This window comes from Podarcis muralis, chromosome 13 (genome assembly GCF_964188315.1).
Source record: "Podarcis muralis chromosome 13, rPodMur119.hap1.1, whole genome shotgun sequence".
Classification (NCBI taxonomy): domain Eukaryota; kingdom Metazoa; phylum Chordata; class Lepidosauria; order Squamata; family Lacertidae; genus Podarcis; species Podarcis muralis.
The window spans coordinates 36,632,220-36,899,069 of NC_135667.1; the positions used below are offsets into that span (position 1 = coordinate 36,632,220).

The 266,850-nt window shown below is 45.1% G+C and overlaps 7 protein-coding genes, 2 long non-coding RNA genes and 3 other non-coding genes across 36 annotated transcripts; 6 read left to right on the forward strand and 6 right to left on the reverse strand.

Annotated features, from left to right (window-relative positions):
- Positions 1 to 2,275: 2,275 nt before the first annotated feature.
- CCDC47 (coiled-coil domain containing 47) lies at positions 2,276 to 29,293 on the reverse strand. Its single transcript, XM_028702264.2, has 13 exons — positions 29,146 to 29,293; positions 22,588 to 22,850; positions 20,392 to 20,499; positions 18,812 to 18,986; positions 17,626 to 17,747; positions 16,032 to 16,097; positions 14,901 to 15,002; positions 13,783 to 13,893; positions 10,896 to 10,981; positions 9,371 to 9,429; positions 8,294 to 8,403; positions 6,654 to 6,821; positions 2,276 to 4,532 (listed from the first exon to the last, which is right to left on the reverse strand). The coding sequence occupies exons 2-13, from the start codon at positions 22,843 to 22,845 to the stop codon at positions 4,452 to 4,454; spliced, it is 1,446 nt and encodes a 481-aa protein (XP_028558097.2). The 5' UTR covers positions 22,846 to 22,850; positions 29,146 to 29,293; the 3' UTR covers positions 2,276 to 4,451.
- Positions 29,294 to 31,860: 2,567 nt separating this feature from the next.
- DDX42 (DEAD-box helicase 42) lies at positions 31,861 to 57,708 on the forward strand. 8 transcript variants are annotated; one of them, XM_028703782.2, is made up of 21 exons: positions 31,861 to 32,015; positions 32,193 to 32,240; positions 32,835 to 32,877; positions 33,787 to 33,913; positions 35,397 to 35,630; positions 36,380 to 36,530; positions 37,864 to 37,925; positions 38,424 to 38,460; positions 41,800 to 41,949; positions 42,691 to 42,795; positions 45,005 to 45,124; positions 45,555 to 45,731; positions 47,071 to 47,199; positions 47,815 to 47,914; positions 49,450 to 49,497; positions 50,676 to 50,773; positions 50,942 to 51,218; positions 52,500 to 52,726; positions 53,349 to 53,459; positions 53,622 to 53,720; positions 55,018 to 57,708. In XM_028703782.2, exons 4-21 carry the CDS (start codon positions 33,894 to 33,896, stop codon positions 55,714 to 55,716), a joined length of 2,844 nt encoding a protein of 947 aa, XP_028559615.2. In that variant the 5' UTR covers positions 31,861 to 32,015; positions 32,193 to 32,240; positions 32,835 to 32,877; positions 33,787 to 33,893; the 3' UTR covers positions 55,717 to 57,708. The 8 variants fall into 8 exon arrangements, with proteins under 8 accessions (XP_028559615.2, XP_028559616.2, XP_077773511.1 ...); XM_028703783.2 differs by having other exon boundaries at positions 33,844 to 33,913; XM_077917385.1 differs by lacking the exon at positions 33,787 to 33,913.
- An 804-nt stretch (positions 57,709 to 58,512) lies between these two features.
- On the reverse strand, positions 58,513 to 86,866 carry LOC114582619 (parathyroid hormone/parathyroid hormone-related peptide receptor-like). Of its 2 annotated transcripts, none has more exons than XM_028703791.2 (14): positions 86,520 to 86,866; positions 86,211 to 86,333; positions 80,018 to 80,123; positions 78,087 to 78,197; positions 76,151 to 76,275; positions 74,326 to 74,420; positions 65,970 to 66,159; positions 65,018 to 65,171; positions 63,428 to 63,488; positions 62,144 to 62,210; positions 61,201 to 61,295; positions 60,683 to 60,824; positions 60,549 to 60,590; positions 58,513 to 59,441 (listed from the first exon to the last, which is right to left on the reverse strand). In XM_028703791.2, the coding sequence occupies exons 2-14, from the start codon at positions 86,286 to 86,288 to the stop codon at positions 59,064 to 59,066; spliced, it is 1,644 nt and encodes a 547-aa protein (XP_028559624.2). In that variant the 5' UTR covers positions 86,289 to 86,333; positions 86,520 to 86,866; the 3' UTR covers positions 58,513 to 59,063. The 2 variants fall into 2 exon arrangements, with proteins under 2 accessions (XP_028559624.2, XP_028559621.2); XM_028703788.2 differs by having other exon boundaries at positions 86,211 to 86,351.
- A 1,726-nt stretch (positions 86,867 to 88,592) lies between these two features.
- Positions 88,593 to 88,664, reverse strand: TRNAC-GCA (transfer RNA cysteine (anticodon GCA)). The gene has a single exon. It is a non-coding gene; the product is annotated as a tRNA-Cys (tRNA).
- A 770-nt stretch (positions 88,665 to 89,434) lies between these two features.
- Positions 89,435 to 89,495, reverse strand: LOC114583762 (U7 small nuclear RNA). Its single transcript, XR_003703591.1, has one exon. It is a non-coding gene; the product is annotated as a U7 small nuclear RNA (small nuclear RNA).
- A 5,356-nt stretch (positions 89,496 to 94,851) lies between these two features.
- Positions 94,852 to 102,480, forward strand: LOC114583744 (dickkopf-related protein 3-like). Of its 2 annotated transcripts, none has more exons than XM_028705174.2 (5): positions 94,852 to 95,028; positions 97,103 to 97,290; positions 99,189 to 99,366; positions 100,565 to 100,760; positions 102,172 to 102,480. In XM_028705174.2, exons 1-5 carry the CDS (start codon positions 94,869 to 94,871, stop codon positions 102,224 to 102,226), a joined length of 777 nt encoding a protein of 258 aa, XP_028561007.2. In that variant the 5' UTR covers positions 94,852 to 94,868; the 3' UTR covers positions 102,227 to 102,480. The 2 variants fall into 2 exon arrangements, with proteins under 2 accessions (XP_028561007.2, XP_028561009.2); XM_028705176.2 differs by having other exon boundaries at positions 94,854 to 95,028; positions 97,001 to 97,290.
- Positions 102,481 to 103,264: 784 nt separating this feature from the next.
- On the forward strand, positions 103,265 to 103,336 carry TRNAC-GCA (transfer RNA cysteine (anticodon GCA)). Its single transcript has one exon. It is a non-coding gene; the product is annotated as a tRNA-Cys (tRNA).
- Positions 103,337 to 117,937: 14,601 nt separating this feature from the next.
- On the forward strand, positions 117,938 to 139,038 carry ARL5C (ARF like GTPase 5C). The gene is made up of 6 exons (XM_028702736.2): positions 117,938 to 118,060; positions 126,686 to 126,746; positions 128,816 to 128,963; positions 132,982 to 133,065; positions 135,364 to 135,515; positions 137,180 to 139,038. The coding sequence occupies exons 1-6, from the start codon at positions 118,015 to 118,017 to the stop codon at positions 137,226 to 137,228; spliced, it is 540 nt and encodes a 179-aa protein (XP_028558569.2). The 5' UTR covers positions 117,938 to 118,014; the 3' UTR covers positions 137,229 to 139,038.
- An 8,263-nt stretch (positions 139,039 to 147,301) lies between these two features.
- Positions 147,302 to 221,620, forward strand: PLXDC1 (plexin domain containing 1). 3 transcript variants are annotated; one of them, XM_028702854.2, is made up of 14 exons: positions 147,302 to 147,564; positions 169,749 to 169,912; positions 188,035 to 188,178; positions 190,122 to 190,191; positions 195,246 to 195,368; positions 196,088 to 196,206; positions 197,112 to 197,211; positions 198,244 to 198,339; positions 204,526 to 204,607; positions 208,969 to 209,029; positions 210,353 to 210,491; positions 214,200 to 214,232; positions 215,318 to 215,478; positions 217,306 to 221,620. In XM_028702854.2, the coding sequence occupies exons 1-14, from the start codon at positions 147,465 to 147,467 to the stop codon at positions 217,414 to 217,416; spliced, it is 1,503 nt and encodes a 500-aa protein (XP_028558687.2). In that variant the 5' UTR covers positions 147,302 to 147,464; the 3' UTR covers positions 217,417 to 221,620. The 3 variants fall into 3 exon arrangements, with proteins under 3 accessions (XP_028558687.2, XP_077773512.1, XP_028558690.2); XM_077917386.1 differs by having other exon boundaries at positions 217,309 to 221,620; XM_028702857.2 differs by lacking the exon at positions 147,302 to 147,564 and adding an exon at positions 147,720 to 147,787.
- An 8,501-nt stretch (positions 221,621 to 230,121) lies between these two features.
- On the forward strand, positions 230,122 to 256,496 carry FBXO47 (F-box protein 47). Of its 14 annotated transcripts, none has more exons than XM_028703516.2 (13): positions 230,454 to 230,477; positions 232,140 to 232,204; positions 232,325 to 232,435; positions 235,365 to 235,572; positions 237,743 to 237,913; positions 240,800 to 240,876; positions 240,993 to 241,070; positions 242,377 to 242,485; positions 243,319 to 243,495; positions 246,093 to 246,239; positions 250,512 to 250,654; positions 252,649 to 252,808; positions 255,058 to 256,489. In XM_028703516.2, the coding sequence occupies exons 3-13, from the start codon at positions 232,376 to 232,378 to the stop codon at positions 255,165 to 255,167; spliced, it is 1,440 nt and encodes a 479-aa protein (XP_028559349.1). In that variant the 5' UTR covers positions 230,454 to 230,477; positions 232,140 to 232,204; positions 232,325 to 232,375; the 3' UTR covers positions 255,168 to 256,489. The 14 variants fall into 14 exon arrangements, with proteins under 14 accessions (XP_028559353.1, XP_028559349.1, XP_028559348.1 ...); XM_028703515.2 differs by having other exon boundaries at positions 230,456 to 230,477; positions 232,136 to 232,204; XM_028703506.2 differs by lacking the exon at positions 230,454 to 230,477 and adding an exon at positions 230,494 to 230,575 and having other exon boundaries at positions 232,136 to 232,204.
- Positions 238,233 to 240,721, reverse strand: LOC114582466 (uncharacterized). The gene is made up of 2 exons (XR_013390309.1): positions 240,286 to 240,721; positions 238,233 to 238,685 (listed from the first exon to the last, which is right to left on the reverse strand). It is a non-coding gene; the product is annotated as an uncharacterized LOC114582466 (long non-coding RNA).
- A 3,046-nt stretch (positions 256,497 to 259,542) lies between the features above and the next one.
- LOC114582532 (uncharacterized) lies at positions 259,543 to 262,277 on the reverse strand. Its single transcript, XR_003703476.2, has 2 exons — positions 261,928 to 262,277; positions 259,543 to 261,405 (listed from the first exon to the last, which is right to left on the reverse strand). It is a non-coding gene; the product is annotated as an uncharacterized LOC114582532 (long non-coding RNA).
- Positions 262,278 to 266,850: the final 4,573 nt, after the last annotated feature.

Consider the following 266,850-nt stretch of genomic DNA (forward strand, 5'->3'; position numbering starts at 1 on the left):
TCCTGTCTTTAATGCCTGAATGTATGAAAGCAGGAATATATGGATGAACACTGTTCAAAAAAGAATATGCTGATATGCTTAGACTAAAGGAGTAAAGTGGAAAAGAAAGCATTAATAAGTGATCTTATAAAGAGATTAAAATTTAAAACCTAATGCTGGGAAAGATGGAGGGCACAAGGAGAAGGGGACGACAGAGGACGAGATGGTTGGACAGTGTTCTCGAAGCTACCAGCATGAGTTTGACCAAACTGTGTGAGGCAGTGGAAGACAGGAGTGCCTGGCGTGCTCTGGTCCATGGGGTCACGAAGAGTCGGACACGACTAAATAACTAAACAACAGCAATCAGGAAAAGGGCTGGCCACAATCCTCCTTAGTTTCTTATAAAGGGACCACTGCACAGAAAAGGTGAAACCCACCCCAACCAACCTGCAGTTCATTCTGCACACACCATTCTGCTGCATGTGTAGATCAGGCATAAGAGTTGGGAGAGAGGTATAACCTGGCTTCTTCCTCTTACCCGAAGGCATTTGCCATTTCCTTAGGACCACTGGAAGAGGGGGAGATATCAGAGCTGGTCGCAATAAGCATGGGAAGACTGTTCAATATAGATTAAAAGTGCTGTTGACCAGGATCACCTTGCTTCAGATAAGCAGCTACTACATGGCAGCTCTTCCTGATGGCAGGAAAAAATATTGGAGGGAGGACTGTTAGGGGCTCAGAGGTACATTCCAGAGGAATCTTACCTTAGATTCAGGGGCAGCTGGGGACCATTGGAACTGGTAGGGCAGCAAGCAGGGAGGTCAACAACTAGTGAAGCCAGAATCAATGATAGGCAAAGCTAAATAATTCTGGTTTTGTCCCCATGCTCCTCTCTTGCTGAGATCTTCAAGGGCAACACAGAGACTGGCAGGCAGTGGCTGTCCCTGGTTGTAAGGAAGAGAGCTGCTGGATGAGAGCAGTGAGGTTGGTAGGGCAGTGCCCCATTTGCCTGGCGTGCTCTGGTCCATGGGGTCACAAAGAGTCGGACACGACTAAACGACAACAAAGCTTGATGGAGAGACGAGGGTGGTACTGTGGGTTAAACCACAGAGCCTAGGACTTGCCGATCAGAAGGTCGGCGGTTTGAATCCCCGCAACGGGGTGAGCTCCCGTTGCTCGGTCCCTGCTCCTGCCAACCTAGCAGTTTGAAAGCACGTCAAAGTGCAAGTAGATAAATAGGTACCACTTCAGCGGGAAGGTAAACGGCGTTTCCGTGCGCTGCTCTGGTTCGCCAGAAGCGGCTTAGTCATGCTGGCCACATGACCCGGAAGCTGTATGCCGGCTCCCTCGGCCAATAAAGCAAGATGAGCGCCGCAACCCCAGAGTTGGCAACGACTGGACCTAATGGTCAGGGGTCCCTTTACCTTTACTTTATTACCTTTTGTATGAAGCCATAAATCTTCCTAGTATGGACTGATCAGCAGTAAGGTCAACTTAACCCAAGTCTCCCCAGTTCTACTCCCAACACCCTTAACCACAAAGCCACATCGTTATTTCCCAAATGTTTCTAAATTCCTAGGTTTGGTGGGCCACAATTCGTTTTCACAAAAGCCCCAACCTCCCTTTACTCCATTCGAAATACTTACATGAATGTGTATATGTAAGTTGGATGGTTTTCTTCTTCTCGGTTTTACTTGTATTGTTGGCTGTGTTTTACATTGTTTTTTTTGCAGATTTTAAATTTCTGCATATTCTGCCCCAAACTCCATAGCTGAATGAGGCATTTAGAAAAAAATGAAGGGAAAAAAATATATGTACACATACACCCAGTTACAAGAGGGACAACCTTCTAAGGAAGCTGTACAAGTTCCATTCTCCCAAAGGATGAAGGTAGGTGGAATATGTGTACAATACATGATGCCCTGGATAATCCCCACCTCATCCCATTTTGGCACAGTAAGAAAGTACATATACCTGCCAACTTCACTCCTGCTCTCCCAAATTTGCTGGCCACCTCACCGCAATACAAGTACCCTTCTTCAAAGAGGAAGGGCAATCCAGGAACAAACTCTGGAAGGAAACGGACAAAAAACTCAATAATACAGCCTCTCCACTCAAAAAAGGAGTTGGAACTGTTTTTAAATTTTTGCCTTTTCTTTTTTCTTATGTAGTTCACACACACACACACACACACACACACTGCATCCACTGCCCCACTTTATGTGAGTTCAATAATACGCCCCCTTTATTCCAGAACACAAAGCAAGCCGCTTAAAAATTTCCTTTAAAAGAGGACCTCTGTGAAACAATACTTTATTCAATTTTACTTTCTACATCTAGTGACAAAATAGTTTGAATCCCACATAGGATTGCTATTTCTGCTGTAAAGTACTATAAGTGGTAGTTATAAAAATTACTAAATTCAAATGCCTTTTTTTTTCAGGCTGCAGGGTTTTTTGTTTTTGCATTCAGAAAGAACCTGTGCATTTCCATGCTCTGACAAATGTATTTTTAGCACATGCCTGTTTAGAGGAGCAGCTCAATGTTATTGCATCAAAGATATTTGCAGGTAAAAGCATCGTCAAGAAAATACATTAAGAAACAAGTTCCTTCCCATTAAACCCACCACAGAAAGTGTATCCCTTACGTACAAATGATTAAATGCCAGCTAGTCAAGCATTTATAAAATGCAGCAATTCCGCAAGACTGCAAAGGGTTGAGAAACTCCAGTTTCCCCAGCATACACCAACTCCTCAGTAAATAACCTTTAACAGAAACAAAAGGTACACTCCTCTTAAAAAAAAAAAATATTCTACCTTGCTGGGGAATAATTGCACAGTTATTTTAGTCCCTAGCTCCTTGCCAAACTGTTATATAGCCAGCGGCCTCAGAAACATAAAAAGAAGAAATTACCAGGGAAGGTGAGACACAATTAGAACACACTGAAACCCAGAAAAAGCTGCTAAACAAACACACATAGGCATCTGTCTAGAGAAGGAAAGGAACCCAACATGTGAACTCAGCCAGAACCAGCAAGCACTATCCACATGGGGAAATGGGCACAGCAAAACCATGTGCAGATACGCACTAGCTTGCTGTGTTGGGATGGCTTTCAGTAACGGGCCGATGCATGAGGAACCATGTTTGATTCCACGGAGAACTTTATGCAGCAGCAGGGGGCTCACCAACTGTTATGCCCCCCAATTTCTGTGCAATTTTACAGATAGGGCACACATTGTTTTAAACCAGATACATATATATGTTGAGAAAAATCAAATATCACTGGGCAAATTCTTTTGCACCTGTCGTTTCCAAATTGCCGACTTACACACCAACAATAGCATGCACGAATCTTCAGGCCCAGATCCTACCAAGCTTGAACAGCAATGCTTATCCGCACACAGGCTTTTCAATATGTCGTCCACAGATTGATTTCCAATATGCTTGCCCCAAACTACACTCAGCAGCTCCCCGCCCCCCGGAATAATTCCAGATTAATGATTTGGGGAAACTGCAAGTATTTAAAGAATACACATTTAGCACCTTCCTATTACAAGAGCTGTGAAAGAAGGAAATCTCCCCTTCTCTCATGCGCTACAATTGGCTTTAAAACCTGAATTATTGAAAGCATTTGTGTTTTGTGCTTAATCGCTTGATATCTAACTGTGCTGGATGCGCCAATTACAGGAGTGGTGTTCCACCTCCACCCCATCGTGAAGGTTGGTTGGTTGTTCTTTAATTTTGGCCATTTTAAGTCTTTATTTTGCCCCATTCCCAAAAATAGTATCAAAGTGCATATGCATTGCTGGCACATTCTAGGAAACTTCCCATATATATATATATAGATATATACTTTTAAAGAAACAAGGAGTCAAAGAATTCCAAGGAATATTGCAATTTTCTCCAATACCAAAGCAAGTAGGGTAAAATGAACAATCCAACAACATGGAAGACAATTGCAAAGCTCTCTATATACACATCTGCATGTACATAAAACCAGAGCAGTGGCTGCAACCCTGAAAATATTTATTAGCAGTCCAGTCCCACACACCAAGGGGGACTGAAGTGGGCTTCAGGGTTGTATCCTACCTGCTGGGAGTGCCAATGCAAAGAACACCTCGCTTGCTGCCGACTGAAATGTAACTTTGGTGTTTATGGGATCACTTTTTGAAGCAACCCAGTGCACGCAGGCACACGTAGAAGTTAAATCAGAACTGATGACCCATGCAACGTTTCCAGGAAAAATCCTGCGATTCACCCAGGAAAAGCTCCTTGGCGTTCTAACAAACCTTACCACATGTACACATTCACAGAAACGCTTTGAACATAATCCCATGAGCAACAAAGGCTAGTGTCAGAAGTGGTTCTTAATGGGCAATGATTAAGGTCAGGAATATAATTAGTTCATTGTAGGAAGCAAATTGCAATTCTAGGGTTGGCACCAAGAAAGAGGTTTCTCGCAGCTTTGTTCTTCACATGGCTTTCACTTTGATTTGCTTCATTTTCATTTGCTTCTTCTCAAGTTTCTTCTGCTCACGCCGCAAAGCAGCCTCCTGTTGGAAAGGTGACAAACTGCGTGAGTCCATGTGTGTTTTGCTTGTGAAAACAAAAGCACGAATTCAAAGTCATCAAGGAAATAAAGTTGGGAGTCTAGGCTAACGGTTTTTCCAGATAATCACTTTGTTGTGCCACAAATGCAACCGCATGTGACTCAGTTGTTGTGGGTGATCCAAAGATCTCTCCCACATCTTGCTGTGGGGTGGGAAAAGAAACTGTTGCCTAGTGAATTTCTGCAGGAGAGCAAAATGATATGACTTTCTAAGGAGGTGGAACTTCCCATCGAATACCCAGGCTGGCTGGAAGCCAAAACACTGCAGTAATCAATCACTAAGAAAATATGGACAGGTCATCCACTCTACAGCTGGACATGCAAGAGTCCCAAGTAGCCCAACCTACCACAAAACCCAAACAGAGAACTGACTGTTTTGACATTGGCAGGAACCCAATGCTCTCCTGTCTACAAGAACAGAAATGTACCTGGTAAGATTTTCCTTCCCTCTCTTCACAGGCAAGAGGACATCCAACAGAGGAAATTGCTACCTCCTAAGCCAATCCTGGTAGTTACCAATTTCTACTGCTTGAGGTCTCTGCAGAATAATTCACCCAAAAGGCTGCCTTGGCCAAGGCAAAGATTTCTATCTTTATAATGTCTTGTGACTGTGCAATCGGAGGCCCTACAAAACTCTACTAAGGGGGTTCTCTCTCAAAGGACTACTAAGGCTGCTGCACCCCTAAATAAAATTGACTAAAATTACCATTTGGCATTGCTGGGGCATAAGCCAGAGCAAAGGACTCAAACCATCTAGGTAAGAGTTGCCAAGAAAGGACAAAAAGGAACAATGGTATAAAGTTTATTGAAATAAAACTGAGAGAAGATGGAATAATTAGAATACCCAGCGGTAAAGGGTTAACAAAATGAACCACGGAAGGGGGGAAGGAAGTCGATGATGAATGTATGGTTTGTATTTTGGTAAAATGTCAATGTGCAAATTTTGTAAAAATGAAAATGAGAATTCTTCACTTTCTTTTTTAGGAGCAAACAAGTCTCTGCTAACATACAGGTTTTATGCAAGCCACAAGGCTTTGTTGGATATTGATGTTTCCTCCATGGGGTTGGAAAGTCACAGGGGGAAAAGGCACTAGTACCTGTTGAGCTACTTGGAAGGCCAAACCTTTATTGGGAGATCATACAACCACGTTGTTCTGAAAAATACAAAGCTCCGTCTGGAGAGATCTTAAGGATACAGCACCTAGAGCCTTAAAGCATCTAGCATTAAGGAGCTAGAATGAGAAAGCATAGGTGGAATGCTAAGACCCCGCATAGGAACCTAATGGGCCAACAGAGGAGAAAACAGCAGAACAATTTTGAAAAACATCGAGATCAGAGGGTCAGTGATATCACGTGACCATCTAAACCCCCAAGAGTGCCTGAAAAAGCTGGCATCTTTCATTCTGGGATATTGGGGCAGACACCCAAGCTCAGCTCAATCTGGAGGAAAAGCAGGATGCCTACAAACTTAATGTAAAAGGCAGGATGTACACAGATGGCTATAGTAGGAGCTAGGGAAGCTTTCCAAACAGCTTCATGGGGAGCACAACTTATTACTTTGAGAATGACTCGCTTAAAAAGCTTATCTCTACAGATCGCTTTCCCTGGATTAATCTCCATTGTATATCCACCATATCTGCTATTTCTGCATGCAAACAGAAGCAGAAAGTGATGGATTCTTCCCATTACCACGTATAAACTAGACAAGCAGAAGTGGGGGGGGGGGGCCGATGACACATGGGTCACCACTGAATTTTATAGTAAGTGAGCATTCCAAACTTATAATGCTCATTTTAAACACACCGGAGATCTCAGAAAGGGTGTGCTCTTCACCTCACGAGCTCCAGCAAGCCCAGCATCTTTGGCAAGAGCTTGATTTTCCACTATGCTCAAGTACAGCGTTTCCCAAACTTGGATCGCCAGCTGTTTTTTTGGACTACAATTCCCATCATCCCTGACTGCTGGTCTTGCTAGCTAGGGATTTGTAGTCCAACAGCAGCTGGAGACCCAAGTTTGGGAAACCCTGCCCTAGTACAATGGGGCTTGCATCTAAAGCTCATTTTACCTCCAAGCGGCGCTGCTTCTCTGGATCTTCCTCGTTCATGATTCTCTCTTTCTCGGCCCGTTTCTTCTCCTCCCGGCGGGACTGAGCAGCCTCTTGCCTTTGCACATGAGTCAGTTTCAGAAAGTTCTCTTCTACACGTGCCCTATTCTTATCCGCTTTTTGTTTGCCCTTTGCCCCGAAGCAAGGGAGAGACACAAACAAGTCACAGTATGAGCAAACCTTTAGTGCATCAGGCAGTGTTGCAATGAGCTCAGCACGGGAGATAAAAATCTCTCGATACTCATATCTGACAAAGCTTAGTCCTGAACTGGTCAAAACTGGCTGGATTACAATATTACACCACACTACTCTGACACGTTTACGTGAGCTGCCCTTGATGACTCTCTGAGAGTGTCAGCAGGTACAGTGCACAGTTGCTCTCCCCTTTCTAAAAAGAGTACCGTACAACAATTATCCAGCCCTGGAACTGGTTTTCTGTGTTCTTCCAAGCGCATGTCAATGTGCTGGTTTAACATTTACAGCTTGGCGTTACCTGAACCCTGAATATCTAAAGCTAGCCCGCAGGCCAAATCAGATCCAACGGGGCCTAACTTGGATGTGAGGTTATTTTCCACAACCAACACTCACCTGCCCCACACCTGCTATTATGTATAAGGTAAAGGTAAACCATTAGGTCCAGTCGTGACCGACTCTGGGGTTGCGCCACTCATCTCGCTTTATTGGCAGAGGGAGCCGGCGTACAGCTTCTGGGTCATGTGGCCAGCATGACTAAGCCACTTCTGGCGAACCAGAGCAGCACATGGAAACGCCGTTTACCTTCCCGCTGGGTAATAGGTAATACCTATTTATCTACTTGCACTTTGACGTGCTTTCGAACTGCTAGGTTGGCAGGAGCAGGGACCGAGCAACGGGAGCTCACCCCGTCGCGGGGATTCGAACCACCGACCTTCTGATCGACAAGTCCTAGGCTCTGTGATTTAACCCACAGTGCCACCCACGTCCCTTGCTATTATGTATATTTGGCTGCAAATAAATAAATAAATCAGTAAAATAAATCAGTAATAAATAGATCAGTTTTAGCTGATCAGCACAAACTATCAGCTGATTGGTGCTGATAATAAGCCCTGCTGAAATTGGTAACACTATCAAGCTCCCAACTGGGAACTCTGTAGTACAGCTGATCCCTGACCAAAGCAGTGCCTGCTATAAGCACCAAACAGCTGATTGGCACTTACAACAAGCCATGTAGAGAAACACCATCTTTACCTGCCTGGTTTGACCAGCAGCTGTTGCTGCAAATCCCACTTCCTTTGCCTGCAAGGCTTGAAATATAACTGTGTGGGCCAAGGAAAATGCTTGCCATATTCGTGGCGGTTGCACCCACTGGTCAAAGTGGGCCACAATGTTTCGGGGAGGTCAGGATCCAGTCCACTGACTGAATCCATTCCCCACTCCCCAATCTAAATGACCGCTATATCACTTCTCAGCTATATCATGTCCCATACAACTAACGCTAGTCAGCCGAGAACACTCTCTCAGGTATGTATCTGTGAGAAAGAGCGACAGTTATGGAATTACCAAGGATTTTGTAAACTGTACTTTTAACAAGAGCCATACACATCAATTAGCACATGACTTACCTCTCTGTTCAGACGGAATTTTTTTGCTTTGTCAATGGAATAAATAACCATGTTCATCAGAGGCAGCAGAGCTTCCATATCTTTCGGGGAGGTGTTGCCTGATCCAGGCACTAGAAAAAGCAAAAGTAAACTTTCCTAAGCTTAAAGGCATTGAAGAAAAGGGAAAGCATTCAGAAACAACAGTTGGAACAGAAGTGTTTCTGCATTACTCCACTTTCAGGATAGAAGTTTTAATGGGCGCTTCCTTAATTAGCTGATTAAATTAGTTTATTACGGAACAGTTTATCAAATTTGTATACAAGGGAAAAGGTACTTCTAAAGCAAAAAGCATATGGTTTTTAAATCAGGGGTGGCTAATCTGTGACCCTCTAAGCTGTCATGTCTTTCCTGACCTTTGGCTGATGGGAGTGTAATCCAACATTGCAGAGATTACAACCCCTGTTTTAAACACTGTCTCCTAAACAGAATTACTGCATCATTCCAAATTCAGGTAGGTAGCCGTGTTAGTCTGACACAGGCAAACTAAAAAATTTAAACAATTGCCCCTTGTGCTCCATTGTGCAAGAAAATCTGAAGTAGTATCTGAAGAAGTGTGCATGCACCACGGAAGCTTATACCCAGAACAAACTTAGTTGGTCTCTAAGGTGCTACTGGACAATTTTTTAAATTTTTCAGTTTGACTGCATCATTCCCACTCACCCAAACTTTTAGAATTGTTGCTTGTCATAACCATTGCACACAGCTGATTTTCCTGCACAATTCATTGACAGAGGACAACTATAGATTTTCCAGTATTTAGAAATGCTCCTGCCAAAAGATTTTCTAGGACGCCCATTATCTTTCCTACTTCACCTGCATTGGTATGCAAGAACAAGGCTGTGACTGTGATTCTGGGACACTACCTATTGTGACCTCCCTCTCATAACAACCGGGGGGGGGGGGGGGACTGCTACTGAAAATAAATAAACTCTTACCCACGAGACAATACAAGTTATATTCTTACTGTGAAATGTGCTCCCAATTGTAACGTTTTACATCCTCAAGAAAAGTAGTTTGAAAACAGGCATGGCTGCTTACCATTAAAAGTAAACAATAGTGTCTTTTTAGTTTCAGGCAGTTTCAAAGGCTGACCTTCCCTAGCAGAGAAAAAACAACAAAAAAGCATTTGTGGAAGGATATTACAGAATGAAACAAACAAAGGAAACACGGCAGTAACTAAAATCACCATAAGCGAACACATGACGGGCTCCTGTTTTGGGTGTGTTTACATGCATTCTTCATTATGGGCCAAGTCTGGAAGATTTTAAGCTATCACAGCAATTTCCTGCAAAGAGATTTTTTGAGTGCTCTAGGAGTCACTTTGTGGTGGAAAAAAAGCGACAAATAAATTAAACAACCACCACTTCCTTGCAGGGCATTTGTGAATACATTTCCCACAATAAACCCCGCTGGAAACACTGGTGAGAAAAAAAATCTGATTAGACAATAGTCTCCCTTGCCTCTGGGACGCGGGTGGCGCTGTGGGTTAAACCACAAAGCCTAGGACTTGCCGATCAGAAGGTCGGTGGTTCGAATCCCTGCGACGGGGTGAGCTCCCGTTGCTCGGTCCCAGCTCCTGCCCACCTAGCAGTTCAAAAGCACATCAAAGTGCAAGTAGATAAATAGGTACCGCTCCGGCGGGAAGGTAAACGGTGTTTCCGTGCGCTTCTCTGGTTCTCCAGAAGCGGCTTAGTCATGCTGGCCACATGACCCGGAAGCTGTTCGCCAGCTCCCTCCGCCAATAAAGCGCGATGAGCGCCGCAACCCCAGAGTCGGTCACGACTGGACCTAATGGTCAGGGGTCCCTTTACCTTTACCTCCCTTGCCTCCACTGCAAAGTGTTAAGACACTCAAGAAAAAGCATCCTACGAGGAGAAGCCCAATTGCATCCAGGTGTCCTTTATCAGCAGTGGAGAATTTGTCTTGGGAATCTGCTCCTTCCACAGAGGAGGCCAACCCGTGACAGACCCTTACCTCTGACTTGCTGCAAAACAAACCACTTAGCAGACTGCTGTGGGAAGCATGATGGTCTAATGCGCAGTAACTGGGACACAACCTATAATTCCTTCTGCGTATCCTTCTTCAAGCAGCTGTGGATCAGCCAACAGCTGGATCAGGCACCCCCAAACTCGGCCCTCCAGATCTTTTGGGACTACAACTCCCATCATCCATAGCTAACAGGACCAGTGGTCAGGGATGATGAGAGTTGTAGTCCCAAAAACATCTGGAGAGCCGAGTTTGGGAATGCTCTAGAGAAACAGTGCTTTCTTACTGACTGCGCTATTTTAAGCACTCCCACTTTGCATACTGTAGAACTGACCTCTGGTGCTGAAGAAAAGCCAAAACCTACTGTAAACTAAATAAATTATGTGACCAGGCCAGTTTGGAATCCCCAACTCATGGCTATCATGACTAGAGGAACAGCACTATATGGGCACCCTTCTCTGCTCTCTGGATAATAAAGGAGATTGCCTATGGTGGTGGTTGTTCTCTCTCCCACCCCCTTTACAAAGTTCAGTGCAACATTAATTTGAAGGCATGCTATCTATTGTGTCATACTTACTCTTGCATAAGTTTTGGACCGGAAAACTGGTCCGAAAAATGGACGGACTCAATCTTGTCAGCATAATGTGTGAGGTAATGGATCATCTAGAAGAAGAAGAAGAAGAAAAAAGAAGATCTGGAATACAGTCGTACCTTGGAAGTTGAACAGCTTAGTTCCTGAACATTTTGGCTCCCCAATGTCGCAGACCTGGAAGTGACTGTTCTGGTTTGCGAACTGTATTTGGAAGCTGAATGTCTGACAGGACTTCCGTGGCTTCTGATTGGCTGCAAGAGCTTCCTGCAGCCAATCTTGCATCCAACCAGAAGCTGTGCTTTGGCTTTCGAACATTTTGGAAGTCAAACGGACTTCTGGAATGGATTCCGTTCGACTTCCAAGGTACGACTGTACAGTAACATAGGAAGCTGCCTTAGGCCATTGGTTCATCTGGCCTTGTATTGTCTGTAGTGACTGTTGGTGGTCCTCCAGGGTTCAGGTAGAGGGCTCTCTCTCTGCCCTACCTCGAGACACCGGGGATTAAACCTGAGCCCTTCCTGCAGAGAAAACAGATGCTTTTACCACTGAGCTATGGCCCTCCCCTGCTTTGTCCTAAAGGAAATGTTCCTAGAGAGCACACTGAGGAGTTCTTCACTGCTTATGAAATAGTATACACTACCTGAATAAACTACATTTTTCCCTGTTGCATCCATAATGATGCAATCAGCACCACAAGATGAGCCTTGCTGGGTCTGATCAATGGTCCAGAATTTTATTACCAGAAATGGCCCGTCAGATGTCTCTGGGCTGACAGTGTATAGAAAGCCAGGAAATCTTTTTAGGGTACTGATAAAAATCTCAAAAGATCCTAGCAAAGTACCTGGGTACAAAATCAATTTGAATAAATCAGAATGGTCTGGTTTTATCCTACTGAAAAGGAATGAAGATGAAATGGTAAACAAATACAACGGGCCCTGAAGATCTCTTCGGATCTGCCTAATCAAAATGGAGACCAGCTGACTGAATTCAAACACATTCAGCTGCTGCAAGAAACAGAAAACATCTAAAAGAAAGTGACAGATGAAAAAAATATCTGGGCTGGGTAGATTTTCAATGATTAAAATGAAAATGTATTGCCCCGAATCCTAATTTTCTTCATGAATATGCCACTAAAGAGAAATAACACATGACTCACAAGATGACAGAAGGTACAGCTAAATTTTCTTTGGTCAGAAAAGAAGCCCAGAGTGCCCAGAGTCAATGTAATACCATATCAGCTAATATTACAAGGAGGGCTTTCTTTCCCCATATAAACTGCTATTACCATGTGGCTATGCTGTTGTATTAGGAAGAATGGCTGCAGAATCCAGGAACAATAATAAAACAATGAGACATATTAGTTGTTGCTGTGGCATTGTAACCCCAGAGAGCTATCAATCAGGAAAAACCCTGAGCCCTGCATGAAAATATCGTCACTATATAAAGGGGGGAAATAGTAAGGGAGAAGACATCTGTTGGCAGCCCTTAAGTTGTGGAATGCCCACCCCACAGAGGTATGTGTGGCATTTTCACTATACAGCTTTTGGCAAATATTGAAAATGTTTTCATTTTGCACCCTGACTGTCATTTGTTCTAACCTTTTTTAAAATACTGGGTTTCAAATTGTTGCAACCTGCCCTGTGACTGCTGGTGAAAGGAGGGAAATAAATTTTAAAATCTTTATCATCATCATCCTGGTCTTGCGTGAACTAATGGTTGTATGTTATAACGAAGAATTGGAAAACAAGGAACAATTAGGGAATACGCAAATATGGGAGAAGTGTGGTCAAACTTGGAAAAAATAGTGGGAGATGGTACCATAATCTAAGATACTTTCCCATGACACCGGGGCAACCCTCAAATTATCAACAACAGCAAGGTACAGTGGTGCCCCGCAAGACGAATGCCTCGCAAGACGAAAAACCCGCTAGACGAAAGGGTTTTCCGTTTTTCGATGTGCTTCGCAAGACGATTTTCCCTATGGGCTTGCTTCGCAAGACGGAAACGTCTTGCGAGTCTTGCGTTTTTCCCCGCTTCCCCCCCTTTTTCTAAGCCGCTAATAGCCTTTTAGCCACTAAGCCGCTAAGCCTTTAACAGCCGCTAAGCCGCTAATAGCCTTTTAGCCACTAAGCCGCTAAGCCTTTAATAGCCGCTAAGCCGCTAATAGCCTTTTAGCCACTAAGCCGCTAAGCCTTTAATAGCCGCTAAGCCGCTAAACCGCTAATAGCGCTAATCCGCTAATAGGGTTGCTTCGCAAGACGAAAAAACCGCTAGACGAAGAGACTCGCGGAACGGATTATTTTCGTCTTGCGAGGCACCACTGTATCTTTCTTACTGCAATTGGGAGCCCTGAGTGCTCATTGGCAGGACAGATCGTGAAGCTGAAGCTCCAATACTTTGGCCACCTCATGAGAAGAGAAGACTCCCTGGAAAAGACCCTGATGTTGGGAAAGATCAGGGTCAAGGGAACAAGGAGAAGGGGATGACAGAGGACGAGATGGTTGGACAGTGTTCTTGAAGCTACCAGCGTGAGTTTGACCAAACTGCGGGAGGCAGTGGAAGACAGGAGTGCCTGGCGTGCTCTGGTCCATGGGGTCACGAAGAGTCGGACACGACTAAACAACAACAACAACCCCACAAAGCTGAATGTTCCATTTTTCATAGCTGTCCAAGACAGAAGGATTCATTGGGGGGGGGGGGGGATGAGTAAGGTGATTGCAAGGTGCAGTTTTGTAGATGGTGACCTCAGAAGACAAAGTTCAAGCATTTGAGTGCCCTGTTATAGCTCGCATGAGAGTTCACACCAACTACAGCCTGAAAGATTTTAACTTTTTTTAAAAAAACCCACCAAAAAAACCCCAAACCACCTTACCTTGGTATCCATCATTCCTTCTGTGACCTCACCCATCTCAGACAGGATAGCCAAAGACTCTGGCAGCCCATACTTCACTGAAGTCTTGGGTTTGTCACTGCAGAACTCACTCTGCCAAGAAGAAATTGCCTCGTTATGACAAGCATGGTCTGGACTGCGTCTACCTCCCCTTAAGTAAACAGGTGTTCACACAATTTACTTAAACCTTAGGACTGGTTTAAGTTCCCAAGAGCTAGAACTGAAGCCCTGGTCAATTCATAGACTGCTGCATGCCTCTGAAGACTCAATAGACCCAAAAGAAAAAGCATGCATATGCATACACAACAATTTTGTTTTTTATTACATTTGTGGGATATTTTTTTTAATGACCTCCCTGAAGCCTCAGGGTACGTTAGGGCATTTTAATGGCACGTCTGGGTGAACTATAAAGACAAAAATGCTCCAAATCAACAAACTTTATCTCTTTTTTTATAACTCGCATAGAGGCTGAATCTTGAAATTCTATAGGCACTAAAGGGAGTTTTTGAATTAGTTCTTATGAATGATAGACTAAGGTGAGCACATATGCTCATCACTCAGGTGTATCACCTGCACTTTAATAATACAGTGAGTATAAAAAACTCATTTTCATCGCAAAGGAAATTGGGTGTACCACCAATGCTTTTCCTCTAGCCTCTCTTCGCATGCTGAAATTCCTTCCCTTCCTGCCTTGAAGCAGAAAATAGAACCATGCTGTGGTTTTCGATTTTGGTTTGCTGAGCAACCACAAACCACTGTTTGTTAGTTCAAATGGCACAGAAGAAACTACGGATTGTGACAAACCAGGGAGGGAATTGCAGACAATGAAGGGACGACAAAACATGAGGCAGAGGGTCCTGCCAGACTTCCTTCATGTAGCACTAAACCATTGCTTAGCGGTACATTTGTACCACCCCACTGTGCTGAATTATGTTCAGCAAATGAAACGACTGCACCCAAGTCAGGGCTCTTAGCAGCAGACTACATCAGGTGGTTTAAAGAAGCGTACCATTAAGGCAATTTGGGGCCAAATGCCATTTTTATGCATTTTCAAGTACTTTACATATATTCTGGTTTCCTCCCAATGTCCCGGAACATACCAGGTCCTGCATTTCCTTCTGAAGCCGCACCAAAGCTTTTCTTGTCCCAACAGCAAACACGTAGGTATCCATGTCGTCGTCGTTCATGGTAACTTTTATTTGCTGAGCAACAGACAGAACGATTGTCACACCCAGGCTTGCACACAGAAAAGGACATAAATACAAGAAAGAGGAAAGCAGTGGCCAGGACTCCATGCCATTGCCAAAAGCAAAAATAGATTCAGACTTTACAAAGGGCTATCAGCAAAGATCAGGGTCAGGCTGGAGCCCCAAGGTAATTACAAAGGTCCTCTAAAATATAATTACAAGGGCACATAACATAAATGACTACTTCTCCTTCATAACACAACACCAGGTGAGTAAATAATAGGTCCCCTCTAGCAGCAAGGTGTTACCACCGCTAGAACAACTTACTGCACACTTTTTCACCCCTAAGCAGTGTCAATGGTTTTGTTCGAACCACATTAAACTGAATTGCAGTCTTTTTAACCCACCCAGCAAGTGAAGCATTGCTTCGCTTAATTCTACTGCAAAGGATATTCCCAGTAAAAGAAATCACAGTCCTACGTTCAAGGAAATGGAAGGAATTGGCAGGGCAACCTCTCATTGCATGCCTACACAGCTATTCCCGTTTTGGACAGTAATTCCTGACTTTGGGTTGGGAATGAATGACAGAGAGTATTATTAGCGGCTGGCATTGCTACACGCTTTCAGTTGCAGCATGCAGCAAGAGCAACTCTCGGTAGTTCTAGACAAAGAAGCACAGAATTCTGCAGCCAGAATAAATTACAAAATGTGTGTATAATTATTTCTGCGTAACGTGCTCTGATTCTGATGGACATGGAGCCAGGCAAGTTCTTATGCAGAGCAATACAGCCCCATGCTCCCTATTCCAAAATTCTGCTGAGACTCCCTCGGGCTTCTGAGAATTTCAGCAAACACCACAGGTTAAGAAGTCTGCCTTCGCAGGCTCACGTGCTAGAAACTTGGGGGAGTTGCTTTCATTAACTAACAACATTCTCAGCATGACTGTGGCAGCACTGTATTCACTCATTTCTGTGTGTAACATGCACCTCAAATATAGTTTCATGAACTTAAAAGCTCCCTTAGGCCACAGAACTAAACACTTACCACTTGGTCACAGGATGGCCTCATCATGCGAGCGAGAACGTTCAGCAAGTCTTGTCTCTTGAGAAACTGAAAGACAGCATTTTGACCGTGGTGAAACCCTGCTCCAGACTTGCAGCACAGAATGGCATGTTCTTGCAAGGCCCATTAAAATCAGCTTATGTGAGATGTACCATAGGAATCCCTGCCTTACAAATGTAAATACTGGCGCGTCCTGCTAGTGCAAAGAATACCTACTGCAGCTCCCAATAATCATCTGAGCTTGGTATTTATTGCTTCTTTCATTTTATTACATTTAAACCCTGCTTCTTCCACCACAGAATTCAAAATGGCCTGGCTTGGAGAAGTTAGCAATATCTTCTTCCACCTAGAAACCTAATGTGTGCCATGACCAGACCAAGGCATGGTTATCTTCAGCAAAGCTGCTGCATTGTGCAATTTCAAGACTACCTTCTGGGATCATTTGTGTTCTCCACACATTTATTTTTATTTAAATGCATTTGCAACCCCAGGAGCAGCTAGCCTAGTGGGGTGGAGCATTGCTGCTGCTTAACAGGAGGAGGAAGAGGAGGAGGAAGAGGAGGAAGAGAGTGGTGAGATGTGAGCTATGCAGGCATGCTGCAGAACCAACACTGCCCTCTCACTGATGCGCCTGTGCAGCCCCAACCTAGTCACTGTCTTACCGCTCCCAGCAAGCAGCACTACGCTCCTGCTGAGAAGCTGCTCCAGCAGGTCTAGCCCCGTCGTGTGTCTAGTCCGCCCTTCACTATGTGGTCCTAGGGCAAGTTACATACAGCTTAACCTAACAAGTAAACCATGTAATGCATAAACATTTCAAGATTGTTAATTAAACAGCAGTCAGCAACAGCAACACTGCAATGGGAGGAATATTCTGTCCTCATCCTCCTTTGTGCAAAACGGTGTGCACTGACCCAAAATGTGTACAATGACAAGATCAGATGCACCTCAGAAGGGAGGACGTTGACCAATCTAAACAAAAGCCAGAATGCAAGCATTTGCCTGGGCCCTGTCATAGCGGGAGATCAGGCTGGGGAGGCATGTCTGCTGAGGCAGGAAGGCAGATGAACTGCATCTCTCCTGCAAGCAGCCAAGCAGAATGGAGCCTTGCCTTTCCACATGCTCCTGTTTTCTGCCAGGGTAAAAGGTGGGGCTGAGCTCTTGGTTCCCTGGTTTGCTTCAGAACTTTCTCTCTCTCCTGCTCAGCTGTAGTTCCTATCTGGAAACAAGTGTTCTATTCCTGCTCTCTTCGCAGAGTTATTAAAAATAATAATACTACAGTGAACACCACTGCCATTTCATATGGATTGTTTGTGTGGGTGTGTTAATTCTATGTCTTCCCAAAGGCACTTATTTATATAATGAAATACTACCTGGGTAGTTGATTCCAAAAAGAGGTGCTGCTTGATTCACTGGCATTTACGCTATAGGGTCTTGCAATGTCTGCATCCCGTCCCACCCGCCAACCTTCATCCTCCTGTGCTTTTTAACAGAGTGATGTCATTTGGAGTCTGTTGCCTAAATACTCAACTTGCAGACATGTAATGCACAAAACACTTCAAGATGCTGTCTCTCATACCTTGAGCTGTATAAGCATGCCCTCACAGCACACCCTCCCGGAGCACCACAGGTTATAAATATGTTCGTTCTCTTGGTTCAGCTTGCCCGTGCTTGTGGCTTCTTTATTTGTGCCGTCATCCCCTTAAAAGAAAGCATAAGCTGATCAACGAAAGTTTATTACTGTATACTTAAGACAACGCTGCAGTATGCCATATGGAGGGCTGCTTTTGACAACTCAGAGGCTTTGGTCGGTATGAAATACTGCAGCCTGCCTTCCAATGGGGATGGGATAGCTGCAACATGCTGCACCAATACTCCAGTGGCTGCTCTGCCTCCCTGTTGCCTTTCAGGCTCTGCAACGTGAAGATGGGGATCTGAAAAGCCTTAAATGACCTGCAACAGTATACCCAAGAGATCACCTCCACCCCTACTTTCCACCTTAAAAATGGGATGTGATCAGATCTTACATATACCATCTGTGTATCGCATCAAGTTTGCTCAAGCATGCAAAAAGGTGTGCTTCAAAAAGCCTGAAACCTTGTTCCTTGCTCTACGCTGATATTCCACTTTTTCTCCTCCAGCAGCCTCCTGTGGCATCCCCTTTTGGAACGACCCCCAGCTCTCTGAATTTGTGCGCTCTTACAGACTTATCTTCTGTAAGTACATCTCTGATTTCTTTGTGAACTCTTTGCAATCTCTTAAGTTTTGCAATCTCTAAGCAGACTGTCACTTTTATCTCTTTCAGCAATGCACTCTTCCCAATTTTACCTTGCTCTTTTTCTTGCTCCTTCCAACACTGCAATGGATTTCCTGGGAGTATTGTTCCCTCTTCGCTCAGTGCTGGCCTCTCCCCAAGATTCTGCACTGTCCGCGTTCAGTTTTTACCTCTTCAACCCCTGACCTGATTCCCTTAGCATGTCACCAGACTTCAGCCCTCTAATGCAAGATATGTCTCACTCCTCCGTTTGACATCTCAGCTCACACAACTGAAAACTGAAAAACTCGGGAGGAGGTTTGAAGAACTTGGCTGATTTTGCACACACTTTAAATTCATTCTCTCCTCCCCTTTATATGCCACATTCTTGGGCCAAGCTACGCTTTGATCCACACCAACTTTATGAATCCTCAGCGCCTCTCCTGTAACTCTGGTCAAGTGTTGGGGAAGGAGTAAGGACCTACTAGGCAGGCTTTAGGATGCAACTTACCAACAAGGGCAAAGTTGCTTTCAAGCAGCTCCCGGTGACTATTGAACCAGGCCTGAGCCAGGCGGTTGTTCTTATTCTTCCCTATGATGTAGTTCATGATGTAAGCAAGCAGCCCCGTCACCATTAAGATTTCCATGTAGTAACTCTCCCAGCTATTTTGGAGGTGGGCAGGGACCTGCGGTTGAATTTGGACATTGTTAAAATTACTTCATTTTGGGAGGAAATCAGTTGCTCAACAACAACAACAAAATCTGGTTGCAAGTTATAAGACACCTTGTGTGTGTTTTTTTTATTCTTTTAGGAACTACCAGTTACTACACCAGTTACTAAACTCAAGACATAATATATCGAATCAAAACAATCCTGCGCTGGGCAGTGGCTTGGTGCTTTGCATGCCTCTCCCCATATGAACCAACCTGCACCCTGCGCTCATCATCTGAGACCCCGTCTTTGTGTGCCCTTTCCATAAGAGGCCCAGAGGGCAGCAACTTGAGAATGGGCCTTTTCTACAGTGGCTCCCTGCTTGTGAAATGCTCTCCCCAAGGAAGCTTGCCTGGCACCTTCATTGCATATCTTTAGGCACAAGGCAAAAACACTTCTCTAGGAGCAATCTTAGCTGACCAAACATTTTGTGGCTTTTTAAATTTGTGGGAGGGGAGGGGTTGTTGGTTTGTTTTTGTTTTGTTCTGTATTATGTGTTCTCATTTTGTATGTTTATGTTGTGAACCACCCTGTGATCTTCGGATGAAAGGCGGTATACAAATTTAATTTAATAATAATAATAATAAAACAGTGATACCTTGGTTGTTGAACTTAATCCGTTCCAGGAGTCCGTTTGACTCCCAGAACCATTCGAAAACCAAGGCGCAGCTTCTGATTGGCTTCAGGAGCTTCCTGCACTCAATCGAAAGCCACACCGGACGTTTGGCTTCCAAAAAATGTTCGCAAACCGGAACACTTACTTTCGGGTTTGCGGCATTCGGGAGTCAATTTGTTTGGGAGCTGTTCAACAACCAAGGTACTACTGTAATATTAATTAATTAATAATAAATACTTCAGTGATTACCCCGGCCCATTCAACCCTACAACTTAATGAAATTTAATTACCTTTTCTACAGGCTAAAACCTGGGCACTGCCAGTGTGCTGCTGCAATGTCAGGCAATGTACAAAATATCAGTTACTAGAAAAGAATGACAGGATACCGAGCAACTGCACAGCGTCTTTGAAAGAACAAAAGATCACTCTGGGCAGTTGACTAACTTCACATGGGATGGGGCCTAGCACCAGAAAAATCTGTATGCTTTCTGTGGAAATTGGGGGGGGGGGGGAGTATAGTGGAAAAAAGCAAATGAAAGAAAGCTCAACACATGAACGAATACATCCAACTAAGTCATACTCAAGAGCAAACCCACTGAAATCAACCCACTTAAGCTAGCCGAGTCTGCTGATTTCAACAGGATCTACTTGTTTTATTTGGTTGGAAACAACCCAATGAAGCTTAGTGATGTTGAATTAGGTTAGGGCCACTATGAGCTACTGTTAATTAGGGGCTACGTGTAAAACTAGCACATGGGCTTACATCAACAATTGTTATAGGATCTTTACTCTTGCCGGGAGATGCATCAGGTTTCTCCTCGTAGCCTTCAAACTCTTCGTCGTCGTATGGCTCACTCTCTGTATCACCTTCCTACAATAAGAAAGCAAAAGATGCTGAAAATGTCAAATGTTTCAATGAAGTCGACTTCTACTGTATCTATATTTACTGCTGGAACTGCCACTGGATATAGCTTTAGACTGAAGGAGCCACCCTGAATTGTGACATTAATCTTTATAGTTCAACCTTCCTTTGGAAAACTCAGAGCAGCTCACATAGGGCTCCAAAACAGTATCCATTGGGCCCCTGAGCAAACCGAGATTTTGGATTAAATATAAATGTACCTTCAGCCAATTCAGAGTAGCTCGGTATATGACATTAAACTTGCTTCTAGAAAACCCGGTAATTGTTTGCAATGGTTTCTCTGCTATGTTTGATAGCATCTGGGTGGCTGTGGAGTGCAGCACATCTATGTTTGCCTAGCTGGGAAAAAGAAGGCTGCATCTTTCATACCCGCTTCTGCAACGAAATTGAATGGGATGGCCAGCTACGTTTCTTCCTAGCGCAGGCAGAACGCAAAGAGGTGACAATGTTAATCCACACTCAGAGGCTGTGCAAACAACAAAAGGACAACGTGCCCTACTGTAAACGTCAAAAAGGAGTTAACCCAAGAGCGCTCTCATGGCTTGAAAAGGTAGGTGCCATTGACACCAAGTTTCCAGGTGTCTGAATTTAATAGTATCCTATCTATTAAACCTGAGGTGCTCCTCAGGTTCAGGGGCTGGGTGCTGCCCTCCATCTGGCCTTCAGGACTCTCCCCAGGCCTCAGTCACGACTGGCTCTGTTCCATGCACTCCACAAGTGCAGTTCTGCCTGGCTGAAACATATCCCCGATTGGGGATAAGGCTGCCTGTTTGCCTGGAAAGAGGATGGAGAGATATGTCTGGGTGTATGTAGAAAACTTTGACTTTTGCAGGCCTGGAATGTAGTCTTCTGAAGAAAGGAAGAGAAGTCTCATCAGCTGTGCCATCCACCATGTCTAACTAGCCCATGGAAGGTTGCCTGTGATGGAATGTGGACCTCAAGCTGAATTACCTTCCTCATCCTTGCCCTACTGCCTTTGCAATCCGTAGGCCTGTGGTAACTGGAAGACAGAGCACAGTAACACCCTTGAGACTGATTGCTTAATTGTGGCATGAGCTTTCGTAAGCAACAGCCTATTCCATCAGGTGGATGAAACGGGAGGCGGCAGACACAAACATGTGAGTTGAGGTACAGTGCAAGATCAATCAAGTTAGCAAGGATGCGACTTCAAAAGAATGAGGATGCCAAGAAGACATCTGATTGCAATGATGGGTTACTTCAATACAGCCCACATAATTGTCCGACTTGGCACTCAATTCATGTGCAGAAAGATGGTGCAGATTTGAAGTATTTAGACTGCCAGCCTACATCTATTTACCTACCTGAACTGAGCGGGACTTACTTCCAAGTTTACGTGCACATGATTGCTTTCCAAGGCATGGGAAAGCTTGCTGCAAAGACCACATCCAGCCATGAGGGAATGCTTGCCAAACCTCATGCCACAAGCAATGCTGCATTCTGCTTCTCTACAGCAGGGGTGCTACCATTAATGCCCCAGTGTTATGAGATGCCCCTTCTCAAGAAGTTCCTATGCCTCCCCACACCCGCTACTGTTCTTTTTTATATAAAAAAACCTCAATACTTTTGTTTTTCAAGGAGCCCGTGTTGACTGTTTGTTTAATGATGCTTCTGCTTTCTATAGTGATTATTTTCCTTCAACTTAATTTGTCTTTTGAATTTAGGATTGCCATATGTCCTCTTTTTCCAGGACACGTCCTCTTTTTCACGGGTATACAGTCATCGCAGCGATCCATAGTTAAAAGTAGAAGTCGGCAAACATGTCCTCTTTTTTGCTCATCAAAACATGGTAACCCTAATGTTAAACTTTGCATCTTTGTACCCCACTTTGGAAGCGTTCGTGACAAACAGTATAGAAATGTAATTGTTAATTAAATGCAACATAAAACCTAATTAATATATAAAATCTGGCTTTGCCAGTGGAATAGACTGGCCAACCTCGTAACTCCACCATCAGCAACCCTCCCTCAAACCAAAAATGACAAAGAACAGGCCAGGCCCTTCCCCCGGCTTTATCACCTGCGCATCAGCATCCTCAAAGTCAAGATTTTCGTCTTGACCTTCGAGCTCAACAGTGGCCTCCTCCTCGTCATCTTCGGTCGTGACGACCCGCTGGGGAGATTCAGTCGCAGGATCTTCTATCACATCTTCAAACTCAGCGAAGTCATTATCATCATATTCCACAATGTCATCGCCGTCGTCAAACTCATCGAACTTTGCCCAAACGAGGCCCCACGGGATGAAGAGAGTGGCCACCAGGAAGCACACGCTTCTCATTATTGCTGGGGAAAGCAAAAAGGCAGCAAATACCGAAATCTTCAGACCTGGGAATACAGAAACATCCAGCGCGTGCCCCTTCCTAAAATAGCAACTCAAGAGGCCGGCAACTCCCTGTCGGCTGCAAGCAACATGCTGGGAAATTTATCAATCTGCAGTTATAGCTGCATGTCATTTACGTATCAGGTGCACAAATAAAGATGTGGTGGTCATGTTACAACACTTCTACACTGTGCTCCTCTAGGAAATGTAAGACATGTGCGTGGGCCAGAGAAAGAGTCGTGGGCAGACACATGGTTCTAAGAGCAAAAGGCCACCTCCTGCATGTTATTGGCAAGACCTAAAAGGGGCAAATTTGGACTACTGGTTTGGCTAATTATGAAAAATTGCATTGACAGAGAAGCTCACTTAGAAGCTTGAGGTACTGAAAGAAGCATGTGGACACTTTCACTACAGACTGGTACTAACAGCTGCATATGCACAAATCTGGACTGTTTTAAGAGCAAATGTAGACAGTTCTTCAACTAATTGACATGAATAGTGTTCGCATCCTGAATAAAACGTAAGGAGCGTGCACGGATCACGTTTTGCCGCTTCCGCGCATGTGCGTGACGTCATTTTGAGCGTCTGTGCATGCGGCGAAACCTGGAAGTTACGCGCTCCGTTACTTCTGGGTTGCCAGGGAGCGCAACCCAAAAGCACTCAACCTGAAGCACATTCAACCCGAGGTATGACTGTATAGGTAAGTGGCCAAAGTCACCCTCTGTTTTTGAATAGGTGTACAGTGGTACCTCAAGTTAAGTACTTAATTCGTTCCGGAGGTCCGTTCTTAACCTGAAACTGTTCTTAACCTGAAGCACCACTTTAGCTAATGGGGCCTCCTGCTGCTGCCGTGTCTCCGGAGCACGATTTCTGTTCTCATCCTGAAGCAAAGTTCTTAACCCGAGGTACTATTTCTGGGTTAGCGGAGTCTGTAACCTGAAGCGTATGTAACCTGAAGCGTATGTAACCCGAGGTACCACTGTACTACTAAATCTGTTGTTGATTTGTTATAACAAAAACTGAACAATAAATTACAGGGGGGGAGCCACACCCTAAGTTTCATTTTAGCTACACAGAAGTAACATTGCACAACACTTCTCAATTACTCAGATATAAAAGAGGAAAGAGACTACTAAGAGGGTAGAGGGACAAAACCTCTTCCTGAACACACTAGAATTTGAGCTTGTTCTTTTTTCTGTCACCATAGGGAAACCAGTCAGGTCTGCCAATCATTGGTTTGGACTACTCACCTTTTGTGCACTGATAGTGTAATCCAATGCCTGTCTGCACAGAAGTAAGTCCCCCTGAGTTCAGTGGGGCTTACTCTCAGGTAAATGGGTATAGGATTGCAACCTATCTAATTTAAGAGCTGGATTATCAAAGTATCCATATAGTTCAGCCCCTCTTTTCAGAAAGTGATCAGCAAAATGACTGTGGGAGCCCACAATCAAAGCATGAAGTAAAAAATCATCCCGTTACTTATCCCATACGTCTAGTATTCAGAAGTACAGAGTCTGGAGACTCCATTCTGTTTAGCAGTCACAGCTAAGAAGTGCAACCTCCAACAGAAGGTTGTATATAGGATGACAGTCACCAATCAACCCACACACATACATGTGCATGCAAATAGGGAAAATGTTTACTTAAGGAAATGATGGACTTTGTCAAAAGTTTGAGACTCTAAGCTGAAAATGTCCAACAGACAATTGCCTGATCTGCACATAATGATAAGCTATAATTTATTTAACAAACCTTGAGTTAACAAGTTGTGATCAAACAAAGCATGGCTTGTTTCTCCAAAATTTGGTTCATTTTGCAGCTGCTCTCGTTTGCTGTAGCTTGGCAAGTGTGGGATGGGATGCCAAATAAACCATAGTTAGTTAAGGAAGATTGCTTGGTTCAAGCCATGGATAAAAGAAACCGATGTTTCTAAGTCAACAAAAAACCATGGCTTCAGACTGTGGTTTGCGGGCAATAAACAAATCATATATAAGTCTCTGGACACAGTTAGCAATACTAAGCCATGGTTTAATTATAGTTTAAAAAGCACTATGTGTGAACCAGACCAATGTTGGACTTCACTTTATAGAACTCATGCCTATGTTACAATCAGGGTGGATAAAAATCAACGATTTAAAAATAAATAAATAAATAAAAATAGCATTTTTTTATTTAAATTGGATTTTTAAAACGAAATGCTTTAGAGGAAAAATCTTTCTAAAGATAGTTTTCTATTTAAGTTACATTATAGTCCAAAGGCTATTCATCAGGAAATAAGGATGTGTTTTAAATTTTTCATGTGTGCTAAAACTCAGTCTAAGGTTTTTTTAAAAAAAAATTGTTTAGCCACATCAGTTAACAAACGTGGATACATATGCTATAATGTTATTGTTTCAGTTAAATAAACTGTTAAATTGTTATTAAAGAAATGATTATTTTTCTCCTTCCAATAAAGTACAGCAGAAAAGTTGTCCAAATATACAGTTAACTTATTAAACCTCACAATTTCATAATTATCTGTCAGTGTATTTCTAATAGTATAACCAAATCAGTACGGTAATTTTTGATATAACTATAAAAACTACTCTGAAAATTTATTATTCCAAAAATGAAACCTTCATCTGGTTGTAAATATTAAGATTATACTAGCAAGAATGAGTCTTTCTGTAAAAAAAAAGAAAGATTTAAATCAAGCCTTACTGACTAGTGATTTAAATCAAGTCTTACTGACTAGTGATTTAAATTGTGATTTAAATCGATTTAATTTAAATCAAATCCACCCTGGTTACAATACAGCTCACCTGCTGTACAAGAAGCAACTGTCATCGTCCATAACTCATATAACACTACTCAGTATAGTTAGTAAATTACTGTGTAGCACTGGGAAGTTTCCATTTGCTGCTGGAAGAAGACTGCTGTTTTGGACAGCAATCAATAAAAAACGAATTGCACCCATCTGCAAATCTCACATCACAGTATCATTGGGAGCTGAGGTCCTTGTTAGGGTTATGTTACAGACTGACACTGTCAATGCCTGTTGTCAGTACCTGCCGCTTGCAACACCGCAGCCTTCCGTATTCCACAGTTACAAGGAGTAGCTCCTTAAAAGGAACTCAATCTAGGTTAGGCAATCTAAAATTAGCAACAGCAGCCAGAGCGCTTCCATCCATCAGCTACGTTTTATAAGCAGGCAGGCTTGGGAAATAAAAAAGGATGCATGAAGGAGATATAGGCTGCTGTAGTGCTTTTGGCACACACTCTCTGAATGCCAAATTGACTCGTGTGTGCGGAGCAACAGCTGCCTTCAAACTAAAAATGTAACCGACCCCCAGTCTCTCTACTTGCCTGGCCGTTATCAGGGACTGGGCTGGACACTAAGGAGTGGTGGCTGAATACCGATGAGCGGGCAACCGGGAGAAGGGGAGTTGCGGAGAACGACTAAGAAGGAGGGATCAGTGGTCTGGGGGAGTCTGTAACAGCCAGGAGGCAAGAGTCAGAGGCAGGAGAAGCTACAGGATAGGAGAATGAAGAGCAGTGCCAGGAGACAGAGGTCAGGCTGGCATAGTGTCAAGGACTTCCACACCTTCCTCTCCTCTTCAATCATTTCCCCACGACCAGAAGATGACTGAAGAGGGAGGAGTAGGAACAGGTTACACACAGGAGGCTTTGCTTGCTTGCTTGTAGGGAGGTTAAAGGTAAAGGGACCCCTGACCATTAGGTCCAGTCGTGACCGGCTCTGGGGTTGCGGCGCTCATCTCGCTTTAGTGGCAGAGGGAGCCGGCGTACAGCTTCCGGGTCATGTGGCCAGCATGACTAAGTCGCTTCTGGCGAACCAGAGCAGCGCATGGAAACACTGTTTACCTTTCCGCCGGAGCGGTACCTATTTATCTACTTGCACTTTGACGTGCTTTCGAACTGCTAGGTTGGCAGGAGCAGGGACCAAGCAACGGGAGCTCACCCTGTTGCAGGGATTCGAACCGCTGACCTTCTGATCGGCAAGTCCTAGGCTCTGTGGTTTAACCCACAGCGCCACCCGCGTAGGGAGGTTAGGGAGATAAATAAGCTGGGGCTGAGGGCGGAGTGTTGGGCTTTTATGACAAAATGGGTGTACAGATTTTGTGAAATAAATAAATAATATAATAAAATCACCCTACCCTTAATATGCCTGGTACTTCTGGTCTTCCTACTAATATACCTATCTATTTAGAGCAGGCACAGGTGGAAGGTAAGACTGAGCTCTTCAGATAGATTACCTGACGATCGCAGTAGGAGTTTCTGACCTGCAACTGTTTAACATAGTAACATCAAAAAAGGCTTCCACCAAACTAGGCTGTCAGAAACCCCAAGGCATAGTTTAGCTGTACATTTCCCACCAATTCTGTCTGCTCTCACAACAACCCTGAAAGGTTTGAAAGAGAGGGAGAGACCGGCTCAAGGTCAACGAGCTTTTGGAATATGTGAAAAAATATCATAATCAGAAGAAATTGTGAGCAGCATTCAAAATATGAGCAGCTGAAGAAAAATGATAGTATTTGAAAAAGAAGAATATGTATGTGTTAGGTGAAATGTCTAATAGAATGAATGGGATGGGATTAAGAACAACACGAAAGGAAAGGCGGAAAGTTTAAGAAATGCATAAGAAATTTAAAAGCTGGAATTTATAAAGATTTTAAAGTTTTATTTTTTTAAAAAAAGGAGGTCAACCAGTGAACTTCATGGGCAAGCGGCAATTTGAGTCCAGTGTGCCCCAACCTGGTGCCCTCCAAATGTTTGGGACCCCTGCCATCAACACCATGGTAGAATTAGTGATAATGGGAGGTGTAGTTTAAAACACCCAGAGGGGACACCAGGTTGGGGTTGGAGAAGGCTACTCTAGTTATAACAGCAGCTTGGCTCACTGGCTTGTACATACATACATACATACATCCATCCTAGGAGCAGCAAGTAATGAGATATCTCTGTATCTGGCTCTTCTATCCTAGCTATCATTTCACCTCAAACTCAAGCTGGATTGTAGGAAAAAACAAAATAGGTTTATCCAAGCCTGATTTAGAACTGTACCCTTTCAGAACTATACTCAATTCTGCTGAAAAATTCTCCCCACTCCACCCCAACCACCAGGTTCCATACTCAGATTTACAGAACAGTCTCCCCATTCCCAAGCATGCACCAGGAAATTATCTGTCCCTTTTAAGAGCAGAATAAAAGCCTGCTAAATCAGGCCATCTTGTCCAACATGCTGTTCTCACAGTGGCCAACCAGGAGCACAAAAGTGCTCTTCCCTCCAGTGGTTTTTAATTCCAAATCTGAGTATGCCAGGTAGTTAAAGAGCTGTAGCAGGTAAAACTAAGCCACATTAAGCGATTTTGGACAAGCACTGTAGACTGTCAGGTGAAAAGAAAACGGAGGCTGGAAAAAAGAAATAATAATGCTGTCGAATTCCCGGAAGCCAGCATTCATTTTCTAAGTGTATGAGAGATTATGTACTTTGGATTTTTCCACCATGTTTTACCAAACAGGTCACAAAATTCCCACACACTGAGCGGCAGGAACTCCAAGAGTTCCTATAAGAGAGAGAGCCATTTGAGGTACGTGACATAAAACAGCATTTCCCCTATCTCTATGCAGTACTGTTAAGATATTTTGTCCTCTCCCAATGAACACACACGTGTGTTGCATACACACGCACTCCCTTCCCCCATCAAGATAAACAACCCATACCACAACCTTAGTAGCCAATCTCTGCTTCTATAACCCCCTCTTTTTATTATTTATATAGCTACCCAGCAATAAAAACAAAAGCAACCTTGGGCAGTTTGCAAGCAACACTAAATTGAAGAGCACTGTAAATAATAATTAAGTACAATAAAAGAGAGCGGAGGGGGGGAGGAAACAAAAAAACAAAACACCTTTTTTTGTAACAGCGGCAGCAGAAGCAGCTCACAAAACAGTTATTATTTCAACACCGTTCCCACGACCGGGCTGGGGTCGGCTACACACGTGTCGTACGTACACACGTGTCCTGGACACCGACCTACAAATTCCAAAGGAGAGCGAAAGGCAGAGAGACTTTCGTCCCAGGCCTGGAAAGGGGGCAGCCAACTGTCTACCCCTATGGAGCCGCTTTTGACTCGCTTAGGAACCACCCAGAGACCTGGGAGGGCGAGAGAAGGGCCCAGCGGACTCCCCTTAGCCTTCGCCCCTCTCCCCGTACCCCGAACCCTTCAAACTGACCCACCCGGCGCAACCCCGGGGTACCTGAGGCCGGCGCTGCCGCTACAACGACGTTCCCGAGGCCCAGCTCGCCTGCCTGCCTGCCGGACTTTACGCTCGCGGTTTCCTTCCTCCTCCTCCTCCCGTAAGGTACGCGAGTTGCGTAAGTCTGCGCAGGCGCCTCTCGCCTGAAGGCCAAAGAAAGGTGAGAGGCGGAGGAAGAGGAGGAGGAGGAGGAGTGGCTGGGAGCCGGGCGGACTCGGAGGCCTTTGCCCCGCTTCCCTTCGGGGTTAGGAAAAGGGGCAGTGCCGGGTTTACATAAACAAGCTATACTTTAGGGCTTCACCTTCTTGGGGGCCCCAAAAAAAATTAAAGGGGGGGGGGGGAACTGGATGTACGTTTCCAAAATACATAAGATAAAAATCAAATCAAACCTACATGCAGCAACAGTGTTTTGTGTTGTGTTGGCTCCTATGATTTAAGTCATGGGCCCCGTCTGCTAGCCTGTTCCCTAAAATATCACTGGTTTGCTCATATATAGGGTGCCTACATTCTGCTATTTATAATTATTAGCAGTTTGCATCATAGATTTACACCTATTATTTCATGTTATAGCAAGTTCCTAGGGACTAGATTATGAGTCTTTATAAATTGCGTTTCTAAAGGAACTTTTGTTATTGCCAAATGCCAGGGTGTTTGCATTATTTAGTTATGAATAAAAAATCGTTTTAAGTTAGAGCTTAATAATTATTTCACTATTAATATACTTCTTAATTGTATTTCAGTTCAACAATAACTTTGATAAAAATACATGTTTTGTTACTATTAGGTCCATAAATTACCATACAGTATATATTCAACACAAAAAACAGTGACAGTTTGTTGTTGTTGACAAAGGACAGCTGGACATAGAAAGGGTCCCATTACCTTCAGTAGCTTAGGGCCTCATCAAACCTAAATCTGGCCCTGCATCTGCCCCCCCCCCCCCGAAGTGGCTGCAGAGGCTGATAAAATCTCTTGGACCTTGATGAGGGTTTGTTGTTTTTTACTCTTTGCAATGGCAAAAGGAAGGCACGAGGGTCTTTTTATTATTTTTGTTATTATTTCCTCCAGAAACGTGTGAGAAGCTGGTTGAGACACTTCCAGGAAGGGGTGGGGGGTGGGGGGAGAGAATACTTTGTACATGCTCTGGTGTGGGCTGGGGTTGCCAAATCTCCCAAAAATAAATAAATAAACACACACACACGTCCGGGAAATTCCGCAAGGAGACTTGAGGCATGAACACATTTATTATTATGGCATAAACTTTCAGCTGATGAAATGGACTGTAGTACACAAAAGCTTATGCCATTAATCATTAAGGTGCTGGGAAATAGGAAAAAAAGGGAAAAAAGCTTCATAGCCCTACTATTAATAATATGACAGGTCTACACCTTTAAAAAAAAACACACTACTGTACATCCTTTCAAAAATATCCAGAGGCCTGGAATATATGCATGGTGGTTGCTTTTTTCTAAGCACTCAGAGAGGACTTTCAGTTAGTTTTGATGCCATTCACCCCCCCTCCCCCAGGCTTCCTTTAAAAAAATAAAATAAAATATGTTGCTTCTGAAAATACTGTTTGTAGTTCTTATTCCCATATGTATTGGGATGAGCGGATATGTGTGCCGATGGTGAGAAACATGTCTTACAGCAGCCCTTGAATTCAATCCACTGTTACTAACCCCAAGCTGTAGCTTAGTAGTAAAACACATGCCTAGCATGCGGAAGGTCCTTGACTTTATCTCTGGCATCTCCAGCTGGAACATGTGCATAGCCAGGATTTTTGTGGGGGGGGGGAGGCCTTTTGTTGGTGGCGGCAGAAGCTCAGCTATGTATTTTTATTGATTGGGGGCAGCTGCCCCTCCCTGTCCCCCCCCCCCCCCGGCTATGCCCATGAGCTGCCAGTCTACTGCTGCCAGTCAGTGTATGTATTGCCAGTGGCGTAGCGTGGATTGTCAGCACCCGGGGCAAGGCAAGTAATTTGCGCCCCCTAACCCGTGGATTTGCCCTAACCCCAGATGTTGCGCCCGGTGCGGCCGGCCCCCCCTGCACCCCCCACGCTACGGCACTGTGTATTGCTAAACTAGATGGGCTAGATGGGAGACAGTAACGTGATACTGATTATTTCATTCATATAGATATTTAATATTATACATTTTATTGAATATTATTCCATTATATGAATATTATTCCATTTAATATTATACATTCACATCATTATCCACTTTACCACTTTGGCTCTCTAGAGCCTATCGACTTTCTTCCCTCCTGCCTCATGGCTTTCAAAATTAACCTTTACATCATTGCATTTTATACGTTTTCCAATTCTAATTACACTTATTACAAAATGGCTCAAAATTTAAATGAAAATAGAAATATTATCATTACAAGTCTTCAGACAACCCTGCTGGTGATTCTGATTGCTTACAATAATCTTTCAAATATCGTATAAATTTACTCCACTCCGTTTGGAATATTTGATCATCATTATTTCTATCCCATCTCTCCTACTAATAATTGTGTATGTGTGTTTATTACAGTAATAACTTTATGGGGGGGGGGGAACCAGGCTCGTGTGTCACTCTACACTTTTTCCCTCTAGGATCCGCGCCCTCCACGGGCTTCTTCCAACGGTTTCCCGCCCTTCGCGACGTCACCCGGGCGCGCGCGGAGGAGCGAAAGGCCCCTTCGCAAAGGCGCGGAGAGAGGGCCGTCGCCTGCCGCGCTGTGCGCGATGGCGTCATCGCGTCGCGGCTGCCGTCGTCGCGCCCCGTTTTCTTTCTCCGTAGTAACCGGGTAGAGAGGGAGGAAGGCAGGCGAGGAGGAGGGGAAGGCGGGGAAGAAAACCGAGCGAGGGTCTGACGAGGCGGCGGGTAAGCTGAGAGGAGACAGTGGGGGAGAAGAGGGGCTGGAAAGAGGCCCCCGGGCCGCCCCTCCTCCTGCTGGGTTGCCTGGATATGAAGGAAGAGGAGGAGGGGGCGGGGCTGAGGCCTAGCGGGGCTATGGAGGCCTCGGGGAGCTGATTTCTCTCTCTCTCTTCCCATTCCTAGGCGACGTGCCCTCCTGTCTCCAGCCACACCCGTCGCCCCTTACCGAGGGTAAGTAGGCAGGTGGTATTATCGGAATATCTTCGGACGTACGCTTGGGATTCCGAGCCTGAAGGCCGCCTTTTTGCTGCTGCTCCTCCTCCTCCACACTTGCAGCCTCCAGTCCTCTGTTGACATAGCAAAAGCCCTCGCCCGTTGAAAGGGCGAGGGGGGGACGGCAACAGGATCAGAGCCGCTTTTTGTTACAGTGGTACCTCGGGTTACATACGCTTCAGGTTACAGACTCCGCTAACCCAGAAATAGTACCTTGGGTTAAGAACTTTGCTTCAGGATGAGAATAGAAATCATGCTCCGGCGGCACGGCAGCAGCAGGAGGCCCCATTAGCTAAAGTGGTGCTTCAGGTTAAGAACAGACCTCTGGAATGAATTACCATATTTTTTGCTATTTAAGACTCACTTTTCCCCTCCTAAAATGTAAGGAGAAATGTGTGTGCGTCTTATGGAGCAAATGCAGGCTGCACAGCTATCCCAGAAGCCAGAACAGCAAGAGGGATTGCTGCTTTCACTGTGCAGCGATCCCTCTTGCTATTCTGGCTTCTGAGATTCAGAATATTTTTTTTCTTGTTTTCCTCCTCCAAAAACCAGGTGCGTCTTGTGGTCTGGTGCGTCCTATAGAGCGAAAAATACGGTAAGTACTTAACCTGAGGTACCACTGTATTTGTGTGCCTGACTCGAGGGAGCGAGCGTGTGCATGTGCACGCTTTTCTCAGAAGTCAGCCCACTGAGCACGGTGGAAAGTCCCCTGCCGAGTGGGCATGGCATGCAAGTGGGGCTTGAACCCCAAATAATAGCTGCCGTGCTTTTGTTTTCGCTTCCTTTCCACGACGGCGCTGGCTGTATTTGTAAAACTGAAGGTAATATTTATAGAAGAAGAGGACTGGAAGGGGCCAAGGGAGACACGTAATCCACAGGTGTGTGGATTATGAACCCTACAAACCACCTACAGCTGCCAGCGCTGGTCACCATTATAGTAGATGCGTTGTGGCAATGGCTTCAAACGCTCAAGCCAATGCACAGCTATGAACCAGTATATGATTGCTGGTGGACCTGGATGCAGCAGACTGAGTTCAGGTTAGGCTAAGAAACTTACTGGCTGGCCTCGAAAAAGTCAGTCTGTCCCATGTATGCTACATTGATGTCTGGAGAAAAGGACAGAGTGTTTTGAATTGAAAGACAAATTTGAAAAAGAAGTGTCAAGTGCTTTTAAATGGAAGTGGCTAAGTAAACAATAATAGTGCATATTTACAAAGTACGGTATCCAGCTGCCTCAGTTCTCTATTTTAGTCTCTATCTCCCAGTACGGCTGCTCCCTGTTTTTATACCTGCAAACAGGATGTATCTGTTTTCCTCTTCCAAGGCTGTTCTCTCTCACCCTAACTTTTTCAGGTGGACTGCATGACTGTGGCACTTAGACACAAATAGTTTTCAACGCAGCAGATATCCACGTGATGAAAATCCCCAATGAAAATATGTATATTAGACACGTATGTGCATTCACTGTAGAGTTTGTAAGAGCTGAACCAAATCTCTTCCACAGATTTAAGACAAAATCCTTCCAAGGCTGCACTTTTCATTGCATTCATTTTATACACAGAAGTAAACCTACAGTGTACTCCTAGGACAGCACCTGCGCAGCATTAGACAATGTCCTCAAATTCCAGCAAGTGAGTCATTAAGTGCCTTAGAAAATCAACTGTTTTTGCATTTGGGGTGCTTTTTCATCAGCCAGTGTAACAAATCCATCTTTAAAAACAGAAGTTCCAACTAACTAAGACAGTGAAGCAGATGCTCTCATTTTGACAACCAAAAAAAGTATGGGTCATAAAATATCAAAGTAGTCTGCTGATTTTTTCCATTTGGATGGGTGGGTTGGTGTTTTTCAGCCAATGTAAAAAAAAAAAAAAAAGGCACATGGTTTTTCCCCAAACAAAAATGATCCAGGGTGTTCATCCAAACTCCTGGCAGTCGGTGGTGAGGTTTGATGGAGCGATAAGCCACTTCCACAACCCGGCCATTCTCACCAGTCGGGGGGCAGGGAAGTGTACCTGTTCCTTGTGCCTTCGCCCAGGCTGCCGTAGCAAAGAGACCCAGATTGGACACATTACTGTCACATGATGGCAGCAGGTCAGCCCCTTTCCCTGAAATTCCCCATTTTGGGAATTACTGTGGGCAGGAATGCTACCACCAGAAGGTTCTGCCTGTCTACTCTTTGGGCAGGTGCATTGGGGCACTTCTTAATAGTGGAGCTCCTCCAACAGCAGTGACCTGCAGAACTGAGCCAAGGAACACCTCTGTCCATTCATACCCCTTCCAGTACGTGGGTTTGGATTGCTCTGTTAAGTGTCTTCGTTCAAACGCTACGCAGATGGATTTGCTTTGGGACATTGTACTGCCTTGAGATACACTGGAATTTTTCTTGGGTAGTAAAATGTCCCCCAAAGCATTTATATAACATTATTTATGATTTGGTGTAAGATGAACAGCAGTGAATGTTCTTTTTAGTAAGCTCAGGGCTAACGAAGCAGGGGTTCTTTTTCGCACTTCAATTGCCTACTGTCCTTTAAGGGATAAATAGCTTGCAGACATTTTAAATAAAAATATTTATTTCAGAAGATAGCCTGAATTCATTGTTAAAAACAAACCTCTAATGCATAAAGTTGCCACATTTTATTAGTGTCACCCACACAGATATTAAGTGGGATGCAGTTGATTGTATTACATATATTTAAATGTATTTAGGACTCTTTGCCATCTGAATGCAGATTAGTTATTTCTGTTTACCAAGAAAAGATATAAACAACAGAATTGAACTGAACTGGATATTAAGCCTTTAAAAGGTAGTCTGCTTCTATCAGTAAACAAAATATCTGCATTGGAGTAAACTTGAGTTTTATTCATATACTAGAAATACACATTTTCATCTTTTAATAGTAGCTGCTGCCAGTCAGTGCAATCAACTCCTATGATTGATATTTAGGGGGAGCATTTTTTACCAAAATAAATAAATAAATGGTGCTTTGTTCCTCTTTCTAAGTCAGACTTTCCTATTTAATTCTATGCTAGTTGCCTATGGGGTTTTGTTCATACGAGGACTGTTTTGAAGTGGGCAGAGGCTTTATATCTAGTACGTCATTTCATCTTTTTCAGACGCATTGCTGACACCATGAATTGGAACAAAGGTGGCCCTGGCACCAAGAGGGGCTTTGGTTTCGGTGGCTTCTCCATATCCACTGGGAAGAAGGAAGAGCCAAAACTCCCTCAACAGTCCCACAGTGCTTTCGGAGCCCCTGGTTCAGCTGGGTTTGGAAAGACACCACCACCACAGCTGCCTTCTTTTTACAAGATTGGATCAAAGCGAGCAAACTTTGATGAGGAGAATGCGTAAGTTGCCTTCCTTTTGCACTTGTATCCCCATTAAATGAGTTGCCCAAAATTTTGCGATGATTTGTTTTAATAGGGCAGACGTAGTTGTATTACCTGATAATATGTGAAAAGAAGTGTGACAGTGGATGGCATAAGGCCCAGGGGCCAGCAAACTTTTCAGCAGGGGGCCAGTCCATTGTCCCTCAGACCTTGTGGGGGGCCGGACTATATTTTGAAAAAAAGAACAAATTCCCGTGCCCCACAAATAACCCAGAGATGCATTTTAAATAAAAGGACACATTCTACTCATGTAAAAACACCAGGCAGGCCCCACAAATAACCCAGAGATGCATTTTAAATAAAAGGGCACATTCTACTCATGTAGAAACATGCTGATTCCCGGACTGTCTGCGGGCTGGATTTAGAAGGCTGTTGAGCCAGATCTGGCCCCTGGGCCTTAGTTTGCCTACCCATGGCTTAAGCCATTTTACAGCTGACATCCCAAGCGTAAGACTAGCCAGAGTCCAGATAAAAGTTGCATGACAACAGCTAGATTAGGCTGCCAGACAACTTGGAGTGGATATTTGAGAGATGGAGTTTGTTCTTTAGTTCTGTGCCCCCCCCCCCAAATCTTTTTTTAAAAATTCCTAAAATATTGTCCAGTGTTAGGCTCTGTGTGATAGCAGATGGTTTCCCCTTCTTATAAGCCTGCTTATGTGTTGACTTGATTCTTCCCAGTGTCACCTCCTCTCTCTCTGAATTTTCAGGTACTTTGAGGATGAGGAGGAAGATTCCAATAACGTTGACTTGCCATACATTCCCGCTGAGAACTCCCCCACTCGGCAGCAGTTCCATTCCAAACCACCTGACTCAGACAGCGAAGATGACCCATTGGAGGCATTCATGGCAGAGGTGGAGGTAAGTCACCTTCTCCTAATGCATTGCCAATATTTTGTGGTTTTGAGATGCACCAAAAATGACTGTTGAGGAGAATAACAGTCAGCAGCTCTGGGACAAAAATGTTATCAGTTGTATTTATTTTAATTTAAAATATTTTAAATCTGTCTTCTGATGTAGGGTATCTGAGGTAGTTTATAGCAAACCAGTGAAAATATCCATAATAGCCAGCTGTTGCCCTATAAGCAAGCATGAAAGTAAAGACAAGGACAAACAGAACAGAACAAGGGAAGCTTTTAGGGAAGCTGTTTAGGGAAGCTTTTAATGTTTAATAGGTTATTGTATTTTAGTGTTCTGTTGGAAGCCAGCCAGAGTGGCTGGGGAAACCCAGCCAGATGGGCGGGGTATAAATATATTATTATTATTATTATTATTATTATTATTATTATTATTATTATTATTATTATTATTACAAAAGCAGCAACAGCAATTAGCACCTTAGGGGCCTTAAAAGTCAGAGAAGTGAAACCAAGCAGGTGCCTCTCAGGAGGGAATTCAGCAGTGGTGATGTCGCCACTTCATACATTCATAATTTAGTCTGAGAAGTACAAGTCAAACTCCTGTTCATAACAACTGGGGAGGGATTCAAACTACTACTGCTACCATTTAATTACTTGTTTCATTTACAAATTGCTTCCCGTGAGGTATTTCAAAGCAATTTACAATATAGTGGCATATACGAAAGAGTAACGTGTTTAAAAACAGTTGTATATAAAAACATTTTTTGAAAATAACCGTAAAAATAGAAACAATTTAAAACAACAACACATAAATAAAATCAGTTGAGATCTAGGTCAGATAGCAACTGAGATAAAGATTTTAGAAGTCTTTTGGAAAAGGGAATGTTTTTAGCAAGTACCAGTAGATATGCACAGGGAAAGGGAATTCCAAATGGCAGGTGCCACTACACTAAAGGCCCAGTTCTGACATTAATGCAGAACAGATCTCCTGATAGGATGGTATCTGCAGGATGGCCTCTCCTGCAGCACACTGATCAATAGGGTATGTAGGGGGTGAGGTGATGTTTTAGGTATCCCAGTATATAGGGCTTTGTGCAACAATACCAGCACCTTGAACCTATGGTTTTGTATTGAGATACAGTGACATGCACTGAAAAACCCTTTAAATAATATGATAGGAAGAATAAGGAAAGGAGGGGAGCCAGCTGTCAGAAATCTTCTCTCTCCTGGCAGTTGGTATCCCTCACCTGGTTGCTGTATTCCTCCAGCGTGATAGGAATTTTATAGGGAAATGTGCAGCATTGCAATGTTACATTACTTTTGTGACCCATTAGGATCAAGCTGCTAGAGACATGAAGAGATTGGAAGACAAAGACAAGGAAAGAAAAAATACAAAGTAAGTTATTTTTTTATATCACAGCCCCGTTGAAACAAGTGAGAGACTGAGAAGAAGCATGGGATCATCTTGCATTATTTCTGCTGGGATATTTGAAGATTTTGCCATGCTAAGATCTTTAAGCCTTTCTGAACCTCCCTGAAGGCTGTGATCTGAAGTTATGAGGGTTGATTTCTGAGGGGCTGGTGTATAGATGACTTTTCCATGGAGCAGGGTGTTGAGGTTACATCCCTCGTTGTCTTCAACTATATAGTTTTGTGAAACAGCTTTTCTGTCACACTTCATAGATCTGAAATTCAGTCAGTTTTACTCTTCATAATTTGGCAGGTCCTGGTGGGTTGGAACTGACATAAGATGTTTGTGTTCTTTTGTTTTTTGTTTGGTTGCTCCTGAATGTTGTCAGTGTTGCATTATATTGGCACTAATCAGATTGAATGTATGGAGCTGGGTATGTGGAACATTTGCAGGGAAGTTTTGTTTCTCTGCTTATTTTTCCAGGGGTATACGCGATGATATTGAAGAGGAAGATGATCAAGTGAGTTTTCTACGCAACCTTTCTATCTATTACAAAACAGTAATCAATGAGTGCAGACACACATTTCTGATATCCTTTGAAATAAAGCAGATCTATTTTTGTTTGCTGAGAAGATCGGGGGGGCACAGGGGGGAGTCTGTTCTTTCTAAATACATCAGACCATTAGCCCAGCTGATAAAAGAGTTAGGACCCCAAACTGGTTTGCAGGTCAACTTTAGGTGAATCACATCAGCACACAACCAATGCTTTTTAGGCTTTTGTTTTATTTTTTTAAAGGGGGACATGGAGTGAAAAAAGGGAGAAGGAAGCAGAAAGACAGACATAAAAATGAAATAAAAGTAGGCCCTGTTCAGGTTTAATGATAAAAGTGGTTCCTGGTCTAAAAAGGTTGACAGCTATTGCTGTGGACCATATAAGCAACAGCTGAACATATTTAAGTACTGTATAAGGCAGTGATGGCCAAACTCGGCCCTCCAGCTGTTTTGGGACTACAGTTCCTATCATCCCTGACCACTGTCCTGTTAGCTAGGGATGATGGGAGTTGTAGTCCAGGAACAGCTGGAGGGCCAAGTTTGGCCATCACTGATATAAGGTGTTTTAGAGCTCACCATGCCACTTTGCATACTTTTTTTTAACTTGTCACACACTTGTGCTTCTTTGAGTCTCCTATTGGTGCAGTCAAACAGCTTTATTATGCTTGTATAAAAGCATACCTGTTATCCAAAATCTGGAACTTCCAGCCCAGTAATTCCTGAACTCTGTTCCGGGGTATGAATCTAGTGTGCCATGACAGAATGGCTAATTGATTTCTCCTGAGCAGTCTAAAGTATCTGCCCACTACATGTCTGCATGAGTTACTGCTCTGACCTTGCCTCCTAATCAGCCCCCATAGCAAGTCGTTCTGCCTGTTTCTTCATCAGCCACGATTGAAGCATGTGGCCCAGGGATGATTAACCTGTGGCTCTCCAGGTGTTGCTGAACTACAACTCTCATCATTCCTGACCATTGTCTTCGGTGGTTGGGGCTATTGGGAATTGTAGTTTAGCAATATCTGGAGGGCCACAAGTTAGCTGCACTGATTTTAACACCTCGTGGTGCAGTGGTACATAATTACCAACCCCTGTGGAGTCTGGCTATTGCAACTTTTCATGAGTCAGTGCTCTGGACTTCTCCCTATTGTGGGTTCCCATATGTTGTTGAACTACAACTCCCATCACCCCTAGCTAGCAAGGCCAGAGCTCAGGGATGATGGGAGTTGTAGTCCAACAACATCTGGGGACCCACAGGTTGAGAACCACTGATGAGCCATGGAGTTAGAGAAACTTATTTTATGGCTTAATGTAACATTATTGAAGCTACCATTTTTCACTGTTGCTTTGGTAGGCATTCATCTTAACTCTGAAGAATGTGCATAGTAGGATTGAGACATAGCTGAGAAACAGTGTGTAGCCCACTCGATGGGGGAGAGGGATTGCTTAAATTTACAGTGCAGCAAAAATAAATGAAAATAGAAATCTTGTTCTTTTGTAAATGAAGTCATGTCTTCCTGCCTTTCTTTCCCTTCTTGTCTTCTTTCGTTCCTTTATTTATTTATTTATTTATTTATTTATTTATTTCCACTCCTACCTCACCCCGATTATTGCAGGATATCCTGAATTTTCCCAATGAATACTCCTCTTTAACCCTTCTTGGCTGGGTGTCCAGATAGCCACAATGTTCTAATACTGCACAGGGATGCCAACCAATTGCACCAATAAATATTGTGGTTGATTTGGGTTCAAATCCCTGCTCGACCATGAAGCTCTCAGGATTGGCTGGTCCTTTTCTCAACCCAATGTTATTTATTTAGGCTTTTTCTTAAGCCTCCAATCATCTGTGTCCTCTTGACAAAGTTGTAACGAGGATAAAATGGAGGAGAGAGCCATGTACGCTCCCCTGAGGTCCTTGGAGGAAGGACAGCTTGAAAATGTCGTAGAAATGTATTGATCAGACTTAATATTAGTGTGACTTTTTAGCCAGTTAAATTTGCATTTTGGAGGAAATGCTGAAGGTGCCTTTTTTGAGAGAGTCTCTCTTGAATGTGAATTTGACTTTTTAAAACAAGGAAGAGCGTCTTGTTTTCTGTATCTTCAAATTAGAGAACATAGGGCATTCCCTGTTATAGTAAAATATCAAAATGGTTTCAAAAACCGTATCCTGTCCTGTAAGGGAGCGCATAATTGTTAGGAGAACTCTTTGGGGGAATTCCTGTTCAAGAAAGTAGATATCTGCAGTTCATTCATGTACATCTGCTAGATCAGGGTGGAAAACCTTTTTGTTGTTGTTTTGTTGTTTGCTCTGCAGGACAGATCCTTGTCAGATCTGAGCCTCATGGACCAAATTTGATGGGTGAGCAGGGTTGCTCACTTGTCAATCACTCACATCAGAGTGATTTCAAGCAATTCAACATCTTTCAGTTCCAACGATGGGACTTCAGAAAGAGCCCTGCATGGTGCTTTAAAGCACCTGAGGCATCACATTTTTGCAGGCATCAGTTGCGTAAGCAAGTTCTCCATGGGGAGCTTGCTAGGACAGCCATTCCAGCACATTTTGGCTCTGTTGCCCATCAGCTGATGGGAGGTAGAACCAAAGCCTGTTTTCCCTTGCCAGTGTACAGTCAAGGTTCCCGATTGTGTATTGGCATCCATGTCTTTACCTGCTCTACATCTGTTCAATGCACTGTAAGTGACTAACCAACCTAAAAGAAAACCCTTCCAGTTTTCAGAATTTTTTTTCTCGTTTGGTTGCCTGGAGACTTTTAACTTGCCGCAGACATCAAGCCAAGAAGTCAGCAGAAGTAAATGCAAAGTAAAAAAGACAAAGAGAGAATTTTGAGCGTGTGCAGAGTATTTTTCTATCACTTCTGAGTAACTGCACTTATTCCTATTCACAAATACGGCATTAGAGAAAAAGATTTGGAGGTCAGTGGTTGTAATGTCTAGGCAAATGTGACACATATGCACACACCACCCGTCTTGGAAATTAAGCGTTGAAGGCCAGACATTTTGACATAGCAGAAAACACTTTTGTGGCTTCAACTGAACATTTGGGATGGTCAGCTCAGGTCTTCTGACTGTTTCTTGGAAAAGCGAAATATAGCAGCCAATTTGTTAGTTCTTTATTATGGTTTCACCAAATAATTACTGTGATAAAAAGAGAACTTTTAAAATAGACAAAGTTATTTGTTCTTTATGGGTAAGTGACCGTCTCTAAATGTAGCTAGTAATTAACTGAAAACAACAATAGCATTTCATCCTCTTTGGCACTTGTATGCAGTTACATTTCTCTGTTTTGCTGCAGGAAGCATATTTCCGTTACATGGCAGAAAATCCCACTGCTGGTGTGGTTCCAGAAGAGGAGGAGGACAACCTGGAGTATGACAGCGATGGCAATCCAATAGCACCATCCAAAAAAATCATTGACCCTCTTCCTCCTATTGATCATTCAGAGGTGAGGGAATTTCTTCAATCAGTAGCATAGCGCCAGTGCTAAGTTCATCTAAAAATCGATAGTAATACATTGAATAAAGCAAAGAGAGGAAGAGACCCTCAGTATACGTGCTCCAGTGCTTATATTCTTCCATTGCATAGAAGCCCAGACAATCAAATGTACATGATTTTTATGTCAGTTTTCCCCTACCAAAGTGCTGCTTTGAATGTCTCACAGGAGCTGCACATTTGCCGGATGCTATGCTTACAACTAGGGACGCGGGTGGCGCTGTGGGTTAAACCACAGAGCCTAGGACTTGCCGATCGAAGGTCGCAATTCAAATCCCCGCGATGGGGTGAGCTCCCGTCGCTCGGTCCCTGCTCCTGCCAACCTAGCAGTTCAAAAGCACATCAAAGTGCAAGTAGATCAATAGGTACCGCTCCTGTGGGAAGATAAACGGTGTTTCCGTGCGCTTCTCTGGTTCGCCAGAAGCGGCTTAGTCATGCTGGCCACATGACCTGGAAGCTGTACGCCGGCTCCCTTGGCCAATAAAGTGAGATGAGCGCCGCAACCCCAGAGTTGGTCACGACTGGACCTAATGGTCAGGGGTCCCTTTACCTTTACCTTTATGCTTACAACTGTTAACATAGCAAGAATGTTCATGAACATTCCATGGCAGCCTGCTACTTGGGCAGAGGCAGCAACCAATTTTTAATTGATAAGGTGGTATCCCCGACTAACCACGAACTATTCGTCCTACAGATTGAATACCCACCGTTTGAGAAAAATTTCCACGATGAGCATGAAGAAATCACCAGCCTCACCCCGCAGCAAGTGGTGGAGCTGCGCCACAAGCTGAATCTCCGGGTAAGACGAGTCCTGCTTTGAGGATTGTCTCTTGTTCAGACATGATCATAACAGCTGTGTGGCAAACAATAAACAGACACAGAACCTTTGCAAAGATGTGCCATGGTTCCTCCTGAGTGAGGTTATGACCCAAGTAAGATAAAGAGAGCAGAAAGGATGTAAGAGAGCCAGTATGTTAAGTTTCAAGGGTAGTGGTGCAGAGGAGAGTTAATTTGTAATGGGGATGGCTACAATTCAGCGGCCGCTTTGTAAAAGTGCACCTTGAGGAGGGTTTGCAAGAATAATGCGGCTTGACAGAGGGAAAAGTTTGATCCAGTGTAGAGAGACGTACCATAGAAAACTTGCAGCAGGTACTCTTAATAGGCAATTGTTAAGTGTGTAAGGACGAAAGAAGTACAGTGGTGCCTCGCAAGACGAAATTAATTCGTTCCGCGAGTTTTTTCGTCTTGCGATTTTTTCGTCTTGCGAAGCATGGTGTCGGAAAAGTTTTGGAAAAGCTTCAAAAATCACCAAAGTCTTCAAAAACCTCAAAAAAGGCTACCACACCGCGTGCTATGAGTTGCTCCTCGAAGTCAAGTCGCAACTGTATTAACGGTTTTAAGAAAAAGGAAACAAACTTGCAAGACGTTTCCGTCTTGCGAAGCAAGCCCATAGGGGAAATCGTCTTGCGAAGCAACTCAAAAAACCAAAAACCCTTTCGCCTTGCGAGTTTTCCGTCTTGCGAGGCATTCGTCTTGCGAGGTACCACTGTAATTATAATTTAACAGTTTTCATGTTATTCTATTTTATTAAAACAACTAGAAACAAATATGATTGGAAGATCTCAGATAGGTGAAGTGGGGAGGAGGGGAGGGTTAGGTTGAATCTGGGAAATAAAACAATACAGTGTGGTGCCTCGCAAGACGAAATTAATCCGTTCCGCAAGTCTCTTCGTCTTGCGGTTTTTTCGTCTTGCGAAGCTACTAGCGGCTTAGCGGCTATTAACGGCTTAGTGGCTTTAAGAAAAAGGAAACAAACTCGCAAGAACTCACAAGACGTTTCATCTTGCGAAGCAAGCCCATAGGGAAATTCGTCTTGCGGAACGACTCAAAAAACGGAAAAGAAAACTTGGAGCAGGCATAAAAGGCATGGTGATTAGCAGACATAAACTGTTATCCAGGTTTTGACAGTTGGTCACCTTCAGGCTTCCTTGAGTACTTCAGTACTTGTTAGCTGTTCGGACACTTTCCCCCTCAGCTTATTCTGTTGGGGATTGGTAGTAGGGAGGGCTTCTGGTTGTACTTCAGGCTTTCAGCCCCCTTCTTGGGATTCTCCTCACTCCACTGGCCTCTGTGATTGATCAAGCTTCTAGCTAGATATTGCTGGTCGTTTGTTCCATTTAGCCTCTGATTTGCATAGGAAAATACCTAACGTTGGTCTATTTGTAGAGACCCAGTTGGTGAATTTCTGGATTTTATAAGATGTGCATGCTCTCAATCCTCCCATGAATATGGGCTTCTGATAACATGGGACATTCCCCACTTCTTTTTTTAATGCTTTATTGGTGTTAAAAACAAAACAAATAGGGAATAAAACAATACGAAACAATCAACAAAAGGCAATTCAAAATCAACACTCATTTAAAAAAAAGATTTAAATTCACATGTAACAAATTCAAACATGACTTCAAACCCCCCCCCCCCCAATTGTGATTCCTAATTGTAATTTTTTTTTTAACTACGCACTTAACTTTATCCCTCCTAGGTTGTTCGGTTGTGTTAATTTTGTAAAGTTCTCTTATTTCATGTAGAGGTCAATCCAAAGAATTTAGATTTTTACAATGTTCTTTTAGGTATTCTCTGTAAATATTCCACTCTATTGAATATTTGATCTGTCTCGGAATCTTGTTGTCAATCTTGCTAGCTCTGCATATTCTAAGATTTTATTCTTCCAGTCCAATTTAATTTAAATTAGATTGGGACATTTCCTTCATCATTGTGCTTTTCAGGTGTGTTTACCACAGCTGAATGTTGAATTCAGTTCAACACAAGAAAGGCTAATCATTTGAGGTGGGTGGTATACCCCTATAAGGTGGATTTAAGACAATAAGCATTGTTGGAGATTGGAACTGAGTGAACGTCCTTTTCATATAGACTCTACATCAGAATGTGCATTGAGTAATCTCTCTCAAAAGTGTAAGGCATGGTTTAATGGAAAACTTTTCCCCTAGGTCTCTGGAGCAGCTCCTCCAAGACCAGGAAGCAGTTTTGCTCATTTTGGTTTTGATGAGCAACTTATGCATCAAATTAGGAAATCAGAATACACTCAACCCACACCTATCCAATGCCAGGTGAGTCCTGCATAGCAGTGTTCACAGTAAAAAAATGGAATTTATGAAACGAGCAAAATGCTGTGTTGTTTTCCCTGTCCTGTTTGGAGATTATGCTGGGGTTACAATGGGCTTAGATATTTGCTTCTTATATTGGTTTATTTAGTTAACAACATTGTCACTTAAATGCAAGCTCTTAAAAGTGGAGATGTGATGAAGTGACTAGGGTATAACTGACCATATAATAATTGAGGAGCACGTGGAATATGAAATGATTCGGGTATGCTAAAAAAAACTTTACAGACATTTTTTTACAGCTGCTGGGGTCCACATCCTCATGGCTTTATGAAGGTTACTATTTTCAAAACCATACCCTGAGCTGAGAGTCACCAGCTCTGTTTCAGGAAACTGCTGGATTTAAAATGTGGGTGGGTTTTTTCCCCCTCTTCAGGGTGTTCCAGTGGCCCTGAGTGGGAGAGACATGATCGGTATTGCAAAGACTGGCAGTGGGAAAACTGCAGCCTTCATTTGGCCCATGTTGGTTCACATCATGGATCAGAAGGAGCTGGAGCCAGGAGATGGTCCCATCGCAGTGATTGTATGTCCAACCAGAGAGCTGTGCCAGCAGGTAAAGAAATGTTTGGAGCATCATGGAAAGAAATGGGGGGGGAGTAAATCCTGGAATAGATTATCCATTTGAGGAGATTATGCTGCTGCTGTTGCTGCTATTGTTTTAATTTGGGTTGGGGGGGTAATGGTATGTGGAGATTTACCCAAAAAAGGGGGGGCAGTTAAAATTAAGGGGTTTTTTATGGGAGAATGAGTTGGTAATGAAATTTTTACTTTTCTGGGGGGGAAACCCCCCATCTTGCAAACTTTGGTCACCAAAGAGCAGCTTGGGTAGAAAGCTTCTGAAATTTATTTGGTAACTTTACAAGAAAAGGGAGGTTCAGAACTATGGTACAATTCCAGAAAAATTGCCATGCTTTAGCAGAGAGGCATTCTGGCTTGCCACACTAATGAGGGCACCCTTACTTTGATCTAAGGTGTTGCAATGAGATATTGTGGTGCAGGATTTGATGCATGGCAGGACTTCAAATACCTTGCTCTTTTGTAAGTCCCAGAGACCCATTTTGGAGCCTTTATGTGTCAAAAGAGGGCTTCTTGCATAGGTGGTATAGAGAAGGAGGAACTCTGCATTCACCGCTTCTGCTCACCCCTCAGTGTTGAGATCAAGATTTTAAAGGGGGCTGGTTGTAACTAAACTAGTCAGGCCGCCACCAGCTTCACCTTCCTGTTGCAAGTGGGTATGGGAGTAAGGCTTGTCTGCCTGTGCTTCAGTTGTTTCATCGTTAAGATTTTCATCATTAAAAGTGGAATGTTATTTTATTCTGCCTGGTGGCAAGTGGCTCAATTTCCAGTCACAATAATACTTCCTCTGGTTGCTTTCATATGATATACTCAACATAAAAAACAGGGATGCTAGAAATCTGCCCTGAAATTCTGCCTCTTCTGTCTCGTAATTTTTTTATTAAAACTTTTTGATGCAACAAGATAAAAGGAGTGTGGAGAAGAAAGAGAGAAAAGAAAAGAGAAAGTAAAAAAGAAATGATGTGATGTATAGAGATTATTCTAGCAAATTCGTTTGAGATGGATACAAAAGAAGAGAGAGGGAGTAGATACAGAAAAAGTGAGGTGTGAGGCCAGCAAAGAGGGATCCTGATAAGCTCTAGAGGTGAGCCACAGGTACAAAGATGGCCAGACTGATGTACAAAAGGCAGAAGAAAATTCAGCCACTGGAAAGGAGAGTTAGAATAACAAACAAGAAATCTGCTTTGTATTCTTGTAGCCCCATTGCACAGGAAAGTGTCAGTTTTGCAGCCCCTTTGCTTCTTTGATGTAATGGAGATGTCTTTCTAGTTTTTGAAGTAGTGTTATCAATAATCTGTGAACTGCTGTGCCTCCAGATCCACGCTGAATGCAAGCGCTTTGGGAAGGCCTACAATCTACGCTCCGTAGCAGTGTATGGTGGAGGAAGCATGTGGGAGCAGGCCAAGGCTCTGCAGGAAGGAGCAGAAATTGTTGTCTGCACTCCAGTGAGTATTTCTTCCAGGTACTTGTGTTGCTCTAAGGCATCTTTCCCCAACCTAGTGCCCTCCAGATGTTGCTGGCTGGAGCTGGAGTTGTCGTCCAAAACATTCCTAGATTGTGGAAGGCCGCCCTAAGGTATATGGGATCCTGAGAATGGCTTGCAATATGTTTCCTTTTCGTTCTAAATAAAAAGAAATACCTTGTGATTCGTTCTTTGGTTTGTGGCTTATGTGAACCTACCTCATTTCCCCCCCTTACTGGATTCAGAAAATGTGGATCCAAATTGGAGTAGAAGTCCTAAGGGCAAGAGGAACTGCTTTGGCAGTTAGCAGCTTCTGAGGGATCTGTCTGTTGTTGACACAACCAAACCATTTCCCTCTCACTGGACTCTGGTTGGGAGTCTTCCTTTACAGGTTGCCTTCAGAGCTTTCCTTGGCACTTGGCCAGCTACTATTGACCATCACTAAGGACCCTGTTGTTCAAAAAGGACCACAAACAATATCAGGGAAAGTAGGAGCAGTATAACCACTGTGACCAAGGAATTACTGTGACATAGTTTGAATGATACATTGATACTGGCTTTTCTGACTAGCTTGCTGCTGTTAAATATTTCCAATCAGGGCCGTTTGATTGACCACGTGAAGAAGAAAGCAACCAACCTTCAGAGGGTCACTTACCTTGTGTTTGATGAAGCCGACAGGATGTTTGACATGGGTTTCGGTACGTACCCAGTAATACTGGCTGCAGTGTGGATATGTCACAGCGGTGGCCTACGCTCCCCACAACTTCATATCATCCTCTATATCTTAGGAATCCATTAGTGAAAGAGTGCAAAGGCTGAAGCATTTCTTGGGCTACGCACTCAGCAGCAACTAAATAACAGTGTTACAGAAAAGTACAGGGCATTCTGGATAATAGAAGAGGGTGGTGGTGCAAAATGAAGGCTTTCACATGAAGGAATATGAGAAAGAAAAGTGGTTTGACCCAGTGAAGAATAGTGCAAATTTGGAAAGTAAAAATAAAACGCAAACGTGCTTGTTATGACCGTTTAACATTGGTACCAAGCTGTGTTACGTGTCCTGTCCTGAACTTTGTGGTTAGCTGAGAAGGAATTCTTAGTGGCGCTCTTGTGCTCCAGATGGCCCTGTGAAAGCACACACAAGGATAGGTTTCAGTGACCACTCCCAGCCTTTGGAACTTCCTTTCTTCAGAAGTCTCTCAAAGCACGGGCAGAAATATCTTCCATAATACCCTTTCGTTCAAGCAAGCATTTTGTGGCCAAAGGAATTTCATTTTTTAATTTTTTTTAGTGTCTACCTCTTTCATTTGTTCAATGTTCATTGTACAAAGTAGGGCACAGTTCGTAGTAGAAGTGGCACGGAGCACCCAGTTCTGCAGCCATATTATTCACCCATAGTATATGAAGGGCAGGCTGGGCATTGCTGGAGAAACTGTTTTCTTTCTTTCTCTTGGTTAGGCCAGGAGTGCCTAAGAGATAGTGCCGTGTGTGTTAATGAAACAGAGGCTATGTGAATCACCTGCAAAGCAACTCTCTATTTGAGTGGAATAATCATTGGCCTCTTGAAGATGTGTTCAAATATAAATATACAGTGGTACCTCGGGTTAAGAACTTTGCTTCAGGATGAGAACAGAAATCATGCTCTGGCGGCGCGGCGGCAGCAGGAGGTCCCCTCTGGAACGAATTAAGTACTTAACCCGAGGTACCACTGTATTTGCTTATTTCCCAAACCTCAATTTTAGTTGACTTTGAAAGAAACACAGATTTCTTCCTTAATTTCTTTTTTTCCTGGGGCATAGAATATTTCTAATTACAATAATAAACAAGAACCAGAATGGCTGCAAAAATATGCTTTGCTGAAAAACAAATTCAAGCCCACAGATAAATATTTGCTCGTTGTCAAATTTGTCACTTAGTTGCATGATATATTGATTTGAAAGGCCTTTTTAAAATAAATGTCTTTTTAAAGGGGCATGCTTTTTGGTAAACAAAAAACTCTGAGCCTGATGTTCAAATGTAACAACATCTCATTCAAGACCTACTGGAAGTTGAGCTTGTGGATGATTCTGCATTTTATGAAATAAAAAGGTGTTGCCTTAGAATGCAGAGATTGAGCACTTTTCATCATGAACTATGTGCCATGCTCTCTTCAGCCAGCTGGCTGTTTATAATGCAGCTGCTTTTCAGCATCTGAAAACCGTACATTGACTGGAACTTTGTTCTTCTTTTCATCCAGAATACCAAGTCAGATCGATTGCCAGTCACGTGCGCCCTGAAAGGCAGAGTGAGTGTGGACTTCCTGAATACAAAATATATTGAAATATGTATTGTGTGTGACAGAACTGTTTTATTCTTGTAAATATATGTGGTTAGCCCTTCGGGGCGGCATTAATTTGTGTCCCAAAACTGTTTCCAATTTCCATACTTAAACCAGAAAGAAATTAAGTTATATTAATGGATTTGCAAACATTTTGTTCTTGTTAAGTAAGGACAGCCTGCTGTCTTCCCACCCACCCAATCACAGATTTTTCACTTTTCCCAGATATTTGGAGTGTTCTAAAATCTTGTTCATATATAGGTAGTTTTCGGGCATACAGAACCACCGTCTCCTTGTCATTTACCCTCTCCCATTGCCTCCAATAGGAGACGGGATGCGGGTGGCGCTGTGGGTAAAATCCTCAGCGCCTAGGGCTTGCCGATCGAAAGGTCGGCGGTTCAAATCCCCGCGGCGGGGTGCACTCCCGCTGCTCAATTCCTGCTCCTGCCAACCTAGCAGTTCGAAAGCACCCCCAGGTGCAAGTAGATAAATAGGGACTGCTTACTAGCGGGAAGGTAAACGGCGTTTCCGTGTGCTGCGCTGGCTCGCCAGATGCAGCTTTGTCACGCTGGCCACGTGACCCGGAAGTGTCTCCGGACAGCGCTGGCCCCCGGCCTCTTGAGTGAGATGGGCGCACAACCCTAGAGTCTGTCAAGACTGGCCCGTACGGGCAGGGGTACCTTTACCTTTTATATTGCCTCCATGCTTCTCTGCTGTTTGGATAGCATCTTTCACCTTACTCCTAGCCACAATGTGTCCTTCTGGTACTGCTGTATGCAGTAAGGAAGGATGCATGGCAAATGTGATGCTATCCAGGGGTGCCCAAACTTTTTTCAAAGAGGGCTAGATTTGATGAAGTGAACATGCGTTAGGGCCGACCAAAGTTATTGAGCTTTTTTTAGGGTTCTACCCCAGGACATATACTGCCACAGGGGGCAAATTAAATCAACCAGCGGGCTGGATTAGGCCCCCGAGACAGAATTTCGACATGCCTGCAATAGTCACTCACCTGTGAATCATCACAGGCAATTCCTATGTATCTAGATTCTCGTACAATTCTGGTGGATGAGGTGGCTTCCTTGTGAGCTTGCACTCCTTTGCACCTTTGTGTATATAACATTAGTACTATTTTCCTGGCTTAACAGCTCTACTGTTCAGTGCAACTTTCCGGAAGAAGATCGAGAAGCTGGCCAGAGACATTCTAATTGATCCAATTCGAGTGGTGCAAGGAGATATTGGAGAGGTAATACACCTTTTGGAAAAAACACTGTTTGAAATAGGCTAGAGCAAAGAGAGAAGCCACGGGTGTGCATAGTATAATGCTTCTCTGTTCTTCCCCCATTTCTGCTCTCGTGTTAAATATATCCTGATATTCTCATTTTGCCTCTATTTACTCCTCCTCACACAACAGGCAAATGAAGATATCACTCAGATTGTGGAGATCTTCTCCTCTGGCCCCAACAAGTGGAACTGGCTGACCAGCCGCCTAGTGGAGTTCACCTCTTCGGGGAGTGTCCTCCTCTTTGTTACCAAGAAGGCAAATGCAGATGAGCTGGCCAACAACCTTAAGCAGGAGGGGCACAGCCTGGGTCTGCTGCATGGTGACATGGACCAGAGTGAAAGAAACAAGGTCATCTCGGACTTCAAGAAGGGGACCTTCCCAGTTCTGGTTGCTACTGATGTGGCAGGTAGGGGTGCAAGTTGGAAGTTTTAAAAACCTGGGAGCAATTTCTGGACCACATTATTGACCCCCTTTCCCTCTTCACGTTGTGTTATCTCTTAAGCCAGTTTTCATCCACCTACCCTGATGTTCTTTACATCTGCCGTGGTTCAGAGAGTGTTGTGCTCAGCCTGCTGGGTAGATGTGGACTATGTATTGAAGATATTAAATAAACCTTAGAGAGCCAGTGTGGTGTAGTGGTTAAGAGCGGTAGACTTGTAATCTGGTGAACTGGGTTCGTGTCTCCGCTCCTCCACATGCAGCTGCTGGGTGACCTTGGGCTAGTCACACTTCTTTGAAGTCCCTCAGCTCCACTCAACTCAACTCACAGAGTGTTTGTTGTGGGGGAGGAAGGGAAAGGAGAATGTTAGCTGCTTTGAGACTCCTTTCGGTAGTGAGAATGCGGGATATCAAATCCAAACTACTATTCTTATTCTTATTCTTCTTCGGACTTTTAGCTGATCAATGTTTTGAAAAAGATGGTCCTCCTTCACTATCTCATTAGGTAAAAGGTAAAGGTACCCCTGCCCGTACAGGCCAGTCTTGACAGACTCTAGGGTTGTGCGCTCATCTCACTCTAGAGGCCGGGAGCCAGCGCTGTCCGCAGACACTTCCGGGTCACGTGGCCAGCGTGACAAAGCTGCTCCGGCGAACCGGCACCAGAGCAGCACACGGAAACGCCGTTTACCTTCCCGCTATAAAGCGGTACCTATTTATCTACTTGCACTTAAGGGTGCTTTCAAACTGCTAGGTGGGCAGGAGCTGGGACCGAACGACGGGAGCTCACCCCGCCACGGGGATTCGAACCGCTGACCATGCGATCGGCAAGTCCTAGGTGCTGAGGTTTTACCCACAGCGCCACCCGCTTCACTATCTCATTAATTCGTTCTAAATCCCCACTAAATATTTCCCTCCTATTTTTTTTTTCCTTAGGAGAAGCTAAAATTCGTTTTAGTATAATCAGAGTTCAGTGCAACCGAACCTATTTTCAGTCAGGGAATAATACAGTTGTCTCTTTTGGAATTGCAATACAGTCTTAAGAATACAGGCCAGCATTAACAGAAAGTGTCTAGGATAACTTGATTGCTTTCAACTGCTAACTGAAGCTTTCCTAGAATTGAAGGTGGTGCTGTGGGAAAGAGTTTTGAGCACAGTAAGCTCAACCTTTGCTGACAAGATGTGATATATGCAGAACGCGTATGAGAATTGCTGTGAAACTGTCTTGACCCCTGACATCTCCTGTGCCCAGCTCGTGGTCTGGATATTCCTTCCATTAAGACTGTGATCAATTATGACGTGGCCCGTGATATTGACACCCACACCCACCGAATTGGCCGCACGGGGAGAGCAGGAGAGAAGGGCGTGGCCTACACCCTGCTGACTCACAAGGATAGCAACTTCGCTGGAGATCTTGTTCGGAATTTGGAAGGGGCCAATCAGCACGTCACAAAAGAGCTCTTGGACTTGGCCATGCAGGTGACTTTGTCAAAACCTGAAGAAGCACTGTAATCTTTCCTTAACTTGAAACTTAATGTTTCTGCGTGTAATTATGAGCCACACCAAATAATATAACACAGTATGTGGTATATTTAAAAAGAAAAAGTGATTTTACCTTGAAATAGATTTTGCTGCATTTCCACTGCTTGAGCTAGATTAACATCTAGGGGGAAAACAACACTGGGTATTAGCAATATACAGAGAGCTGTCTTTAAATCTAAGGAATGAGTCATGGCAGATTTTACCTCTTATCTTGTGCAAATTGCTCTCATGCAATTTGGAGGCATGTGCAAAGAAGCTACTTAAAACAGGAAACTATGTTTTTCTACAAATAAGTGATATTTTGTTTCCCCCGGTATGTAGTTCAAGTGGCTTTCTCTGGGTTCCTCCCCCCACCCTCCAAAACACAAAAAAACTAACTCTCCTTTATTTGGCAAATAGCATACAACAAATTGACTGTAATGTGCTTGTGTACTTTTAATTTTTGGTATTGCTTTTGCACTTCCAGCCAGAATTCTGTAGTCTAAATTAGTTGAACCAATCCATAGCCTGGTAGTCACATATTTCATCTCCTGTTAATGTTGCTATCCTTTTTCTCCAGAATGCTTGGTTCCGGAAATCGCGTTTCAAGGGAGGGAAGGGCAAGAAGTTAAACATTGGCGGTGGTGGACTGGGGTACCGTGAGCGGCCTGGCCTAGGATCAGAGAGCGTGGTAAGCATTGAAATTCAGTATACTAATGTAGACTAACAGTGCCGTATATGTCTACGTGGAAGTCAGTTCCATTTATTTCATTGAGAAGTACTCCCCAGTAAGTATGTATAGCACTGCAGCCCAAGTTTCACAGTGCTAACTGCCAACATCTTTGTGTCGCAGGACCGTGGGAGTAACAGTGTCATGGTTAACTATGAGGCATACAAACCGTCCTCAGGAGCAATGGGGGACCGGTTGTCTGCAATGAAGGCAGCATTCCAGGTTGGTATGGCTAACTCTCCTGCTGTGTATTCTCTCCCCTTTCTGTCTGGCACTTGCTGTGCTACTGCTTTCTTGACTTCTAGCCAAGTGTGGCCATTGTGCCTGTGAACTCCTTAAATCAGCTCAGAAGGGAAAGGAGCTGTTGGTTGCCACCAGCTTTGTCTGCTTCAGTATGGTTGTTGCCCAGCCTGTAAACTGAATTTCCCTTGTGTCTATCACAAGTTCTTCAGCAAGCAAGGTTTTCATTGACCTGAGGTGGAGCCATCAACATTCGCCCAGCATTTAGCTCCAGCTTGCTCCTATTGGCACTGCAGGTCAGCCCTCCTCCATACCAATGAATGGGCAGAGTGGAAGGAAGTGCAGTATTTAGTCTAGTGCCAGAGATACTGAAGGCAAAGATAAGTTTGGTAAAATCGGCCTGAATACTCCAGCAACTAAACCAAGCCATACATTGCAGTAGATGTCCTAATATTAGAAAGCATTACTCGTTGAAATTCCATTCTCACATTAAAAATATAGGTGGGTTTTCCCCTTAACAGGAAGAAATCTCTGAGCAGTAAGGTACACCCACTTTCCAAAAGCCCATTCCATCCAGCACACAATTTTCAATCTTTGATAGCGGTTGGCATCACTGAGAAGAGACAGAAAACACAGGCTTAAGAATCCTCGTACAGTGGTACCTTGTGTTACATACGCTTCAGGTTACAGACTCCGCTAACCCATAAATAGTACCTTGGGTTAAGAACTTTGCTTCAGGATGAGAATAGAAATCAGGCTCCGGCGGCGCGACAGCAGCAGGAGGCACCATTAGCTAAAGTGGTGCTTCAGGTTAAGAACCGTTTCAGGTTAAGAACGGACCTCTGGAACGAATTAAGTACTTAACCCGAGGTACCACTGTATTGAGGACGCGGGTGGCGCTGTGGGTTAAACCACAGAGCCTAGGACTTGCCGATCAGAAGGTCGGCGGTTCGAATCCCCACGACGGGGTGAGCTCCCGTTGCTCAGTCCCTGCTCCTGCCAACCTAGCAGTTCGAAAGCACATCAAAGTGCAAGTAGATAAATAGGTCCCGCTCCGGCAGGAAGGTAAACGCGTTTCCGTGCGCTGCTCTGGTTCACCAGAAGCGGCTTAGTCATGCTGGCTACATAACCCGGAAGCTGCACGCCGGCTCCCTCAGCCAATAAAGTGAGATGAGCACCGCAACCCCAAAGTCGGCCATGACTGGACTTAATGGTCAGGGGTCCCTTTACCTTTACCACTGTATTGGTTATGTTTTTTTTTTGTTTTTCTCTCCTGTAGTCCCAGTATAAGAGCCATTTCGTTGCTGCCAGCTTTAGCAACCAGAAGACGGGCAGCTCTTCAGCAGGTGCCAGTGGGTGGACGAGTGCCGGCAGCTTGAACTCCGTGCCAAGCAACTCAGCACAGCAGAACTCGGCAAGACCCGACAGTCCCATGGGCATGGCAGGCATGCCAAAGGGCATGACAGGCTTCACAAGCGCCGGGAACTTAAACAGCGTCCCCGCCTTCCCGAGTCCTGGAGTTCAGGGGTTCAACAGTCCGAATGCCGGCAACAGCAACAGAGAGGGCAGCAGCGGAGGTAGAGAAAGGTACGGCGACAACCGGGGCAGCGGTCGCCACAGCGGCGATGGCCAGCGCCACGGCGACGGGAGCGGTCGCCATGGTGAAGGCCAGCGCCACGGGGAAGGCTATCGCCACGGGGACAACCGCCACGGGGACAGCCATCGCCACGGGGAAAGCCGACATGCCGGGGGTGGGAGCAGCAGCAGTCGCCACGGGGAAAGCCGGAACAATGGGGACAGCAGCCGGAACAGCGGCGAAAGCAGAAGCAGTGAGAATAGGAACACTGAGAGCAGGAAAGATGGCAACAGCAGGGAGAACAACAAGGCAGATGGAGGCAGTAGTAGGGACAACAGCAAGACAGATGGCTTTGTCGTTCCGGAGCCCCCAAAGCGCAAGAAGAGTCGGTGGGACAGCTAAGAGCCCAGCAAAGTGGCAAGGTGCCCCTCTCGCTCACTCTCAAGAGGGCGTTTCTGTGTGGCTACTCAGAAGCATAGCAATGGACAGCAATGATCCCCAAACCAAGCCTCGGCTGGTGCGTCTGCAGACAGCTTCACGTCAGTGGCGCGTCAGTGTTGTGCTTTGATCAAAAGGAAAGTGTTCCCTTTCTTGGAAATCCTCAGCGCTCTGACTTTTAAAAATCCGTCCATCTCGAGGGACTTCAAAAGATTGATTTCACCCACCAAGAACAAAAGATCTTTGAGAGTGTTTCTTTTTTAACTGAATGTTTCCAGAAAGAGGCTTTGAACTGGGTAGGTTTGTTTTATTCAGATCAATGTGAACTTGTACACTAACCCATCTCCCAGTAAGTGGCACGCCTGCTACATCCGCCCTATTCAATAGCCCTCTTTTCATCCCCATTGTCATTATGCTTTTACACCTTCGTTCGCTGCTCACAATGGCCATCTGTGCCCAGACATGATCACCAAGTTCCTGTTTATATGATTTTGCATGTATCCAGCAGTACAATGAGACATGTAAAGTATCACAGGAAAACAGTAGTTCGACTGGGTCACTGTTGGCCATTGCAAGCAACAGATTCATGAGAAACAATGGTCTCTTGGGAAGAAAGGTGGGGGGGCTCACAATTGATCTTGCCCATCTACACACAATCCTGCATGGAAATCATAATGTTCCATTATGACTTGTGTCATTTCTGCAAGTAATCTTTTTTTTACCCTTATCATTTGATGCATCACTGCTGAGTAGCTTAAATCCTCCTTATTTGAGGATTGGTGAGCAGGTTCTCATGCTTGACTCCTGCCTCTCTTTTTTGTCAAGTTGTCCACAGTTCAGGTAGAGAGAGGACAGGCCAAAGGTTAAATCATTTCATCCCTCCTCCTCCCTTGATAGTATCAGCATGCTAATAGCCAGTAGAGAGAGCTTGAGATTCTGTTCCTAAGAGTAGTGGGGAGATGGCTGTAAATATACAGGTGATGCAGCCTGCAAATTTGTCTCATTCTTCTCCATACCTAAGCCCAGGTATGATGAGTTTGGCTGGAGCTAAAGGATTCCTTCTGCCCAGTAGAACAGCATACATGAGTACATACACACACACACACACACACGGAGACAGAATGAATGCTAACCTTCCCCATGCCAGTCTACATTTTTACACAATCCACCATCTTCTGTGTTCTGAATGTGTCCTTGTGGGAACAAAGACCGCTTGGCAAAGACTAGCAGAATCTCAGGTTGCCTAGACTGGAGCTCCTCTGCCTCCAAGGATGATCCTAGTGTCTACTCATTTTTGGTCCCTGAACATGTGTACTGTATGGGCAACAGGAGCCACATTAAGCCTGAAGAGGATACACAAAGATGGGCCATGGAGCCACCAGGATATAGCCTGCCCACCGGCTGGCAAGATGAAAAGTGTCCATTTGGGTGGGATCTTGTGTAGATAGCTTTGTGAATGTTCCAGAAGTTATTTCCCCTTCCCCCCCTCCCTCACCACCCAAGGGTGAAACAGGCTTGGGGAGGGAGATCTTTCTTATATAGCATCAAGTTAATTGTGATTGGGGGCTGAACCAGGAAGATTTCAAACTTTGTGAGTTTGAGACTGGGCTGCTGAAGAAGCATTTTTGTGCAGCAATGTTAGAAGCGGGACTTGTCTGAAACAATGTGCTGCTTTTCCCCGAAATGGTTGTTGCGCGCACACATCTGGAAAGAAGCAAATGTAAAAATATTTGGTTTTTGGGGTTTTTTAACAGTGTGTTCTTGGGCTCTTTAATCAGATTCTTTTTTCTTTTTCTTTTTTGCCAGAGTGGTAGAAAAATCTTGTTTGCTGAAAATAGTTCACTTCTTGCTTCTCATTTTTATGAAGAAGTATCTTGAAACTGTCAGGATTCTGTGACATGCTGTTCCCTTTACTTTCCGCTTTCTCTTCTAGTAAATGTTTTATTACAAGGACAATTGCCTGGGATGTGCCTGTTTATTTTGGCCTATATTCTTTTACTCATAAGTTGGTTTTGTGGGCAAAAAGTACTACTCGTTGTTAGACGGAAACACCAGCTTTAATAATTTTATTTCTCATGTTTGCACTACATCAAAATAGCCTTTAAAAACAACAACAACACCTTTGACTGCTCTAATTGGGGAGGGGGGAGTCAGAAAGGGTTTTGTTTTTTTCTTGCCCACATCAAATTGGGCAGGGGACCCTGAGAGTTTTTTTTGCCACCTTCTGCAACATACTCCTTGCCACATTTGCGCAAGTCAGTTACCCCACAAGGTTAAGCATGCCTCTTGCTGCCAACTGCTTTTCCTTGCAAATTTTCTCTCTCAGCATCATTTTGTCATATTCCAAAGCAACAACTGTGTGTTTCAAAATGCAAGTTGGATGGTAAAGAAGAAGTGATCTCATAGTTGCCTTGGACAGGTATTCTGCAAGGTACTGAACCAAAGTATGCCTATGTATGAGAATTTCTCACGTCTCGTCTAATCCTGCACAGTTGTTCACTGCAAGAGCAGTTGCTTTGGTTCTGAGACAGCAAAGTAGTAACCTGTTACTTCCTCTCCTATTGGGGGAGATGATTTGCAGAAAAATGGCAAGCTTGTTTGAACACCCTTTTTTTAAAAAAAATCCATTCTGTAAAACAGAATCAGGGCTATCACCTAATTACAGGAATTGGTGGTTGAGTAAATAAACTTTGTCAGTCTTGATAGTGATGCCTTTTAGAGCTATTGAGAGAATTTGGACTAAGCAAAAAGTACTACTCGTTAGAAGGAAAACCAGCTTTAATATTTTATTTCTTACGTTAGCACTACATCTAAATAGCCTTAAAAAACAACAACACCTTTGCTCTTAACACTCAGTGCCTACTTACTGAAATTGGGGTTGCAGTCAACTAACAAAAGCCTTATTTTAACACAAATGAAACACAACACAGCAGAAAATGGGAATAGGAATGGTTCCTTTGCTTGCTTATTGCTACTGAGGAGGCTGAAAGTGAGGTGGGGAGATGGATATATTTTGGAGGATTGGAATTTTTGAAAAGGCGTGTCATGTGCTTTGCAGATCAAACTAACCAGAACAATGTAACCCACCTAGCCACTACCTCCCTCAGTACCCTTCGGCATCCAGAACCAAGCTTAAACCAATCTGAAATGGCAAATACGTGGAACCCTCTTTCCATACTGACGTAGGTAGTAGAATGAAGACTTCCTAATCGCTACAGTGGTACCTGGCTCAAGATTGAAACTTAAACAGTTCACTCGCCTAGTTACTCTGATCCTAGTCCTGCAGATAATTACATTTTCTCTGTTCCCTTTCATAGCATGGTCTCCAGCTCTTTTTTCAAGCAAGAGTGCTTCCCCTCCAAGGCTGTAGCACCGATGTTCTCCTCAAGGACCTTCTGCATCATCTCCTGACTTGGAGAATTATCCAAGGTGGAGGAAGCCGGGGTGTACTCTGGGGCAGCGGCAGCGGGGGCAAGGTGGATCAGCCAGTTTTTGGTACCAAGAGGCATGGCAACAGCTGCTGCAGAAGTCACCCCCCAGCTGGCCATACTCAAGCTGATGCTGTTGGTGGCATGGGACACAAGCCCGCCATAGGAGTAGCTCCCACCTGCGCTGGCCGCTCGGGTCTTCTGCTTTATGTCCAGTACCAGGTTTCTCCGGAAACGGTCTTTCTTAATTTCTGCTTGCACCTGGCGGTAGAGGCAGACTGTTAAGGGAATGCAATTTAGAAAAAGACCATCGCCCGCTTGCTCATTCTCAGTACAGTCATACCTTGGGTTACAGACTCTTCCGGTTGCGTTTTTTCAGGTTATGGACCACCGAAACCTGGAAGTACTGGAACAGGTTACTTCCAGGTTTCGGCGGATGCACAGAAGTGCCAAATCGCAAACCACGCATACACAGATGCGCCACTGCGGGTTGCGAACATGCATCCTGCACGGATCACATTCGCAACCTGAGCATCCACTGTACTTCGACAGCTGGTAAAAGCAGAACAATGGCTTATTAATTGCCCATCCCTGCTAGGGTCCAATTTCTTTCCCTCTCTTCTCCAGTATGAAAAAGTTTCAGTGTTGCACCAGCTAAGGGCATATGGGTGGGATGCTACCCCCATTCCCGAACTGTTCTATGAAAGGGGGGTGGGTGCCTAATTCCATTAAGGCCCAGGCTGTGTATCTGACCACTCAGAGAGTGCTCTTGGTCATTGAGTAACTCCAATGCCCCCTGTACATAAAAGATCAGAAGGATACCATATCAAAGGGCATAAAGGTAAAGGGACCCCTGTCCATTAGGTCCAGTTGTGGCCGACTCTGGGGTTGCAGCGCTCATCTCGCTTTATTGGCCGAGGGAGCCGGCGTACAGCTTCCGGGTCATGTGGCCAGCATGACTAAGCTGCTTTTGGCGAACCAGAGCAGCGCACGGAAACGCCGTTTACCTTCCTGCCAGAGCGGTACCTATTTATCTACTTGCTCTTTGTGCTTTCGAACTGCTAGGTGGGCAGGAGCAGGGACCGAGGAACAGGAGCTCACCCCGTCGTAGGGATTCAAACCGCCGACCTTCTGATTGGCAAGTCCTAGGCTCTGTGGTTTAACCCATAGTGCCATCAAAGGGCATAGGTGTTGGGAAATATTTTCCATTTTGGAAATGAAATAATCGCAACCATATTCTCCAGGCAGAAGAAATACCGGGCATGGGGAAGAAGGTTGACCCCTCCCCATGCACTAGGTGCAGAATACACCCAATGAAGAGAGGATCGCGGCTACATATTCGTGCATCTCGGAAGAAATGTTCCTTACCTCACCGTTGCAGAAACAGTAAATGAGAGCCACAAAGAAACCCTGTCAATAGAAAAAAAGAGACAACCATAGATGGAAATAGCTGTGACTGAGTGGATCAAACACAAAAGGCTTCACCCGCCATGAAGACCCACCTGTAAAGAATTGAAGAGCATCTCGTAGTGCATCTGTATTTGCCAGAGGACACTGGACACAGCTGTGTAAGGAATGGCCATGAACACCACGTAATGGACACCAAAGAGGGGCATCAGAACAAGGGTGGATTTTAGTAACTTCCTGGAAGGAAAGGGATTTTGTGCGATCATTCCATTTTTGGATCGTCCAGGAGGAGAACTGAAGGGCCCGTAATGGGGAATAAGGGAGGCAACAATGGGTGGAGACCTTAAAATGGTAGAAGCTTAAAGAAGATGGCACATATGAGGAAACCATCATAATAACACAGATAAATGATCTGATTAACGGCAAGAACCAGCTTTAAGGCAAACGAAGATGAAGAACAAAGCACGACAGAAATCCAGCATGGAAGAAGTTTCAGTATTCTAGGCAATCAGAAATTAACATTAATAAAGGGGGACATATTTCAGTAAGAAAGTAATTATTCATTGTAGTGCTAACACTGGGAGGTCTGTTTCAGCTGCTCCAAGCTACATACCTGTACTGTTGGCGGGGATCTAATTTCCCTGCATTTGTCTCCCACAACTTCGATGCAAGGACTCTCACAATGTTGAGGAAGAGGAAAAAGTTCACCTGCCGGCAATAAAAAGACACTTCATGTCGCGCCAGGCATATTCCATGCCACTGAAATGCCATTCTTCAATTCCCTTTTATTTGCTGTGCTATAGAAAATGCATTTCTGCTGTTGGCCCATATGGGTTGTAGCCGAACTATTTTTACTCGGAGTAGACCTGTTGAAATTAATGGGCCTAAGTGACTCGTGGTCATTAATTCTAATGGGCCTAACTCTGGATAAAAGTTAATTGAACACAGCTCAATAAAATCACGTGGTGATGATCAGCAAACAACCAATACAATCAGTAATAAACCAAACAAAACCAACTCAAACTCAGCCTCAGCTTCTGAACCACTGCCTAAGCTATTGAGGGCACAATTTGCAGAATACCAGTATAATAAGAATGAGGTCATCGTCCCCCACCTTTGAAAAGAGGAGGGACGAAGTGATGTTTCTGGAGGCAGGCATTCCATAACACAAAGGCAGCAACTGCAAATACTCTGCGTCTAATGGATGCTAAACTACCATTCACAAAAGATTTTACAAGACCACGTGGACTGATCTTATAACTCAAGCGCAGGATTTATATGGGAGAAGACATTCTCATTTTTTTATTTTCAACCGATTTTCATCTGTTACAAAGTGATTTGGCAACTGATCCAAAGGACACCTTGACTGCCTCCTTCCCAGCCCACCCTAATTTGCATTTTTAAAGTTCATTTTCCAAATCCTTCCATCATGGAGCCCATGGCAGGAAACGTGGTTCCCAGGTGGTCGCCCATCCAGCTGCTGATCAGTCCCACAGGCCTGCTTAGCTTCAGCAAGCTGGTGGTCTTGTACTCTTTTTGTGCCCTTCTTATCTTACCACAACTGCCGCCAAGATAGGAACTTGGTAGATCCATTTCATGTTTCCAGCGCTGAGGTCCCAGCACCTGTGGAGGAGAGGCTGAAGTTAAGCACCAAAGGGGTGCTCTCGCCCGACACCTTTGAGCCTCAAGTCCTTTTTGCATTATTATTATTCCTTTTTTCATTATCTGTCCTTCACCCTAGGGTCCCGTGGTGGTTCACAGCATTAAAAACATTGCATGGCACATGGCTTATGTTAATGAAGATAATAGGAATTGGTCAACTTTTGAGTTTCTGAGCTTCAGGACATTTTGGCTTCTTTCAGCCTTAAGAAATTCAAATCATTTACACGACATTTTAAACCAGTAAATACTGTGATCGTTATCACCAACGCTGCAAGGTAGGTCCAAGTATGCTTGTCCCAATATGGCAGTTTTGATATTTGAGGCCAAGAGAGTGGCTTACCAAATAGCACCTAATGAACCCGTGACAGAAGTAAGATTCAAACTAGAGAGGTTCAGATTCAGGCATTACCACTGTAAGACCACCGGCCTGAATTACATACACTACTACGAGATTCCTAAGTTGGACATGAGGTTGATGTTACTACAATTTGCTTTGTTGTTGCAAAACTTGGCCATATATGAACTATAGCACAGATTTTGCTAGTAAGGGTAATGGGACCCCTGACCATTAGGTCCAATCAAGACTGACTCTGGGGTTGCGGCGCTCATCTCGCTTTACTGGCCGAGGGAGCCAGCGTTTGTCCGCAAACAGCTTTTGGGTCATGTGGCCAGCATGACTAAGCCGCTTCTGGCGAACCAGAGCAGCACACAGAAACGCCGTTTACCTTCCCGCCAGAGCGGTACCTATTTATCTACTTGCACTTTCACGTGCTTTCGAACTGCTAGGTTGGCAGGAGCAAGGACTGAGCAACGGGAGCTCACCCTGTCGTGGGGATTTGAACCGCCAACCTTCTGATTGGCAAGTCCTAGGCTCTGTGGTTTAACCCACAGCGTCCCTCTAGAGATTTTGCTAGTACCTGTATAAAAAATGGACCAGATATAGGGGTGGGGTTGTTTTTTTTTGGGGGGGGGGTATGAAGATTATATTCTTTAACACAGGGGGAAAAACAGCTCTCCATATCAGGTCCACACATAACATGTGGGATACAAAAAAACAAATTAGGTCTAAAAATCTGTTCCTATAAGGTAGTGGCTAAAGCAATTAATTTACCCTCTTCACTAACTCATCCTGCCCAATCTCCCTAAACAGTGTTTTAAGAGAAGCAGAAAGTACATACTGTGTATCAGCCAGGGATGCTCTGACGCTGGCCCAAACAGACACAACGACAGCAGGTACCCCTCGAAGGAAAAAGAAAAACAAAAGCAAACAGAAAGAGATCTGGGTTTCCAGTGAGCTCTTAAAAGGACAGTAGGAGAAAATGTGAGGCCAATAGTATACACCAGGAGGCGGCTACATAGTACCTTGCTGATGTTGTTGGACCACAACTCCCATCGTCAAGACAGGAGCCAGCCAGCAGTAAATCACACTGGCAAGTTGGAGTTAACTCTTCATGAGCAAAAACAGGAGTTTCAGGCCTACTCCTCTCTGACAGGTCTTGCCCCCATGAAGCAGTAGCTGAGACTGAAGGGTTCCACCTCCCCACAGCTGCCCAAATCCCCTCCTCTCCAGGGTTTCCCCCCTGCAATCTGAGACTGTGCCTGCTGAAGCTAACCTCTCCTCCACCCTCTTCATGCTTCTCCTGGGTCTGAGAGACTGAGGGAGAGAGGAGCTTGTTGCAGCAGGAGGGGAGGACACCCCTGCCTCTTCGCCAGCCAGACCCATCTCCATTTCTTGGCCTCCCTCCTCTCCTGGTTCAGCTTCTGCCTCTGAGTCTGGACTTCTATCTGCCACAGATTCCACCCGCTCACTAAACCCTGTGACCTCTTCAGCTTCCGACACCTCCTCTTACCAGTATTATCCCTGTGACTACCCATCATCCTCCCACCACCACTCCCCTGGCACTGAGCCTTCTTCCCCAGCTAGATCCTCCCACCATTCCTCTGCATCAAACCAGTCTTGTGATGTCATCCCTGACCTTGCTGGCTGGCAAGGCTGATGGGAACTCAAGTTCAGCAACATCAGGAGGGCTCCATGCTTGCTATTCTAGTATTCACTGACCTTGTATGTGCCATAAAAGTTCCCACTTCTGAACAACTATGAATGGTGCAGGGGCCCTATCCATTGGGCCACCGTACCTCACCCTCTGTGCTAAAGGACCCCTGGACGGTTAAGTCCAGTCAAAGGCAAACTGCGGGGTTGTGGCACTCATCTCGCTTTCAGGCCAAGGGAGCCGGCGTTTGTCCACAGACAGCTTTCCGGGTCACGTGGCCAGCATGACTAAACCGCTTCTGGCACAACGGGACACCGTGACGGAAACCAGAGCACACAGAAACGCCGTTTACCTTCCCGCCGCAGCAGTACCTATTTATCTACTTGCACTGGCATGCTTTCGAACTGCTAGGTTTGCAGGAGCAGGGACAGAGCAACAGGAGCTCACTCTGTCACAGGGATTTGAACCGCCGACCTTCTGATCGGCAAGCTCAAGAGGCTCCGTGGTTTAGACCACAGTGCCACCCGCGTCCTCTGTGCCACATGATGGGTGGTGGGGAGGGAAACGCATCGTCAAAGAGAGTTGTGGTTACAGGAGGTGAGAGAGACCTTTCAAATAATAATTTATTATTTATACCCTGCCCATCTGGCTGGGTTTCCCCAGCCACTCTGGGGAAAACGGGCAGCCTCTTATGACCTTCACTTGCCCTGTTTGAGCTTCCCTGTGTAGGTTCATAGTCAGAGCAGGAGCCGAGAGACTGAACTGGACTGTGCTTACCCCACCCGATGAGTGTAAGAGCCCACAAGTAGCTTTTGTTTGAGAGGAAAGCCATGAAGATCAAGCTGTGGAGATAGAGACCTTCCACCAAGATCCAGTAGTGATTTGTAGCCAAGAAATAGAGGAAGATGGTCACAGCTACCTTGCAGCCTGCCTGAAAGAATAGAGAAGCAAACATCCTTTTTGGTGGTGGTGGTGGTTGTTAGGACCAATAAAAAGTGTTTTGGGTTTTTTATGCATTTTATTGAAATAATTTCAATTGTAAAGAAATAAAGCGATACAGAAAAAATTGAAGGAAAAGTGAAGGAAAGGAAAAAAGAAGGTGATTATAAGAAAGAAAGGAAAACCCATATACAAAAATGCAATCTAAGATACTTCCGTACATTCTGATATAAATCAATACAGTGTTATTATCCTAATACTTATGTAGTTAATAGCCTGCAACATTCTGTAAATAGTCATTTCAAATGTTATCGTAGTTATCCAAGCAAAGTCTGCGCCTGTAAGCAGTCCGTTCATAAGTTGCGAGTGTTTGTCATATTATCAATCCATTGATAAAAGGGTACCTATCTTTTTTTTATTCTTCTTAGGACCAAACTTTGGACAACCACCACTGGTCACGCTCAAGTCTTTTGCAAGTTTTTTGGTTAATAGTTATTGTTCCTGCTGCTTAACTAGAGGTTAATAGGAGGAACAGGCAGATTAACAGCATTCAAGTCCCAGAGATCACCATCTCATTTTTTCTTTCTTTCAGAACTGGAATGCTGATTAATTTAAAATGCTGGGTTTTTTAATTATTATTTTTGATTAGGAAACCATCTTGATCTGGCTGTTCTGAAATCAGTATCCTTGTTCCCTAAAATTTCCAGGAAGATTTTAAGCCAAGTCACACATTGCACTTCTCAAGAGACACCGAGAAGAGCGAAGCAAAACCTAAACACTAGGGACTTACTAGCTGGGTCCTGGACCCCAAGGCGAGACTCAGATCTTCAGCATCCCAGTCACTGTCCTGTGTTTTTTGCAGCCCCTCGTGTCGCGAGGTGGAGTACAGCACGAGATCCTTCACGAAGATGCTCACAGCTCGGCAGACGAAGGAGGCAAAGAGATGGAGGTGGATGTAATTTCGAGTGCAGTGAAGCCGCCTTAAACACACATTAATAAGCAGAGGATTTCAATTTATTTATATGTTATGTCTTATCCTGCCCGCTCTCCCAAGGTACCATGCGTATTTTCCACACCATCCTTTTATCCCAGCAACGACTCTGTGAGGTAGGCTAGGCTGAGAAAGAGTGTGTGATTGGCCCCCATCACACACACACACACACACCCCAATCTATGGCTGAGCAGGGTTTTGAACGTGGGTCTCTCCCCATTCTTAGTCTGGAACTCTAAACACCAAACGACACGGCCAGGAGAAAATAGTATGAGATAGCCAAAATAATAAGGAGCAGCTGTGCTCCTCATTATTACATGATTCCACCTTCTATTGTGGTGCTGGAGGAGACTCTTGAGAGTCCCATGGACTGCAAGAAGATCAAACCTATCCATTCTGTTTTTTTTTATATATAAAATTTTTTATTGCGTTTCTTTCCATAGTTTTGTACATTCCAGACACATACAATAGATACAAGAAACAATTTTTTCTTTTTTAACAAAAAAAAAAAAAAAAAAAAACACAAAGAAAAATACATCCCTATTTGGACTTCCCCACCCCTTCCGGATCTGCGTTCTTTAAATTAACCATGTCAGCAATTTGTTACCTTATTTCATACCTCACTGTAACTTTCAATTGTTATGTATCCAAATTCAATGTATTATATCTCAGTTTTAATGCCTTTAAAATAAACATAACATATTCGATTCAATTTGTCTCCTTTTCTCTTTTATCACTTGTTTTACCATTTACTTAATCATAATTGCTAAAGCATAACATTTCCTGATCGTGCACTATCTTAAGATTCATACAGTTTGTAGTATTTTTGCAAATAGTCTTTAAATTTTTTCCAGTCCCCCTCAATTGTTTCTTGATCCAAATCTCGGATTCTGCCGGTCAGTTCAGCTATCTCCATGTAGTCCATCAACTGCGTCTGCCATTCCTCCAGCGTGGGCAAATCTTGTGTCTTCCAACTCTTTGCGATGAGTATTCTTGCTGCTGTGCTAGCGTACATAAACAAAGTTCTGTCCTTCTTTGACATTTTCTGGTCCACCATACCCAGCAGGAAGGCCTCTGGTTTCTTAGGAAAGGTATACCTAAATACCTTTTTCAATTCATTATAAATCATTTCCCAGAAGGCCCTCACTTTTGGGCAGGTCCACCAGAGATGGAAGAAGGTCCCCTCTGCCTCCTTACACTTCCAACATTTGTTGTCAGACAGGTGATGTATCTTAGCTAACTTGACTGGGGTCATGTACCACCGGTATATCATTTTCATAATGTTTTCCTTCAGGGCACTACATGCCGTGAATTTCATTCCGGTGTTCCATAACCTTTCCCAGTCTTCAAACATAATGTTGTGTCCAACATCCTGTGCCCATTTTATCATGGCAGATTTAACTGTCTCATCCTGTGTATTCCATTTAAGCAGCAAGTTATACATTTTCGAAAGTGTCTTAGTTTTTGATTCTAACAATTCCGTCTCTAATTTCGATTTTTCCACCTGGAAACCCACTTTTTTGTCCATTTTAAAAACCTCTTGAATTTGAGCATAGTGTAACCAATCTCGCACCTTATTTTTTAGTTTATCCTGACTCTGCAACTTCCAGTTATCTCCAATTTTTTCAATTAATTCCCAATATTTCGGCCAATAGGCCTCCATATTGGGTCTTTTTCGAGCCTTGGCCTCCACCGGTGATAACCACCTCGGTGTTTTACTCTCTAATAAGTCTTTGTATTTCAACCAGACTGCAAAAATTGCTTTTCTGACAATATGGTTTCTGAACAATTTATGAACTTTAACCTTGTCATACCATAGGTATGCATGCCAACCAAAAGCATTGTCAAAACCTTCCAGATCTAGAACATCAGTGTTTTCCAACAAGAACCAATCTTTCAGCCAGCAGAAGGCTGCAGCTTCATAGTACAACCTCAAGTCCGGCAGGGCAAACCCCCCTCTTTCTTTCAAGTCAGTTAATATTTTAAACTTTATTCGGGGCTTTTTGCCCTGCCAAACAAACCTGGATATATCCTTCTGCCATTTTCCAAAACATTCCATTCTGTCCATGATCTGTAAGGTTTGAAACAAAAACAACATTTTCGGCAATACATTCATTTTTATGGCTGCGATTCTTCCCAACAAGGAAAGTTTCAATCTTGACCAAATTTCTAAGTCCTTTTTAACTTCCAACCAACATTTCTCATAATTGTCTTTAAATAGATTCAAATTTTTGGAAGACAAATAGATCCCTAAGTATTTCACTTTTTTGACCACACTTAATTCTGTTTCTCTCTGAAACCCCTCTGTTTCTGTAAGTGTCAAATTCTTGGTCAGAACCTTAGTTTTTTGTTTGTTCAACTTAAATCCCGCCACCCGACCAAACTCAGATATAAGTTCAAGAACTCTTTTTGTACTGGATTCTGGCTCCTGCAGTGTCAAAACTAGATCATCTGCAAAAGCTTTCAGTTTATATTGTTTCACTCCGACCTCTATCCCTTGTACCGACCGGTCCTCCCTTATCATGTTCAGTAGCACCTCCAGGACTGAAATGAATAAAAGAGGGGATAGAGGGCACCCTTGTCGTGTCCCTTTTTCAATTTTAAATTCCTCCGTCACCACATTGTTCACTATTAGTTTAGCTTTCTGTTCTGAATAAACTGCTTGTATTCCATTTTCAAACCCCCGTCCCACTCCCATCCCTTCCAAATTTTTCTTCATAAACATCCAAGATATGTTGTCAAATGCTTTCTCCGCATCAATAAAAATTAACACCGCCCTTATGTTCCTATTGGTTTGCAGAAGTTCCAAAATGTCAATGATGTTTCTGGTATTCTCATATAAATGTCTACCAGGGAGAAAGCCTGCTTGGTCTTTGTGAATTACTTCATTTAAGACCTTTTTAAGTCTACTTGCCAAAATGTCTGCAAATATTTTGTAATCCACATTCAGGAGTGAGATGGGACGGTAGTTCTTAAGCTGAGTCTTTTCAGATTCTGTCTTAGGTATCAATGTGATGAAAGCTTCTTTCCACGTTTCTGGTGCCCTCTTCCCATCCATAATCTGGTTGCATACCTCCAACAGAGGTTGTGTCAGATAATCCTTCAAAGTCTTGTAATATTTGGAGGTAAGCCCATCCGGGCCTGGAGATTTGCCTAGTTGCATATTCTGAATGGCACCTTCGATTTCCTGTGAAGTTATTGTAGAGTTCAAGATTGATCTTTTATCTTGAGTTATTTTTGATAGTCCATTTGTCTTTAAAAATTGATCTATCTCTGATTCTTTCTGAGGCCCCTGTGCATAAAGTTCTTTAAAATATCTGTGGAAGCACTTCCTAATTTCTTCTGGTTTCTGTACCATTCTTCCTTCAATCTCTAGATTTGTAACTGTGTTTAGCTTTTGTCTTTTTTTCAGCTGCCAAGCTAGCAGCTTTCCACATTTATTTGCTGATTCAAACGATCTTTGCTTCATCTGTTTAATTTTCCATTCAATCTCCTGATTTATCAACTTAGAATATTCTGCTTGATGGAATTTGATTTCTCTCAGCACCTCCTTTGACTTTGGTTTAGTTCTCAATTTTTTCTCTCCTTGATGTATTTTCTCCAGTATTTTATCCTTCTTTCCATTCCAGAGCTTTTTCTTAATTGTGTTCTGTTGTATCAGAAACCCTCTCATAACGGCTTTGCTTGCGTCCCAGATCGTTCTTTTTTCTACTGTAGTATTCAAATTTATCTCAAAATAGTCCTTTAGCGTTTTTTGGGCCTTTTTCACAATCTCTTGATCTCTTAATAGTATGTCATTCATTCTCCATCTGAAGGAACCGGATTGAGTTAGTCTGAATTCTAATTTCAGAGCGTTGTGGTCGGAGCATGTTTTTGGGCAGATTTCCACCTTTCTGGTCTTAGGTGCCAGCCCTCTAGACGTCCAGATTTGGTCGATCCTTGTCCAGGACAGGTGGGCCTCAGAGAAAAAAGTTCCTTCTTTACCTAGGGGGTTCTTTGTCCTCCATATGTCAATCAAATCCAAATTGTCAGTCAATTCGAAAAAAGTTTTAGGCAGTCTACCGTCTGATGTTAAATTTTGGCTTTGAGACTTATCCATATGTGTAGACACCACTCCATTCATATCTCCCATCATTATAATGTTAGTATAGTCCATATAATCCAGCAAAATCTCATGCAGCTTCTTGAAAAATTCTGATTTCCCGTCGTTTGGAGCATATATTCCTAATATCAAGATTTTTTCTCCTTGTGTCTGGATTTCAATCGCCAAGATTCTTCCTTGTTCATCCTTAAATAAGAATTTGGGCATCAGGCTCTCCTTAGCATAAATCACCACTCCTCTTTTCTTAACCTTATCTGATGAAATAAATTCTTGGCCTAGTCTTTTGTTAACCAAAACTTTTCTATGGAGCCTGATCACATGAGTTTCTTGTAGGCAAATAATGTCCAATTGTTCTTTCTTCAATATATGAAATATCTTCCTTCTTTTCTCCGGGGAATTTCCGCCATTTATGTTCCAACTAAATAGCTGCAGAGACATCCTGTATTATTTTGTTCCACCTAGAGTGGTGTATCTTCTTTATCCTCTGGTCCCGAAGGTATAGGCGTTCCCCCGCCACCAGGCGGTATAGGCCCAGATTGAGGTAGGGGCCAATGAGCTGCTGCTTCTTTTTGGAGATCTTCTCCGTGGTCGTGCAGGAACTTTTGTAGGTCCTCTGGTGTTCTTATTTTAACCTTCTTCTGTTTGTAGGAAAATGATAATCCTTGTGGAAACTCCCACCTATAAAGAATTGAGTTGAGTCTCAACAACTTTGCCAATTCTGAGTAGGTGGCTCTCAAGTCCAATAACTGTTTAGGTATATCTCTATAAATTTCCACCCTTTTGTCTTGTATCTCAAGTGAGTTTTTAAAGTGAAGGCCTAGTATCTTGTCTCTCTCTTCCCTTGTTCTCAAAGCTATCAAACAGTCTCTAGATCTGTCCTTTCTTACCAATCTTCCCAGTCGAAAAGCCGATACTATTTTAAAGTCAGTTTCTTCTTTTATAGCCCAGAACTTTGAAAATTCTGTTGTCAAAAATCCGATCAGATCTTCTTGTTCAATTTCTGGGATAGCCCTCAATCTGAGGTTGGTCTCCCGATTTTTCAATTCCACCAAAGAAAGATAGGTTTGCTGGTCCCCAATCTGTTTATGCAGAGGCTTGACTTCTGCTTTAACTTCCTCGACCTCTTTCTTAGCTGACGTTGCTATTTGAATGGCTTCCCCTGCTAGTTTACGATTCTCTTCTGTTGCTCCTTGCAATTTTTCAATTGCTTGTGTATGTTGGGAAACCTGATCCGTCAATTTCTGAATCGAGGATGTAGCTTGGTCAATTTTGATTGATTGATTATCTACTTTTTGATTTAAAGTTGACAGTTGTTCCAAAATTTGCTTCAAAACAGCCTCTGATCCTCCTGCTGCCATATCCTCCTCTTCAGGTTCTTTAGGCTTTTCAACTTCTAACTTTTGCGTTGCAAGCACAGCTGGAACCGATAATCTGCGTCCCTGAGCCAAAGTTGTTTGTACAAGCTGTGCCTGCTTTTTCGCTTTTTCTTTTTCCTTAGCTTCCTTAGCTTTGGCTGCTCTTGTCTTTCCTGTACCACTCATCAGTCAATGTTCAAGGTCAAATATTGTAATCCCATGGGAAAGACAAATCCACTTCAAAAACAATCCAATGAGAGAAAGTAAACAAATAGAGCTGTTCCCAGGCCTTTATATTCCCAAAATCCTCTAGGGGGAGTGCCACCAGAGTTCAGTAAGAAGAAGGCAACTTTTCCGCCATTAAAATCCCTATTGTTCCAATTTTAAAAGCACAATTGTCCCAAAACACTTAAAAAGCAGATTCTGCAGAGCACTTCCAAACTTTAACAAAGTTCCAACAAGGTGCCTGCAACAATATCCAGTCTAGCTAGTTGAGCTCAAAAGTGTCACTTTAGTATCCAAAAGTATCTAGGAGTTTTGTAACAGTTCCACAGTTAAGGCAACTTCCCCCCGGCAGCCCGATGATTTGGAGATCAAAACCTCTGTTGCCCCCAGGCAAGGGGACCGCTCCAAATTAATTTTTAAAGGTTTACTCACTGGTAATTCTGTGTTTCTTCTTTAAAAGTCAGTTTAAAAAATGCACGAACGTCCCTCTTTAACGCTTCCCCACACAGCGCATTCAGCTCCTCCTGTCCTTTGCTTTGATCTTAAAAGCAGTGCCGGAAGACGGACTTCCTTTTTCTCGTCTCCCGGGTTCAGCCAAATTCTTAAAATTTATTCCACCGAATTTCAAGTCTTTACTCACGGGATTGTTGTTTCAGCCTGATATTTCCAGGAAGAAAGGTCGGCGCTCATCCGTGACAGCCTCGCGGCTTCGCCTCCGCAGAAAGAGCGATGAACTCACAGCACCGCTCCCCCTCCTTCACTCCGGAGCCCCTTACAGGGTTCCTTCCGCGAATTCGGGTTCGCTCCAGGTGCCCGCCGAGTCCCACGGCCACGAGCTCACTCTACTCGTGGTTTATCTTCATGGGTTGCCGCTGCGCCGTAGCGAACAACCCTTTTCTGCGGTGCCCCTCTTCACAGCTCGAAGAGGTCCGCCATCACGGTTTCGCGCCGCCTCCATTCTGAAGGAAATCAGCCTTGAGTGCTCACTGGAAGGACAGATCCTGAAGCTGAGGCTCCAATACTTTGGCCACCTCATGAGAAGAGAAGACTCCCTGGAAAAGACCCTGATGTTGGGAAAGATGGAGGGCACAAGGAGAAGGGGACGACAGAGGACGAGATGGTTGGACAGTGTTCTCGAAGCTGCCAGCATGAGTTTGACCAAACTGCGGGAGGCAGTGGAAGACAGGAGTGCCTGGCGTGCTCTGGTCCATGGGGTCACGAAGAGTCGGACACAACTAAACGACTAAACAACAACAACAACAACAGCCTTCTATTGAGAAGGCGCCAGGCAAAAACATTACTCTTCAATCAGGCCTTTGGTGGATTAATATTCTACAGGCTTTTAAATGTACTTGTGGGAAGGGAGGGTTATTGTTTTGCTGTTTTTACTTGTGTTTTTATCTTGTATTTTTATTCTGTGATCACCCTGAGATCTTATGATGAAGGGCGGTATATAAATTAATAAAGATAATGATAATAAGTGCTTTTTAAAAAATAATATTTAGGGGTACTCTCATTTTGACTCAAGAAAACGACCATTTTATAGTTCAAATCGGGAAAAATAAATACAGCAAATGTACAAAAGTACAAAGATTCACAAAATGTTTAGGGGTATGCATACCCCTGCTTCCCCCCAGAAAAACTACTACTACTACTACTACTACTATTATTAATGTGCCTTGGGAGAACAGAACTATCTTGCCACCACCTGTACTTACCTGTGGTTCTGTAAGCAAAGAAGAAGAAGAAGAAGAAGAAGAGGAGGAGGAAGAGTTTGGATTTGATATCCCGCCTTTCACTCCCTTTAAGGAGTCTCGAAGCGGCTAACATTCTCCTTTCCCTTCCTCCCCCACAACAAACACTCTGTGAGGTGAGTGGGGCTGAGAGACTTCAGAGAAGTATGACTAGCCCAAGGTCACCCAGCAGCTGCATGTGGAGGAGCAGAGACGCGAACCCGGTTCACCAGATTACGAGACTACCGCTCTTAACCACTACACCACATTGGCTCTCATCATCATCATTTTATTTGTACGCTGCCTTTCCATAGTTAAAACAATGCTCAAGGCGGCTTACAACATGACAAGATTTACATAATTACCAATGTAACAGAAGTCATAAGCAATAAATAAAGCACATCAGAAAGCACACAACCAAATGGAAAACAATTTCCACATCAATCATAAAATCTAAAACTAAGAATACAGCATTAACATCAATCACAATTTAAAAGGACATAGATAAAAAATAAAAGCAATTTAAGAAACAAAAACGGAGCCCTCTCTGCCCAGCAGCAGTCCTTTATGGAGCCTGTCAGGCCCCACCCCAAGCCAAGTCTACCCCACCACACAGAGGAAACCAACCCAAGATAGTTTTCTCTCTGAGTTTTGCTGGCCATGATTAGTAGAATAAGGCCATGGGTTAGAGTTCAGGGGGTGGGATGGGGCAATGAATCAATAAGAACTGTCCTCCTTACTTGAAGTAGCAAAGGATGGACATGGCGACCACAAGGGAGGCGAGGGAGATGGAGTAGCCAACAGTGTAGATGATGCGCAGCCGGTCAAACACTTCCTGCGTGAGGAAAAGAGAGCACAGAAGGACTGCAGAGCCATTGTCACAACTCGCTACGTCACATCAAGAACCCCCATCTAAAGCACTTTTCCCTTTTCCAAAACAGAATATCCTCCAGCTGCTGCAATTTTCTCCTGCGACTTTCTGAAGAAAACAATCCTGCCACCGAATTACGTTCCCCAGTTGCTGGTACCTTGCTGGATTGCTCTTAAAGCAGTGGCAAATTTGCACAGGGCTGCCGTTGAAGACAGTTCAAAAACTGCAGCTTGCCCCTGGCTTTGTGGCCAGATTGCAAAGAGGGACTGGGCAAGGGGCAACAGCTTCGCTGGCTCCCAGTAAGTTTCAAAGTGCTAGCCTGAACCTTTAATGCATGGGTAGGCAAACTAAGGCCCGGGGGCCGGATGTGGCCCAATCGCCTTCTCAATCCGGCCCGCGGACGGTCCGGGAATCAGCATGTTTTTACCTGAGTAGAATGTGTCCTTTTATTTAAAACGCATCTCTGGGTTATTTGTGGGGCCTGCCTGGTGTTTTTACATGAGCAGAATGTGTGCTTTTATTTAGAATGCATCTCTGGGTTATTTGTGGGGCATAGGAATTCATTCATTTCCCCCCAAAAAATATAGTCCAGCTCCCCACAAGGTCTGAGGGACAGTGGACTGGACCCCTGCTGGAAAAGTTTGCTGACTCCTGCTTTAATGGCTTAGGAACCAAACAACAGTCTAACCTCTCTCTCTGTCTCCAATATTTGTTTCATTACCTTGACTACAATTATGGTGAGCAACACTGATTTGCTTTGTCGATTGATATTTTAAAGTACACACACTACTTCTCTGCTTGCAGTAGATAATTATAACATTTCAGATGTGTGATTATCAGATAAAATAGCAAATGGGGTCTGCAATTGCATCCCACCCCTACCACCTTTGGGGAGGTTATTTTTAAATCTTTGGAAATGATCAGATTATCTTCCCTCGGTCCGTTCCCCCCTCCCCCAAACCAGGCCAAATATCCTAATTTCCTTCTGCAATTTGCTTTCCATATGCTCTTCCGTCGTCAGCCTTTACGGAAAGGATGGAGAACCTGTGGCTGTCCGGATGTTAAAATTACAGGCGCTGCGGGTTAAATCACAGAGCCTAGGACTTGCCGATCAGAAGGTCAGTGGTTCAAATCCCCGCGACGAGGTGAGCTCCCGTTGCTCGGTCCCTGCTCCTGCCAACCTAGCAATTCAAAAGCACCTCAAAGTAGATAAATAGGTACCGCTCCGGCGGGAAGGTAAACAGCGTTTCCGTGTGCTGCTCTAGTTCGCCAGAAGCAGCTTAGTCATGCTGGTCACATGACCTGGAAGCTGTCTGTGGACAAATGCCGGCTCCCTCGGCCAATAAAGCGAGATGAGCACCGCAACCCCAGAGTCGGCCATGACTGGACCTAATGGTCAGGGGTCCCTTTACCTTTACTTTAGAGCTGGAAAGGATCCTATCTAGTTCAGAAATCAGTGTTGTTGGACCTCAACTCCCATCATCGCCAACCAACGTAGCTATTGGTCAGGAATAATGGGAGTTCAACACCTGCAGGGCCACAGGTTCGTCACCCCTGCTTTATGGCAGAATTTTTATGAGAACTTCCAATCTCAATAGATTCCTCCCTTCCCTTCCCTGTCCTTCAGATCCTGCCTGTGGTAGCCAATTCCACAAGCCTCTGTGTCCTCCCAATACCCTGCTTAGGAATTAAACCTTTTCTTGATTCTGCCGTTCCGGGGCAAAGAATATGGCGCATTCTGTGTAATTGGCCCAAGTCTTGTTCATGTTGGGCACCAGTTCCCAGTTCCCGTGAACATCACAGCGCCTGTAGGCGTGACCTGAAATAAAGGACAGGCAGAGCGTCCAATGAGATGGAGCGGAACGTGTGAAGGGGAAGATGCCAGCAAGGCTGAACAGTTGCACATTTTTAAAAAGGCCAGAGGCCCCAGAGGAAATAAACCGCTTAGGGGCTTTTGATTATTTGCATTGCAGGGAATTGAACTAGATGACACTCGGGGTCCCTTCCAAGTCTACAATTCTATGATTATGTGGTTTAGAAATTATTCTAAACAAAAAATAGTGCTTCTGAGCAAGTGTAGAGTGTACTGCTCTATTCCGAACTTAATAACGGAAAGCGTAATGCTGGTGGTCAACAAAAAGAGGTTTAAAGACTCTCTCAAGGCAAATCTAAAAAAATGTAGTACAGTGGTACCTTGGGTTACAGTACCTCAGGTTAAGAACTTTGCTTCAGGATGAGAACAGAAATTGTGCTCCAGCGGCGTGGCAGCAGCAGGAGGCCCCATTAGCTAAAGTGGTTCTTCAGGTTAAGAACGGACCTTTGGAACGAATTAACTACTTAACCCGAGGTACCACTGTATAAACACCGACAACTGGGAAACACTGGCCTGCAAGCGCTCCAATTGGAGAACAGCCTTTACCAAAGGCGTCATGGGCTTTGAAGACGCTCAAACTCAGGACAAAAGGGAGAAACGTGCTAAGAGGAAGGCACGCTTGGCAAATCCACACAGTGATCAACTCCTGCCTGGAAACCAAAGTCCCCACTGTGGAAGGACGTGTGGATCCAGAATTGGCCTCCACAGTCACTTACGGACCCACTTTTAAAACAGTGTTCATGGAAGACAATCTTACTCGGCTACAAGAGATCGCCAAAGAAGAAGAAGAGTGCAAGACCTCCAAGCAAAGACTTTCTTGCAAGGTATCTCCTTTTTTAAAAAAAGAAGGAACCCTGACTTCTCAACAAGCAAGACAAACCTCCGCACACTCGAAAACATCATCTCCTAAAACCAGTTAAATTGTTATTATTTCCTAACGGTTCTTAAGAAGGATCTGGCCTGTTTACCAGCCTCATGCTGCTATGGGCCAAACTTGACCTGATGTGCTGTTGTTTCTAAATAATGCAAATAACATCAGCTGGAGATGGGCTTATTATTATCAAGATTGCAGCAGGCATGGAGGGGGACTATAACCTTTTGCTCCCCTGCTGAGGTCCTGAGGAAAGATGGTATTTGCTGGGAGCAGAATCCTTCACTGGCACCCGATGGGAGGGCGAGAAGATTTTCTCCAAAAGCAAACAACACCTTCTTGAGGAAGGATTTTCCTCAGGGATTTTCCTCAGTATTAAATGCTCCTCCACCCTTCCTGCAATCACAGTCATTAAGAGACACCCTCCCAGCTGAAAAGCTGGTTCTCTTTGTATTAAAACACTCACACACATTATTCTCTGCATGTTATAAAATTATACATCTCCTTGCCTTATCTATCATGTAATCGACCAATAAATTTGTGTATGTTTATTCAAAACCTGCCAAGGAGACCAGTTCATTTTGTTGTATTTTTAGAGATTTTTAAGACAATTTCCTTAAGAAATCAGAGAGAGGAGCTGAGGGAAGTCCTGGGGGGAAGATTGAAGGGGGATGGGGGAAAAGGGGGGGGGGAATAATGTATGTGATTACATGGTTTGACAATTTGTTATGTTGGAATTGTTTAATAAAAAATATTTAAACACACACACACACACACACAACAACAACAACAACCAGCATGTTAAATGGCAAAGAGGCATTCTGCTTTAGCCCTAAACAACCAGAAGACCTGAAGCTTTTTGTGAAGGCCGAGAAAACGTACATACCCTGATGGTTGAAGTCATAGACGTAGTCAGGGCATCGGACGGCCACCTTTTTGCTGGGGAGGCTTTCGGGCCAGCAAATAATCCCGTCCCACTCAGGCAAACAGTTGCCATCTAACGAGGAAATGGCACATTAATCACAACTTTGCATGATAGCGTTGGGGGGGGGCAGAGGAGAGCAACCTTCATCCTTGGGTTAAGTCAGTGGATGGCAAGAATGGCAGGAAAACTCAAGCAAAACATTTCAGTGTAGTATAGTATAGTATCTAAATATATATTTATTTATTTGCAGAAGATGGATAGATATTCAAGAGCATTGGCTATTCTTCTACAGCTCTCCACAACAAATCATTGTGTACAGAGATTTTCTTTTTATTATTATTATCATTTCTATTAAATTTCTGTTTTACGTTTTAGAATATTCACTTAAACAACCTTAAAATATCAATGACTTCCCTTCCTCTCTTTCCACGGTTCATTTTGCACAACATAAATCCCTGCATATTTTAGATAAACTAAACCAATCAGTATTCCATTATAACATCCATCAAAACTTATTTACACTGTTGAATTTTTCTTAACGCTGCCCATGTTTTCAGATGTACACAATTTTCCTCCACATATTCAATAAACATTTTCCAATCTTCTCTAAATGTATGTTCTTCTTGTTCTCTTATCTATATATGTTTAGGTTCGCAAGCTGCGCATATTCCGTCAGTTTAAGTTGCCTCTCATTTTCCATTTTTGGGCTAACAAAACACGGGCTGCAGTGGTGGCATACATAAATAGCCTTTTTGACATCTGGGAATTTCCGTCTGCGTTATCCCCAACAAAAAGGACTCTGGGCTTTTTGTGGTAAAGTACTTGTAAACATCTTTTTCAGTTTATTATAAATTATTTCTCAATACTCTTTTACACTTTTACAGGTCCACTACATATGATAGAGCATATCAGTCTCATTACATCTCGATGTAGTGAACAGGCATTTTCAACTCTGACAAATATTAATAGATAAAGCAATAGTAAGTTAAATAAATAACCACCGCTCATCTTTCATGACACACCAAATCAGCTAACTGTTGCTGCCCTTTCACGGCACCCAAAACCAGTCATCTCACTCTCCCCAACAATAGGGCCGGCCCTGTGATGAGGGTCTGAGTGCCACACTTTTGAAGGGGACACATGTCAATTCAAACAGCGTTTCTGCTGTCAATGGAAGGCTGATCGGAAGGAAGCAAAGACCAGCCACCCAGTGACTCGCTTGAAGATGCGATGGGTAATTTCCTCTTCTGCTGAGAGGTCGTTTGGGCTGACAACAGCTTTTACATTATTTTATTTATTACATTGTGTTTCTTCTCCACCTTTCTTCCAGAGCTTAGGAAGGGCAGCAGCTTAGGAGAAGGGCCTTTGCAGGCAGAAGATTCCATGTATCAATCCTCGGTTCCTCCAGTCTGGGCTGAGAGAGACTCTTTATGAAGCTCTGTGTCTGCTGCCAGCCAGTGTGGACAATAATAAACTAGACAGGCCAATATGTTCCATTATGAAATACAAAGTGGAGCACGTGAGGTTCACAAGATGTCTCCAATCCAGACTCAGATCTGCTTCATTACAGCAAGGTTGCTGACACACGTATCTTGCAACCAAATCCTAAAACCTCATTTTATTTATTTACTGTGGCACACAGTTTGTGGGTCTGGACATAATATCATAGTAAACTAAGGTTATTTGTATGATAAGGAGTAATTTAAAAAACCCAACAGGCATCCCCAGTGATCCAGTCTAACTTTCTTCCTCCTTTAGGAGACAACATTTAACAAGTGCCATGCTTTCCTTTGATGTCCGATGTCAATAATACGACTCAACCATTTTTTAAAATGTTTTTATGCATTTGGGGCCCCAGCACCAAAAGTTAGAAATGCAGAAAAAGCAGGTACCTTGGACTGTTTCCTTCTGGGTATTTATCTGCTGGTGACATTTTTCTTTAGCTTCGTTCAGCAAGTAAATCTGTTCTTCTTTGGTTAGAACATCATCGGTGTCCACCTGCCAAACAAATGAAGAAGGGAGAGATGAGGCTGTGAAGTCCATTGGCTCACCTGGGACCACGTGCCGTTTGGTTCCTCCAGCACCAACAACGTCAGAGACAGGAATGTGGCAGCAAAGCCTCTCCCATTGACTTGGCTTGGGCTAGGGATGACCAAATCCGACAGTATTGGTTTCTCTTAGTTTCCTATTCTTACTCATCTTAAATCCAGCTTGCCCCCTTTCCAATTTATTTATTTATTTTAAATCCATGTTCATTTTTATGCAGATTTATCCAAATATATATATGCATTTTTGTACACAATTTGGATTAATATATGCATTTCTGCAAGGGAATTCCACAAATGTGATATGGTTTTGTATGTTATTCCCATCAATATATGTGTTTTTATATTGGGTGTGCAAAATTTGGAGAAAGGCACATTTCGAAGGATAAAATACAGTATGTAAATATTTTACGTATTCGGATTTGAACCACCAACCTGATCGGCAAGCCAAAGGGGCTCAGTGGTTTAGACCACAGTACCACCCGCGTCCCATTTACACATATATACAACCTGACACGGGTAGCGCTGTGGGTTAAACCACAGAGCCTAGGACTTGCCGATCAGAAGGTCGGCAGTTCGAATCCCCGTGATGGGGTGAGCTCCCGTTGCTCGAAAGCACGCCAAAAAGTGCAAGTAGATAAATAGGTACCGCTCCGGCGGGAAGGTTAATGGCAGTTCCGTGCGTTGCTCTGCTTCGCCAGAAGCGGCTTAGTCATGCTGGCCACATGACCCGGAAGCTGTTTGCCGGCTCCCTCGGCCAGTAAAGCGAGATGAGCGTCTCCTCTTGCTTACGCCAGCCCACTGCGATTCTGACTCTCCTCCCTTCTAGCTCTGTATTGTCTTTTGCCCAGGGCTGGGCTGCCACCCCTCTGCGGTCTGGCAGAGAGTGTTTTCCTTGTTGATGGCTGCCAGGATGGGCCATCGCCCTGTCTTTTTGCTCTCTTAATGGTCCATCTCTTCAAGCAATTACTTCATCAGGAAGCCAGCCTCCTGGCTTATTTAAAAAAAAAAAAAATATATGAGTTGAACACTTTAGCATGCTAAATTCACTGTCTTGCACCCCAGAATTAGAACGAGAGTCCAGGTGTCCCATCAACTTAGAAGAATATAAACAAATAAACTTTTTAAAAAGTAAAAAAAAAACCAGGGAGAAATGTGTTGGAAGAAACAGGTATGCAATGGGAGAGGAAAACGAGATGAAATGTCAAAGCAGAGCTGGACCATTAGCGGCAAACCTTTAATGGATGGTCGTGGGAAACATGGATGTATTAAAAGCTGTGATGAGGTGCTATGAGATTGTTTCATATTTGCCACGGACCGGTTCATTTCCTTTGCAATATTGTCAGGAAATGGAGAAGCCGTGCCACATAAAAAGTGGGCGGCGATAGACAATGAAAGCAGGCCCAAATGTGACTGCCACAATTAAATCACTCATCTGCACAGGCCATTTTGAGAAGGCCGATAAGGACCTTATCAAGAATTAAATTTCCAGAGCTGCTACAAACACAGGGAGAGGCAGCAGCAACAACAACAACGTCCTGCTATAGCCCCAGGTGTTAAAGTGGAGATGGAATCAAGGCAGCACAGCCAAACCTTTAGAATCAGAAAACGATTAAAAAAACCCCATAAATGAATATATGCTGGGCTTTCCGCATCTGAACTGATCAAAATCTGTGTCATAAAATAAGAGGCCGGGCCTTTTCAACATCTTGTAATTGATCAAAATGTCGCACTGGGACAAAAAACACAAGCGTGATGGAAAGGTGGGAATAAAACAGCTGCCTTCTTTAAAGTCACACCTTCCTCTTTGAGCTCTCATTTATATTAAATCTTTTTTCTTTTTTTCTCAAAAAAGTGGCATTTTATTTAAGGTATTTACAAAAAAGCAAGTTAAATATTAACAATTAAAAAAAGAAAAGAGAGTCACAGCAGTGGAAAGTTGCCTACAACTTGTTGACTGACAATTGTCTTTTCATCCTAACAGGTCTTTTAAGAGTTCACTGTGTGTCTGGGGTGTCCTCGCTGTCGTCTTCAAGTCTCGTGTCCATCTTGCAAGACCATATCATCAGATGGCAAAATCATTGTTTTTGTGGACCTATATCAGCACTGGTCCACAAATTTCCCATCATTTCTCAGCTCCGCCAGAATGACTGAGAGCATCCTCCCATCCACAGAATTAAGCAACTTTCTTGAACCTTTCCCCCCACCAATCCAGATGTTTTAACCACAACACTCATCAGCCCCAGTCAGCACAGCTGGGCCCCAAGCTGAGGAAGGCTGACTTGCAGCAAAGGTAGATGTGCAGTCCAGGTGTTCATTCCCTTTTGAGGCTCTGCAAAGTCTGAGCTAGAGCCCATTTCGAGAAGGCTGTCAACTTTTCGTCCGGCTTCAACTGGAGGTGTGGCAGGTACACATATGGTATTTTGGGGAATTTGTAATCTTAAGAGTTTGGTTTTGTTATTTGGGGAGCGGGCGTTGAAATGGCTGTGAGAGTTTGTGATGCAGCATCGCAGAATTGTTAAAACTAACAGGTGCTGGAGGAGACTCTTGAGAGTCCCATGCAAGAAGATCAAACCTCTCCATTCTGAAGGAAATCAGCCCTGAATGCTCACTGGAAGGACAGATCCTGAAGCTGAGGCTCCAATACTTTGGCCACCTCATGAGAAGAGAAGACTCCCTGGAAAAGACCCTGATGTTGGGAAAGATGGAGGGCACAAGGAGAAGGGGACGACAGAGGACGAGATGGTTGGACAGTGTTCTTGAAGCTACCAGCATGAGTTTGACCAAACTGCGGGAGGCAGTGGAAGACAGGAGTGCCTGGCGTGCTCTGGTCCATGGGGTCACGAAGAGTCGGACACGACTAAACGACTAAACAACAACAACAAACAGTTGCAGAGAGGTATAATTGTGCTGCCTGGAAAAGCTGGGCTGGAAGAAAGCATATGAAAGAGTTCTGCATTGCTTCATAATGTTGAAAGAGAGATCCCCTTTGAGCCTCTGAAATATTTTTTTGTGCCGACCTTGAGGATTCCTTCACCATCCTGTTACACCTGTCACCCTGTTAACAAGCCGTCATTCGTCTTCTCTGATTTGGGCTGCAGTGCCACACACCGCAGCCTAACCCAGCCAAGAACAAGACGTTTTTTGTCTCGTTCAGCTTTTGACAGCACCGTGCTAAAGTTAGCAAGCAACAGCTCTGCAGAGGAGAAACATGGAATCGTTTGGGAACTGATGTAACCAAACATAGTTTGCTTTGTGTTCAAGTCTGCCAGCATAGCCTGCAGGTGATACCTTTCCCGCTCTGTTGCCATCAGGGTGGAAGTTTGGGGCAGAACAGGCAGGAGCCCACCTCCCCAAATGCAACAGGGATGGCTTACAACATTTAGAAGTAACATACACCATCATCTAAAGGCCATTAAATTAAATTAACAGAACCAGTGCTCCCCCCCCCCCTTATATACAGTGGTACCTCGGGTTACAGACGCTTCAGGTTACAGACTCCACTAATCCAGAAATAGTACCTCGGGTTAAGAACTTTGCTTCAGGATGAGAACAGAAATTGTGTGGCGGCAGCCGCGGGAGGCCCCGTTAGCTAAAATGGTACCTCAGGTTAAGAACAGTTTCAGGTTAAGAATGGACCTCTGGAATGAATTAAGTTCTCAACCCGAGGTACCACTGTATATAAAAAAATATTTAGGGGTACTCTCATTTTGACTCAAGAAAACCACCATTTTATAGTCCAAATTGGGGAAAATAAATACAGTAAATGAACAAAAGTACAAACATTCACAAAATTTTTAGGGGTATGCGTACTCCCGCGTCCCTCCAGTGGGGAAAGCACTGGTTAGAAGTAATATACATCATCATATAAAGATTACTAAATCTGGACCCTAACGGAGCCTGAATACACACAATGCATTTAAAGCACATTCCACACACACCCCCAAAAAAAGAATATTGGGAAGTGTAGTTTGTTAAAGGTTCTGGGAATTATAGCTCTGCTAATGGTAAACTACGGTTCCCAAGATTCTCGGAGCATGTGCTTTAATGAATGGTGAGCGCACAGCCTCACTGCATCTCTGTTCCCCTCCAACTTCCTTTCTCGCATATATATTTTAAGTCGTTCTGATTTCAGAGAGAGAGCAGGATTGAGCAATGATTAGAACCTTAATCTTAGAGTCTTAGAGTCTTAATGTGACACCACTTTGCCACACCAAAAGACCTCGTTGACTAACTCTTACTGTCTGATGGAACAGAAATCGCCACATTTCAGTTCCTGGGAGGGGAGGGTTGCAGCAAAAGTTCCTAGCCATTGGGCCAAATGTTTGCCATAAGGCCATGAGAGGAGGAACACAGGAAGCTCTCCCCCTTCAGATGTTCTTTTTTGTCGTGCATTCATCGTATACAGTATTTGTGATTATGCCTCCAGGGTGGTCCCTCTTTCAATGCTGTTGGCACCTTCAAAAGTTTTGGGGTGGTCACACTGCTTCAGTGCCTACCTTGTCGTTTCCTACTGAAATCTTTTAACTTTTCACACTGCAACTGTTCTGTTTTGTTGTTGTCCTACTTTCGTTGTGCTATATCCCCTCCGGGCAGTGATACGATACAATAATCTTTATTGTCATTGTCCCATACAAAACAACAAAATTGAAAAAATCTACGTAAGACATAAGCCTGCTATCCCAGCTATCCCAACCTGGTTAGCCCCCTAAAAACTCTGATACCCCATTTTTAAATACAATATACTCCCATAGAGACTCCTTACACTGCGTTTAAAACCAAAATCGCATTTGGATAGAAACTGTTTCTCAGGTGGCTAGTCCTAGCAGTGGCGTAGCGTGGGTTGTCAGCACCCGGGGCAAGGCAAGTAATTTGCGCCCCCTAACCCGTGGATTTGCGCCCCCTAACCTGTGGATTTGCCCTAACCCCAGATGTTGCGCCCGGTGCGGGTGGCCCCCCCTGCACCCCCCACGCTACGCCACTGAGTCCTAGTCTTTATAACCCTGTACCTTATTCCAGAGACATCACCTTGCCAACAAAGGTCCGTATTGTTAAAGCTATGATTTTCCCAGTAGTGATGTATGGAAGTGAGAGCTGGACCATAAAGAAGGCTGATAGCTGAAGAATGGATGCTTTTGAATTATGGTGCTGGAGGAGACTCTTGAGAGTCCCATGGACTGCAAGAAGATCAAACCTCTCCATTCTTAAGGAAATCAGCCCTGAGTGCTCACTGGAAGGACAGATCCTGAAGCTGAGACTCCAATACTTTGGCCACCTCATGAGAAGAGAAGACTCCCTGGAAAAGACCCTGATGTTGGGGAAGATGGAGGGCACAAGGAGAAGGGGACGACAGAGGACAAGATGGTTGGACGGTGTTCTCGAAGCTACCAGCATGAGTTTGACCAAACTGCGGGAGGCAGTGGAAGACAGGAGTGCCTGGCGTGCTCTGGTCCATGGGGTCACAAAGAGTCGGTCACGACTAAATGACTAAACAACAACAACAACCTTCTTCCAGAAGGCAGAAGCTGAAAGAGATCATTTTCGGGGTGTGCACTATCCTGCGCTATCTCTGCAGCCTTCTTATGGCACTTGGAAGCATAGATTTGATCCAAGGTGGGAAGAGTGCACCCAATTATTCTCTCTGCAGTCTTTACAACCCTGGACAGCATTGTTTTTTCCCTGACCGTGCAGCTCCCAAACCACACACAGAGACCTTCATGTGATCATGTGGTAGCATAGGGAAAGCGCCGCAAAACAAACTAAAGCGGAATAAATCCACCACGGATGCACCAATGATACTAATGCAATAAAACACCCACCTGGAAGGGCTCTGTGTCAGATCATGGCGTCCATGTAGCTCCATGGTGTCAACACTGACGGGCAGGGTTACAGACAGGGAATCTCCTCCAGCCCTACCTAGGGATGCCATGGATTAAACGAGGCACCTGCCTGCCTGCAAGGCAAGCCCTCTACCATTTTGTGACTTCCCTTAAAAAAAGTATGAGCTGTGATCAAGCAAGACAAGCTGGAAGGGACTTACCAAAGCGCAGACCAAATTCAGAAGGGAAATGCAAAGCACAGCTGCCGTGAAGCTCCAGATGTGGACCGACTCCTCCATGGCTCCTCCTCAGAACATCAAGAGCAGAAGAAAGTTGCAGTTTGGCTGCGTCAAGTCCTTCACCTAAGAGGAAATCATTCAAAGCTCATCTATCCAAAGTGAAGATGCGAATATGCTGGAGAATATGGTATAGCCAAGCTAATCTCTCCATCCCCAGACTAAGCCTTCTGGCCAGTTTCCTCCAAGAGCCTGGACTTAAAACAGCCAGCAGAAATAACCTCAAATACTCACCGACGACGTCAGACACTGGCGTTCATTTAGCTAGATGGTTCCTGAGATTGACGCTTAATGATGTTCAGCTCGGCATCCTGACCGCTTGGTCCTTTTGTCTCTATGCCTTGGACGGTCTGTTTTTTCTCCTGCCACTCCTTGTTCCCCTCCATAGCTGAAGGGCAGAGTTTTGTTAGCTGACTCCTAGTTGCTACATTTCCCACATTCTCCATTTTTATTTGCAAGATCTTCCTGCGAGTGTTTTTCCTCGCTTTCTAGGTCTTCAGTCTTTTGACTTCCAAAGTCAACACACACACACATTCGTTCATTCATTCCACAGTCAAGGTCCCAGGGCTAATCTTCTAAAAGCACAACCTGTTAAGAAATTAAATATGAAGACATTAGACATAACTGTGCAATTGTGATAAGCCCATCGTCACACCTGCTCTCTTGACAAGGGTTATAACACTCTATGCCTGTACATTATACATTTAAAGCAAGTGACTTCGCCCAAAGAACCCTGGGAACTTTCGCTTGTTAAGGGCGCTGCGAATTGTAGCTCTGTTAGGGTAAACTATGGATCCCGGCATTCTTTAGGGGAAGTCATTTGCTTTAAATGCGCAGTAGGTATGCAACAGATGTTGGATTGCCCAGCCTCTTATAGATCTGTTGCCAGATGATGGGAAATTAATATATATTATTCCCATTTGTGGCATAGAGCTAATCAACCTGTTCCCTATAACTATAATCTCTGGTTCTTAGTTCCACCTCAGTTCATCTCCTCTGCTCTTCACCTAACTCTCTGTCTTCTCGTCAGGGTGATATCCTGAGTTCCCTTTCCTGCATCTCTGTAGTCCTGCAGAAAGTGAGTGATGGAGATCCGAAAGGAATCTGGTTAGAGGTTGGTTAGGATGCCAGGGAAAATAAACTGCTTTGAGTTTTTATTACAATCAAGCTGTAAATATAAATCTTGCTATGAAAATAATATTGTGAAAACTCTGTTCCATTCAGGATGTCAGAAGGCACATTTTGCCAGGGCTATTTAATTGAAAAACAAAAGCCCTGGACAAGTTGTTTTTTAAAAAATCAAGACTTTATTATGGATTTAAAATAACAATCCAGCAGAAAATTTGAAATAAAGTGGGAAAAGTAACAACCCCCCCAAAAAAGCAGAACCCCCCCCCCCAAATGCACTATTAATGATATCAAGAAGTTGTGGCAGAATACACCAGCTATAAAATGTCAGTCAAGAGGGGCCCTCAGTTTTATCTAATAAAGCTGATTTCTACTCCTCCTAGGGCAAATAGCAACTTGGATGGTGGTGGGAGAATTTTGGAACTATGGCTTATGAAAGCGCCACTGCCATTTAGCTAATCACAAAAAAGCATGCATTGCACTGACGCCTTTGTAGTAGTTTGGCCCTGAGTTTTTAAAATCTTTGCAGATGCAACTACAGGATCCCTCTCATAAAGTGCAGTTTTCTACTTATGGTCCGCTTATAGAGATGATGATGATGATGATGTATTCCTGCCTGTTTCTTTGCTCCAAATCTCTCCCACTCCCGTCTGAAGGCGAACTAGCGCCTCCTCTGGGCGGCCGCGAGAATTGCAACTTTAAAGCAACGCAATATCTTGCAGCCTTTGACTTGACATCCGAATCGCTCCATTCAATCTCCGCTTTGAAATTAAACAGCCCTCTCTCTGATTATTCGTGCATTATTATTATTATTTTGAACACAAAACGCACACACTTTAAGCATGCTCACAAAAAAGAGTTTAAGAGCAATGCACCCCCAGGATGTAAAAAAAAGTCACATGACTACGATCTGGAATTACCATTTTATACATTTTATAAAAAGTGAAGGGTAGCCAGTGCGTAGCATATCTTCTTGTCATCCACACGAGACAAATGTTAAAACTGTGGTAGGGTTTGCGAAAGTCTTTGCTTTTAAAGCCAGGCGCATTTACTTGCCATATTGTTTGCTAAAAGAAAAAGCATCGTTCCCTTTTTAATTAATTTTGCAGAAGATCTAATTAAAACCAGTTATGCCTTTTAAGTATGATTATGGTGTTTAAAAAACAAAAAAGCTAGTTGAGGGGGCACCCGGATTTGAACCAGGGACCTCTTGATCTGCAGTCAAATGCTCTACCACTGAGCTATACCCCCTCTGCTGGTTTGCACGGTTAACTAACCGTCATTTGTGGCTGCGACGCCGCAATTCCCTGGGCGGAGGCGGGATCTTCCGGACGGAATAATGTAATTGGAGAAGGAAGAACTTCTTAACCAATAAGCTGCAGGCAGCAACAGATGATGGGACTTCAGGACTGGGCTGGTTAAAGAGTGCAAGAAAAACGGGTTCAGGCCAGCCAGTTTTCTATATTCCAAAAGCAAAGCAAGACAACCTCTGCTGGTATTAGTGCAAAGCATCTTGAGTTTTCTTTCCTTTTGACTTTTTTTTTTAAGTGGGGGCTGGACTAAATGACTCAAGGGTTCCCTTCCAATTCTAGGAAAATGTGTAAAATGTAGCTTTTAAATAAAATAAAATAAGCATTTTAAAGATATACCGCCTGCAAGTGGGTTTTCAAATGGGACGCAAAATCAATCCGCAATGGGTTTTTATTTTCAGAATGAATAGCGTTTCTCAAAATGTACTTTACAGGGGTAAAAAATAATGTAAAATATATCTAGATTATATGCAGATATCAGAGGAAAAAGCAAGGAATCAGAAGCCATCGGCTCTAAATAATATGCCTTAAATGCAAAATCTATGTTAATATTGCTTCCATGTGTTTTAACACAGCCGGAAAAGCATCCATGCATGGGAGAAAAATTAAATCAGAATAGGGAATCTAATCAATGGTTTCTCCCAAGTTTTATACGCACAGCTGTATGGCGATCGTATCTATTTTCAAATATCTATCATTGCACAATTCTGGGACGGCTTTCTGCTACTGCAGAAAACCTGCTAGACAAATACAAAAAGAGCTGAAATCACTAGAAAATAGTTGCCCGCGACGTCAGCCCACAAACAGCGCGATGCACTTGCAGGTAACAGTGAGCAAAATCCCAGCGTGTGTTCTGTCTCATTTGGGGCAGTAAAACGCGAATCCTTGGTTTTTTAATTTAAAAATGCAACCTTTTAAGCCGGGATTTATTTATGTACCCTTCAAAAACGAGGTTTTGAACCCCTTATGGCTCATATGCTAAATAGGTGGCTTGTCATTGGTCACAGCGAGTCTGCGCCTCCCTCCCTGCTGCCAGTGACGAATCCCAGGAGTCGGGGCTTGAAAAGAAAGGAAGAAAGAATGGGGAAACTTCAAAACGGAAAAGAGAAGGAAGGGGCGGCTCTTAAAGTTGCAGGGCTCCTTTCTTTCCCAGTTTGGAGCTTTTTCTTGGTGGAGTTATTGTAATGGTTGAGGGAGGATCAATTTCTGTCCAAATTATAATTTGCTGATATTTTGAGAGTTAATTCTTATGGTGTAATGTTGTATTATTGTTGTATTATTATGGATTATTTGAAGCCTATTCTTTGGTGATCACTCATAGCTGATTAAGATTATTTTACATGAATATGGTGTGTCCTTAAGTCACTGTGGAGGCCGATTCTGGATCCATACCTCCGTCCACAGTGGGCAAGTAGGTTTCCAGACAGGAGTTATTTTGTTTCTTGTTTTTTAATTACATGATCAAGAAACACTACAGTCACCCTGACTGTACTCATTGAAGCCTGATTGCACCATTCTATAAATTATAATACAAGAAAAAGTACATATGTTAAGTACCATCCATGGTCAAAGTCCTCTGGCTGACAAGAAGGATTTTTTTTTGAAGCTGTTACAATATAATGCATGTAAAAATAGAAAGTTTAAAAACCAATCTCATCAGAGAGTCGCTTCCATTTGTATGGTGAAATAAATAAGGCAGCAGAAGCTATTAGTTAGAAGTGGACTCATATGTGGTGGACTTGTAAAAGGGTAAGAGTATTGGGAAATAATTTATAATGAATTGAAAAAAATGTTTAGATGTACTTTTCCAAAAAACAACAACTCCCCCAAACCCTTTTTGTTGGGGAAAGTTCAGATAGAAATTCCTAGATGTAAAAAAAAGGCTATTTATGTATGCCACCACTGCAGCCCGTGTTTTGTTAGCCCCAAAATGGAAAATGAGCGAGGTCCCAACTAAAGAAGAATGGCAACTCATGGAATTTTGTGCAGCTTGCGGACCTAACATATAGAATAAGAGAACAAGAAGAACATACGTTTAAAGAAGACTGGAAAATGTTTACTGAATATATGGGAAGGGAATTGTGTACACTTGAGAACGTTGGCAGCATTAAGATAAATTCAACAATGTAAACAAGTTTTGATGAATATACAGTGGTACCTCAGGTTACATACGCTTCATGTTACAGACTCCGCTAACCCAGAAATAGTACCTCAGGTTAAGAACTTTGCTTCAGGATGAGAACAGAAATTGTGCTCCGGCGGCGCGGCGGCAGCGGGAGGCCCCATTAGCTAAAGTGGTCTTCAGGTTAAGAACAGTTTCAGGTTAAGAACGGACCTCCGGAACGAATTAAGTACTTAACCCGAGGTACCACTGTATTAGTGGAATACTGAATGGTTTAGTTTATGTAAAATATGCAGGGATTTATGATATGCAAATTGAACCATGGAAAGAGAAGAAGGGAAGTCACTGACATTTTAAGGTTGTTCAATGAATATTTTAAATTGTAAAAGAGAAAACTTAATAAATATTACACACACACACACACACAGATGATTCTTGGAGAGTAGAGTGAGGAAGTGCAGCCCGGCCAGCTAAATCATAGCATTGGAAGGGAACATGAGTGTCATCTAGACCAACCCCCTGCAATGCAGGAATCATTTTGCCCATTGTGGGGCTTGAACCCACAACCCGAAGATTAAGAGTCTCATGCTGTACCAACTGAGCTGTCTAGTGCACAAAACTAGTTGTTGTAACTGCTTTTTAATAAAGGCAATACGTTAAGCCATTCCTCGAGGTATTGAACCCAAACTTACTGCAATAACAAACTCCTCTTTTTTTGTTGAGGTGCGCGCTTGCAAAAGCTCATCTAAATTAATTGCACCTCATTAATTGGCAGAGTCTGCAGGTCTAACGCCGGTTGATTTTTCCGCTGAGGAAAACATGGGGCTTAACACCAAAACTGCCTCCCCCAAAGCTGAACAAGCTGTTTACAGAAGCTCTGCTTTCACTGAGCAAAGAAATAAATATGGTAAATTTGCTTTTGTAACTTGGTGTGTACATCCTGGGATTTTCTCTGGCTTTCTGTTGGTTAATGTGTCTGAGAATTTGAGTGCATGCCTGCACACTGATTAACGTTGAGTATCGGTTGCTCAGAATTACACGTGTGGAAAAGTGCTTTTGCACTCATGTCTTGCTTATAGACTTCCCACAAGTACAGTGGTACCTCAGGTTACATACGCTTCAGGTTACATACGCTTCAGGTTACAGACTCCGCTAACCCAGAAATAGTGCTTCAGGTTAAGAACTTTGCTTCAGGGTGAGAACAGAAATCGTGTTCTGGCGGCGTGGCGGGAGCTCGAGGCCCCATTAGCTAAAGTGGTGCTTCAGGTTAAGAACAGTTTCAGGTTAAGAATGGACCTCCAGAACAAATTAAGCACTTAACCTGAGGTACCACTGTATTTGGTTGGCCATTGGATGCTGGTTAGAATGGACCTCTGGCCTGATCCTGGCCTGATCCTGCTTTTAGTTTCTCAAAAAACTTGGTGGAAGCAAGCAAGAGGTGACTGAGGAATCCACTCAGGAGTAACCCCAAAGCCTCTGGAAGCTGATGTTTATCCAAATAACTTCTAATTCCCTTCCCTGCTGGGTCAATCTGTCCAGGGAAGAAGGTGATAAAGATAGCAGGAAAGTAAACATGTCATTTGCAACCCCATTAAGAAAAGTGCTAAAACCATCACTGGGAGGAGATGAGCTGAGGGTGGTGATGAGATGTGTGGGGAGATCATTTTAGATAAACATACACACAACAACAACATCAACATGCACATACCCCATAAAAACAGCTACTGACAGATACCTGGCATAATAAGCACCACATAGCTGAATTAACAAAAAGGCATTACAGCACTTATAAGTCCTGGAGATGCAAAGAGGTGGAGGGAACGTTATTTGATATGTGGTGGATTTGTTAAAGGGTAAAAGATTATCGGGAAATGGTCCATAATGAATTGAAATAAATGTTAAAAATACTCCCCCCCCCCCAAAAAAAAACAACAGAGTCCTTTCTGTTGGGGATAATTCAGACTGAAATTCAAAAAAGGTTATTTATGTATGCCACTACTGCGGCCCGTGTTTTGTTAGTCCAAAAATGGAAAACCAGCAAAGTCCCAACCAAGAAGAATGGCAACTTAAGTTGACAGAATATGGACAACTTGCAGACTTAACATATAGAATAACAAGAAGAACATACGTTTAAAGCAGATTGGAAAACGTTTATTGAATATATGGGAAATAATCTGTGTTCAGCTGAAAACGCCGGCAGCATTAAGATCAATTCAACAGTGTAAACAAGTTTTGATGGATGCAGTAATGGAATACTGAATGGTATAGTTTTTGTAAAATATGCAGGGATTTATGATATGTGAAATGAACCATGGAAAGAGGAGAAGGGAAGTCATTGATTTCGTAAGGATGTAAAATGAGTATTTTAAATTGTAAAACAGAAAACTTAGTAAAAATTATATACAAAATAAGGCATTACAGATGGCAACATGTCATTGACTGCAGCAAGATGGCAGCATATGAAGATCACAGAAGGAATCAGTAGGATAAGGCAATAAGGGGACGACTTGGTTGATAACACTAGTATGGTAAAAGCAGGCAATGAGGGATGCGTTTTGACCGATGAAGTCTTCTTTGCAACTTGACAGCTTGCATACATACTTGTCTTGGGTATCCTGGGGGGAAAACCCTTGAACTCTAGAACAATTGCTGAAGGGCCCCTAGCAGATAATATTTATGATGAGTAAAGGTAAAGGGACCACTGACCATTAGGTCCATTTGCGGATGACTCTGAGGTTGCGGCGCTCATCTCGCTTTATTGGCCGAGGAAGCCGGCGTTCAGCTTCCAGGTCATGTGGCCAGCATGACTAAGCCACTTCTGGTGAACCAGAGCAACACACGGAAACGACGTTTACCTTCCCACCGGAGCGGTACCTATTTATTTACTTGCACTTTGACGTGCTTTCGAACTGCTAGGTTGGCAGGAGCAGGGACTGAACAACAGGAGCTCACCCCATCATGGGGATTCAAACCACCGACCTTCCGATCGGCAAGCCCTAGGCTCAGTGGTTTAACCCACAGCGCTGAGTAGCGCAGCTTAAAAGTGTCTCCTTCTGTGTTACACAATTCGTTTCCTGAAAGGATGGGTGCCTGTCCACACAAGGAGGGCCTGTGCAACATTTAAAAACATTTCCAGACTTCTTGCACTTGCTGGGTGCTTGCCATCTCAAGTGTCTGCCTCACGTCCCCTGTGTGCTGCAAAGGATTCTGGGGCATTCTGTCTGGCGCATCCATAGCATAGATATAAAGCACTCTTATGCCACTTTAACAGCCATGGCTTCCCCCAGTGAATCGTAGGAACTGTAATTTTCTGAGGGTGCTGACTTCACAGAGCTACCATTTCCAGCTCCCTTATCAAAGTTCAGTTCCCGGGATTCTCCATGACTGTTGAAAAGGAGTAAGAATGTTTTAAAAGTATGGTGCGTCAGTTCATGTGGGACATTGGCTAAACCGCTTGGGCCTTGCGTTTCCTGACATAAATAGTAAGTTTGGCTTACTTCGACTCTGGGGTTGCGGCGCTCATCTTGCTTTCAGGCCGAGGGAGCCAGCATTTGTCCACAGACAGCTTTCCGGGTCGTGTGGCCAGCATGACTAAACCACTTCTGGGATGGCAATGGGATACTGTGATGGAAGCCAGAGCACAAGGAAACGCTGTTTTCATATACATTTCGACCGATGACCAGTAGAGAAAATAAGAAGAAAACAAAACAAAACACAGTGAAATACATCACGCAAACTATTACATGTGGTGATTAAAAACAATGGAAGATATTAAAAGGCAACGAGAAATACAATTTTATTAAAATGGCTTTAAGAAAACGGAAAAGCAAGGTCAGGTGTTAATAATTCTAAAATTAAGACAAGATCCTGCAATGACAAGGTATTGCTGCCGCACACAAAAACCAGCTACCTTGGCAGTGATCTCAGGAATCTGGTCAGCCAAAAGGTAATCAATATAATGATTGGTCCATTTGTTTGGCCACCTCTCAAGATATCACCTAATTCAGCAGGAGGGTTCCTGAGATGTACACAGCTTTGCAAGTGAGGAAAATACCCTTCCTGCCCCCCCTCCCCCAAAGGCTATGCCATGGCCAGATGTACTTTACACTGCTCTACATAAAGAAAAACTATGAACCATCTCGCCTGTCCTTATTTGCTCTGACCAGAAGTTTATTTCCAGAAGGTATGGTTGAGGGTCGGCCTCCTTGAATCCTGAAACCGGGAATCCTTTTTAATTGTTGGTGTTAGGGATCGAACATCGTCCTGGGATGTATTCCGCTTTTTGCGGGTTGGGGATTCAAAGTTTAGTGATGAAGAATATGCATTACGTACAGTGGGCTGTATTTAACTAACAAGAATGGAAAATGTAAGCTAGGGTTGAACCTCTTGGCAGCCTAGCTAAGACCAACCAGCTAACCAGCCAACCATTTTTTTTTATCAAGTGATAAAAAAGGGTATTTCATCGTGCCTCTGTAAGACTGCCTTGGCTTCTGTGGTAAAGGAGAAAGAAGCTCTATTCTCTTTGCAGCTAGCATAGAAAATGGGGGGTGGGGGGCGACCGGAGATAAAGGACTAATTTACATGGACTTCTTAGGCACTTACGTCTGTTAAACACTTGACATTGGACTACTGCAATGCGCTCTACGTGGGGCTACCTTTGAAGGTGACCTGGAAACTACAGCTAATCCAGAATGCAGCAGCTAGACTGGTGACTGGGAGTGGCCGCTGAGACCACATAACACCGGTCCTGAAAGACCTACATTGGCTCCCAGTACGTTTCCGAGCACAATTCCAAGTGTTGGTGATGACCACGAAAGCCCTAAATGGCCTCGGTCCAGTATACCTGAAGGAGCGTCTCCACATCCATCGTTCAGCCTAGACACTGAGGTCCAGCCTTCTGGTAGTTCCCTCACTGCAAGAAGTGAGGTTGCAGGGAACCAGGCAGAGGGCCTTCTCGGTAGTGGCGCCCACCCTCTGGAACACCCTTCCACCAGATGTCAAGGAGATAAACAACTGAACAACTGAAATAGACATCTGAATGCAGCCCTGTTTAGGGAAGTTTTTAATTTTTGATGATTTATCGTGTTTTTAATATTCTGTTGGGTGGCTGGGGAAACCCAGCCAGATGGACGGTGTATTATTATTATTATTATTATTATTATTATTATTATTATTATTATTATTGACTTGACTGTTCTCTGCCCACCAAAAATTACCTGACTACAGCCCAGTATGATATTCAGCCTCTAGCATTCCAGCTGAGCATCCATCCCAACTTATCTGCCTGGAGGTTATGCACCATTGCTCTTTGCTGAGCATTAATTCAGTTTGCGTGAGGGTTACCGCATATGCCGGCATCTAACCAACATTGCTGTTATCCTACAGTTTCCAGTGCTATTTTCCCAACACTTTTCATCTGGGGTGGGAGGCAAGCAAGCATGCATGTTGCCCAACGGTGCCAAATCCATTTAAACTGAGCGGCCTACATTGGCTGGTGGGTACCAACGCTCCAAACACATGCACACACATGTTAAGAACATGTCAGAATTGTTGGGGGCGGGAATCACACCAAAGATCAGTCACTGTATAGCACTTGGGTGCTGCTGGGAAGCTCAGAAGCAGGGCTTTGACAACAGCAGTAGTATCCTGTCTGTAATCTGCCCTGGGTGCTGTCTAACTATCAACTGGATTTTAACTGGGAAGCCCCTTTGTGAATCAGTTTTGACTGCGAAGTGGGACTCAAGTAAGAGGCATCATACACCTTTTTTAAAAAAAGAATAAACTAATGAGCAAGCATTAGTATTGTCCTATAAAAGGGTAAATAACAACAACAACAACAATTTATTATTTATACCCCACCCATCTTGGCTGGGCTTCCCCAGCCACTCTGGGCGGCTTCCAACAAAATATTAAAATACCGTAATGCACCAAACATTACAAGCTTCCCCAAATTATACGGATGCTCTCTATTCATGGTTTCATAACAGTGACCCCCCCCCCAAATTAATGTTGTCTACAAAAATGGAGACAGGAGAGCCACCATGGAGCCAGACTTCTGGGGTTATTCGTTTGCTCTCCTGGGGGGGTGGGCGGTCAGGTGCTCGTAATCATTAGGCTAAGCCCCTAAAACCTGATTGCCTCCTCCTCCCCATTAGATTGGCAAACAGCTTAAGCAGCAGGAGCCGAGATAGGCCTGGCTATATAAACTTTCCCAGGCATCCTCCCTGGACCAATCTCCCTTGCCAACTGCCCTTCAGCCAGAGCCATCGGTCATCCATCCATCGTGGTCGTGATGAGGAGCCAGCTTTGCCTTCTTGTCTTCCTCCTCTGCCGTTTGTCTGCGGTGCAAGGCTCCATCTGGGCATGGATGCACTCTCTGCCACACGCTGCCAATGGGGTGCCACCTCGCAGGGACCCCGGGTCATCACCCGGCCAGGAGCTGGCGGTAAGCATCTTCCCCCAACCTTTTAAAAATAGGTCATCTTTGCCTTTTCATCATGTGGGCTGTCTAGCTTCTAGCAATGAGGAGGGAGGGCAAGTGAGTGGAGTGCGGAATCTGTCCTATTAGTCCTGGGATAGGGAACCTGTGGCTCTCTGGGTGTCGCTGGCCTCCAATTCCTCCCCCCCCCCCCCGACAATCTAGCCACTTTGGGGTGGGGCTGATGGGATCTGATGGGATCCAACAGCATTTGCAGGGCCACACCATTAATCTGGCAGCGACTTGACTCCCACAAATCTGTTTCCAGCTCCAGCCCTCACCTAGGCACTTCCAGTGTCGTAATAAAGCAGAGAGTGCTTCTGAGCATGTTCAGAGTGCCAGACTTTATTCTTCTAGAAGAGAGAGGGGGGTGCAAGAGGAGAGGTGGAATCATAGGGAGAGAGTGTGCAGGAATGAAGAGGAAGACTAGATTGCCTTGAGCAATAAATTAGCTCTGATAATTTTTTAAAAAAAGAAGGCTCTGAGTTCAGGTCCACCTGGAAGCTATACTTTCAGCCCTAGAAGCCCTCTTGTTGAACCCACATAAGTAGGGTGCTGGTTTTAGTTGCTCTGGAGTGAGAGATTTGTAGACGCACAGGCCACCTGGTCACAGATTTTCCCACTAAAAAGAGATGCATTGTATTTTTTTGTTTGAATTATAGCAATTATTTCTAAATTTGCATCTGTATAGATAGGCATATGCTTCTTCTTTTTTGCAAATATGTTACCTGTTTTGTCCTCTTTTTTTTGGCAAACACAAGCAGCCACCCTAACGGGGAGTGAGGACTAGTTCTCTGAAATGACCAGATGTTGCTAAGCAAATCTATCTTACACCTCCACATGTAGGCTTGCCCTGTCTCCAAAAATGAAAATCAGGACACAGTTTTTTGGTTTTTTTTTTTTTGTAAAACTTGAGTTTTGGAGCTTTTTAAAAGGCATTTTCAGCACAATTTAACCCCCGTCACTGGTTTTCTAGGACATTTGCCTGATTTCCGAAAAATAATCCAGGGCGCCATTTTCGGAGGCAAATATCAGGACATGTCCTGGAAAATCAGGACGTATGGCAGCCCTACCTACATGCATCTGCAAAGTCCAGTGTGGATGCCATTTTTTGTGGGTGTTAGTTGGTGCTCCCTAAGAGCTGGAATCTCTCTCCAAAGGACCCCAACCTCTGTGCAAATTTCAGCAAGCTTCAAACTGATAGTTCTGTCCAGCTTTTCTGCCATTGACTCTTATCAGGCTGCTGCCAAGCTTTAAAGCATGGGTAGGCAAACTAAGGCCCGGGGGCCGGATCCAGCACCAATCGCCTTCTAAATCCGGCCCACGGACGGCCCGGGAATCAGCATGTTTTTACATGAGCAGAATGTGTCCTTTTATTTAAAATGCATCTCTGGGTTATTTGTGGGGCCTGCCTGGTGTTTTTACATGAGTAGAATGTGTGCTTTTACAGTGGTAACTCGGGTTAAGAACTTAATTCGTTCTGGAGGTCTGTTCTTAACCTGAAGCAGCACTTTAGCTAATGGGGCCTCCCGCTGCTGCCGCACGATTTCTGTTCTCATCCTGAAGCAAAGTTCTTAACCTGAGGTACTATTTCTGGGTTAGCGGAGTCTGTAACCTGAAGCGTCTGTAACCCAAGGTACCACTGTATTTAAAATGCATCTCTGGGTTATTTGTGGGGCATAGGAATTTGTTCATCCCCCCCCCCCAAAAAAAAATATAGTCTGGCCCCCCACAAGGTCTGAGGGACAGTGGACCGGACCCCTGCTGAAAAAGTTTGCTGACCGCAGACCTATATTTTATCTTTTAATAAATTGACACTGCTAAATCCTGCACCTGACCCCCATCTTTCTCCATTTGCACTGCAGGCGGCCGTGTGCAGCCACGAAATAAAGTGCCCCCGTGGATTCTTCTGCGACCACCACTTTGGGCTCTGCCTGCCCTTCAGGCAAGAAGGTGAATTCTGCCGACGGGATGCCCACTGCGCCCTGGGACTTAGCTGCATGTTTGGCAAATGCCAGGAGACTCTTCCTGGCGGCCAGGAAGGTAAGCCAGGGAGGGGGCGGCCTGTTTTGCAACGTTTCTTTTGCATCTGGCAACAAAGGTTAGGCCTTTCAAAGTAAGGAGCCTAATTGGAGCTCTAGTAGCTCAGGGAACAGGCATGTAGTAAATGTAGTAAATCATGTTCTCTCTGGAATTAGGAGGGGGCAGGGCTTTCAGATGGCAGGACTTGGCTTCCAAGCAGGCTGAATGAAGACCCAGTAATTCACCGAGCTAGAAATCTGCACTCTGCTATGTAAAGTCCGAAAGGACAGGTCTCTGCCCCAAGGAGCTCACAATTTAAAATCCAACACTAGGGAGGCAACAGAAAAAAGCAAGGGAAATTGAGGCACAGGGGTAAACCATGGAGTGAATACATTTTGGGTTAGGAGTTACCATTGACTGTCACTATTATTTTTGCATCCTTACCTTGTTCTTGAGGGCTTTGGAGGAAATGGAGGGTTTAATGTGGGTCCGTCCGTTCCACCCCCTCCCAAAGTTGGACTCCCATCAACCCTAGACAGCAAGGCCAATAGTTAGGGAAGCTGGGAGTTGTAGTCCTGTGGCATTGATTTATCCCCTTTTTTTAAATGCATATGTTTTCAGGTACTTTCATTTTGAAACTAATTCGAAGGGAGATTAATACATCACAGATTAGAAAAGTGCGCTAGATGTCTAAGACGCCTGAGAAACAGTTTCTACGCAAATGCAATTCTGGTTCTAAACGCAGCATAAGGGGTCTCTATAGTATAGTGTATTTTATAGTATAGTGTATTTTATAGTATAGTATACTGTATTTTAAAATGGGGTTTCAGAGTTTTTAGGGGGTTTTGAATGTTTTATGTACCGTAGTTTTTCAATTTCATTGTTCTGTATGGAACAATGACAATAAAGATATCTCTATCTATCTATCTATCTATCATCTATCTATCATCTATCTATCTATCTATATCTATCATCTATCTATCTATCTATCTATCATCTATCATCTATCATCTATCTATCTATCTATCATTTCAGGTTTGCAAAAAATGTGCTTGATGCTAATGATTAAGGGCGGCTCAGGTTTGCAAAGTATCATGCCGGATTTTCAAAGATTTCAAGGCATCTTTGCTTTGCAAAATGTGCTAGCTTTCGAGGTCTGTATCGCCATCCTCAGATGCATTTGGGTTCTCAATTACTCTCGCTTCCTTGCCCCTTGGAGGTGCCCGCTGCCACCACGATAAGGATTGCTCTCCCGACGCCTGCTGTGCCCGCCAACATGGGGAGAAAGTCTGCAAGAAAAGGCTCCTTTTAGATGAAGGGTGCTACGTTCCGGAAGGAGGGATTGCATTCAGCGTGAACCAGGTGTGCCCTTGCCTAGAAGGACTCGTGTGCAAAAAGATGTCCCCTAACCGAGAGTAAGTACACTGATGTGGACTGGAAGGGGGGTGGGATGGCTAGCAACATATTGTGAAATTGCTTCCCCTCCACCCTTAAGTAAATAATTGCTTTGCAGAATGTGGCACGAGAGCTCCTCCCAGATGGGTGCATAAGGGCGGGATAGCCCTGAAAATATTGTGAGCACAAATCATCATATAATAATAATAATTTATTATTTATACCCCACCCATCTGGCTGGGTTTCCCCAGCCACTCTGGGCAGCTCCCAATCGAGTGTTAAAAACAATACAGCATTAAATATTAAAAACTTCCCTAAACAGGGCTGCCTTCAGATGTCTTTTAAAAATAAGATAGCTGCTTATTTCCTTGACATCTGATGGGAGGGTGTTCCACAGGGTGGGTGCCACTACCGAGAAGGCCCTCTGTCTGGTTCCCTGTAATCTCACTTCTCGCAACGAGGGAACCACCAGAAGGCCCTCAGCGCTGGACCTCAGTGTCCGGGCTGGACGATGGGAGTAGAGACGCTCCTTCAGGTATACAGGACTGAGGCCGTTTAGGGCTTAAGGTCAGCACCAACACTTGGAATTGTGCTCGGAAACGTACTGGGAGCCAATGCAGATCTCTCATGAAAAGGATGTGTTGGAAATCTCAGGCTCATGGCCCTAACCAGACCTGCCAGATCTCCCCACGTGGTCTTACCACACTGGTGTTTGTTTTTTTTTGGGGGGGGAGTCAAGCCCTGCCCTGCACCTGATGTCATATATGATGTCAGGGGTAGGACAGGAAAAAACATGCAGCACCTCGCAGAAAGCAGGGTTTTTGTGACGCTGCTGTTCAGATTATTGCTGGCTCTTTCAAAAACCTTTCAAATGCACTTGCTGATGATGAGATGAGTTGATATTCGGCCCTTGCAAAGGCACCAGGCTTTGCAAGTGCTGGCATCGGCAGCTGATCAGCGGTTCCTGCAGAGCCCCGAGCCTGGCAAGTGTTGCTGGTGTGCCTTTGTCCACGCCGCACCATTTGGTTTAAAAGGAAAATGGGCCACCTGGTGTCATTATTAATGTCAGGGGGTGGATAAGGCTGCCAGCACCATCCGTCTGTCAAAGTTGGCCCATGGGCAGTGGGGCAGGGGGAAATCCCACTGGCCAGATCCACTTCCCTTCCTCTGCACTAGATCATTAGGTGTGCTCGATGATGATGATGATTAATTTTGTTCGATTGACAATATGTAGTATGCACCTGGCTAGGGTGCGCACTAACCTACATCTTAACCACAGAACCTATTTTAATCTGAGCCACAGCCAACTCCAGAGGCTAATGTGCTCTGTCTCCTTTTGCTACCTGTCGAAGAATGCTGTGTGACATGAAAATCTGCTTCAACAATAGACACTCCTATAAAAAAATTTTCTCTCTTTTTCCCCCCCTGCAGGGCTTCATTTGAATACTGGTCGGATAAAATTGTCTGGAGATGCCAAAAACAATAGGCAAGCAAGGAGTGTGGATTAAAAAAACAAAACAGAGCTGTATTTATTCCATGTAAATAAAACTGTACATAAAACTGTTTTTGCCCTTCTCTTTCTATTGGACATTTGTAAATAAAAAATATCTGAGTTGTCGCCAAGTAATGCAAGGACCAAGTCATTAATCCCTCCCACACTCTGTAATTTTTGTTTTTATTTAATGAATAATTTGTACATGAAAATAGTACTTGAAGTTCGTGAATATGCAGATTTACAATAAACTGGAAGCATCATAAGGTTGTACGTTGTCTTGAAATCTGTTATTCCAAAGTATTTGGAACACAGCCCCCTTTCCCATAAAACTGTTTGGCGGATTAACGTGTATTGAGTTACATTATGCTAATCTAATCATTAACAGTGATTAATATTGGCCCTGCCTGCAATCTGGCTTGACTCCAACTCCCATCATGCTTTGGGCTGATGGGAGTTGGAGTCTAGCAACACGTGGAAAGTCACAACTTCCGCATCCCTGGTTTAGACTAGAGAATGATATTCTTAGGGCTATATTAGGTGCAACAGTTCCATCTCTTTAAATGCAGATCTATCCCCAATCATGGTGTCTCCATGATTTGTAGAACTTCCTTCCCCTGGAAGCCCATTAAATTGTGAGCTGGAATATTTTCCATTCTTGAAATACTTATTCAGCACTTGGGTTTTTACCAGGTATACATCTAATTCATCTGGATTACACTTAAAAAAAATAATTAATGAATATTCTGTCAAATAGGTTTTGTTGGGTTGTTGGTACTTTAAACTGTAGTCAGTTCTCCAAGATCTTAGGATGAAGGGTGAGATATGCAAATGAAATGAACTGAATACTTGTGAGCACTTAGCTACTATTTGCTCTTTGCAAAGAGCCATTTTTATAAGGTTGTTTGTCACAGCAGGAAAGGCAAACACCCTTAACGCACACAGGTATCTTCCAGTTGTGTGTACTTTAAAAGCAATGTGGGTGTTTACTCTGAGGCAGAAAAACAGTACAAGCAATTCTTCTGGGCAGCTGGGGGTATAGCTCAGTGGTAGAGCATTTGACTGCAGATCAAGAGGTCCCTGGTTCAAATCCAGGTGCCCCCTGTTTTTCTGTCTAATTCAGGAGTTTCATTTTTCAGTTAACAAAATAAATAAATCATGTTCTGTCTCTGCAAAAGAGCACAAATACGCTGCTCCGGACTACGTTCTTTTCTAATTATTGGGAGAAGGGGTGCTGTTTGTTGTTCCCATGACGCAGTTTAATAGCGATTTGTTAAATCTCATCATCTGTGTAGTGGGAGAAATTAAAGATTTCTGTTCAGCTGGTTACAGGAAGGGTGGGAAGCCCAAGGAAGAGATGTAAATATAAATTTTTCAGCTCTAATGTTAATTGACTCATGCAGGATTTCCTGCAAGGCTTGATTTGCTGACTTTTGAGAGATAACTCTGACAGAGCATTTGAGATCCAGGGCTATTTACTGATCACGATTCTGCTTCAAGAGCCTTATGGGGAGATTTAAAACCTGACTTATCTGCAAAATTTTACCGGCATCAATCATATCAAAGTCACTCGGTCTGTCGCAAAGGTCAGGAGTTTAAAAGGACAAAGTGTGGCTGCGGTGGCAGGGGGAGGTAATCAAAAAGCACACTTAAAGCACACACAAAAACACACACACACACTCAATCCTGGGAACTGTAGTTTATGTCACGGCTAAAATGGCCACTGTTTCTTTAAAGCTTAAAAAGCTGGGTTAGCATGAGTCAGCGGCCTATACCGGGTTGTATACATAGAGTAAGAAATGTTAGTTTGGTTGGTGAAAGCTGGTAGTGTTGTTGTGTGTCAGTCGCTTTTGCAGAAAGACTTTCAAGAATAAAAGCAGAAAGTACTCTGCAAGGATACTTTTCTTGTGGGCTCTTTTACGCCGACAAGGGACCGAGGACCAGGCTGAGGCGACAAAGGGAGGTCAGAACTGTTAAGTCGTGGGTTGACATAGCAGCCGGCACAGCGATCTCTTCAAGTAGCTCTTTATTATGGTAAGCTGGAATAGAACTGACAGTGAACAGCTCAGCCGGCCTGTATTTATAGGCAGCCGGCTGTCACATTGTAACCAACAACAGCCCAGAGTTCCCGCCTAAAATAACTGCCGCGGACCTGAGTGAAAACTATCTACAGACCTGAGTGAAAACTATATACAGTATCCCCCTGTTGGCCCAGGGTGAAACTACACTACATAACACCCCTCCCCACCGAGATAAGGCGTTAGTTACAATCGTAATGGTTTCCTTATATACAGCACTACGCGTAATGGTTCAATTAGGCACAAAAGCATATCGGTTACATTTCCCATACTTAGACCAACAGTGATACCTGTCCAACAACATAGTCTTTTAAATGAGTTGGGCGCTTGGAAACTCTGCCAGACCGCCGGGGACTGGTAGCCAAGTCCGGAGGGCCACACAGTTCTCGCTGAGGCTGTGGTGCGACCCTAGGTGGCGTTGGAACCAACTCCCCTGGATCCGCTGCTGTGAGTGGAGCCTCCGCAAGTGGAGTGGTCTGAGTCTGTTCTGAGACGGCTTGGTTCGGCTCCACGCTGGCAGTTTGCGAGGGAGGTGTAGGTGGGGCCTCGCCATCTGTACGTGTCTCTTCTGGAGCCGCAAGCGCAGTTGGGGGCACCTCGGTAGTGTCCAAGTCCCCAACCCTGCGCCTAAGTTGGTCTATGTGCCGTCGCCACAAGCGCCCGTCTTCGAGTGCCACCTGGTACGAGCGAGGTCCAGTGACTCCCACTACTGTGGCTGGCACCCAAGGGATGTCCCCCACATAGTTCCGGGCAAAGACCTGGTTTCCTGGGACAAATGACCGTGGTGCGTTGGCACAGCCTGGGGGTTCAGCCACGGCAAAGTCTGGGTGTAGCCGGTCGAGCGGTGACCTGAGGCGGCGGCCCATAAGCAGTTCCGCAGGACTCCTCCCTGTGGCCGCATGAGGGGTGATGTGTTGCGCGAACAAGTATTTGGCGACCCGCTCATGCCAGTCTCCCCGGTCCAGGCGCGCCAGTGCCTCTTTTGTCGAGCGCACCATTCTTTCCGCTTGCCCGTTGCTGGATGGATGAAAGGGTGCCGTTAGGGCATGGCGGATGCCCAGTCCCAAAAGATACCGCTCAAACGTGCCTGACGTGAACTGCGGTCCGTTGTCAGAGACAAGGACATCAGGACACCCATGCGTTGCAAACAGGCCTCGCAGCACCCGGATGACAGCTTCGGTAGTGGTGGAGGGCATCAGGGCGACCTCCAGCCATTTGGAATAGGCATCCACCACTACCATAAAGGTCCGGCCGTGAAAGGGGCCAGCCAGATCGATGTGCACCCTCGACCAGGGTGTCTTTGGCGTCTCCCACGTGTATCCCTTAGCTGCCGGTGGTGCAGGCCTCGACTCCTGGCACGCTTGACAGGCGGACACCCAGGCAGTGATGGCATCGTCCATATTAGGCCACCAGACGTAACACCGAGCCAACGCCTTCATTTTGACAATTCCCGGGTGGCCAACGTGCAGAGCCTCCAGGACGCGCTGACGGAGTCCCTGGGGAATCACGACGCGGTCTCCCCACAGCAGACAGCCGCGATGAGCTGAGAGTTCATGTTGTCTGGTTGCGAAGGGCTGGAACTCCGATGCAAAGGGCCCTCTCCACACCCAGTTGAGCACCCGGCTGATGGTGCGATCCTGGGCAGATGCGGAGGCCACAGTGGCAGCCGACACAGGCGCTGCCGGAAGATCCTCAATCAGAAGGAGCGATGAAGCTGGAGCCGGGTCTTCCACAAATGCTGGAAGAGGGCAACGGCTGAGGGCGTCGGCATGGCCCATCGATTTCCCCGGGCGGTGGATGAGCCGGTAGTGGTAGGCAGCCAGGAAAACAGTCCATCGCAGCATGCGTGGTGAGAGGACCGGTGGAGTTGGACGATCACCGGCGAGGAGGCCCAGGAGTGGCTTGTGGTCAGTGATGAGGTCAAAAGTCCTGCCATAGAGGTATTCATGAAACCTCTTCACTCCAGCCACAAGTGCCAATGCCTCCTTGTCGAGCTGGCTGTAATTCCGTTCCGTCGGAGATAGTGTCCTGGAAAAGTAGGCGAGCGGTGCTTCTCTTCCATCTGGAAAACGGTGACTAAGGACAGCCCCGATGCCAAAAGGTGAGGCGTCGCAGGCAAGGACCAGCGGCCTGGATTCACTGTACTGTACCAGCACACTGTCCGAAGAAAGGAGAGCCTTGACCGCGTTGAAGGCCGCCGTCTCCCGATGACCCCAGGCCCAAGGCGTCTTAGTGCTAAGGAGTCGGTGAAGAGGCTCAGCCACTGTGGCTTTGTGGGGCAGGAACATGTTATAAAAGTTCAGCAGCCCCAGGAACGCCTGCAACTCCGTTTTGTTCTTTGGAGTGGGGGCCTGCTGGATAGCGCGGATCTTGGATGTGGTTGGATGAAGACCGGAGGCATCGATAAGATAGCCCAGGAACTCTACCTGTGGAACGGCGATCTGGCACTTCTCCCTTTTTACCTTGAGCCCGGCCTCCTGGAACCTGGTCAGCACGGCACGGAGGCGCTCGAACAGCTGCTGGTGTGAGTCTGCAGACACCAAGACGTCATCAAAATATGGTACCACGCCCGGAAGCCCTTGCAGGAGACGCTCCATAAGGCTTTGGAAGATGCCAGGAGCCACACTCACCCCGAACTGCAACCGGCGGCAACGGAATGCCCCCCGGTGGGTGACGATCGTCTGGGCTTCAGCAGTGGCATCATCGACTGGCAGTTGTTGATAGGCTTGGGCAAGGTCCAGCTTAGCGAAGACCTTACCCTCACCCAGGGAATGCAGCAGGTGTTGGACAACAGGAACCGGATAAGCGTGCTGCTGAAGTGCCTTGTTGATCGTGCACTTGTAGTCAGCGCAGATTCTCACCGACCCATCTGGCTTGACAGGCGTGACGATGGGGGTTTCCCACTTTGCGTGGTCAACCGGCTCCAAAACTCCTTGGGCGATCAGTTTGTCCAGTTGTTCGTCCACCTTAGCCTTGAGAGCAAAGGGAACCCGGCGTGGCTTTAGCTTGATGGGGGCGACTTGTGGATCCAGGCTAAAGGAGATGGGCGTACCTGTATATTGGCCCAAGGTGCCGTCAAAAACCTCGGCAAAGTCTTTGACCAGACCCTCAGTCTCTGCGTTAGAGATGCAGTTGATGCCGGTGACTTCCAGGCCGAGGGCATCAAACCAGTCTAGCCCTAGGAGGCTTGGCCGCTGACCTTCGACCACCACCAACCGGAGCAGGCCCGAAAAATCCTTGAAGGCGATCCGGAACCGGCCAACGCCTACCACGGGAATGTCGTTTCCCTGGTAGTCTCTCAGGTGTACGCGGTGAGAGTCGAGTTGCCTTTTGGACACTCTGGGTACCAGTCTTTTGATGGTGCTCCATGACACGATGGACAGGGCAGACCCGGTGTCGATCTCCATGTCACATGGAGCTCCTTCAATGAGCACCGTGACGTTCAGCTTGCGTCGCGTAGGCGAGTCGGTTTGGCCAATCGTGGTTCCAGACGGGCAGCGGCAGTTGGTGAGAGCAAAACAACTTTCCTTGGCAGACTGGAGTGAAGACTTGGACTTGCGAGTCGATGAAGGGGGGGTGTCAGACGGAGCCGATCGGCAGACCTTAGCGATGTGGCCCCTTCTGGAACACCTCCTACAGATGGCGTCTCTGAATCGACACTTGGCACGGGAATGGTTGCCTCCGCAGCCAGCACATTCCGGTTGGCCCTTGGACTTCTGTTGGAACTTCCTGCGCTCCCGCTTTGTCTGGTGCACATCATCGTCTTCACTGGAGGATGCCTCCTCACTGCTGGCCTCTTCATAATGCACCGGAACGGGCTCCCTAGCAAGACGCAGGCTGCTGGACTTGCGGATCTCCTGAGCGGAGCGTTCAGCAGCTTCTGAGGCCACAGCCTCCTCAATGGCTTTCTGTAGCGTGAGGTCTGGCTTGGCTAGGAGACGCCGTTGCAGATGGGTGTCCCGGACCCCGCAGACGATTCGATCCATCAGGGCATCGTCTAAGTCTCGGAACTCACAGTGCATTGCAGCCTGTCGCAGGGCGGTGGTGTAGTTGTTGATTGACTCCCCCTCTGCCTGGTTCCTGTGGTAGAACGCATGGCGGGCAGCAATCTTGGACGGCTTTGGTGCGTAGTGGTTGCGGAGCTTCTCTTGGATCGTGTCCCATGGTGATGCCTGGACTGCTTCAGGCGCAACCAACGCTCGGGCCGTCGCAAACACCTCAGGCCCACAGAGGCTGAGGAATAGGCCCCGCTTCCGATCCTGTGATACTGCTGTCAGTTCGTTGGCTTGGAGGTAGCAGTCGAACCGAGCGAGGTAGGAGTCCCATGATTCAGAGGCTGGCGCAAACGGCGGTAGAGGCACAAGTGAAGCCATGATTCCGATGCCGGCGTGAAGGGCGATGGATGGAACACAGTGCTCTAGCCAGAACAGTCAGCTCTGAACTGGTTCTGCCCAGTGATTTCGCTCAGTGATTTCGCTCTGTGATTCAGCTCAGTGATTCAGCTCAGTTCAGAGGCTGGCCGCATCTGGCTGTGCTCTGATGTCCATCCATCCCACCTTCGTCGCCAGTGTTAAGTCGTGGGTTGACATAGCAGCCGGCACAGCGATCTCTTCAAGTAGCTCTTTATTATGGTAAGCTGGAATAGAACTGACAGTGAACAGCTCAGCCGGCCTGTATTTATAGGCAGCCGGCTGTCACATTGTAACCAACAACAGCCCAGAGTTCCCGCCTAAAATAACTGCCGCGGACCTGAGTGAAAACTATCTACAGACCTGAGTGAAAACTATATACAGTATCCCCCTGTTGGCCCAGGGTGAAACTACACTACATAACAAGAACCCTTTCCTTTTGCTTTTTGCAAACACTGACAGGTTATGGGCCCAGTGTTTCTGAACATGTGCAGAGTGCAAAACGACTGAAAGCATCTCAGCAGGGAGCTGGCGAGTCCTGGTGGCGTATGGAGCCGGCGGCTGTGCGTTGGAGCAGTTGGTGGCAAGCTGTAACTGTTTGCAGCGACGCTGGAGCGGCTAGGATCTGGCAGCAACAGGCCTGCATGGCAGAAAGGCTCTCCTTCAGCGCCGGGCACTCAGCTCCCAGGTGGGCCTTGTACACAGCAAGCACAAGAAAGGCCGGTGCAGTACTTGTCTGTCCATTTCCCAACAGCAAGGGCTGGCAGATTGGCTGGCTGGACTTCCTCACCCACTTGCCTGCTTGCTTGCTCCGAGGCCGTCTCAGCTCCTGGCATCCTGGCATCAGCACCCCCTGGCCAGCGCCAGAGACATCATTTGCCTGGGGAACTTATAGCCAGGGCTGCTGCAACAAACTGCTTTGGGAGGCAGAGACGTGAGAGGGCATCCGAGGAGGGAGGGAAGAGGGATAATAATAGTAATAATAATAATAATAATAATAATAATTTATTATTTATACCCTGCCCATCTGACTGGGCTTCCCCAGCCACTCTGGGCGGCTTCCAACAAAGTATCAAAATACAGTGGTCTGTTAAACATTAAAAGCTTCCCTAAACAGGGCTGCCTTCAGGTGTCTTCTAAAAGTCTGGTAGTTGTTTTTCTCTTTGACATCTGATGGGAGGGTGTTCCATAGGGTGGGTGCCACTACCAAGAAGGCCCTCCGCCTGGTTCCCTGTAACTTGGCTTCTCGCAGTGAGGGAACCGCCAGAAGGCCCTCAGCACTGGACCTCAGTGTTCGGGCTGAACAATGGGTGTGGAGATGCTCCTTCAGGTATACTGGACCGAGGCCATTTAGGGCTTTAAAGGTCAGCACCAACACTTTGAATTGTGCTCGGAAATGTACTGGGAGCCAATGTAGGTCTTTCAAGACAGGTGTTATGTGGTCTAGGCAGCTGCTCCCAGTCACCAGTCTAGCTGCCGCATTCTGGATTAGTTATAGTTTCCGGGTCACCTTCAAAGGTAGCCCCACATAGAGCGCCTTGCAGTAGTTCAAGCAGGAGATAACCAGAGCATGCACCACTCTGGCGAGACAGTCTGCAGCCAGATAGGGTCTCAGCCTGCGTACCAGATAGAGCTGGTAGACAGCTGCCCTGGACACAGAATTGACCTGCGCCTCCATGGACAGCTGTGCGTCCAAAATGACTCCCAGGCTGTGCACCTGGTCCTTCAAGGGCACAGTTACCCCATTCAGGACCAGGGAGTCCTCCACACCTGCCCGCCTCCTGTCTCCCAAAAACAGTACTTCTGCCTTGTCAGGATTCAACCTCAAACACACAGACAACTCTACAAAGGCTGGGGATCCAGTCATGGTTGACAAGATGCCTCCAAGGGCCTGAAGGCAGCAGCTCCCTTGCCCCTATTGTCTGCCTCCCAGAATTGAGTTTTCAGCGATATAAGAATTGAAAATGGGAGTTATATTTAGTTGTGTTCACTTTTATTTGTGCTGCCGCCACCAGACAGAACCCACAAAAAGCCCTTTGTTGAAGACCTGGACCATGGCTTCCAAAGAACACCACCAACAGCTGTAGGATTACAAAGCCCACCATGCAGCGCGACTGTGAATCAAGCGTAGATGCACAATGACAGACCCTGATTTGTATTAAATACAGGCGGGATTGTGCTGTGAAGGAAGAAGCTGGGAAACCAACAGAAGGGAGGGGGGAACCAAGAAGTCACCCCCTCACACTGCGGCCACTTCATTCAAGGCAGGAGCAGAAGGTTAGTGTCAGGTGTGCGTGCAGGAGCCAGGCCCTGTGATCAGTAGGACTTTGCAGGACTGGGGCCTTCCTAAGTTTGTTCTGAAGAGGCAAGGCGTGGCCACACAGGTGAGGCCGATTGGTAACTCACAGCACCTGGTGGCAAGAGCCGGGAAGGGATATAAAGTCAGCATTTCCCTTTGGCTCTTTGCCACAGCAATACGTTCCCTGCTTTGCTGCGTTTGGCTCCTTGACTCCTCACTTCTTGACCCTCGGACCCCTGACTTCGTGACTCCTTGCTTCCTGACCCTCGGACCCCTGACTTCGTGACTCCTGGCTTCCTGACCCTCGGACCCCTGACTTCGTGACTCCTTGCTTCCTGACCCTCGGACCCCTGACTTCGTGACTCCTTGCTTCCTGACCCTCGGACCCCTGACTTCGTGACTCCTTGCTTCCTGACCCTCAGACCACTGGCTTCGTGACTCCTGGCTTCCTGACCCTCGGACCCCTGACTTCATGACTCCTTGCTTCCTGACCCTCGGACCCCTGACTTCGTGACTCCTTGCTTCCTGACCCTCGGACCCCTGACTTCGTGACTCCTTGCTTCCTGACCCTCGGACCCCTGACTTCGTGACTCCTGGCTTCCTGACCCTCGGACCCCTGACTTCGTGACTCCTGGCTTCCTGACCCTCGGACCCCTGACTTCGTGACTCCTGGCTTCTGGACTCCCATTCCTGCTCTCACCCCGCCATCTTGCCCCCGGTCCCGACGTCCCCAGCGGGGACTTAGATCACCTGTGAACCAGACCGTGACAGTTAGTGGTCTGGGGTCATGGCAGGATGAAGACCTGTTGCTATTTCTGCAGCAGGGTCCCTGTCTCCTGCATCCAGTCAGCATGAAAGGGGAACTTTGGGGCCACAGGGGGCGAAACAAAAAAGTGCCAACCCCTGATTTAAGGTATGGCGGCAGATGCCTATGCTCCTATGTAAATCAGTTCTTCATTCAGAATTACGAAGACTGGGGTCTGTATTTTTGGAGGGGGGGGGCCTGTGGCTCACCAGTAGAGCACCTGCAAAAAGCCCAGCTTTAATCCTTGGAAAGCACAAATGCCCCACCTGAATCCCTAGAGAGCGGCTGCCAGTCAATGCTGAGACAATACCCAGCTGGAAGGACCAATGGCATGACTCAGCATGAGTCAGCTTCCTAGTCTCCTTCCCTTACTCCTGGAGCAAATCCCCAACAGCATCTGCTCTTGGGATGATCAGAAAACAGCTCAGACTTCAACAGGAGCCTTCTGCCCCTCCATCAGCAGGAGGAAGAGAGAGAGAGGATGGCAGGATGAGAGAGATTGGACCAAGTTTCGTGGCCTCACCTCTTTCTTCCCAGGGAGACGGGCTGTTCTCTGCCAGCTCTTGTGTGTCAAAACCCAAAGGCAAGATATCTTGAGTAACCCGTTTAGCAAGAGGCAAGGAGGCAATCGATCGGGGACAGGAGGGATGTTTCTGCTGGAAGTGTCTCAAGTTTCGACCAGTTTCTTAACAGGAAAGTTTAGAAAGAGCAGCCCAGCACAGAGTTGAGAGAAAAAGGCCAAGTGTCATTTTTTCCACTATTTGACTATTGATCCAAAACCCTTAACTGTATTTTATATAATTGACTTTTTATTTGTAGATTGTATTGTTGTTTTATTGCTAAGGCCAGTGGCTGATGCAAATAAAGATTCATTCATTCAAAACCGTGTCATTATTATTAATTATTATTATCGGCAGGCCAACGCTGTCTGCAAACATGACTGAAGGCTTGCAAAATCAACCCTGCCGTTTGGGAATCCCTTGCAGATAACCGCAGTGCCTAGAGATGGGCAGTCAAGTCATGTATCAATAGCAGCGACCAGAGGAGAAATGAGTGCTGGGAGAAGCTCAGAGTGAAAATGCCATCGTTCATCTGCAATAGCACAACCAGATGCCTTCATCTGCCCCAGCTTCAGCGAAACATGTCTCTCCCGCATAGGTCTCTACAGCCACAGCAGGAACTGCAACCTTCCAACATCTTGACCTCACCCCCAAAGGCAGCCTCCTCCATTGTCTCCTGAGATGATGGATGCCAGCCATCATTATTAACATTTGTTGGCCTCTCTATGCAAAATACTAGAAACGGTTCAGTAAGACAAAATAAGGATGACATTAATTAAAAGCGAAAGACACAAATGCTAAATGGGTCTCCATTTGCACTGTACATTAAAAGCAGCACCATACCCCTTTAAGGACTCATGGCCTCCCCCCCCCCAAAGAATCCTGGGAACTGTAGTTTGTCAAGGGTGCTGAGAGTTGTTAGGAAGACCCCTCCCAGAGTGCAATTCCCAGAGTTCCATGGGAAGATGGATTGACTGTTAAACCAGTCTGGGAATTGTAGCTCTGTAAGGGGAAACAGGTTCTCCCTGCTTGGCAAACTATGGTTCCCTAGGTTCTTTGAGGAAAGCCCTGACTGCGTAACATGGTGTCCCACCCTCTTTCTCACCTTTCTTTGAAGGGGAAAGCAATGCGTTTTCCAGGCAAGCAGTCATCCATTCCCCCAAACTGATTTTGTCCCTCTTCTTTTTGCCCAGGTTGTTTTTCTCTGTCCTCTTGGGTTCGGCAAGAGAAGTTGGGCAGGTTCGTTTGTCGAACTGATTTTCATTATTGCACAAGGTGGCAATTTTTAGACTAAGCAGTCGGCAGCTGGAAGCCCTTTCCTTGGCCCAAATATCAGCCCAAACTGGAAGCAAATGCAAAGGGAGAGACAGCAGTAAAACAGGCTTTTTCCTCAAGTGCCTTCTGAAAACACACATTCCATCAGACTACAGTAAAGGGAGATGAGAGACTTCAGTGACTGCCAGCTCAGCTAAGAGACCAGCAATTTCTGACCCAAGCTGGTCACTAAAAGGTAAAGGGACCCCTGACCATTAGATCCAGTCGTGACCGACTCTGGGGTTGCGGTGATCATCTCGCACTATTGGCCGAGGGAGTTTCTGGGTCATGTGCCCAGCATGACTAAGCCACTTCTGGCAAATCAGAGCAGCGCACGGAAACACCGTTTACCTTCCCGCCAGAGTGGTACCTATTTATCTACTTGCACTTTGACGTGCTTTTGAACTGCTAAGTTGGCAGGAGCAGGGACTGAGGAACAGCAGCTCACCCCGTCGCAGGGATTCAAATGGCCAACCTTCTTATCGGCAAGTCCTAGGTTTAACGTGCGTCCCTCGTCGCTAAAAGGTGTATATAAAGAACAAGTACCTGAGCTTGCCTTTCCACCTCATTTACTATAAATTTGCTATAAAATACGCTCTGAAAATGTCGTTACCGTTACTGATACTGTTATCGTTATCGGCACCGTTATCGTCACCGTCACAGTTACCGATATCGTTACCGGCACCGTTATCGTCACAGTTATCGTTATCGTTACCGTTACTGATCAATCCTGGGAACTGTAGAACCCTAGAAGAGCTACAATTCCCAGCATCCTGAGCAAATACAATTCATAGGATTATTTTTTGCAGAGGGAAAATGTGTGCACACAGTTCCTGGGTTCTCCCAGGTCGCAAAAAGAACAGTTGAGCATTATTTCATTGTTGCCTGGCACATTTTGAAAAATAAAACCATATTTGAAATCAATTCACCCACAGCCCAATTAAACCTTCCACGTGATATCTGTGACTGGATCTTCCCAAGTAATGTTTTCCCCCCAAAGCAGCTGCGGCTCTGTGTGTGTGTGTGTGTGTGATATTTTGATCAGGGTTGTGGTGTTGGGGATCTGATATTTTTCCCAGCCACCCAGCCACCTGCCCACCCCCACCCTTCCTGCAGCCCAGTTTCAAATCCCTGCCCAAAATTGCTATTAGCCACGGAGGGAAAGCATGTCTGGATTCAGCCCATTTCATCCATTCATCCATTGCAAATCGTAGTTCTGGGGTGGGGGCCAATTTGAGTGGGAGCTGTAGTTTGATCTACACACACCACACCAACAGCAACACACACACACCAAAGCTCCACCCCACCCTGCTGCTTGCTTTTAGGAGAATATTATTTGGGGAGATTCAGTCACAGATATCTCCCAATGTAATGTCAATTGGGGGGGGGGAGGACAAATTGGATTTCTAGTAAGAAATCAATCTTCAGATAATAATCATTATTTTCAGGCCCCTGTCTGAGGCTTTGCCTCTGCAGCTTTTATCCTGGGTTTTAAATTTCAGTTCAGCTGAGGGAATGGCTCTCTGCTCATGTTCAGAGGCTTTGCAGTGATTAACACCTGGAGCCTGAGGTTCCAAGGCTTGAGATGCAGCTAAGATTCTTAAGGCAGTTTTTTAAAACTTCTGAAAGAGCACATTCCACCGGACATGTAAGACCCATCAAAGTCTGGCTGATTCCAAGAGACAGGAAGGGAAAAACTCAGCGTGGTGAGATGCCTTGGGTTCAAATCCTCACTCAGCTATGAAGCTTACTGGGTGACCTTGGGCCAGTCACCTTCTCCAAGCTGAATCTACCTCACAGGGTTGTTGTGAGAGTAAAATGGGGAGGGGGGAGAACCATGCAAACCACTTCAATTTTATTGGAGGAAATAATTTTTTTTTTTTTTAAAGAGTGGGTTTGTATTTATTTTCTTAGTGTGCATTTTATACGGTCTCTCCTTTCCACAGGACTGCGGGGGAAACAGAAGCTTAACATGTTATTGAGCAGAGGAAAGGCCCACTTCCTGCCTTGTAAGAATCATACCACCGCAAAACTGTGACAAGCTGTTTCATTCCACAAAGAACATGCAGAAAACAAACCAAGTTTATGGTTTTGAAAAAGGTTTTCTGCATGGTCACCTTCCAAATTCCGGGATTTTTAAAAATAATAATAATAATAATTGTATCTTTGGCTTATTGTTCAGCAAGCAAGCAGCAATTGTTGCCTTGGTCCCAAAGGGTACAAAATAGCCAGGAAGCTTTTTATATTTTTTATTTTAAACCCACCTACGTATATGGTAGCATGGCCAATCAGGGGACGGATTTGACCTAGGCCTCAAGTACAGAGGGAGCCTCAAATTTAGACAATATGTTTTTAAGCGTGCTGTCATGTTTAGAGCTGTAAATAAGAGATATGTTTTAGTAAGAGACCTTTTTTGTGGTCAACTGATACAGATTTTGTCATTTTTAAAGCATTTGAAATGTCCATCAATATTAAAAAGAAAACAGTTCTGCTGCCTCAAGGTTAGACTGAGCCAAACATGTCCCATCAGACCAATAATTAGTGCATATGCACAGAAAAAGCATTGGGGGGGAAAGGTTTTTTCTTTTTAAGAAAAAATTCAGATTTTTGGTTTTGTGTTTTGTCTTTTTTTATTTTTTATAACTGCTTGGGGGCCTCAAAAACAGGAAGCAATCTGGGCCTCTCTGAATTTCTCTCTCTTAGAGTAAACCACAGTGTATTGTTATAGTTCATTTATTTAGTATTGCTTTTCAGTTCACAGGGCCTCCTACTCTGGACGCGGGTGGCGCTGTGGTCTAAACCACTGAGCCTCTTGGGCTTGCCGATCAGAAGGTTGGTGGTTTGAATCCCCCTGACGAGGTGAGCTCCCGTTGCTCTGTCCCAGCTCCTGCCAACCTAGCAGTTCGAAAGCACACCAGTGCAAGTAGATAAACAGGTATCGCTGCGGCAGGAAGGTAAACGGTGTTTCCGTGCGCTCTGGTTTCCGTCACGGTGTCCCGTTGCACCAGAAGTGGTTTAGTCCTGCTGGCCACATGACCGGGAAAGCTGTCTGTGGACAAACGCTGGCTCCCTCGGCCTGAAAGCAAGATGAGCGCCGCAACCCCATAGTCCCCTTTTACTGGACTTAACCATCCAGGGGTTCTTTAGCTTTTTACCTTTACTCTAGTGTAGGAAGATGTCAGCTGCCAGATGTCTCCCTGTGGCACTTTAATGCACACTGTAGCGGGTTGGACTAGATGACCCTTGGGTTCCTTTCCAACTCTACAATTCCATGATTCTATGCTTCTAGTCAGCTTTCATATCGAAACCAAATATGAGTCTTGCGGCAACTTAAAGTCATGGTTTGCCCAGACTATGGGGAGCCAGGAAAAATTACCTAATAATTACAAATTGGATTACAATTTGGTCGGTTTTTTTTTATTTTAGTTTATTTTAGTTTATTATTTTTAATTGGATTATGATTCGGATATGTTGATTGGATGTTTTTATTGGAAAATCAATAAAAATGATTTTTTAAAAAGTCATGATTTGCCAGCGCTTCTCCTACCGAAATCAGGTTCCATTAGCCAATATAAGTCGTCGTCCCGTCCCCCCCGTTGAAATAACAGCAATTGCTTTCTTTTTCCTGGTGTGGGTTGTACAGCTGGGGAGGGAACAGTTGTAGCATTTGTGTGGTGCCTATGACAGTTTCTCCGATTTGCCAATGTGCCCTAAAAGGCCGATAACCTCCTGCTCTAAAACCCCAAAAGCCAGAAGGATCATGATCAAATATGTTTTGATAATATGTTTTGTTTTAATTTTGAATAAAAAAGTAATTAGAAATAATTCTTCGGCGATCAGCCTTCTTTATGGTCCAGCTCTCACTTCCATACATCACTATTGGGAAAACCGTAACTTTAACTATACGGACCTTTGTTGGCAAGGTGATGTATCTGCTTTTTAAGATGCTGTCAACTATTTTATGGGGGGGGGGGCAAAGACTCCTAGCAGTTGGTTCCTAGGACAGAGAGAGGGGGGTACAGGAGGCGAGCCCCCGCGCTTTGCCCTGAGAACTTTGTCCTTCCTGTGCGCTGTTCCCCCCAGTATTTAACGTTCTCATCCTCAGACAGCTGCCCTCGCCCGGGGTTCCCTCGCGCCGGAGGAGTTCCCCCACTTTGGGAAAAATAATAATACAATCCCTGCAGAGAGGGAGGCGCGCAGGAGGAGGAGGAGGCGGAGCCGGAGCGCGGGCGCGCCTCTCCCCTGGACGCGTCACCGGCCGAGGCTATAAAGCGGGGCTGGGGACAGGGCTCGCTTAGGCGGCTGCGGGGCTCCGATATGGGGCAGATCTTCGCGAAGCTGCTGAGCGTTTTCGGAAGCCGCGGTAGGAACCCCCCAGGCTTTCTCGTCGCCCCTGCACCTTGCCTCGTTCCCCCCCCTGCCTTCCTTCCTCTCCTCCCTGTTTCCCCCTCTTTTGTTGCAAACTTTGCATCCATCCTCCTTTCTCTTTTTATGGACTTCGCTCTGGTTTCCATTCCTTTGTGTGATTTTTCTCCTTCCCTGGCGGGTCCCCCCCCCCCTTGCTTCCTTTTGCTCTCCTCTTTTGGTTCCCCCCCCCTCGTCTTCTCTCCGCATTTGTTTTTGTCTCCTTTCTTCAGTCACTTTCTCTCCCCTCCTCGTCCCCTTTCAAGGAATTTAAGGCCATCTGGGAGGGTGAAATGGAGGGGAGGGGGAGACGAGCCCTGACCTTTTCAACACACCAGAAGAAAGAAGCCCTGGGCTGCTGTGGAAAGAATGGCTTTTCCTGCAAGTTGGGTGCAAAGAGAGTTGGCACGGTGGCCTCGTTTGCACTGCACATTTAAAGCACTATGATACCACTTTAAACAGCCATGGATTCCCCCAAAGAATTCTGGGAGCTGTAGTTTGATAAGGGCGCCGAGAGTTGTTAGCAGACCCCCTGTTTCTCTGACAGATCTGCAATTCCCAGAACTCCCTGTGAAAGGGGGGTGGGGTGGACATTTTCGTAGCTTTGTGAAGCATATAGGGACATTGCTCAGCACCCTTAGTATATATAGGGACATTGCTCAGCACTACAACTCCCAGGGTTCTTTGGGTGGGGTCTGTTTAAAGTGGTATGATGCTGTTTAAAAACAGTGCAGAAGGAGCCTTCTGTGTGTGTGTGTGTGTGTGTGTGTGTGTGTGGTGCCTGAATTGTGTTATCGTTGGAAAGAGATTTCCATGTTACGAAGCGGCAGGTGGCAGAATGACACCTGTGTGGGCATCTGCCATCTGCCATCCAACGGTCTACTTGTGATTCCTGCATTGCAGGGGGTTGGACTAGATGACCCCTGAGGTCCCATCCAACTCTACAGGGTGACTGATCCTGAAAGCTTGGAGGGACGTTGCTGTTGATCATCTATAATGCAGCGTTTTCTCTGAAGCAATTAGCATCTTTCATGTTTCCTTGTGGGCTGCGGTGTACAGAGCCAGCTGACGTATGCATAACTCAATATGTGCCTGGCACGCTTGCTAGGTTAAATAACTTCTGTCTGGTGAGGGCAAAAAACTGACTGGATATGTGTTATTAAGAGGGCAGGCTGGGGTGTGTGTGAAGTGTTGTGTGTGTGTGTGTGTGTGTGTGTGTGTGTCTCTTAGATGTAGAGGAGGAGGAGAAAGTCTGTTGGGGAACAGATGGGATAAGGGAACGAGCAAAGGCTGCCTTTGACAGCTGCGTTTAAATGTGAAGTTATTGGGAGGAGGAAAACCTGGAGCTCTTGTACCTCTCTGTGTATTTTCCGTTTGAATCCAGACGGACAATAGAGCAAGAAGATCTAGACCAGGCATGTCCAAAGTCCGTTTTGGGGGCTGAATCCGGCCCGCTGGTTGGTTTAATCCAGCCCCTGTGACAGTTTATAGCTTATTTCCTGGGGTAAAACCCTCAAGAATTTCAATCCTAAAAAAAGGTTAACAACTTTGGTCGGCCCTCACGGCCCTTCACTTCATCAAATCTGGCCCTCTTTGAAAAAAGTTTGGACACCACTGATCTAGACAAATCCATTTCCTTGGGGAATGTTGTGTGTTGGCTGTGAGAGGAAGCCACCACCCTCCTCCTGGTGACTACAGGAAACTGTGGAAGGTTCAGAGGTTTTCTTTTTTTTGTGTGTGTGTGGGGGGGGGCGGCACAGCCCCTCTTGTTGTCTGTGTTTGGTACAGCTCGCTTGCTCAGGCAGGTGTTTGGTGGCAAAGGGATTTTCCATCCTTTGTTCAGACCATCTTTCATGTTGGTGGGGCCCTTTTGTCTGACAATGAAAAAACCGCTTCTGCTCAGAGCCTTTTAAGACCTTGGGGGGTGGGAAGTGATAAAGACCTCTTTGTGAGAGATTCTTGTCTTGCACACCACTTGCATGCTGGCAAGTTTTGCATTTCCGCTTCTAAATACACGTTTATACGCAGAGGCTCCTTCACACTCCTGTAGAAACACTTGTGACCGCATGTGTAAGTAGGAGAATATTTCCCTGTGAATATTTTCACAAAGCAGGCACAAACCTGCATGTAAGACGCACGCATACTTGCAAATGTGTGCAGACAGACCTTGTTCAAAGTGCTACAAACTGGTGTGTGTGTGTGTGCATGTATTGAACACACAGCTGTCCTGGGCCAGAGAATGCAGCCTTTTTCCAACTTGGAGTCCTTCAGAACTACAGCTCCCAGCAGCCTCCACCAGCAAAGCCATGTTATCATGGCTGATGGAGGTTGTAGTCCCAAGCCCCAGGATGAAGGAGGCTGTCAGGGTTCGAAATTAGCCAGGTGTGTTTTGCACCTGACATCTCCACCATCTGGAGGCGCATGCCTGGGGATCATTGGATCGGGACTGTTTTTACCCACTGACACCACATCCTGTAGAATTCTGTCTGTTATACAGGTACCTCGGGTTAAGTACTTAATTCGTTCCAGAGGTCCGTTCTTAACCTGAAACTGTTCTTAACCTGAAGCACCACTTTAGCTAATGGGGCCTCGTGCTGCTGCCACGCCACCAGAGCACGATTTCTGTTCTCATCCTGAAGCAAAGTTCTTAATTCGAGGTACTATTTCTGGATTAGCGGAGTCTGTAACCTGAAGCGTATGTAACCTGAAGTGTATGTAACCCGAGGTACCACTGTATTTTATGATTGGAATGAATTTCTGGAACCAAAATGCTTTTTCTTTACAGCCTGAGCAGGAGCAGTCGGCATTAATAATACCCAAATATATATGTGGGCTGTTCCTGGATCAAGCGACTTTTCTTCTTTGAAGTTCTCAAAGCTCTTAACCTAGTTCAAGGTTGTCATCTGAACTAGCCGGATGTTTAACTGAGAATCAATCACAGCCAGTTCATCATTTGGAAAATAAAACATTGGAGCCGCCTTGCCCCAAAATGGCAACTAGACATTCTCTTGCCCTGCTCCTCACCCTCCCTGGGTGCTCTTCCTTAGCTAGATGTGTCTTTGAAGTGTGATGATGCCTCTTGCTTGCAATGGATGGAGAGATTTGTTTGTTGAAAGCTCTGGCTTCTGCGCAGCTAGAATTTAGCCTACTGCAGGCAAGAGTCTCATCCATCGCTGTACAGTCGTACCTTGGAAGTCGAACGGAATCCATTCCGGAAGTCTGTCCAACTTCCAAAACGTTCAGAAACCGAAGCGCAGCTTCCGATAGATAGATAGATAGATAGATAGATAGATAGATAGATAGATAGATCAGCTAAACTTCAAGGAATCTGCATTCTGGGATCTAAGAGGACCTAATAGGGATTTAGCTGAAATCAACAAAGCGCTTTCTGTTGGGAGGACTTCCCCACCCTACACTTGTTTTAGAAGTCCGTCATTCTCTCTCCCTTTTGGTTTAATGTAGGTCAGGGATGGGTAACCTTTGGCCATCCTGCTGTTCCTGGGCTCCAGCCCCCATCACCCCTAGCCAGCATGGCCCAAGGGATTATGGGTACTGTTGTTCAGCATCATTGTGAACGCCACAGGCCTTTCATCCCTGATGTAGGCATCCCTGTGTTAGCTTGTTTGACAACAACAAAGACTACAGTTGTACCTCGGAAGTCAAATGGAATCTCCGTTCGACTTCCAAAACGTTTGGGAACCAAGGCACTGCTTCCTACAGCCAATTGGAAGCTGCAGCAGACGTTTGGGTTCCAAAGAGCGTTCGCAAACCAGAACACTCACTTCCGGGGTTGTGGTGTTCGGGAGCCAAAACGTCTGAGTACCAAGGCGTTCGGGATCCAAGGTGCGACTGTACCTAGTTTGCATCTGGCCCCTGGGGGGCTCTGTATGAGCACATGTGGCCCTTGGCTGAAAAAGTTTCCTTAATTCCAATTTTGTGTGTGTGTGTGTGTGCATACATGCCTCATGTGTTATTTCCGACGCTTGAGACCATGCAGTTAATTATTCACTTCTTCACTTTTAATTTGTACACCGCCTGTCTATACAAGGCGATTTATAAGCTGAAGAAACAACAAAATACACAGCAAAGACCACACACCTCATAACAATCTGAGGCAATGCAAACAAGTTATAATAAAATCATAACTAAAATAAACTACATGTGTATATCAAATAAAGCAATATTTGATCATCCATTAGAATATAACAAAGCAAACAGTAAAATTAAGTTTCAGCAAATAATAATTGAACAGTTTGCACTTAACAGTTGCAACAAAGAATTACTAAGCTACACTTAATTAAAGTAACAGCAAGTCGTAATGCATAAAATACCACAGAACATAACAAAACCACTAATGGAGTCTGTTATGTGAGGCCAGTCTTGGGATATGTCTCTGGAGAAAACCAATTCTTCCATTGTGTTGATTCTTTACCTTGCAGTAGAATTTCCTTCCTTCTCCAGAAAGCAATTTAACTGTTTATCTGATGGAGCCACCAAACACTTTCTTAATAGGTAGGGAGCTGATATTTTAAAACATGGCTCTTGGCCAAAAACAACAAAAAAGCCTTTCTTGTTACCTAATCTGGCCATATATGGAATTTTTACCCTAGCCGTATGTGGGAGATGGAGAGAGACAGATTATCACCTACAACTTGCAGCGTAAAACAAACTTTTCCTGAAATGTTCATGACCTAAAACACTTGTCGGGTGGGGAGTTGTTCGCTGCAGTCTTGGCTTTTAACCTCGGCCATAACCAGGTACAACCTGTTTGTTTTGTGTCCCGATTTCTTCTGTGTACTCTGCTGCAAAGTTGGTTTCTAAAGTGCCCAAGGGATGGAACGGAGGAAAGTGAAATTCCTTTCGTACCTGATTTCCCCCCTGATAGGAATAGAAAGAAGTATAAAGGCCATATGCAGCTTGTGCCAAACTTTTCCTTTGCTCCAGGCATCCTTTGGACTCCACAATTGTGTGCTCTGATGCCTTTGCTACATTGGCTGGGGGTTGTGGGAAATGCAACATTTGCTTCCAAGTCTTTGCTTTCTTGTAGCTTAATTCGAATTGAGGTTCCTGTTTGAGCTCTCTGAGGTTCTTGGTAATGCAAGGGGCAAGTACAGTGGTGCCTTGGTTCTCAAACGCCTTGGTACTCAAACAACTTGGAACCCAAACACTGCAAACCCGGAAGTAAGTTTGCGAACTTTTTTTCAGAAGCTGAACGTGCTCTGTTTTGAGTGTTACGCTTCCGATTTGAGTGCCACAGTTCTGTTTTGAGTGTTACGTTGAGGTCTGTCTGTTTTTGCTTTTTATTTTGCGTTTTGGTTTTTGAGGCTCTTTATGTTTTGCTTTTGTGACTGTGTGGAACCCAATTCAGCTACTGACTGATTGATTGATTGATTGATTGAGTGTCTGCAGTACATTGTTTATTGCTTTCGTTTTATAGATCAATGGTCTCGTTAGAAAGTAAAATTCATGTTAAATTGCTGTTTTAGGGGTTGTTTTCAAAAGTCTGGAACGGATTAATCCGTTTTGCATTACTTTCTATGGGAAAGTGCGCCTTGGTTTTGGAACGCCTTGGTTTTGGAACGGACTTCCGGAACTGATTGAGTTTGAGAACCAAGGTACCACTGTAATGAAAAAAGGGAACGACAAAGTAAGTGCACACACTGCAGTCCACGTGTTGGTTTGCTTGGCTCCTAATACTAAGTCATGGTTTGTTTTTGAAACAAACCACAACTCATCATATGGGTGACCAAACAAACCATGGCTTAATTACCTCAAATTTGGATCCCGCCCCCGCCCCCCAGCTCTTCTTACCTTATGCCTTTGTAGTTTGGTGAAAATCTAGGGTGGGGTGGTCGTAGAAACCATGGTTATGGAAGGCGACTGGGGTCACACACATAATGCCACAGTTAAAACAATCAAGGTTCATAACCCAAGAACAAACCATGGCTTCAGGTCATGGTTTTCATAGAATTGTAGAGTTGGAAGGGACGACAAGGGTTCTTTGTTGGCAGTAAAGTCACCACACTGAAAGAGGCTGGACGGGATGAATAAACCATAGCTTGGTGTTATGTGCGATAGCAAAAGATTGCTTGGTCGGTGTGGATGCCGCAGCTTTTGGAAATATAGAAACAGAGCCGGACCCATCCTTAGAGAGACTCGTACATCACTGCGAGTTTCTCCAGTGTTGGTGCTCCTCTGATCTGTGCCAAACAGTTGCTATTTGAGTTTGGTTCATTGTCAGTAATTTGTAATGACAGCTCCCCAGCGGGAGGGCGGGGTGTTGTGTGAGGATGCAAGGCTGGGTTGATGGGGCCTTGGCAGTTGCACAAGGATGTCTAGAGAGGGACACACTGGCATGGGAAAAGGCTGAGTTTGGGATGCTCCAGGACATATTATGCCTGCTGTTTGTTGTCTTCCAGTCAAACTAGTCATATGTAGCCACTGTTTCAGCTGCAAAAGGTTATGCATGTATGACAACTGAGCGTCTTTGCATAAGAAACTTTCTGTTCCTGTTTATAAGAATGCTGAATTGCTCTTTGTCACCGAAACTTGGGCAGCATGGCGGTAGTCTTCTTGTGCACAGGGGAATATGCTAGCTAGAGGATGATAGTTTTCTGCTTTACTGCCATTGCTACCAAGGAGAGTTTGGGTCATGCAGCTTCCATTCCTAACTCTTCCTTTTTCAGTTTGCTGCTTTGAAAGTGTGCAGAAAAAGGGGCGCTTTGCACTCCAAGCAAGGTTAGGAAACATCTCTCTCTCTCCTCTCTCTCTCTCTCTCTCTCTCTCTCTCTCTCTCTCTCTCTCTCACACACACACACACACACACACACACACTATTAGCACATGCACATTTATGGCATAGATGCAAATCTAGAAAGAATTAAAGGTAAAGGGTAAAGGTACCCCTGCCCGTACGGGCCAGTCGTGACCGACTCTGGGGTTGCGTGCTCATCTTGCTTAAGAGGCTGGGAGCCAGCGCTGTCAGAAGACACTTCCGGATCACGTGGCCAGCGTGACGAAGCTGCTCTGGCGAGCCTGCACCAGCGCAGCACACGGAAACGCCATTTACCTTCCCGCTAGAAAGCGGTACCTATTTATCTACTTGCACTTAAGGGTGCTTTCGAACTGCTAGGTGGGCAGGAGCTGGGACCGAATGAAGGGAGCTCACCCCGCCGCGGGCATTCGAACCGCTGACCATATGATCGGCAAGTCCTAGGCGCTGAGGTTTTACCCACAGCGCCACCCGCGTCCCTGTAACTTAAATAGAAATTTAGTCCATCCTGCCAGAACGGGGAAGATTTTGATCAGGAGAACCCAACATCGCTGCTCAGTCTACTCTCTAGCTGCTAACTGTTGATGATGGGCATGTTCAGCACCCCTCCCTCCCCCTTTCTGCCTTCTTGGGGTGAGTGACATTTCAACTGGACTTAGATAGGCAACCCTTCAAATGAAATATACCAGAGGATGAGGAAGTAAAACGCATGGTCACCTGAGAGAGGTGAGCTCCTTGGAAGAGTTTGAGAAAAGTCACGTTCACCTTGTAGTCAAAAGTCGAAACCTGATTGGGATGGCTGACTCAGACTGGTAGAACTTTCAGAATAGCTGTGAATAAGCATGTTTGGTACATGCGTGGAGTCTAAATTTGGTAATAAGAGCAAAGTGTTACTGCAATGGCCCGTGGCATTTCTGAGGAGTGGGGCACCCCTGGAAATCTCTTAATCAACTACAGTGGTACCTCAGGTTAAGTACTTAATTCGTTCCGGAGATCCGTTCTTAACCTGAAATTGTTCTTAACCTGAAGCACCACTTTAGCTAATGGGGCCTCCTGCTGCCGCTGCGCCACCGCTGCACGATTTCTGTTCTCATCCTGAAGCAAAGTTCTTAAGCTGAAGCACTATTTCTGGATTAGCGGAGTCTGTAACCTGAAGCATATGTAACCTGAAGCATATGTAACCCGAGGTACCACTGTACAGGTGGTGTTGTTGTTTAAAGTTGTGCATGCAAATGATTCTAGGGTGAAGATAAAAGTACCCGTGACCGTTAGGTCCAGCCGCGGACGACTCTGGGGTTGCGCTCTCTGTAGGCTGAGGGAGCTGGCATTTGTCCACAGACAGCTTCTGGGTCATGTGGCCAGCATGACTAAGCCGCTTCTGGCGAACCAGAGCAGCGCACGGAAACGCTGTTTACCTTCCCGCCGGAGCGGTACCTATTTATCTACTTGCACTTTGATGTGCTTTCGAACTGCTAGGTTTGCAGGAGCAGGGACCAAGCAACGGGAGCTCACACCGTCACGGGGATTCGAACCGCTGACCTTCTGATCAGCAAGCCCTAGGCTCTGTGGTTTAGACCACAGCGCTACCCACTGAGTCCATAAAACAGTATAAGGCTGTGCCCCCCACCCCACCCCCCAGCCATTATTCCATTGGTGATATTGGGCAAAAAGCTACCCTTCAACTTTACTTTTTCTCCAACTCCCCGATCACAGTTCAATGTATGGACCAGTTAAATAAATCTCAAACTGTATTTTCCTTGGAAACTTGTTTATCAAAATCTTGAACATCTGCTATGTTTTGTTCCCCTCCAGAGCATAAAGTAATAATAATTGGCTTGGACAATGCTGGGAAAACCACCATCCTCTACCAGTTGTGAGTACCTCCATCACACATTGAATTTTTATTTATGTTCAACTTACTGGTTAGCTATGAGGGGTTCTGTGAAGCATGCACACCATACATTTAACGCAACCACGCACAGAATCCTGGGAACTGTAGTTTAAGGCTGCTGGGAATGATAGCTTTGTGAAGAGTAAACTCCAATTTTGAGGGGGGAGTTTGCTTTAAATGTGCTTTAGATGTATGGTGCATACACAGGCTGCATTGGAACTTGGTGCAAGACTGAGCCTGTTTCAAATGTCAGGGCTAAACTGTGCCTCACACATGGGGAGATTCATACAGGTCATGTTTGCACATTGCAAAAAGCCACTCTTATTGTGATGCAATGCCTGCTGAGCACTGACCAGTTGCTCCCACTTTGCTTCTCCCCGGCCTCACGAGATGGGGAGAAACAAACCAGGACGCCTTTGCTTCCTGTTATGTCTGAACCAGGACTCATGGTTTGTTCGGCTTCCTGATAACAGCCAACAACTGACTAATAATCGTTGCTTGATAAGGAGAAGACAATTACTGATTTGGACATAACAGGAAGCCAAGGCTTCCTGGTTAGTTTTTCTTGTTCGCACCCTGTAAAGGAGCAAAGTAGAAGTGACCAGACAGTGTACACTTGCATGTTGCTTGTTCACAATATTGTGTGACGTGCAGATATGGGCCTTTTGTACCTAAATGGTGCAATTTAATTCACTATGGGTAGCACTCGCTATGGGTGGTGCTAGAACTTAGCTGAATACAACTCTTTGTACCCAAAGACAATACCTGAAATATAATATAAAACATAATACAATATAATATAATATAATATAATATAATATAATATAATATAATATAATATAATAATAAAGAAAGATAGATAGATCAGCTAAACCTCAAGGAATCTGCATTCTGGGATCTAAGAGGACCTAATAGGGATTCAGCTGAAATCAACAAAGTGCTTTCTGTTGGGAGGACTTCCCCATCCTACACTTGTTTTAGAAGTCCGTAATTCTCTCTCCCTTTTGGTTTAATGTAGGTCAGGGATTGGTAGCCTCTGGCCATCCAGTGGTTCCTGGGCTCCAGCCCCCATTACCCCTAGCCAGCATGGCCCAAGGGATTATGGGTACTGTTGTTCAGCATCATTGTGAACGCCACAGGCCCTTCATCCCTGATGTAGGCGTCACTGTTGACATTTCCATTCCACCTTAAAGAACAGGCGTGAGATTGTTGCATGTCACATGTCTGTTTACATTCCAGCACAGTATGCTGGGAACTTCTGTTTGTGTATAGCTTATGCTTTTGCTGTTGTCTCCAAGACGACATGAGAGAGAGACGACATGTTCTTCCTGGGCTCCAGCCCCCATCACCCCTAGCCAGCATGTGGCCCACATGTAGCCCTCAGGCCTTGGGTTGAACACTGTGATGTGGAATGTTCTTCCCAGGGAGATTCTTCTGGCACCTTCATTATACTGTATACCTCTAGGAGCCAGGCAAAAACATTCCTCTTTAACCAGGCCTTTGGCTGATTGACATCCAATGCCCTTTAAAAAATGTGTTTGGGAGGGGCGAATTCTTGAGTTTTTTAAAAAATGTGTTTTGTATTTTTATCTTGTGATTTTATCTTGTGAACCACCCTGAGACCTGCAGGTATAGGGCAGTATACAAATTCTAACAACCACAACAACCTTTTCCCATTGGCCTTTGTGTATTGCACAAAGCTGTGTATTGCACAGCTCCCCAATGCCAACGCAGGGTTATTGTTGCCGGAAATCAGCCTTACCCTCCAGTCTGGACCCTTCCAAATGTTGGTGGCCTCCCATCAGCTTCACCCACCATGGCCAATCGCCAGGGAAGATGGGAGTTGTAGTCTTGCCACTTCCGTAGAGATTCGGGTTGAGGAATCCTGTGTCACAAGCCTTCCCAGCATCTCCAAGATGTTGTAGATTGTTAATCAGAGCCAGGGGAGGAAGGCCAACGTGTCTCATAAGCCCAGCTCATTTTTGCAGGTTGGAGGGTGGCGAGGTAGCTGTTGAGGGCTCAGGCGGCTTACTTCTCTGATCTCCTTCCAGCCTAATGAATGAGGTCGTGCACACATCTCCTACGATCGGCAGCAACGTGGAGGAAATCGTCCTGCGCAAGACACACTTCCTGATGTGGGACATTGGTGGGCAGGAAACCTTGAGGTCTACTTGGCACACCTACTATTCCAACACAGAGGTGAGCTGCATGGGTTCAGCCAAATAAGGCGAAAGTAAATTAGGGGGTTAGACTAAACATTAGGAGAATTTCCTAATGGCACAACCTTGGAAGATGCTCTGCCTTATTAGCAGAGGCTGGGTGGCCAACTTTTATCAGGCAGGCTGTAGCAGAAGTGGATTTTCTGGACTGGTAGTGGGCTGGACTTAGATGACCTTTTAGGCACTTCCCAGTTCTGATTCCATGAAAAGAAATATTGCAGCGTAGAGAAGATCCAGAATGAGTGGCCCTCTGCACTAGAAAACATCACATCTCCCTGTCAAATTACCTACCTGGATGCAAGCATGAGCCTCTCAACCCATTCACCTTCTGCAAAGCAACCTGTTCCATCCAGATTGGGGTGAGATTAGCAGAGGTTTAGGTGTTTTACAGAAAAAAGTGCCTGTAAAGAAATGCAGATTATTTGAGCCATGCGCAGTTAGAAGAAGACTCAAAGTGCCCTTCTAGGGTCACTGGCCAATTAGACCTGGGAGACAATTCCTTCCCAATATAAACTAGGGCTCCAGGTTCCCTGCCTTTGAAACAGTGACTAAGACTGAGCTACAGATCATGTTTTGACCATGAGCTCACTAAGTTGCCTTAGGCAAATTGTGCTGCACTCAGTCTCCTGAGCTTCCACTCCCAACCTGAAGTGCTGCTGTTCATTCACAGCCTCCTGGCCTGCTGTTTGTGAGATCTAGGTGTTAGTGGCTGCTTAACAATTCTGGCTGGAGAAGAGCCATAACTCAGTGAAGGACATATTTTGCATGTGGAAGATCTCAGGTTTGGTATACCAGGTAGAGCTGAGACAGATGATACCCCTGCCTGTCAATTACAGTGGTACCTCAGGTTACAGACACTTCAGGTTACAGATGCTTCAGGTTACAGACTCCGCTAACCCAGAAATAGTACCTCGGGCTAAGAACTTTGCTTCAGGATGGGAACAGAAATCGAGCGGCAGCGGTGCGACGGCAGCAGGAGGCCCCATTAGCTAAAGTGGTGCTTCAGGTAAAGAACAGTTTCAGGTTAAGAACGGACCTCCGGAACAAATTAAGTTATTAACCAGAGGAACCACTGTACCTGATGTCACAATGACATCAGGTGACCTGTTTTCCTTCACCTGCATAGTTACAAAGGCACATCAGCTGATGGACTTTCAGCAGGGAGCTTGCGCCACACCTGACATCATCTGTAGGGCTAGTGGGCATGGCTTGGCCGAAATTTCCTTTTAGGCCAAATGAGGTGGCTCAGCTTGAGTTTCTCCCCAACTTGCTGCAGACAGCACTGGGCTGGAAGGACCAATTTCTGACCTAGTGCAAGTTTGGAAGGCTGGTGTCATGGGTTTAGTTCATTGTGTTCTGCACTGCCTGTCCTGGAAATTGCCTCACGTTGCAATGTAGTTGGTGGCCAGTTCAGGACATCGTGACTCACCTGCTATCTGATGAACAGAAATATCTGTCCCCTCAACTTGCGCTGTTTGAAGTTCCAGCGTAGAAAATGCACACGGTAATTTTGAACCCAAGTGTCAGTGGTTTGCAGAGGCGACGTGTTAATTTGAGCAAGCTGAAATTTAAAAAAGAGTGAACCCCCAGAAGTTCCAAGGTGGATTATAACTTTGATCTGATTTTAAGGGAAGATGATATTTACTTGTGCTGTATGCTTGCGTATATTATTGTACAGTCACACCTCGTGTTATGTTTGCTTCAGGTTGAGCGTTTTCAGGTTGCGTCCCGCGGCAACCTGGAAGTACCGGAAAGGGTTACTTCCAGGTTTCGCCGCTCGTTCATGCGCAGACGCTCAAAATGATGTCACGCGCATGCGCAGAAGCAACAAATTGTGACCCACGCACGTGCAGACGCGGATTGCGTTCTGTTCATGTTGTGAACGGGGCTCCAGAACGGATCCTGTTCGCAACCAGAGGTACCACTATACTTGCAGTGGCCTGTGGTTGCAAGCATTAAATAGCTATCAACTCAGTATAAGGTAGATAGATTCCTCTGACAAAAACCATAGCTCAGTCATTGTGCACATGCTCTGCAGGCATAAAGGCCCATAGTCCCTCTCCGGCATCTTCAGGTAGAGAGGTGAAAAGACAGACCCGTCCTGATCCCCCAGAGAGTCACACACAGGCTGTATAAATAATACCAGCCTAGATGGACTCACAGTCTGACTCAGTCAAAGGCAGTTTTCCTTGTTCCTCTAACGGTATTCACAGTTGTCTCAAACCCAAATAACCGTGTTCTGTCTACTATTTTATCCCTCCTGGCATATTTACACTGCAAAATACCCTCCCTAACCCATGCTTAGCTAGGCTTTGCTAGCCTTTCTTCCCAGGTCGTTGGGAATGAGGCTAAAATAATATTTTGTTGGGAGGAACGAGACTTGAGCTCTGTCTGCGTCACACGCAGCTCTCCGTCTGCTCTGGCAGAACAAAGCCAGGCTGAGACACGTCCGTTTGACTGCCAAGAGGACATTCTTGACATTTCTAGAAGCAGAATGTTCCCGCCCCCTTCGTTTCCCCCAACCACCGTCTATGTGTTTTCTCAGTTTTTGCCCAGGCACCAAATCAACAAAGCAAGACAATCCACTCACCCAAAATAAACCTCACCCCTTTTTAAAACAGTTTTCACACCAATTATGTATCGCTTATGGGAGAAGTTGAGGAAACTCGATGCCCCTGTGTATTCTTTCTCTCCCTACCCCTCTGACAAAATGTTAATTTGGTACTCAAATGTGTTATTCCTTGGCATGTATAAATTGAGCAGTTTTTCTTTCTGTGTGTGTATGTTGCATAAACTTGATGCTGTGTATAGCAAGCGACTGGGAAGGGCCGTAGCTCAGGGGTCAAACATTTGCTTTGCATGTAGAACTGGGTTTCCCAAACTTAGGTTTCTGGCTGTTTTTGGGCTACAACTCCCATCATCCCTCGGTACCAGGAACAGTGGTCAGGAGTGATGGGAATGGTAGTCCAAAAACTGCTGGAGACCCAAGTCTGGGAAACCCTAATGTGGAAGGTCTTAGGTTCAGTTCCCCAAATCTCCAAGTTGTGATGGGGAAAGACTCCTATCCGAAACCCCACCCCAAGAGCTGCTGCCAGCCTGTGTAGACATGGCTACATGGACCCACTGTTCTGACTTTGTATAGAGCAGATTCCAGTGTTTCTAAGTGGCAGAGCCAGGAGCTATACAGAGCCTATAACCAAATTCCAGCTCAGCCATGACCTCTGCCATCCACTCCTTGGCTTTTTTGAGGTTTTGCCCAACTTTACTTTATGTTATTTTTTCTTCTTCTTTCCCCCTCTTGTTCCATAAAATTTTATTTTTTCATAATGCAGTACAGTGGTGCCTCTGGATACGAACGGGATCTGTTCCAGAGCCCCATTTGCACCCAGAAGCGAACGCAACACGCAACTGCGCGTCTGCACGTGCGTGGGTCACGATTCGCCGCTTCCGCGCATGCGTGTGACATCATTTTGACCGTCTGCGCATGCGCGAGCGGCGAAACCCGGAAGTAACACGCTCCGTTACTTCTGGGTCACCGCGGAGCGCAACCCAAAAGCGCTCAGCCTGAAGCACATTTAACCCGAGGTATGACTGTACAATAAAAAAAACCCCAAATGAATCCAAATGAAAACAAAACCCGGAGGTGCAAGGTCTTCTGCTACCACAAGGGGGCTCTCTCCAGCCCGCCCGCCCCCCAATTGGCCCAGGAGGGGTTAGGAGGAGCCCCCAGAACATCGTGCAGAAGAGGAGATTGCCTCATTTTTTTTTTACATGCCATTTGAAAGACTAAAAAGCTGGACTTAGGAGAACTTCAGGAGAGGGAGGTCTTTCCACAGAAGTGGAGCCTTGTGGGGTGGGGTGTGGGGTGGGGAGAGCTTCCTGATAGGGATCAAACAACAGCACCCAGCTTTACTAGGTTTTAGGTTTCAGCCCCATAGCTATGGATTCTGTTGCCGAGATGAGCTCATAGCTTTTGGTGCTTTCTGCTTCCTTTGTAGTTTGTCATTCTGGTGATCGATAGCACAGACCGCGAGAGGCTGACAGTGAGTAAAGAGGAACTGTACAAGATGCTTGCTCATGAGGTGAGTCTGCCTTGCCACACAGCATACAGAGGTGAGGCTGTTTTGCAAGCTGTATATTAACCATGAGCCAATGATGCTTGATGACAACCAAAGTTGAGGGTTCTTATATTTCAAAAAATGAAAATCAGGACAATTTGTTGAGCTTTTCGGGGGGCAAAGTTGTTGAGTTTTCATCTATCTATATCTATCTATCTATCTATCTATCTATCTATCTATCTATCTATCTATCTATCATCTATCTATCTATATCTATCTATCATCTATCTATCTATCCATCTATCCATCTCTATCTTCTTCCTTCCTTCCTTCCTTCCTTCCTTCCTTCCTTCCTTCCTTCCTTCCTTCCTTCCTTCTTTCTTTCTTTCTTTCTTTCTTTCTTTCTTTCTTTCTCTCTCTCGATTTTGCGAGAGAGAGAGAGAGAGGAGTTTTTGAGCTATTCTTAATTATACAGTGGTACCTCGGGTTACCTACGCTTCAGGTTACATACGCTTCAGGTTACAGACTCCGCTAACCCAGAAATAGTGCTTCAGGTTAAGAACTTTGCTTCAGGATGAGAACAGAAATTGTGCTATGGCAGCGCGGCGGCAGCAGCAGGAGGCCCCATGAGCTAAAGTGGTGCTTCAGGTTAAGAACAGTTTCAGGTTAAGAACGGACCTCCGGAACGAATTAAGTACTTATCCCTAGGTACCACTGTATTCACCAAAATCTACACTACCAACATGGGCTGCCATGAGTCCAGATTTTCCCAGACACTTCAGCGATTTCCACCCAGACACTGCTTCCGACTGTAGTATTCCGGCCATGTCCGGGAAATTCTGGACATAGGGCAACTCCACCAAAGTTGCTGGACTAGTGCTGCCTAAAGGCCTTCCTTGCATGTGGCCATTGAGATGGCAGAGTTCTGTGGTGGTCCGAACGGACTGTTTTATTTCAGACTGGGCGAGGATCTCATTTTTGAATGTTCTGCTCTGGAACAATCTCTCCACAAGTAGAAAGCTAGCTTAGCAGGCAGCAGGTTGTGCCAGAGCCTTCCTCCCCGGTGAGTCTTTGCAGGGAGTCTTCACATGGCAAGCAGCGGCCTTATCCCCATGCAAATAAAGATTCATTCATTCATTCCCCACCCTGGAATAACGCATTCCATTCTACCGTCTCATTTTGCTGCCTGCATGTGTAGACTAGGCTTGACAGTTGAGCACAAATTGCCTCAGGGAAGAGGCCAAATATTCATTAAGGTGCTTGATGATACATCTCCATCAGAAGTGAGGAACCTTTGGCCCTCCAGATGTTGCTAAACTTCAACTCCCCTAGCAATGGCAAGGGATGATGGGAGTTGTAGTTCAGCAACACCTGAGGCGGCCAGGAAACACCTAGTTATTTTAAACGAGTCCAAGTCTTAGGAGCAGATCAGTTGTATTGAAGGATTTTGTTGGTGTACTCTCAGAGCCTTTTCATATCATCTATGAGAAATCCTGAAAAACGGATAAGATGCCACAGGACTGGAGGCAGACAATGTTCCAATCTTCAAAAATGGAGGAAAGGAACATCTGGAAAACTACAGGCCTGTCAGGCTGACTTTTGACACCAGGAAAAAGATATTAGAACTGATGTTCAAGCAAGTCTAATTGTAAGCATTTTAATAACAATGCAGTGATTAGGTGCTCACATGAATTTGTAAAGACTGAATCCCATCAAATTAATCTTATTCCTTTTTTAAAAATTGGTTTACTAGGCTAGTGGATTGTGAGAATGTTGTGGATGTAATTTATCTTGTATTCAGCAAAGCACTTGACAAAGGGCCCCCTCCCATATATTGGTTAGCAAATTGGCTAGATAATAATCTCCTCAGGTAAATTCAAGGCAAATTGGCTAGATAATAATCTCTTCAGGTAAATTGGCTAGATAATAATCTCCTCAGGTAAAGTCACAGCAAATTGGTTGGATAATAATCTCCTCAGGTAAATTCACAACTGGTATGAACAGCCTAAAATCACCGTCATGGCTGAGTGGGGATTTTGACACCCTAAGCTCTACAGAAGCTGGTCAGACGAATAATTCAAATTCTGCAGGTACACAGAGTTCAAATGTGTATCTTGCACACGTTATCTTCTGGTGACCTAAGATGGACCTACATTTGGTTACTACAAATATTAATTTGGCTGTCTAAGAAGATTTTTTTTTTTTTTACGGAGTGACTCCCATATCTTTAAGCTGTTAGTTCAGACTTATGGTTTTGGGTGGGTAGTAGTGTGGGTCAGAGAGTTGGACGTAAACGGGGAATTTTCTTCTTCCTCTCCCCAGGACCTGCGTAATGCAGCTGTGTTGATTTATGCCAACAAGCAGGATGTCAAAAATTCCATGTCTACCTCTGAGATCTCAAACTTTCTTACCTTGAGCTCTATCAAAGACCACCCGTGGCATATTCAGGGATGTTGCGCGCTCACAGGAGAGGGGTGAGTACCACCCATTTAGGCCAGTTTCGTCATCTCTGGTTTGAAATGGGCTTGTTTTAAATGATCAAAAAAATATGATTAGCCACAGTTTGCCAGGTCTGGATGAAATGACAAGGTGTAGCTAATTGCAACAACACTAGAGGAGGGAGAGAGGAATGTGTGATCCAAGGGCTCATGGCAGTTTGTTCCTGTCACAGTAAAACAAAATAAACGATGCATCTTCTTACATCCAAGATCTGGTGCTTTTTGGTGTTTTCTAGTGCTAAAACCCTTAATTTGTGCATTAAAATTGTTTTAATTGTCCAAAACCAGCTGTTTAAAAAACAACAAACACACACAAACACAAACACGAGTATTTATATATAAAAGAAATTGCAAGTTACAATTGCCATCTTAAATATTGTGAGATATATGTTGCCTTTCCATGTGTGTTTTTTTATAATTTTAAGGATGCTTTTAGTAATGCTTTGCAGGTCTAAAGACCTCAATTCATAACTTGGCCATTTTAAAAGGATGTTTTTAAGCAACTGCCTGCAGAACAATAGGATGTATAGACTTTGACAAGGTTTGCAAATTTAGCTCGTGTTAACCATTTTTTCTTTCAATAAACTTTTGCTACTTCACCAATTTTGCCCAGATTTTGTTTTAAAGGATCCTGGGACTTTAAGTCTTAGGCACCAGTGTTTTTATCTCTTACAAATCTGCATCCTGATTGTGAGGCAAAGGAGACATAAAGGGTGGGACAGAAGGAGGAATGATATACAAAGTCTTGTTCTTTCTTACGAACATAAATTCGTTTACTGTAATCAGTGAAAACTCATATAACTGATCGGAGGTTTCTCTAATCCGGTGACTGCCCTAATATTTTTCTAATTGAAAAATATTGTCCGTTCTGTCCCCCACTTTAGTCAACATTTGTTATTTCTGATAATGTGGCCTCACCATTTTTGACTCGGGTCATCCTCAGTTCTGCTTGTCGTTGGCCTAGAAAGTAAGAATCCGAGAGGTTTTCCGCTTGTTCTGTGCTTTCTATAGTTTGCCACTGAATTGGAACAAATGTCAGTCTGCAGAAAAACTGATTGATGTTGAGTAAACAGCACGTTTCCCCGAAGGAAAGTAGGAGGACAGTGTGGGTGAGCCCTCAGTCTGGGTTTAGGATGGAGATATGATGAGAAGAAGGGACACGGGTGGCGCTGTGGGTTAAACCACAGAGCCTAGGACTTGCTGATCAGAAGGTCAGCGGTTCGAATCCCCACGACGGGGTGAGCTCCCGTTGTTCGGTCCCTGATCCTACTAACCTAGCAGTTCAAAAGCACGTCAAAGGGCAAGTAGATAAATAGGTACCGCTCCAGCGGGAAGGTAAACGGCGTTTCCGTGCGCTGCTCTGGTTCGCCAGAAGCGGCTTAGTCATGCTGGCTACATGACCCGGAAGCTGTACGCTGGCTTCCTTGGCCAATAAAGCGAGATGAGTGCCGCAACCCCAGAGTTGGTCACGACTGGACCTAATGGTCAGGGGTCCCTTTACCTTTACGATGAAAAGAACAAATTAGGAGGAAGACAAGGCACTTGTCCCTTGTCAGACAGCAGTGATAATATGGGTTGTTTACCAGGAGCTGTGCTTTGTGATTTCCCCATCACTAACTCTTCCTCTCTGCTCCCTGCAGCCTTCCAGCTGGTTTAGAATGGATGATTTCTAGAGTTGCAGCCAAGTGACGTCAGCCAAAGCTGCTTTTGGGAAGAGGAAAAACAAACTTGTCCGTGTATTTATTTCCATTTGGGTTTTTTTACAAACACTCAGGACTTACTGGACCTTGACACTTCCCTCCCCCACTTTTCTTCCCAAAGCCACCAGAACTTGATTTTATACATTTCTTAAAACATGGACCATTATAGAAAGCGTTTATGAATTGTGCCTGCAGAGATGGAGGAGGGGAGCTTCTTCTTGGACGGACTTTGCCTTACGAAAAGGGACCATTCTTCACGGCACGGCGGAAGGGAGAAAGCTTAAAGGCTTTGCTCAAGCACACCTTTTCAAAATGTCAGCCTTGTTTGGGGTGGGGAAAGGTTATGAAAGAGCTAAGCATTGAAAAATCAAGTAGTGCCTTCAGCCTTCCTGAAAAAGAAACATGCTTTGCTTTATGATTGTGGGATCAACACAAACCGTATGCCTTGACCTTTCGCTCTGGGCTCTGACATACCTGGGCTGTGCTTCCCACATTGAGAAGATGTAGAAGAGACTTCTGGAGCCGATTCTTTGTGTTCCCAAAGGGTTGTTCCCATTTCACTGTGGATAAGTAGATGACAGAACAATCTGGGCACTTGAGTTGCTCTTTGGTGCTTCTCTTCCAATCCGTTTTTGCTAGAGTCCTGACCTTCCATTTGCATGCGAACCTGGCTTGCCGAGATTGAGAAAGAGCTGTCTCAGCTGCATCTTCTGAGGGGGATTTCTCTTGGCGTGCCAAGGCAAGTCTGGGACATGAAATCTGTAGGAAGCCGTGGTGTACACAGAAATCAGTTCCAGTAAGAGTGGCAGAATTTTCGGGGGGGGGGGGGGGAGGTCAACCACTACCATCGTAAGCTAAGCAAGGAAGAAAAACTTGCTAAGTCGGCATGACAAGCTTATTTTTAAACCTTTGTGCAAACACCAGGAGAGTTTGGAGGAATGGGGAACAAGAGTTCACATGTGACTCAGCCCCATCACTGCCCGGTCCTGAGAGCCTACAAAACCCCTGCTTCAAGCCACAGAGGTTGGGGCCAGACTAGACATGACTGGTTGTACCCAATGTTACTCCTACTCAGAGGAGGCACATTGAAACGAATGCACATAATTTGCTTAGGTTCGTCATTTCAACGGGACTGCTCCGTTGAATTTCGTCGGCCACAACCCGCTGGCGACTGTACGCCTTGTAAACAATTGTTTTCGTTTGCAATTAATATGCAGTTTTTGTGAATGTGCTTTACACATGTAGCAGAATGAGGCAGTACAGCAAACAGGACCATTTTGGACTGCAGATGAGGGGGTATTCAAAAGTGGCATCCCTCGTGTTTTTTTAAAAATCCTTTTCCCGCCCCCCCCCAAAAAAACCTCACATATGAGAGAGAATATTCTGGCACAGCCCTTTTGCCTGCTAAGCCAGTTTTCCATTTGTGTACAGTTTTACAACTAAAATACATTCAGAAGTGTGATTTCAGGATGCAGTCTTGAATGGTGTAGTCCATCGTGGCAACTCAACTGTGTGACCACCACATGCTGCTGTATATGCCAAGACATAGAAACTAACATGTAGTGCCTCGGTTTCTCCAGCGTGGTAAATGGCATCCACCTTTGGAGGCTGTACAATATGCTTTATAAAGGTACAGGAATTATGTAGTCTGTAACTGGAAAGTTCTGCTGTGTTTTAGCAGAGAAAGATTTCCTGCTCTCACATTTTAAGTGTTCTCCCATTGTGGGTTTTTAAAAAAATATTTCCAGACATGATCTGTTTGGAGGGGGTTTTTTAATTAAAAAAAATTCTTTATTAAATGTGTCCTTATATTTTGCCATTCGTGACTTGCTACTTACTGCCAGATCTTCCTGCAAACAAAAGCTTTGCCCCATGTCGACCCAAGCCACAACTGCGTGTGACTTCCTGCTCCACCACAGCATCATAAGACTTATCAAGGTCCTATGCAACTTGCACCTGCAGATGTCAGCAGCTGCAGAGTGGCATCGCAGCCATTCCTTGCCTGGAACCCTACAGGTGCTGTGGTTGGTAAGCCTCATCCAAAGCACATAACTCGGGTTGGTACATCAAATCTTAAAACTGGCTTGTGGCAAACCGTATTTTCTGAGCAGACTAATAGTGCCATCTGGAGCATCTGTGATTAGGCCAGTCCTCTGGCAGGTGGATAGCCTGCCTTTTATTCCCCTTGTATACATTCTGAACCTCTGCCTGGAGGTCCTCTCCTGGACCCAATCAGCTATCTGGCTGCTGAATTCTGCACTAGCTGCAATTTCTGCACAGCTTCCAGAGGCAGTCCTGGATCTAGTTTCAGTTTATTGGTTTTCATCCAGTCCATTACTGAGCGTAGACGCCAGTCTAGCACATCCATTGTCACACCTGGGGATGTAAAGGAGAAGTGATGGTAAGTAAACGGTAAAGGACCCCTGGACGGCTAAGTCCAGTCAAAGGCAACTATGGGGTTGTGGCGCTCATCTCGCTTTCAGGCCGAGGAAACCGGCATTTGTCCACAGACAGCTTTCCGGGTCATGTGGCCAGCATGACTAAACTGCTTCTGGCACAACAGAACACCATGACGGAAACCAGAGTGCATGGAAACACCGTTTACCTTTCCGCTGCAGCGGTACCTATTTATTTACTTGGACTGGCATGCTTTTGAACTGCTAGGTTGGCAGGAGCTGGGACAGAGCAACGGGAGCTCTCCCCGTCACAGGGATTTGAACCGCTGACCACCTGATCGGCAAGCCCAAGAGGCTCAGTGGTTTAGACCACAGCGCCACCCGTGCTGCATGCCACCAGCACATTGATAACAATGCAGTCCAACTTCCCCAGAGGACCCCAACCAGAATTTAAATTAGAACTTAGCATGGGGTATAAAATCAACCCTTGTGATAGCCCACCTTAGAGGACTCATTGGGCTGACCAAGACCCACCCTCAGGAGACACCCGTCTGCAAAGTAAGGCAGGATGACCTACTCCCAATTCAGATGGATAGCTCAGTTGGTTAGAGCATGGTGGTGATAAAGCCAAGGTTGCAGGTTCCATCCTCGTAATGGGGTTGGACTAGATGATCCTCGGGGTCCCTTCCAACTCTCTAGCCGCTCTAGAAGGATCCCAGGGTTGATGGTTTTGAAGGGATCAAGTAGAATCAACAGGGTCACATTCCCCATCTCTCTCCTGACAAAGGCAACCAAAGTAGTAGTGTCCTTTTCCAAAGCCAGACCTGGATCCCAATTGAAATGGATCTAGGAACTTGATCTCATCCAAAAGAGTCTGGATCTAGTAAGGGTGATGGGAGTTGTAGTCCAAAACGTCACTGGGGCTTGTAAGGCTGGCATATAGGGTACTTCAGGGGCTTCAGTCAGTCTTGTGTTCATTTTGTGGAGAAAGAGCTATGCAGAAAGACGACCTGTTGGTAGGAAAAGTCTCTCCAGCCCACCAGCCCACCCCAAATCTCTCTCAGGCACTAAGAATTCATAGGGGGTCCTGCAATGCTGTAACTTTGCATATCACTTATTAGGAAGGAATTCCGCTGCGTAGTTTTGCATCATGCAAAACTGCTGTTCTTGCCTTCCCTTCCTTGCTTGTGGTTAATCTCAACCCTGGTCATGTAACAGGCACGGCTGGCTCAAGACATTTCAGCACCTGAGGCGAACCTCAAAATGGTGCCTCCCTCCCTGCCTGGGAAGATCTGCATCAAGGACAAGCAGAGGAGTGTGGAGAAAGACAACACCGACATTGGGATCTGATGACCTTGCCGCCTGAGACAGTCGCCTCATCTTGCCTCATGGGTGGGGCGGCCCTAGTAACAGGATAACTTGATAGCCCTGGAAAAACATGAAGACTTGCAAATCAAGGCTGCTCAGATCTTTTACAATGGGGGATTTGTAATCAAATATTTGGCAGGTTATTTTGAGTCAATATCCAAGCCTCACTATAGGAAAAACATGTGGAAAACAAATATTAACACAGAACACTGACTACCTTCTTCCTTTTGTGTCTTGGCTGCTCTGCTATAATTAAAAAGTACTTTTTGAGTTGCCAGGAGGCTCTTCGCCTGACCCAGGGCTCATCTGCACCATCACAAATCTCACTTCACACCTTGCCTGTTCCTGCATTTTTAGACTAGGAACTACACGACATTTCTACTGTCCGGCTGCCATCTTGGGTGTTGTGGAGCAAAACCCCACTTTTATCCTCACTCGTAGTAGTGCAAAAAGGTTTTATAAAATGATAACAGGATGTTTTCCCTCATAATGTGTGTTTAGCCTATCAGTCTACCCAATGCTATTTTTTTATATACAGAAAAAGAGGTGCTGGAATTCACCATGAACGCCTCCCTTGTTCTCTTATAATGACAATGGCGCCCACCTGAGAGGTGCTGGAACTGAGTTCCAGTGAGTTCTGGCTAAAAAAAAAGCCATGAGACCACCAGTTGAGAAATGTCTGCAGGCCTGGAAGCTTTGTAAAAAAATTAACAATAATAATAACAATGGTTCAGGTCTCTAAGCAGAGCATAAGATTCAGCTCTCAGTAGCGTTTAAAGAAGTCGTGGATTTTGTTGGGATTGTGGTTTGAGGTGCAGGTGTGGCAGAATTAAGCAATATATAGGGTTGTCAGGTCAGGAGTTTCCCAGACCCCAAGGTTTAAGGGCCCAAACCTGAGAACTAAGGGTGGCCCCTGGTGATATCATTAAGCATGACACATTTACCACAGTTCAGCACCTGAAAAGGAAGTCAGAGGTATTTGCAACATATGCTTGTTGTGAGCCGCTCTATAGTTTGGTGGTTACCTCCCCCCCCCCCCCCCCCGCTTTACTTTTCAAAAGAATCTTTCTTAAATTTCTTTGATCGTAAAAACTAAAAAAAGATGAAGAAAGCAATTAGATGCAAAGAACGAGAGTCACTAACAGGCTTAAGCCACCTCGGTGACTCCCCATTTAGGCGCATGACTGCGTATAGGCACTGCGCAGAGACATAAATAATTTGATTTAAACTGTGAAAAGGGTGCGAAAAGAGCCAGGAAAGCAGCTAGCAATCCCAGGAGCCTTTGCAACTGCAATCCCAGAACCCTTTGCAGCAACCATTGGGGTCTGGGGAGAGTTTTGAAGGTTGGGAAAAGAGGTTTGGAGGGAACGTTTGTGGTGGAATTTGGTTTTTTTTGGCAGAGTTTGACTGACAGCCGCCATTGCCACCATTCATGCCTGTCTGGTAAGTGCTGCTGGTTCTCTCCCCCCCCCCCAAGGGTTTCCAGAGACTTAAGAGGTTGCAGGCTTTTTAGATGGCGTAAGTGGAATGTCGCCTGTACAGTTTCCTTTCTCCTGCATATATTTCCTTCACAGTATTTTCAGGGTTTCAAGAGAAAGAAAGAGCTCCAAATGTCTATAGTCTAGTGCACATGGTATAAATAAATAAATGCTTCCCGTGTTTCCTCAAATGAATCCTTTTATCTTTTGTCCCCTGGCTGCCGTTAGTTTTTGTGTTTTTTTCCCCCCCTAAAATAGCACATGGCTATTTTTTTATTTAATTTTTTTTTTGCACCACTTGTCGATATTTACGTTCTGGCGCGTCTTCCAGCTCTGAGCTGCAACCACTTGGTCTACAACTCCCCACCTCCCAACTAATAACCCCTCTTTTTCCTCAGCCGCTATGTCCGTTTGAGACTTTGGAGGCAGCCTGTAGCTAATGGCAACAGCTGGGGAGGCATCGCACAACCTCCCTAGGCCTCACAGTTATGGCTTCTCTGCCATAATTTATGATTAAAAATATCTGCGCCATGTGTACAAATGGGTGGGCGGATGTCACAGCATAAACTCAGGTATTTGACCTTCCGTTATCTGTCTCTGAAGGAAAAGGCAGAATGGACGCTACAAGTAGATGTATTTAGAAGTCTATTTATTTAGAAACTTAAAGCCCTGCAGTTCTCTTCATCGCTTTCGCGGCAAGTGGGGGTCGTGAGGCAGCCTTCAGAGAGCCCTACGGCATCCCCTCCAATATTTCTCCAATAACAACAACAATTTTATTACAGTACAGTATATATATGACAAGCCATCTGACTGGGTTGCCCCAGCCACTCTGAGCAGCTCCCAACAAAAAAAATTAAAAACACAATAAAACATCAACCATTGAAAACTTCTCTGAACGGGGCTGCCTTCAGATGTCTTCTAAAAGTCAAATAGTTCACATTGGACTGGGGGGAAGCATTCCTCAGGGCCAGGGCCAGATTTACGTATAAGCTAAACAAGCTATAGCTTAGGGCCCCACTCTCTTGGGTCCCCCCCAAAAAAAATTAAAGGAAAAAACCCTGGATGTATATTTCCAAAATATAAGATAAAAAACAAATAAAATAAAACCTACATACAGCAACAGTGTTTGTTTTGTGTTGTGTAGGCTCCTATAATGTACCGGTAAGTAATGGGCCCCGCCTGCTAGCCTGCTCCCTAAAATATCACTGGTTTGCTCATTTATAAATATAGGGTGCCTACATTCTGCATGGACTGGTTGCCTATTAGGTCCATAAATTACCATATACCATATATTCAACACAAAAAACAGCAACAATTTGTTGTTGACAAAGGACAGCTAGACATATAAAGGGCCCCATCAAACCTAAATCCAGCCCTGCTCAGGGCAGGCACCACTATGGAGAAGGCCCTCTGCCTGTTTCCAATGAAAATATAGTCATACCTTGGGTTACAGATGCTTCAGTTTGCGTTTTTCAGGTTACGGACCTGCCGAAACCCGGAAGTACCAGAACAGGTTACTTCCGGGTTTCAGCAGTTGTGCATCTGCCGAAGCGCTAAATTGCGCTTTGCGCATGCACAGAAGTGCCGCATCGCAACCCGCGCAGACACGGGTTGCAAACACTGCGGGTTGCGAACATGCATCCCGCACGGATCACGTTCACAACCCGAGCGTCCACTGTAGGTACATCCTATTCCATCCATGTGATGTGATGGGAGTAAAAATTGTAGTGAACTTCATTCCCAAAACCTATAACAAACTACCGCTCCCAGGATTCTTTGGGGATAGCCATGGATTTTAAACGTTTGGGGTGGATGTGATGCTAGTCCCAGGCAGTGTCCTTTGTGCTCATCCTTCTTTGCACAAAGACCAGGCCTTCTCTCCCCATGTTCCCATGTCGAAGTCTTGTATGCATGTATCAAAACAGTAGCTATCTGCTGCTTGCCCTACCATTCTTGGATTAGGAGATGGCGGCTGTAGCTTCCTGGTGAGCTGTTGTGCTCCAGCTTTTCTTCTTGAGGATTAGCTCCTGTTACTTGCTAGGCCCCATGCTACAGTTCATTCATGTCCTAGTCATTCAATTCCTCTTCGTCTTCCGCCTCCTCCTTCTCTTCGCTTCACTTTGTGAAGAGAACTCACCAAAACATCCCCACGCTGTGACTAATTGTGTCGCAGAAAACATCAAATAGGTGAATGAGCCACTTCTGCACCCATGGTAACAACTTCCAGAGATGGTTTGTTTTTGCAGGAGAAACAGCAAAGGGTGTTGTGGCATCTTACAGACTGGGACATTTATTATGACCTGAGTTCACAAAAGCACCTGCCATGTGCTGATCTTTAAGGTGCTGCAAAGCTTTTCCTTACCATTTTCTTCCACGCCCATCTTCTAAATGGCATTACTGTACAACGGAGGGGTTAGGAGTTGTTATTCAAGACTACAAATCCTCATTAAGCCTCTATGGTGAAATGACAATGTTTTTTCCCTGGTAGGGCTCCAGAACATTTTGCAACTGCATGCTGGCAGAAATTCTACATGGCAAAGGGCAAGACGTTTTATGCATTTATTTCTTTATAACAATATTTGTAATATCATAAAAAATATCAAAGCAGTTTCCAACAACTGTAAACAAATAGGGACACACATACAAAAAAACAACAACATCCAGGTTAAAAAACCCCACAAATACCAGAGAACATTAACTATGAAATATTTACTTAGTTGCCTGCATAAGCCTAGTGCAGGGGTCTGCAACCTTTAAGACAAAAGGAGCCACTTGGACCCGTTTCCGAAGGAAAAAAAACTGGGAGCCGCAAAACTCGCCATTATAAAAATAAGTTTTTTGTCACTTTTTTATTATTTCTTTGTTTGACCCCTCAGAATTACTCCTCCTCATAGAAATAAACGTTAAATTAACACGTTACCTTTTTGTGTGTGTGTGTTCTTCACTCCCCTTAAAAACAGTGATCAGCGTACACACCCCCTTACAATGCAGTGACCAGCGTACATGCCCCTTACAATGTAGCGGGCGGGCGGGCGGGAAGGTGATGTCGGACGGTGCGTGACTAACGTACGCACCACCCCCATGCGACGTCACAGCCAGTACAGCGCCCACCACAGTGGGGAGTGTCGGGGCACACAATGCGCCTCCTCCCCTCGCTAGTATCCACCCCAGAGCCGCGGCAAAGGTGTAAAAGAGCCACATGCGGCTCCGGAGCCGCGGGTTGCAGACCCCTGGCCTAGTGTCACAGAAAAGTTTTCAGCAAACATTGAAAGATTACATGAAAAGTCACCCACTGCATTCATGCAGTTGAAAGCACATTTTGTGGTGGTTTTGTTACTTGTGGTTTCATATTTACTCCTGCCATTTTTGTTGTGCATAGATGCCCTTCTCCAGGCCATGTATCCGCAGGAAGCCCTGGTCAAGACAGGATGCATCTTGCAAGTGTCACTCACCTTGTGCTGTATGATTTGTCCTGGCCCAGAGCAGATTTTGTGGTGAGCAAACCCACTTATTCCATTTTTAAAAATAATTTCATGATGTCATCATCATTTATGAGCATTCTGCAAGCCAAATGACCATGACTGAATAACTTTATTGTTGTGATTTGAAGGGGTGAGTCCCCAATCGTGGAGATATACAATATAAAATGCAACACATTTGGGAGTTCAGGGACATGTAAGCTTTTGAGTTGAGGGGCATGTGTAGTTGCCTTCATTTTTAGTGCTTTGGCCTACATTGGCTCCCAGCATGTTTCCAAGCACAATTCCAAGTGTTGGTGCTGACCTTTAAAGCCCTAAACGGCCTTGGCCCAGTATACCTGAAGGAGCTTCTCCACCCCCATCATTCACCCGGACACTGAGGTCCGGTGCCGAGGGCCTTCTGGCTGTTCCCTCACTGCGAGAAGCCAAGTTACAGGGAAGCAGGCAGAGGGCCTTCTCAGTAGTGGCGCCCGCCCTGTGGAATGCCCTCCCATCAGATGTCAAGGAAATAAACAGCTACCTGGCTTTTAGAAGACATCTGAAGGCAGCCCTCTTTAGGGAAGTTTTTAATGCTTGATGTTTTATTGTGTTTTTAATATTCTGTTGGGAGCCGCCCAGAGTGGCTGGGGAAACCCAGCCAGATGGGCAGGGTATTTAATATTATTATTATGGAATGGGGAACTTGTAACCAACTCCAGGACCACGCTTTATTATTTATTGCTAGCTTGGCCAGAAATAAAGAACAGATTAAGGAAGTGACAGTGTTCCCCTTTTGAGTCTCAGGGAAATGAAAGAGTCTGGGGCCAAATACAACGTAAAGGCCTTGCAGAAAGGAAACTCTAATTTTACAGCACCCTGTTGATGTCTTTTGATCCAAGTTGTCTGCTAAGGAGAGCATTTCCTCCCCACCCCTGTTTTTTAAAGCACAAGTATTGATCCTGCCCATTTAAGATGCTGGATCCAACCCGGAAACCAGTTTCACACAAGACAAACGTGGATATGAGCATCTTTCCCACTTGTATCACATGGGACAGCAACTGCGAAACGCAGGTGTTGCAGGCCAGTTTAGGCGCAAATTGGTTTAAGCCAAATACGCGAAAATGCCTCAAGACTTCCCTTTTCTATTTTTGCATTCATTTCTCACTGAACAGCATTGCATGGCTATGCTCCCAACTGGCCACCAGAGGGCAGGCGCTCCCCCTGTTTCATCCACCTCCTTTGCTTCTCTGTCTCTCCCCCTCCCTCCCATTCCAAGCCCTGCTCAGCTGAGCTTTGACAGTTTCTTGCTGCAGCCCCCAAATGCTGGGTTTTCTGCCAGTCGAATTCCGTCACAGACCAGACAGACCAGGAGGAATCTTGCGGGATCTGCTCATTCCTCGCCAGGAGCCCGGAGGTGGCAACTGCTGAGAGAGAGGGAGCCCGGGAGCCGAGGGGAGAAACTGCTTGGGGAGGCAGAGCGGAAAGTTCTTGCCAAGAAAAGGTGGCGCTTTGGAGGGTCACAGGGATGCTCCCTGATTCGCTGAAGATTTCGTGGGGAGCCCTCGTCCTGCTCTGGCTGCTGCAGGAGGAGGCTGTGGGGTCAGCAAAAGAGAGGCGAGCAGCAGGTACCACCCACATCTTCCGGGGACACTGCCACCCTCGTGTGACACTGTGTGCAAAGTGTGGACAGGAGTGGGGTGAATGCCAGGGATGTGTATGGCAGAGAGCATGCGTGGGGGTGTGTAGCTGTGAGTGGAACAGGGATCCGGGCATGCTCAGGCAGCTTGAGAGGAGGTGTTGTGAGCATGCAAGGGGAGGCAATGGTGAACAGGGAGCAGATCTGTGAAGGTGCGTAGACAGGTGTGCGAAATCGGGATCAAATGTGATAAGGTGATGTGCAAGCCTGTTAACATTTACGAGCATGGTGGATGTGGAAGTGCTGGGTGGGCATAGGGGTGAGGGAGTACATGATTCAGTACGTGCACAAGTGTACCAAAATTATTTGGACCTGCAAACAGAAAGGGTTTAGAGTAAGTACATGCCAGACAGGCATATGAAAGTCCTCCATCCGTGCAAAAACACATGCGTGTGCATTCAGATGGTAGAGCTCGCAGCAATGAGTGTGAGCAGGTGTGCTGGTGCCTGTGTGTGTGCTTGGTCGTGGCTGTGTACCACAATTCTGCACAGTTCTTGTGCGCACAGCCTCACAATGTTCCTGCGTAGCGCTGTGCACATCAAATCACCCGTGTGCTTCTGGCAATTTTGCACCGGTTTTGTAAACGGTTCGACGTGGTTTGCCAGGTTCAGCCAATTTTGTAAAGGTTTCCTTTCCTTCAGGTTGTTTTGGGTTGCGCTGTCCACATGCGTTGGAAATCCAGCATGCCGTGCTTAAACCCGCAGCAGGAGCCCACTGGGATTGGCTTCGCCGTGTAAATCACCCTTTTGAACAAGCATGTGGCAGGGAGGTTGCCTCCAAATGTTTCATCTGCAGAGCTGCTGCACAGACTCACCCTCGGCAAATGGTGCTCCTGCTTACAGCCTTTGCCCCAGGATACCCATTGGAAGAAAGTGGTTTTGTGTATTTGGGGCAGAAGCTGGCTGTGCACTACACTGATTGGCTGGGGGCTTAAATGACAAGCCCACCTCCACTGGAGCAGAATATATATCAGATCCATGCAGAGATTTAAGACACATACAATATATTATTTCTAAAAGGCAGGCAGCCCACCTGATTCAATGATAAGCATTGTAGGGAGACTTCTTTTTATGTTCTTCTATCCTGACGTTTGCCAGGATGTCTTGCACTTGTATGTATAGCAGAATATAAAAGTCCATGCATGTGTGCCAGTGATCCCGTTATATGTATGTTTGTGTACTTCTGTCAGCCTAGTGAGTTTATGCAAAGAACCAGGTGCCGTTGTGTGTGACAATGATGGCAACCACCAACTACCATCTATGTGGCATTTCAGATCAATGTTACAAAACTGCCCAGCTAAATTCGCTGTGGGTGGTGAGAAATGGCAGCCAGCGCCTGTAATGAATCACTCAGATGAGTGGTTCATTAAGACCACAGTTTGGGCTAAAGGCAAAGTTGCTGGCCTGAAATGCAAGAGTCGTGCTGGCTGCCCTGAGGAGAACGCACCGGTTTCCTCGCTGCTTTTGCGTGTGCACGGAAGCAAAAGTGCAGAAGCGTCTACTTGGGCACTTTTCAGCAGGTGTGAATGGGGACCAGTTCCTCTGTGCATGAAAGCAGGATTCATGCATGTCGGTGCAGCGACAGAGATGGTGCATCTGTTTCCTCCTGTGTGCGTGTGTGGCAGTAAACAGGTTTGCACTGTGCACACGGCGACAAGAAGTGTGAATTCACTGCCTCGAGATGTACTGTGACAGCCAAGAGGTGTAGATGGCTTTAAAATGGGGTTGTTGAAGGCAATGGATTTATAGTCCTTACCATTTCACCTGCTGGTTGTATCTGTAGTTTGGGCATTTTTTTAATGGCTGTTTTTGTGCTTTAATTGTGAATTGCTCCAAGAGCACAAAAGGGATGCAAGTGCAGGATAACTAAACGGGACCCTCAAGGTTCAGAAGCAGTATTCCCTGAATACCAGTTGCTGGGTGAGTGTTAGACTCATAGACTCATCAAGTTGGAAGGGCCCCTAAGCACCATCCAGTCCAGTGGTTCTCAACCTGTGGGTCCCCAGATGTTGTTGGACTACAACTCCCATCATCCCTGAGCTCTGGCCTTGCTAGCTAGGGGTGATGGGAGTTGTAGTTCAACAACATCTGGGGACCCACAGGTTGAGAAAGGCTGAACCCTGCAGTGCAGGAATGCTGCCCACAGCTGTCCCTGGGTGGGCTTGAACCACCAACCTTGTGGTTAGCAGCCAGGCGCACTAACCCATTGTGCCACAGGATTAGGGGAGTGAAAGGCAACCCGTAGCAGTGGGAAATTGCCTCCAAGCTCCAAGATGCTTTGCAGAGGCATCTGAGTGATCACTATTGGAAACAGGATGTGAGGCTGCATGGGTTCTTGGACTGATCCAGGAAGGCTCTCCTTATGTTCTCAAATTGTGGGAGCTCCTATGGATGTATTGAACTGAGCCGTCATAGAGTGGAAAGCTGTCGTAGACATCCCATGTTGCATTCACAAGGTATGATTTGGAGAAAAGATACACACACACATTTTTGAACACAGTCCTCCAAAAAAAGAGAGTCTTGCGGCAGCTTTAAGATTCAGAGAAACCAGTAGGAGAACACTTCAATCTCCCAGGACATTCTATATAAGATCTCAAAGTAGCTGTTTTACTACAAAGGAATTTCAGAAATAGACTGGAAAGAGAAGCTGCTGAATTGCAACTCATTACCAAACTTAAAACCATGGAGAGACCTGGTCTGAACAAAGACATTGGATTCTTATCTCATTATACATGACAAAGCCATTTTTCACCTTCTCACCCCTTGCTTTTTCCTGTAAGACCTATTGCAGTCGTTAAGAGTCGTCAACAGGCTCATCACAGCTATCTGCCAATCACCCATTCCCACCACCCTTCTGAGTAATACCCCTCCCCACCTTCTCACTATATAGAAGGATCTGGCAACTTCTGTTTCAGTGTATCTGAAGAAGTGTGCATGCACACGAAAGCTCATACCAAGAACTAACTTAGTTGGTCTTGAAGGTGCTACTGGAAGGAATTTATTTTGTTTTGACTATGGCAGACCAACACGGCTACCTATCTGTAAAAGTTGTATAGTTACTTATCTCCTTGGCTGGGGGGAGGGGGTGTAGCATAACTCCATACCATTCAACATTTCTCCAATAAAAATGTTGTTGTTGTTTAGTTGTTTAGTCGTGTCCGACTCTTCGTGACCCCATGGACCAGAGCACGCCAGGCACTTCTGTCTTCCACTGCCTCCCGCAGTTTAGTCAAACTCATGCTGGTAGCTTTGAGAACACTATCCAACCATCTCGTCCTCTGTCGTCCCCTTCTCCTTGTGACCTCCATCTTTCCCAACATCAGGGTCTTTTCCAGGGAGTCTTCTCTTCTCATGAGGTGGCCAAAGCATTGGAGCCTCAGCTTCAGGATCTGTCCTTCCAGTGAGCACTCAGGGCTGATTTCCTTCAAAATGGATAGGTTTGATCTTCTTGCAGTCCATGGGACTCTCATGGGACCCATAAAATTAGGGACGTCTTAAGGAAAAGCTGGACATTCCATGATCAAATCAGAAACTGGTACAGGTTCTGTAAATCTGGGACTGTCCCTGGAAACTAGTGACACTGGGAAGGTCTGATATAATGTAAGAACAGATTGAACAATTCACAGAAGCCATTGTAATTTAGCTATGCTTTGTTATACTGGTTTCACACGAGTAGAAGGCAAGAAGCCCACAGTTCTGATTGGGTCCGGACTGAGTCTAATCAAATTTGCTGATATACTTCTTGGGTTGAAGAATGAGGACTTTGAGGTCAGCAGCAGGATGTTCTGAGATGCTGAAATGCCCTCATATATGAATGTTACCGTTGAAAACGAAAGATCTGTGTCTATTTATTTCTTTGTTTGCACAGAGACAGACCTGTTTGTCCGACATAGGCAGCAGAAAGGCACTGTTGGCAGGTGATGCCATTTCCCCTGTTTTGGGATGAAAGGGCGAATGAGACCCTGATGGTATGGAGGATGTTATTAGCTCCTGAAATAGCGCTGGCATCTGGGTTAATTGCATAGCCTTGCCCCTGAATTTGTATCTCTGCTAGGTGTTTTGTTGCGGTTAGTGAATTAATAACCAGTTTAGATTAGGAGAGTTGCCTTTAACTGAGAACAGACTCACCATCCAAGGACTGTGTGAGAGAAACGTCATTTTCCTGTGAATGAGCTACAGACACAATTGATGAAACAGTGGAACAGTTTTAGCTGGGAGCTTATTATTATTTTTTATTAAATTTATATGCCACCCTTCATTTAGAGAGCACAGCTTTAGGGGATAACAGGCCACACACTGTCACTTTATTTTCTAGGCCTGCCTTCCTCTAGGGCAGAGATTTTGAACCTTTTTGAGTCCACGGCTGCCTTGACCAACTACATTCTTTCTGCAGCACCCCTGTGGGGCTCAGGAGCCCAGTTATGTCAATCCTTGCCTGCAGAACGGGCAGCCTCTCACCCTTTCTCCATCACCCTCCCTTGTGGAGTGTTCCCCCAGCCTTCTCTCCCCTCTCCTTGGGAGTCCCCAGGTAGCCACCCCTGTCTCTGAGCTGCCCACCCCAAAGACAGGTGCTTCCTCACACACAAGGGCCTGGGACTTGTCTGTCCATCCCCAACAGCAAAGGCTGGTGGACTGGCTGGCTGGCTGGGCACCCTCACCTGCCTGCTTCAGCTCCTGGCAACCAGCACCCCCTGACCAGCTCCAGAAGCACAATTTGCCTGCGGAGCTTGTAGCCAGGACTGCTGCATCAAACAGCTGTGCAAGCTTTGGGGAGGCAGAGATGCGAGAGGGCATCAGAAGAGGGAGGGACGGAAAGAGGGACAGGAGCCAGTGTTGCCCATGGCACCTCTGACCATCATTCAAGGCACCCCAGGGTGCCACGGCACACTGGTTGAAAACCACTGATCTAGGGAATTCGTGCCTGACTTGCTAGGAATTCTTTAGATTCTTTGCTGGGGATTGGGGTCCCTTCCAATTCTACAGTTCCATGGTTCTACTGTATAAGTTTTAGGATATGTTCACATTAGGGGCTTAAAACGCAGTGAGGTTGTCCCCGCCTGCATTTCAAGTCGCATTTGCACAGTATTGTTGTACAGAGAGGAGGAGGAGATGTTTTCACCTGACGCACATAACTTGGATTATTTGCCTGTCTCTGCAGTTCCATGCTGAACTCATATTCACGAAGCTTCCTTCTGTGCATATGTGCACAAAGGCTTAAATGCAAAGTGAACACAGCTTAAGTTTTCAATCTAGGCCACTTGAAGCTGGTTTCAGGGGGGAAACCCACACCAAACAGTCACGTTTCTCAAGAAACTACAGGATTGGGGCTAATGGTGTGTGCATGCTGCTTCAAAAGCTAGCCGTGGGAACGTACGGGAGAAAGCGGCAATGCGTTCATACCCATGGAAAGTTCGGAACAGCTCATGGATGACATCCCCTACTTGCATCTTCGCTCTGAAATAGGCAAACCAGATGAATCATCCTTCTAGCTCTGCCTTTATTTTTAAGATTTTCAGCTATTAGAAGTGTCAGAGCCTGCCCCATGAGACAGCTGTCAGAGAAATGGACCTCGCTGGGTTCAAGACAAAGCTAGATATAGCTAGGTAGACAATTTCTTTGTCATTTTTTCCCCCTTCTGATGCCTTGTGGTTGAGTCACACATTCATTTCTTTGAGTGGCAGCCTCGGGCCTGTAGCCGAAGAGTTTGTGGTGCGAGGATCTAACAGGGATGGAAATCAATGCAGAGCAGCCAGAACAACAAACAGAAAGATGTGTTTTACTGTTATTTAATTCTATCACTTCTTAGTGAGCAATTGAGGAGAATACTGTCTCTGGGCTTTTCTTTATGACCCTGTAAATTAAAAGCGTGGAGACTCACTGCCTTGATATGAAAGCTGAGAATTCAAGGAGAGGGAACTCACATAGTCTTAAGGAGGAAGAGGCCTCCATAAGCCCCCAGTCTCTGCAAGGCCTGCAAACTTGGAGAGCCTGGTTCCTACTGACTTCCTGTTGTTTCAGCTTGCACGAAGTTTAATCCTCTTCTCGGTATCCCATCACTCATCCACATTTTGGGTGGTTTCTGGTAAGATGTCCTGAAAGAAGGTATCCACTAGGCTTCACCGAGGCTGCATACACACTGCAAGGTAAAAGGTAAATGTCAGGTGTGTCGCGTATTCCACGCGGCGTTTTCAGCAAAGCATTAAGAGTTCCAGGTTTTTCAGTGCAGTCCTTTTTAATGTGAGCTATACACAGGCTATATACAAAAGAAACAGTCCATACAGAGTACTTACAAATGAATACTCTCCACCACAGCACCACCACACTACAGCACAACCACCACACCACTGTTAAACAGGCTTTCCTTTTTAAAACAGGTGATAGCCAATCACACTAATCACACTCCTGCTGAGTCACTCTGACCCAGCAGAGTATTGCATCATCCTGTTGAAGCCTGCAGACTTATCCAGTATCCTGCGAATCCCAACACTCCTCCTTAAGTCAAAGGCTTGAGACCTAATAATTCTCTTAAGTCTCGAAATTTAGGAGCATCCAAACATTTTGTATACAAATCTGCCACATTACATTTTGTGTTACAGTGCTGTACCTTTAACACATTTCTTTCCAAAGCATTTTTCACATTTCCGTATCTTATAGCAATATGTTTACTCTTGCTTTTAAAGTTCTGTTGGTTAGCAAGCTGTTGTGCAGCCATGTTGTCACTTAGCACAGTGATTGGCATTTCTGAAGGTATTCCAAGCTCTTTTGTTAGGCAAGCAAACCATTCTATTTGTGATACACATTCGCTTATGGCTGAGTACTCTGCTTCACAAGTACTTGTGGCAACAAATGTTTGTTTCTGGGATTTCCACTGAACGAGGGCATTTCCAATATATATGGCATAGCCAGTGGTAGACTTTCCATTTTCTCTGTCCCCCCAGCTGGCATCAGCATATGCATACACTTGCTGATCATATCCTGTATCCAGCACCAGTTTGTAATCTTTTGTGCCTTTCAGATACCTTAGGATTCTTTTAAGTGCTACCCAATCTCTCTGAGCCGGGTCTGCACTTCTTTGGCTTAACATGTGCACTGCCAATGTTATGTCGGGTCTTGTCCAACAACTTAAATATAACAGAGAACCCAACAGAGAATGAAACGCCGTTGCATTCTCACATTTTTGCCCTTCTGGTTCATTTTTGTACTGGGTAGTTATGGGAGTGTCAACCTCATTTGCCCTCTCCATTCCATATGTCTTCAGTAACTTTTCGATTTTTTCCCTCTGACTCAGAGAGTAGACGCCCTCTTCATTTCTCTGAACCTCTACTCCTAAGTAATTCTGAATCTCTCCCAAATACTTCAGTTTGTATTTGTTACCTAGGCTGTTTATAAACCAAGACACTTGCTTTTGTGCAGTTGTTATTAGACAGATATCATCAACATACAAAAGTAAATAACAAACACTTCCTTGCACCATTGCTGAATATAAACAGGAATCAGCCAGGCTTTGTTTGAATCCCATCTTTTTCAAAGTTGTGTCTATGCATTCATGCCATAGACGTGCACTTTGGTGTAAACCGTATAGTGCCCTTTGCAGTTTTAACACCATGCTGTCTTTTTCCAGCTCATAACCTGGTATTTGCTGTAAATACACCTCGGCGTCAATAGGAGCATTTAAATATGCTGAGGCAACATCAAAATGATTAACTTTTAACCCTCTCAGACTTGCCATTGCTAAAACTGATTTTACTGTTTCAGCCTTTGCTGTTGGGGCAAACACTTCATCATAATGTATCATTTTCCTTTGTGTAAAGCCCCTTGCAACCAACCTGGCTTTCCTCTGACAACTACCATCAGCCAGTTTTTTCACTTTAAAAACCCACTTACAGTTTATGGGCTTTTTACCTTCAGGCAATTCTGTAGGTACAAAGACATTGTTGTTTAGCAGAGAGTTATACTCTGCCTGCATTGCCTTTAACCACGCCTCTTTCTCTAGAGTAGGTAACTCTTGCACTTCTTCAAAGTTTTCTGGCTCAGTTACACAAACCTGGTTTATGGTGGCTGGGAACCCATAACGGTCTGGAGGTTGACCTTTATTGCTTCTTGCAGACCTCCTTGGTTCATTAATCTCACCCCCTGGGCTACCTTCAGGACTGCTTTTGGGGTGGATTGACCCTGGAGATGTACCTCCTCCTGTCCCTGTTGCACTTTCTTCTCTCCCCTGCTTCATGCTAGCAGCTGGGGAAAAATGCTCAGTCTTTACCTCCTCCCTTTCAGTTTCTCTGGGAGAGCTGCCAATTCTTAGCTTTGTTTCAACTGCCTTATCAGGTATGCTCGGCAGTAAAACTTTTTCTGGCAGCAGGTTTGCATGTATCTTGGGCCAATTTCTTTGCTCATTAAAGCTGGCTGATCGACTATGACTCAAAAGATTTTTATCATCTTCAAACCTATAGGCTTTCGTACCACTTTCATACCCAAGAAATAGCAACTGCTGTGCCCTTTTCCCACCTTTTCTTCGGTTTTTTACAGGTATGTCAACCCATGCCTTTGTCCCAAAGATTCTCAAATGTTGCAAACTGGGACTTTTGTTATAGAGAATTTTATAGGGTATGTCATCTAGTACCCTTGACCACAAGCGATTCCCAATATAATTCGCAGTCTTAATACTCTCAGCCCAGTACTTAATTGGAAGATTTGCATCTGCTAACAATGCTTTCATTTGTGTCTGCAAGACACCTCCCCTACGCTCTGCTACCCCGTTCTCCTGAGGCGTCGCCACATTGGTAAGCCTATGTTTAATCCCTTGGGAACGCAACCAGTTTCTTAGGGAGCTTGCCATAAACTCTCCTCCCCTGTCTGTCTGAATAGAGCACACCTTTTCGCCAAGTTGCCTTTCTACCCTTCTTACCCAAAACTTCAAAGTTTGGGCAACGTCAGACTTTTGCTTTAATGGATAGACCCAGCCAAATCTAGAATAGTCATCCACTAGGATCAAACAGTACTTGTTGTGGGAGACACTTGGTGGAAAAGGACCAGTTACATCAGCATGAATCAACTCCAGTGGTTTTTTGGTTTCTCTCTGGCTTGCTCTTGCTACTGGGCAAGCCCTGCTTTTAACCTCCTTGCATATATTGCAGTCTAAGTAATTATCACAACTTTTAATGTTTTTCATCCCCCCACACAACTCCAATGTTTTGTTCAGCACCTTATAGCTTGCATGAGCCAGACGCCTGTGCAGGAGATGAATACACATATCATGGGTTGGGACATTTTGCACATTCGCAACCTTAGACTCACACTGCAGTACATACATATTAGTTCTAAGGTTAGCATTTGCCAACACTGCCCCATTTTGCTTTATCTGGCACTGATCTCCCACAAAGTTTACTTCAAAGCCTGCTTTTGCCAAGTCAGGAATGCTCAGGAGATTGTTTTGCAAACTAGGCACACACAACACATTCCTGAATGTGTGTCCCAGCTGTGGGAACACAACCTCCCCCTCACAAACCACATTAGCCTTCTGGCCCGTAGCAAGACTTACATGTTTTTTGTTTGAAGCCCTAGCACCAGTTAGCAGTCCTTTTCTTTTACAAAAGGTTTGAGAAGCTCCACTGTCCAGAACCCACAGCTCTTCATTTTCTTGACCATCTGCAGACACCCAAGCGGTAGACTCCCTCTGCTGCCTCTTGTGCTTCTGCTGTTTTTGTTGTTTTCTCGGGCAGTCCCGCAGCAGATGTCCACTGGACTTGCAGCAAAAACACCTTTTTACTTTGTTGACCACCGGCTGGTCTGCAGCAGCTCCTCCTGGCTGTTTCTCCGGCTCCCGACACCTCTGCTCTTCCCGGCTGTTGTTCCCTCTGGGATGCTCCAACAGCTGGGCTGAGGTCATCTTTCGCTCTGCACGCCTGTCCTCCTCTGCATACAACCGTCCGGTTACGTATTCCAGAGTCAGCTTATCAGTCTCTACAGACTCGAGGGAGTTGACCAGCATATCATAGCTGTCATCAAGGGAACTCAGGACTATAAAGACTTTGTCCTCTTCCCCCACAGGCCTCCCTCTTAAGGCTAGCTCCTGGAAACAGCCTGTTAGGAATTTTAGGTGGTTTACCAGGGAGTCCCCCGGTTTCTTCCGACACCGGTACAGTCTCCTGGTCAGTGTTATCAGTGAGCCAGCTGTCTCTCGCACATGGACAGCCTTGAGCGCATTCCACGCCTCACTTGCCGTCAGCTTATCAGCTACGTAGACTAGCTGGCTGTCGTCCACTCCAAGGATGATCATAGCCAAAGCTTTCTCATCCCTTTCATCCTCCTCAGAGGGCTGCGGTGGATCTTCCACCACTTTCCACAGGCCCTCACGCTTGAGGAAGTGTTGCATGCGGACCGACCAGATGCTGTAGTTCGTGGCCGTCAGCTTCTCCAGCAACACGCCAGTTCTGGACTGCTCCATCCCTGCAGCTCACCTCTAGCACCCACGGCTAGATAACTGCCACCTGTACTCTTACGCAGCGGAAGCGTGCTGGGCCCATAACCCTGTCGCGTATTCCACGCGGCGTTTTCAGCAAAGCATTAAGAGTTCCAGGTTTTTCAGTGCAGTCCTTTTTAATGTGAGCTATACACAGGCTATATACAAAAGAAACAGTCCATACAGAGTACTTACAAATGAATACTCTCCACCACAGCACCACCACACTACAGCACAACCACCACACCACTGTTAAACAGGCTTTCCTTTTTAAAACAGGTGATAGCCAATCACACTAATCACACTCCTGCTGAGTCACTCTGACCCAGCAGAGTATTGCATCATCCTGTTGAAGCCTGCAGACTTATCCAGTATTTTGCCAGCAAACAGGCAAGACTCCAACCTGTCTTTTCCAGGCTTTATTATCTGTACAAACTATCTTACAGTGCAGAGCGTCACAAGTCCATGTCTGCTCAGTCGCTAGCAGAATCTGGGAGTGGGCGGTCCTTATACCTTATACCTTCCCCAGCATAACAGTCGTGTGACCCCCATCCTTCTCCTCCTCTCTCTGCGTGCAGACCTACTGAGCAACATGAGCGGTTCCTATTTATCTACTTGCACTGGCGTGCTTTTGAACTGCTAGGTTGGCAGGAGCTGGGACAGAGCAACGGGAGCTCACCCTGTCACACAGATTCGAACCGCTGACCTTCTGATCGGCAAGCCCAAGAGGCTCAGTGGTTTAGACCACAGCGCCACGCACGTCCCTTTTATACACACTGCAAGCACACTCAAAGCAGCCCCCTCCCAAAGGATCCTGGGAACTGTAGTTTACCCCCTCACAGAGCTACAATTCTCAGCTCCCTTAACAAACTGCAGCTCCCAGGATTCTCTTGGGGCTGGGTGATATCCTTTGAAGGCACTTTAAAGGTATGATGTGCACTCAGCCTGAGGTTCAGTGCATGATGCTGCTATCCCATTGCCAGTCACGAAGCAAGATACAGCTGCCAATCTAGTCAGCTTCAGCCACTGTGTACACATGACATCTTATCCTACAATCAATGGATGCTGAGCACTTGTTTTTTCGTACGTGGTCCACATGCAATCTAGGTGTGATATATTTTTGTGTTTTTACGCTGTGAACCGCCCTGTGGTCCTCGGATGAAGGGCAGATAGAAGAAGAAGAAGAAGAAGAAGAAGAAGAAGAAGAAGAAGAAGAAGAAGAAATCTATTGCATTTTTTTGCCCCTTAAAAGTGCTTTTGAGAAACTGGTTTCAATCTAAAAATAAAAGTCCATTGTAGGTAGATTCCCACATTAACCTGCAGTGTGTCCATTTGAAAACACCACTTTCTCCTTTGTTCACCTAGGGCAGGGGTCTGCAACCTTTAAGACAAAAAGAGCCACTTGGACCCGTTTCCGAAGAAAAAAAAACTGGGAGCCGCAAAACCATTGCGACGTTTAAAACAAATATGTCTCCGGAGCCGCGATCTGACAGCGGGCGGGAAGGTGACGTCGGGACGGTGCGTGACTAACGCACGCACTGCCCCCATGCGACGTCACAGCCAGTACAGCGCCCGCCACAGTGGGGAGTGTCGGGGCGCACAATGCGCCTCCTCCCCTCGCTAGTATCCGCCCCGGAGCCGCGGCAAAGGTGTAAAAGAGCCACATGCGGGCGGCTCCGGAGCCGCGGGTTGCAGACCCCTGACCTAGGGAGAGGAAAAGGTGTGGATAACCTAATCAAGGGGCGGACTTTCAAATGCATATTAATTAACCACACCCGGCATTGTGGGTGGCAGGATCTAATGATTCCGGAATGAGAAAAAAAACTACATTTTTCGGCTGCAGATGGGTTAGTGAGTCTGTTTTCACCTTCTGTGTGGCAGATTGCAGTCAAAACCAACAAGGAATATTCTTGCTGGTTAGTAAGCTTAGGGTCAACTGACCACAGAGCTCTATTGCCGATAGGCAGAGACTCAGACTAAATAAATGTAACTAGGGGGACGACTATCATATAATTGTTCAGCACCTAAGGAGCAAGGAATGAACAGGACTTTTGAGGGAGCTCTGCAAATGCATCTCATCTTCACATCCTTCTGTACGCAGAGTTTCTCCGTACAGGTGTATGCGAAATTTCAGGGCCCCTTGTTCTTGGAAAGCACCTGAACAATTTCAGTACATCTGTCAGCAAGCCAACAAGGCCGGAACATCTTTTCATAGACAGCAAAGGTTATCTGAGTCAAAAACAACTTGGCATGCTCCAGCGTCACTTTAAAACATCCCAAGTTCGCCCAGATCCTTTGCCTGCAGCCCAATTTCAGCTGGGAAACCATGTAAACAGGAAAAGTCAGCAATGCGTGGCCAGCAGGAATGAGTCTCGTGGTCCTTTCAGTGTTTGCCTGTTTCATAAAGTCTGTCTCAGCTTAATATTTTCACGCCAGGAAATGAGAGGGAAAGCAGCCAAACCATAGAGACTGACTAAGCCAAATGGCCTTCTAGGCTTGATTGGGAAACGAAAGATAGGTTGTGACATCATCATACTCAGAATTCTGCCCCCATCAAACAGCAGCCAATGAAGTGAGGCAGGGGCGGCAAAATTCTGAATGAAAATGACGTCACTTCTGTCGCATCATGCTTTTCTTTCACGAGACGTTACCAAGGAAAACAGAATATTTTGTTGTTGTTTTCTCGTCTTGCCGTTTGCCACTCTGTGATATTCTGCAGGAATGCGGTTCCATGAGTAAAAATATATATGGTTGTGTACGCAGTGATTTTGTGAGGGGTGGAGAACCGTGTCTGTTGCAGCGAGCTCCTTGGAGGTAGGACCGGGTGTAAATATAATCAATAAATAGGAAATGATATTATGCTGATGTTCAAAATGGCAGAAGCAATGATACCAAGCTCATTTACAATAGCTCAGTTACAATAGCTCATATATATATATATATATATATGCTTTCGTAGATTTTCACGGGTACAGGAATGCAGGTTTTGGTGTCCTCGGGTGTCTTCCCGTGTAAAAGTTGGGGTGTCTAGGCGACGTTTCGACGAGGTCTCACTCGTCATCTTCAGGCTGGTGCTTTCTGCTTCTTGTTACTGGAACAGAGCAGGATCTCAGTGTTTGAGTTCCTATAAATACTGTTGAGGAGGTGTGGCCTCTAATGTTCTTGGGCAGAGAGGAAGTTCCCAGGCTAGTGTGCCTTTTCTTCTTTTGTTTCTTAATTACTTGAGGGATATCTTGAGTGATTTCTTGAGTTGTATCCTGAGTACCACTTAGGTGGGTCATTAGGTGTGGATTAGTTGCTAAAGCCTTTGTGTCTTGACCTCTTGAACTTTGTGAAGAGTTTTCCTGGGAAGATGGTTGTACTGCATTTTGTTGTGCTCTGGCTTGGCTTCGTGTATAGGGGCGAGCTGTGGTTTTCTGGTCTGTGCCAGCCAGATCTGTGTAGGGATTGCAGGGGGGTGCAGCATCCGGAGGTGCCACCATGGTTTGGCTACTGGATGGTATCTGTAATTCATCTGTGGAGAGGGTCTGGGTTTGGGTCTGGTGTGGTTGATTGGTGATGGCGTTCTGTGTGCCTCTGGCTCTGGTGTCAGTTTTTGTGGGGAGGGCTAATTTCCAGATGTCTGGCAAGCGGGATGTGTCGTCACGCTTGTTCATGTTGTGAGGGTGTTTCTCTATCTCGATGGCTTCCATGATTATTCTCTTGTGGTGATGTTCCATGTTAAAGAGCAATTTGGAATCTGCAAAATTAATTTCATGTCCTGTTTCTTTCATGTGTTGGAAAAGAGAGGAAGTTTTTTCTTCTTTTTTGACGGCATTCTTGTGTTCTGCGATACGTGCATTTATTCGTCTGTTAGTTTGTCCAATGTACGTGGCTGGGCAGACTTTGCAGGGTATTTCATAGACCCCTTGGTTTTCCAACTGGATTTTATCCTTGGGGTTTCTGAGGATATTGGCTATTTTTTGGTTGGTGCAAAAGGCTGTTTTGATATTGTGTTTATGGAGGATTTTGCTAATTTTATCTGTAGTGCCCTTGATATAAGGAAGGAGGGCCATGCCATTGTTTTCTTCTGTGTCTTGGTTTTTGGGGGGTGTTTCTTTTTGGATTAGCTTCGTAACCCTGTTTTGCTGGTATCCATTGGCAATTAACACTGCAATCCCTACACAGATCTGGCTGGCACAGACCAGAAAACCACAGCTCGCCCCTATACACGAAGCCAAGCCAGAGCACAACAAAATGCAGTACAACCATCTTCCCAGGAAAACTCTTCACAAAGTTCAAGAGGTCAAGACACAAAGGCTTTAGCAACTAATCCACACCTAATGACCCACCTAAGTGGTACTCAGGATACAACTCAAGAAATCACTCAAGATATCCCTCAAGTAATTAAGAAACAAAAGAAGAAAAGGCACACTAGCCTGGGAACTTCCTCTCTGCCCAAGAACATTAGAGGCCACACCTCCTCAACAGTATTTATAGGAACTCAAACACTGAGATCCTGCTCTGTTCCAGTAACAAGAAGCAGAAAGCACCAGCCTGAAGATGACGAGTGAGACCTCGTCGAAACGTCGCCTAGACACCCCAACTTTTACACGGGAAGACACCCGAGGACACCAAAACCTGCATATATATATATATATATATATATATATATTCTACTCTTTTACTCTCAGGCTGTATACACACTATACAGTGGTACCTTGGGTTACATACACTTCAGGTTACAGACTCCGCTAACCCAGAAATATTGCTTCAGGTTAAGAACTTTGCTTCAGGATGAGAATGGAAATTGTGCTCCGGCGGCGCAGCAGGAGGCCCCATTAGGTAAAGGGGTGCTTCTGGTTAAGAACAGTTTCGGGTTAAGAACGGACCTCCTGAACGAATTAAGTACATAACCCGAGGTACCACTGTATTACGATTGTGGTGCTGAAGGAGGAGGAAGAGGCCAATGTTTTGCAGTTCCAGAGTAGGATCGGGGGGGGGGGGTTAGATCTGGTTTCAAATCCCCACTCTGCTGGGCCAGTTGCTTTCTCTCAGGCTAACCTACCTTGGAGGGATCTTGCTGAAGATCAGGCACAGGCAAACTCCGGCCCTCCAGATGTTTGGGACCACAACTCCCATCATCCCATCATAGTTTGTTGAGGGTTGCTAACTCGGTAAGGGGTAAACTACAGTGCCCATAATTCTTTGAGGGAAAGAATGTGCTTTGAAAGTGCTGCAAAGGTACAGTGGAGCCTCTTGTTATGTACCTCTCTGGATACGTAACTTTCAGGTTATGAACGCAGCAAACCTGGAAGTTTATACTTCCGGGTTTCGCCACATGCGCAGAAGCGGCGCCTCTGCCTACAGACTTTTCGGGTTGTAGATGTGCCCCCGGAACGAATTTAATTTGTATCCGGAGGGTCAACGGTATAGTGCATGCACAGGCTCAGGCTTGCACACTTAAAGGTAAAGGTACCCCTGCCCGTACGGGCCAGTCTTGACAGACTCTAGGGTTGTGCGCCCATCTCACTCAAGAGGCCGGGGGCCAGCGCTGTCCGGAGACACTTCCGGGTCACGTGGCCAGCGTGACATCGCTGCTCTGGCGAGCCAGAGCCGCACACGGAAACACCGTTTACCTTCCCGCCAGTAAGCAGTCCCTATTTATCTACTTGCACCCGGGGGTGCTTTCGAACTGCTAGGTTGGCAGGCGCTGGGATCGAGCAACGGGAGCGCACCCCGCCGCGGGGATTCGAACCGCCGACCTTTCGATCGGCAAGCCCTAAGTGCTGAGGCTTTTACCCACAGCGCCACCCGCGTCCCACTTAGAATCCTAGAATTGTAGAGTTACAAGGGTCTTCTAGTCCAACCCTCCGCAATGCAGGAATCTCAGCTAAAGCGCCCATGAAAGAGGGCCACCCAACCTCTGCTTAAAAACCTCCAAAGAAGGTGAAATATACTCGGAGTTGAGCGTGGATTTCATGCTCTTTATTCAGCTCATAGTGGTGAGGCGGAATGGAAGTTCCCCCAGAATGTCTGCTTTATATACATTATTTACCCAATGGGCCCCATGTGATTGGCTAATTCCGGGATTCACCTGTAGGCCAATCAGGTTGTGAATTCACTTCCACCTGGAGCTGGATTGGGGGGCTCCTGTGGACCAATCAGACTGCTGCATTCTGGACCCTATTGTTCTAGGACCAATCAGACTGCTGCCTTTTGGATCCTATTCAACTCAGTACATAACAGAAGGAGAGTCCACAACCTCCCGAGGGAGACCGTCCCACCGTTGAACAGCCCTTACTGTCAGAAAGTTCTTTCTGGTGTTTAGTCACAATCAACTTTCTTGCCGTCGGTTCGTGTCCTTGCCTTTGGAGCAAGAGAAAACAAGCTTGCTCCCATCCTCCATGTGGCAGCCCTTTTAGGTATTTGAAGATGGTTATCACATCTCCTCTCAGTCTCAGCCTTATCCAGGCTAAACATACCCAGCTCTTCCAACTGTTCCTTCACATCAGGCAGGACATGGAACACAATCTATACGTGACTATAATATTCATTTCATGTTTTAGAAATCAAAAGCGGACGCTTCCAGCCTTCTGAGCATTTGATGGCCCAGTATAATCCAGGATCAATTCATGTGCTCTATGCTTTTTAAAACCAGCTAGGCCTCTGAAAGTCTGATCTACAAAAAAGAAAAAGAAAAGGTTTAATTTCCATTACGGTGGCCTATTTTTCCTCCCACCCCTTGCCAAAAGCAAGTGTCCAGGGCCTGTTTCCATCGCCATACCACTCTGCATCAGTGCAAAACATCTGGATTCCCAGGCCCCTCCTGGAAGCCACAGCCTAAATGTAGCTTTGTGGAAGGAAGCAGGGCTAGGATGAATATATGCCATGGCAACCCTCATAAGAAGGAGCGGTTCCGGAGAGGAAGACCAGAATAACATGTCTGCTGTGTGACATTGGTTCCTTATTTCTAGTGGGCAGATATGGTAGCCAACGCCTTGATTTAAATTGGCACGCCACAGAAGACGCCTCTCTGTTACAAGGATTTGAACAGGTGACGGTGATGGGCTATATGGAACTGGCAGAAATGACCGGCAGAATCCGAGACCAGGGAGAAGAGTCGGTGGAAGAAGATTGGAAGAAATTTAAAGACTATCTACAGAAATATTGTAAAATTAATGAATGTTAGAATGATGTTGGATAAAAAGTTAAGTTCTTTCTAGCTATAACTCTATAAGGAATATGAAAAAAATTGATTATTAACAGGTAAAAATTTAATGTTACAATATTTTAAGATTAAAGACTAGGATAAACAAAGAGGGAAAGGATTTGCTGAACTAATAAATTGAATTGGAATACAAAAAAGGGAGGAGTGAGGAGGTCCGGGAAACAAGCAAATGAAAGATAAGTGATGGAAAGATGGAATTGTTTTTTAACTATTTTTATTTTGTATTTTTCTTTTTTCATTTTGTAATACTTTGAAAATTTTAATAAATATCTTTTAAAAAGAAAAGGATTTGAACAGGTGACGCACATGCACAAAGTTTTAAAAGCGAGCTCACAGTGTGTTTACTTCAGGCATCTTTCAATCCCAACTGTTCTCCAAGGAATTTAAGGGTAGCTTATGTTATGTACTGAAGTTCTCACCCTGGGCCAGCAGGGGGTACTTTAGATAGCTTTCACTCAGGTCCACATATGCAAATAAGGGATTGAAAGTGACGTTCGGTGATTGGATAGTTACAGAAAATGGTTACTGTTGCGTTCTAGTGGAGCTCTATATAAGCAGGCTGGCTGAACCCTTCAGTTCTGTTCTGTTCTGGCCTGTGAATAAACAAGAGCTGTTTGAAGAATCTCTGTGTCGTCTGATATGTTCACTCACAACTTAACAGCTTGCATGGACCCCTCACCGTGCGCTACAATTTTATCATCACAACAACCCTTTGAGGTAGGCTAGGCTGAGAGTGTATGATGAACTAAAGGTCATTCAATCAAGGTGGTTCCAGGCAACCGGGGTGTTTTTTCAGCATTTGTGGTGATTTGTTTGCAGGGAGGTTATATGACGTTGGGCCAAAGCAGGTGTTATCCCATTCTTTCCAGGGCATTTTCCTGTCACTTTCCCTATTGCAAAATAAAAATAAAAATCTGACCTTTTGGTGATTGTTATACAGAGTACCTTGGTTTACGAACTTAATCCGTTCCGGAAATCCGTTCTTAAACCAAGGTGTTCTTTCCCATAGCAGCGGGGGACTCAATTTACAAATGGGACACACTCAACAGGAAGCAAAACATGTTCTGATTCCAAGGCAAAGTTCACAAACCAAAACACCTACCGTACTTCCGGGTTTGCAGCGTTCTTAATCCAAGTTGTTCATAAACTAATCTGTTCTTAAACCAAGCTACCACTGTAATTGTGAAATCAGCTATAATTGTGCAACACAAATTGGATGGTGTTATGGTTGAATCCTACCTGAAAAGGCAGTCTAGAAGTGACCTATGTTTTGTGACTCAGTGGAGATTCAAAATCCTGCCTTTCATGGACTATATGAGAAAGTATTATAGTCAGATGAAATTGTGGGCCGGATTCGAGATGGAGCAGCTGTAGAAAAACTGTTAACTAACTGTATTGGAGGGATTTCTGTAATAGAGAAGAGTTTGATAGATAACGCAGTAGAAAAGGGTTTGAACGAAAACACACTGTGGAACTGTGGGCAGGAAGTCAGTTTATGAAACAATGTAATTATTCGATTTGAAGTCGTGAAATTTTGGAAATTTAATTTTAAAAAGAATACAGTGGTACCTCGGTTTAAGTATTCAATTCGTTCCGGAGGTCCGTTCTTAACCTGAAACTGTTCTTAACCTGAAGACCACTTTAGCTAATGGGGCCTCCTGCTGCCACCACGCCGCTGGGGCACGATTTCTGGTCTCATCCTGAAGCAAAGTTCTTAACCTGAGGTAATATTTCTGGGTTAGCAGAGTCTGTAACCTGAAGCGTATGTAACCTGAAGCATATGTAACCCAAGGTACCACTGTAATACAAAAAGGAGGTTCAAATCCTGGTCACTGACACACTAATCACTGTGATTATTATCTCACTGTCATTCTGAGAGGGTGCTTTTTAGATCATAATGTGACTTTTCTTATTTCAAAAGGTGGCAAACCAGAACTTTGTGCTTTGGAATGGGCCCTTATTTGCTCGGAAGAGTAAGATGAATTGCTTGTAAACCAGTTTCATTTAGAATGTTTAGTATCTGATAATGGCTGAATACATGTCGGCTGGGTATTGCCCTATCTCTTGTTGTAGCCAGAGTTTTAGTACTGAGAGATGCTCAACTCAGGAGAGGCAATTCATTGCCCCGCTTGCGGCCTTCTCAAGAGGCATCTTCTAATGTTCTTAACTCAAAATGTACCTTCAGACAACCTGCTTGCCGCAAATATATGGGGTGAGAGTGAGAAAGACCATCTGTACTTTCTCAGAGGCACTGTTGCCTGTCTGGTTGTTTTGCATGTTCTAGGAATAACCCCTGGCACCAAAAACTGAGTTTTAAAGTTATCGCCGAGTGTATTTATTTCAAACCAATGAAAGCCTTCAAAATCCTGTGCCAAGAAAAACCTTCATTTTGTAAGCTATTATTATACCGTGAATCATCTATACAGCGCATTTCGTAAACAAGATGCTTTGCAACTACTAATTGCCATTTATATAACGTTTTTTAATTTGCAAAGTACTGCATAGGCCTGATTAGGATTGTCCCTTTTAGCAACCTTCTGGTGTGGGTTAGTGCTATTCCCGTTTTACAGATGGGTGACTGAGGCCAAGTTGGAGCTGCCTAAGGCGCCCCAGTGACGCATGAGAGAGACAAAACCCCTTTGACGGGCGCCAAAAGCATTTTATAAAGGGCCCGGAAGAGGTTGGTGTGTGTGTGTGTCCAATACATGCCTTTGCTGCAAATCCATATGCCAGGGGTCAGGGACTGACTATGCCAGTTATTTCCAAAGGCTATGGACTTGGGGTTCCTTGCTTCATTTTCAGCTCTCCTCCATCCATCCCAGCATCAAATGTTCTGAACATCTGAAATCTTGGCATCCGGTCTGCTGTTGCTGCGCACAAGGGTCAATGAACTAATCCCAATCCCTGGCTTTAGGAAAGGAACAGAACAGGATGAGCGAGACCTGCAACATAATGTTGCAGTGCCAAGTTCCAATGGGTCATCACCAGAGACATACCTGGGTTCCTTTGGCAAGGAGCTTTCTCGGTGCCCCCGTGTCCCTTGAGCCCTTGACAGAGGAGCCGAGCCAGAGTGGAGAGACATGATTTTTGCACCACCACCCCGGCCTGCACCATTGGCAGGGGACCAACCTGGCCAACCCCTAGGTATGCCCCTAGCCCTGCCCTCCTTAACAATTTCCCATGCCAATCCTTCCTCTATCCAGTTTTCCATGTCCTCTCCTCTGCCAAAACAGCCAGGGTGCTTCCAGACGACTTGTTTATTGCGTGTTCATCCCGGTTCATTTCCATGGAGGTAAAGGTAAAGGGACCCCTAACCATTAGGTCCAGTCGTGGCCGACTCTGGGGTTGCGGCGCTCATCCCGCTTTCTTGGCCGAAGGAGCCGGCTTACAGCTTCCAAGTCATGTGGCCAGCATGACTAAGCCGCTTCTGGCGAACCGGAGCAGCGCACGGAAACGCCGTTTACCTTCCCGTCAGAGTGGTACCTATTTATCTACTTGCACTTTGACGTGCTTTCGAACTGCTAGGTTGGCAGGAGCAGGGACCGAGCAACGGGAGCTCACCCCCATCGCGGGGATTCGAACCGCCAACCTTCTGATCGGCAAGTCCTAGGTTCTGTGGTTTAACCCACAACGCCACTTTATTATGCATTCGCTCTGATTTCTTCGCAGGGAGGTTAGACGACGTTGTGTCAAAGGAAATGCATTTCCGGTGCATTTCTGCACCACTTTCATTTTTGCAAAGAGTCATAACTTTGGGGGAAGTGAGTGTGTTGTGCTGGACCTCCTGATCCAACTGCAATCGCACAACCTGGATTTCCCGGTATGTGATTGAATCCCACTGAAAAATAGTGACAGCTTGGAAGCACCCTGGCATTCCATGCCCACTGAGCATGCTCAGTCCTCATTGGGCGGCTTTGCACTTCTGCAAGCCTTGGGATCTCCCCTCCTGATACCTCCCTCTTGCCCATTGGTGGTCCTGTTTAGGCTACATAAGGCCCAGCACTCTGCTTGGAAGTTTGGAAACAGAAGGAATTACTGTATATCTCTGCAACAACCCGCCCCACAAAGCCATGCACAAAGGAAGACCTAAAGAACAAAGCAGCAGTTTTGGGGGGGATGGAAGAGCCATCTGCCCTTGTAAATAAATCTCTTGTGGTTCAGTGAGGGTCCTTTTGACAATGAAGGGCATTTAATGCACCCAGGTTTGGCTGGCAGGGAAGGAAGGTTTGTAGCAGGGTCATTCCTGCAGACAGCCTCACATCCCTCTCTCTGTTTTCCATCCAGGCAACCGAGAGACAGTATCAGAGTTTAAGGGCACAATTCAGATAGGCAGAAGCACTCACAGAGCATGGGAAGCAAGGCTGGTGTGGAATGTGGCCTTGTTTTCTCGGAGCCTTCCTCGTAAGCTAAGAAATCATTCTTCGCTTTTCTTCCTCTCCCTACAGCTTGGAGCCAGAGAGATGTCTCCGCGGTTGGGATAGAACCTCATTCCTGGGAGAGAAAGACGCGGGACACCTCGCCAAGAGACACGAGGACTCGGATCAGCGAAGATTTAATTGGCGGGAGCCTGGCTATTGACACTTTGACGGACAATGAGACACAGATTGTGGTGAGTGTCACATATAGGGAACAGCACGCGAGCCAAGGATGTGTCAGTTGGGCAGAAAGTTTTCAGACTCGAGTAAGCCTTGTTTACTTTGTGAAAAACATGTTTGGATCAGATAGGGCAGGGATCAGCCACTGGCAGCCCCCCAGGTCAATTCTGAACCGAAGTGTGGTGTCACTTGGGCTTTTATTTTATTTTGTATGTGTGTGTGTTTTAAAGATGTTGGGAGTTCGCTGTCTTACAAGAATTGAAGTTGCATTTTATTGCTTGCGTTTTGTATTTGCATTAAGCTTTGTGAGCTGCCTCGGGGCCCCCCCCTTTTTTTTTGCCCAAAAGGCGGACCAGAAACCCACTCTTAACTAGTTTTCTCCCCCACTACCTGAGAAAGCAGTTCTGTCTCTCCCGCCTCTCTCTGGTCCCCCAAAATTGCTCAGCAGATGGAGGTGGCAGCACAACAGCCAGGAAAAAAGGAAACGTCTCTTCTCACTCACAAGAGCTATTGTTGTGAACGCACAGGAATGTTCCTTGTTTTGATGCTGTGTCGCTAAACAAAGTGTAGCAAATATTGGTAGGAAAAGCAGAGGAGAGGTAGCACTGAGGAAGAGATTTCTGCACGTCACCCCAATCTTTGAGCAAGGTGAGGTTCCATTTATTCCAAGCGCCTTCCCAGGACTTGGTTTCCTTAAGGATGAAGGTCAGCAGAGACTGGAGAACCTTTAATACATACCATGTCCAGTGCTTTTTTTCTAGGGGGATGCAGGAGTACGCATACCCTTAAACATCATTGTACTTTTGTCCATTTACTGTATTTATTTTTCCTGATTTGAACTATAAAATGGTGATTTTCTTGAGTCAAATTGAGAGTACCCCTAAACATTTTTAAAGGAAAAAAGCACTGTATATGTCTTTAGGTAAAGGTAAAGGGACCCCTGACCATTAGGTCCAGTCGTGACCGACTCTGGGGTTGCAGCGCTCATCTCGCTTTACTGGCCGAGGGAGCCGGCGTACAGCTTCCGGTTCATGTGGCCAGCCTGACAAAGCCGCTTCTGGCGAACCAGAGCAGTGCACGGAAACGCCGTCTACTTTCCCCCTGGAGTGGTACCTATTTATCTACTTGCACTTTGACGTGCTTTCAAACTGCTAGGTTGGCAGGAGCAGAGACAGAGCAATGGGAGCTCACGCCATCACAGAGATTCGAACCGCCGACCTTCTGATCGGCAAGTCCTAGGCTCTGTGGTTTAACCCACAGCGCCACCCGCGCCCCATGTATATGTCTTTATTTACATGTATATAGAATCTGAGCATAGGAAAGAGGGGCTTGTAGCTTTAAGACCCCGACAGATCTCACTTCTCCATTAGTTACAGCTTTGGATCCAGCACAGAGCAATATATCTATGTCTCTGTCTCTGTATCTGTATCTGTATCTGTATCTGTATCTGTATCTGTATCTGTATCTGTATCTGTATCTATCCCCTCCAGCTTCTAGCATTCAGCTTTTCAGCGTTCTCACACACAACCTAGCAACTAGGTGGGGGGGGGGGGGAGCCCACCCATTAAGCCCTGGAGAGCACAGTCACTTGGTTGTAGCGATTGCAACCTAACGCATTTGTTGAGATGCACTTAAGTGACCAGCTAAAGCCATTACCTTAACAGAGGTTCACCAGCCTTTTCTACTGGATTCTAACACTTACTGGATCACAGGCCTGAAAGGGATGCAAGGATATCATGCTCCCCACCTCACATAACAATATCATGCAGACCAGGGACAACTAACTTCTTTCTTTTTAAAATTTATTATTATTATTACTACTAGTAGCTTTTGCTTTGGGACGCGGATGGCGCTGTGGGTTAAACTACAGAACCTAGGACTTGCCGATCAGAAGGTCGGCAGTTCGAATATCCACGACGGGGTGAGCTCCCGTTGCTCGGTCCCTGCTCCTGCCAACCTAGCAGTTCGAAAGCACATCAAAGTGCAAGTAGATAAATAGGTGGGAAGGTAAACGGCGTTTCCGTGCGCTGCTCTGGTTTGCCAGAAGCAGCTTAGTCATGCTGGCCACATGTACGCCAGCTCCCTCGGCCAATAAAGCAAGATGAGCGCTGCAACCCCAGAGTCGGTCACGACTGGACCTAATGGTCAGGGGTCCCTTTACCTTTACCTTTTGTTTAAGGAGCTCAGGGTGGTTTGTGTGCTTCTTCCCCTTTCTATCTTATCCTTACAACAACCCTGTCCATGCTGAGAGTTAGTGACTGGCCCAAATGTCACTGGTGAGCTTCATGGCCTCTCAAGTCCTCGTCCCAACACTCTAGACCAGGGGTAAGCAAACTTTTTCAGCAGGGGGCCGGTCCACCGTCCCTCAGACCTTGTGGGGGGCCAGACTATATTGGGGGGGGGGGGAGAGATGAACGTATTCCTGTGCCCCACAAATAACCCAGAGATGCATTTTAAATAAAAGGACACATTCTACTCATGTAAAAACACGTTGATTCCTAGAGCGTCCGCAGGCTGGATTTAGAAGGCGATTAGGCCGGATCCGACCCCCAGGCCTTAGTTTGCCTACCCATGCTCTAGACATTGCACCATCCTCCAGGGGCCACATGCCAGCAATGGACGTGGCCAGACATGGCCCACACTCTTGCATGTGCTTGCAACACAGGACACTCACACGCAGAGCCACTCATCGCAGAATCATAGAGATGGAAGGGGACGCGAGGGTCATCTAGTCCAACCCCCTGCAATGCAGGAATCTTTCACTCGAATCCATGACCCTGGGATGAAGAGTCTCATGCTCTACTGACGGAGCTATGTAATTCATGAAGATCGGCTGAAGAGAAGGGTTATCGCCCTTCAGCACTCATCAAACAATCGGCCAGTTTGATTTGGGGTTGGTTTGCAGCCAGGCAATGAATGGGCTGGGAAGGGAAGTTTAACCCTCACCCTGCTCAGCCCAGCACTATGCCTGCTTTCTCTTATCATATCGCCACCACCAAAATGGCTGGGGTGTTGAGGCAGGAGGTGTCATAAAAATTTGCTTGTGGCACTGGACCAGACCTCTGGAGTGGGGTTTGGCCACTCCTAATGTAGGCATTGTACTTTATTTCAGATGCATTACAGTGGTACCTCGGGTTAAGAACTTAATTCGTTCCGGAGGTCCGTTCTTAACCTGAAACTGTTCTTAACCTGAGGTACCACTTCAGCTAATGGGGCCTCCCACTGCTGCTGCGCCGCTGGAGCATGATTTCTGTTCTCATCCTGAGGTAAAGTTCTTAACCTGAGGTACTATTTCTGGGTTAGCAGAGTCTGTAACCTGAAGCATCTGTAACCTGAAGCGTCTGTAACCCGAGGTACCACTGTATTTGCATTGAGCCTGTATCCCCCATATACATATCCCTTGATGTACAGTTACTGCAAAGGCCACATTTTATCCAGTGTTTCCTAAGACTATTATGCCAAACACTTCCCTTTGTTATGTAAGCCCACTGAAAACTCTACGCCAAGGATATTTTTGGTCACATTTCATTGAACATAAAACTTTGTTTTGTTCTCTGCTGTTCTGGTCCTAAGGGACAACTTAGACGAGTCATTGGAAACCTTTACATTTTTATATATATATAAAAATAACCAACCCGTGTGGAAGGTTATATTACGATTGTGGTGCTGGAGGAGGAGGAAGAAGAGGCCACTGTTTTGCAGTTCCAGAGTAGGATGGGGGGTGTGTGTGTAGATCTGGGTTCAAATCCCCACTCTGCTATGAAGCTCTCTAAGTGACCTTAGGGCCAATTACTTTCTCTCAGGCTGACCTATCTTAGAGGAATGTTGCTGAAGATCAGGCATAGGCAAACTTCGGCCCTCCAGATGTTTGGGACCACAATTCCCATCATCCCTAGCTAAGAGGACCAGTTGTCAGGGATGGTGGGAATTGTAGTCCCAAACATCTGGAGGGCCGAGTTTGCCTATGCCTGCTGAAGATAAAGGGCTGCAGCTGTGAGATCCTTTGGATTTACAGTGGTACCTCGGGTTACATACGCTTCAGGTTACATACACTTCAGGTTACAGGCTCCGCTAACCCAGAAATAGTGCTTCAGGTTAAGAACTTTGCTTCAGGATGAGAACAGAAATCGTGCTGTGGCGGCGCAGCGGCAGCGGGAGGCCCCATTAGCTAAAGTGGTGCTTCAGGTTAAGAACAGTTTCAGGTTAAGAACGGACCTCCGGAATGAATTAAGTACTTAACCTGAGGTACCACTGTATTAGCTGCCCTGAAAGCACTTGTGGGTAAAGGCAGGATAAAAGTAAATAAACGGGTGTCATTTTCTCAGCCTAATTAGGCCCCACCTGAAATGGGATTCAGAATAATTGCTGCCTCTGACTGTGGAGAAATAGCACAGCCGTTGTGGCTAGTAGCCACGGACAGCCTCATACCTCCATGAATGTGTCCGCTCCTCTTTTAAAGCCACCCAGTGCCATCCCCGCCTCCTGTGCGAGTGAGTTCTACCGTTTAACTGCTGTATTTTTCGCTCTATAAGATGCACCAGACCACAAGACGCACCTAGTTTTTGGAGGAGGAAAACAAGAAAAAAAATATTCTGAATCTCAGAAGCCAGAACAGCAAGAGGGATCGCTGCGCAGTGAAAGCAGCAATCCCTCTTGCTGTCCTGGCTTCTGGGATAGCCGTGCAGCCTGCATTCGCTCCATAAGACGCACACACATTTCCCCTTACTTTTTAGGAGGGAAAAAGTGAGTCTTATAGAGCAAAAAATACGGTATGTGCTGTGTTTAACTAAGAATCCTGTAATGGTCTAATGGCTGGCAAGCAGAGGGAACGTGGAAAACTTCTGCTCAGACTGGTTGTGGGAAGGTTCGTGCACCTCTGTGATGCGTTGGGAAATGGAAAAGCTCAGGAGGTGCTTGATTGTAGCAGCAGAGAATTCCCCCGAGTGGCTCAGATCAATGGCGCATCGCTTCTGCGCTTTGGAATTAAGAGCGTGAGCCGTGTCTAGATGAAAGGGGAGCGAATTCTAATGAGTTGAAATCAATACAGATGCCCGGTGGGTGGGGTGGGGGGAGGACCCGCGATGCACACTTCAGTGGTTTGGCGCCAGCAATCGTAGCCGCAAAGTTTGCAGTTTGCGCACTCTTAGCTGTCAGCAGCTGGTGCAGAAAGGGAGAGGCTCAGCCTGATTTCAAGCCATTATCGCTTGCTGTGGGGCGCAGAGATGTAGGGGGCTTGAAGTGTTGACATGCCTGCACAGCTAGGATTTCAAGCTCAAGCACAGCAATGGGTCTTCCGCATGGGGAAAAAGGATTGCCGGTCCTTTTCAACCAGCCTCTGCAGCTGTGCCTTGAGCAGGAGCTGCTGGATCAGCGGAAATTAGCAGAAAGATGGAAACAAGGCCGCCCTTTAAAAGCGCTTTTTGTAAATGAGAATTCAGTACTCCTTTTTGGCTCTGAAAAGAGTTCCCCCAAGGCATGGGTAGGCAAACTAAGGCCCGGGGACCGGATCTGGCCCAATCGCCTTCTAAATCCGGCCCGCGGATGCTCCAGAAATCAGCATGAGTGGACTGTGTCCTTTTATTTAAAATGCATCTCTGGGTTATTTGTGGGGCCTGCCTGGTGTTTTTACATGAGTAGAATATGTGCTTTTATTTAAAATGCATCTCTGGGTTATTTGTGGGGCATAGGACTTCATTCTCCCCCCCCCCCTTCAAAATATAATCCGGCCCCCCACAAGGTCTGAGGGACGGTAGACAGGCCCCCTGCTGAAAAAGTTTGCTGACCCCTGCTCCAAGGCATGATTGAATGAATGAATGAATGAATGAATGAATGAATGAATAAATAAATAAATAAATAAATAAATAAAGCAACAATACATTTGAAAAGAACGTTCAACCCACCAAGAAGAAGAAGAAGAAGAAGATAAGATAAGCAAAACCGCAGCATTGAAAAGCATTGGGCTAGAGAACCAGACTGTGTTTGTTGGATTTCGTTCCCATTCAAAACAATGGGACAATGTAATCAAGTCGCAGTGATTTCATTGGGAACTAATGACTCGTCCACCCCATGCATTTGTGATGATGGCTGTGTGGTCTAGCATGCTCCCCTGTGTTGCTGCCATCTTGTAGTTTCTTGAGAAATAATTGCTGTTTGATGCATACCCCCTCAAACTGGCTTCTATCCGATCTGGAAGCATAAGCCATGGTCAAGCTGAGATGCGTACATTTGAGACAGTCATTGCACATGCTCAGATGACAGCTTACTTTAGCTGGCATGGGGAGGGGCATTGTAAGTTTGGGGAAACAAATCAGGTAATGTGCATTAGGCGAAGACATCCCTGCCCTCGCCGTTTATCTTCCCACCACAGTGGTACCTATTTATCTACTTGCCATGGTGTGCTTTCGAACTGCTAGGCTGGCAGGAGCTGGGACAGAGCAATGGGAGCTTACCACCGTTACGGGGATTCGAACTGCCAACCTTCCAATCGGCAAGCCCAAGAGGCTCAGTGGTTTAGACTACAGGGCCACCCGTGTCCCTGTACAGCGCATTTGAAGTACATGGCATCCCCCCCAGTGAATGGGGTACTGTAGTTTACCCCTCACAGAGCTACAATTCCCAGCACCCTGAACAAACTACAGTTCCCAGGATTCTTTGGAGAAGCTGTGTGCTTCAAATGTAAGGTGTGGATGTGACCTTGTGCAACTAACTTAGTCTGAATTCAACCTATGCAAAGCCTGGCAGGGCAAAAAAGTTATTATCCTCCTACCTGCAGAGAAAGGCCATCTTATCTTCCTTTGGGAGGGAATTCTGCAATTAGGGCTGCCACCAAAAAGGCCCTGTCCCGCGTTTGCACAAATCACACCTGCCTGGGTGACGGAATGCAGAGCAGGGCCTCTGAAGATAGCATAAATTGAAGGGCAGGTTCATGGAGATGAAGATTATCCTCTCCTCATTCTTGCAACTCAAGCTACAGCTGACAGTTTAAAAGTTGGCAGCCCTAGAAGACATCTCTAATCTATTCTAATTGGAGTCCCCAAAGTGGAATAAGTGATAGCAATCTGCACATAATTTTATTATGTCCTAAACTTAAAACATCTCTAATAAAGGCCTGGTGGACCTTCCCCCCCCCCCCCGGTCCTTTTAAAACTACCAGGAACTAACTCCATAGATGTCCTAGGCAGCTTGTCACCATAGCTGGACTCTTTTTAGGATTAAGAAATCTGCCCTGATGTTTAAAAAATGAAACCTACCTTCCTTTTGCTAGATCTGGGAGAAAAACAGGAGGAGGGAATTTATGCTGGAGGCAACGGCACCCCAGGAGGGCTAGGCTGCTGCCCAAGGCTGTTGGCTCAGAGCAGAATTCAGCAGGCTTTGCTGAGACATTGGCAGAGGCAGCATGCCAGCATCTCCCAAGCAGGCATTGCCAAGTGGAACTCAGTGATGGGTGGTTTTGAGAAGCCAATGGGTGTCTCCCCAGAATGGAGCAGGTCATGTATGGTGTGTGTCATGTGCCTGCTCATGGGTGTGACATTGGTAAGACTGATTATAGCTTCTTCGGGGGAAACCAGGGCCTCTGATTTCATTACTAAATTTGGGTCCTGCTCTGCTGCACTCGCAGTCCTGCTGCCGTTTCAACGCTACGCTCCTTTTCTCTCCTGACTTACCCCAATCTCCCTCTCCTGTACGTTGTCGCTTTTTGGAATGACGCAGCCCTTTGAATGTAGTGAAATGAAAACTCAGGCTTGAGGAAGGACCCGCCATGGGTGCTTTTTGAGGTGCCCCAGGAGCCAAGAGAAGGTCAAGCCATTTGGCAAACCCTGCTTCCCACTCATCTTTCACATTCATCAGTGACATTGCTTCTTATAAACATGGGGTGCATACTGTATACAGTGGTACCTCTGGTTACGTACTCAATTCGTTCCGGAGGTCCGTTCTTAACCTGAAACTGTTCTTAACCTGAGACACCACCTTAGCTAATGGGGACTCCTGCTGCCGCCACGCCGCCACTGCGCAATTTCTGTTCTCATCCTGAAGCAAATGGTTCTTAACCTGAGGTACTATTTCTCGGTTAGCAGAGTCTGTAACCTGAAGTGTCTGTAACCCGAGGTACCACTGTGTATAAAGGTAAAGGGACCCCTGACCATTAGGTCCAGTCGTGGACGACTCTGGGGTTGCGACACTCATCTTGCTTTACTGGCCGAGGGAGCCGGCGTACAGCTTCCGGGTCATGTGGCCAGCATGACTAAGCCACTTCTGGTGAACCAGAGCAGCGCACGGAACCGCCATTTACCTTCCCGCCAGAGCGGTACCTATTTATCTACTTGCACTTTGACGTGCTTTCGAACTGCTAGGTGGGCAGGAGCAGGGACCGAGCAACAGGAGCTCACCCCGTCACGGGGATTCAAACTGCCAACCTTCTGATCGGCAAGCCCTAGGCTCTGTGGTTTAGACCACAGCGCCACCCACGTCCAGACATTTAAAAAGCGCATTTAAGTGCATCCCCAATGCTCAAGAATCCTTGGAACTGTAGCTTGTCAAGGAAGTCGAAGCTCTGTGAGCAGAGCTTCCCCCCCCCCCAGCCCAAACTTGCAGGAACCGAGTTCCGACACCTGTCAGGTGGGCTGCACACTTGCCATTATAAGACATCATGGTGAGTTCCAGCATCTCTTTTTCTAAAAGAATAGCACTGTCTGCGAGGCTTAAACTACAATACCCAGGATTCTTTGGGAGCGGGGAATGTGCTTTAATTGTACGATGTGTACACGTATTGATATTAACCTGGCAGAGGTGAATGCTCTTTAAAACAAAGGAACTGGGGGGGGGGGCGATAATGAGGAATCAAAGAATCACAGAGTTCTGGAGTTGGGACCCTGAGGATCATTTAGTCCAGGCATAGGCAAACTCGGCCCTCCAGATGTTTTGGGACTACAACTCCCATCATCCCTAGCTAACAGGACTAGTGGTCAGGGATGATGCAAGTAGCTGTCCCAAAACATCTGGAGGTCAGTTTTCGCCTATGCCTGCAATGCAGGAATCTGCAGCTGCAGGAACCTGCAACCTTGGCATCATCAGCGCCGTGCTCTAACCATCTGAGCTAAATGTATGTTAATGGAATAACAAATAACCCATCTTCCTTTGCACAGGTATCAAATTATGTCCTTTGCTGAATCGGCTTGATACGGTCTATGCAAGCGTTTGCCTTTCACAGAACTCTTTGTCAGGCCTGAGAGCCGAAACTCTGTGTGCATCTGCATCAGCTGAAACCTTCCATTCCATTTTTTTGTGTGATCAGAGGTTATTTTAACTTGTTTTGTAGCTCCTGTCTTTTGACCAGCATAGATACCCTAATCTCCTTTCGTTTCTTGGAGGATTCCGGTTAAGTGACGCCTTGCAGGGGGAAAGAACTGATTATTCTTTTTCAGCTAGAAAAACGTAACTAGACTTTACCTTATTTCCCCTTAACGATCTTGCTTTCCCTCGATTTCCTCTCCCTCCCCTCCGCTTGTTTTCTTTCTCTCTCTCCTCTTCTTAATTCCTGCTGTAACCAAGTCAAGGTGGCGGATTGGGACATAGTCGTGATCCAGGGATGAGGTCATGATGGACCGCATGCTGAAGTGTGAAAGCAGCCAAGTCCACCCATCCCCGGCATTTGCTGTTTTCATTTGTTTTCCCCTCACTTATTTTATTGAGAACACATTTGGGAGCTTTGCAGCGTGTGAGTGTGTGTTTGTGCGCACAAAGGAGAAAATGGGCCAATATGGGTGGCGAGGACGACTGTCCAAGCACCCTTTTTGACATCTCACAGATGCTGAAGCAATGCTCATGTCCCACCTCACAGACCAGGGTTATGAGAAAAAAATGCTCCTTTTCCTTTATGGCATGGGTAGGCAAACTAAGGCCTGGGGCCCAGACGGTCTGGGAATCATGAATATAATGTGTCTTTTTATTTAAAATGCACCTGGGTTATTTGTGGGGCCTGCCTGGTGTTTTTACGTGAGTAGAATGTGTGCTTTTATTTAAAATGCATCTCTGGGTTATTTGTGGGGCATAGGAATTTGTTCATTCCCCCCCCCCCCAATATAGTCCAGCCCCCCACAGGGTCTGAGGGACAGTGGACCGGCCCCCTGCTGAAAAAGTTTGCTAACCCTTGCCTTATCAGGTACCCAAGAGCCCATATAGAGTCCTTTTGTAGGTTCTCTATCGGTAGGGGAAAATAGCAGAGGCCAACCAGAAAGTATCGAGAAGCAAAGCAGCTAGTAAGCCTGATCTTTATTAAAGCTGTTGTAACAAGGTGCTCCCCCCACACACACACACAAGGAGGGAGGAGGGACCCAGAACAAAGGTGTGTCCGCCCTTATATAGACTTTGAAATTGCCCACTCTCAAACTCCAGACCACCCCCAGAAACATCATACATACATCACAGAAGGGGTGTATCCCAGGATCACTTCCTCCAATATATCTTACATACATCACAGAGGGCAGTTTAAAGCAGAATCCTGAGTGTGTTGTTTATCTCCTGTCTCTGCCATTTACCTGATTGCATAATACTAATAATACTAATACTACTAAAATTTCTACTACTACTACTAATTTATTATTTATACCCCACCCATCTGACTGGGTTTCCCCAGCCACTCTGGGCGGCTTTCAACAGAATATTGAAATACAATAGTCTATTAAACATTAAAAGCTTCCCTAAACAGGGCTGCCTTCAGATATCTGGGTTTTGGCCACTCTTTTGTTATTAAAGGTAAAGGTACCCCTGCCCGTTCGGGCCAGTCTTGCCAGACTCTAGGGTTGTGCGCTCATCTCACTCTATAGGCCGGGAGCCAGTGCTGTCCGCAGACACTTCCGGGTCACGTGGCCAGCGTGACAAGCTGCATCTGGCGAGCCAGCACAGCACACGGAACGCCGTTTACCTTCCCGCTGGTAAGCGGTCCCTATTTATCTACTTGCACCCAGAGGTGCTTTCGAACTGCTAGGTTGGCAGGCACTGGGACCGAGCAACGGGAGCGCACCCCGCCGCGGGGATTCGAACCGCCGACCTTTCGATCGGCAAGCCCTAGGCGCTGAGGCTTTTACCCACAGCGCCACCCGCGTCTTTTGTTATTATAACTACTTAATTCGTGAATCCAGGTCACAGGCTCACCCTATTCACACCTTAAATGTGCCCTTAAGGCAGGATTTGTGAGCACAGAGACACCGGGGATATTTCCCATTTCCTTCAACCTTGCAGAGAAATATTTGAGGTCATTTTGAGAAAATGGTTTTAGGACTTTTCTGTGGGTTTCAGACATGTGGTTTACATATTTTTATGTGTTTGCTTGGTACATTTATGAACATCTAATATATATATTAGGGACGCGGGTGGCGCTGTGGGTAAAAGCCTCAGCGCCTAGGGCTTGCCGATCGAAAGGTCGGCGGTTCGAATCCCCGCGGCGGGGTGCGCTCCCGTTGTTCAGTCCCAGCACCTGCCAACCTAGCAGTTCGAAAGCACCCCGGGTGCAAGTAGATAAATAGGGACCGCTTACTAGCGGGAAGGTAAATGGTGTTCCGTGTGCGGCTCTGGCTAGCCAGAGCAGCGATGTCACGCTGGCCACGTGACCCGGAAGTGTCTCCGGACAGCGCTGGCCCCTGGCCTCTTAAGTGAGATGGGCGCACAACCCCAGAGTCTGTCAAGACTGGCCCGTACGGGCAGGGGTACCTTTACCTTTACCTTTAATATATATATTATTCAAATATTCAAATCACACATTCAAAGCTAAGTTGATGATCATATAAGATCATATATGATCTTAAAATTCTTATAACACCAGGCATACCTCAAGCTATTCATCTGAACAGAGGCTCTTCCCATATCTTAACCCCCAGAATTTGCAGTGTGTGTGTGTGTGTGTGCTAGGACTTAGCTTTGAATGAAGAGAATGCCTCTGGGTTTGTGCAGAGTATCTTTCCTGCACCAGTGATTAAGGGCAGCCATCATGGAGGTTCCCCATTAGTTGTGTAGGAAGCGCACTGCCCATCAGCAAACTCTAAGAGACAGGGGATATTGCCAAATTCACTCCCAGCCCCAAACAGAGCTGGCTCTGTTGCAAGGTGGCTGCTTCAGAGAGATGAGGAGCCATGTATGTGCCCTGTGCCCTCAAAGCCAGCCTGCTGCCCTCATATGTGATGGGAAATGCTGTCCCGTCACTAGTATAGAAATGAGGTTGAATTCCCAGGCTGGTCAGCTTCTCCATGTGGGATGAGAAGGGCCGGCACCATCTTTGCCTCAGGTGGAAAAAATTGTTGGGCTGACCCCTGCCCTAAGCATACAAACTGAATGCTCATGGGGGCAGGAGGTGAAGCGTCTGGAAGAAAACTAGCCCAGTAGTTCCTTGAGGGTCACAAATGGATGTTCTGCTGAATCCTGCGGGTGAATTAAGCTCATTGCTGCAAGTGAGCTGCAAGGCAAGGATTTTGGGAGGGCTATTCAGGCAGGCCAAAGCAAGAGGACAAGGAAGCCTGATATATCTGCTCTAGGGTGTGTGGCAGGGTCCATCAGTCTCCTCCGCAGCCTTGCAATTTGGAAATTCAGGGGCTTCCAGGCTAGTAGGGAGGTCCACCATTTTTTTTTATTTGCAAATTAAGCACTGTGAATCCTTACCTCCAGCTTCAGAAAAGCGATTATTTCTTTCTTCTTTTTTCAAGGGGGCTTTCCTGATCAAGTCCTCCAAGTTAATGCTCTTGCTTTGAAGCACGGCAGGGCAGATTCTGAAATTAACACCCTTTCCCAACAAGATTGGAATCAGGCTAAGAAAACAGCAGCCAAGCTGCTGAAGTCCTTCATGGCAGATCAGCCCCTGCTGTGAAGGCCACATGAATCTGTTGGTGGCATTCCAAGACAAAGTTTGGCTGGGATGGTGCTTCATTTCAGCCGGAGCTCAGCCGCAGGACCTCTTTGCAAGATGGAGTCAAAGTGGGTCATGATGACCCAGGGTGAAAGTGTGGGTCCAAAATCCCTGTTTGGAAAGAGGGGAATCATAATAGATGTTTAGAAGAATGAAGAGATAAGGGAGTCGTTCTGACTCAAAATAATAACAACCCCACACTTAACAACCTAATAACCTTGGGTTTAGCTCCTGAAATCTTTTAACAACAAGCAAACAAAAGCAGAACTTCTTGATGTCATGTGCTGTTAGCCCAGGAAATTCACTTGCACAGGAAATTGTGCTTGCTGCAAACACAAATTGCTTTTAATGAAAACTTGGAAGAGAGGTGCGTCATACACTTAACGGCCATGATAGAAGTGAAGGAAATAATTGAGTGTCGTGCTATGTTGAATGCTCCATCAGTGCACACATTTTAGTTTGCCAGTTTCAGGGGGTGCACAGGGTGATGGGGAGGGGGAAGCCCCATTGTGCAAGCAGAAGATCTTGTGCAGGGCCTCCGCCAACCATACTTATTAGGTGAATCCTGCCCACAATCTCCACTTTGAGGAATGGTGCAGTGGGTTAGTCACTCAGGGGTCAGCAAACTTTTTCAGCAGGGGGCCGGTCCACTGTATCTCAGACCTTGTGGGGGGCCTGACTATATTTTGAAAAAAATATATGAACTAATTCCTGTGCCCCACAAATAACCCAGAGCTGCATTTTAAAGAAAAGGATACATTCTACTCATGTAAAAACACGCTGATTCCCGGACCATCCGTGGGCCAGATTTAGAAGGCGATTGGGCCGCATCTGGCCCCTGGGCCTTAGTTTGCCTACCCATGGGTTAGTGCAGGCATGTCCAACAGGTAGATCACTGGACGTCTGCGGTAGATCGCTGGTAGATCATTGGCTCCCACCAAAGAAGCTGAACAACAGTGGCTCCCCTAAAAAAAGCTCAACATTTTACCTCCTCCCTGAAAAAAAACTGAACAACTTTGACCCGAACCCCCCAAAGATGGGTCTTCCTCCTTCCTAATAAAAGCTCAACAACTTTGACCTGAACCACAAAAAGGGGGTAGATCGTTGCCAGTTTTTAACTCTGTGAGTAGATTGCAGTCTGTTGAGAGTTGGCCACCCCTGGGGTTAGTGCATCTGGCTGTTAGCCAGAAGGCTGTTAGTTTGAGCCCACCCAGGGATGACTGTGGGCAGGATTCCTGCATTGATGGGGGTTGGACTAGATGACCCTCGGGGATCTCTTCCAACTCTGCAATTCAGTGATACCACAGTGATGGGGCTCTCCAGGCGTTGTTGGATTACAATACCTACAATATCTAACTGTTGGCATGGATTGGTTGCAGATGATAGATGACTGTGTCTAATAATGTCTGGAGGACCACAGGTTCCTCAACCTTGGATTGCCAGTCAACGGGCGAGCAGGTTCTTCTGGCCCTGCATATTCACCTTTCTGGATCCCATAGCCAGTCTTTGTTGGAAAACCGATTGCCAAATGGACCACTGGCCTAACCCACTGTGAGGTTTTTGAATTGGAGTAGTGGTTGTTTGGCTTATTAGAGAGCCAGTGTGGCGTAGTGGTTAAGAGTGGTGGACTTGTAATCTGGGGAACCGGGTTCGCTTCCCCGCTCCTCCACATGCAGCTGCTGGGGTGACCTTGGGCTAGTCACACTTCTCTGAAGTCTCTCAGCCCCACTCACCTCACAGAGTGTTTGTTGTGGGGGAGGAAGGGAAAGGAGAATGTTAGCCGCTTTGAGACTCCTTCGGGTAGTGATAAAGCGGGGTATCAAATCCAAACTCTTCTTCTTCTTATTATTAGTTATACCTTACCAAAAAAAGCCTCTAAGTGACTGAGTTAAAAGCCAAAAAGGCATAATGTGTGAAATTCAATTCAGTAAAACCATCCCTATTAATAACTCATACACAAACCAATCAGAAAAACAAAAACGTCAGCCGCAAGAACGCATCACCCAATAGGCAATCAACCAGCTTGTCAAGATCTGTCAAGTGCTTGTGAGAAGCTAAAAGTTTTTGCCTGGTGCTGAAAGGACGTTGATGATGGTGCCAGGAGGACCACACTGGAGAGAGCATTCCACAAGTGAGGAGCCACAACTGAAAAGGCCCTGTCCCTTGCTGCTACCCTCCAAAACTCCCCCAGAGAGCAAACCCAGAGAACTGCCTCAGATGAAGGCCAAAGTGGATAGGTTCATATTGGGAGCAGTACTCCAAAGAATATTGGTCTCCTGAGCTTTATAGCTTAACACCAGTTTAGAACTTTGCCTGGAAAGATCAATACTCCACTGAAATATGCTCAGAGTCGAGAGTGGATTTCATGCTCTTTATTCAGCTCATAGTGGTGAGGAGGAATGGAAGTTCCCCCCGAATGTCTGCCTTTTATGAATTATTTACACAATGGGCCCCACGTGATTGGCTAATTCCAGGATTCTGCTGTAGGCCGATCAGGTTGCGGATTCCCTTCTACCTGGAGCTGGATTGGGTGGCTCCTGTGGACCAATCAGACTGCTGCATTCTGCATCCTGTTGTTCTAAGACCAATCAGACTGCTGCATTCTGGATCCTATTGTTCTAGGACCAATCAGACTGCTGCCTTTTGGATCCTATTCAACTCAGTACATAACATCCCCTCAGCCATGAAGCCCATTAGGACAAATCACTGCCTTAGCTTAACGTATGCTGGAGATAAGTGCCAGTCACATCAACATATGGCACCCTGAGCTTGATGGAGAAGAGGTGGAATACAAATGTTAAGAAATAAATGGGAGGGGGGGCACCATCCAGTTCAGGTGAGGGGAACACTTGGCCCTCCAGATGTTGCTAAACTATGACATCCATCTTACCTGGCCATCAACCATGCTTGTTGGGGCTGATGGGAGTTGGAGTCAGGCAATATCTGGAGGGCCACAGCATCCCAACACCTGGTCTACTTCTTTGTAATACTGGTGTCACGTGGACGGAATCTAATAGGGAGGAGAGGCAATAGGCCAGGAGTAGAGAGCTGCCCATTTTGGATGAATGCTACATCTGCTGCCTTCAAGCCAGTATGGCTCCTTTTTTCTGCATCCTCAAATAAAGCTAACCGTTTAGCAGTGAAAGAGTTAACCAAAGCATCCCAGCAATTCAGTCTCAAGTGGCAGAGGTTGATCATGGAGCAACTGAAGGTCTGTTTCAAAAGGAGAGGGCCTGGTCCTTCCACCCTCCCTCCCAAAACAAGAAAATTAGGATTCCTCCTCCACCGCTCATTACAGGGAAAGAGAGTGATTTGCTGGAAAAAAATATTGAGGGGGGAGGGGAGAACCTCTTGCCACATTAAATGCTTCTCTATAAATAGAATTCCTATCCTTTTCCCCATCACCAGGTTTGAAAAAAAGTGGTCTCTTCGGGAGATATAACTAGATCACACAAATGGAAGCTATTTTCTGTTTTTCTCCCTCTCATTCTCTGCCCCCAAGCCGTTTAAAGGAGCAACGTCAAACAGTGGAGGCCCCATATGGCAGTCTCTGTTCATAGTTGTAGGCCAGCTGTCCTCAGTCTAGTGCCTTCCAGGTACTTGGGACTACAACTCCCATCAGCCCCAGCGAACACCCTTTGTCCTGTTAACCACCAGGCCGCACCTCTAGGTCTTCACCACTGGACAGAGGCAACATCAAGCTATAAGTTGCTCCACACAGATAAGAACTTCCCTTTCTTTTCTCATCACCTCAAACAAAGTGGGTTGCATCTAATGATAGTCTTGCTCAGAGCATACCCGTTGAAACGAATGAATCGGAGGTGGTCATGTTCATTAGCTTCACTAGGTCTACTCTGAGTAGGATGACAACTGGGTACAACCTCCCCCCCCCCTATTTTTAAATGAAATCATTTCACACATTTCCATTTGCCGGACATCAAAGTGTATGGTGATCAAATGATGTGTCTCCATGTATGGGTCAGGCCTCAGTTCTACTCTGATGTTCTGTTCGTAGGGCCAGCCCTACCATTAGGCAGAGTGGGGCATTCTCCCATTCTCCCTGAGCTAGCCTGATGCCCTGAGGCACACTGCAGGGTGTTGTCCCAACCACCAGTGTTGAAATAAGATAACAGCTGCCAGCCTGGTTGGATTCCATTGCATGGACTGGGGAACTTGGTCTCGGGCAGCAAAATTTCCTAGGGCCCGCCAGGTCAATTAACACATGAACCAGCTGGATCCTCTGCTGGATTTTTTATTTTTTTAAGTTTTACAATTCAACCGCAGAAAACGTTTACGTAAACCATGTCAGAATATTTATAGTTGTTGGCGATTGCACCATAGAATTCCCATAAAGAATTCTTCATAAAATGTTGTTTAATAGCAGCTGGTATGAGTTGATCTTGGACTGGTGTGATGCTGAACTAACCCTGTAACCCTATGCACACTTGTCTGGGAGTAAGTCTCATGGAATTATTATTATTATTATTATTATTATTATTATTATTATTATTATTATTATCATCATCATCATTATTATTATTATGGAACTCAGCTCCCAAATAGGCATGCACAACAGTTTCCCCTTGGACACAGAGAAGATTCTCCCTAACCCAGCAGAGATATTCCTGAGGATAGAATAGAGAACTACATAGAATAATTAGAAATACATAGAATATATTTCCGGGGAATATGGGAGGTGGTTAGAAGAGTGCAATACCAGGGTAGCCTGATGCAGAAGAAGACAAGGCTTCTGCAAATTCTTAATGCAATCTGCAGCTGCTGAAATTCTACACAGCTGTTAAAGGTGCAGGAGCCCTGACCTCTTTTTCATCCAGTGTGGTGTAGTGGTTAAGAGCAGTAGACTCGTAATCTGGTGAACCGGGTTCGCGTCTCCACTCCTCCACATGCAGCTGCTGGGTGACCTTGGGCCAGTCACACTTCTCTGAAGTCTCCCAGCCTCACTCACCTCACAGAGTGTTTGTTGTGGGGGAGGAAGGGAAAGGAGGTTGTTAGCTGCTTTGAGACTCCTTAAGGGGAGTGAAAGGCGGGGTATCAAGTCCAAACTCCTCCTCCTCCTCCTCCTCCTCTTCTTCTTCTTCTTCTTCTTCTTCTTCTTCATCATCATCATTATCATCATCTACCTACCCTCGCACACACATCTGGATGTTTCGATCGGAGATGAACTGCTTTGGCAACGGGTGCGCCTTATCCCTGTAGTTACCACAACTGTTTCTCTCTACTCAGGAAGACAACCACAACTACTATATATCTCGAACGTATGGTCCGAGTGAAGCGCGAGCCAAGGAACTATGGGTAGAAGTTACAGCAGCCAACAGGAGCCAAGTCAAAGTCCATGGAATCCTCTCCAATACGCATAGGCAAGCCTCGGTGAGCATCTCTTTTCACCTGTTGGCTATGTGCTTACCTGTCTGTGTATTCATTGCCACCAACAACCTGCCATTGCTTTTCCAGCCACTTTTCTTTGGTTGTCCTTTCCCTCCAAACCGCGATTAGTGTCCAAGATTTTGATAGAAAATAGATGAAGTTTTACGGTGCAGGGAAAAGCTAACATTCCGTCTCGTCATATTTTGGCTTCCCTCTCCCTATGTTTTAAAAAAATTGAGGGCTGAAATGCGAACATCTCCTTATTTTAACTGCTGTATCAGCATAGGGAAACACAGGTATTTCTGCACATAACACAAAACACTAAACTATGGTTTGTTAAGCTGTGGTTTAGCAGGTGTGAGACCTGACTGGAAGTTCAAGTGTGATTCGTTGTTGGTTTTTGAGCTTTGGTTTGTTTTAATCATGGCATAGTATTATGTGTAAAACCAGCACCCTTTCCTAACCATGGTTTGTTTTAATGATGCCACCCAGACACTCGTCTAACTACAAAAGCACAAGGGAAGAGGAGCTGGAAAACAAAGTAATATGTTGGAAACAAGCCATGGTTTCTTTGATTGCCTGTAGGACAACTTGTGATTAACTCATGGTTTGTTAAACAAACAACTTGAACAAACCATGGGTTAGCACTATGCTGCTAACTAGCCATTCCTGAGCTCCTATGAGGTGTAACCAGCAAATCAATACTAAAACATCTGCTTATCTTATAACTGCAGCAGCAACATAAATCAGCAATGGTGTTGTCAGCCTATTCTTCTCTGCGCAGGCATCTCACAGAATTCTAAAGCCTTGGCCATTGATTTTTCTAAACTCATAAACTCTTAGTCACAGTCATAGCCAGTTTATTTAATTACCGCATTTCCTACAAATACATTTGTGCTCAAAGCAGTTTACTGAAAACAGTCTAAAATGCGATAGAAGTAGAGGAACCATAATAATCCGATACAAATTGTATTACTACAACGTAGCGCGGACATAAACCTTAACTGAAAGGTTAATTAACAAAATACCTTCACATCCCGGAGAGGTACTGAAAAGAAAAATACAGAAAGATTGCTTATCTTCACTGTAGCGTTAGCATATGTTGTGCAGGTATTGTACGAGTTGACACCATGTGTTTTTTGTCTGGGACATTTACATAAACACAGACCTACACCAATATCTTGGCTGTGTTGTCCTTTCCCCCTCCACCCAAATGGATCAAATTTTCTCCAGTGTTTTGAGTGAAACCTTAAAATTAAATGAACATCCAAGGGGAGGGTGGTGGAGACTTTTTATTATAGGGGAATACACGGAGAATAAAGTGTTGCAAGTTGGGGGGGGATAGTTTTATGAATTTTTTGGATCAGTTATTATTTGCACGAATGAATTCACACGAGGGTTACACTCCTCTATCAAGGGTTTCATCTTGAGAAGGGGAACCCATTTGTGCCAACCTCTTGCCCTCCAGCAACGAAATCTGTACCCCAGGAATGTGAGCTGTACTTCCAGTAAAGCCTCACACAAGTGAGAATCTCAGCCTCGTTTTATATACATAATAAATGGCAGCAAAGATGGGCTGGAAAATATACCTGCAGTTCTTGACAAATTCTCAGAAGCCAGAGGAGGGGATGGGGTGCAACCCCCGTATTTTGCAAAGCTCCTTGCCCCTCTCTGTGACGACCAGAAACAGAATAAATTATGCCAGTAGCTAAATACATGTACATCTGCTTAATTTGCAAGCATTTAGTTTAATTACTGGCTTTCCTTGGCACAGAATCTGGATTCCGTCCCCACCTTTCCTTAATGCTCAAGCCTATATTTGTACGCTTACAAGTTCCTCCATTTGATCTTGAACCCTGTGGAAATTTGGGGTCGTGAACATGCTCAACATATCACCCAGCAAGCCTCCTGTCTTAACGCTGTTATTCCCATCTATCCTCCTACAGAGAGTCATCCTATCATTTGACTTCCCCTTCTATGGGCATTACCTGAGGCAAGTCACCATAGCAACTGGAGGTGAGCTTCACTGGGTACCACATTGGGTTTAAGGGATGATGGTTTTTTGCAAAGATTTTCAGAATACTGAGGGGGGTGAGGAGTGCCTGTAGCAAAGGTACTAGAAGCAACATGGCAACGTCCTTTGTGATATCCCCATTCCGTTACCCTAAGTGCTTGGACTGCAGCCACTTTGGGTGGGAAGTGTGGGCCTGGTTTTGCCCCACTCTAGCCAATCTCACTGTTTCCTTTCCAGCAAGACTAGGCTCTATACTTCTGCTTCCTGAAATGGAGGGAAAGCGGTGATTGAGGGGGACTCTGAAGTGAACCTGCAATATGATAATTTATTTCTCTTAATCGTGTGCCCTGGCCTGGATTTTCCACATAACATCATAGCTGTCAACCTTCCCTTTTTTTGCGGGAAATTCCCTTATTCCAGCGCCGTTTCCCACTGCTTCCCGCTGCTATCCCGCATTGTTAGGTATCCTGTAGACTGTCCCCAAGACAGGTGAGGCTGCTGATCCCTTATTTTCAAATCTGAAAGTTGACAGTTATGCATAACGTCATTGGGGAACCTGTGACCCTCCAGACTACAACTCGCATCGTCCCTTGTCACTGGTCTATGGTGTTTGGGGCTGATGGGAGGTGGAGTCCAACAGCAGCTGGAAGGCTGCACTCTCCTGGCCTAGAAGGAAAGCAAATTGATAATTACCAGAAATTATTCTCATTCGTATTCTCTCCCTCCTTCCAAGTAGGGTGTCTGTGCAGGGACGCGGACTTATAAAAAATATTGGGGGGGCCCGGGAAAGCTCATGAATAATAAATAAGCTCATGAATATGCAAATAAAGTGGCACCGCCTCCTCGTGAGCGAATAGGGGAGAGCGTGCTGCGCCTATTAATCAGCTCCAAAGGAAATTGGGTGGAGCTTTTGCTCGGGAGGGAGGGCAGGAGGCATGCAGCCCGCCCCTCCCTGTGCATTTTGGGCTGGGGGAGGGGCGGCGATGGCGCTCTGCTGGAGGGGCGCCGGAGATTATTGGGGGGGCGGAGCCCCCCCAAACGAATTTTTGAGGGGGCTCGGGCCCCCTCAAGCCCCATGGAGTCGGCGCCTATGTGTCTGTGTGTCCTATTTTTCCCCCAAGGACAGCCCTCTATTTGAAAAGCTGGCCAGTCCATGTCCAGCTTAGAGATAAAGAACCATGAGAAGAGAGGGCAGGAGGAGCCTTAACGTTGCCCACCAGCAACCTGGAAAACAGACTTACTGGGCACCCAGATTACCTGGTGCCCACTAATGACAAACATAGACAGCATCTTAAAAAGCAGAGACATCACCTTGCCAACAAAGGTCCGTATAGTTACAGCTATGGTTTTCCCAGTACTGATGTATGGAAGTGAGAGCTGGACCATAAAGAAGGCCGATCGATGAAGAATTGATGCTTTTGAATTATGGTGTTGGAGGAGACTCTTGAGAGTCCCATGGATTGCAAGAAGATCAAACCTATCCATTCTTAAGGAAATCAGCCCGGAGTGCTCACTGGAAGGACAGATCCTGAAGCTGAGACTCCAATACTTTGGCCACCTCATGAGAAGAAAAGATTCCCTGGAAAAGACCCTGATGTTGGGAAAGATGGAGGGCACAAGGAGAAGGGGACGACAGAGGACGAGATGGTTGGACAGTGTTCTCAAAGCTACCAGCATGAGTTTGACCAAACTGCGGGAGGCAGTGGAAGACAGGAGTGCCTGGCGTGCACTGGTCCATGGGCTCACGAAGAGTCGGACACGACTAAATGACTAAACAACAACAACAAAGATCACCTGGTCACATTCTATGGAGAGATGTGACTTTATTTCTATTTAAACTGTAGCAATAATTTCTGCTCTTGCATCTGTTCATAAAAAAATAGCACATGCAAATTGTGTGCAAGTTCTGTATGCCCAGCTCCTCACTCACAATGCAAAAGTGACGGCCCTACGACCAAGCTCAGCCAATAGAGCACAGAGCTGTTCATCTCAGGGTCGTAGGTTTGAGCTCCAATTTTGAGTTAAAGATTCCTGCATACTAGGGGATTGTACTAGATGGCTCTTGTGGTCCCTTCCAGATCTACATTTCCATGATTCTCAGATGCTTCAAGAAGCTCTGGAATGAGGGGCTGAAAGAGAAGGGAGGCAAATGACGGCCAGAGGGCATCTCTTACGTCCAAGTCACTTCGTGGGCTGCCCACAGTTAAGGGGAAGAGCAGTTGCTTTACACACACAGAAGGTCCCACTTTCAGTCTGCAACATTTCCAGGAACGGCTGGGAACGTTCCCTTTTGGAGAGTGTAGATAATATTGAGCTAGATGGACCAGTTGTTTGATTTGGTATAAGATAGCTTCAGCTCCGTACGTTTCTGTGTTCACGAGACCGGGCGGATCGCAGAGCAAGCGTGAGTCACATCCCCCATCGCTTCTTCTGAAAATCTGTTCTGCCTCAACCCATCCTTCTGCCCCTCCTGACCTCTGTGGACCTCCTGCGCTCCCACTTGTGGCGACATCTGGAATCTATCTGTGGTGTTTACTGGAACTTCTCCTTTCTCCACCTTCCTTGCCGTCACCTCCACCGCCCAGCTGGCAGCAGCTGTGCTGCTAGCCTAGTTCTGAGGACTGGAATGGCTTGCCCCCTCTGCTCTGAGATCCTGCAGCCTGTAGGTTTTCAGCAAAGCAGCGAGCCCTGAAAGGTTTGCCTCGTAGCTGAGCAAGGCAGTTGATGATTTTATGTCTCCACCGCTGCCACTGAAGCAAAACCCACCTCCCCTCCCCTTCTCCCACCAGAGCATTGATGCCTTTGGTTTGGTGGCTAGCAAAGTGGGTTTTATTTATTTGTTGCAGTGCATGTTTATTATTATTATTATTATTATTATTATTATTATTATTATTATTTTATTTATTTATTTATACCCTGCCCATCTGGCTGGGCTTCCCGTCCTCTGCGGCATGCGATAGGGGGGGGGTGCATGTTCCTCTCCCCTCGCTCTCCATAATGACCCTGTGAGGGAGGTTAGGCTGAGAGATGGCGACTGGCCTAAGGTTACCTAGTGAGCTTCATAACTGAGTGGGAATGAAAAATAGAGTGGTCCTGAGTTTTGTGTGTGTGTGTGTGCAGCAGGGCTCCCGTCTCCACTGCCCTAGAGCCATCCAATCAGCAGTATGAAAGGGGAGCCTTTTTAGCCACTGAGAAGAAGTCTTCACACCCTTAGTGCCCATTGGAACCAATCAGGCGATGAGTCAGCCACTGAGGATTGGCTCCTAGGGTCGCTCTGGAGAAAACGCATGGGAATCATAGAATTGTAGAGCTGGAAGGGACCACAAGAAGAAGAGTAGAAGAGTTTGGATTTGATATCCTGCTTTATCACTACCCGAAGGAGTCTCATAGCGGCTAACAACCTCCTTTCCCTTCCTCCTCCACAACAAACACTCTGTGAGGTGAGTGGGGCTGAGAGACTTCAAAGAAGTTTGACTAGCCCAAGGTCACCCAGCAGCTGCATGTGGAGGAGCGGAGACGCGAATCCAGTTCACCAGATTACGAGTCGACTGCTTTTAACCACTACACCACACTAGCTTACAAGGGTCATCTAGTCCAACTCCCCGCGATGCAGGAATCTTTTTGCCCACAGAGCATTGAGGAGGAGTGGTTCTGCATGCTAAGCCTTTAGGAATACAGAAACGCCGCAAGATGCATCCATTTCCACAGAATAGTGTGCAATGGAACTTCAAGGGAAACACAAGTTAGGTTACTGCCCCTGAACACATGGAAAAAGAATATATGGGATGCAGCAACGTCTGGGCGTCACACCAGACACAGGAGGGCAATTAAAGGCACAGCAAACAGAGACACCTTCAAAAAAAAAGGTAGACCTTGTTATGTTGTTGTTTAGTCGTTTAGTCATGTCCGACTCTTCGTGACCCCATGGACCAGAGCACGCCAGGCACTCCTGTCTTCCACTTCCTCCCGCAGTTTGGTCAAACTCATGCTGGTAGCTTCGAGAACACTGTCCAGCCATCTCGTCCTCTGTCGTCCCCTTCTCCTTGTGCCCTCCATCTATCCCAACATCAGGGTCTTTTCCAGGGAGTCTTCTCTTCTCATGAGGTGGCCAAAGTATTGGAGCCTCAACTTCAGGATCTGTCCTTCCAGTGAGCACTCAGGGCTGATTTCCTTAAGAACGGATAGGTTTGATCTTCTTGCAGTCCATGGGACTCTCAAGAGTCTCCTCCAGCACCATAATTCAAAAGCATCGATTCTTCGGCGACCAGCCTTCTTTATGGTCCAGCTCTCACTTCCATACATCACTACTGGGAAAACCATAGCTTTAACTATACAGACCTTTGTTGGCAAGGTGATGTCTCTGCTTTTTAAGATGCTGTCTAGGTTTGTCATTGCTTTTCTCCCAAGAAGCAGGCGTCTTTTAATTTTGTGACTGCTGTCACCATCTGAAGTGATCAGACCTTGTTACACCAACCACTCAATATTCTCAGAGGAGGGGTTACGTTAAGTAATATGTTTGAATGTCAGATGTGTAAGTGTAGGTCTAGAGACAGTGGATAAAGCAAACATCATTAGCTGTACTTCTGGATAAGTGTTTAATGGTTATTGTATTTGTTTGAAAAACCCGTTAATTTTTTCTTTTCTTTTTTTCAACTGAAGTCACTCTGAAAGAAGTTATTGCCACTCTCCAAATCATTTGCCCATGTATGTGTACAGAAAATAGTAGATCTAGCTGAAAGGCAGGACATGGAGATCTGCATTGATTGTTGCAGCACATCCCTAATTATTATTATTGTATAATTGTAAGATTATTGTAGAAGCTTAGAAGGTTGTGTACTCTTAGGAGGGGTTGCGGCTGTGAGGGTGTGTAGCTGTGACTATCCTGAAGAGCCCCTGCAGTTCTGAATCTGCTTCTACTGCTGTCACGGCAGCACTCTGGCTCTCTGGAAGGTGACCCTGGGGTTCCTAGGAGTCTCTGGGGAAGAAGGCAACAGGATTGTAGATGGTGACATAAAATAGCTTGGCTCCCTCCCCCTCCCCTTGGTCTCTTTGCCAGGCTTCATCTTCATGGGGGACGTCATTCATCGGATGCTGACAGCCACGCAGTATGTTGCTCCTCTCATGGCAAACTTCAACCCCAGCTACTCTCGAAATTCCACCGTCAAATACTTTGACAACGGTGAGTCCTCCTCACATGCAGACTTGGGGGGGGGGGGAATCATTGGGAGCGCTTAGTATCTCCCTTTTTGTTTTACACCAGAACCGGTCTTTATTTTGCAAAGCAAAATGTGAAAACCCAAAATTCTCTGCTTAGGTGCTTTTCGCACAGGTCTGTTTGTTTTGCAATCGAGAGGTATAGCTGGACTATCGTCATAGGAGCCAGCTCCTGGGGGCTGAGGGATTTTGGAGCCCCCCCCCCTTTTTAGGGGACCAGGTCCTATCAATATTCAGAGGGTGTTCAGCTCCGCCCCCTGACTCCTTACAACTTTGCATACGTGATGTCAGAATGTTGTGTCAAGCCCCCTCAATCATGTTGAGAACCTGGCGCCTCTGACTCTAGTACCAACTCAATTTGCCTTTATTTCACACTTATGATATTGATAACTCCCATTAGCCCTAGACTGTTCAGGCCACTGTTCAGGGATGATGGGAATTGTAGTTCAGCAATGTCCACAAAGGCACCAAGATGGGAAAGTCTGGGTTGGGCTAATCTATGGGCAAGTGGGTGGCCCTGCCTTGTTCTTGGCAGGGAGCATGGCTAGTTGGCTTCTGAGTTCCTTCCTTGAATCTGTGAATGATAGCAGAAGTTTCAAGTTCCTAGCCCCCATGCCAGCAGTTAGGGTAGAACAATGGCCTTCTCATATTCTCACCCCTTCTCCTGCTCTTCTTCCTCTTCAGGGACAGTCTTTGTGGTTCAGTGGGACCAGGTGTACCTGGAAGGAAAAGAAGACAGAGGGTCTTTTGACTTTCAGGCAGCTTTGCACAGTGATGGCAGAATAGTCTTTGGCTACAAAGAGGTGAGGGGAGTTAGTTTCTAGGCTCAATTCAAAGTGCTGGTTTTGTCCTACAACACCTTAGGCAGCTTGAGACACCAATACCTTAGAGACCGCCTCTCCTTGCATGAATCTACCTAAACCAGGCTCATTATCTGAGGCCCTTCTTTGTGTGTGTGTCTGTCCCCGCCCCTCCTGGGAGGTGTGGGGTGGTGGCGGCAATATGAATATAGGCCTTATGGGTGGTGGCTCCTGGTTGTAGAATGCTCTTCCCAGAGTGATGTGCCTAGAACCATCATTGGGAACTAAGTAAATGTGTTCCTCTTCACCCAGGCATTTGGCTCTTTATTGGAATAATATGGTTTGAAGATGCCCTAGCCTGTATTGGTGTTCATCTTTTAGTAGGGTGGGATAGAATTTGTTCTCTCTTTTTTTGCCATTGCAGGTTGAGCACTTTTAGTCAGTGAATGTTCTGTTATCTTTTGGTTAAAAGATAAAATATAGGTCTGGGGTCAGCAAACTTTTTCAGCAGGGGGCCGGTCCACTGTCTCTCAGACCTCGTGGGGGGCTGGACTATATTTTGAAGCTGGGGGAGAATTAATTCCCACAAATAACCCAGAGATGCATTTTAAATAAAAGCACACATTCTACTCATGTAAAAACATGCTGATTCCTGGACTGTCCATGGACCAGATTTAGAAGGTGATTGGGCTGGATCCGGCCCCCGGGCCTTAGTTTGCCTACCCATGACAGTACAGAACTAAAAGGTGGGGTGAGTCTCCAGTTCTTCGTTGTTTCCTCTGCTAAGAAGTTCATCAAACTCTTAGCCATTTAGGAGGAGAGACGCTCCAAGAGTGGGTGTGGAATTACCTTTCTTTAACTCCATGGATGGGATTTTCTAAGCCTTCTTCCCCCTTTCCTGGCTCCAGATCCCCATGTCTGTCCCGGAGATCAGTTCTACACAACATCCCGTCAAAGCTGGACTCTCAGACGCTTTCATGATCCGTAACTCCTCCCCTGGCGTGCCTGGTGAGTCTGGGCTATTTGGAAGAGGAGAAGGATGGGAGTGGATCCCTAGGCAGGTAGACTTATTGGTTGGAGAGCTCCAAGTCCAGAGGACCAGTTGCTGAAGAGTCGCAGAGGGTGATAGCTATTGTCCTCCTGTCCTGATTGCGGGCTTCCCATAGGCATCTGCTTGGCCACTGTGGGAAAGAGGATGCTTGACTAGATAGATCATTGCTCTCCTCCAGCAGGGCTCATCTGAGGTTCCTCCATTCTTCTGATGGGTTCTTATCTTAGACAGACAGTGCCAGGGCTGAGTGACATGCCTACCACCATAAGCCAACAACCTCCAGCCATATTCTCCTACCCCTTGTGCAGTAAGCAAAAGGGAATATGCATTCCAAAGAAGAGAGCTCAACTGGTTATTGGCCAAGTAAATACCGTATTTTTTCGCTCCAAAAGATGCATCTGCCCATAAGACGCACCTAGTTTTTAGAGGAGGAAAACAAGAAAAAAAAATACTCTGAGCGAAACAGTGGATGTATGATTTTTGTGGTTTATGCTGTGGCCACAGGCAGTGAGTTTGGGGTAGCCCAATGCAAAAATCCTGAGGAACCATGTGGCTCCGTGGTTTGTAACCACGTTTTTGCACCATTGCGGCCCCACGCAACACTGGGTGCATGATTTTTTGGGTGCAGGCTGTAGCCATGAACAATTCGGCTCCAGGGACCACACATTCGCTCCGTAAGACGCACAGACATTTCCCCTTACTTTTTAGGAAGAAAAAAGTGTGTCTTATGGAGCGAAAAATACGGTAAATACCCAAAGAAGGGAGGAGCTGGATTCTACATTGTCCAGGGATCTCCTGCTATATAGGGAGTTAGGGGCCAAAAAGCTTTCTTCCAGCCCTTAAAATGCCAGAGGTGCTCCAAAACTGCTCAAGAGCTGCACCATCATATTTAACCATGCAGAGATCTGCATGACTGCAATATGAGACTGCGCCCCACAAGACAGAGGCCCGCTTTAATTGAATACCCCCATCTTTGCCTTTTTTTTCAGAAGCTCACCGTCGGACCATCTATGAATATCACCGAGTGGAGCTGGACACCAGCAAGATCACTAGCACGTCAGCTGTGGAGTTTGTGCCCTTGCCCAGTGAGTCGGAAGCGCAGTATGAAGCATGCCTCTAGCACACGGAGTCTCAAGCACTGTTGTCATGAGTTAGATAAGGGTGTGTGTGAGGAAAGCCTTCCTGGGCGTAAAGATGACAATACGAAGATGCATTTAGCAGGGGGTTTTGGAGAGAAGGGAGCTGTTCATATTCCTTCTTTGTGACTAAGGGCATCCCTCAGTTTGTTTGCTCTTGCCTTCTCCCACTTCCCCACTTGCAGCCATAGCTGAGTAAGGCAGAAAGCCTTGAATTCCCCCCCCCCCTTACTTTTTATTATTTTTAGCATACAAAATTTTTTAAGACATACCACACAAATTATTATACATATGTCCTTGTTTGGACTTCCTTCAGCATCTCTGACAGCCTTCCGTCTTGATTATTTCTCCTGCAATTCTTAAATTAATATTGCCTTTACCTTTTCTAACAAATCATTTCTCCCTTTCCATTTTTACAATATTTCTTAAATTACTCCTCACAGAAATTTTTGTAGTCCTACAAACGTAATCTGATCATCACAAATACTTTTCAGATACTCAGTAAATTTAGTCCAGTCTTCGGTAAACCTCTGGTCCCGCCGGTCTCGGATCCTTCCTGTTAGTTTCTCTAATTCTGCGTAGTCCATCAATTTCATCCTCCATTCTTCTAATGTTGGTAGTTCTTCTTGCTTCCATTTTTGGGCCAATAATATTCTTGCTGCTGTTACTGCATATAAAAACAACTTACAATCTTTCCTATTTATATCATTTCCAACAATACCTAAAAGAAATGCTTCCGGTTTTTTAATAAAAGTATATTTCAACATTTTTTTCCAACTCATTACCCAGAAGCATTTCACCTTTTTACATTCCCACCACATATGATAAAATAATCCTTCTTTTTCTTTACATTTCCAACATTTATTACTGACTTTATACATTTTTGCTAACTTAACTGGTGTGAAGCCTTGAATTTAAGGGAGACAGCTGGAAATGTGTGCATAGATTCTCCTCCCTGCTGAAGTCTTGCGGCCTAACTCCACATTACATTAGTGTTGTGGCTTGTAGCCATATTGGAGAATTTTTTTTTTTAAAAAAAAGTCTGCTCCATCAAAGGAGACCATGCTGAGCTACATGGACACAGGAGGGGAAGGAGATGCTCCATACTGACTCAGACCGCTGCACTGAGTGGATGCAGCTGTCCAGGTGTACAGGGACATGGGTGGCACTGTGGTCTAAACCGCTGAGCCTCTTGGGCTTGCCGATCGGAAGGTTGGCAGTTCAAATCCCCGTAACGGGGTGAGCTGCCGTTGCTCTGTCCCAGCTCCTGCCAACCTAGCAGTTCAAAAGCTCACCAGTGCAAGTAGATAAATAGGTACTGCTCCGGTGGGAAGGTAAACGGCATTTCCGTGCGCTCTGGTTTCCAACACGGTGTTCTGTTGCGCCAGAAGCGGTTTAGTCCTGCTGGCCACTTGACCCAGAAAGCTGTCTGTGGACAAACGCCAGCTCCCTCAGCCTGGAAGCAAGATGAGCGCCGCAACCCCATAGTCGCCTTTGACTGGACTTAACCATCCAGAGGTCCTTTGGCTTTACCTTTACTCACATGGATCCATGTTGTCCTTCCTCAGCCAAGCTCACCTGTCTCAGCTTGAGAATGGCAGCGTTCAAATGTTGCCACCAATTCAATGTGTCCCAGGGTAGGTGCTAGACTGGACTTAACCATCCAGAGGTCCTTTGGCTTTACCTTTACTCACATGGATCCATGTTGTCCTTCCTCAGCCAAGCTCACCTGTCTCAGCTTGAGAATGGCAGCTTTCAAATGTTGCCACCAATTCAATGTGTCCCAGGGTAGGAGCTAGAGAGGGTGGTCTAAACCACTGAGCCTCTTGGGCTCGCCGATCGGAAGGTTGGCGGTTCGAATCCCCACAACAGGATGAGCTCCCATTGCTCTGTTCCAAGTATATAAATAGGTCCCGATGCTGCGGGAAGGTAAACGACGTTTCCGTGCGCTCTGGTTTCCGTCACGGTGTCCCGTTGCGCCAGAAGCAGTTTAGTCCTGCTGGCCACATGACCTGGAAAGCTGTCTGTGGACAAACGGCGGCTCCCTCGGCCTAAAAGCGAGATGAGCGCCGCAACCCCATAGTCACCTGTGAGTGGACTTAACTGTCCAGGTGTCCTTTACCTTTTACCTTTACAGGCAAGAGGCTTCCGCAGTTGTACCTGAAGATGCTGGGGACTGATCTTGGGTCCTTCTGCACTCAAAACAAGTGATCTGCCACTGAGCTATGGGAGATCTTCCCTGATCTGACTCAGGATGTGGCAACTCCAGACGTTGGCCACTAGAAGGTGACAGGGAGACCAAAGTGGGGGCTGACTGCAAGATGGATGTTTGACAAGGGTCACATCCACATCATTCATTTAAAACACATGGCTCCGCTTCCCTAAAGAATCCTGGGCAGTGTAGTTTACCTCTCACAGAACTATAATTCTCAGCACTCTTAACAAGCTACAACTCCCAGCATTGTGTGGGGGTTTTTTTGGGGGGGGGGGAGCCATGCACTTTAAATGTATTACGTGGGTGTGACCAGAGGCTTCTGGTTGTTTGTCACTGCTTTGCAGACATTAAAAAACTGGAAGCTAGCTAGGAAGCAAAATCCCATTGATTAAAGTGGGGAAAGACCCCAACAATTATGTATTCAACAAATAGCTGGGTTTTGTGGGGGGGGGGGGTTTTTTTTTTTTAGAAAGACACATTCTCTAACATCTCAATGGCTTTTCATGGACTTGGTTTATTATAACCCCGTTTGTGATGAAGAAGGGGTAGAATGAAAAATGAAATGAAAAAGTAAAAAGGGGAAATAATGATAATAATCCACTAAGCACTCTTCGCAGCAGCACGTTCTGTACCTTCCACTCCTTGAGATGCATCACAAAGGAGATGGTTAAAGAGATAGCATTTAGCCCAGGAGGACAATGCCAGGGAAAACAAAAACGTCCTGCTTGCCTCCATAAATACCCAGCGGAGGATAAACCTGTCCGGGAAATGCCAAGGTTATGCGCTTAAGCCATATCTGTTGGGTGTTTTATGACAACCCAAACAGCAGGCTCAGTCTGCTGCAGCACAGGCTATATATAAGCGCTCTGAAATTGTGTAAAAAGGGGGGGGGGAGAAAATAACCCGTTGTTGTGCTAAACAGACACACACACACACACACACACACACACACACACACACACGTCTTTTATGACCACTTTGGAATGAGGACCAAAAATCAGATGAAAAGAGTCTATGGCACGGATGTGGCCCCCAGGCCTCTCTGTGGCCCTCAGATCTCTCTTTCAGGGCACACCGGCCCTTCTTCACACTTCAGGTCTTTTCACCCAGCTGGAATTGTGTGTTTGAACTTGGATAATGACTCTCCGGTTGCCTGGTTGCAGGGCAGAGAGCTCTGTGCGTAGAAACTAGTCTCCTGTACAAGGGTAAAAATATATATTGGCTGGTCCGCCTGCTTTTAACTCTTGCCCCACCCTGATTTAAATTAGAGTCTCTAACTGTAAATTTGCACATAAACCTATAATATGCATATGCAAATTTTCATGGAGATATGTACTTCAATTTCCTTCCTTCCTTCCTTCCTTCCTTCCTTCCTTCCTTCCTTCCTTCCTTCCTCCCTTCCTTCCTTTCGACAATGTTTAAGTAGCCTATACTACTACTACTACAAAGGAGAAAAGAGTCCTAATGAGCTCTAGTGGCAGGGAGTACCGCTGACCCTGAAATATTAAAAAAAACACAAAGCGTGGATATGTAAACTTGTAACTATTAAAAATGGAACGGGGGAAATGATTTTCCTACATGTTGCATTTCATACCCCACCTTACGTCCAGAGAGCTCTAAACTAGGCACCCCCAACCTTTGGTCCTCCAGATGTTTTGGACTACAATTCCCATCATCCCTGACCACTGGTCTTGTTAGCTAGGGATCATGGGAGTTGTAGGCCAATACGTCTGGAGGGCCGCAAGTTGGGGGTGCCTGGTTTAGACGGTATACTTCTTTCTCACCGCCTCCGTAATAACCACACAAAACCCAGATTTTTTCATATACATAAAACAAAAAGTTGTCACAGTGGGGCCGCTAGGTATTTGTAGGTGGCAGTGTGCTTTAGATGGCAAGACGCATCACGTCAAAATCTGTTAAAAGCCACAGAACTGGCAAAATTGACATATAAGCTACGGGACAAGGATAACTGTGACTTTAAAGATGAATGGGAACCCTTTACAAAGTATTTGAAGACGCAACAAAGTGAACTGGACTCCTTGGCAGGTTTTGAATAAACATTCACAAACTTTTTATTGATGATAATCAGCTAAATAGTTTGAGGATCTATATAACTGTGTAACATGCAGAAAACAGTATTCTTACAGAAATCACAGACTGGAACTGAGGGAAGCCGGGGTGGGGGTGGGGGGTGGATTTTGTGTGGGAGGAGGTTTTTTAAAAAAAGTTTTTTAAAAAAATGTGTTAAAAGCCAACAGCCCTACTACATTTGGGAGCCCTCCTGCCCCCAAATCCTGCCTTGATGGCACCACTAAGCTGTCCATGCCTTCCCTGTTTGGCCTTAAGAGCTGAGGCGGAATGGAAGTCATGTTGAGACACTTGCTGGAAAAATTCGGATCCAAGCACAAGTGAGGGGTGATCGATGAAATCAGCGTGAAACTATTTTCTTCGGTGACATGCTGAATGCTTCTCCCTGAGGGAAAAAGGCTTGTTAAAATCCGCTGCCAACACAATGGAAGGAGATTGGGATACATCCCCCACACTCCCGTTTTGCTGTTATGAATAGAATCACAAGTGCTTCCAGCTTTTTGCTGCGACTCTGAGAGATTGCTCTGTACCAGTTTGTTCCAAGAAAAGAGGAACAAAAGGTTTTCTACTTTTAAGTTGGGAAACATCTCAGCTTTCCCTCATTTCTCTTGAATTCTGGGAGGGTGTCCCTGGCCAAGACCTTGAGAGTAGGGTCAGATTTGCAGGGTGGGGTGAGGAAAATGGTTTCAGATTAACACACAAACTTTCTCAGCAGTCAAGGGAAGAGGTTTCAGCACAGAGTGGCCACTTAGCACCAAAAAAGAGGGGCGGATTTGCATAAAAATTGCATGCACTAACTTTATTTATTGCACATTACATGCCAGCTTCCCCCCCACCCCACCCCAGGAGCTCAAAGTGCCAGACATAATTATTCCCCCTCCTCATTTAATCCTTCACAACAACCCTGTGTGGTAGGTTAGGCTGAGAGACAGTCACTGGCCCAAAGTCACTCAGTCAGCTTCGTGGCTGAGTGGGAATTTGAACCCTAGTCTCCCATGTAGCCGACGTGGGTGGCGCTGTGGATCAAACCACAGAGCCTAGGACTTGCCAACCAGAAGGTCGGTGGTTCGAATACCCGTGCCGGGGTGAGCTCCCGTTGCTCAGTCCCTGCTCCTGCCAACCTAGCAGTTCGAAAGCACGTCCAAGTGCAAGTAGATAAATAGGTACCACTCCGGTGGGAAGGTAAACGGCATTTCCGTGCACTGCTCTGGTTCGCCAGAAGTGGCTTAGTCATGCTGGCCACATGACCTGGAAGCTGTACGCTGGCTCCCTTGGCCAATAAAGCGAGATGAGTGCAGCAACCCCAGAGTCGGCCACGACTGGACCTAATGTTCAGGAGTCCCTTTACCTTTTACTCCCATGTAGCCAACGTGGGTGGCGCTGTGGGTTAAACCACAGAGTCTAGGACTTGCCGATCAGAAGGTCAGCGGTTCGAATACCCGCAATGGGGTGAGCTCCCGTTGCTCGGTCCCTGCTCCTGCCAACCTAGCAGTTCAAAACACGTCAAAGTGCAAGTAGATAAATAGGTACCGCTACAGCGGGAAGGTAAACGTGCACTGCTCTGGTTCGCCAGAAGGGCTTAGTCATGCTGGCCACATGACCCGGAAGCTGTATGCCGGCTCCCTCAGCCAATAAAGCGAGATGAGCGCCGCAACCCCAGAGTCGGCCACGACTGGACCTAATAGTCAAGGTCCCTTTACCTTTTTTACTCCCAGGTAGCTAGCCATCCAACACTCAGAAAGCACATCTTCCAGGCTGGCTTCTGCCTCAGCTCCTCTCATTTTGGAAAGCAAGTTTTGGAGCTCTCATGCTTTTCCTCTTTCCCTTTGCAGCTTGCCTCCAGCACCAGAGCTGCGAAGTTTGCACCACATCTGACCTAACCTTCAACTGTAGCTGGTGTCATGTCCTGCAGAGGTAAGGCACACAAATGTGGAAAGGGATGAACATTCGCACCTCGAGAGTCAAATTAGCTCCCTCTAGTCTTGTCCTATTTATGGTACATTTATGGTGCAGCTAGGTCATTTTAGACCCTGGGACTTAATGATCTCGGGGTGGGGGGTGGGAAGAAGGATCCTCCCTCTTTAGATGGCAATGTCCCTTACTTCAAAATGTGGCAAGGCATCCCTATGGGAACCCTTGTACTCATTCGACTGAGCGGCCGGTTTGTATTTCTGCCCCAAAGTCCTGCCTTGATTGCCCTGCACCACACTTATGTAGGACTATGACAGAATAAAGATGTAGCAAAAAATTTTTGTGGGGAGGGCGGTTCAATTACAAGCTTTTTCGAAAGCAAGTTTAGGAAAGTATGCACTGGCTACCAATTAGTTTCCGGGCCCGATTCAAAGTGCTGTTTTTGACCTATGAAGCCTTAAACTGCTCAGGACCGTAATACCTCAAGGACTGCCTCTTTCCATATGAACCTACCCAGACTGAGGTTATCTTCTGAGGCCCTCATTCATGTACCTCCTCCTCGAGAAGTCCGGAGGGTGGCAACACGAGAACGGGGCCTTCTCTGCAGTGGCTCCCAGTCTGTGGAATGCTCTCCCCAGGGAAGTTCACCTGGCGCCTTCATTATACACCTTTAGGCACCAGGCGTTTGGTTGGTCTGATTTACATCCTATGCCCTTTTAAAATGTGGGGTTTTTTGTGGGTGGTGGTGGTATTGGGCTGTTGTTTTTATTTTTATTAGGTATTCTGTGGTTTTATATCTTGATTTTATTCTGTGAACCACCCTGAGACCCCCGGGTATAGAGCGGTATATAAATTAAATAGAGAAGGAGAAGGAGAAGGAGAATTCTAGTGGCTTTGTGTCTTAGCTGAATGGGGTGTCCTGTTTGTAGAGCAAACAAGAGGCAGACTTTGTGGGAAGTGCCATGAGAAATGGGGAGTTAATCCACTCCTACTCACAGTGCCCAGAACCAGTGTTGTAACCAGATGCAAAGAAGGATAGTTCGACTGGGATGGAGGATGGCTTTGCTTTATTTAAATGAAGTTTTAGCTTTTGCTTTACTTTGATTCCTTGTGGGACATCCACTGACAAACTTCTGTGTCATTATAAATGAACAGTATTTGAGAATTCTGCATATGCACCAAGGTGGTAAAGCATCATGCTACTGTGAATGTATAGCTTGTTCCTCACCACCGACTTGGGAGGATCTTAGCTGGCACACATCTGTCTCAGGAGACAGTGGAGGGGTGTGCCTTTGGGGGTGAAGTCAAACTGTCGGGCACCTGCTGTGGCTGTAGAGACATGTTTTGTTACAGCTGGGTCAGATGAAGGCGTCCCGTTGTGCTACTGCAGATGCACCATGGCATTGCTTCTCTCTGTGCTTGTCATTTCTCCTCTGGTCACTGCTGTGGATGCATGGTCTGTCTGTCTGTCTGTCTCCAGGCACTGCGGTTGTCTGCAGAGGGATTCCCACATGGCGGGGTTGATGATGTTGCCTGCCTTCATGTCATATTTGCAGTTTGCTATTTGCCTGCAAAGGGACACAGGTGGCGCTGTGGGTTAAACCACAGAGCCTAGGACTTGCCAATCAGAAGGTCGGCGGTTCGAATCCCCGCCACGGAGTGAGCTCCCGTTGCTCGGTCCCTGCTCCTGCCAACCTAGCAGTTCGAAAGCACGCCAGTGCAAGTAGATAAATAGGTACCGCTCCGGCGGGAAGGTAAACAGCGTTTCCGTGTGCTGCTCTGGTTTGCCAGAAGCGGCTTGGTCATGCTGGCCACATGACCCGGAAGCTGTACGCCGGCTCCCTCAGCCAAGAAAGCGAGATGAGCGCCGCAACCCCAGAGTCGGCCACAACTAGACCTAATGGTCTGGGGTCCCTTTACCTTTACCTATTTACCTGCAGTATGTTGGGAAAGATGGAGGGCACAAGGAGAAGGGGACGACAGAGGACGAGATGGCTGGACAGTGTTCTCGAAGCTACCAGCATGAGTCTGACCAAACTGCGGGAGGCAGTGGAAGACAGGAGTGCCTGGCGAGCTCTGGTCCATGGGGTCACGAAGAGTCGGACACGACTAAACGATTAAACAACAACAATATTTGCCTGCAGCTTAGCCTGCCCAAAGTGCCCCGATATTTGATATGTGACCAGCTGCCCAACATGTGTGGCTAGTCTTTACAGTTTGAGTCTTTATTTTTTATTTTCTTTATTTTTTTAATTTTTTTACCAACAACCAAAACACAAACAGTGAAAACCACCAGTGAAAATCCCCAGGCGGCTGATACATTGGGTGTACATAATCAATAATAACATATTCAAATCAACCATATGTACAATTCTCTATACCTTAACACTCCTCCCTCCACAAGGTTTATTTAACTTTTAACATTTTAATTGCCCCAAATTGTTCAAACCTGCCCAGTTTGAGTCTTTAATATCCAAGATGACTTGCAATATGATTTGCAGTACAGTCGTACCTTGGAAGTCAAACGGAATCCGTTCCGGAAGTCCGTTCTATTTCCAAAACGTTCGGAAACCAACAAGCTGCAATGTTTTGGGCGCTGCCTTACTGTGCACCCCGTGTACTGAAATCCAAAATCAGCCTATGCAGATGCAAACGGGATGCGGTTTCCCAAGTTTTCCATCTCTCTTGAAGAGTAAGGTTAAGCTGTTCTCCAGCAGAGACAGAAAATCCCATCAGCAAGAAGGAACATTTCAGAGTCTTCCGGCCCAGCTGTGTTGGCATGGAGTCGCCCAGTTCCTCAGGGAAAGCCCTTTTGGTCTCCCTGTTTGTTACATTCGCTTGTTCGTGTATCTGGTACAGTACACCCATCTGGGGATTCCGATTATAAAACCATATACTTAAAAATAACCTAGCCCTCCCACACAGAATCGAGGCCAGATGCTCATATTGCTAGCTTTCTACTGCTAGTTCTGTAGGCATTTTGAAGGGAGCGCACTCCTTACAGAGAACAGGAGGCCGTAAAAGCAGCAAAATGCTTTAGCAACCCAAGGAGCCTGGGTGGTGTTGTGTTTAGGGGAAGGGACTAGGCTGTGTTCCTTAATATCTCCAGGAAGCGATATTTTTACGGGTACTTGAAAGAAGCCTTGATTGCTAACCCATAGAAACACAGGAAGCTGTGTTCTACACGAACTGGCATAGACTCTCTCGAAAGCCTACCTAGGAATGCTGAAGATTCAACCTAGGATTTTCTGCATGTAAACCTGACGTTCTACCACTGAGCTATGGTGCATCTAACTTGAAAAATAGTTAATTTGTATATATTTCTAGTTCTAGCGAAATGGGTAAGGTTCCATAAGTGCATGTCTTTGCATGAGAAGATTCTTGCTTATCTCAGGCCTGGTTTCTTCCTAGCCTAGGAGCCAACTCCTAGGGGCTGAGGGGGTCTTTGCCTCCCCCATAAAATATTTGAGGGCCCCCCGCAAAATGGTATGTGTGCACCACATCATGTGATCAGTTATGTGGGGTGTGGCTTACCTGTTGTTGTTGTTTAGTCGTTTAGTCGTGTCCGACTCTTTGTGACCCCATGGACCAGAGCACGACAGGCACTCCTGTCTTCCACTGCTTCCCGCAGTTTGGTCAAACTCATGCTGGTAGCTTCGACAACACTGTCCAACCATCTCATCCTCTGTCATCCCCTTCTCCTTGTGCCCTCCATCTTTCCCAACATCAGGGTCTTTTCCAGGGAGTCTTCTCTTCTCATGAGTTGGCCAAAGTATTAGAGCCTCAGCTTCAGGATCTGTCCTTCCAGTGAGCACTCAGGGCTGATTTCCTTCAGAATGGAGAGGTTTGATCTTCTTGCAGTCCATGGGACTCTCAAGAGTCTCCTCCAGCACCATAATTCAAAAGCATCAATTCTTCGGCGATCAGCCTTCTTTATGGTCCAGCTCTCACTTCCATACATCACGACTGGGAAAACCATAGCTTTAACTATACGGACCTGCCCCCCCCCCCAATATTTTATTTAAGTTGGCACCCCTGTTTCCTAGGCCAAACCACTCGCATTCAAATCCTGTGGTGGCCCCTTGCCCCAATGACAGCTGTCAGGTATCGAACGTTTTGCAATCTCCCATGGGGAACAAAACACTGTCGTCTGTCTTCCTCCTGCATCGTGTGCCGTTCTTCTGCATTTCTACTTTTTGCTAAAGCAACACAGGTGCAGGAAAGCAAAAAAAGATACCAGATCGTCCCAATACACACAACACACACTTATTCCTTGGGAAAGCCATGGCAGTGAGAATGTCAGCAAGCGGGTCTATATTTGTAGGTTAGATGCATACTTGGTTACACGCTTCTCTTTTCTGTAGGTGTTCCAGTGGATTTGACCGACATCGTGAAGAGTGGTTGGAGTATGGCTGTGACCAAGAGGTAAAGTTATGATCAAAGTACTTAAAAGTATGAACTTATGCAACCCTGGCTCAGTGCTCAACCAGTGTCTCCCACCTCTGAGTTTCAAACTATTGATACCCCCATTTCCTAAGAGGCTGAAAGTCCTAGCTGGGCGATCTTTTTTCAGCCAAAGGGCTGCATTCCACTTCTACATAGCCGTAACATTCATTATAATGGTGGAATGAGATTCAGTCAATTCGCCCTTATTAACACAGGGCCATGAGCCGTAATAATAACCCAAAGTGTTTGCAGATTAAAGGAAAGAAAGAACAACAAGGGAGCCTGCAAAATTTTGCAGCAAAGTGTTCTGTTCACATTCTGTTCCCACTTCCACACAGTTGGCAGTTTTCCTGCCAACAATCCATCAGCATTCCATGTTCGCTGAGCATGTTCAGTCCTCATTGGGTTGTTTTGGGAGCTTGCCCCCCCACCTGACCCCAAACCATTCCTAAATATTTTTAGGAAATACCTCCCCTTGCACATGGGAACATATGCAGAGAGGGAGGGATCAACGATGTCCACAGTGTTGGGAGTAAAGAATGAAAACAAAAGCACAGGCAAAATTACGGCAAGGAAGTTTAGTGCAAAAAAAACAGAACACGGGAAAGGAGACAGTTGGATGGATAAGTGTTTAGTGGTGTCCAGACTTTTTTCAAAGAGGGCCAGATTTGATGAAGTGAAGAGTTGTGGGGGCCGACCAAAGGGTCAACCAAAGTTGTTGAGGTTTTTTTAGGATTTTACCCCAGGAATAAACTGCCACAGGGGCTGGATTAAACCGACTAGTGGGCCAGATTATGCCCCCGAAACGGACTTTGGACATGCACTTTCAAAAAATGGCAGCCAAGCAATTCTAACTGCTAGGGATGGGTGAATCTGCCCATTTTAGTGTCTCTCCATTTCTCATGGTTCTGTTCTTAAGATCAGTTCTCCAGTCTTTGCATCGGTTTAAGATTATTATTTTTAAGTTTAAAACAGAGTTGGTGGACATTCTGTAGCCTCCTTCTGAAATCCTCTTAACTTTTCAGACCAGAAATATTCCGAGGGTTGGTTGGTTGTTTTTTTGTTGAGCTTTTTGCTGAGCTATTGTGCAAGAATACCCCTCCGTAAACAGCAGTGTTGTAATGTGGCAACACTGAGGAAGCATTGCAGAATAACTAATAAAATTGAAAGATGTGCGTATGGGGCCAGTATAAATAAGTCTGCCACTAATGCACTATGATTGCGTCAATGGCATGTGGCAAATTATATCCACAAAGAAGCACCACCACCACCGGAATGACTGGTTCGGACTTGTCGTTTTAGTTAGAAGAGAAGACCTGTGCCGACTTTGAAGACGACGAACATTACTACTCAACACCTCCCAGCGACAGTCCCTTCACAACACTCAGAGAAGACGTCACCACTTCTTCTTCCCACTATGTCGACAGCCTAACTACAGAAGGTACCAGCCAGGGTCAAATGGGAAAGGGAGGCATCAGGAGGATGTCCCCCCTGTGTTTCCTAAACTTGGGTCTCCAGCTGTTTCCGAACTACAATTCCCATCATCCCTAGCTAGCAAGACCAGTGGTCAGGGATGATGGGAACTGTAGTCTGAAAACAACTGGAGACCAAGTTTGGGAAACCCTACTGTAGATTATTGTGTATTCTCTCAGATCCATGAACAAGGTTAGTTAATTTTCAGCACCTTGAGAAACCAAATTTGCTTGAGGTGAGCGGTCATAGCTGAACTAATCAGTTAGAAATTGATCTAGGCTTTTCACACAGTTATGAATTAGAATTGCATCAGCTATACATGTGCAAACATGGTTTGAAAGACCCATTGCGCTGAATGTCTAAATTTAACATTTGGATGAGTGGAAAAAGACTGACAGAAAAGTGTGGTCTTCTTGCTCCAAGCCCTCATTCTAGGTTGGCTGGAGGCATTGCTTCCAGAGAGAGACCAGAGACCTTTCGTTTTTGAAATTAACTTGTGGAGATCAGTGTGTCATGGTGACAGCTTAAAACAGAACATCACCCCAGACTAATTAAGTTTCCTCCAGTGTGAGAAATTATGTCATATTCCCCAGGATCTTGTGCATAATATGCCTAGGTTAGCATCAAAACCACTATTCCCCTCTGTGGTTAGCAGCAGGTACCAGTTCAATTTTGCTGTTTAATAGTCCCTGTCGCAAGCTGCTAATTAAAATAAATAGAAAAGAACATTAGCAGTTGCCCTTCAGCACTGAAGGAAGGAGAGGAAAGAATTCTTTTGTGACTGAGTTGACTTTGAGAAGAGCTAATAAAATATGAGGGAAGAGCCACGCTGATGGTTTCCAGTTGACTTTTTGATTCCGGGCAGGGAAATAGTTTTATTTTTATTTTTATAACAGCGTATTAAAGCATGAGGTTAATTTCTTAGCTTGGTTTGAGACAAAACAAACGTGCACACAACAGCCATCACCATGGTACTGGGCCTCAAGTCTTCCTGGGACTCTTACCCTCTGAAAAGGCACTCGTGAGGTTATCAAAAAAAGCTGATAACATATGTATGTATGATGGTGTGAGACTGATAAAATGATGAAACTTGTACGCTTATAATAGGAATGTTTTTCTGGTGGTGAAATTGAAACATGAAATAAATCTAGGCCAGCTGCGAAGACATCATAGAAGCTTTCTTTCAATTTTTATCTTTTATCCTTACAGTCCAGCTCCTTGGAGCCAGCTAATGGAGATGATATTTATGAATGTGGCTGACATCCTAGTTATTTGGATGCCATTTGTGCCTTCCCCTCTTGCCTATAAAAGCAGAGCCCAAATAATTTCTTCCAGGGGGTGCTGTTAAGTGACAAGAGGAGAGAAGATGTTTCCTTCTTTCTTACTCATTCCTTCCAAAGAAGCTGAGCAGTGGTAAAACAGGAGAGAGAGTTATGTCCTTGCTCAAATGACCTCTCCAAGTAAACGCTTCATGCTTTTCTGAATAAGCTGTGTAAGCAGACAAGTGGATGAGCAGATGGTCTCGCTTGAAATCCTGTCTTCCCAAGCATATGAGAGAGAGAGAGAGAGTTTGGTTTTATAAAAAGTATTATTCTTTGGAATTAGTATTATTCTTTGGAATAATACTAATCTTTTATAACATGCAGATAGTGCTAATTCCATACAGTGGTACCTCGGGCTGCATATGCTTCAGGTTACAGACTCCGCTAACCCAGAAATATTACCTCGGGTTAAGAACTTTGCTTCAGGATGAAAACAGAAATTGTGCTCTGGCGGTGCGGCGGCAGCAGGAGACCCCATTAGCTAAAGTGGTGCTTCAGGTTAAGAACAGTTTCAGGTTAAGAACGGACCTCCAGAACGAATTAAGTACTTAAGCACTGTATAGGGATATAAAGGTAAAGGTTAAGGGACCCCTGACCATTAGGTCCAGTCGTGGCCGACTCTGGGGTTGTGGCGCTCATCTTGCTTTATTGGCCAAGGGAGCCAGTGTACAGCTTCTGGGTCATGTGGCCAGCATGACTAAGCCGCTTCTGGTGAACCAGAGCAGCGCACGGAAATGCCATTTACCTTCCCGCCGGAGCGGTACCTATTTATTTACTTGCACTTTGATATGCTTTCGAATTGCTAGGTTGGCAGGAGCAGGGACCGAGCAACGGGAGCTCACCCTGTTGCGGGGATTCGAACCGCCAACCTTCTGATCAGCAAGCCCTTGGCTCTGTGGCTTAGACCACAGCGCCACCCGCGTCCCTTATATAGGGATATAAGAAAACGTTAAGTGTGGGGCCAGCCCTACCATTAGACAGAGTGAGATGACTGCCTCATGCAGCAGATGCTGGGATAGTAGCCCCCAGACTGTTTCTCCTGATTCTTCTGGCTATACCCTTCTGTTGGAGAGGACAGAGCTGTGCATATCATATGGCCTGGCCTACATCCCTGTAACTAGCCAACTGCTCTCAAGTGTGGTGAAGCATTCTTTCCTGTTGCTGGTATTGAAATAAGATTCAACCACCAGTCCAGTCAACTTCTGTATGTGAAAAGGTATATAGAGTTGGAAGGGACCACAACAACTATCTAGTCCAGGGGTCAGCAACCTTTTTCAGCCGTGGGCCGGTCCACTGCCCCTCAGACCTTGTGGTGGGCCGGACTATATTTTGGAAAAAATAATGAACGAATTCCTATGCCCCACAAATAACCCAGAGATGCATTTTAAATAAAAGGATACATTCTACTCATGTAAAAACATGCTGATTCCCGGACCGTCCGCGGGCCAGATTGAGAAGGTGATTGGGCCACATCTGGCCCCCGGGCCTTAGGTTGCCTACCCCTGATGTAGTCCAATCCTCTGCAATTCAGGAATATTTTGCCCAACACGTGACTGAGATTAAGAATCTCATGCTCTACCGACTGAGCTGTCCAGCTTCCTTTCCTTTTCATCCTGTTGCTGTTTAACATTTCAGCAACCCATAACACAGCAAATCTGCAATTAATGTGCAGAATATTTCTTTCTCTGTGGTTCTTTCTCCTCTCTAGGAACCAGCTCGACCCCGTTAACCCTTCATTTTCCAAATAGTATTGCCTTTATATCTGTTTCTTCCTCCACCTTTCCTAAATTGCAAGTTGATGTGGGGGATCATGATCCACAGTGCATCAAAGGATAAAGGATTATTTAACCCTCCCCCCCACACACACACCACAGCCTCCTCCACTATATTTCGTGAGTGAACACCTGGCTGCAATTGTCTGCAAGCAGAGTTGCTATTCCCTACCTGCATAAAGCAGAATAGCAACCACTGGATGCTCTTAAATGGATGCTTCCACATCTGGAAGCAACAAAGTTCCCCTTGCAATTTTTAACTATTCATTCATTCATTCATTCATTCATTCATTCATTCATTCACAAAACACATACACAGCATAACAGCAATAACAAGCAAAATATCGAGCAGTTAGATGGATGGAGCAATTAAATGCCACAATTAAAAAAAACCAAACCACAGTCCTCCACAGCCAGGCCTATAAGCCATTCATTAATTCAATACCACATTTAAACCATGATGTTTTTGGAAAGTACCTTGTTTTCAGGATTACCAGCCAGACTTAGGAATCTGAACTCCCCGAAAGACTTTGCCAAACCAGCCTATATCCTCTTTTCGTTATTGTTTTTGTTTTCTTATAGATGATACGAAGTTGAACCAAAATCCAGAAGACGGTAAGTGCCTAATTATTTCTTGGCCTAGAGGATATGCAAATGTGTGGGAATGTCCATGTTCTGGGGATGTGAGGTGTGCCCTGAACTGCTGTTTCACCTGGGATGACCATATGACTAAAGGTAAAGGTAAAGGACCCGTGGACGGTTACCGTATTTTTCGCCCTATAGGATGCACTTTCCCCCCTCCAAAAATGAAGGGGAAATGTGTGTGCATCCTATGGGGCGAATGCAGGCTTTTGCTGAAGCCTGGAGAGCGAGAGGGGTCAGTGCACACCGACCCCTCTCGCTCTCCAGGCTTCAGGAAGCTCTCCGCAAGCCGTGGGAGAGCTGTTTGACTTCACGCAGCTCTCCCACAGCTTGCAGAGAGCTGCCTGCACCCCAAAGCCTGGGGCGCGCTGAGCTCAGGGCCCCCCAGGTTTCGGGCTTCGCGCAGCTCTCCGCAAGCCGTGGGAGGGCTGCGCGAAGTCGCGCAGCTCTCCCACGGCTTGTGGATAGCAGCCTGTTCTGGGGGCTGGGGTCAGGGGAAGCTCGGGCTTCCCCCGCCACAGCCCCGCGCCGGGGGGGGGGGGAAATAATTGTTTTTTATTTATTTCCCCCAAAAAAAACTAGGTGCGCCCTATGGGCCAGTGAGCCCTATGGGGCGAAAAATACAATAAGTCCAGTCAAAGGCGACTATGGGGTTGCGGAGCTCATCTCGCTTTCAGGCCGAGGGAGCCGACGTTTGTCCGCAGACAGCTTTCTGGGTCATGTGGCAGAAGCGGCTTAGTTCGCCAGAAGCGGCTTAGTCATGCTGGCCACATGACCCGGAAGCTGTACGCCGGCCCCCTCGGCCAATAAAGCGAGATGAGCGCCGCAACCCCAGAGTCGGTCACGACTGGACCTAATGGTCAGAGGTCCCTTTACCTTTAAAGGCACTGTGGGTAATGGTACCCACAAATGGTGTACCTTTCAGCCTCTTTTTGATAACTGAACAAACAAAGCTCGCCTAGCTGATCCTTGTGGGTTGTTTTTTTTTCTTTTGTTGTGGCTGTATTGGAGTAATTTTCACATTATCCCCCCAACCCTTATGGAAACTTCCCCTGAAGGTTTGAGAGACGACTTCCCTGCAGAAAAAGTAGAATCCCAGCTCCATACAGGAACCATTGTTGGAATTGTGCTGGCAGTCCTGCTCATAGCAGCCATTATTCTTGCTGGGATCTACATCAGAAGCAACCCTACATCCCACGCTGCTTTGTTCTTCATTAAGGTGAGTTTGACAGCGTAGCAAGGCCCATTGAGGCTTGCTTCCAGGTGAGTGGGTGTTAGATTGCTACCCAAGAGCCACTTCTCTCTCAACACTCGAGAGGTTTGCCAGTAAAATAAAATTGTGACCCAAATCCGCCTCTTGATCCCTAGCCAAGTGTTTTCCCTGCTGCAGAGTGCAATTCTCCCTGGAGATAATCAATTTGAAAAATGGTTGGGCATTGAGAAAGAAAATGACAAACCTTTAGGTTCACATCTCCTCGATCTTCTCTCCAGGCTGGTCTTCACCCGTTCCCTCCCTCTTTGGCAGCATCTTAATTTAATATGTTACTCCAAATAGCATCAGAATTCTCGCCCCCATGATGTTTTGAAAATAAAAGTTTTGAGCACCAGATTCAGTACTTGCTGAATACTGCTTCACAGTTTTCTTTGTCCTATATTTTCCGCGTTCCATTTGGGGTCCTCAGCAGCAGTTCTGATGCTCTGAAGTGTACCTAAGGCCCTATACCTGAGCAATCTTTGCAGGTGCTATTCAAGAAGAAGACACTAAAATATAGAATATAAAATGGTGATGGCTTTACCTTTGAGGCTGTAATTTTCATGATATTACTTCTGCAAATATATTTATGCATCTGGCAGAATTAGAAAGGGGGAGGGGGAAGGAACTCTCCCAAATAAGCACAGTATTTCTACAAAATGAATAACACTTACCTCCGGATAATCACTGCAATCCAGAGCCCTTTATGCAGTTTGATATGCACACAAGGAGCTTCTTTTTTCTTTTCTTTTTTCAAGCAGAGGGGACAGTTCTCTGCAGGGCCTATGCATGCTACCATGTCCTTCCTTTTGATCTGTCTGGAGATCAGGAAGCTGCCTTATACCTGGCCAACCTATTTCTCCATCCAGCCCCGAACCGGTTGGCAGAGGCTTTTCTAGGGTCTCTGGTCGAAGTCCTTCTCATCACCTGCTTACCCAATCTGTAAATGCAAAAGATTGAACCTGGGACTTTCTGTATGCAAAAGCATAAGTTTTGCCACTGAACTGTGGGCCTCATCTTTAGGAAGGACAGCTCTGTGCACAACAACTCATGCACATATCAGAAATCACTAGATCGGTTTCCCCAACCTGGGGTCCTCTATGTCAGGAACGTGGCCCCCCAGAGCGCAGGGGAAGAACTAGACTCAGAAATTGAACTAAGTGAACCAGAGATTGACTCTGCAGATGAGACCTGGCTGAAAGAGTCGAGGAAGGGCAGCTCGACCCCCTTTCCCAGGGAAGACTCTGTTAGCTCTCAAGAAGAGGGAGAGTTGGAAGACAGCCAGAGCATTGCTAGGCAATCAGCAGATAAGCAGAGGTCTGAGTCTGTGTTGAGTGGAAGTGGGGAGGGGGCAGGCCAGTCCTCTCAGTCCTCATTCTAGGTGACTGCATAAGATCAGAGGGCAACGGAAGGGCAAGAGGAGAAAGGCGGGAGTTTGCCATCCTTCCTGCTGTGGGAGGGGCGAAATTTCAGACTGACCAACTATCGTAAATGCGAGCAGGCGAGAAGCCGTGCTCTGGATATGTCTTTTTGTAAATAAACGTACCTAAAACTGCCGGAGAGTCATTACTTCTTATCATGGCTTGATAGACTGCCAGAGGTCATTACACTCCAGATGTTTTGGACTGTATCTCCCATCATCCCTGATTGCTGGCTACTCTTGGTGGGGACTGATGGGAACTGGGGTCCAGAAACACTCAACTTTAGGAAGGCTGATGTAAAGTATGTATGTGTGCAAATCGTGACAGCCAACCCTTTTCACATACTGACGCCCTTCTTTTCTTCACGCCACAGCAGAGACCGCACCAGTGGCCTGCCATGAAATTCAGAAACCACTCGATGTACACCGAAGTGGAGCCATCTGGCCACGAGAAGGAGGGTTTCGTCGAAGCGGATCAATGCTGAAGAATGCGTCTTCTTCTTCTTTTAATTGCTCTCACACCTTTATAACGTCACCTCCCGTTTCCTGTTTGTTTCACGATGAGCACAACTGAAGAAATAGCAAAAAGGGGAAAGTAAACACCTAAAGAGCCCCCCAAAAAAGAATTGAAATGGATACAGGAGGACCCAAAAGGCATGCAGGTTTGGCTTGTGGCTCTGGGTGGTTTAGCGGGGAAAGTTACAATGGAGTCGAAGCTTTTATTGCAGAGAAGCCCACTTCATATTGGTTGTTTTCAGGTGTAGCCATCCACGGCTGATTTCAGTGCCAGGGAAAAGAAGTCTAAGTCTGCACTCTTCCTGCTTTTCTCAGGCAGCTGAGCCATATAGAAAAGAAGATGCTTTTTTTGCTTCTGTGTGTTATGGAGGGTATTACACATAATTTTTTTAAGCCCCCAAACGGTGAGAAAGCAAATACATTAAACTGTCCAAAGAAAGGTTAGGGTAGGGGGAAATCTAGGCTTCTGGTGGGAGAGATTGAAGTTTGCCTTCTGAATAAACCCTTGAGAGATGCTTACGGATTATAGTTAGCATGGAACAAGTTGGTCTGACTCAAATATCTCAGTGTCATTGCAGCACTTACTGGATGCAGTGCCTGACATTTGTGGCTTGTGGGGAGCTTAATCTGGGCCTGAAATGCCACCTTCATATTTATCGGTAATGGCGGTATAAATTTGAGCCACGAGAAAGAAAGCATTAATTAAGGAGGCCTTGCAATTGACAGTAATCACCCCATCCAGAGGATAAAATACGTATCAAACTTGGCCTCAGACCCTGAAAACAATAATATGGTTTGTCTTATTTCTGCTGTGAATTACCAACTCCACCTCACAATTGGCTATATGACTTAGCTTCCCTTTTCTGGATTTTTTTAAAGAGCGCGTTCTAGTCATTGGTTTCATTAGTACTTTATGAATGAGAAGGAGAAAGGTCTACCTTATCTCAATGAAGGGAACGGAGGGAATTAAAGCAGATTCTCTCTGTCTGTCTGATCCTACTAACAATCAGATTTTAGTTAGGAATCAAGACCTGGTCTTTTTCAAGGGAGTCTCGTGGCACATATAGAGATTATTTTTTCTTGGAAACGGTGACGTTCCTGTTCTGTCCTCTTTATCTTGTATGATGGTTACCCCATATGTTTTCCCAGTGGGTTCGGGTGATAAAATGTACTTGTAAAATTCTGGTACACATTCCTGAAAGTGCTGCTACTGGACAATCCCCCCCCCCCCCAATCTAATTTGGATACAACACTATGTGATGCGAGGCATGGTTGCCAGTCCCAGATTTTCCCACTAGCTCCAGCTCCCTCCCAGGGGGAAAAAAATCCACATTTAAAATCAGACTGTAACAAGTATTTTGATGTTGAAGCTATTGCGAGCATATCTGTATGGCCACAAGAGAAATATGTGCCTGAGCAAATTTTGCACATATCCTAAGGGCTAGCTCACCTGTTACGGCAATACAGGGAGACCGCGATGACCCACACTTCTTATCCCATTTCTTCAGGTGATATTTTGAGGACAAGCGATGCGACTCCATCACATTCTGTGTTTGCTGCTCTCCCGGCATATATCGACTGCCCTGTGCAGGGAGGCGGGAAAGTACTGGCAGCATGTTGACACTCACTGCATGATACGCCTGCTTTAAAGTTACCGGGAAACTCAGGGAAGAGACGTGTGTCGGTAAACTGCCCTGCAGAAGGTAACAAGGAGTTTGGCTTTGAGAGTTCAAAGGAGGCTTCTCCAACCTTCCAGGTGTGCTGGGTCAGACCTCGCATCAATCCCAGGCAGCACAGCTGGGGCTGATAGGAGGCAGCGTCCCAAACATCTAGAGGGCGAAAGCTGGTTTAGAACAAAAACGTTGTACTTTGCCATTTCTGCATATGGTCTGGGGTAAAATAAAATAAAAATAAAAACAGGCACAAAGAGCACCACAGCAGCCGGGCTGCCTTGGTTGGAGAAAGAGAGAAAAAGCACCGAGAGGAATTATTATTATTATTATTATTATTATTATTATTATTATTATTATTATTACTGGACATGTCTCCTAAACTTATGCATCTATGGGTGTTGTTGCTTCATTCCGTATCCAGGCTGAGCCTATCTGTCCCAGGGGTTTCCTCAGGAGCTAATTATCTAATGTATAGTACGTAACTGATTTTGTATAATTCTATAACCGTGTAGAGATATAGATGCAGGCAGAGTATAAATGGGGCTATTACCAGGGTCGTGGCGTTTTCTCCCTGACCTGACTTTTTATTTTAATTCTAAGAAAAGTAAAAACGCATGCATAAGATGCAACACAGTCCCGCAATGCATCCCAGTGAAACTTTTTCAGGACAGTATGTGCCATATTTTTCACTCTAGAAGACGCACCAGACCACAAGATCCACCTAGTTTTTGGAGGAGAAAAACAAGGAAAAAAATATTCTGAATCTCAGAAGCCAGAACAGCAAGAGGGATCGCTGCGCAGGGAAAGCAGCAATCCCTCTTGCTGTCCTGGCTTCTGGGATAGCTGCGCAGCCTGCATTCGCTCCATAAGACGGACACACCTTTCCCCTTACTTTTTAGGAGGGAAAAAGTGAGTCTTATAGAGCAAAAAATACGGTATATGCTAGCCTATTTATCACAACCACTGGTGTGCTGTATGGAGAGTGGGGTGGCGGCGAAGAAGAGATCCCTGAAAGAAACAAACAGGATCTTATATTTGTTCACCAAACACTATTATGCAAAAGGTGGACCACAGTCATAAAGGCTTCTTCCGGACGTGGACAGTTTTTAGTAGCAGACAACCACTGCTGTTCTGTTTCGAGCTGTAAGTGGAATGGCATTGTGCTTTCAGAGCCAGGACTTCTCAAACTCTGTAGTCAAGAGAGCAGGCCCCTTTCCCTTTTCTCAGCCTCAGATATGTGAGTGTGTGCATATTCACCAGGACCATTGCGGCCACGTACAGATTGCCAGCTTAAAACTACAGCTGGGTCTTTCTTTTCCTCAATTCAGATCAAAGCTGGTTTGGAGCGAAACAGATCAAAATGCAGTAAGTCATAAGAAATGGCAGGATTGATGCAGGATAGGATACGGATTGCGGATAATGTCTTGTGTAGTACACCACTTCCCAAACAATGGAAGCAGAGTAAATGAGAGAGTGTGTACACAGTCTGTGGGTGAGGGAAGGATTAAATAAACCCTTCTCCTTTCACGACATTCCTGGTCATGATTCCCTCCCCTGCTGCAATTTAGGGCAAGAAGAAGAAAAAGTGATAAGGGTTGATTTCAAGAAAGTAGAAACAGACCATATTGAAGAAAACAGCTGAAGCCATCTATACAGACCATAGTTGGCCAGAATAGCGGTGTGACAAGCTATGTACACCTGGGGAAATTGTGCAACTGTTCCACCGAATTTTAAAAAGTTGGGTTTTCTGAGCTCTGAGTGGGGAAAGGAAGCTGAACATGAGAGGTGGTTGTTTAGTTGGTTCATAGTGTTGTACAGATGCCCTGTAAAAGGCAGTGAAGAAAGTGTAGCTTTTTCGCAGATATAATTCCCAGTGTTGAAATAGCCAAAGAGTAGGGGGAAAGGCTTTAATAAAGAGAAGCACAACTTGAGATGTAGTTCTTCCACTCTCCAATATAGACATGCTTTCATAGGAGTTTTAACAAGGCATTTCCAGAGCATTTCAGTACTGCATTAGAACTATAAAAACCAGACACTGTGTGTCCTGGGCTGACATTTCAGGTCTCAATGCTAGCCTGAAAATCACTGCTGTCTCCATGTACCTGTTGGAAGTTCATGGCTGGGTAAAGAATCTACATGTGGAATTGCAGGTTTTAGATGTGTTGACCACATCTAATTCTGTAAAATAAAATAAAAACCATGCAAGCGCTTCCTGTAAGTCAAATGACCCATTCAGTTCATGTCCACAGCAAATAAGATCTGAGCACCAAATTCATTATCTCTCATAACAATGCAAAGCCTTTCTTTTCTTTCTTGTATACTTGAATTTACAACATAATTCAATGTTGAGGAGCGTGGGGTGGAAAAGCTTGTGGCAAGATGTTTGGTACGGATTGTCTGCATGGAATGCAGTGTTGATACTAATATATAATATAAAATATTAATTGTACCTTTGGGAATTGCTTTGGTTTTCAGAATAAAAAAAGAGCAAAGATCATGACTGATGTGTGTTAAATTGAAGAATTTTCATTGTTAAGATTCGCCCATATGGTGGTTTTTAAAAGCAAAACGATACATGTATCCAGTGCACACCTGATCACCATGGTCCACTTTGGAGAGTGATTTCTAAGTTAATTCCTTGTCTCACCCATCACCTGCCTGCTGCAATGCTCAAATTACAGGGGAACAGAAGGGACCCAGCCTCTCGAACTTTTTGTTTGTTGTTGTTGACAGCCCCCTTAGCTCCCATTTTTGGAAGCCTATAAAGGGGAGGCTGTAATTAAGCTAAAATGTAGTTTCAGCGGGTGGCGCTATGAGTTAAACCACAGAGCCTAGGACTTGCCGATCAGAAGGTCGGCAGTTCGAATCCCCACTACGGGGTGAGCTCCTGTGGGAAGGTAGATGGCGTTTCCGTGTGCTGCTCTGGTTCACCAGAAGTAGCTTAGTCATGCTGGCCACATGACCCGGAAGCTGTACGCCGGCTCCCTCAGCTAATAAAGTGAGATGAGCGCCACAACCCCAGAGTCGGTCACGACTGGACCTAATGGTCAGGGGTCCCTTTACCTTTTACATTCTCTCTCACACACCACCTTCTGTGGCAACTGTTAGTGCAGCCCTAGCCATGCAAGTCTACACCTTGAGGACACACATGTGGCTTCCTCTCCCCCCCCCCCCAAAAAAAGAAAAACCCCATTGCTCTGTCCAGGGATTCCCACACTTTTCTTCTTCTTTGGCGAGTAAGATTATCTTCCATAAACACGGTTTTAACATTGAGTCTGTAAGTGACCATGGAGGCCAATTCTGGATCCACACGTCCTTCCACAGTGGAGACATAGGTTTCCAGGCGGGAGTTGATCACGGTGAGGGTTTGCCAAGCGTGCCTTCCTCTTAGCACGTTTCTCCCTTTTGTCCTGAGTTTGAGCGTCTTCAAAGTTCACAACAACTTTGGTAAAGGCTGTTCTCCAATTGGAGCTCTCGCAGGCCAGTATTTCCCAGTTGTTGGTGTTTATACTACATTTTTTAGATTGCCTTGAATGAGTCTTTAAACCTCTTTTGTTGACCACCAGCATCACACTGTCCATTTTTAAGTTTGGAATAGAGTAGTTGCTTTGGAAGACGATAATCAGGTATTTGCACATGACCAGTCCAACGAAGTTGATGTTGAAGAATTATTGCTTTGACACTGGTAATCTTTGCTTCTTCCAGGCATTAGTTCGCCTGTCTTCCCAAGTAATGTGTGATTTTTTTCGGAGACACCGTTGATGGAATCTTTCAAGGAGTTGGCCATGGCGTATTTATAAATGGTCCACATTTCACACTTGGAGTTGTGCATGTGTGCATCAAATAAAGTGCAAGCTTCTGTTATCTGCATCAGCTTCGCAGAGGCATTCTCTCATATCTCATTCACTCCATAAAAAAAAAAAGTGCGGGGAAAGGCTGGGACAATAGACCAATTTCACAATTTTTTAAAGCTGTGTGTTTTATCTGTTTTGGTTTTGCCTTTTGTAACCCCTGATTGTTTCATAGGTCACATCAAAACCTCACTCTTGTGGTTTATCACCACAACAGCTACTCACTTTGGGTAAAGCAAACGGTCTAATTTGTCAGCACCTAAATGATATCGAGCATCAGAACAAATTGGCCACAATATGGAAAGTTTGCCCATGGTGTGACTATTCCCATTTTGACTCTCTGGCACCCTATCTGCATAACTTACCAATTCTAAAATATAGACGCACTTTTACTCTCGCAAGATTGAATGTATTGCCCTTGGTTGTACTTGAGGGACGATTCCAACAGATTCCACACACAAAACGCTTATGTCCCTGTGGAGATGGCAGTACCGAATCGGTGGCACATGCCCTTCTGGCTTGCACTCTTTACAAAGACTTGAGGAATGGGATTCTCACCCAGAATCACAGAACTGTAGAGTTGGAAGGGACCCTGGGGATCATCTAGTCCAACCCCCTGCAATGCAGGAATATGCAGCTGGTCCATACAGTCATTGAACCTGCAACCTTGGTGTTATCAGCACCATGGTCTAACCAACTGAGCTATCCAGGCTCCCCCTCTTTTATTGTTCATTCCAGGTCGTCCAACCACTGCCACAGTGTCCTTTCTCTTGGCAGATCAAAATGAGCAGGTGACAGCAAAGTCTGCAAGGTTTTTTGTTTGTTTGCTTGTTTTTGAATATTTATTGAATTTTATAACAAAGAATGAAATGATACAAATCTCATTCATCGTGTTATGTACAATTATTCTCCCTCCCCTCCTCTGGACTTGCCTCAACTCCCCCTCTGCTGAGTTATTTATTTTACTTATCGTATCATGCTTTTCCTACACAAAAATAAAATCCCTTATCATTTCTCTGAAATATCTGTTACTCAAATGAAATTGTGAAAGTTTATTCAGATCCTGCCAGTGAATCAGAATAAGATCCACTATTTGACTATTGATTCAAAACCCTAAAATGTATTTTATATAGCTGACTTTTTATTTCTATTCTTTGTATATCGTATTGTTGTTTTATTGCTATGGCCGATGGTTGAGCAAATAAAGATTCATTCATTCAGGTCACATTGGTAAACGGCGAGGAATCTTTTCCTTTGCTTTGTGACTGACGGGGAGCAGAATGAGACCCAGCAGCAAAAGACTGTGTCTTTAAACACAGGTCACCTGTGTGCACACCTGGTAAAGGGGGGTGGAGGTAGGGACAATTTCAACGGTAAAAGCAGCATGCAAAACAGGGGGTTGCTGAACTCATGTGCTACCCACCACGTTCCATGCATCCAGTCTTCTTTCTGCCTCGGTTATTTTCCTCCTGAGTTTATTTCCATTCTTGGAGCCTAGCTAGGAGAAAACTGGCTTCATGGGGGAATGGCTGGAGGCCTGCAAGGGCGGGGGGTTGAGGGAGAACTCCATGTTGTCCTCAAAACAGGAACTCAAAGTCGTAAGTCTCAAGAGACAGTGAGTATTGTTCTTTAAAAGATAGGTGCCGTAATGTGCTATCATACTCATTTTTCTCCCCTTTTCCTCACATCTGGTTACTTGTGCACATGGACATAGATATACAAAAATTCATCCCTGGGTTGTTTAGATAAGGGGAAACGGCAATAAATGGGGAAATTCTTATCTCCCAAAACAAAACTGATATTATTTTCAGGCCAGCTCCTGGGTTTCATCCTCTTGGAGAGGGTTGTATGCCAATATGCCACTGATTCCTGCCTAGCTATGTATAGCGTTTGTTACTCTGTTGGTTTTATAGATTTGTGTAGTGATAAGGAAACCCTGCAGTAAGCGTGACATTGCTAACACCGTCCTTATTTTAATCTTCTGTTCAAAGGACCCTGACTTAAAGAGGCTTTGGCAAAGGAAGCAGTGCACAAAGATCTGGAAAACAGGCCACAATCCTACTGTATATTGCAAAGATAAAGTAAATGTTGTTGTTGTTGTTGTTGATGATGATGATGATAATGTATTATTTTTATGCCACCCATCTTACTGGGTTGCCTCAGCCACTCTGGGCAACTTCCATCAAATTAAAATACAGTAAGACATCAAACAAAAAAAACTTGCAGGAATTTTATTAAAGATACAAGCCAAGAAGTACAGTCAATGGAACAAAAAAGCAATGGAGCAATTTTTAAACATGTAATTAATTAATTAATTAATTAATTATGCTGCTCTTCCAAAGGAGCCAAGCACATCAAAAAGAACTACCACATCAGGACTGGGAAAAAGAGCTGAAATATTGTACTTAATCCTAAAATTTGAAGTGCTGTGGGTATATATCTCACAACCTTTAGCCGAGGAACACAGGATGGTTTACAATGTAAAAACACCAAAATAATTAGCATTATAACAAACAAATACAATATACACCCTCCATACAGTTTAAAAGGCCATAGGTTGTGTAATTAGCCAAAGACCTGGGAGAAGAGGGTTGTTCTTGCCTAACGATTTGTAACAAAGACCTCAGGTGAGCCTCCTTGGGGAGAGCATTCCCTAAGTGGGGAAGGACTACAGAAAAGGCTTGCTCTCAAATTGCCATTATCAGGATGTCTTAAAGAGGAGGCACACAAAGTAGGACCTCACATGATGGGTGCAAGATGCAGGTCAGTTCATATGGGGAGAGACGGTCCTTGAGGTCTTGTTGTCCTGAGCCGTCTAAGGCTTTATAGGTCAAAACCAGCACTGGGCAGAATTGGGTCTAGCATAGGATTGCCGTATTTCAAAAAGTAACCAGGACACCCCAAAAGTTGTAGAGCGATTTTTAGGAAACCCCAAAAGTTGTTGAGCAGATATATGGCAGCCCTAGTCTAGCGGTTGAGCCAGACTAGGCTATCCCTTGGCCACCAGCCGAAGCTGATGGAAGAGGCCGCCTGAGCCTCAAGCGACAGAAATACTCCAAAGCTGTGTACCTGCTCCTTCAGAGCACTCAAGGTCCTATCCCTGTGGTCTAGGGAACCACCCACTAAGAACTTCATTCTTATCTGGATTGAACGTGGTTGGCTCTCATTCAGTCCATTACCGAGGTAAGGCAATGATCCAGCACAACCACTGCCACACCTGCAGATGCTAAAGAAAAGGTCCAAAGTCTGAGAACTGCATTCCAAAACTTGAAAGATGCACGTAATTGAAGGCTGTGCAATCCCAGCATATTTGTAGTTGGGAGTAAGTCCCACTGAATTCAGTAAACATGTATAGGATAGTGGTGGGACAAAGTCCCCTCAACTCCCCAAATTGTACATTGACAGGCTTTCTACCTACCTACCTACATATGCTTTATCCCCAGTTCATGGTTTCAGCAAATTTGCTGAAGTTAAGCCGGTCACGATCTGGCCAGTGTCCAGATGGAGACCACCTGGGATTTTTGGAAGTCCGCTCACCTCTCTTGGTGCGGTGGCGTTGCTGGATGGAAGAGGCTTCACTGGGGCCCCGATGGTGGAATTCAAATGGCAGTGCCCTTCCTGATAGGCAGAGGGGGCATATGCCCCTGCCGCCCATCAGGAGCTGGATCTTAACCTGCGCCCTGCATTGGCGAATGGGGATACAGGCTGGGATGTGGGCGGAGCCAGGAGGGGAGCCAATGGAGCCCACGGTGGGCTTCCATCGGATCTGCCTCCTGCCCATTTAAGCAGCCCACACCCAAGGCACAACCTGTTTGTTCCTGCACCAGGTTTCCCCCCCATCCCCCCCACCCACGGTTTACGCTGATAGGCAATGACTTTGTTGTGACTATGGTAGTCGCTGCTCTTTACGGGGCCGGGTAGGAATTTGCCCACCAGGCTAATTGGCACTGACCTGGTGGTTTTGCCTACCTCATAGCAATTTCTCACAACTGGTTGAGCATTGGGACAATCCCTTGTTTTGGACGGAGGGGAGGTTGTAGTCTCCGCTTGCCCCTCCAAACGCTGGGGTATCCCGTTAAAGGATTCCAGGGGGAGTGGCCATGTCCGCGTGCCCAGGGGGGGCAGGGCCAAAGGCACTCCCCTGCGGGGGTCATCCTATTGGATGTAAGTCTTAGGAACCCTCGCCTGGATTGACCATGCGTCACTTCTGGTGGGCGGGCTAGAAGTATTTAGATTGCCCCATGCCCAAGCCAAAACTCTTTCATCTGTATTCAATAAAGTTGTAGCCTGTTTTCACCCAAAACCCAGTCTAATTGGTTTATGTATATGGTTTGGGGTATGGGAAGTCCGATGCCTGGTCCTGCAATGCTGTAAACAGCACCTTAAATTCATTCCCTGATGGAAGAAAGTAAGGATCTAAAAATAAATAAAAGTAAGGAAAATGAATGCATGTAGGAAGTGGTGGGTGTTTATTGCATGCAATGGCTTCACAGTTAGTGAGCTTGCACTGAAACAAACAATCACACAGAGGGTTGGCTAGCTGGACCCTTCCCATTCCTGCTAGCCAGAAATAAGGCATGTGTGTGCTAATAGTCTCCTATGCTCCTTTGCCAATTTCAGGCATCTGTGTTATGTTTCTCAAAACAAACAGAAATCGGCGTTGGGAAGGAAAAATCCAGTGGCCGGCTCAGTTGCCCCAGAATCACCCAACTTCTCATGTAAGAGGGGACCAGATAGAGAATATAATCAAAAGTCAAAAACACTGTAAACATGGACCAACACCCCCTCAAAAAAACTAGCCGCAGAATCTTCTGTGCAGACAAGAAGACCAAAGTCCCTAACTCCTAGCAACAGCATTGCAGGAATGGTCTTATCACTTGAGGGGCACAACATGAGTTAGAAAGCAGGAACTCCCAATACACCAGTAAAGGTTGGCATTTATTTAATACATGTAAGAACCCAAGTCACATTCTTCCAATTTTCATAACTGAAAGATGGAAACATCTGCTGAACTTGTTTACAGAATTAAATAATACGGTAAAATTCCACTTCTTTTTTTGAAGTAGTGGCTGCAAGCAGTGAGCCAATGAGATATAACAAACTGTCACTTGGCAACTGCAACAGAGGTTTTCCCTGCCCTAGTTCTAGGTCAGTTTATGTATACTGTACGCTATTTCTCCTGGAAGATCAGAGGAGTAATTTGCCTGGATTGTTTGCAAAAACAGTAACAAAATATAGAAACATATTTTTTCAAAAGGCAGTTTGTGACACCAAGATAGTAAGCCAAGTATTTTGGAGAGTTTAGTATGTGGTGCATCCATTCCCCCCCCCCCCCCAGAAGACCAGCTAGGAAATATTAGGCAGGGGTTGTTTGCTGAACATAAAGTGAAAGGGGATATCCAGTCTTGCATATGTAAATACTTTCATCTGCAAAAGTTAGGCTTGTATTTAGCTATTTGACTTCCCCTCCGCTGGATCTAACATAATTCTGAGTTAGAAGAGACCTCTAGTGGTGTTTTTTTAAGACATCCGCTTTAAACTGTAATGCAAATTGTTGGGTAGATGAAGTATTATGAACATTCTCCAAATCTATGCCACAGAAAAAGATGTTCTAACTCTCATGACTTCTCTCCAAGGCATCACAGGAAGTGAAGTTCTTTAAAGAGTGATCCGCTGGCCACTCAATTGCCTCTTTCTCTCTGCCAACCTCTCCCCTCCCTCCCATTTCCCCTCTTCTTGCCACCCGCATGAAATTAGACCAAGGACTGCATGAAATCAAGCTGAGGGCCACAGGTTTTCCATCCCAGTCACAGAACATCCTAGCCAACTGTATGAAGGAGTGCCTTCTCTCCTACAAATAAAATAAACATTTGGACAGCACTTAAGGCCAGGCTTTGTGTGACTACTGGTGTTTATCCTGTGTGGAAAGGGTTGATACCATGTGCTGTTTCAGATTATTTTTTGTCTTTGCAGGAACACTAAGTATTCAGTATTTGTATTGTTGCATTGGTGTTGTTAGCGTCTTTTGCACTTTTTTCCTATCGGGGTGCCAAATTAAACAAAATATTGCGGGGGGGGGGGAGGTAAGCCCCACCTCACATAACTGATCACATGATGCACGCTGTTTGAATGGCAATGCTCATCAACTTGGGGGCCTTCCAGCCCACCTGAAAATTAATTAGGGTAGGGCCAAATGGACCTAATCCCATAGGAGTTGGCTCCTATATGATTCCTAGAAAGTCATGAGGGTGCCTCCAGATAAGTTAAGTTATACGTGTATATGAATCCTGCACAATAAAGTGTGTACAAGCTATTTACACAGACTCTTTTTGGACCGTTGGCAAACAGCCCCAAAAGGCAAATGGTGTGGCAACAGTCAGTGCAATCCCAATCCACACACACAGAGACAGATACTACAGCCCATAGGAGCTTACTCCTAGGGGCCTGAGGTTCCTTCACCCCTGCCTAAAAAAAAAGCTATTTGAGGGGACCAGCAGCCCCCCCCCCCAGTTAAATGGGCAATGCCATTCAAATAGTGTGCATGCACCGCGACATTGTGATTATGTGGTGTGGGGCTCACCAGCCCCAATATTTTATTCAAGTTGTCACCTGTGCACAGCCAGCCAGCAATAGAAATGCAGAGGATTTTTTGCTGCTGCTGCTGCTGCTGGTGGTCTTGGAAGAGACCCTTTTACATGTAATAGGTAGCATGAGGGGCTTTCAACATCCTGCCCTGCTCCCTTGCCCCTCATGCTCATATAGATATATGAATATATTTTGTGTGTGTGTGTGTGTGTGTGTGTGTGTGTATACACACACACGTATAACATACACACACACACACACACACACACACACACATATATATATATATGTGTATGTGTGTGTGTTTAGGGATACTCTCATTTTGACTCAAGAAAACCACCATTTTATAGTTCAAATTGGGAAAAAGAAATACATTATGTGGACAAAAGTACAAAGACTCACAAAATGTTTAGGGGTATGCGTACCCGTGATCCCCCAGAAAAAAGCACTATATATGCAATATTTATGTGTGTGTGTGTGTATACGCATGCATGCATGCATGCAAGATATGTATGTTTTTTAATAGAAAACGGAAGGAAAAACGGGGTTCTCGACCCCTGTCAGGAAACGCAGCGCTCTGCTCTGGAGAAGTCCTTTCTCCCACGCCTTGATGCGTCAGGATTCATCCCTTCTCCCCTCAAATACGTGAGAGGCGAGGCTGAGAGAACCTGACACGGGAAAGTGTCGCTAAGGCAGGACTTTCAACTCCTGTCACTCCTTCACATATCTCAAGGGAAGGAGGAGGCCGGCGTCGCTTTTGGCGCCCTTTTGCAAAGAGTCGAACCCGCTCCTCGTGAATTATTCCTGTAGGGAAGCGACACAGCTGTTCCCCCGGCGGCATGCATACAAATGAGCGCGCCAAATTCACGCACGGCTTGAGAGGAGGGAGGGCGGGGAACGAGTCCCAAGCCGAAGGGGAAGGTGTGTGTTTAAATAACATCACATAAAACGCTGCAAAACAAAGTATTCCTGGTTAGGGGGCGTGATCAGACAGGAAGGCGGGAGATCTCTGATTCCCCGTATGTGGCGGGAAAGCGGGAAGTTTGAAAGATGTTATAAAGGGGCTTAACTAATTCGGCTCTGCTACTGAGAGGAAGGACATTCCTGTGGTAAATGAGGGCCTGCCATGTTTTTATAAACGCAGGCGCAAACAGTTGTGTTATCTTTTGACAGAACCACCTTTTTTGTATTAGGGGGGAAGTGGGGGGGGGGGACAAACAAACAAAAAGTTATGTACAGAGCATTCTCAGAATGACGAGAAGTAAAACATTATCAATGCTAAATCGTACTTAAATAAGTACGATTCAAATATGCCTGGAAAATGGATGCTTTGGCGGATAGAAGGATATTTCATCCCACAACAATCTATCTATCTATTAGGGGAAATTAGGGGATTTCAAATTCGCTAGTGGTGCACTTATAAAAAAAAATTATTATTTTTTTATTTCCATGAGGTGGAATGTTCAAAATCAAGGAAAAAAAGAAGCTCGGAAATGCATGAATTATAAAAAGCAGCCTCTCGCTCCCTCTGTTTATTGCTCTGTGGAACCAACACAGCTGCTGTTATTCCTCATAACACTTCATTAATTCTGAATACAAGCGTTTTATTACTCTGGCAATTCTGACAGGCAGGCAGATGCCGTATTTTAACAGAGCACCCTTCGATTTCCCCCCTCAGATAAACGACATATGCGGAGAAAACCTAAACTCCCGTAATACCGTCATTAATACTCTGCAAAGTGAAATACTAATTCTTTTTTTAAAAATAGCCCAAAATAGATTGCTGCAATTTTAAATTGAGGCAGTAGGCCTAGGTGTCCCCTCCCCCGCTACTGTCTATATGCTTTGCCTCACACAAAACTGAAGGTTTTTATCTTTAGCCACACTGGGTGAGAGGCAGCTAAAATAGGGTTAAAATAGCTAAAGCAGGTTTACCTCTCTCTCTTTTTGTATCTTATTGTAACTGAATTTGGCATATCCTCATCTCATTTTATCCACCTGTGAGGGCCAAGAGGGTGGGATTTGAATATGAGAGATGCCGGTTCAAATTGCTGCTCTGTGCACAACACAGCATTAAACTGAGACTCACTGAACATTGGTATGTACGTTTATTTTCAGGTGTCGTAAATCTGTCTTCGCGATCTGACAGGTTCTGTAGCAAGGGCTTCATGGGATGCTACAGAGGGCTGAGGTGTGTGTGTGTGCCTCACTTCAGAGAGGGCAAACATTATCGTGGGGTAGTGTCAAAATGAAGAATTGCCACAGGTTCTGTATTCTGTAGTATTTAATGTGGGCCAAGGGCTCTACTGTTGGATACAGAAATACAGACTTAAATGTGTTGAGAACAGGAAGGCGGCAATTTTTTTAAAAAATCAACAGAGTGACAGATCTTTAACATTTACAAAAATGAAATATTATACCTTGCTTCTCACATGTATTTACAGTCTAGAATAGAATCTTTACCGTTGTCTCCATGTTTATTGTTCTGGACTGCTGTATCAACAGTTTTCAGTATAATCTATTATATCTTTCTGAATTACTTGTCTAAATTTGACCATGATTCTACTCTTATCTGCCAGGTAGATTCCACAAGGTGACTGGAGACAGTTGCTCGGCCCTATGGGAGATGACCCTTGTGTTGCTGCAAGGTTTCGTATTTTCTTCCACCTTATTCAACATGTACATGAAGGTGTTTGAGAAATGCAATTTGAGGATTTGGAGTTCATTGCCAGCAATAGGCTGATGATAATCTGTTATTTCTTCCTCAGTTCTTCGCAAGGTGGTGCTGGAATCCCTGAACAAGTTGTCTGGAGTTAATAATGAGCTGGATAAAGGCCAATAAAAAGAAGTTCTATCCAGCTAAGACTGAGCTGTTGACGGTAGGTGAACCAGTTAACGGTAGGTGAACCTGTCAATTTGAGTGTGAGTGGGCAACCTGTTCTTACAGCACTTCAATGTTCATGGATCCAGCGTTATAGCTTGACAGTTTCTGTCCAGAGTGCCTTTTTCTTGTTAAGTTTGGTGCATCAACTGTTCTCTTTCCCATATTATAATGCTTGTGTCACCATCTAACATACCTTCTAAATTATATAATAATGTCAAAATTTTATTTCCGTAATGCATTTTACGTGGGTCTGCCTTTGAAGACTGTCCAGAAACTTTAACTGATCTAAAATGTAGCACCCAGGTTACTGTCGAGGAATGGCCTCAGAGACCAATCTTCGTATGTCTGCTGCCAGTATATTTCTTGGCACAATTCAAAGTACAGTTGTTGACTTTTAAAGCCTTAAACAGTTTTGGTCAGGGTAATATGAAGGGGCACTTTCTCTCCTAATTTTCTACCTTCCTCTGTCATCAAAGTCATTAGCGGAGACTCTGTTGAGTATGCCATTCCTAATGAGGTATGGTTAGCAGTGAACAGGACAGGGTCTTCTTGGTAGTGACACCATACCTCTGAAATCCCTGGTCAGTAAAGCTGTCCTGGACACCTCACCTCTCATCCAGGAAGCTGGGCCGGGGGAAAGAGCTCTTTAAAGGAGTGTTCACTCCAAAATCAAGGAGTATTGATTGTTCTTTTCTAGTTGCTTTGTTTGTGTTTTAAAGATAGGTTGTTTTAGGCTGCATTTATATTTTGTATGCTATATTTAATTGGTTGTAACCTTCTTTGAGAGTGTTTAACTAGGAAGCAGCATAGCAATCTTAAAAAAACAACAACATTTTATTACTTGGGCAAATATGGTGTTGTTGGAGCTAGGTGGTGGTATGTATCTTCTAATCCAAAGATGAGTTTCTCCAGTTATTCCCAAGGCTGTGAGTTAAGAAGTTAACTTTTGTATTCCTTATTTTGAAGTTCCTTTATACAGCCTACCTGCTGAATTCCATGCAAGTTTACTCAGGTCAATATTTCTTATTAAGTGTTTTTAGGATGGCACATGTTAATTCACACTAAGTTCAATCGGAGTAAACTTTCATAGATGGGATTTCTGCTTTAACACAGTAAATTAATCATGCAAACTGAGTGCCTTTCTCGATTATGTAAAGGTAAAGGACCCCTGGATGGCTAAGTCCAGTCAAAGGTGACTATGGGGTTGCAGCGCTCATCTTGCTTCAGGCCGAGGTGGCCAGCATGACTAAACCGCTACTGGCACACGGAGGAGCGTGATTAGTGCCAGAGCACACAGAAATGCCGTTTACCTTCCTGCTGTAGTGGTACCTATTTATCTACTTGCACTGGTATGCTTTCGAACTGCTAGGATGGCAGAAGCTGGGACAAAGCAACAGGAGCTCACCCCATCATGGGGATTCGAATCACCGACCTTCTGATTGGCAAGCACAAGAGACTCAGTGGTTTAGACTACAGCCACCCGCGTTGCTTCTGGAATATGTATATTTGCTAAACATTTTTTCCCATTGTAGGCTGCGACTTTTGCCAAGTTTGGGTATTCTTACTGAGATGCCACTACCCGACTACCTTTGGAGGTTTTAGCCTTTATTTGGAGGGAAATTGGATCATTTGAATCCAAAATACCCTGTTTGTAAAAAAGAAAAGAAAAGAAAAAAGAAAATACCTAGAGAAAAAGATCTGCCAAAAAAAATGACGCTGCTGTCAAATATTGTACTTCTGTTGAGGCATATTTTGCAAAAGAAGAAGAAAACAAAAAGTGCAAGGGCTCAAAAAGTATCTGTGCACTGTTACTGGAACAAATATGGGTTCTCAAGCTGTGAGAATTTACAAGTCATTTAGAGACAGAAAAGAAGTCAGAAATAATGAATGTTTATGGTTTCTCTTCTATGAATAAATCAGATATATGCACAAACAGCATCATTTATTAGGATGATTGATTTGTTGTGCAAAACATTTTTCTAGGCTCCTGTCTTGACTAAGCAGGTTTTCTAGAGGCCTAGAGTATAGTGATAGTAAACCCATATTGGTCATAGGTTTGAAGTCTTGTTTATTCTATTTTACTCCAGGAAGAGCCATTTATCCTAAATAGAACCCAATAAGGCCAACATGTATGTAAAAAATAGATGTATTTTAATGTGATTCCACTGAGATCCCAAAGATGAAATTTTGCAGGAAGCTCATGAAAATGTTTAATCATATCACTTTTTAAATCACTTTTTAAAATTTTAAATGATGTAACTTTAAAATTTAAAGTAAGTCCATCACGTGCCATATCATATTAAAGCCCATGAAGTTCTGAAGAGATTTGTATTTTTAGTTTTGAAATATCTCAATTCTGGGCTGAGATTTTAAGGTTTTTGTGTAGTCCAGCAAGGCCAAAATTGTCAATTTTTTGAAATTTCAAACCCTCGTAACGGGATGAGATAAAAAATAAAAAACTGAGATCTGGGACCTTCGCTTATACTACTTTTAGGAAACTGAAACTGAAAGCAAAATAAAATAGTAATGTAAAAGTCTTTGGATCACTTGACATGGAATGACCCACTCCATGCCTGTGAGTGCAGAAGTGAGCTTATTGCTATTTGCTGCTCTTGTGATTCTCTGGATTAGAGGAAATAAATGTAAATTCACTGAAAAGCTTCTGGCTATAAAACAAAGAACTGCTAGTACTTCAGAGACGTCACATTTATGTATGGCAACAGTAGACTCATAAACGACTCATAGATTTGGAAGGATGATTGATGTGTTGTATATTATACTTATAAAATTGAACATTTACCCTGTTTGTGTAATATATACCAATCATGCCATTTTATAGTCCTTGAGCTCATTGTTCCTTTCATTTTTCCTGTGGATTTCATTTTCCTTATCTCTATACTGTGGATTTCCCTCCCGCTTTTCAGGCTAGATTAATGAACCGAGGAAGAAGGATGACATATCCTGCAAGAACCAGCTATACCTTGATTCCAAACCAGAAATATCGACGAAGCTACCGTCGTTCCAGCAAGTTTAGCAGCACCCTGGATGCGGATTCTCCATCTCTGTCAACTCTTGGGGATTTCAAAGCACTCCCCTTAGAAATCTTTCAGATGGTTTTAGAATATCTGCCAGGTGAGAATTTGAGGCTTTGTGATGTATCTGCTACAAAAGCTCTACCCCACTTGCCAAATGTAGCATACCACATTAGCTGCCAGTTCCTATGTGGCAAGCCACTATGTCTGGTTTATCAGGCGAGGCTGCTCATTTATAATTGACAGTGGCGATCTGTTATTGTTTATTGAGATGCAGAGTATTTTGTACCAGTGGTCCTGTGGTATACTTCTTTGGCTTGTTTTAGTTTGGGACTCATTGCACCTATGCTGCTGTTCAAGTTTTTGGGACTTATACAGTGGTACCTTGGTTTAAGAACAGCTTAGTTTATGAACAACTTGGATTAAGAACGCGGCAAACCCAGAAGTAGGTGTTTTGGTTTGTGAACTTTGCCTTGGAAGCAGAACGTGTTCCGCTTCCTGTTGCGTGTGTTCCATTTGTAAACTAAGTCCCCCGCTGCTATGGGAAAGCACGCCTTGGTTTAAGAACGCTTTGGTTTAAGAACGGACTTCCAGAACGGATTAAGTTCGTAAACCAATGTACCACTGTATGTGTTTTTACCTCTCAGTATAGAGTGCCTACATTGTTTTTTAAAAAAATGTTAACTCCTAGTTTATACTGTAGACTCCTGGTCTATACATCAGGGGAACCTCAGGCCTTGGGACCAAATGCGGTCCTTCAGTTTCTTGGTTCAGCCCTAGGAACTCTTTCCCACACCCTCTTTGACTCCTTTTGCCTGGCTGGAATGTGCTTTTAGCTGTGGCAATGCCTCTTGCTTGCCTGAAAAGAGAATGGGGAGGTGTGTGGTATATGTGGGTATAGAAACCTCCGACTTTTGCATGGCCGAAATGTAACCTACTGTACAAAGGTAAGAGGTGTGCCCATTGCTCTGGCCACCCCTGGTATATGGCCCCCAGAAGCTTGCCCACAAAAGAATGTGGCTCTTGGGATGAAAAATGTCCCTACCCGTGCCTGCTGTACATATATACCGGTATCTTATGCAGTGTGCAGAAGGGCTTCTATGGAGTTGAAAAGTACTCAGGGTTGTGCAAGGTCAGAAACAATTACTTGCCCCCCCCAAAAAAAATACCTGTTTGGTGGGTGGATGAATATGCACAAGAATCAGATTTAACTAATTAGGGGAGAAAGGCTCCAACAATTAAGGGGCAGAGAGGACAATTGGATGGAAGGCATTGTAATAAAGCTGCCGAAACATAATCAGCAACATTGTGGAAATGCTAAGTTCCTGTTTATGAGACATCAACTTTCAGACTAAGAAACTGGAATTAGTAGACAACTGGAGCCTGCGACAAAATGTTGCAGTGGAGATTGCTCTTGTTCAGGGTTCTAGCCATTCTGTTCCACTTGATTATCTTTCTTCTTTCTCTTCAACTGTCATCCCAGCATTATGTGGCCACTGAGCACGCTCAGTTCTCACTGGGGTGTTTTGGCCGTCCCCTCCTCCATTTAGAGTCCTGCCTCCACCCCAGATTTGTTATATTTCTGCACAGCTGTGGGTTCCCTGTGTCCCTTTTATTCTTGTGCCATTTTGACTATATATAAGCAGTAGCACTCACAGCCTGAACAATGGAAACAGAAGGACTTACTGTACTTAGTCACATGATTAAACTGTGTCTTGTCATTGGCCTGGTTCACATATCACATTGAAACATAGTTAAAATAAACTGTGTTTTAATGTGAGCAAGTGGCATGCTAGTTGCAGGTGCTTCACTCATCCCCTGCTCCTGCTGCACTGCCAGGAAACGAGCAAAAATTTTTCCTTGGCTTGCTCCTCAGGGCCGGCCTACTGCTTCTTTCCCAGCACTGCAGCAACAAGGGAAGCAAAGCACCTTGTGAGCCCAGCTTGTCAACTAATTTGTAAGAGCAACAATGGTCTTGGAATCATCAGCACCCTGAAGTTCATAATAAGCATTCTGGGAAAATGTTTCTGTTGAACCTCACATGGGTGAGAGGAAAGGGCAAAAGAGCTATTTGCCTGTGTCTTGTGACGGGAAAAAATAGCTAAGCTCTGAAGGTCTGATACTAAGTCATTGGGGGCCACAATGAATCCTCAGGCCACCCTTTGTCTAAGATAAAGTGAATTATTGACTTGATAAGCAAAAGTGTTTTATAGAGAATAAGGGCTCATGGTTGTGTGTGTTTTTCTTTTTCTTTCCCTCCTTTTATTCAGTGAAGGATATCAGCATGCTAAGCATGGTATCAAAGACTATCAGCAGCCGCCTTATTAATTACATCTCAACTCCTACAGGAAACCGAAGGCTTTTGCGGCAGGACTTTCATAATCCTGAGCTATCTGGCTGTAGGAAAGGATACTCCATGCTAGAACACTACAAATCCTTAGGTGACAACAACCACAATTTATTTTTTTTTATTCCAGGGACACAAAAATAGATTTCAATCAAATAAAAAGAAGCCAGGATTCAAGATCCTGGTTAACTGGAGAATAAGAACGTAGATACAAATTGGATCCTTTTAAAAAAACAGGGAAATATTATTGAGCAGGATAGGAGGGTAATTTCTCTATGGCAATTAATCCAGATCCAGTTTCAGTCATATAGTGAACAAGGGTTCGTTTCTCAACAGATGAGCATAAATCTCAAGTCTCAAAGACTTTTGCTGGAAATTTATTTGGTTTACAATGAAAGACCAAAAAAAGGAAGAACAGTAGTTCTTTTTAATACTTTCTACTACATACAATACATGCATACATACATAATTTTATTTGTATGCCACCTTTCCATACTTCAAGCCAAGCTCAAGGTTGGCTTACAACATGAAAAAATAGATAATGACAACATAACAAAAGTAGTCACAAACAATAAATAAAACATCAAATCGAACAATTTCCACATTAATCATGAGATCTAAAATAAAGATACCAAAAAAAAAATCAGTAAAAGCAACAACCTCCCCCTGCCCATCTGCAACAGCACCCATGCAACACCTCAGTCCAAGAATCTTTTCCGCAGCCTCAGCTTTTGTAGCTGGAGTCAGTCAGGCCCCCACTCTCCGAGTCTAGTTGGGAAAAGGCCTGCAAGGCTAGGAGCAGGTGTTCTAGGACCAGAGCCAAGATGGCCTCTACATCATTAGTTGTAACATACACTTGCTGCATCCTGCAAAAGGGGAAATCAGTTCCATGTACAAAGTTAGGAATTGAATAATGCCCATGTGGTTCAGCAAGTCTTTGATGGTCACAGCAACCCAAGTTTCCCACTTTTGAAAGATGGCTTTACAAAAGGAACACAAGAAGAGCCTTGCTGGATCAAGCCCAAGGCCCATCTAGTTCTGCAATCTGTTCTCACTGTGACTGACCAGATGCCTATGTGAGAAGCCCATAAGCAGGGCATGGATATAATGGCGCTCTCCCTTGTTTGTGAGTCCCAGTGGAGGTAGAACATAACCTCATACACCACGAATTTGCTAATCGTCTCTTAAAGCCCTCCAAATTGGTGACCACCACTATAACTTGTGGGAGCAATTTCCATACTTTACAATGTGTGGTGTACTTTCTTTTGTCTGCCCGGAATCTTCCAACATTCAACTTCACTGAATGGCCCTGGGTTCCAGTCCTATGTTAGAGAGAGAAGAGTTTCTAGCTACTTTCTCCACAATATGCATAATATTATACACCTTTATCGTGTCCTCTCTTACTTGCCTTAAAAAACTAACTAACTAAAAAGCCCTAAGTGTTGTTTTCGTTGCTGTTTTCTGAAACCTTTGCAGTTCTACAATACCCTTTTTCAGATAAGGCAACCAGAACTGTACACAAAAAAGTTACAGTTATCTGGGCCGTCCAGATGTTGTTGGACTCCAACTCCCATCAGCCCCAGGCAGCGCTGCTGGCGGCCAGGGGAAACAGCACTACAAAATGATCAAAATGTGTTGCTCCTTCTGGAATAGCAAAATGGTCACCAAGTGAGTTTTATAGCTAAGCAGGGATATGAACACAGGACAAAGGACTATGTTCCAAGTCCTTAGCACTTATGTGGCACTAGTTCTCTGTTTCAGCAGCTGAATGAGCAAAAAAGCTCTGTTACAGTTTCATCCCTCAGCCTTCTTTGCCTGTCCCCCAAATATATTTCCAGCATTCCCACTCAGAATTCGCTACCAGTTTTCCTGAACAATACACTGTTGACCTAGTTTTTTAAAATAAAAATTTAAACCATAAGTTTCCACTGGCTGAGAAATATTTTCCCCTACTACAAACAAGCTGTTCCAAATTCTACATCAAAAAACAACTCTGTTGTTGCTTCCTTGTGTGCTATGCCATAATAATTCAGAATAATATATCCTCTAAAATGGCTTGGAAGAAAGTCAAAAGCTCTTCTTTCCATGATGGACAAGGCTAGCTGAGCTTCCCCCAGTGTACTTTCAGATTCTATTGTATTTCTTTTTAATATAAATATTTTTAGTAACTGTCACTTTACAGTTGACACAACCTTTCTTGCAAGGCTTGAAATGCTATTTACATGACCTTTTAAAAACAACAACCATTTCTGAGGTGCTTTGATGTGCGTGTCTCAACACAAGGAGCCAAAGTTGGCAGAGGCCTCAAAGGATTTCAGCTTTATAGAATGATCTATAAACCAATTAATCTGGAGCACTTTCATTTTCTCCAGCTGATGTGGCTTTAAGTCCAAACAGTCATTTTAAGTAAATGAAACTAAATCAATTTACAACTAGCAATGCTAATAATAAACATTTGTGTAATACCTGTTGTGTGCCAGAGGGCTGTATGGAGCAGTCAGTGCTGTCCTGTTCAGAGGGCCTAAGTCAGGCATGTCCAAAGTCCTTTTGGGGGGCCTAATCTGGCCCACCCTATGGCAGTTCAATCCCAAAAAAGCTCAAAAACTTAAATACTAAAAAAAGCTCAAAAACTTAAATCCTGAAAGGACACAGTTCTCAGTGAGTAGTAGGATTAGAAAAAAATGAGTAAGTAGGAGGATCAGAAAGAAAGAAGGAAGTATAGTGACAGCAGAAAAGCAAGGAAGCTTAGAGTGGGAAGGGTAGTTCAGGAAATGATTTACTGGAAACAGAAGAAGGAAAGTCATTGTCATCTGACTATCCTAACTAGCTGTCTATTAACAGTGTGTAGCCTATTATTTAGTTTATTAAATAAACGGGCTTCTGGCTCCTAACAGCACAGGTGTGCAGGGTTTGGCAATACGGTACAATTCAGAATATTATATTTCAAAACATTCCTGTGTGCTTTTTTCTTTCTTTGCAGGCCTGTTGTTAAAAAGGTGTACTTTATTGCTACCTACAAAGGAGAGATTGAAGTACATACACAAGATACTTTCAGAAGTAAGCATAACAGCTTTTTAAAAAACCCACCTTTGTACATGTGCACATGCAAATTGCCTTATGCTACCTAAAATGCCTAGTAAATTGAAGGTTCCACCCCTCTTTTATCTTTATAGATTTCCTGTTTTAAATTTAGTGGCTGCTCAGATCCATTTCATTGTTTAGGACTACAGTGTTACGGAGTATTTTTACAGGTAAAGGATACTTTAAGGGAGAAAAGCATTTGGGGTCTGTGGTTGCTTTGAAACAAAACAAAGTTTTGGGGACTTGGTTTTCACCTGTTTTCACAGATAAAAATATGAGTTAGCAGAGAGGTTGTCTGTTATTTTCCAAAATGCTAATTGCACTGATGTGTCATAGAAATCATAATCAGAAGTCAGTGTTATTCCATTCATTTCTCCGAATCACTGTGTGACAGAAAGAAGGAGAACTGGATTGTTAGAGATCACTGAGGATGCTCCCATGGGGAAAATACCTGATACTTTGTTTTTCAAGAAGTAATTTTGAAAATATTGGTGCAAACTTTAAAATTTGCTTTAAATGAGTGTCGCTACAAAATCCTTCTGAGGGAATCCTTCTGACCTGAATTTATGACTGAGGTTCTGGAATGGACAAAAAATATGCCTCCATCTGTCCTGGGAATCTTAATTTTCCCACCTGTATTACTGTGTGGATATATGGACCCCCTACCTTGTTCCCGTGGGACGTGGGTGGCGCTGTGGGTTAAACCACAGAGCCTAGGACTTGCCAGTCAGAAGGTCGGCGGTTCGAATCCCTGCGACGGGGTGAGGTCCCGTTGCTCAGTCCCTGCTCCTGCCAACTTAGCAGTTCAAAAGCACGTCAAAGTGCAAGTAGATAAATAGGTACCGCTCCGGTGGGAAGGTAAACGGTGTTTCCGTGCGCTGCTCTGGTTCGCCAGAAGCGGCTTAGTCATGCTGGCCACATGACCCAGAAGCTGTATGCTGGCTCCCTCGGCCAATAAAGCAAGATGAGCGCCGCAACCCCAGAGTCGGCCACGACTGGACCTAATGGTCAGGGGTTCCTTTACCTTTGCCTTGTTCCCAGCTCTCAAATTACTTGTAGGAGCCTCATCTCCCTTTTGAAGGTATGATATTCTCTCTGCAGCAAAGAGTTCGCTCTATGGCATAATACTTTTACTGTTTGAGGTTTCATTCTCTTCCTGTTGTTGGTAAAGGCAGAGCTATAACTCTTTCACTGCCTCCCAGGTATTTGATGCAGCTCTTCATCTTTGGAGGATTAGTATCTGTCTCCCCTGTCAGCCCTCTACCTCTGCTACTTTGCCCTGGCTGCTTGCATTAATTTCATTGCCTCCCTCCCAAGGACATTAGAGTCAGGCAACTAGAGCTCAGTACTGAGTAATATTTGAATACTGTACACAAAAAAATATATACACAGCTAAGAGATGTTGGACCTATCAAAGTGATTTGGTGATCTTTATGTGTCTACTTTTGTTTTTGTTTTTCCCTGTAACATTTTCAGACTTTAACAGCAGGTTGGGATGAATTAGAATGTCATCGGGTTTATAACTTCCTCTGTGAGTTGAGTAATTTACCCCGGAGAGTGCAGACAGTTGTCGGCAGCAAACCTGGTAAATACACTGTGTGAGGGAGAATGGTGTCCTACAACCCTTTTGTTCTGAATTCAGAAGGCATCGAGGCAAGGGCAAGACCCTTGACTCTGAGACTGTATACACACTCCCATTTATTTTGCATCCAGTGTGATATAAAGGGAAAAATTGGAGACATAATATTGAAAGGTATAACATAGAATAAGATTTGAAAGAGGGTAAGGCATTGCTGAATACGATTGTGTAAAAGGGAACACAGAAAAGGGAGATGCGAGGAAGTCAGGAAGGAGGGTTATGAAAATAATAAGTAAGAAACTGGATTTTTATGTCTTTTTTATGTCTGTTTTTTTCCCCTATCTTTTTTATGTTTAGTATTGTATTTCTCTGTTTTTATTTGATTGTGATAATGTTTTCGTTTTCCTTTTCTTGTTTTGATTGTGAAGTTTGTTTTACTGTTCAAAATTTCAATAAATATCTTTTTTAAAAAAATATATTTTGCATCCAGTGTGCCCCCCCCCCCCTTTTAGGAAGCGGTGTATACACAACGTTAGCCACAAACCATATCTATCTGCATTAGCCCTGTTGCTTCTTACAAAATGCTGCCTTTTCCTGCCTTTTCCCCAAGCCAGCTTCAATCGAAACTGAAATTGCATTGCAGGGGGTGGATTGGATGACCCTTGCGATCCCTTTCTACTCTACGATTTCTATGATTTTGTGACCTAGCTGTGTTTTAAGCCAGTAATGTTCTTGGAGCCTGAGTCTGCAGAATTCGCTTTCTGCTATTATTTGCAGCAATGTAAAACCGGGCTATTCTGTACCAAGGCTGATTCCTACATGTTGATTTAATGTCTTAGGAAGTGCCCGAAAACTGGAGCTGAGGATAAGGATCTTTTGCCGCAGTGTTCTTTTGACCCATTGGATTCATCGGAGTGATTCGGCATTTTGGCTGACACGTATTTTAAAGCCATGGCCTATGGTAAATCAAGCCCGGCTACTATATATACTGTTTGGGCCTGCCTCTAACTTGGATGGTAAGCTGTTTTAAGTAATAAGGCACAGAATCTATAACATAGGTAGAAATATATGGGTAGGCTACCTGTAAATTCTGCCTATGCAATTCCAAATGTTTTGTTGCAGAAAGAATTGGGGTTGGCCTTTGCTGTTCAACTCCCCAAGGGACTTTGATTCCCCTAACTCCATGATGGGTCAGAGAATAACGGATGGAGGCAGGATTCAGGGAAAGCACAGTAGATCTTTATTTTTTCTGTTGCAACAAAGTCCCTCCCACACCCCTTGCAAGGAGGTGAGAGACCCAGAACAAAGATGTGCAACCCCCTTTTCAGACATTAGACATTGTCCAACCCCTTAGCCAAAGACCACCCAAAAAGCATCATGCATACATCACAGAAAGAGGCAGGTCTATCACAGAAATTTGAGTGTGTCTCTCCTGTCTGCCAGGATACCTGATAATGTTTTAGTGATTGCATTACCTGGGCAGTCTGGCCATTCTTTTGAGATGGTAAATACTTTAGTTCTTGAACCCAGGTCACAGGACCACCCTATTCATATACAAAATATGCGCTTAAGGCAGGATTTGAAGTATTGAGAAGAGAAAGAATTATTGGGAAAGGTTTCTCTTCTGCAGAGGAAATATTTAGAGTCATTAGGAGAACCAAGATTGTTCTGTGAGCTAAAATAATGTGTAATTTTTTTCAGGGAATATTTCCTAAATTTTGGAGGGAGAAGGATTCGTTTTCTGTGGATTGTGTGTCAGCTGTGTGTGTGTGTGTGTGTGTGTGTGTGTGTGCGCGCACCCTAAAATTTTATAGCAATTGCAAGTCCTCACTGTACAGTGGTACCTCTGGTTACGTACTTAATTCGTTCTGGAGGTCCGTTCTTAACCTAAAACCGTTCTTAACCTGAAGCACCACTTTACCTAATGGGGCCTCCTGCTGCTGCTGGAGCACAATTTCTGTTCTCATCCTGAAGCAAAGTACTTAACCCGAGGTACTATTTCTGGGTTAGCGGTGTCTGTAACCTGAAGTGTATGTAACCTGAAGCGTATGTAACCCGAGGTACCACTGTATTAGGGAAAGCATCATGAAAGTATTCTGATTTACATCATTCTTGTTGAAGAGACTGTCCTTGTTAGGTGTGGAACCAGCTTCTAACCTTTTATGCTGCAGTAGACAGGCATTGTAATTGTTTCATGCCCTCTCCTTAGGAGAAGAGAAAGGCACAATTTGATTGATGAACCTTGGCATTTGCAAGGAAGGCACCATCTTACACATTGCCCCCAGACTTGGCCTGCCTCAGCTAGTAAAGAAAGTGCTTGACAGATTTTCACAGTTTAGTGTGAGGAAAGATTCGTTTTCCTGTCATTTCACCCCTCCACCATATTATTTTCCATCTGTGTCTTCTTACACAGCTATGTTTCTTTTTTCCAAAATACAATGTCTGGTTTACAGCAGTGCTTCTCCATGCCCATAGACTACTGCTCCCTCATGTCAGTTTTGCAGGAAACTTAACAAAGTCACCTCGCGTGAAAAAGCAAGTGCTGTCAATTGTACCTGACACCAAAGCATTGGTAGGCACTTAGTGTGACTCATTCACTCACATTTTAGGGGGGGGGGGGGTGTTACATGGCATCCTCATCCACTTGTAGCCCTCTCATGTTTTCCCAGTGCTTTTGCCTTTTCTTCTGAAGAAAGTCTGACTCTTTTTGAGAAGTTCAGAAGAGTAACATGATCTCCTACACAGGTTTAAATGCCCTTAATGCTACACTTCCATCTTTTAAGGAGGCAGAGTTCTGATGTAGACAGTCAGGTGACTCTATTGCAACTCAGCACTCAATATATCCTTCCTGGTAGGCATTTCATATCCTCATTAATTTTTCCATCAATCTTCTGATTAGCAATATGGAGCTTATGTGGCTACATATCTTTTAATATTAAAATATTAGCAAAATGCTGCTTGAACAAAATAGGACTGGAGCACTATAATACATTAACACTGACTTTGAAGAAAAACCTTTTCCAGTCACTTTCATTTTAGTAACCCACATAGGTAAAGGTAAAGGACCCTTGGCAATTAAGTCCAGTCACGAACAACTCTGGGGTTGTTCTCGCTTTACTGGCTGAGGGAGCCGGCGTTTGTCTGCAGACAGTTTTTCCAGGTCATGTGGCCAGCATGACTAAGCCGCTTCTGGTGAACCAGAGCAGTGCATGGAAACACTGGTTACCTTCCCACCGGAGTGGTTCCTATTTATCTACTTGCACTTTGACGTGCTTTTGAGCTGCTAGGTTGGCAGGAGCTGGGACTGAGCAACGGGAGCTCACCCCATTGCGGGGATTCAAACCACTGACCTTCCGATCGGCAAGCTCAATGGTTTAGACCACAGCACCACCCACGTAACCCACATACCTCACCCTAATTCAACATTTATCTTCTATATTTCCAATCCATTTGGGGGGAATTAAAATATTAGTTATAATATTACTTAACTTTTAAAAGAGTTGTGGTAATTTTGCCACAGTCCTAACCCCACAATGTTGATGTGTGTGTGTCTGTGTGTAGGGTGCTGTGCAGTCACCTCTACTGAGTTACTGTTGTCCTTAATGTAATTCAGGGCATGTGGTTTGGCAGAAAACAACTGACGGTCCAGCAGACGAAATCAGTTTGAAAGGGTTGGCAGATGCCATTAAGCTACTGTATGACACAGAAGCAAAAGAGTGGACGGCAGATGATGTCATCAGTTTGTTGGATGAACTTTCAGGTACAGTACTGCCTTTCTTCTACTCATTCTCCTAAGAATCCAGAATATTATGACATAGCCACATTCAGAGCCAGTTCACATGACTCAGGGCTGGTGATGAATTGTGAACTGACTCTGTCTAGACTGAGTGTTTTGCTTGGATGGCAGGATAATTTCACTGAACATGACATTTCAGTATGTGCCCAGACCTATAGTTTGGCATGCCCCCCAATTACTTGGCAGTGGTTCAATAAGCTGTGGCCACAAACTGGGAAACTTAAAATGTCGGCACAAGGTGAAGCAATAACACAGCCATCTTGCAATGTGCGCACACTCAGCCAAGATACATGCTACTCACAATTCAGAATGACTCGCTGACTACGCAGATTGGCTCTGAGGGCCAAAGTAGATGCAACGGGGCCACCATGTGTTTTCTCCAGTCACGGGGGAGATGAGGATCTGGACACAGATAAAGCAGGAGATGCTGGCTGGAAGATGCAGGAAAGCATCTAGAGAACTCCAGGTTGAGGAAGTCTGCCTTATTTAATAGTACAGTGGTACCTCTGGATCCCCTTCATGGATCACTGCCTTGCCGTGGCGAAGGGGCTTGAAGAACTCAGAGAAGCTATGAACTACGCCGAGCAGGGCACACAAGATGAACAGGTCATAGTGGAGAGTTTCGACCAAACGTGATCCACCTGGAGGAGGAACCGGCAAGCCACTCCAGTATCCTTGGCAAGAAAACTCCATGGACAAAGACAACAGGCATATAAAAGTTATGACGCTGGAAGATGAGCCCCTCAGGTCGGAAGGCGTCCAACATGCTACTGGGGAAGAGCGGAGGGCAAGTACAAGTAGATCCAGAGCTGATGAAGCGGCTGGGCCAAAGCCGAAAGGACGCTCAGTTGCGGATATGCCTGGAAGCGAAAGGAAAGTCCAATGCTGTAAAGAAAAATATTGCATAGGAACCTGGAATGTAAGAACCATGAACCTGGGTAAGTTGGAGGTGGTCAAAAATGAGATGGCAAGAATAAATATTGACATCCTGGGCATCAGTGAACTAAAATGGACGGGAATGGGCGAATTCAGTTCGGATGACCATCACATCTACTACTGTGGGCAAGAAACCCGTAAAAGAAATGGAGTGGCCCTCATAGTCAACAAAAGAGTGGCGAAAGCTGTACTGGGATGCAATCTCAAAAATGATAGAATGATCTCGATACGAATCCAAGGCAGACCTTTTAACATCACAGTAATCCAAGTTTATGCACCAACTACTGGTGCTGAAGAAACTGAAATTGACCAATTCTATGAAGACTTACAACACCTTATAGAAGTGACACCAAAGAAGGATGTTCTTCTCATTATAGGGGATTGGAATGCTAAAGTAGGGAGGCAAGAGTTAAAAGGAACAACTGGCAAGTTTGGCCTTGGAGATCAAAACGAAGCAGGGCAAAGGCTAATAGAGTTCTGTCAAGAGAACAAGCTGGTCATCACAAACACGCTTTTCCAACAACACAAGAGACAACTCTACACATGGACATCACCAGATGGGCAGCATCGAAATCAGATTGATTATATTCTCTGCAGCCAAAGATGGAGAAGCTCTATACAGTCAGCAAAAACAAGACCTGGAGCTGACTGTGGCTCAGATCATCAGCTTCTTATAGCAAAATTCAAGCTTAAACTGAAGAAAGTAGGAAAAACCACTGGGCCGGTAAGATACAATCTAAGTCAAATCCCTTATGAATACACAGTGGAAGTGAGGAACAGGTTTAAGGATTTAGATTTGGTGGACAGAGTGCCTGAAGAACTATGGATGGAGGCTCGTAACATTGTACAGGAGGCAGCAACGAAAACCATCCCAATGAAAAGGAAATGCAAGAAAGCAAAGTGGCTGTCCAACGAGGCCTTACAAATAGCGGAGGAGAGAAGGCAAGCAAAATGCGAGGGAGATAGTGAAAGATACAGGAAATTGAATGCAGATTTCCAAAGAATAGCAAGGAGAGACAAGAAGGCCTTCTTAAACGAGCAATGCAAACAAATAGAGGAAAACAACAGAATGGGAAGAACCAGAGATCTGTTCAAGAAAATTGGAGATATGAAAGGAACATTTCGTACAAAGATTACCATAATAAAGGACAAAAGTGGTAAGGACCTAACAGAAGCAGAAGACATCAAGAAGAGGTGGCAAGAATACACAGAAGAATTATACCAGAAAGATATGGATGTCTCGTACACCCCAGGTAGTGTGGTTGCTGACCTTGAGCCAGACATCCTGGAGAGTGAAGTCAAATGGGCCTTAGAAAGCACTGCAAATAACAAGGCCAGTGGAAGTGATGGTATTCCAGCTGAACTATTTAAAATTTTAAAAGATGATGCTGTTAAGGTGCTACACTCAATATGCCAGCAAATTTGGAAAACTCAGCAGTGGCCAGAAGATTGGAGAAGATCAGTCTACATCCCAGTCCCAAAGAAGGGTAGTGCCAAAGAATGCTCCAACTACCGCACAATTGCACTCATTTCACACGCTAGCAAGGTTATGCTTAAAATTCTACAAGGAAGGCTTAAGCAGTATGTGGATCGAGAACTCCCAGAAGTGCAAGCTGGATTTAGAAGAGGCAGAGGAACCAGAGACCAAATTGCAAACATGCGCTGGATTATGGAGAAAGCTAGAGAGTTCCAGAAAGACATCTACTTCTGCTTCATTGACTATGCAAAAGCCTTTGACTGTGTCGACCACAGCAAACTATGGCAAGTTCTTAAAGAAATGGGAGTGCCTGATCACCTCATCTGTCTCCTGAGAAATCTCTATGTGGGACAAGAAGCTACAGTTAGAACTGGATATGGAACAACTGATTGGTTCAAAATTGGGAAAGGAGTACGACAAGGCTGTATTTTGTCTCCCTGCTTATTTAATTTATATGCAGAATACATCATGCGAAAGGCTGGGCTGGATGAATCCCAAGCTGGAATTAAGATTGCCGGAAGAAATATCAACAACCTTAGATATGCAGATGACACAACCTTGGTGGCAGAAAGTGAGGAGGAATTAAAGAACCTTTTAATGAGGGTGAAAGAGGAGAGCGCAAAATATGGTCTGAAGCTCAACATCAAAAAAACGAAGATCATGGCCACTGGTCCCATCACCTCCTGGCAAATAGAAGGGGAAGAAATGGAGGCAGTGAGAGATTTTACTTTCTTGGGCTCCATGATCACTGCAGATGGTGACAGCAGCCACGAAATTAAAAGACGCCTCCTTCTTGGGAGAAGGGCAATGACAGGCCTAGACAGCATCTTGAGAAGTAGAGACGTCACCTTGCCAACAAAGGTCCGTATAGTTAAAGCCATGGTTTTCCCAGTAGTGATGTATGGAAGTGAGAGCTGGACCATCAAGAAGGCTGATCGCCGAAGAATTGATGCTTTTGAATTATGGTGCTGGAGAAGACTCTTGAGAGTCCCATGGACTGCAAGAAGATCAAACGCATCCATTCTTAAGGAAATCAGCCCTGAGTGCTCACTGGAAGGACAGATCGTGAAGCTGAGGCTCCAGTACTTTGGCCACCTCATGAGAAGAGAAGACTCCCTGGAGAAGACACTGATGCTGGGAAAGATGGAGGGCACAAGGAGAAGGGGGCGACAGAGGACGAGATGGTTGGATAGTGTTTTCGAGGTTACCAGCATGAGTTTGACCAAACTGCGGGAAGTAGTGGAGGACAGAGGTGCCTGGCGTGCTCTGGTCCATGGGGTCACGAAGAGTCGGACACGACTAAACAACAACAACCTCTGGATACGAACGGGATCCGTTCCGGAGCCCCGTTCACATCCTGAAGCGAATGCAATCTGAGTCTGCGCGGGTCGCGATTCACTGGTTCCGCGCATGCGTGTGACGTCATTTTGACCGTATGCGCGAGCGGCGAAACCCAGAAGTAATGCATTCCATTACTTCCGGGTCAGCGTGGAGCGCAACCCGAAAGCGCTCAACCTGAAGCAACTTCAACCCGAGGTACAACTGTAAAAGGAGACAGAGAGGTGCTGGATTCGATTTACTCTCTGCAGTAGGTTGTTCCAGGTTTTTTGGGATTTTGGCATTTTATTGCTTGGCTGAGAAGCTGGTTGGTTTTGTAGATCATATTTTTATTATCTGATTTGTTGGTTAGATGTGCTTTATTGGTGCTGTATTGTATCTTGAGGAAATACAACTAACAAAGGCAGTTAAAAAAAAAAGTTGAAGACGTATTTTTAAAATACTTTGAATATCTTAAAAAAAAATAAATCTTATTTTTATAACAGTGGTTCCCCGTGACTGGCTTCTGGAAAACAGTGCCCGGCTCCTTATCTTGTGTGGAAACAATATCTGCTTCACTTTTATGGCTAGTAAAGCTGTGAACGGTCGAGCTATCGAACTGGCGAGGCTGGTGGTTTTCCTGGCTTTGGTGAGTAGCAATGAACAGGCAACTTTCCTTCTCTTGTAGTACCTTTTTCAAAAATTAAGGCATATCAAAGAGCCAAACTCATTGTCCATAGAAACATGACAGCAAGCTGCCTTATACCAAGTCAGAACATTCACATATTGTTGACAGTGGCTGGCAGAAGTTCTCCAGAGTTCCAGTCTTTTTTGGTTTTTTTACACAGCCCTTCCTCAAGATACCAAAGATTGAACCTGGAGTGGGGGAAACTTCTGCATGCAAAACATATGCTCTACCACTGAGCTGCAGTTGTTAATCACGGTGTTAAATGCACCATTGCATTTAATGGCTACATTTTCTTTAAAATAATGGGTGTCAGGGGTGTCAGGGTGTCAGGGGTGCCAACTTGAATAAAATATTGGGGGGGGGGGGCGGCAGGTAAGCCCTACCCCACACAATCAATCACATGACATAACACACACACACATAATTTTAATGGCAATGGCCATCAACTTTGGAGGGGGCGGCCCCCTCAGATCTTTTAGGGGGGAGCGAAGGGACCTTGGACCCTAGGAGCTGGCCGCTATGAATGGCCAGGGATGGGGAGAAATGATTGACACAATAGCATTTGGGGAGGAGGAGCCAACACTTTGCACTCCACCACAGTCTTGATTAAACACCTCCTCCTTGAAACTGTTGTTTGGCATGGGAAGGAAATGGTATCAAAGGAAGCTGCCTCCCAGGCCTAATAGCTCAGGGTGTGTGGGTGTGTGAGAGAGATATTTCTATCAAGACCACAGCAGGTGGGATAACTTCTTCCTTATGACCTACAGTATTGATCCTAATTACTATCTTCTCTTTCTCTGTTGGCTGTTATTTAGAAGAAGAAGAAACTAGAGACGTTTACTGTCATCTTAATTTGGCCCTTTTGCACCAGCTTTTCTATTACAGTGTTCAGGCTACTTGCCAAAATTAACAAAATTGCAGCAAAGTTTTGAAAGAGACAGTTTAATATTATCTCTGTGAATACTGCAAGACTAATTATCCTGCCTTAGGGTGTTTCTATGGCAGCATCCAAGTATGTCGCTTTGTGTATTGCCCACTGCACGATTTTGCTCTGAAGTAGGGAAAGCATTTGTTTTGTACAACACTCTTTGGAGAAATAATTCATTTGGGTTTTGCAGCTACATTTTACTCTCTTAATAGCCTGGTTCCCATTTAAGCTAGTTGGAATCTGCACGCCAGACACACACACAACCAACACACACACACACACACACACACACACACACACGTGTCAAAATGCCCTGCATCTAACACATTTTGCCTGCATTACAATATGTGTCAGAGCTACTCTGTGATGTCTGGCAAATTAGTACAGATAACAAGTGCATCTTCCTGCTTTTTTCTGTCAGACAAGCAAATTCAGCGGGGTGTGGGGATGACAGGCTCCTGTACCTTCAATTGTTGCACAGGAGAAGAGGGTAGATACCGCTTTTCATGCAAGAGTGAGCAAACCAATCCCTGCTTAGAGCTAGCATGGTACAGTGGCTAAAAAAACTGGGCTATGAATCAGAAAGCTCTTGGTTCAGGTCTCACTTCTGTCATGACCTCACTCAGTGGCCCTTTATTCTACAACATGAAGATAATCATACCAGTCTACCTCCCAGGGTTGTTGTAAAGATTATGTAAATCACTTTGAACATTTGAAAGCACTGTATGCTGGGTATAATATTACTAAAATTACAGAAAGTGCTGACCTTTGCCTGCAAAGGAAGAATTGGCAGTACACTTAGAGCACACATCTTCCTTTTAGCCATGGCTTGAACTTTCCTGTGCCTGATGACGTCAAGCACAGGAAAGGTGGACATGGTTTTGCAAAACAGGCTGATGGGCCAATCTGCAGGCCATAGATTCCCCATCACTGATGTTTTGAAGTGAAAAGGGAGGAAGCAAAGATCAACAACTGCTGTCCGTCCCATCAATGGAATGGTCATTAATATTTTCTGTTCTTGTTCCAGGTATGTGAGAAGGACCTCTACTGCATGGATTGGGCCGTTAAAATGATGCAGAAAGTCTGCAAGGTTTTCAGTACTCCGGGCGAAAGGAACAACTTCCTGCAAGGCGTGGAGAATTCTTTTGCACACATTATCATGGACGCACTGCAGTCTGTGATATCCGGTAAGAAATCCTACAGGTAGCAGAACTGTCACCTGCTCATTTCTTTAATTGCTGCTTGTCTCTGTCGGCTAGTTTCACTGGTTGCCTCTGCTCCATGTAAATTCACAAATGCCTGGATAGCCTTTCACACAAATTAGATAGCCTAGGTACAGGAAATAGTTTCATTGAATGCATTGTCTCAAGGCTGCTTGGCTGAGCTCTGAAGCGAGAGCTCTTTCAGGCAGATAGCACACGTAGCAGGTTTTCTAGATCATAGACATAAGAGGTTTTTAGAGTTGCCAAAAGTAAAAACCAGGACACCCTGAAGGTTGTTGAGCTATAATTGTTTTATAGGAAAAACCAGTAATCAGGACGTATGGTTTTAAGCAGAGGTTGGATGGCCCCCTGTAAGGGATGCTGTAGCAGCAAATTTCCAGGTGTTTTTTGTGTGTGTGTGTGAGGTGCCCTTCAAAGTCTTCCTCAACTCTCTAACTCTGTGATTCAAACATCCTCCTGAGTTTAGGGTTCCTCTTTCGCATACTCCAAAATATCATTTAAAGTCATTTTATGTTCTTAATAATGCAATTAATGATAATAATTGTAATGTTTTTGTACGCCTCCTTCTGGCAACTCTTGCAGCCAAGCTGGTGCCAAACATCTTGCTCTGCTTTCCTTTGGACCTCAAGAAGGGGGGGTCTTGTTGTCTGGGCATCCCAGGACCTCCACACACACACACACACACACTGCTCAGGCTTGCACCCTAGGGAGGCCACTAGGGAGCCTAACGCAGAGGTTTGACTTCACCTGTGTAGGTGCACTCCATTGTCTCTCAAGAAAGACAGGTGCCAACAACAACAATTCATATTATCTTATTTTTGTAAACCACACTGTGCCCATTTCTGGTGAATGGTGGTACAGAAATCTCTTAACAAAGAAACAAATAAATAAAATAGGAAGTAGTATTTGCAATAGTTTAGAATGAGAATAGGGACTCTCTGGCCCTCCAGATATTGCTGGATTGCAGCTCCTATATTCCCTGACCATTGGCCATGTTGGCTGGACTGATGGGAATTGTAGACCAGTTGTAGACCTGGAAAGCTAGAGGTTCCCTATCTTTGTTCTAGAGACCTAAACTGTCTTTCACCTATGACAATATATTATTTAGGAATTAATAATAGATCATAGAATTGTGGATTTGGAAGGGAACAGAAGGGTCATCTAGTCCAACCCCTTGCAATGCAGGAATATTTTGCCCAACATGGGGCTCGAACCCACAAACCTGTGATTAAGAGCCTCTTTTGTATCCTGCCCTTCAGTGTTACAGGCTAAATCAGACAAAACATTAAATGTATAATGCATTTAGCATACCTGATTTTCAGGGAGTGGGGAATTAAATAGCAGCCATGACGAGGAGGCTCAGGATTAGGAACCTCTGAGCAAGGGTTAATTCTCCCTCCCACCCCTCTCTCTTATACACACCACAGTCTAGGAGAAAAAACCCCATGGAGGCTGCTATTTGACTTGTGCGCAGGGCTGTCATGGAGTGACAATAGCAAGGGCAACTAGCGAAGAATCTCCAGGGAGTGATTTTTATCAGGGCTGCATTGTGAAAATCTAAAACCCTCTCTGCACCTTCAGCGTTCCCAATCCTGAGCTCATAGTTATTACTTTACTGGGGGTGGGGGGCAGAACCACAGCAATGTGTTTCATACATTTTGTTGTCTGGCCCTCAGGGCAGCTAACAGAACATATATTTGTTTTTGTGCTTGGGATTTGTGATTGTATTCTCTTCTGTTCTACTTCCTTGTCTTTTTGAAAAACAAATTCACCCTTGATCATCACTGGGTTTTTATTCAAAATACTTAAGTTGGACTCCTGCAGTTTTCAACCTGCGTTAAAAAAAAAAAAAGGAACAACCCAGTTTCTAGTCCTAGCTCAAATTAAGCTCTGTGAACACCCAGAGTTGAGTCTCCTTATAAATGTGTAATTCTCTAAATGGCGTCACACTGCAGAAGTAAAAAATAAATTAAAACTTAATATCTGCTACCCAATCAACTATGAATATGCAGCAGCGTGAGCTATTGGCTTGCCGCTTGCCATTAAATGTTTACAACAATGCAATCAATGCTGTCACAAATCACTAATATAGCACAGATAGGGTAGCCACTAAGAATAGTCCACAGACTTGCACATTTTAAGCAGATTCTGCAAAATCTGTTTCCATAAAAGTATGTCTTTTTTTGTTTTTACCTCTCGTTTATTTCACTTAGGGGAGCACGATGAGGAAGACAGCAGCTTTCTTAATCTGTTTCATCTGGTAAATGCACAGGCAAATTTTCATAAGGAAATCCTTTATCTGGCCATGAGCAACAGCATGTAAAATTCTCAGCATTTTGGAGAAGATACCACCATGAGGAGTGTTTCCTCTTTCCCATGTGGTTGCCAATATCTTAACCGGCCTTCAAGATTCACACCTCAGTGGTCATGGGCAACTGCATTATAGCTGAAGAAAAAAAATTTTGCAGCTTCTGAAGTGTGTTGTTTAATATTTATATATTTATATGCAAACTATATATCTATATATTGATTATACATATTTATACTAGCTGTGTTGGAAAACCAGTTGCATTATCAGGAGGTGGATATCAGTTTGCAGAAAGGAGAAGCCAGCTATGCTTTGGAAAAACTGGGTAGAGGAGCACAAAACAGTCACATTAAATACTTAAGGTAGTGCAATTGCTTCTTCTTTCATTTTTAAGTCACTCTGAGACCGAGAGAAGTAACTTTTAGTTCTGGTTTCCCTTTGGGATTTCATTAAAATGAAGGAAGCATAATTAAAGAGGCCCAATCAGTTTTATATCCAGTCCCTATTATGCTATTAACCTTTAAAACAGAGAACTCTGCTGTGGATAATTTAAAGTTGTTAACTGTATGTGATTTCACCGGAAAGAAGGTTTAAAATAGACATTTTCCCAGAATCGGAGGAGTAGCAGAAGGATCCTCACATAGCACGGTATGTAGAAAGTTAGCACATTGCAAAGTGCATTATGTTGGCCCCAGTGAAAGACATTTTTTGTGCACTTTGTACTATGGTACCTAAATGCGGACTGCATTTAATGGATTGGGCTGATTAACTTTTTGCATACTGTGAAGGAACAAAGCTGACGTTGATCATTGATCCTCCTTTGCTCCCATCCATTATCTGTAGTAAAATCAGTAATGCAAATGGAGTTATTTTAAAGCTATCTTGGCTGATTTATTCATTCAGAAATAAGCCATGCTGTTTTCGTGTTTATGTACATCTCTACAGAATGAATGACTCCCAAAAAGGACATGGTAAAATGCACTCTGAAGTTGTTATGGATTTGTTCTGAATTTGGTGTGGGACTAGGACAATTTTTTTAAAAAGTTAAGCTTCCATGTTGGGTTAAGCGTCGTTACACCTTTATGCTTATGTAGTGTGATGAGACAAGAAGGTGATATGAGCAGCAGTGTTCACTCTGCTGGTTTTCTAAAAAACTTTTGCTGCTTCTCTATTGTAACTGGAAAAAATGCCTTTTTCAGTTAAAGAAAACTCCAAAATAGAATTCCAGAATATACTTATGACTTTAAACTACTGTCAGTTTTTTTAAACTCTCAGTGAAATTGAAAGAATATATTGAATGCCCAACTATAAGAACATTTTTTAAAAATGTATGAATATATATGTATATCTCTTATCTAAATTATGTTTCTATTTATTGGACATTACATTAAAGAACAAGAAATGATGAGTATGTACTGAAGGTGGTTTGTTTTTATGTGCATTATTTCTACTCAAAGAAGATAAAAAGTCAATTGGAATTTAGATTTTCACAGAATATAAAGGTTTTGCAAGAGATTTTAAGTTATAGAAAATCTTCCATGTGACAGCTCTTTAGATGCTTGGAGATGGCTAACATGTCTTCTCTCGGTCTTCTCTTATCCATGCTAAACATACCCAACTCCCTCAACCATTCCTCATAAGGCTTTGTTTCCAGACCCCTTTATTGTATTTGTTGCCCTCATCGGCACACTTTCCAGCTTGTCATTATCCTTCTTAAATTGTGGTGCCCAGAACTAGACACACACTTATACTTTTAAAAGCATTTAGTAGCTCAACTGACATTTATTTGATGTAATTTATTTGTTTCTTGAAGGTCCGTTTTTGACAAAAGCATGCTTGCTTGTTAACTTAGAACTAAAAATATAAGAGTTTGCTGGATCATACCAAATGACCCTCTAGCCCATGGGTAGGCAAACTAAGGCCCAGGGGCTGGATCCGGCCCAATCGCCTTCTGTGAGATTCCAGGAAGTTCCAAGGTTTGAGTTTCCTTTGGAAATGAGGCACAGCAGAGACTGTGGTGTCTTTATGATATGTAGTTTATTTACACGTAATACAACCTGATCTTACAATGGAGGGGCTGCCAGCTTTATATCCCAAGAGGGTCTTGCTTCCTCCATAGGTGCAGTCCTGTGTCCAAGCAGACATCAGCCATGCTTGCCTTGCTCTCCCACTAACATGAATGTCATAAAACTGGCAGGTTGACAGGGAGGAGGAAGAGGATCCCGAGGGGTGTGTTTGGGGCCGGGGCAAGCAAGGGATGGGAAAGGAAGTACTCACAGGGTGATGGACGGTGGTGAGGGGATGGGGGTCAATGCACAGGAACTAGAGCAGCAGGACCCATCACCAGAACTAGAGGGTCCCCTGTCTCCAAGAACACAGCGGGCTCTGAGGTGTAGGGAGAAGCGAGAGGGGTGCTCTAGGCATAGCTGTCAACTTTTCCCTTTTCTTGCAAGGAATCCTATTCGGAATAAGGGAATTTCCCTTAAAAAAAGGAAAACGTTGACAGCTATGGCTCTAGGAGCAAACTTTCAGCAGGGGGCCGGTTCACTGTCCCTCAGACCTTGTGGGGGGCCGGACTATATTTTTTTTTTGGGGGGGAGAGAAATGAATGAATTCCTATGCCCCACAAATAACCAAGAGATGCAATTTAAATAAAAGCACACATTCTATTCATGTAAAAACACCAGACAGGCCCCACAAATAACCCAGAGATGCAGTTTAAATAAAAGGACACATTCTACTCATGTAAAAACACGCTGATTCCCACACCATCTGCAGGCCGGATTTAGAAGGTGATTGGGCCGGATCCAGCCCCTGGGCCTTAGTTTCCCTACCTATGCTCTCTAGGAGGCTAAGGCAGACAAGAGCCCACAGCCCAACTCCCTATCTGGCCAGGTGGGGCTCGCTAGCTCTGGCAGAAGGTTTGTGATTCCTTGGCTGGAGTAGGCTTGGAACAGGTGAGGGTAATATGCTTCGTCAAGCCCAGATGCTGCAATCAGCATTCAAAAGGGAAGCAGAGCTGAGGTGCTATGTTTGCTCAACTGCCCATGTTGATAGACCTTGACTTGGATACTCCTTCAAGTGTACGGGATTATGCTTTGTGTTTGACTCTGGACTGTATCCTGACTGCTGGACTTTAGACTTGGCTATGTGGATTGAGCCTGGACTGCATTTCCTGGACTTTGCTTGTGTGGACTCACCCTTGGACTTTGCGTACTGACTTGCTGCCAGGTAAGCCAGGGGTTCAGGGCGCATAACTCCTAACTTTGCTCTAGGCAGCTGCCTCGATTGCTTCTCTGTTCCATTGCTGTTTACTGACTGATAAACCTTCCCCCCCTTGAGCACACCAGGGAAACTGCAATCCTGAAACTCTACTACTGCGCTTTGTTCCTGTACCCAACTCTAAGCTCAGGGAAGGGCTTCACCCATTTTCCCGCTGGCACAGAATCTTTGCTTTGTTAATTGCCCATCTCCCTGCCCCCTTTGTTTGCTGAATGGCATGGCCATTATTGGGCTGGTTTGGACATGGGAAAGCTGAGCCCAGCTATGAAGGGTTTAACTATTTGAGCAGGGATTAAATTCTAAAACTTACTAAATCCAGGCACCCCTAAATTCTGGCACCCAAGTTGTTCGCCCATCACTGTATCTTGTGGGTGCGAAGAAGTACACCCTCCCCCCCCCGTCCTGATTCTTTCAACAGTCAGCTTAGGTTGGATGGCACTGAGGGAGGAAAATGTTCCTTTATCCACTTTCTGTAAACCATGGATAAGTTTAAAAAGTTTATCATGTCCCCACCTTTTTTCCTTCTTGACTACCAAACCGCAAATGTTGTGTCCTTTTCCTCAGAGGGAAGCAAAATTACCGTATTTTTTGCACCATAACACTCACTTTTTTCCTCCTAGAAAGTAAGGGGAAATGTCTGTGTGTGTTATGGAGCGAATGCCTGCGGGTGGCGGGGGAGATCTGCTGCAGTCGTGAGCAGAGGATCCATGGTTCCCCTTCCTTCCCTCCTCCGTGGTTACAAAGCATGGATCCTCATGCATCCTCAGGATTTTTGCATTGGGCTACTCCAAACTCACTGTCAGATCACATGTCTGTGGCCACAGCATGAACCACAAAAATCATATATCCACTATTTCGTTTAGAATATTTTTTTTCTTGTTTTCCTCCTCTAAAAACTACGTGCGTGTTATGGTCTGGTGCGTCTTATGGAGCAAAAAATACGGTACCTCCTTGCCTATAAATGAAGGGCAAACACCTTTTTGGTGGTTGAGCTAAACCATTGAACAGATTACAACTGAGTTTTTACTAGCTTTCCATTTAACACCTCAAAACCAACCCATCCTTTAGCCACGCTTTTGTCTCTTTTTTTAATGAACACTCAATAATACAAGGTGCCTTGAAGTTTATTCACATTAAATTATTAATTTTTACATTTCAAACCTTCCAAAAACTACTGTTTGTGTGAGGGAATATGTTTGGTTCTGCCTCTTCTGTCATTTTACACATTCCAAAAATACAAGGAAACAAAAAAACCACAAACCATGGAGCTTATATATTGGGTCCTGCACATTAGAGATAGTTTTGTTTCCAGTCTGAAAGTAGGAATGGGGTGAATCTGTCAGTTTCAGTCTCCTTCTGCTTCTTCCGATCTTAAATTCAGCTCTCCACATTTCCATATCAATTTATGATTCTTGGTTTTGTTTTGTTTTTAAAAAGTCCAAGGAAACTCATCAGCCTTTCAGTGCAAATTTCTCCTAATACGCTGGCTTGCCGTTTTGCTGAATACTTGCTTTGCAAAGCACATTTCTCATCATATACATTTCTGTAAGTTATTTTCACTAATATATGTATTTTGATGCACACTTTACAACCCTAGCACATACATTTTTCTACGCATCACTTGGCTGGCAAACAGCATTGCAAAATTTGGAGAAGTCCACATTTCAAAGGATGGCTGTGTTCCAGTTCACTTCTTGTTTCAGAAAGCACAGATTGGGTAAATTCACCTTTAAATGTTACTTCAAATCTCTCCTCCTTGCCTAGCTGAGAGTATCAGTTTGGATGTGGAGGCAAAAAGTTACAACCTGCAACAGTTTGCAAGGACATTATTTTCACACAAGAATTTGCACTATGTCAAATTTTTTATCTGTATTAGTAACTGTACTGAGCCAATATTCTGGCATTTTAGTGCTCTGAAGTCATCGCAGAAACATTTTCCTTTGGAATGGGAGGGAGGGAGATAAGTCCATCTGACAGCTTTCAAACAATACTTCCTTTTCACGTTTCTCTCATATTCATAGAAATTATGAACATGTGACATATTGGAGAAAGAGAATCCCTAAGCTTTCATATCAACCCAAAGGACACACTCCTTTCTACGTATTTTGCATGTGGCTTTCATGTCCCTGTGCAAAAATCTGACCAGCTTGGAAAGATATAGGGGAGAAAGCAACTATGTATAAAAAATATTTTCTGGAAAATTTTCTTTAAAAAAAGGCAAAAATAAGCATTCTGGTCCCCTGAACAGCAGTAGCAGCACAAAGCCACACCTCTCAGAGACATAGTGTTTCATGTACAAGCTTCCACACAGGGAAATGTGGGGTGTTTTGAATATACTACTGAGCTGCTGGGTGTGCTGCCCCAACCCTTCTCCACCTGATAGATGATGTCCATGCCAAAACCCATTTCTGCACAGAGACTGTGTTGTCCATATTGGGACCTTAGCATGACAAACATTAGCTAGAATACGTTTGGTTATCCATCTGTGTCTCTCCCCCCAGCCCTGCCACCATTTGGCCTTTAGAAATCCATATTTTCCCAGATTCCTTTTTACTAAAAAACAAACAAACCCAGAACTTACAAATGAAAGAAAATACTATTTTTTCCATTCAAAGGCTGCATATTTTCACATATAGAAAAGCTCTTTTTTAAAAAAACAACAACAGTAGGGTAGTCCAAGCAATAGCTTTACCCCTTTTTCCTCTTAGAACCTTTCAGTCACCTTTCTCTTGCTGTCCATTTTTGTCCACCCCTGGCCTTGTTCCCTTCTTGTTCCCGTTGCAATTCCAGCCCAAATCCTTTGAAATCTCAAGGGGCATCTTCAGGGCGTTGGGCTGAATCATTCTTCTCTTTGCCATTTGGTCGTGCAAAGGGTTAACCTTTCTCGAGAATGCTCTGGAAGAACTCTATTCTCTGGAAGAACTCTAGAGGACCACGCCGCTGAGATCTCCTCCAAGGTGGTTTCTCCCATCTGTAGAAAACCCCCATTAAGGCAAGAAAAGGAAGGAAGAAAAAGGATGTGGATATAAATACACATGGACTGGTAGCAAGCAGGCACCTTATTTACCAAACACAGTTCCAAAGCACTCAATGCTACCCGTTGCTTCTTAAAAGCAGAGTAAATGTCACAAGAGGTGTTACCAATGCTTCTGTACTTTCTTCAGCCCAGAGCCCTTATCACAAACATCACATTGAGCAGCTATAAAGACCCATAAATGATTCTTAAACAGAGGAAAGGGCATTTTTCTTTTCTTAATGCATTTTGCTCAGCAAAATGCAGAAGGCACACAGCTTTCTATCCGCAGAAAGATCAGATGATGGATATTATTTAGTGATGGCAGAAGAGAGTTTTTCATACACACACAAACACACACCATTTATTCCTCTATGCAGTCTACTGCCTCCCGCCCACCACCCACCCCCACAGCACAGATTTAACAGTGTGGTTTTCAAATACGACAGAGCTTTGCTAACCATAAATCAGAATTCCCACCTGCAGTATTGCTGAGATAACAGCGTGAATCGAGAAAAGCAGTCTCCTTGCTTGGCCGCCCTCCATAGGCTTTGCTGGTGGCGTGGCTGGAGATTCTACAACATATAGATGATGTAGGATAAAACAACCAGGCCGATAATGGCAAAAAACATGAGGATGAAAATGTCCAACATGGTGATGGAGGGGGAAATGGGGACAGCGATGGTGCTGCCTGGAATCGGAGGCTGGAGGGGAGGGAGAGAGGGAGATGGAGAGAGACAGACAGCTGGTGCAGAGGAAGGGAGGGGTTTAGACTGAGGCAAGGTAATTGCAGGGGTGCCTGCCTGCCTGCCTGCCTGCCTGCCTGCCTGCCTGCCTGCCTGCCTGCCTGCCTGCCTGCACGCACATCAGCATCTAACAGGACAGAATGATGCTGCCAGATGAAACAGAGCTGTCTTTTTCTTCAGGGGAGGTAGATGGAGAAAAAGACAAAAATGGGTGTGTGTGTGTAGAATCTATGAGAATGTAACCAAGATGCCAGCTTCTTGTGCCTAACAGCAAGGATTCTCTGATATCCACTGCAGATTTATTCAAAATATCAGGAATCTGGCAGGAATGCCAGCCACAATGCAGAGAAAATGAAGCATAGTTAAATCACCGTTGAAGTCAACTCGCCCTGCGTGTACGTGCATGAACAAAGAATCTAGATTTGTATTCTGATGCCCTCCAGAATTTAACCCCTATTTTTGTTGCACAAGGTAACCTGAAGTTAGATGGCAAAAAAACAGCTGGATGGGATCTTGAGGTCTGGAACTGGGAAGGCATGATCTCCCAGATCGGATACTGATGTTGACCTTGGAAAGTGGTCTTTAATTTTGTTGCTTTCCAAACTAACATTTCCGTTTATCAGGACAGTATTAGTAACTTTTCTGTCCTCGTGGTGCAGCGTTCAGGATGCCACAGAATGGTTGATGGCTGGAGGGCTCTACTTGACAAGGTTGCAGAAGAGATGCTTCTTGGTGCCTTATTGATCCATCATTACTAAGATTTAGTAGTCTTTGAAAACAGCAATCTTTTTGACTGCCAGATCATCTAAGTCGTTTCTCTGCCCCCCCCCCCCCAAGAAGGCACTGGATTGCTGTTATTTTCTTAAGTGGGCGGAATTTTAAAATGCTGGCTGAATATACTCTAGAAATAACAACCTTTAATATACTTCCCTCTTAACAGTGAACTGTTGGAAGCAAAATGGTCCCCTCCCAAAAGATAAGGGAGTGGTTTCTATATTATCATCATCATCATCATCAACCTTTATTACGGTCCAGAGACCCAACAAATTGTTACAAAGCAATACACAATTCATACAGCCTACCTCCGGGTTAAACAAGCATTTCGTTCAGAATATAGGGATCATTGGTTCTTGCAACCACCGACAAAAACTTGGCCACTGCTAATGTTCTAGCATTTGTCCGGTCTTCCAATAGGAACCTGACATAGTGAGCCTCTGATTTTCCCGGGAAAGGTACCAGCAAGCGTAATATCAGTTCAGCCCTGGCTTGCTCATATTTTGCACAGTGCAACAAAATATGTTTTATGGAATCGATGTCTTGAGCACACGAGTAAAGTCTGTCCTGGTAGGGAACTCCTCTCAACCTGCCATCCAACACTGCAGAAGGAAAGACGTTTATATATAATTCTATATAATTAGGGCACTTAATAAGTGTGCAGAAGTTTATGTAGATAAAAGTGGGGAGGGAAATCAAAAACCCCAAATGGCCTAGCAAGTGCCTGTGAAAGCTTGCAGAACATTGGTGGCAGCTGAGCTAAAACAGGGATAAGAAACCTTTCGTTTGTCCCCACCTTGTGGGCTAACTTTCACAGGTGGGCGGGACTATCCACCTGTCAATCACATGGCATCATTAGAATGCCACATGGTTGACAGGCAGGTTGTCTCACCACCGGTCAAAAACCTTTGCTGATTGCCAGACATATGGGAACTTAAAGTGGTGTTGCCTGCCCTGGATTCAGTGAATTTGTGAAGGCTCAGGCACAGAGCTGGCAAAGGGCTTCTTCAAGCATTGGCCACATGAGGCTGAAGTCTCCCTCACATGGCAAAAGAAAACCCAGGATTGTTTTACCTTGTCTGTTCCCATCACTGGCGATGTCAGCTGTTTGTCAGGTGGGTGTGGGTGGGGGGAAGTGGCTTTGTGGGCCAAATTGGGCCCTTTGGTTGGCTGAGATTGGCCCATAGACCAGTGGTTCCCCACTCCTGGTCTAAAGGATCAGAAATCAGGCATAGCATGCAAGCAGAAAATACAAGAGGAATATGGCCTTGCCTTTCTGCTTGATCTCTCTGCTGCCTTTGATACCACTGGGCTCTTTAGGATGGGTGCTGGATTCTGTAGTAGTTCTGGCCCTTCCTGGAGTTTGGGATCCAGAGAGCAGCACTGAAGGAAATGCTTTTGTCCCCAGTGCTATTTAACAACTTAATGAAGCCATCAGGAGTGGTCATTAGGGGATTTGCGGCAATGATCAGATTCTGGTGTGGACCACTGTCTGGGCACAGTAGTGCACTGGGTAAGGGCCAATAAATTGAATTTAAACCCTGACAAGACTGAGGCTTTGTGAGTGGTTCCTGTGCTGGTTAGATACCTGTTTCAAGGCAGTGACGTATGGTTAGATACCTGTTTCAAGGCAGTGACGTATTCCCTCTGAAGGAACGGGTACATAGTTTGGGGGGGGGGCTTGAATCTGTTTCTGTCACCGGTGACCTCTGTGGCTGGAAGTGCCTTTTACCAGCTTTGGTTGGTAAAACAGCTATGGATGCCTTTTCCTGAGATCACTTCGCCAGTGAGGTCCTGGCACTGGGTAACCTCATTACTGGATTACTGCAATGGACTCCATGTGGAGCTCCATCCAGAAGTTGCATCTGATTCAGAATGCAGCTGCTAGGTTGTTGACTGGGGCATTCTGTTGACATCATGTAGCACAGGCACCCCCAACCTTCGGCCCTCCAGATCTTTTGGACTAAAATTCCCATCATCCCTGACCACTGGTCCTGTTAGCTAGGGATCATGGGAGTTGTAGGCCAAAACATCTGGAGGGTCACAGGTTGGGGATGCCTAATGTAGCACCTCTGCTGCAGGGACTAGCTTGGCTCTCAGTATGCTATTGGGTACACGTCAAAGTTTTGCTTGTAATATTTAAAGCCCTAAACAACTTCCAGGTGACCTAAGAGACCACCTTGCTCCATATACCCCTGCCTGGCACCTGTGCTCCACAGATAGGGCACTGCTAAGGGCTACACTGTAACTAGGAAATAAGCCTTTAGTGTGGCAGCTGCAGCCCTCTGGATTCAGTTACAAACTGAAATTTAACAGGCTCCTTGTGTCACGATGTTTAAGTGGCTACTGAAGATGAAGATGCTTTTAGTTAAGATAGCTTTGTCCGATGTACGGCAGTCATTTTATGGAATATTAATTGTAGAAATTGGTCTTCTTACAGTCTGCATCTCCCGTATTTTATCGCCATTCATCTTACTGGCTTGATGTTAGGTGTAGGACAGGTGAAAACATGCCTGAGCCAAGAAGGGGTTCATTATATGGCAGAAAAGACGTAGGACCATAGTGCCATTTGTATGAAAATTGTGCCGTCCTGGAAACCTGAAGGAAAACACAACCTTGCATGCTTTCCTATGAACCTGAATTAGCAGTTAATGCTCACAGAGGAAAGTTACGGTTCTATGGAAAATACGAGTATTACCGTATTTTTCGCTCTATAAGATGCACCAGACCACAAGACGCACCTAGTTTTTGGAGGAGGAAAACAAGAAAAAAATATTCTGAATCTCAGAAGCCAGAACAGCAAGAGGGATCGCTGTGCAGTGAAAGCAGCAATCCCTCTTGCTGTTCTGGCTTCTAGCTTAGCCGCGCAGCCTGCATTCGCTCCGTAAGACGCACACACATTTCCCCTTACTTTTTAGGAGGGAAAAAGTGAGTCTTATAGAGCAAAAAATACGGTATATCCCACTTATGCTGGGCTTTCACTGGACTCCAAACATTGATCAAACTTGAATCTGCTTATCTTTTCCTGTGTTTTAGGCTAAATGCAGTAGACTTGCCCTGCTGAAGTAATTTACTGTATTCTTACTTTCATTACTTGGTTTTTGTTTCCCAAGTCCTGGCTACTCTCTTTAGCCAGTGCTAGGCCATGTTAGGGGTAGGAGCTTGTATTTAAGCCCTTCCCTACATTATGGCATTTGCATCCAGACCTCCAGTACCAAAAATGGGGTCTGATTTCAGCAATCCCACTGCCCTCCCACCCACATACTAGTCTTCTAGTGCTAGCTCTATACTTCTCTCCTCCAACCTGCTTTTCAGCATCAGAATCCCTGGCTTTTGGTGGTCAAGATTGATTGCTTTAGATTCTCTAACATGACAGGAGAAAGTGTGCCTAGTGTTCAGCCCCTTGGAGTTGCTGTGGTGTAAGCAATGAAGTTTATGATGCTACAGAAATATAATCTGAAAACTCTCTAAAAAAAATTTCAAAGAAAAGGAGCTAGAAATTGGGAAATGCAAACACCCTAGATGCAATGTAGATTAAAATTACTCAGTGATTTGGATATGGGAATGTATATTTTAAATTTGAATGTGTATAGGTAGAAATACTATTTTTAATGCTTTTATACTTCAGCTGTTTTTGCATACACTCAGTGTAGTCAGTTTCATCCTCCATCTTCCTTGCTTTTTGCTCTTTCTTTGGTTCCCAGACCTGTTCCATCTCTCTTTGGTCAGCACTACCAAGTACTTTAGCTACAGGATAAGACACAGCCCCTTTACACCAGGCTTCAAGCTATCCTTCCCTCGTTACTTTCAGAGTGGAATTTTGGGATGACCAGCACATCCTCCCTCTTAAGCCATCCTTTGCGGGGGGGGGGGGTGTGAGTTT

Coding starts and splice junctions, on each gene's coding strand:
- CCDC47 (XM_028702264.2), bottom strand. CDS start 22,845: ATGAGAAGCGTGTGCTTCCTGGTGGCCACTCTCTTCATCCCGTGGGGC. Junction 17,748..18,811: donor AAGCAACTTTGCCCTTGTTG/GTAAGTTGCATC, acceptor CTTTCTTTTAAG/GGGATGACGGCACAAATAAA. Junction 9,430..10,895: donor GGTCCAAAACTTATGCAAGA/GTAAGTATGACA, acceptor TTTCTCTGCTAG/GGAAGGTCAGCCTTTGAAAC.
- DDX42 (XM_028703780.2), top strand. CDS start 33,711: ATGAAAATATGTATATTAGACAC. Junction 36,531..37,863: donor CATTCATGGCAGAGGTGGAG/GTAAGTCACCTT, acceptor GTGACCCATTAG/GATCAAGCTGCTAGAGACAT. Junction 53,460..53,621: donor GCCTAGGATCAGAGAGCGTG/GTAAGCATTGAA, acceptor TTTGTGTCGCAG/GACCGTGGGAGTAACAGTGT.
- LOC114582619 (XM_028703791.2), bottom strand. CDS start 86,288: ATGGAGGAGTCGGTCCACATCTGGAGCTTCACGGCAGCTGTGCTTTGC. Junction 62,211..63,427: donor GCATCCCTGGCTGATACACA/GTATGTACTTTC, acceptor TCTCCTCCACAG/GTGCTGGGACCTCAGCGCTG. Junction 60,825..61,200: donor GATCCCCGCCAACAGTACAG/GTATGTAGCTTG, acceptor CTTTCCTTCCAG/GAAGTTACTAAAATCCACCC.
- LOC114583744 (XM_028705174.2), top strand. CDS start 94,869: ATGTACACAGCTTTGCAAGTGAGGAAAATACCCTTCCTGCCCCCCCTC. Junction 99,367..100,564: donor TCTTCCTGGCGGCCAGGAAG/GTAAGCCAGGGA, acceptor TGCCCCTTGGAG/GTGCCCGCTGCCACCACGAT. Junction 100,761..102,171: donor AAGATGTCCCCTAACCGAGA/GTAAGTACACTG, acceptor CCCCCCCTGCAG/GGCTTCATTTGAATACTGGT.
- ARL5C (XM_028702736.2), top strand. CDS start 118,015: ATGGGGCAGATCTTCGCGAAGCTGCTGAGCGTTTTCGGAAGCCGCG. Junction 128,964..132,981: donor CCTACTATTCCAACACAGAG/GTGAGCTGCATG, acceptor CTTCCTTTGTAG/TTTGTCATTCTGGTGATCGA. Junction 133,066..135,363: donor ACAAGATGCTTGCTCATGAG/GTGAGTCTGCCT, acceptor TCCTCTCCCCAG/GACCTGCGTAATGCAGCTGT.
- PLXDC1 (XM_028702854.2), top strand. CDS start 147,465: ATGCTCCCTGATTCGCTGAAGATTTCGTGGGGAGCCCTCGTCCTGCTC. Junction 195,369..196,087: donor CGTCAAATACTTTGACAACG/GTGAGTCCTCCT, acceptor CTTCCTCTTCAG/GGACAGTCTTTGTGGTTCAG. Junction 196,207..197,111: donor TAGTCTTTGGCTACAAAGAG/GTGAGGGGAGTT, acceptor TCCTGGCTCCAG/ATCCCCATGTCTGTCCCGGA.
- FBXO47 (XM_028703520.2), top strand. CDS start 232,376: ATGAGCTGGATAAAGGCCAATAAAAAGAAGTTCTATCCAGCTAAGACT. Junction 235,573..237,742: donor GGTTTTAGAATATCTGCCAG/GTGAGAATTTGA, acceptor CCTTTTATTCAG/TGAAGGATATCAGCATGCTA. Junction 246,240..250,511: donor TTTGTTGGATGAACTTTCAG/GTACAGTACTGC, acceptor TTTTTATAACAG/TGGTTCCCCGTGACTGGCTT.